We start from the raw sequence: 249,192 nt of genomic DNA, 5'->3' as shown, positions 1-249,192 counted from the left end.
TACAGTTTTCTTCACTCGGTTCTTTAGACGAGAAGTGGTTAGCTGAGTTTGGAGCTTCTTTGTCTTCTGGTATAACAGAGGATAGAACTCCTCTCGGTCCTGGGGATCCATTGATAATATGGCCTACAGTAGAAGACGTCAGGTGTTCTTTAGAGGTAAATCTTAAACGAATTTGCTTTATTGTATATATGTTATGGTTTGTTTCTTTCTAAACTGTGATTTTTTTTTTAAAGGGTTATGCTGCTGGCAATGCAATTCCAAGCCCATTGAAGAACGTTGAGAAACCATTCTTGAAAAAGTATTGGGCAAAATGGAAAGCGGATCATAGTGCTCGCGGGTAACTTCACCAAACCTTTGACAAGCCTTATCTTATGATTATTACTAAGTTTTGATCCTTTTTGTGAATGTTTTTCAGTCGTGCAATGCCGCATATAAAGACGTTCACACGTTACAGCGACCAGAAGCTTGCGTAAAGTTCATAAAGTCTTTGAATCTTTTTTTTAGTTAAATAGAAAAGTGTGTGTGCATGTAGTAGTGATCAGTGTTCTTGTTTTGCTTTCCGTAGATGGTTTTTGCTAACCTCATCGAATCTTAGCAAAGCGGCTTGGGGAGCACTTCAGAAAAACAATTCCCAGTTGATGATCCGTTCCTATGAGGTAAAGTCCTGATGTTTTTTTCACGTAATAAAGTCGGTGATCTTAAACAAAACCACTAACCAAAATGACATTGACTGCTGTATGACATTGTTAGTTGGGAGTCTTGTTCTTACCTTCTCCAGTAAAAACACAAGGTTGTAACTTTTCATGCACCGACAACAACTCTGTGAAGGTAAAAATGATGTAGAATTTTCTAAACCCTTGACCAGGATCCACACGATCACTTTCCTCAATCTGTGTTATATTGACAGGCAAAACAAGATACGAAAGATGAGGTGGAGAAGAGGAGTAAACTAGTGACAATGACATGGCAAGGAGACAGAGATTCGCCTGAGATAATCTCACTCCCAGTTCCTTATCAACTACCTCCTAAGCCATACTCATCTGAAGGTTTTCTCGCTTCCATTCTCCAACATAGGTCATTTGTTTCTTCATGTTTTTATTGGAACTGTGGTTTTTTTTTCAGATGTTCCATGGTCATGGGACCGAGGGTACTCGAAGAAGGATGTGTATGGGCAAGTCTGGCCAAGATAGTTGGCTTTAGCTATGTTATGACTTGAAACTGAGAGAGTGGGTTTGTAGGTTTTGCTCCCTTGATGTTTTAGAATTAAGCATGCATATTAATAAAAGATATTTAACTTTGTACCTTTTAAGAAAACAAAAGATTATTAATATATCTATCTACTTATCTAACATAATTAACATAAGTGAGAAATTGGAGATATAATTATTTCATTTTATTGGGACAGAAGTGTGCTAGTTGGCTAGAAGAAAGAGAAACCTACGATTTAAATTCTTGACATAAAATTGCAATGCGAAATAAAAATAGAAAGATGAATTTTTGGTGGTACATATTCGATGGACATTTAGAATACAAACAGACAGAGACAAGGATTCACAATCAATGTCTACATTTCCAAGAACACCCGTCCCTCTACTTTGATGATATTTGCCTTATATCTTACTGTTATCTATCAAAAACACATTTGACAAAAATATTGGTAATTTGGTATAAATAAAATACATAAGTCAACTACTATTTGACGTTGTAATAGTCCTCGAATCTTAATACATGGTTACCGTAAATTATTTATTGATTAAGAACATGATCTCTCTTCTATGTTCTAACCATTTTAAAACTTGCCATGTCAGTATTCAAAAGTTTGGATCGAATAATTTGTTCAGTGCCTTGACTTAGGATATAATTGTTGCAGAAGTTTGAATAACTTGATGCAGTGCCTTGAGCATTAGGATATTAGTAGTGTCGACTATGTGAACAGCACAAAGCGAAGTTTGTCTCCAATGAATCATACTACTCTACTAGTGAACAGTAATGCCCTGATTATGGGAATTGCTTTTTTCTTGTTTTTCAAATAATTTTGAAACAAAGGAATCAAACAAAGAATCAACTACGGAAGTTGTGGATAGTAAGGCGAGACTCGTGACTCGTTAGACCATCCACTCTCCTTTTGATCTATTGAGATGTTGAACTCTACAGTAAAAAAAATAACATTTTTCTAAAAATGTTATGTTTTTGGAAATATATAACCAACGACATCCGTATATATATTGAATTTGTAGCACTACAAACTTCAACAAAAGAGTCAAAAGTGTTTGTTGTAAAAAAAAAAGAGAGTCAAAAGTGCTAAAGACAGAGATTTTTGATGTTTTATCTCGCTACCAGAAGAAGAAAAGGTAAAAGATATAAACAAAAGGTGTCATGTGGTAGGAGGGGCGTGAAGGAGGGGGATGCTCCCTGATTAGAGGGGAGAAAGAGTGTCATGTCATCACATGGGAAGTTAAAACTTGTTTATATTTACAACAAAATTAACTTCAAAAATCAAAAGTATTTGAAACATAAATAGTCCCACCTTTGTGTGCTCATCAATAAACATTTTTCTTTAATGTCCAATGCATCACACCATCTCCTTGTTTTCTAGTTATATAGCATGCATCTACTCATCATCAATCATCATCATCATCTTTCATTCATATCGTTTGCATATCATCACCATGCGTTTAGAGCATGATTATTGCAAAGTTTTTTAGTAAAAGTCCTTAATACACATATATGTATATGTATATATTATATATGCGTATGTAATTATTTGCTAAGGACTTTACGGAAACCGAAACTGAAAGTTCCTTAATTAAGAAACTTTTGGTTTCGGTTTCCGTAAAGTCCTTAGCAAACAATTACATACGCATATATAATATATACATATACATATATATACATATATGTATATTAAGGACTTTTGTTAAGAAACTTTGCAATAATCATGCTCTTAGATATCTAGCAAAATCACATCTTAGAAAACTTTCGAAGTAGACGGGTTAACTGTGTGGCACACACGTGATAGAGTTTTGGACTAAGAATAGCCCCTCCCTACTCCCTAGTGGTTAGGCTATAGATGTTGTACGGTCATCTCAAATGACCTAAGTGAAATTGTTTTTATTTACCCATATCTGTAACTGATACACAAAATCTTTTTGGTTTTACGCATCATCGATCGAATATATAATTGATTCTCTCCCTATGTATATGACAAGCTTTACACTTGTTTTATTAGTTGAAAACGGAAATCAAGACTGAAGCCTGTTCTACAAAGCATAGTGTCTTAAAACCAATCAGCTTTCATACCTGATCGAGCCATCCAGGACAACGTGCTGACAACGCATGAGGTACTTCATTACTTGAAAGCGTCGGAGGCTACTGTTCACAGCTCAATGGCCATGAAAACAGATATTAGCAAAGCCTATGATAGACTTGAGTGGTCTTTCATCAGAACAGTCTTAGAGAGATTGGGATTTGATGTTACCTTTGTAGACTGGATGATGGAGTGTGTGACCACAGTGTCATACTCCTTTCTACTCAACAATGAGGTCGTCGGCAGTATACACCCTCAAAGAGGAATCCGCCAGGGAGATCCCCTATCACCCTACCTCTTCATCATATGTGCAGAAGTCTTATCCGGTCTCTGCAGGACAGCACAAGAAAATGGATCATTACCAGGAATCAGAGTTTCACGATATGGTCCAAAGGTCAATCACCTTCTGTTTGCTGATGATACTATGATATTTACGAAGACAGACCCCACATCGTGCACCTCCCTCGTTGAGATCCTTCAGAGCTACGAAAAGGCCTCAGGACAAATGATAAATGCCCAGAAGTCCTCCATTTCCTTCTCTAGTAAGACATCAACAGAGATCAGATCAAAAGTTAAGCAACAACTAGGCATTAACAAGGAGGGAGGAGTGGGAAAGTACCTGGGACTGCCCGAGCTGTTTGGCAGAAAGAAAAGAGACCTATTTGCCTCTATCGTCGATCGCATGAGACAAAAGGTGGCTAGCTGGTCCACTCAATTCCTCTCAACAGCTGGAAAGGCTACAATGATACAATCGGTTCTATCAGCTATACCAAACTTCGCTTCATCCAGTTTCCTTTTACCGGTAAATCTATGTAAGCAAATACAATCTGTACTTACCAGATTTTGGTGGGATCCGAAGGATGGAGACAAAAAGATCTGCTGGAAGTCATGAGACTCACTCACGCAACCAAAGAGCCTTGGGGGTTTAGGCTTCCGTGAAGTGCAAGACTTCAATAAGGCGCTGCTCGCAAAAGTCGCATGGAGGATCCTGACGAAGCCAAACAGTCTCCTGGCCAGAATCCTGTTGAGCAAAAACTGTCACAAAGCTTCATTTACCAAAGTACAGTTAGTGACAACTACCTCTCATGGTTGGAGAGGCATCATCGCTGGAAGGGACCTCCTTCACAATCATCTTGGCAAGGTTATAGGAGATGGAGAGAGCACAAAACTCTGGTCTGACTCATGGATTCAGCCAAGCTCAAACCTAAAGCCCATCGGACCTGTACCACTGCAAGCAAAGGATCTTATGGTTTCGGATTTACTCACAAGAGAGACAAAAGAATGGAATAAAGACCGTATCCTCAATCTAGTACCTGAGCTCTATGATAGGATTCTGGACATCAAACCAAGCACAACAGGAGCACAAGACGCCTTCATATGGCCTCTGGAAAGAACGGGGGACTACTCAGTTAAAACTGGCTACTTCTCCATCCACAGCGCCGAAACCTAATCGACTGTACTCTTGGGGGAACCAAGCACTTGGAACTGGAATAAACATCTATGCTCTCCACCGCTTCAGCCAAAACTGAAATTCTTCCTCTGGAAGGTGGCCACTAACTCCCTCCCAACCGGTGCAAATCTACAAACGAGGGGAGTCCGGGGAAACATCAACTGCAAGAGATGTGGAGCGGAAGAAACGATCTCTCACATCCTCTTCCAATGCGACATAGCTCAGGAAGTATGGAACAAAGATATCTGGTCTTTCACTATCAATATCACACACGACACCTCCATAAAAGACTTGCTACAAGCTTCACTCAAGTGGGTAAGCCTCTCTCCGTTAGGAATTACCACCAATCTCCTACCTTGGATTTGCTGGAACCTATGGATCATAAGAAACCTCCTCATCTTCGAAAACAGAACCATCACCTCCCAAGAGATCTTGTGCAAGGCCCTCCTCGCTGCTAAGGAATGGGAAAACGCTCAACAGCCTTCTCTTACAGTGCTCTCTTCATGAAACCTGGACCGATTGGATACGACGACACTAACAACGAATTTGCCCCCATCGACGGTCTTCTGTAACACCGACGCATCTTGGAGGTCAGATTCAAAGCTGGCGGGATTGGGCTGGATCTTCATCCAGCCCGATGGACAAGAAATCTCCAGGGGATCAAGTGTCCAAGATCATGTTCCATCTGCGCTCTTGGCGGAAGCGTTGGCAGTAAAAAAAGCCCTAATCCATGCAGCATCTCTCAACATCACACAAATCTATCTCAGAACAGACTCTCAAGTGCTCCACCGAGCAATCACCACGGGAAGAAAACCTTCGGAACTCTTCGGAACTCTTTCGGACGTCGACTCTCTGATTTCTCCCTCATCTTCTTCGTTTTTCTTTTGTCGTTTTCTTTTCATTCGTCGTTCTAGTAATGGGCTAGCAGACTCTATCGCTAAGGCCTGCCTATCTTTGTATTTGGGCCCAAGGCCATAAACTCTTTTCTATTCCTGATTTATAAAATCCGCGGTTGAACAAAAAAAAAGGAAATCAAGTCCCACTATAAATATTTATTTTTCTACGCTTATAACATGTTTCAAGTGACACTTTGATTTATAAAATATGAAATTAATACTGTTTCTGAATATTGTGGTCGTTTCACGTTTAGTCTTCGAAATTACTGATACATCATTCTCATCTGCATTATGTCATATAAAGTGGGTAACTGAACTAAATAATTCTCTTTTAAGCAAAAGTAAAATAAAAAATCTGAAGTATATGCGAGTCTTGACTAGAGATGGCAATTGGGTTCTCCCGTCCCGTCCCGTCCCGAACCGCTGCGGGTTCGACTTCTGGCAGTACACGGCGGGCCTATCCCGCGCGGGATGCGGTCCTCAAACTAGCTGCCCAATTCCATACCGCGAAATATGCAGGTCTTCGCGGGCCGTCCCGCGGGACATCGAATATTACATTGCTTATTTCTACATGCACAAACAAACATAAACATGAATTGATTTTCATCTTGCACATGATCGAGTATACTCTTACAAGATCAATACATTAAGCTTATACAAAACAAATGTACTTATTATCATTTATGATGGTTTGAAGAAGCTCTACTAGTGCAGATTAGAGGTTCTTGGGAGACCGGAAGCATCATCGACACTGAAACCACCATCAATGGAGTTCCATAGTGTCTAATCTCTTTCTCTCTCTCACTCTCTCTCTTTCTCTCTCTCTCATGTGAAAGCATAAATGAAGACTTAGGATTGCCGCAAAATCCCGCAGTTTAACCCATCCCGCTTTCGACCCGTCCCATTTTGAGTCCATCCCGCTTTGAACCCGTCCCGCTTTGAGCCCGTTCCGCGAGGTCCGCAATTTTGCGGGCTTATCAAATGGAAGCCCAATCCCGCCCCGCAGCAAGCTTTTACGGGCCAGGCCCGCGGTCCAGGTCCTTGATTGTCATCCCTAATCTTGACTATCGTTATTTTAGTTATTTTGTTTTAGTATACGACAAATCGTTTTATTAGTTATTTACAGTTTATATATACATAATCTGATAAACTGTAAATCACGTGTCTTTGTATCCAATTCTCCAATTCTAAACCACTGCTCACTCATGCACTTGTCTTCCCATATCGAACATCCCTATTTATGTTTCATGCATTACTCTCTTTCTCTCTCTCTCTCTCTCTAGCTGTGGTCCTAGCCCTCTATATAACACCATTATTTCTTCTTCTTTCTTCTCCTTTTCTGTCGACAAACACAAGCAAATTCTACTTATTCCTAACCCAAGCGAGAGTGTTTCTTACCTATATATGCAAAAAAAAAAATATTAAGTTAAAAAACAAGTAAAATGTCGTCTAGCAGAAGGTCGAGGCAATCAAGCTCGTCATCAAGGATTAACGATGATCAGATCACTGATCTTATTTCAAAGCTCCGACAGTCTATTCCAGAGATTCGCCAGAACCGTCGTTCAAACACGGTAAAATCTTATTATAAAGTTACTTTATATATATAAATTCGTAAGTTTGACACTACAAAAAAGAAGGTTAATTCTGACCTCAATTCTGACCGATTTGTTTTTGGTCAGAAAATTCTAACGGATTTCCGAGGATTAAAAACGTAGTCAGAAATTTTTGACGAAACCAAATCGGACAAAAAGTGGTCAAACGTAGTCATGAACTTTATACAGTATATTATAATATTTACTTAGGTATGTTCTTATATTTTAATAGAGAAAGTCGCGTATACAACCAGTTGGAACAATGCATTATAGTCTTATAGTAATTGCATATGGGAGATTTCATTCTGAAGTTTCTAAAAGACTTTTGACCATCAACCGAACTTTGAGGAGAGGGGAACATATTTCCCCTAACTTCAGCATTAAGCTAATTATAATTAATTATTTTACTTATAATATTGATTAACTGCACTGAATGTGAGAAGACTTTGTTGCTTCACGGACTATCAATTTCAATTCCATAAATTTATGTACAGTTGTACATCACCGACTTATTCTTTTCGTATTATATATTTAGATATCTTAGTTTCTAAAAACAAGAAAAGGACGAACTTTAGAAGAATTGAAAAAATAGACCCGTTTCTATAAATGGAAACATCCTTTCTCTACTTAGATTTACCCTCAATGTTAAAAATGTGTTTGTTTTGTTTAGTTTTTAAAAGTTATGAGTATTATCTTAGGCTTTATTGTTACAACAACCATTAGTTATTAAGACACTATTTCCCCATACTAAAACTTGTTTTGATATATAATTTGAGTTCTGACTGTAAAATCACTCTTTGAAATATGTAGGTGTCAGCATCGAAGGTGTTACAAGAGACTTGCAATTACATAAGAAACTTGAACAAAGAAGCCGATGATCTCAGTGATCGATTGTCTCAGCTTCTGGAGACTATTGATCCTAATAGCCCACAAGCAGCCGTTATTAGGAGTTTGATTAATGAATAGCTAAGATATATGTACTTTATATATCATTTTACAATCTCCTTGTGAGTTTGATCCATCAGGGTTTCTACTTTATTATCTGTTATATGTTTTATATATTATTTATAAGTGTAGCTAGCTAGGGTTCTTATATCGGACCCTCTTCTGTTTTAACATGCAACTTAAGCTATAATTATAATAAATTACATTTCAGCTTATATATGTAGCTTAATCCTTTAATATATATATGATATGAGTTCATTTGTAAACCATTTTTATACTCAGATATATATTGGAAAAATGGGAAATCGTTTCTAATCAAAATTCAAACTAATGTTGAAGATGTGAAAATCAATCAATGTTTTTATTTAAAGCATGCATAATGACCACCAAGGCACCATCCATTTCAAAAAATAACTTTATTCGACCTACATGAAGAATTTCTCAACCATTAGACCACAATATGTTAGTTAAAATATGTATTGATCACTTTCAAAAAAAGAAACAAAACACGAACTAAGTGCAATATAATAGCACAAATATACTGAAGTAGAGTTCGATATCTTATATTGTTTTTAAAGTAAACAAACACAAAGAGCTTCTTAACATCAGTGAAAACATATGCAATATAACACTAGAACACATTTTTTTCAATTGACAAAACATAACAGAAAACCAAACTGCCTTATGGCAGGCTTTTTCAGCCAGAATAGTTGCGCAAATGATGTATTGGTAAATTTCAATTTCCGTGTTCAGTTAATTTGTGTAATTATATATCCTCGGCCAAAAGTAAGATGTACAACTCTTTAGTTGAAATGTCAAGTGGCAGGATTACACGAATCTTTCTTGTTAATGCTGCAATAAGGACACAAAATAACACGAAAATTAGTAACATTAAAAAGTACTATTGTATTTTGCCAAAGAACAGTACTGTATTTGCATATTTACAATAACTTGAATCAAATCTTATAAGGAGTTTGTCGTCTTTTGTGAGAAGATGTGAAATATAAATGACGTTAATAATTAATTTTGTCGGATAATTGGGATCATAAGCCTCAAATTTTGCATAAATTGGCGTAGTAATTAAGTTACTTTCGCACATCTTATGGAATATATATAGCAAAACAAGTACTATGAATATATTTTCTTGTTCAAAATGAATACGATTCTATATATATGACATGGATGTAAGTAGAGGTGGATCTAGGATCAAATCTAACTGGTGTGGGTACACACAATTTTTCACTATACATATTTTTTGGATTAGGGGAACTTGTACAAATATCAAACTAATTGTTAAGGAAATTGAAAAAGTTGAACGGGGAGGGGGGCACATGCCCCCGTAGATTCTTCTCTACGTCCGCCCCTCATGTAAGTGTGACTAGCTATAAGCCTATAAGTCTTTTTTTTTGTCAACTAGCCTATAAGTCTATAACACTATATCTTCTTTCGTAATTTGTTGCGTACCGATGTTACATGCACTACAAGAAAAATGATTTTTATTAGCGAAAAACGCTATCTATCAATACAATAGCGGTTTAAGAAACGCTGTATCATCGTCCGTGATAATAGGTCAAGCACTTTAGATAGCGGTTTTTTGCGCTGCTATCTTATTGTTATATATCATAGCGTTTTCGTTTATGCAATTAAAAAATCTTTGATAACATTTATTTTTTGTTATTATTTATATTATTGAAAATTAAAAAAAAAAGAAAAAAAAAATATATATATATATATATATTTTTTTTTTTCGTTAAAAAATTAATATATCAAAATTTTAATATATAAATTATATTGAGTTTTAAATTACAACTGGTTTACATGGAAAAGAAATAAACCAAACAAACCAAAATTAAACCAAGCTTAAACCTAAACCTATTTGCTAACTAAACCTAATAAGTAATAACAAACATGCCATCTTCGAGCTTCTTAACTTCGCCGGCAAACACCTCCATCAAAGACAAAATCTACCATGGATTCAGCTAACCTAGCTGAGATTAGGACTGAGCTACTCGATTTCGCAGAAAAAGAGCTTGTTTGCGTAGAATCCGTTGTTGTTAGCGATGAAAGAAGCGGATACGAGGCCGGCAAAGCTCTTGTTAAACTTCTTCATACGAGACAGGCTCCGTCGCAAGATTTCGTTGCTTCCTTTCTCTGCAGAAGAATCAAAACACAAACAATTAGAAATCAATCATGAAGCCATTCACAATAGCTGTAATCTCGTTAGTTATGTAATCCTAGAAACAAAAAGAAATCAATCACACAATGAAATCAATCAAAAAATAAAGAAATCAATCACACAATCAATCACATAATGAAGATGCGCGAGGGGCAGGGGTTACAGCATGAGAGGAGAGGTGACTGAGAGACATGGAGAAATGGCTATGGTGGGAGGAGGTGTGATTGCCGGTTGTATTCGATGTATACCTTACGGTGGTGATAAGGGAACCATTGTTCCCAGATCTGGGATAATCTCTGCGCGAGGAGCCGATGTTACACAGGGAGGACTCCCATGATGCAGGACGCCGTGAACAGAGCCCAGATCCGTGGTTGGTGGTCGGACAACCAGCTTCTTCTCTCTCGTCGACATAGTTGCAGAAGAATAAAAAAACAGATGAAAAGTCGTATAGGAAAAGATTCCCAAAGATTAATGAAAAAGAAAGTTGTTTAATCCTGGCCTTCGGATTACATTTCATTAATGGCTAAAAAATTATGATCCATGAGAAAGAAAGATCAACCAATAAGAGAGAAGGTTGAGGATAGCCACAAGAACAATCTTAACCCTTAGATTAAAATAGATCAATGGCCATAAAAGAAAAGGATAATATAATTGCTTTTTCATATCTTTTTAATTGTTTTAAAATTTATCTAAATTGAAAGATTATATATTATAATTTAACATTTGAAATATAAATTTTGATTTCAAAAGTTCATAATAAAGGCCGGTATAAATAGTTTGTGTGAAGGGTTATGTTTATAATTTGGTTTGGAATTTTGAGAGTTTAAGGGTTAGAGTTTTATATAAAGATTTTGTGATTGAGATGTATATTTCAGATTATTTGACTATTAAAATTTAGATATTGTGGTTATATAATTAAAGAAAAAAATGTTTTCGTAGTTTTGTGTTTATGTTAAAACAAATAGAATTCAAATTTTAAGGTTTTAAGTTTATTGTGTTTGTTTAGGGTTTAAGGTTTTTTTTTTGATAAAAAAGTTTAAGAGTTTAAGTTCTAAAATATTAAAAAGATTATTAGTGTATTAGTATTAAATTTTGTTTTTAGAGTATATGGTTCAGAAATTTGTTTAGGGTTTAGGGATTCAAAAAGTACGCTATTGTAGCGCTTTTATTTTATCTGCTATTAAATGTACGCTATCATAGCGTTTCCAATTAAGCCAATCTATCATAGCGTTTTCAAAAATACAAACGCTATCTAAAACTAACGGATATTTCAACCATAGCAGAAAGTGAAAAAACGCTATCCTGGTCTGCTATTAAAACGCATTTTTCTTGTAGTGATGAATTTGCAGACTTCGATCTCTTCCATTTAGTTATGGTATTTTTATTTGTAACTATACTACAAATTTTGTAGCTTATTAGTATTATTTCTTTAAATCACCAAAATAAAAAGTTTGGGGACGCAACGGTGAAGTAGTTATATCTGTTGAAACTGGATATTGTTTTCTAGCTTAACAACTAACTAGAAACTTTACCACGAAAAAGTAATTAACTAACCTAAAAATCAAAGGTTCATGAAAAGTAATATACTAAAGACTAAAGTAAAGTTTTGTTTAATCATTTTGAATGACATAAATTCCAATTTTCATTTTAAAACAATTATAGATTTCGACATAGGCACAATTACTGATTCGTAAGCTCGAATTTAGTAGCTTTCCAACCGATAGTCAAACTATAAAACCTGAAATGATTTGTCTACTATTCACAACGACTAATATCGATGATTTTTTTATTATACAGAGGTATTTTGATCCCATAGAAGTGGACTGAAAACGTAGTATGATCTTTGTTTATATAGACAACTAGCTCGTATATAAATTGAAAATATTATTTGTTTTAGCATGGAAAATGGATATGAATAGTTTTACAATTGTGACAGATATATGAATCAAAATTATAAATTCCTACAGAAAAGTTGGTGGTGCGTCGGGATGGATCCCTGAGTCCCCTTACAACTGAAAATTAAATTAATATGCCCGGAACAAATTTAAAATTCGTATGTATGAATATTTCATTTATAATCTCTGATTAAAAGGTTGAGAAATGATCATATTTAACTTATAATGGCGACTACATCTACATAATTTGAATATCAAAACAATTTCCAACTTATTTCTATATTTAAAGAAAAAATAGAGGTTTTTTTTAGATAGAAATTCTGTTATATAAATAAGTTTTCTAAGAATGTATGTTTGCTATAATAAAATTAATCTATTTTTAAGAGAAAAAAAACTAATATTTTCATATTTAAGTATAAAAGCAAATATTGGTTTCTATATTTTTATAAAAATAAAAAACTCTATTAGAGAGGGGCATATATTGGAGTTAATCTAATTTTAGAGATTTTCTATTGGAAATATAGTATATATAGAGATGGATTTAAAATGTTCTAAGATGGTACATTAAGAGACTAAAACACCACAAAAATATAACTTTGAGAGACTAAAGTGTAGGATGTTTTAAGAAAATTTGATATTTTAATATATAAGATGTTGTTATATTTTTAGATAAATTTTAACTTTATAAAAAACTATGCAACCAATCATATTTTATAATTGGTTAAGTAATTTTTAATTAATAGATTTAGTGATATTTTATTGCAAACCGTAATTTTCTTTATATGTGTATTTAACCTAAAAACTTATATTTAAGTTACGGTTCATTGAAAAGCTTGCTAATTGCAATTTGCTAATAGTTTAAAAAAAAATCTCATAACTGATCGGTCATAAGATAGTGAATGTTGCAATGCGGTTAAATCTCGTGTGAGTTATAAATCAACTGTAACTAATTTGTTGGATAATAAAAAGTAGAAGTTGAGCAAAGAAAAAATAGTGAATGTTGCTCTACCCTACTTTTTTTATTGTGACTACCGACACAATTGTTCCCACCGTTGGTCAAAGGAAACATCTATATCTCTCATTTGTTTTCTTCCTGTGATTTAGAAAAATAAATAATAGCAAAAATTGAAAAGTGAAAAGAAAAAAGAAAGAGAAAAGTGAAAAGACTTTACATCACGGTTAAGGTCGTTATCACTGTTTAACGGTATTGTCAAAAAGCTACTCAATGTAATGTCGTTCCTCTTTGTCCTTTCCCGCGTTATTTGACTTTTCAAAACCTTATTTGTTTTCATAATTATATTATACATATTATTTTACGATTACTTGGATTAGCAAATTGCAATTAGCAAGCTTTCCAATGAACCGTGACATCATCTTCTATTTTTTTTTGTGCACATGTCACGGTTCATTGAAAAGCTTGCTAATTGCAATTTGCTAATCCAAGTAATCGTAAAATAATATGTATAAAAAAAACACTTAATATTGCACATTGCTTTACTGCTTACTGAGAAAAGGAAAGAAAGATACTTCGATGATACATAGCCTTCTATATTTGTTCTGGGCTGCTGAATCAAATTCGTATTTATTAATGATTTATGAAGTCTCTCAAGGGCCCAAATAATTAGGCTCACAAGTTTCGCGTAATTCAAATATGAATGAGGAAATAAAAATACGTGGGCCTTGTTCTTTTTGTTATCATTTAGGTAGCGTTCCTCGGCCTAAATATTAAGGGGAAGAAATACACAGTTTTGTGTAGGGGTGGGCGTTCGGGTACCCGTTCGGGTTCGGATCGGGTATTTCGGATTTTCGGGTATTTCGGTATAGGAGTATAATACCCGTTCGGGTATTTCTTTACTTCGGGTCGGGTTCGGGTATTTTTAGTTCGGGTTCGGATATTTCGGGTCGGGTTTTCGGATATTTATATTTTGGAAAAAAATATTAAAATTTTCATTTCTCAAGTTTTTTTGTATTTAAAAAATATAAATTTCACTTAACTGATTTTTTTTTATTTTCTGACAATCGAATGATTAATAAATTTGAAGATAACATTTTACAAATAAAAGATAATAAATTGATTATTATTTTTAAATTTTGGATGTAACTTTTGTTAATGCATGAAATAAAAATCTTGACATGCATTTTAAGTGAGTAAAAATTTCACCTTTTTCCAATTATATGTAAATTATCTAATTTTGAACTATGTGCATAATAAAAATAAACATTTTGAATAAAATTAAAGAAGTAAACTAGGAATATATACCTAAGTATACATATGTTCGGTTATCTTCGGATATCCATTCGGGTTCGGGTATTACCCGTTCGGGTTCGGATATCCAATCTCTCCTAATTCAATACCCGTTCGGGTATTTTGCTACTTCGGTTCGGTTTCGGTTCGGGTTTTTTCGGTCGGGTTCGGATACGGGTTCGGGTATCGGGTAAAATGCCCACCCCTAGTTTTGTGGGTCTCTCAGGCCCATAAGTACAAACGAGCGAGCCCACTAGTTAAATTGTCTTTAGGTTCGTTCATTGGTAAAAAAATCTCATCGCAATAGTCTATTTCGTCATCCATTTACAAACTCAAACTACGGATGTGAATTTAATACCAAGGAAATTATTGTGTGTGTGTTTTCAACCATTTTCATTAATATGTATGGGTAGAATAGATAGCTAGTCTTTATACATGAGTGTAATCGTTCTATATAATCAAGGGAAGTTCATCATTTTTCATATATTCATTCAAACGTGACCCGATCTAGTTCTCGATGATTTGCTTGCCGACGTTGCCGTATGATAATAGTTGTGAAAAACATATGCCTACATGACTAGATAAATAACATGAAAGAAAAAAAAGAATTTTGTACAACGAGGTAAATTTTGGCCGGCCTTCTGTTTGCCCACGAGTTGGTTTTTCAGTCTCTGTAAACTTTTGATGGTTTTCGTGCTTGTCTGGGTGTCTACTGTCTAGTGATTGCCAGTTTCTTTGGGCGGAGGCTTTGTAATTGGATCTCATGTATCCCTCCATTTATTTTATAAAACCAGAAGAAAAGAATATATACAACGAAATAAATAAACCCATCAAATATTTATAAAAAAGTTAAAGATTGGAGAGTTGAAGTGTCCCAAGAGGCAGAGAGATGGAAAAGAAGCAGAGCACATGGGAGCAGTGGAGCTAGTTGGAGAAGTTTCAGATCACATATTTATATTTTCTTTATATTTGTATCTATAAAACATTCAATAATTTTCTGCAACAAAAGCATATTGCCAAAGAGGATAGATAGATAGGTGTTAATACTCTCAAATCTTCCCAATACAAGCATGTGAAAGACCTTGTTGTAGGACAGGTCTGTGGCACTATATTGTAAGCCCCATTCTTAAAATTCTAACATTATACTAGTTAAATAAAAGAGTCCTTTAAAAGGCGGGCATATTTATTCTAAAAGTTTAATTTTTATATTTACTTTTTAATTATATTTGTGTTTTTATTTTTATAATATTTTTTAATGATTAATAAAAGGCTTTAATAATTATATTAAAATAATTAGATCACACCTATATCAATATGTCATGTTCCTGTTTTAAATATATATATATATTTATTTAAAACTTGTACCACCCACGTTTTAAGATAAGAGGTTAATGAAAAATCAGTTTTGAAAATATATTACAATATATGGAGTTTAATGAATAATTTAAAAATAATTAAAATAACTAACCTTAAAAATAGGAATGATATTTTTGTTAATTCCTTAAAACATCAAGAGAATGTCAAAATAAAGACTGCTGTTTTAATTGTATTGACTAGCTCTACATAGATACTGGGAAAGCCTTCTACCATTTGCTCAAAAAAAAAAAAATACTGCGAAAGCCACCACATATGACAATTATATCTTCTTTTTTTTTTTGAACAATTATATCTTCACATATACGGATATACCTTATACCTTAGATACTCATTAAAAACTCTTACCAACAAAATATAGTAGCGTGAAAGAAAGAGAATCTCAAATCATCATTTTGCCAATCAACATTTCTAATATTACATAGATATTATAGCTAAGAACAATCTCAAAAAAAACTGAAGCACACATGTTGTAAAAAGTTTTTTTTTTATTTGAATAAATTTAACATTCTTCAGAATTTTCTTTTACATAGATATACACTCTACTATATACCTTGACAGGGAAAGGACATATGTATACTATCTGATCTATTTCTATAGCGCAAACAAATTTCTTACTAACTCATATTTTTCGGGTAATCCAAATTAGTCTGATCCAAATTGAAAATATATGAAACCTTATTTGAAACTAAAACAAGTTTTATTTAAGTTTGAGTGGCTTGGAAAGAAAAAAAATCCATTTTATATCAAACTCAATTGTACTTTATAAAATATTTTCTTCATTTATATCTTAAACTATTTCCAACATATTTTGCTATTATAATAAGTAATTCTATAGTAGAGATATTATTTGTTCAAATGTATTTATTTAAATAACAATCTCTAAATATATAGAAAATAGAAAAATGTTATTTTTTCTTTATAAATAAAAATAAAACAAGCAATCTTTATTTTACAGGAAAAAAATGAATGAGGTGGAGTAATTTTATCTCTAAATACTACTATTATAAAGATATATATATATATATATATATATTAAATATAAATATAGTAGTGAGTTTGAAGATATTCCTAGTCGAAATTCATATTAAGCTTTTCTATATTATGAGTTACAGAAAGACACAAAAGAATGTTTACGTCAAGTGAAAAAAGATATCAATAGATAAAAAGATATTATTTACATGTTTGAAATGCTTTATGTTTTTTCTGTTATATAAATGAGTTATCCCTGAGAACTGATTACCATGAATCTGAATACTAGTAATAACTAATAACTAATGGGCTATACGTTTGATTGTTAGATAATACATAGGTCGGTGCATGGTGTGAACGCATTAACCTGGTGAGAAGAACCCACATGCCTTTAAGGTCTACTATGGAATGTTCTTCAAAAATCAATGAGTCAGCGATTGTAAAAAGTTTTCAAATATTTTAAGGAACTTAATATAACGCGACAGTACGTAAAAACCTAACAATAGATAAATTTAAGAATATGTGTTCCAAAAAAGAAGAAGAAAAAGAAAAATTCAAGAATATATAATCGGTGATCTACGCACTATCTAGTGACAAACCTTGCAAGTACAGAATACAGTCAGATATTCGGGGGTATAGTATGATTAATAAATGATTGATTACATATTTACAACTATAAATAAAGTCATATTAATTTATACGTTAGTTAATGGCCTTTATAAATGAATTTGTTCGAGCATACCACTCCAACACTATTAGTATTGATGTCAATTTTCCTAAGGCTACGCCTATATTCGAGGACTAAGCGTAATGGATGTCATCACTCTCTTGCTTTTTTGTTTTTGCTTATATTCTTGAAAATATTACATGTTTGTATATATTATTTATGAACCGACACGTGTAGATCTAGAAATTTAGAACAGAGTTCCAAAATTTACATTGAATAGTTATTCATGATCTGATGGTTTATTTAATTATACACATTTTATAACTGATCTTTAGAAGAAGATAATACATAGCCCAAACTCGACCGCCCTAACAGTGATCATAAGGATACTAATTGGGTGACAGAGTAAATCTAATTAAAAATGTCAAATCAACTCTGTTAAGTGGTCTCTTGCATTTTATTTTTATATAATCTAATAATATATGCTTTTACTAAAGAATTATATTTTGATAAATAAACATAGGGCAATTCTCTCTATACATATATATGTTATAGTTTATTTTTTCATATCTGATAATAATTACCATAAATAAAAATAATATTAGTTTGAAGTTTGAGGTATATGATATGAAATTTTTTTAACTAATATTAGAGAAATAATTGTAACTACATAGTTAAACAAAAAAAATTATATATGTTGTTGGGCAAAATATTTTTTATTAATCGGTGAATCCGGGCTGAAATCCCACCGGCCACACGGATATGGATTATTGATTTCGGTTCATCTGAATGCCTAAGAGAGAGTCTATCCGTGGAATGTACCTCCATCCGGAGGTTAGGTATGTGTTTTTAATAGATCCGGGTTTAATTTTTTTTTAATCAAAATTTTTTTTTTCATTTGTATTTGTTCTGCTTGATATGTATTGTGTTTAATTTAAATTTTTTTGACATGCGTCCCATTTGAAGCCATAGTTGTATACGTGTATGGTGCACACAGAAAAAGTTGTATGTATAAGCTTCTTTTTTTGGTGCACCAGTTGTGTGTATAAGCTAAGCTGTATCTTTTTTTTTTCCCGTCAAAGTTATATTAAAGGCCCATAGGCCCAGAAACTATTACAACTCTAAATCCCGAAAGCCCAAGAAATAAATGGGCCCAAAATTACCAGCAAACCAAGGTGGCAGTTAGGCCCAAACAAACCAGGCCCACACTCCGACCGACATAATCGAGGCGAGTCGTCCACGCGTTTCGATCTCCCACATCGCGGAGACACGCGTCACGCCCTCGCCATCCCGATCAACACCACTACGCCTCACCGTTAAACCGCCGCGCCGGAACCACTTGTTCGACGGCGCACGCCTGATCTTCTTCGCTGAAAACGCCGGAGGCCATAGCTACAATCAACTTGCTTCGTCTGAACTTTTGCGGAGAGCTTCATCGAGGGTTTCTCGAGATCTCAAACCACCCAAAGCCATCGAACAACCCAAACAGCACAGATCTATAAACCGAAAAGAAAATAAAAACCCTAAAACAAACCGCCGTTAACTAAGGAGGGCTAGACGACGCAAAACGCTAGAGCCGGCCGTTCTCCTTTAACGGAAAGGAGCCACACCGGAGACAGGAGCCGAACGCCCACCGCTTGAAGGATGCGGCGCCGGAAGCAAAAGCCGCACGCCCACCGCGAGATTGGAGCGACGCCGGAGACTTACGGAAGCTTACGGAGACTGGAGGATGGTGTAGATCAAAGGCCGGACCGACGGCGGCTGTGAAAGCCCTCGCCGTCGGCCGGATTTACAGATCTCAATCGCTTTCTCTCTCTATCGCTTTCTCTCTCTATTTTTTTTTTTCCTTGAAGGTGGGGCTAAGCTGTATCTTAAAAGCACAAAATTAAACAGTGCATAAATGAAGTGGAAAATGTATGTATATGTCAAAGATCCATGTGGCATTTATTTATTTTAATTTAAATTTTCTTTTCCTGTTAAGAGTTTTAATTTAAAATTTCCCAAGTGTCGTATACAAATTAGATCAAAAGAAAGATCAGCATATGCCCTAGAGCCTAAATGGTATAAAAGCGTGGGTCCTATACAAACTTCTCATGAACTGATCTCTTCATCATTCTTCTCCTCCTTCTCACTAAATTATCCCCACAGAAAACTTCAAGATCCTCCAAACAAGTTCTTGATCTAAATCACAAATAGTCCTAGGAAGATTTAATCATTGGTGGACTTTGTGCGTGTGTAGCATATACGTTCATATATGTATATGTATGAGGAGGAAAAGAACAATATTGTTAATAGTCAAGAAGGACTGAGATTGGAGATGGCCTTTCCACAGCATGGATTCATGTTTCAGCAACTTCATGAAGATAATGCTCATCACTTACCTTCCCCTACCTCTCTCCCTTCTTGCCCTCCTCATCTCTTCTACGGTAAGTATTCTCTCTATATATATACACAATTACACATGTATATAATAGTATGAAAATGGTTAATTAAAGACCCTACCAAATCATGATTTGAAGTGGTAAACCTTTTTTTAGACTCTAATCACTGCGTAATTCACATAATGAATACATGTCAGGAGATTATAGTCTAGATCTTGAACTTGAATTTCCCAAAACTAAATTTAGTTTTTGTTTTTGGGTGTAGGAGGAGGAAACTACATGATGAACAGATCAATGTCGTTCACGGGAGTGTCAGATCACCATCATATAACTCAAAAAAGCCCGACCCCGACGAACATGAATGATCAGGACCAGGTGGGAGATGAAGACAATCTATCAGATGATGGGTCCCATATGATGTTGGGAGAGAAGAAGAAGAGGCTGAATTTAGAGCAAGTTAGGGCATTAGAGAAGAGCTTCGAGCTAGGGAACAAGCTGGAGCCTGAAAGGAAGATGCAGCTTGCTAAGGCCTTAGGGTTGCAGCCTAGACAGATTGCGATTTGGTTTCAGAACAGGAGAGCTAGGTGGAAGACAAAGCAGCTTGAGAGAGACTATGATTCTCTCAAGAAACAATTCGACGTTTTGAAATCGGACAATGATTCTCTTCTAGCACACAACAAGAAACTCCATGCTGAGGTATATTTTATATTTCATCACGTTAATTCTACAAGCTAAAGAATTTCGATAAAAGTGAGATGGATGTAACATAAAAATAAAGCATTAATCAAGCATTTACTAAAATAAAATGCTCATGGACTATCACGTAGTTAGCGATCTTAGAACGGCTTTAAATTTTATTATTATGGACTAACACAGATATATACAGTAGTACTCCCTCCGTTTCATTTTATTTGTCGTTCTAGACTTCGGCACACGGATTAATAAAACATTTAAGTTTGTATATTTACTAGATAAAAACATCATTACCAATACACCTAACCAGATTTCAACCAATAGAAAAATAGTTTAGAATAAAAAGTCAATAAATTTTGCATTGAAATTATAAAACGACACTTATTTTGAAACAAATTTTTTGCTCTAAAACGACATATAATTTGAAACGGAGGGAGTATTAGATTGTTGACTGGCTCTTGATCCAACGCAAAGATGTTTGTCAAAATAACATTGAATATACATTATTTGTTTTATTTCTTAATAAAGATTCTTGTGTACATACATTTTAATGTAATAGAAGCTCCATGTGCTTGTGGAGTTGACATTTACGATAAGTTATTTTATTTAACACATAAATAAATTTATGCGAGAATAAATTTGTCCACTAACTTAAGTTTACGTGTGGTGATATTGGACCTGGTACACAAAAACAGGTAGTGGCATTGAAGAAACAAGACCGTAAAGAGTCAGGAAAGATCAAGAGAGAATCAGCAGAAGCTTCATGGAGCAACAATGAAAGCACGGAAAATAATAATAATAATAATAGTTCAGAGGGGTTGAAAGATCTTTTCCCTTCTTCAGTTCGATCTGTGACAACGAGCACCACCTCCGCTCATATTGATCATCAGATGGTTCAAGATCAAGGATTTTGCAATATGTTCAATGGTATTGATGAAACGACGTCGGCTGGTTATTGGGCATGGCCTGATCAGCAACAACCACATCACAATCATCATCATTTCAATTGATTATATCGTTCAAACAGAGCATCATAATCCTGATCAACATCATCGTGATATCATTACCATCATCAAAAGAAAATTTCGTTGATTTTTTTTTAATTTGAGTATTTTGAAATTATTTGTTATTGTTTCAAATGACATTACATTGTATTTTTCGCGTTTGCTGTTTCTTTTGGGATGTAGAAAGTGGGTGTATAGAGAGGATATTGCAGTGCCAAAAAAAAAAGAGAGGATATTCAACAATTTTTTTAGAATGATAATTTTTGTTTAATAAATGAAATTTATATCTTCCAATTTTTTTGAGATCAAGTATTATGTAGTATCGTATATCACAACCCACTACTCATTAAATTCTTTCTAAATGATCACTACTTATTAATTAAAATATATAACTAGAGATTTCACCAGTATTGATAAAATTAATTGCTAAGTTAATATCGTGACAAACTTGAGATGCATATTTGACAAAAAAAAATTGATGAAAAAAAATCAGATGCATGTGCTTTCGAGTGGGGTTCCAGCTCTGTCATTGACAGTTTGACACAAAATAAGCAATAAAATATTTATTATATCTGATATTTTCCATTTACCTTTGAACTTAAATAATTGTTTCAGTAAATTTTTTTTTTTTTGACAAATTGTTTCAGTAAATTTTTTCAAAATTATTTTAGTAAAATTCAAGAATATGTTCCGAGTATATTTTACTTTGTTTTACAATTAATGTATACTACCTTGACTCTTGAGCATAATGTAGAATTACAAGACCAAAAAAGGAACATGTAATATATATGGACGTTATTATTTGACAATTGTAATAATGATAGTGGTAACTGGTAGATGAGGAAGAGCACTGGAAGCACACATTCGAAAGACGAAGAAGAAAAGTCCAATAAGAGAACAGATTTGAAACAGTGTTCATTCATCTAGCTAACTTTTCTGATCTATTGATGCTTTGGGGTTTAACTTTAACTATATACTAAATGTAATATTAAAAAAGTAATATTCAAGAGAACAAACAGAGTACAGAATATTTCTCTTCTTTGTGGGCTCTCCATGTGACCTCACTGCCACCACCACTTCACTTCCCACAGAAAAACTCAAAACTTGCGATTGTGAAAGCTATAGCTTAACCGCATCACTTAAAACTACACAACATACATTTATTTGTTTTGAACCCACACAGTGTTTCGTATGGTGTCGCATCCATCCCCATTATTTAATATGATAAATCATCCGAGAGAACTTTTCACTAAAAATCGGTATATCGATTGTGTGAAACCAAAGTTAGCGAAAGATTATAAATTTATGACCAGATCCTAAAATCATTTGCCAACTGCGCTAATCTATTCAGATGTGATACACCTTTAGTTACATACGTAATATGTCCCACGTACTTGCATACGCAACTTTATGGAATATATATATAACTAGATAGCATGTGAGATCATGGGGTCGTCGTATGTTTTATATGGTTGTATAAGAATTTTGGTGAAGTGCACATGTTTATGTTGATGGTTTATGGATAGGTCAACTCCTAAATTCTCTGATTCTAATCTATCGTTTGATTTAGTAAACACCGTCATAACGAATAGATTAGGGCTGGGCAAAAAATCCGAACCCGAAAAACCGAACCGAACCCGATCCGAAAAAGTAGCATCGAACCCGAACCGAAATTGATTAAATATCCGAACGGGTTCAAAATTTTGGTATTTAAAGAACCGAAACCGAATCCGATTCGAACCGAAATATTTTGTGTACCCGAATGTATCCGAAATAAATTTATATACTTAAATATATACATTATTTTTATATATAATGTATACTAAAAATATTAAAAATATATAAGATACCTTTAAGTTTTCCAAAATACTCGGAAAATATATGTAAATAGTCAAAAGTAAATATTTAAAATAGCTAAAGTATACTGAAAACACCAAAATGGTTAAATATCTATTAATTCTTTATCCAAATATTCAAAGAAAACCAATTTATATGTTAAATTAAGGTATTTTGACATATATGTTATGAAAATTTATATGTAATATATTATATTTTTATAGATTTTGAAAATTTAAAGTATATAATGAATTTTGAAAATTTAAAAACATTTTAAATGGGTTATCCGAAACCGAACCGAACCCGCAAAAATCCGAACCTAACCCGAACCAAAATTTAGAATATCCGAATGGGGCTGAAATCTTTGACCCCGAAAACCCGAAACCCGAATGGACTGAACCGAAATCCGAATGGGTACCCGACACCCAGCCCTAGAATAGATAGACCCGCGTTAATTGCATTTAAATGTATTTTAATCTACGATCTTAAAAGTTATAAGTAATAAGATTTCATTCAAACATTGATATTTCATCCTGACCAGTTACCACCATTTTGTGACAAAATCTTATGAAAAATTCTGACATTCCCATTAAACACAGCGTGGTGGACATTAATGTATACCTTTTTAATTATATTGCTTGTGAAATGTACCTAATAATAATGTGTAAGTATACATGGAAAATACATTTTATCCGTTAAATTTGATTCAATTCGTTATTTGTTTTGATTCAAATTAAAAATCTGGATATCCGTAAGTTTTCAAAGCAAAACAAGTATTAAAAATCAGTATCCATTAAAAACGAAACAAATCACAAATATTAAAAAATTTAGAGACGTATATTCGATCCGCTCTGACTTTTATACAAATAGAAATATATCTACTACTAAATATAGAGTTTTAAATATATAATATTATATAATTATTATTTAAATATACGTTATTCACTTTTATTTTAAAAGTTACTTATGAAAGTATTAAATAAAAAAGAATATAAAATATTTATAGAAAACTACAATTTTTCTTAAAACATTTGTTTTATAAGAAAAATAATTAATTTTTAAAAATTATATAACATATAGTTTCATTAATTTTTTAATTTATATTTCTATTATGTCAAAAGATATTTCTAAAAAAAATTGGTATTATTTTTTTTCTAGATTTACTTGTATTGAATAAAGTAGACGAAGTATCTATAAATATCAATGAATATTCATAAATATAAAAAAAAATTTGGATATCCATGAAAATCGGATATCCGTAACAAAACAAATCGAAAAATCAAATATCCATGAAATATGAACCAAATCATAAATACTAAAAATATACTACTATTCGATTCGTGCCCAGGTCTACATATAACTTTGAACAGAATGTACAAATTGATTGTCAATAATGAAACATCCGCAAAGGATTCTATACATCATATTTCATTCAACATCTGTAAATTGGTAAATTATAAACTCACTCTTTTTCCCACTCTTCTTATATACTTTGATCATTTGGTTCAAAAGGTCTAATTATACAAAAAAACTCAGAATATTCTATTTTTAATCCCAGTTTGAAAAATAACAAAAGCTAAGGGGGAGACGAGAAAGTCCATTCCCACGAGCACATCTCAACATCTGCTCAAAAGGTAATTTGTATTTGATTGGTTAATAAGTGAATAAACTCTCCAAAAATATGCTTTGTATAAAAACGTCAAGATTCTTGAAACACTTTGTGCATGTGAGCATCTTCTTGAGATTGATAGTTGTTAATTAATGTGGCTCCTTTTTTGACGACATGCAATGTGTCCACATATACAATTAAACCCTTCGAGGTCTTGATGGATTTTTTTTCCTCTATGATCTTTATATGGTTATGGGAAAGAAACGATATGTACCAAAACAAAGAAAAAAAAACAAATTAGTGTTACATATGGATGCATAAACTTTTTGTACAGAAGAATTAATTACACGTTATAGTTTCATGAAATTTGAAAGATCGAGAGCTATTACAAACTTACAATCTATCTAGTTTCATCTTTGTAAATATTGATTATAGTTTTAAAGGTACTTTATGAAACAATAGAAAACTTGAAGAGCATGGTGTGTTTGTATGTTTTCCCTGGTTCAACAATCTGTGAAGGAAACTTCGGATTATTTACTGAGTTTGGATAACCTTGTGTCTCTAGACATAGTCCGGCGAAAGCTTGGTAAGTCGCCCCATTCTTTCCCTTGATGTCCTTTAACATTCCACCGGTATAGAATTGCAAACCGGGTTGGTTTCCGGATAACTCCAATTTTCTTCCAGATTTCTTATCTACGAGTTCCACGATTTTCCTCATCTTATCAGCTTTACCATCTAAACAATAGTTTATATCATATCTGCAAGAAAAAAATTCGAAGAAAACGCTATAAAACTTTCGTTTTGACCTTTAAATTCTAAAAGGCTATTAGACATTTTTTATAGCCTCCAAACCATGAATTTTTTTTTATATAATTAAAGATTCATCATAAAATGCTTATAGTCTCCAAAATTTATGCTATGCCATTAGATGACATGGATTATATAATCTACCTAAACTTATGTTTTTAGCAAAGTATCTATATGTACTCACCCTGTTTTAAGATCCTTCATATTATCTTTAATACGACGGAGTTGAAGAAAATCGTAGGATGTTCCTTTCACCGGAGATATTTCTCCGGTGGGAATGAGTTCACCGTCAACGGGAGTGTAACTTGACCCGAGGATCTGTATTTCTTCAGACAAAATATCTCCGGCGTTGTGACCACCAAGATTCCAATATGTATGATGAGCTAAGTTTATCGGAGTTGCTTTATCTTTAGGCTTTGCCTCCATTACCACACTCAGTTCATTTTCTTTCTCAAGTTTGTAGGTCACCGTGACATTGACTTCTCCGGGGAACCCTATTGATACAAAAAGAAATAAAATAGTAATCATTAAATGTACTTTCCAAAAAGGCCTTGGCGTGGAATGAAACAACTGAAAAGAAACAAGACCTTGATCTCCATCAGGACTTGTGTAAGTGAATACAATATGAGGTTTCTTGCCATCATACTTATGTTTTTTAACTCCCCACACAACATCGCCAAACCCTTTCTTCCCACCTAAATTAAACAAAAATGTTAATTAATCATATCATTATACTCTCAGAATCGTAATTAAAATTAACTAATTATGCTTTTAGCACTCATAATTAATTTACCATGAAGTGTGTTTTTGCCATCGTTGGCGGTAGTCTTGTACTCTTTACCATTCAATTTGAACTGGGCCTTTCCTATTCTATTCGCTACTCGTCCCACCGTTGCGCCAAAATAGACCTTGTCGGTCTGATTTGCCATTACAAGGTATATTAATATAGCATAATACAAAAGTAAAATAAGATCGTCGAAAGAAATAAAATTCATAATAAAATAACATCAATCATAAAATTTTAAATACATGGAAAATATTATTTTCACTTTTTATACGTACCTTATAGCTTTTGACGCTTTCATAACCAAGAACAATATCACCAGTTTTTCCTGAAAATTTAGAGATAAAATTTAAATAAAGTGTTTATAAAATATGAGTTTGTTATTTGATTTCCAACATTCAAAATGTTTGGTTGACTAACCATTTTTGTCCGGGAAATGAAGAGACATGATTGAAGCACCCCAGTTTGTGAGTTTGATGGTTATATTTCCCTTCTTGAGCTCATATAATCCAATATTATCATTTTCATTATCATCCGCATCAACTTCATCTTTATCATCATCGTCATCGTCATCGTCATCGTCATCATCGGTGTCATCATCAGTGTCATCATCGGTATCAGATTCATCATCATCATCATCATGTTCACCCTTCTTTTTATCCTTATGCTCCTTTTCATCATCATCATCATCATCATCATCATCATCATCACTATCACTACCATTTTTATGATGATCTGCGCTCTTCTTCTTATCACCATCCTTCTCATGATCACCCTTTTTATGCACCTTATGCTCTTTGTTTTCATGTTGATCATCTTTTTTATGCACCTTATGCTCTTTCTTTTCATGTTGATCATCCTTTTTATGCACACCATGCTCTTTCTTTTCATGGTGATCACCCTTTTTATGCACACCATGCTCTTTCTTTTCATGTTGATCATCCTTTTTATGCACATCATGCTCTTTCTTTTTGTCCTTTTTATCAACATCAGAACCGTCTTTGTGATCATCATTTACCTTTTCTCCTCCTTTCTCTTCATGTTTACTTTTATGAACAACTTCTGTCTCTTTCTGACTACTCTCCTCAGGTTTTGATGTCACTTCTGTGTCGTGCGCAGATGACAAACTTACCACAACTCCTAATGTAACCAATATAACTAAACATAATAAAATAGAAACTCTCGCCATGTTCAAGGAGAAAAAAAAATTACTAGTAATATGATTTTTTTTTTATTTTTTTTTGGAACACACTAAAAGTAATATGAATAAAGATGAATGCTACGTGAGTATTTATATGTTGAATGCTATTAGATAAAGAAGACAAAAATAGGAAATTGCGAAGAATTGGTGATTCGTAGAGAAGTTAGGAGATAAAACCGGATTGCATCAAGATTTTAAAAGATAAGCACATGATAAGCACAAACGCATCATCGTTTCTATGTTCCTCACAAAATCATTTGGGCCTTTTCGTTGAACATTTATCATCAAGGCCCAATTGTAGGCCCACTAAGGTTCTAAAAGAAAAACATTCATAATTTCATATTAATACATTGCTATAACTAAGTTCACATTAATCTAATCTATTAATTTAGGGATTATCTACTATTTGAAGTTCTCATTTAAATTTTGGACTCTTTCATAATTGTTGCTAGAATATATCATGTTTTTTATACAATGCAACCTACCAACTTAAATTAAACCAAATCTTAACCAACATAGATTAGTTAAACCTAACCAGTAATACTTTTATAATATTTTTAGTTAATCTCTTAATATAATTAGATCATATAAAACTGAACCACTCTTAAATCAACGAGTTTCATATCATTCCAGACATAAGAGAAAAAATATCCGACTCATTTACAACGTAAGCATACAAAGACCGTGTATGCTTATGCTCATTGATCTTCCAAAAACCAAATAATTGTGGCATAGACCAACATAGGCTCATATTCGTATCACTAACTTTACTTCCATATATTTACTCTTTGCCTACATCATATCACAACATACACAGTTATGCAAGAACATGACTTTTTTTTTGTTCAAACAACCAAATAATGGTGGCATATGGTCAGTAGATTTTTTAAATATGTTTTTTATATATTACATTTTACGAGACTATGTGTATAAGTTTTTTTTTTGAAAAAAGGCATAACTATGTGTATAAGTTAAAAGGTAAAAGATGTGACAAGGCAAATTATTATACTAAAAATAAAAAAAGATTAAATACAAACTAATAACAAGTACAACACAAATTATAACACTATTAAATTCTATATATATTTAATAAAATATTATATATATGTCTAATATGTATATATATATATAAATGTTAAACAATATATATAATATTATATACACATATTATATATACCATATATTATTAATTGAAATTTGACAAATCAATTTCCGCCCTTTAGGGCGGGTCCTAATCTAGTTGTACATTTAATTTGGTCTATATAAATAGGCACGAACAAGAATTAACATCCTTTTTTTTTTGCTAAAGAGAAAGAATTAACATCTTCTGAGTTCTGATGCAATACTACAACACCTAATGAAAAAATCACCCCAAAAATTAACAAAGGAGATTCTTTTGATACAATAACTAGCTTTTCTCTTCCTTGTTCACGAAACTAGTCGTGGAAGATGATGAAGAAGAGTTCTTGAACATAGATAACTGAAGTTGCGACGATGGTTGATCCGAAGACGCACCCGTTTGATTATTTGCCATTATGTTAGACATCAATAAGCTGCTAAAATATCCTCCACATCCTTTGATGTTATTCGTCGCGGCAGTTTGCTGAACATTGTTGCTAATAGGATGCACGATCTGTTTCTCCCCGTTGGATCCAACCATGGATGAGATCGCAGCAGCGATCACGGTCTGGAAACTTGGGTCGGAAGTAAGCGCTTTCGTTAGGGTTTCAGTCAAGGATTGGCTATTTTGGACTGTTTTACCTAGGTTGGACGTTCCAAATTGTACATTGTTGTAAGGATATGGAGTATAAGAAGAATACCCACTGCTCCAAATCGCGGGTATGTTGAGAGTGGTTGATGATGATGATGATGATGGATTAAAAGAGAAATTTAGGCTTGTGGATGGGAATTTTTGGAAAGAGTTGGAGAATTTGTTGAAATTTAAAGAAGGCAATGAAGAAGAGGAAGAGTGTTGTGGTGCAGTGAGGTCTAGAGTGACTGTAGGGTGTAATGGAGAATGAAGTGTGGGTGAATAGAAGGATTTGTTGTTGTTGTTGATAAATCTTGAATTGTCATAGAGGTTGTTTCCGATCATTTCGGCAGCTGATGAGGAGGAGGAGGAGCCGGAGAGGAGCATGGAGGCGGCGGCTGAAGTAGTGGAGGCCATGGTGGTGGCTGAGAGTGGAAGAGGATGGCTGTGTGTTCCTTCATAGGTTGTGATTAGTATGGACATGTCGTCTGCACATCTTTGGACCTAAAATATCCAATATAGTTTAAGAAAAATAATTAAGACACACAATAGAGGACATGTCTTTTACTTGATCTAGTTTGTATTTCACTATTGTTTTTTTTCTTGTTCTTCCATAGTTATAAAATAAAGAATAAAATCAGAGATATAATTGAATTATTTTGTAGATATGTACCTGTTTTCTAACGGGACATCCAGGTGCAACGGTGCAGCGATAGTATGCTCGTGGACATGGGTTTCCTTTCGCAATCTTTTGACCATATTTTCTCCATTGACAACCATCATTCATCTATACAACATACAATTTAATCAAACTTGTCCTAGTTAGTGGTCACAAATAAATAATAATCATAATATTAAAGTTCATCAAACGTGTATATATATATAGATTAAAGAACGTACCGTTGGTGTGTCACATCTCGCTCTAACACAAACTCTAGCTCTCTTTACATGATTTTGCTGACCGGCCTCTCCTTCAACATCGCCACCGGAGTCAGGTGCCGGAGAGCTTCTCTTCTTGGTCACTTTACCTGGCGGCAAAGTTTCTCCCGGAGCTTCTTCGGAGCTATTTTCCTGGCTAGATAAACTCCCGTTACTGAATCCTAACGTCAAGCCAGCCTTGGTCAACTCTTCGTTAGCGTTGACTTCTTTGCTGATCGCGTCTGATTTATCTTCCTTTTTAGAGGTGTTATCACTCCGAGAAGCACTTCTCCCGAGGGAAAGAGACACAAGCTCGTGTTCTTGATCACAAGAACTCAAGTCCGTTGTCGCCTTCTGAAGACGAACCATGTTTTGATCTTGAGGTTGGTTGTTGGAAGCTTCTTGTTGAACTATGTCAAAGAATCTGAGCTTGAGAGATTTGTAATCACTTTCAATTCGTTCGAGCATCCCTTTAAGTTTCTCGTTCTCTTCCTTTACCTCGCTCATCTCCGCCTTGGCATATTCAAGCTCTTGATGATCGTCATCACCCTAAGATCATTGAGTAAATATTTTAAGATCCCAACTAAGTGTAAATTGCTCCAAGAATTTATTTGTTACACAAATGATAAACACATGGCGGTCCTTACTAAATTTTAACGAATTATTCAAATCCTGTATCAAAAATAAACTTCAGGTGAATAATATATATTCTATTTTTTTGAAACAGTAAATATTGAGTTTTTATATTAACTACGGTACGCAAAGCAATTATACAGAGTAGAAGATCTATCTCAGAATTACGTAATCGCATACAACAAAATAACGAATTAAATGCCTTCCGTATGCATATAGAATTTTAAATATGTGAACATATGAGTTGTACCTTACTAGATTCAAGGATTTGAGCAGATCCAAGAACTTTATCCTTAAGAAGAGAATCTGAAGGGGATAATTTCAGAAGAACCTCCATTTTTAGAAATATAAGAAGATCGTTGTCTTCTTCTTTGAATTTTGTTCTTCTTTTGTTGTCTGTTTCTTCTCCACAGACTTAATAAAACTCTTTTACTTATAGCCAGTTGTGTAGTTTCTTCTAGGGGACCCAAAACGTCAACACTTCAACATGTTCAATTTTTTATTCTATTTTAATTGAATTCCGGGACATTTTCCTACAATCCTATATGTGTTATTTATTTAAAACTAACTAGAGATATATAAATAAATTATTTACTGACTTTGTTGTTGATAATACTACTTCTCTGTTGATAATATCAAAGTCAGTATATCTTTTGTAATCAAAGTCTCTTTTTAGAACAATCATCAAAATATCCTTGTTTCATATGTTTTAACATTATGAAAAAAAATTGAATAAAAAATGAATCCCATAATATTTATAATACAATTTTACTGATCCCATATCTAAGTAAAATTACAAGTGTAACATTACTGAATTTAATGAATAGTTTTCAGAAGGAAAACTGTGATGATTTCACATAAAGTTCTAAATCTTGTTTTTTCTTAACTGAACCATTTGTAGATAAAGTTATACATGGATCTTGGTTATTTAAATGTAGTATTATGAAAATATCCAAATGCAATAAATGAAATTACTATAAGAGCCTAATTATACGGCGCCAAATAGAGATTGTATAATGTGAAGGGAGATATCCTTGAAGCTTCATGGAAGAAGACTTCTTCTATCTCTTGGCCTGACATCACATGAGCATTCGTCAACTCCTTAAATCTTTTTTTTTTGTAAACTAACTCCTTAAATCTTATATTACTTGTTTAGTTAATGAGTTTCTTTGCAGTCCCTCATCGTAGACATGTAATTTATATACTATTCCAAACATGCATATACGGTTGCATATTCATATACACACAATCAATGCATTCAATTTATCTAAGTGTAGCACATGTCTGGTCAACAAATATTGTTGCATAATAACGGTGTATAGTTCGTCAGCTTTTGTGTTCTACCATTCTAGTGACACAAGTTATTTTCTAACTTAGTGTTTCGAATATCTTTTTCTGTGTATTAGTAATCTTAACTAAAAGAAACAAAATGACGTCATAAAACTATAACAAACAAGATATATTGGCTATCAATTCATTAAAAGCAAATTTATATTGAAATTATCAAACCTAGTTCATATATGATCAGAAAGCAGACGAAAATATCACGCATTTTATTATAGTGGTGTTTATGTAAACCTGGTTCATATGGTAGGCCAAAGGGTGCGTATACCGGTCAATACGCAGGTCACACACGGTAATTATGTGATTTTGTCAACTATGGACTTTGTTAATAAACAGAAAACTAATGGTTTTTTCCAATGTTATTATCATATTCGTGTCACATCTAATTTCATTTCATTATTGACATGAATGTCAAATGCTTCACACAGTTGTCATATTTCATCAGTGACGTACCGCTGCATGGCGTTGAAAAAATGAACATGCATTTTTGCTCAATTTTCTTAAAATAAAATATTAATAAATGTTAGTTGCAAAAAAATAAATAAATAAATGTTCTAGTTTTATTTCTTTTTAAAAAACAGCGAAACAATTTTTATTAAGCATAGAATTATCGGTAAATGTACGAAGAGGAAACATTGGCATATTATTTTGCTAGCCACTTTCTTATTAATCTACTATATTAGCAAATTGTCGTCTTTCCTGTCTCTGTATTTTTCAAACTAGACAATTAATTAGTTATTTCAAATCAATGCTAATATTTTTTGAGGTGCCAGTAACATAATTAATTATAAGGTCGTAGCCTGGTGGTAATGGAACCTCGGCTGAGGTGTCCGTCACCCAGCTTCGAAACCCGGCCACAGCGATTTAACATCCTTACTGCTGGGGCGCTGGACCCCTTCGGAGGATATTTGGGAAAGTGGCTGCCCAGACACAAAAAAAAAAAAAAAAAAATTAATTATAAGAGAACTAGTTTAGTTTTTTTTTTCTTTTTGAAAAACTGGTTTAGTTTTTTGATGACACAATATTAAATAGTTTTATTTCCTGAGGCCAAGTTGAATCTTGAATACTTAATTTGGTCTCGATCTAAGTTTCCAATTTCTTTTGTTTTTGGGGATCTGAGCTGCCGCTGGTTTTTATAATACAAAAAATCTTAGTAGACATTTTGATCAACTCAACTTACATTATTCATTTTGCTTTTTATATAAACAAAGACTTCTTGCTTATATGGTTAAGTAAACAATCGTGGTCGCAATGTGGTTATTGTTTAACCCTATAAGCAATGATATATAAAATTAACACGTCTCACATTAACTCCATAAACTATGAAGCGTCGTATTGTCTTGCAGCGGTTTTCATTCGGTGTCAGGCACCGATGCAACTCTATACCTCCAATACAGTCGTTGGAGATGGGTTTCGTCGGCAAAGAGAACGGAGATGGAGTTTCTCCGATTTGGTTGGGTTCGATTCGGGAGGTCGGCGGCCGGATGCTTTTCTCCGGCGTTTGGACCTCGATCTGGTGAAAAGGAGACGCGTGGTTCGAGCGGTGGTTGGAGTGGACACGTGGATGGTTACGGGAAGACTTCACACGCGTGGCAGCGTCACCGTTTTTCCTTTCTAGTTTGGGCTAGGCCCAAGTTCATTTACCCTTCATGTCGGGTTTTTACTGTAGTAATCGGGCCTGATGGCTCTTCTGCTTTTGTTTAGTTTAGGATGGGCTCAATGTTTGGGCCTTGACCTTAATAATATTTCATAGATGGAAAAAAAAGAAAAAAAAAAAACTCCATAAACTAAGTAAAACTAATTAGTTACTGACTACATGGAAATATCTAAGCTTTTTCTAATATTTTGTTATTTTAATGCCATTTCGACTACCGCGGGACTAATCCATAATTTCCATGTTTAATCTAAAACTGCTTCATTTTGATAACTATGAAAGTTTAATATTTTGATGTGGAAACTCTTGGTGGCTTAATCATCTACAATAAGACAAAGGAAGATTATCAACATTTGGTCCTATTTAGACAATTGAAGTCTTTGGTCAACTGTATTGATTATTTTTCTCTAATTTGCGATAAGTTTTTTTATTTCAGTTCCAGTGTAGTTATTTATGTTCATATGGACGCACTGTTAAATACTATTATAACTACAATAGTTCAATAAATTTGCAAGGAGAACATTTTTGGTTTAGTCAAAAAATGACTTTTTTTTCAGCAATGAGTGAATGAAAGGGTCAACTACCATGTCTCTGCGACTCAAAGACAGATCAGATCTTGACCCGACTTTTGTTAGTTTTCTAATTACGGTTTGCATTTGAATTAATCTCAAAATTATATATATATATATATATATAATATGTCAAGAATATTTAACAAAAGTAAATGGATATGAGTCAGTGACCTTTTTGATATTATTACTTCTTATGTAAATCTATTGGTATCGATAATATGATGATCTCAAATGATTATTGATATTTATGTCACACATTTCAAAAATAATTAGTGAATTGTTAAAAAATTGAATAATTAAATCTAAATCTGAGAACATATATAGTTTTTGGTCTAAAACATTATAATCATAATTCAATATATATATTATATATAATAATAATTCAACACCATCAATATTTCCAGTTCTACCAAGAGTTTTACAAATGATAGTCGATACATTCAGCTTGAGATATGTATAATTTTGTTAGTATAAAATGTATTATATGCAGAGTTATGAAGAGCTCGAATATTTGATGTCTTCCACACGAAACAAAACTATAATAGATTTAGAAGTAATATTTGGGTCATCAACTTGCGAATAGATTTTACAATTTCTACTACTGACCTAAGGTCAATGATTTAGATGTAGACATTGAAATTCAACAATTAACAAAAGATTTATACGTTTAAAGCCAACTTGGAGATTCTCCATTGAAATTTAGGTCAATGGTTTCAGATTTGTCATTGAATGAGTGATTAGTTTATTATTGTTCTTGGGTTTAGACTCCCATCTCTATGCATTATCCAAGAGATTTGAATTCAAATTTGATCATTTTATTCTTGCAGATCAAAATAGTGATTCTGTTGAAGGAGTACATGTCCATGTTACCATGTACAGCTAGTGGTACCACTACTTATTCTCCTCCGTTGAAATTGAGCATATCGGCCGGTTCTTATTCAATTGTATACCAACTATCCGGTTACCTGTTATTTTGTTGAATATATACACCTAATGTTTATAATTATTTTCCAAATTTTTCCAACAGTTTGGAAACTGATTTAGGCTGCAAATATATTGTTGGCTGGACAGAGAAATAAATTACATCTCAATATATAATTCTGTTAGTTTCAGCCAAAAAGTTACAACCTATACAAATATATTGTATTTGTTGAAGAATCAGTAGAATTCATGTATTAGATGGGAAAACAAATTATTTTTAGCTGAAAATTTATCCATCCATCCTCATAAGATGATAAACAGAGGGAACAACTTTTTCTCTTACTATTACTATTTTTATTCCACTAATAACTATTTATCCCATTCCATTTTGCAAAATAAACTTTTAGGTTTAAATGGGTTTGTACCATGTATATCGAGATCCAAACCAAATGAGCCAAAATGAAAAAAAATAATCAAATTTACACGAAAACAGCTTCCATTTATACGAAAAGGTCAAAATGGAAAAAAGTAAAAGAACACAGCGCTTCCAAACACTAAATCGGAATATCAAAGACAAATTTATACGAAGTCTATTTTATTTTGGTTACTATAAGAAAAACTTGAACAAAGAGTCAAAGACCCAAGTTTAGACTAAAAATAGAAAATATATATTGTTTTTCTCGTTTCCCTTTCCTTTTTATGTACAAAGAAGAATTTAAACTAAGAAGTCCAATAAAAAAAAGAGAAAAAAACTGATTCCAAATCTGAAAAAGTAAGTGCAATAGATAAAAAAAAAAGCTCTCAGTCCTCAACCTTTGGGCCTGTGTATAAAGCTCCAACTACGTTAAGATCATCTGGTTTATCATCTCTTTCTTGCAGCCATGCATGACCTTCTTTCTCCACTTCACCTCTCAAAACGTTATCTTCCTCTGCACACAACACATGTAATAAAAAACCTTTTATCTATTTCTTCTAACTACATGTCATTCGTGTAAAGGCTAGTATGATAAACTATGTATATAGAATGAAAAACCTGATGAGAAGTTGTCTAAAGGGAACTCTAAGAAGTAAGTACAATGTCTGCCTTCTGGATTGCAGTAAGGAGGGCCAAGCACGTCTAGAACCGCGCACGCTGTTCTGGCTGTGAACCTATGCATGTTCCCACCATCTTCCGGGTATAGAATGGAGGCGTTGCATGGTGCGGTTAACGTCGAGTCCATCTTCAGTTTTGCCAGCCGGGTTTTCGAATCTCTCACTGCGATTGAGATTGACACTAAAGGATGAATTGTAATGATTTAAAACGTGAAAATGGAAAAAAATAAAAAAATTGTTATCATTCAGCACCTATAGAAAAAGGGACATAGAATCTTTAGTTCCTATTGAGACCAATCCAAATTTTTGACACTAGTAGGGTGACCTACACAAGAGTAAGTGGTCGGTCCTAAAGTGAGATTCGAGTCATCACATCAGTGGGATGAGACCTATTAATACTATTTAAGGTTACATGGACCAATCTATTCATTGAGATTTGTTTTTGACTTTTTGAGTAGAAACAGCATACAAAACTTCAACACTACTACCATTCTAAGTATTATCACTAATCCAAACCCAAAATCTTTTTGCTAAAAGTGACTTCCGTGTCTTCAAATACCTAACGAACCCTAATAAGCTAACCAGAGATATCTATTGCTAGAATAACCTATAACAAATAGTTTTCTTGGGAAGAAAGTAAGCTTACTTGGAGCATCAACAACCCAATCATACGACTTGATGTGCATTGTACCAAAGAGAAGCTTGCTAAACACCGTCATCCCTGGGTGGTTATGAAGAGGAATGACACCAGAAGGCGGTAAACAGAAAATCCCAATCTGCAAATTAAAAACCCTAATCACGCTTACTTACTTACACCACAAGAAACAAAGACAAACACTGCGATTGTTTGTGTGTTTAGTGACGTTACCGAGAATTGTTCGCATTGGTGTAGATGCAGGTACGTTATCGGTGGCGAAGACTTACTCTCCGGTCCGTAATCTGGTCGGAAATACGGCATGGTCGGAGTTAATCCGACATCCTCTGGTTTCATGTTGTCTACAAATTACATAATCAAAAATATAAACTTTATGGAAACCCACAAAAATTCAACGAGATTTGAATCGAATCACGATACCGAGAATGTCACGAAGCTGCTGGATTTTATCTAGAGAAGGAATGACTCCAGGACCGCCATCGGAGAACACTTCCTTGCAGGTATCAAACAGCCGCCGCACCGCAGTGATCTCATCCGCCGGAGAATCACTCCTCTTCCGTGGCGGCGACGTCTTCTTCGTCTTCTTGCTCTTATTCTTCTTCTTCTTCTTCTTCTTCTTGATATGAGGTGAATTAACAGAGTTTGGATTAGGGCTTTTAACTTTACATTGGTCTTTACTCAAAACGTCTTTCTCTGTTTTCATTTCAAACCCCATGAATGAATCTCACACAAGAGATAGAGACTTTGTTCACGAAATCAAAAATCTGAATCTGGTGATGAAAATGGGATTAATTAAGAAGAAAGAATGAGATATAAAACAGGGGAAAAGATAGAGATACCATTATCGAGACAAAACCAGGGGCTGTTCTTTTTCTTACTATGGGCTTATGTTTTTATTTCAAACAGCGGATTCCTTTTTTTATCCGTTTCGGTCTTCTCAAAGGGGCAAATATGGAAATACGAACGCTTAACAAAAGGAAATATGTTTATAGTATAATACGTAGTTGCTTGGTTTGGTCGGTTTGAATCCGGTTATTTTAACCGGAGATCCAGATTTTATAACATTTCGGTCACAAAATTGATCATCTCAGTTATCACATGATGTTTTTTTTAGCAAAATGGAATTATAGATTATTATTTCCACAATATATGAATATAAAATAGATAGTAATTTAATATGTTATTTTTGTAAACCGTAGGATTGTTTTGTATGTTTGCTTTAACTGAAAGCATTCCTATGTATACAGTTTAGGGAAATGTCGGGTTTAGCCCTGAAATCTCTTCCCCCGGGTTATATGGGCATACAAGTAGTGATGAGTACTAGGAATCTTTGTGCTTGTTACTACCTTTTTTTTCCCATAGTATATTGGTTATTTTTGGCACCATATCATATCTTTGGCAATATTATTTATTTGTATTATTTTGGTAGGTACTATAGTTATCCATTTCTAATATATATTGCGAATTTGAGCTCTTTGGGTCTTTCACAACGAATACTGCTGTAAGCTCATAACAACCTGGTATTGCTTGCCAACCCTGCTGAGATTTATTATTTTTTAAAAAAGAGCAAGCAACTAGCAATTATATTAACGTTTAGAAACCTCGAATATCATTTCCATCCGTCCCTTTTTCAACACGTTTTAAGGATAATACTTAATGCGTAAGTTTTTTTAGGTTGCTTAAAATTTTATAAAAGCACTATACCTAATAGCGAATGGAGTCTCGTACAAATCTTTTTGTGTTCCACTTTCAGTTCACTATGGACCAAATGGTATTATCCTCAGGGGCGGATTAAAGGTATGTGGTCACGTGCCCCCATCTCATTTTAAAATGTCCTTCGGTGATTCTTATGGTGTCTATGAAATATCGTCAACTGAAAATATTTTTTTATGTATGTGCCCCCACCTAATTACATTCGTATATCCGCCACTGATTATCCTTACCTTCTTTGGCAACGCTTCTTTGTCCACTATTCAGCATTTTGTCAATGAAGCTGAGAGGCTACATCCATATTATGTGGTCTCATTGGCTGTTGCGCTGATGGCATGTTTCCATAACAAGTAAGTTTAACTTAATTTCTTTGGTACATTTTCCGATTGTATGTTTATTAGATCAGCAGATGGATTTGCTCTGCCACTAGGGACTAGCGATGTTGCTGAAGATAAGTGCTTCATGAATCACTTATGAGTTTCCTATATCTTCTCCTTTCAGTTGTTTTTTTTCTGTATCTTTTTTATAATTCCATCTTCTTATCTTTATGGGATCATCTGTCATCTTTTGCTTCTCTTCATTAGATGTTAATGATCCTTGTTCTGTATACTTAGCTATAGGAACATAAGATGAAAGAAGTCATTACAAAAAGTAAACGTAGTACAAGAATTCGCTATATTTGCTTACTCTTTTTACATCTTTTCTTTTGTACATTACACAAAAATACATATACAAGTTATAACGTTTTTCATTTTCACCCCTTAATTCATTATTTCCTGAACTAGATAGAAGCAAAAAATAAAAAAAAAACGTTCGTCTTTAATTAAGACAGTAGTTAAAAAAAATATTGTTCTAACAGCGTCTTCCGACTCTGCAATCAAGGGCTCCTGCGTATTTGGTCAGCTTTGAAACAGCGTATCCATTTTTCGGTTTAATCATGTTACGTCTTGTATGATCAGTTTCGTAATTAGGATCTCCAGATTGTCTGAAATAAGCTCCATTCATGAATATATCTTTTTCGGATCTCCAGTTCCAGTGTTTCCACTCTTCTTCGGGAGCATAGTCTCTCTTTGTCACCTACATTTTTGTTACATTTTTTTTTCATAAGTTTACAATAGAATACTCAAGCTTTTGTTTTATGCAATGTCGTTACACATTATTATTATTATGTTTTAGTTACCTCTCTGTAATGAGGCAAGTGTGGAGGAGCTATGAATCGGTTTCCTTGGCTGAGAATTGTCGGACTTTGACTGCCTCCGATAGCGTAAAGCTCCCAATGAGTGTAGTCATTGTTCACAACATGAACAAATCCCCACCTGATCCTTGGCATCCTCTGCACAAGTCCTTTACCGAAATGGTTATAAGCTACTGTCACTTGCATCTTCTTGTCCAAATCATAAGTGTTTTGAGCACCAAGCAACATCACCTACACAAGCAAAATTCCCCCAAAAAACAAATATAGTTTATAAATAAACTAATGGTAGGGTATGATACTATAGCCGGTTCTAGGCACAGCAAAATAAAACATTCGTATTTGTCTCAAATTTTTAAAAGTTATTATACGTAGGTGACGTAATCATTAAATTATCAAAAATGTTATTAAGATTAGTCTAAAAATGTTTACGGTCTTGTTTTCAGATCATGTCCAGTATAGTGAATGCTTACATCGTTGTGGTGAGTGAAGTGAGAGTTGGAGATTGTAATGGCAGTGGATCCAACAATGGCATCAATGAGTCCATCTTGACATTGCGACATGGAGACATGGTCAATCCAAATGTTAGACGAACCGTATATAGATAAACCGTCTCCATCGGCTCTAGTCCTCATTCCAAAATGGTCTGCCGAGTCACGGATCATACCGCCGCTACTCTCAGAAATGTGGTGAATATGCAAACCATGGATAATAACATGTCTCACGAACTGCATCGTGATCCCCGCGCCATGCGCGACATGGACGTTAGCTCCTCGCGCATCGATCGTCTTGAAGCTGTTAATCAGGAGCTCTTGGTTTAGACGAATGCTCATATCGTTCTTGAAAATGATCCAGAGTGGTTCCTTCTGGATCACGGCGTGACGCAACGTCCCGGGTTCAGGGTTCACCATGTCCTCGTCGAGGTTGCTCGTAACCACGTAGATGCGTCCGTGTTTCCCGCCGACCGTCATGTGTCCGAACCCGCGTACACATTTGACAAGCCTCTTGCGACGCTTAGACCAGTTCTTACGGCAACGCCAGCATTTATCTATCGGGTTACTTGCGGTGCACGGTCCCTTGAGCTTACTCCATTTTCCTTTGCCTTTACCTTTTAAGCTTCGCCTCGTGCTGTTCGTCGAGTTATGATCTCCGACCATATCAATGACCTCATTTTCCACCTCTTCAGGCTTTGCGCTGGTCTCTTCCTCGGTCGGGGCAACATCAGTAGAGTTGCTATATTACGCACAACAACCAAAACAAGAATCAAACGTTAGTAATGTTAATTTACTTATATTAATATAAACTTTGACTTACTCGTAATGACGTTCGTGAAAGTGATCGAGGATTTCGTAAGGATCAGAATGATAAGCTTGAAGAGTGAACTCTCGGGCTTCATCGCCTCGTTGGAGCCAATATTCGTCCAACTCATCAAACGTCTCGGCTCGTATGGTCGGAATCAGACCGGCAATACAAAAAAACATGAACATCAACTTCAACAGCCTAGCCATAACCATCTTTTTTAATATTTGTTGCATCTCTTTTTCGCTAAGAAAGAAATAGTTTTATTTTAAGATATAAGTTTGTTTCCCCTGTTTTCTTAAGGGATTAAGATTAAAATGGGGGAATTATTACGCTTTGAAACATTAGATCGTTTCTCTGTTTATTTAACTATTTCTTTGGAACACTACAGCCTTTAGATGATGGACCGTACTGCGAATTTTCAGAAACGTGACGAGTGGTGTTTAGATAAACTTGATTGAGAAGCACTCCCTGGTTTTAGAAAGTTACCGCTAATGATGGAGAGCTGGTCGTCAATGTTTTACCTTTTTAAAAAAATTATTATATTTAGCTCCCAGTTTATTTTTATTTCTACAGATTTTATTTGGGATATACAGAGCATTTGTTTTGAATGATCCATATTTATTAATTCCGATCTATTATTTCAATAAAAAGAAATTTAGAATTATATTTCTTTGTTCTTAAAGGTCACTCATTTTATATTTATTAATTTGCAGTGTTTCACTTCTAAAGATAATAATAACAAAAAACTAAGAATTAATTGAGTATTATATGGGTTATGAAACTTTGACCTATGTATATGAATGAAACCTTAAAATATTCTGAACCAAATTAGATACTCCCTCCGTTTCAAATTATATGTCGTTTTAGAGGAAATTTTTTATTTTAAAATAAATGTCGTTTTCGGTTTTCAATGCAAAATTTATTGACAATATTCTATTTTTTATTTTTCTATTGGTTGATACATAGTTAGGTGTATTGGTAATAGTGTTTTTATTTTGAAAATATGTAAAATTAAATGTTTTCTTAATTTGTGTGCATAAGGTTAAAACGACATATAATATGAAACGGAGGGAGTAGTAACTAGTTTCACATTAAAATCAGACTTCCATTGGATTCACCGTTTCTCCATCGTTTTTTACATTGATCCATTAAAGAGTCACCGTAACAACATCGGTTACAAAAATATCTCCTTGCCGCTTAAAAAAAAACGATAAAAGCTTCTGTTTTGTTGTGCCCTTTGTTGTCCACACAAAAGAGAGAGCTTATGTAGTTGCTCCTTTAGGTTTTGGAGAAGGAACCTGATGTCGATAAGGCGAAGAACCATGTTGACCATGAGGACTAGACAGCGTCCTAAACACCGGCTGCGGCTGCCCGTTTCTCGAACCAAACCCGTTTGTTCCTCCCAGCTGAGTAGACCGTCCCGACCCGTTTTTCAAACGCTCGGCTTGCATCGTCTGAAAGTAGTAAGAAGAGCTCGCCATGTCTTTGAGATGCGGGAGCGGTTTGAGCGCTTCGACGACGTCGCTCATCTTCGGCCTTACCTTGGGGTCGCGGCTTAGACACTGCGCGGCGAGCTGAGTCACCTTTTGTGCGCCTTTGATCGAGAAATGGCCCTCGAGTCTCGGATCAAGTAACCGGTAGAACCTTCTTTTGTCGAGGAGATGCGGTCTCGCCCATTCCACTAAGTTGTGCTCACCGTTTGGGCGGTTCTTGTCCATAGACCGTCGTCCGGTTAGCATTTCGAGGAGAACCACACCGAAACTGTATACATCGCTCTTTGATGTCAAGTGACCTTAAAACAAAAGAAACAGATTCAACAAAGATTGAATATTTCAGAAAATGATTAGCACCAAAGAAGACACTCTCACCGGTCATAACATACTCAGGAGCAGCGTAACCATATGTACCCATAACACGAGTAGAGACATGTGTTTTGCCTTCATCAGGAGCGTCTTTGGCTAGTCCAAAATCAGATAGTTTTGCATTGTAGTCCTGAAAAAATAGGAATAATTATAAAATCCAAAAGTGTTGATAAAATAGGAGTAAGAAGATTACACATACTGCATCGAGTAAAATGTTTGAGGTTTTGAAGTCTCGATAGATGACAGGCTTCAAAGCTTCTTCATGGAGGAAACTGAGACCTTTTGCAGCGCCTACTGCAATCTTCATCCGGATAGACCAAGGAAGAGGCAACGACCCTTGGTGAACAAAAAAAAGGATTAAAACATTGAGACAACTTTGAAATGATTTGATCTATACATTTACATACTTCTGAAAAGGTGATTCTCCAAACTTCCACGAGGCATGAACTCGTAAACAAGCAGCCTTTGATCATCTTCGATGCAATAACCAACCAGCTTAACCAGATTCGGATGAAGTAGGTTACCAAGGAAATTGATCTCAGCCTACAAACGCAAAGACCCGCATTAAAAGTGATAATAACAAAGGAAGGAAACAGAAGAGGTTGTTGTTGTGTCTTACAAGCCATTCTTTGTGACCTTGAAGTCCATCAGGATTCAACGTTTTGACAGCAACGGTAAGCCCAGTACCGGGTTTAACAGGAGCAGTTCCGTTCTCTTCGATCCACCCTTTAAAGACGCAACCGAAACCTCCTTCACCGAGAAGAGACTCCGGTCTGAAGTTTCTAGTGGATAGCTTAAGGTCGTTGAAAGTAAAGTTCCTCAGGTTGGAATACGCCTTGAGCTCTTCGCTGATCATCGGAGTCGACGAGGAGCTTCCTGCATTGCTAGTTGTCGTGGTTGAGGAAACAGGACCACCACCACCAGCTGGTTGGTCAGTTGATTTCTCATTTGCCGATTTACTTTCCATTGTAGTAACTAAAATAACCACAGAACACCCCCACAAGTCCAAGTGATTAAAAGCTAATAATACAATCAAAGTTCCTAACTTTGTCAAAACCCTAGATGGGAAAAATCTATATACAGTAGGAAAGACATATATGGAAATAAAAAGTTTCTGTTTTTCGACTCAAAGGGGAAAGCTTTCTTTAAGGCAAAACCACAAGGGAAGAAAAAGGTAAGAACTTTAAGTAAACCTGTGCTGGTAGTGGTGGTGGCATAGAGAGAAGAAGAGGAAGCATCAACATCTGATTTTGAAGGTAAGCAACCAATCATGAACCTGAACTTGACCCAGCACCCACCACTTGGTTCTTCTCTTTCTTCTTCTTCATCATCTTCTTCAAAGTGTTGTTGGCCTTTACTGTTGGAAACGACATCGTTTTTCTTCTTCCTTTTCTGATTCTCGCTCTCGTTAGGTTTCTTCTTCGATTGAGCTTTGACAGGAGCAGTATCGTCTAAAGCCATCTCACACCAACACACAGTTACACGGATGATTTGTTTTTGATCAGAGCTCCATAGTAGCTTAAGGGGGGAATTAGAGAGAGAAGAAAAGGGAATGGATCAAAGCCCCAAGTCGCGCAATTTTAGTCAAAAAAGGAGGAATTGATGTCTCCGGTGAGAGAGAGAAGATGTGAAGAAACGAAGAGAGAGAGAGAGAAGCTAAGAAAAAGTGAGATTATTTTTTTTCACATGTGCTTCTACAGTAAACATAATTGAAAATTATAAACAGCTTAATGACCCGTTTGTTGATTTTGATTGATTAATTAATTCGTAATTTATTAGCTAACCTACAATTATTATTGGGTTTCAAATCTCCTGGTCCTGGATATGTGTTTGGTGTGTTTTATTTTTGTCTGCTTGGAAACCACCAATTTATCAACACACTGCTTTCCCATTTATTCTTTGGGATTATATTAGGTACGAATCGTATTCCATTTCGTTTTAATATCTTTCTTCTTTTTTCGGTATACGTGAATGCATCCAATTAAATCAACATCATTTTTGTTTTGGGAATATACTGTAGTACAGTACCGTATGCTTGAAAATTTCAAATGTTGCTAACCAAGAAGAGAATTGTTCAAAAAAATTGAAGATTTTAGTTTACTCAATTAGAAAGAATGAAAAAATCATCCAAAATTTTTGGATCAAATGCTGGAATGGGACAAGAGAGGTCAAAAAAATCTGGAATGAACCTCCTCTATTTTCAATTAAAAATGAATTAAAAATAAATCAAAAATAGAGAGAAAAGACCATAAGACCAAAGGATTTAAATATATTTACTAACTTATGCCATTACTATCCAACCCAGATCTGACCCGGATCCAGAACCAAAATCCGAACTAACTTTTACCCTAATCTTTTTATTCTTCCTTTTTTTCTCTATTTACATTCTTTCACCTTAAAATAAAATCAAAAATTTTCTTCAACCATTCATCAAATTTCTATTTTATATCTCAAATCGATAAATCCATAGTCATATTTAATTAATTATATATCATCTATAATCAAATTTCATCTTTTATATACACGATTCAAGATAAAGAAGAACGCAGAGTATTACTTATACAACTAGAACAACTCAAACTAGTACAACTACGATTAGTACAACTAGTAAAAATAGTACAACTACAACAAGTATAACTAGTATAAATAGATTGAGTATAACCATTATAATTGATATATAACTAGTACAACTTTGCAATAATATGGTGATATTTATTTTTTTGTTTTCAGTGTATGAAGATGATAGAAAATAGGATGATGTAGAATTAATAAGATATGTTGGTCTAATCTTCCCCTCCATGCATGTATCAAATACATGAATGGTATATTTTCAATAATATTTAATTTGGTTAATGATTTGTTTATTAATTGTACTAGTTATGTTAGTTGTACTATTTTCGGAAAAGAATCATCTTTATATTTTTGCTCTCAGGGCAAAAAAGGTAGATGCTGAGCCAGAAAAGTATTCAACCATGGCTCCCAAAAACAAGAGTCACCTGAAGAAGTAGAGAAGGGAGCGTTGGTGATGAGTAAGAGTGGCTCACCAGCGATGAACAAAAAAAAACTTTACTGTGAGGAAGAAAGATGCCACAACGAAGAAGAAAAAAAGAAGAAAGACAGAGTGAATAAGAAGAGTTTTGCGGCAAAGATGACTGAAGTCGTGGCGAAGAAGAGGATGCTCGACGGTGGTGTCCACGGTGGTCCTCATCAAATCCATCCAAGCAGGATTTCATATGTAAAACATGATTTATTAGTCGATTCAGTTACATTAGTTGCATATTATACATGAATTATATAATTTATATATTAATTATATTAGTTATATTAGTTATTTTGTTAACATGTTTAGTTGTACGAGTTATACTAGTTATATCCATCCAAATAAGAGAAATTGTATGGTCATGATCAAACAAGAGAAAATGATTCTATGGTTGAGAAAAAAAGGAAATGGGTCCCATCCGAATGAGAGAATAAAGGATCATGTGGCTCGGAATTAAAGGAGATGTGAGAAAAGGAGGAAGTAGGTCACATCCGGCTATACATAGTTGTACTAGTTTTTTAGTTGTGCGAGTTTGTTCATAGTTGTACTTTGGTAGTAAAATCGAAAATATTAGTTATACCATATTATAAATAAGATTATCTGAGTGGTACCACTTATTTATGTGTTATATGACTTTGCCCCGTTACAATGAAATTATCAATTTCGTAAAAATGAATTTCATTAATGTTTTCCAAAAATTATGTGAACAAACAAGTTAACAAACCTTAAAAGTATAAGGTAGATCATGTAAACTTATGAAGTTGTGTAATAATTTATGATTTTTTTTTCAAAACTTCAAATACATCAAGATAAACTTTTTAAGTACATACCAATTGATATATTTGATTATTTTCTCATATGTAGTATCAAATTTGTTTTGTCAATTTCTGAAATGTCAAAGTTATACCAATTGTACCAGTAATACTCATCTAATATATACTAAAAGATTATACCAATTTTTATATGTCTAGTAACGGGGGGTTTTACCAATATTTTCACATCCTATCTTTGTAAAAACATGTTCAATGTTTGTTTATCATAATAATATGGCTAATATAGTTAATAAACTTTAAAAATGTAAAAAAATATAATGTAAAACTAAAGGTGTAATGTAATAATTTAACAAAACATTAAAAACCTCGACAAAATAGATGAAATTTTGTCATTATATACCAATTAAAATATTTGTTTGTTTATTTTATGTGTAAAACATTTATGTATCAGTTATATAATTTTTTTACATATTTAGTTGTACGAGTTATATTAGTTGTACTCAGTCGAATAAGATAATGAAATAAAGAAGATTGTGTGGATGTGAGTGGTTGAGATAAAAAAAAAAAAAGAAGAGATAAAAGAAAGAAAATGAGTGAAATCCGATGGCCAAGATCAGATCAAGATCATAAGATCCAACGGCTAAGGAAAAAGATTCATTAATGGCATTGTTGTAAATATTTCATCTTTCACATCCGACGGTTCATATTATAACGTGAAGGATTCTGATCTAATGGTTCATATTCAGCCATCATTAAGGGCAAAATCATAATTGACACTCATCTGTCCCATGACAGATTAATTTAGGTGGTTCTAGATTTTTTTTGACCCATTTGTCCCATAAGAGATTAAAGTCCAAAATTTTTGTCATGAAAGGAAATGTATTAGTCGGCACTTGTCCTATTTGTTGCCTTTTTTTATCTTAGCAATGTCTCCATTAGAGGTTTAGTTCTTGTTAAAGGGCCAGAGTTTTACAAGACGCTCGAGCACGGCGGCGCTTTTGGAAAAGTACCCGGAGAAGCCAGCCGGAATCGACGGCGGAGGGAAATCCTCGGCCGGCATTGCAAATGGACGTATCATCTTCTCCATTGTCTCCAGTGTCAAATAGGAACCAACCTCTTGAAGCCTCTCTGGTCCCATTATTGGAAGTGTGTGTTCCCTCAGTAACGATTTAGCTCCCTCGTCTTTCTTCTGTTTCACCATAAATATTACCATCAAAGCCAATTTTTCTTTTGTCAATAAAACAAAGTAGGTTGTTATCTCTACTTGAATGCTTAATAAGAAACAACCATGAAGAAGAGTTTAGTCTTTCCTTTTATATATTACCTCTAAGGGAGACAAATCTGCGCCACGGCTAAATGTAAGTTCGATTCTGAATCGTTCAGGGTCTTCCAGAGATTCCTGCAGGTTACAGCAATGTTATAGGTATTTTGTCATATAAGCAAAAATCACGAGTGCAAGAAGAGAGAAAAAGATAGGTGCATTGTAAACCTCAGTGTTCTCGAACAGTCTTAGGACAATGTAGCTCATGTAATCAAGTTCTTTCGTCTTACAAAGGCGTTCTAGTGCGCTTTGGCAGACCAGACTTTCTTCTCCTTGAAGAGATTCGTCAAGGTTACAATACCGTAGAACGTTCATCAGTGAATGAATATGTGATTCCTGTCAATCGTTACATAGCAGAAAGTCATGCATAAATGCATCCACTTGTGTTACACTGATTATCAAGCTACATAGAAGAAAAAATGGAAGGAACTCACAGATGTGAAATAAAGGCGTGTCCTCACGTGACGTTCAGGAGTCATGACATTTGCATACCTAAAGGGAACACAATGAAACTGAGAAAGATAGAGAAGACATGATTAAGTCACTTAAGCAGGAAAATAGACTTTTCAAGTTTACTTTGGATCTAGTCGGTATTTGGTTTCTTTGTCATCATCTTCATCTTTATTCTCTCCAATGGTAGGCCGTCTCAACTCATCGCTTTTAATGTAAAGTTTCGGCTGACTATATCTATCCTCCTTTCTCGACGAATATAATGATACCGAGACTTGGTCTTGGCTGTTCTTCAGTTCAGCAACACTCATGGCTTCTTCTCGAGTATTCCTCAAGTCTATCAAGATTTTACCCAGCAAGCGGCGAGCAATCTTTAAAGACAGAAAATAAAAAAAGAAATCAAGCCATTAGACCATCTGCAAAACCCATGGACCCTCCATGAGTGAAAGATTAGACATTATATGCCTTTGTGGGGGTTAGAATTCCACGTTGAGAAGCCCCACCTTTGAACCGATTTTGAGCTTTTGTTGTGGATTGATCCCGTACTCATTTGGTATTACACCGTCTGCAAGTAACTGCAACCACATAACACATAAACTGGCTTTAATCAACACAATCCATGATCCAATTGCAAAACAGAGATGTAACAATAGTAAGTCACAGTTTGAATCTGGAATCTACGATGCATGGCTTGGTATTAGTAGTAAAGTTGTACATTGATATGTACCATTTAAGTTTCAGAAAGTGAAAGAGAACTTCAGTTTTTTTTGTTATTCAGTTCATACCTGAGCAACTTTGAAGAGTTCGTCTAGTCCTTTCAGGTCGAGATGAGAATTATGTAACAGGTCATACCTGGTATTAATAACACATTGGAGGATACTCAGAATGGAGAAGTTATAAGCTAGGATCGATATTATAAAAGATTGAAATGCCAAAGCTTACTTGCATGAATCGTAAACATCAGGAATCTGTGTTATGTCAAACCGGCTGCATTTAATTCCAACCTTCAGTTCCATTTAAAAAAAAAAACTCACGCAGAAAGTAGAGACGAAAACTTGACAAGTCCAATATAACTTACTCTCTTCTTTCGTTGTAGAGATCCCTTTCGAGTTTTTTCCAACGAGCATACATCAAAAGGAATCCTTCACTACCACAAGGTAATCCAGCAGCAATCCGGCCAATGTCAATGTTTGACTTGCCAAGGGCCTTTGCTTGATCATAGGGAGGGGCTAAATCATGAGCACTAGGCTCATTCTCGTCTTCATCTTTTGCAAGTAGCCTCACTTGTTCAGTCACCTTTTTAGCTAGTTTTATCTATTTATTTAGAAAGTAAAGAGACAAGTAACGTTTGAGTATGTACTCTGTGATCTCCAGAAAAACCTTTTCTATCGCTATGCACTCGCTTTTAGAGATAATAATGCTAGCAAAAATGGAAGAAACATGCAAATGATAGTGACGATGCTACAAAGCCCTCCAGATTAAAAGATGCTAATAGACTGGAATTTGCAGAAAAAAAATGTGATTACCAATTCAGGTAGGCGCTCATCAGCGTGAGGAGGAAGTCCAGCCCCATCGATCATCCAAGGTAATTCAGAAGAGACGTAATCATGTACCAACTTTGTGCCAGCAGTGATGATCTCATTCAATTGAGTCTGAAAAGCAAGTAAGGAAAAAAATTCAAAGCTGTTAATAATTACACATGATGTTTAATGCATATTTGAGAATATAGTTCACCCTATTTTACGCAGATGAAATTCAACAATCTAAAACATGCAAGAAAAAAAAGTTTAAACATCAGTGAGCAAATTCCAAAAAAAAAAACATCAGTGAGCTATCTAGAACGCTATGCATGTCAATATTTGATTATTTGTTGATGCTTCAGACGTGTACCAAAACAGGGTTTCATTAGTCTCATATCTGCTGAATCCACAATTGAGTCAATAAAGAGAGGGAAAAACCTTGGCTTCTTCCATTTCAGTGCTCGCAGTATCAAGGCCATCCAACATGGAAGAGTCCTTGCTAACCAGAGAAACCTAGAGAAAGAAATTAAGGAATTTAGTGAATACGACAATGCCAAGTACGATACAACCTTGATAAAAGAAAACGGCGAACCAGGATTGGGGTCAGCTGTCCTTCTAGGTCCAGCAGGCCTTTAGCAAAAGCAGCTGCAGACATCTGCAAGCAGTGCAGCCGATGAAAAATATACAAAAGACTGTGTAATATATCAATGCTCTATGGTTCATCTTCACTTCTAAATCGGTATAAAGTTGTACCTGAACACGTCCCTCGTCAGAACTGTAAATTTTAAGGTCATGACGGTATGTACTGTGGAGACGGAGCAAACCGGTACCTTCACCTGCAAGGATATCCCGTATAGTTAAACCAGTCAGAAATAAAACACACACACTGACCAATACAATGTGAATTAATTTCAAAATTATATGAAATATGTGGAAAGTGGATCATATAAGATCAGATAAATGGAAGCAGATCAAGTGCCAATCACCTGGATACATATTGTTTCGAAAGTATCTACCTAGTTCTTCTGCCTGTGGAAAAAAAAAGTAAGCAAACATTAAAGTATATGTCAGCCCTCTGCAATGATGTTAAATGTCCTACATTAAAATCCCTCCAGTAGCAATATACTGAAGTTTGCATTTAACATCATCTTCCAAAACCAAATAACAGTTTTACCTGCTTTCGACCAGCATGAGTTAGAACTCCCCCATATTTCAGAACCATAAGAGCCTCCACTGGGCGTTCTTCTTCACCTTCACCATCACTTTTTGTTACTTTCTCCCATTTCAGCGGCTTTAGTTGAACCTTTCTGTATATGCCAGAGAAATGTCCACCCTGCATTTTTACACATCTATGACATGAGACGGAGGTTGCAAAAATTGTTTTCCAAACATCCTTCGAAAAAGGTAACACTGTAGCTGCTACTGAGTAGAAGGACTATTCAACAGAACGACAATGGGCTGCATAAAGATGCAGCTCAGAGAAAAGGAAAATAATTTAAACCTCTTCAAGAACAGCTTTCACTTGCCGGAGCTTGTCAGCATGTTCAAGGTCTTCTGCATCACTATCACTTTCACCTGGCCTAAACATCAAACATAAAAACAATAAGGTAATTAGGTAACTAGGTAGTAGGGACGCAGCTGGAGAATATTTAACAGAAACATCAGGACTGTTCCAAGAATGAGAGCTTTCATTTCTTTCAACCTAGACATGAAAGCCATGGATCCATTGTCTATGGTCAGTAGTAAGAACTCACGCAAGGAAAATGCTCAATACAGGAAGTCATAAGATCACTATCAGAGGTGTACCCTGTACGAGGAATTAACATTCTTGTAGCATCCAATAGATCTTGCAATTCGACGGCACTTTTAAGTTTTGTCTGCAAGTAAGAATAAAAATGCACAGAATAAGAAAATAACTGTAAACGAAAGAATATGAAGACAGAAAAGCCTGCGCCTCTTACCTCAGCTCTTGGCTTTCCTCCATTGTACTTCAGCATCAGGTTTAACAGTTTTTCCTCTGTAACTTTTAGTTTCACTTTTTGCTTAGGGGTTCTATCACCGCTGCCAAGAGAAGTTAAAAACAACTCAGAGCCTGGGTGAATATAGAGGAGTTTAAAGAGGAAAGGTGATCATATGCTTAGACATACTGCCGAACAACAGCAATGACACAACGTAGTTCCTCCGACTGCCCAAATGTTCCAATGATGCCACTTCCTTGTCGAGTTAGACCTTCGTTAGATAGGAGAGGTTCATTGATCTTCCATGGCAGAATGGGAGGAACTGTCGAAGAAAGATGAGGAGCCTTTGCATCCAAAAACATTTTCCGCAGCACACAAGCAGCATCGTCGTAGTACCTTACAGAGAAAGAGAACTGAAGACTTTAACCTATGATACAATTGAAACAACAATCAGAAGGGAAATAAAAGTCCATACTAGTATCTCACTTATAAGAGTTCTTCACAAAACTCCATCCATTAACGTCACAAACGTATGAACTTCCCTCAGATCTTAAGAGATCAAATCCACAGACCTGCAAACATGAAAATGACTCCGTTAATGCATGCTATCAGAAAATAACATCTTTCATTTTGCCTGGAAACACAAACAACATGTGTGTATGCTCGTCCTTCTACCAGACAATAATTTGTATCACGTTACCAAGCATTTAGTTGGAAGCAGTAGATAACCAATAGAGAAATTAGTTAGCGTATCTTTCAATCACAAGATGTAATCTTTCCTGCTAAATTATTACAAGTTGCAATGGAAGCAATCCGCTACCACGGATTCTATTGTTGAAGCGAGTATGAAAGAGAGCATTTCAACTCAGCGATCTTAACTCTAAGAATTGTGATAGAGAATAATGAGGAATCGAGACATACTGACAGCCAGATTACTGGAATCACAACATACCGCTTGCCTAAATGCAATGCAAACTTCTCTAGCCATTTGCTTCTCAGCAGGTGTAAGCAAAACTGGATACCTCACCTGTCCAATTAATACCATATCAATGTTTCAACATCAGCGTTTCTATACGTTCAAGAAACATAAGCTACGATTCCTCTATATAATCGACAGCCTTTGGTACCCTGTTAACCATAGCTCTAGTTTCATAGTGTGGAATGGTTTGGTAATGATCGGCAGACTTACTTCTTTTCCATCTGGGTTTCTCATAACGACACCATCGACAACAGGTGACTTCCTTGCTTCAGCGTGTGCATATTCGGGACCTACAGTGTAGACCTGCATTTCAGGGTATATGAAAAAATAGATCAACAAAAGCATAGGATATCAATCATAAAGTTTCAAAATGTAAGCGGCCTGGATAACGACAAGAGCCTAACACATATTGCAATGCATTATAAAGATTAAGTTGCCTGGAACTTGGACTAGAACAGAATTCTCTTATCTAGAAGAATCAGAATCACACACAACCTTGACATCAGTTCCTCCAGTAGGCATAAACTCCTCATATATATAAGAACCTTCTCTCCTTACTCTTCTGACCTCAGGATGAAATTCACTTGAACGATTCCCAACCTAAAACAAAAACTTGGGTCAGAAAGATAGTTTGATCCTAGAAGATCCACATGAATGTGCCACAAATTATTAAAATATATATTCAAGACAGTTCAATCCTAGAAAAATTGGCTTGTGCAGAACTACTGTGGATGATCCAACTATGGTAATGTACCACAAGTATTTACAGTAGAAAGACCAAACTCAATCCACGGGAAGCCAAGTTCGGCAGAAAGATGGAGTACCTTACGGAACAATTCTTTCATGCCTCCACCTGCTGAGCTAGGGTAGTATATCATTATGCTATGGTCATCTCCTTTACAAGTACAAAGAATGTCAATTATTAGTGGACAGTACAAATAACTGCAAATAAACAAAGATAAAACAATTAGATTAACTTAATACCACCAAAACAAGCACTGGGCCAATTTAAGATTCATTTATTAAATACATACGGTGCTATTGCAGAGAGAACACTGAAGTACTAAATAAACAATATCTGAAAAAAAAAATTAACCTAGTACCTCCAAAAACGAAAAACATTCAGAGACACATACTAAAACAGCAAACAATCAGAGAGATCAAAGATGTGAAAAGAGAAACTGACCATTGACTGGCTTTTCCACAAATGGCTTCCAAAATCGTTCACCTTTAACCTCAACAAAATCTTCATCCTCGACGAAATAATCAAGGTCTTGGTTGGGTACTTTTCTATTGACACAAGCATATCTAGGAACTGGGATACCATACATCTCAAGATGCTACATGGTGCACATAAATACAATATTTTATTATTTTACGAAGAAAGCATGTAGATATTCGTTTTCATGAACAATGGAAATCTGAAGAAAAGACATGAGTGGGAGGCATGAAAAGTAGAAACGTTATGGTGACTCGAAATGCACTCCTATGCAGTCTAAAACGCATACCTCATACACTTTCCGCCGGTCATGAAGAAGATATTGCGGATCCAAATCATTCACTAAAAAGGGCCTGAAATAATAACAAGATTGAAAAAGGCGACCTCAAAATCTAAACTCAACTAATTCTGACCGGTAAAAAGTGAGCAGTTTTACTGAACTTTCAACAAAAGTCAGAAAAGGTATAAACTCACTTTCTTAAAGAAGAATATGCTTGAACTTTCTCAAGAGGATATCCAGAGGAATGGAAAGCAATCAGACAATCACAAATCGGCCAACTGAAACAGAAAAATCCCTGGTGAGGTATTGGTCCCAGAATCTAACTGTACTTAAATAATCTTTAAATGAACTTTCTCCTAATAAACTAATTAATAAAATCAATGTGTTTAACAAATCCATGCATCGCCCCAATTAAATATGAAGATGATACAAGATAGGCACAAAAAAACCAAATGGTGAAAAAAACGCAAACGTTCACACACACATACCTTTCTACAGGATCTTCAAGTATGACCTTGTCCCCAAAATGTATGATCTAGCAATAAAGTTGTAACAGAGTTTCCATGAGATCACATCCCACAACCAAAAGGGGAAAAAAGAAAGAAAAAAAAAAAGTCTACACCTATAGAATCTGTGACGACGAATAAAACGACAACGAATTGGAATCAACACAAATTAAAAGGCATATTGATATTCATTTCAAGTGGAAGAACAAACTACAGGCTCTCTCTGAATCATCAAATCAAACCCTGAGAAAACACCAGTGATTCGGTTCATCAATCGAAGAAAGTAGAGTAACCTCAAATTCGCCAAATGCTTGTAGTCTGTCCATGATTTGTCCCATGGGAGCCGAGAAAACCTGCAAAATTCCACACAAACAATCTACGAATGAGGCGACGGAGTGAAAAAAAAAAATCAGAAGTTCAAGCTCAGTATCAGATTTTCTCGGGGAGGGAGTGAGGATTCAAACAAAATCATCATCGCAATCATCTCTTTCTTCTTCAGAGCTAAGAAACAAAAGCACGAAAGGAAAGAAAACCTCGGGGCTGCACTTCACCTTCTTTTCCATGACGCAGACTCCGATCGTTATCTTCTTATCAACACCACCTCCTTCTTCTTCCATCCCCATTCTTCTTACTCGAGACAGATCACCTATACGCAAAACCTCTTCTTCCGCGTTTCGTGCTAACGATTCTACGCAGCGACGACGCTCTCACTCTCTCTTCGCAAAACACGGAATGAGGAAATTCGTTCGATTATATCAAAGTAGAAAAAGTACAAACAGAGACGAAATCGCTTGGGTTTCGTGCAATCCCGGGAACATGGACGCGACTAAGATAGGATATGGATCAATCGGGAGAGAAACAGGTAAGGCATGAATGAGAGAGAGCAAAATGCGAGATCTCGCTCGCGGAGAAAAAGTCGAAGAGACGTTACTGGGGGAAAACGATAAACGCAAGCAGAGCAACAGCAATAGCAATAGTGCTGTAAAGGCACGAGGAGAGAGAGCGAGGAGATTCAGGCGTCAGGGCCGTTGCATTGAATTTGACTAAAATAATAATAATAAATATTTGATTAGAGCATATATTAGAGAGGTATATATAAAAAAAGATTTTGTTTGTAGTTAAAAAAAGAATAAGTAAGATTACGAATATTGTAATTAGTCACCGACCACAACTATGCAAAACTATTTGCAAAGTTATTGAATAGTGTAGTTCATAATATTCACGCTGTTCTTTTTTAGGAAGTTCTCTAGATGAGTAAAGTCAATATAACGCGTATTAAAATAGTTTAATTTATTCTGTTAGCAGCCATAAACTAATCGAAATGGTCCATGGTGTCTCTCGTCAAATATATTATAATCCAGTCAATATTAGAAAGAGCAAATGTTGAAGAAATACAGCAAATGGAGCTTATATTTTAAAAATTGTGTGTTTTATAAGTTATAGACATCTGTTTGTTAAAAAAAAAAAAAAAAAAAAAAAAAAAAGACATCTGTTTGTTGTTTGAAGCTATCATTCAAAGCGTTATTGTTGACGCATGGTTAGACTTGTTCGTCCACTAATTATTTTTTAATTAAAGGTTTCTTGTGATAGTATCAAATCTGGAGAAAAAAACAATGGAAAACGAGTTAGATAACACACATTTGAAATTAATTAAAAACACATATTTTAATCTAATCAGTTATTAAATTAGTAAGGTAACTTATACAACAAGTTAGATATTCATGATTTGTTTGAAACCATGTAAGATGTATGTAGTCGAAAACATAATTATGTTTTAGTTTTAGGAGATCTTATTTGTTAACATATTCTTTTTTTGCATATCATAAACATATATTTCTTTTTTCTCATTATTTGTACCTTTTATAGAAAAAATCTTTCCGAAAATTACATGTTACAAATTAAAAAGCAAGTATTGGTATAATATATACAGATTGTAAGAATATTCAATTGTTTGTTTCTCCCAAATATCATCACGGAAGCATCACGAACTTGAAATGTCAATGATAGTATAATGATTTTATATGGTTAATATTCATAGGATTCAATTACTTTAAAAGAAATAAGAATAAAATCCTTCAAAAATTTATATACTTCAGCTCTAATTTCTCCATCGTATAATGAGTAATAAAAATTATATTTATCTATAGATTCATTTTCCCTGATAAAATCCTCAAATTTGAATATAATTTAATTTAAAAAAATTATGTTCCAACTCCAATTTCTCCAAATTCATAATTTTTTTTTCATTTTTATTATTTTTTTCTCTTTACAAGTAGCAAGATTTATGTCTTATTCAGATGGCATCAAATTGTACAAGATATATTAGAATAGATTATTATATACTATTTAGTCAGGAACAAACAATGTGTTGAATAAGAATGACCTTCTTCCATTGCCTTTTTCATTTTTTCTATCATTTTTATTTATCCCAATGCATATTAAAATAAATAAATAAGATTTTCTATTTTTACTCACAAACAACCATCACTGTATCTACCGACCGAATTAGTGACCATCGAGTTTAATTGTTTCAAACATATAAGGAATGGATATCAGTTGATTTACTATATATGAAAGTAAAAATAATCGTATAGCATATTAACAAGAAAACATTTTTGTATAGCATATTCAAGTTTGTATCTTTTGATATCTATAACCACTTGGTCTCTGGGCTCATGCTCTGTAAAACATTTTCGGTCTCCTGCATTTATATAGTAAAATCTTTGTAAAAAAAAAAAAAAAACAAGAAAACATTTTTAACGGTTGAGAATAATTTATGCAGTAGAGGTTGGTAGCCCCCAGAAAAATCATCCAATGTCGAATTACCATAATTTTAAAACAAGTCATATATATATACTAATAAGTCAATCTCTAATTCCTTTGTTGTTTCATTTTTATAACAAGTCATATCCCCTTATTATTAATAGAGGAGCAAATAATAAGAACAATCTTAAAAGAGTAAAATTATTACCATGTTGCCATTTTGCATAGGTGTCATCCTCACATTTTTCCTCAGCCTTAATATTGATTAATCCTTAATTTACTAGACTAATTACATCATTTGCCATTGGTATGTCACATATTTACAGCATGATCTTTCATTACATTTTAATTATAGTTAATATCATATCATTGATATAAATAACGGCCAATTGCCTCACGGATTTCATGTCGGCCAGAAGATTTAACTACAACTTTGAAATGTACGTAACTGTAGATTTCTTTTTAAAAACAATACAGATTTCTGAAAAAACCAAACAATTCAGCCGGATAAACAATTATATTTCTATTGTATTATTTATGTTTCTTTTTAAATATCAAATGAAAAAAATCAAAACAAAAACACACACATTATGGATGTTTTAGGAAGGAGACCAACATATAATTGAAATAATATTAAGAAAGCTATGTTAATAATGCATATTTTATAATGCATATATTTTACAAACATCTTAAACGTCCATCACGAAGCAAAGTAAAAACATAACATTTTTTTCAAGTTTTTTTAACAAAAACTATATAAATGAAAACGTAGCTGAAACATTCTTGATGCATCGATTTTAAAACGTAACATATGTTCAAAATGTTTCCATAATTACGACCTTAAAATCTTCACAATGAAATTGGCAATATGGAAGTCACGGAGAAATCTATGCTTTCAGGAAGAGGTATTATATTTAATTCACTTAGTTTCTTAATTAAATATGTAAATATTTATGCTACTCAACTTTGTTTTTCCTCTTTATAGGATTGCAGACAATGGATTTTAATTTTACTAAACGGCGATTCTGATGTTTTTAATGTTTTTTAATTGTTTTTCGCTCTTTTGTTGTTTTATTATTATCGAGTTTTATTGTCTTATTTTTTTTAATATTATTCAACACTTATATTATGAAAATAATTATGTCTTATAAGATTTAAGTGAAAGATCCATTCCAAAATTTAGATAGATTCTTTATTTTGAAACAAATACAAACTCATACTATAATCTTATTTTATTCTAATATGTCGATCCTCAACTTTTCAACATAAGACATGATGTTTGTTATTTGTATCCTCTAATGCATATATTCGTGTTATCCTTTTCTCACTTTTATCATATTTTACACATGCATACTATATATGTTTTTTATAAAAGATCAAACGAAAAAAGTCAAAACAAAAACACACACATTATGAATGTTTTAGGAAGGAGACCAACATATAATTGAAATAATATTGAGAAAGCTATGTTAGTAATGCATATTTTATAATGCATATATTTTAACAAACATCTTAAACGCCCATCACAAAGCAAAGTAAAAACGTAACATTTTTTTGGAAACAAAAACAATTTTTCAAATTTTTTTAACAAAAACTATATAAATGAAAACGTAACTGAAACATTTTTGATGAGTCGATTTTAAAACGTAACCTATGTTCAAAATGTTTCCATAACTACGACTTTAAAGTCTTCACAATGAAAATGGCAATATAGAAGTCACGGGAAAATCTATGCTTTGAGGAAGAGGTATTATATTTAATTCACTTAGTTTCTTAATTAAATAAGTAAATATTTATGCTACTCAATTCAAAAAAAAATTATTTATGCTACTAAACTTTGTTTTTCCTCTTTATAGGATTGCAGAAAATGGATTTTAATTTTACTAAGCGGCGATTCTGATGTTTTTAATGTTTTTTAATTGTTTTGCGCTCTTTTGCTGTTTTATTATTATCGAGTTTTATTGTCTTATTTATATTTTTTAATATTATTAAACACTTATATTATGAAAATAATTATGTCTTATAAGTTTTAAGTGAAAGACACATTCCAAAATTTACATAGATTCTTTTATTTTGAAACAAATACAAACCCATACTATAATCTTATTTTATTCCAATATGTCGATCCTCAACTTTTCAACATAGGACATGATGTTTGTTATTTGTATCCTCTAATGCATATATTCGTGTTATCATTTTTTCACTTTTATCATATTTTACACATGCATACTATATATGTTTTTTTAAAAAAGATCAAACGAAAAAAGTCAAAACAAAAACACACACATTATGGATGTTTTAGGAAGGAGACCAACATATAATTAAATAATATTAAGAAAGATATGTTAATAATGCATATTTTATAATGCATATATTTTAACAAACATCTTAAATGCCATCACGAAGCAAAGTAAAAACGTAACATTTGTTTGGAAACAAAAACAATTTTCAAATTTTTTTAACAAAAACTATATAAATGAAAACGTAACTGAAACATTCTTGATGCATCGATTTTAAAACGTAACATATGTTCAAAATGTTTCCATAATTACGACCTTAAAATCTTCACAATGAAAATGGCAATATGGTAGTCACGGAGAAATCTATGCTTTCAGGAAGAGGTATTATATTTAATTCACTTAGTTTCTTAATTAAATATGTAAATATTTATGCTACTAAACTTTGTTTTTCCTCTTTATATGATTGCAGACAATGGATTTTAATTTTACTAAGCGGCGATTCTGATGTTTTTAATGTTTTTTAATTGTTTTTCGCTCTTTTGCTGTTTTATTATTATCGAGTTTTATTGTCTTATTTTTTTTTTAATATTATTCAGCACTTATATTATGAAAATAATTATGTATTATAAGATTTAAGTGAAAGACCCATTCCAAAATTTAGATAGATTCTTTATTTGAAACAAATACAAACCCATACTATAATCTTATTTTATTCTAATAAGTCGATCCTCAACTTTTCAACATAAGACATGATGTTTGTTATTTGTATCCTCTAATGCATATATTCGTGTTATCATTTTCTCACTTTTTATCATATTTTACACATGCATACTATATATGTTTTTTAAAAAAAAAGATCAAAAGGAAAAAGTTAAAACAAAAACACACACATTATGAATGTTTTAGGAAGGAGACCAACATATAATTGAATAATATGAGAAAGCTATGTTAGTAATGCATATTTATAATGCATATATTTTTAACAAACATCTTAAACGCCCATCACGAAGCAAAGTAAAAACGTAACATTTTTTTGGAAACAAAAATAATTTTTCAAATTTTTTTAACAAAAACTATATAAATGAATACGTAACTGAAACATTTTTTGATGAGTCGATTTTAAAACGTAATCTATGTTCAAAATGTTTCCATAACTACGACTTTAAAGTCTTCACAATGAAAATGGCAATATAGAAGTCACGGAGAAATCTATGCTTTGAGAAGAGGTATTATATTTAATTCACTTAGTTTCTTAATTAAATAAGGAAATATTTATTCCACTCAATTCAAAAAAAATTATTTATGCTACTAAACTTTGTTTTTCCTCTTTATAGGATTGCAGACAATGGATTTAAATTTTACTAAGCGGCGATTCGGATGTTTTTAATGTTTTTTAATTGTTTTGCGCTCTTTTGCTGTTTTATTATTATCGAGTTTTATTGTCTTATTTTTTTAATATTATTAAACACTTATATTATGAAAATAATTATGTCTTATAAGTTTTAAGTGAAAGACACATTCCAAATTTACATAGATTCTTTTATTTTGAAACAAATACAAACTCATACTATAATCTTATTTTATTCCAATATGTCGATCCTCAACTTTTCAACATAAGACATGATGTTTGTTATTTGTATCCTCTAATGCATATATTCGTGTTATCATTTTCTCACTTTTATCATATTTTACACATGCATACTATATATGTTTTTTTAAAAAGATCAAACGAAAAAGTCAAAACAAAAACACACACATTATGGATGTTTTAGGAAGGAGACCAACATATAATTGAAATAATATTAAGAAATATATGTTAATAATGCATATTTTATAATGCATATATTTTAACAAACATCTTAAATGCCCATCACGAAGCAAAGTAAAAACGTAACATTTTTTTGGAAACAAAAACATTTTTCAATTTTTTTAACAAAAACTATATAAATGAAAACGTAACTGAAACATTCTTAATGCATCAATTTTAAAATGTAACATATGTTCAAAATGTTTCCATAATTACGACCTTAAATCTTCACAATGAAAATGGCAATATGGAAGTCACAGAGAAATCTATGCTTTCAGGAAGAGGTATTATATTTAATTCACTTAGTTTCTTAATTAAATATGTAAATATTTATGCTACTAAACTTTGTTTTTCCTCTTTATATGATTGCAGACAATTGATTTTAATTTTACTAAACGGCGATTCTGATGTTTTAATGTTTTTTTAATTGTTTTTCGCTCTTTTCCTGTTTTATTATTATCGAGTTTTATTGTCTTATTTATGTTTTTTAATATTATTCTGCACTTATATTATGAAAATAATTATGTCTTATAAGTTTTAAGCGAAAGACCCATTCCAAAATTTAGATAGATTCTTTTATTTTGAAACAAATACAAATCCATACTATAATCTTATTTTTTTCCAATATGTCGATCCTCAACTTTTCAACATAAGACATGATGTTTGTTATTTGTATACTCTATTGCATATATTCGTGTTATCATTTTCTCACTTTTATCATATTTTACACATGCATACTATATATGTAGGTTAATAATTAACAAATTAATATTATCTACATAAAACTATTCATTATTTCTTTCACCCCGCGCAAAGCGCGGGTCATATCCTAGTATATGATTATAATCCTGCACAGCGCAAGTCAGAAAAACACAGTTCAAACACAATCATGCAACGTCACAGCCGCTACAGATCCAAGGACGAACTCAGCGCGTACTTCGCACGTCCCAACCGCATTCGCATCGTCGTCGAGGAAACCATGCAGATATGGGAAGACATCATGGCCGTTTAGACTGGATCGCCGATCAAGTTTCCGGAGTCTCGAAACCTCCTGTAGCCTGTAGGATCAGTTGCGAGAGTCACGTTACTGAAGGTGAAAGAGAACGTCACTGACAGGTGAAGGAGAATATGGAAGTGGTTTAAGAATAAGTCTCTTGCTCCAGTGATTGATGAGATCCGTGTAGGAGAAAACTTCTCTCCGGTGAGAGCAAAGGGTTCCTCGATTGCATGTATTTTAAAGATCTTGGAAACGTTGAGGTGCCAATATTTAGTGTCCAATATAGGGTTTGGTCGATTGATGCCAACTTTTTAAATATATAGTAACTAGGTGATTTTCCCGTGATCATGCACGGATACAAATATTTATAAATTAAATATGTTACAATAGTTGATTGTTATTTAATTTTAATTTTGAATTAATTTATAATTTGTACGCATAATTTATACTAATAATATTATATTATTTTAATCAGACATATGATTTTAAATAAGTTATCATTTGGGTATATTGGATTGCATCAATTAATTTCTCTAAATTCAACTAATATTTTTTATTTTAAATATATGAAAATTATGATTATTTGCTTTTACTTTGGTTGTTATCTTAGATATGTAAATATATTTGAGGAAGATTATGTATAACTTAAGATATATTGTGCTTAGAATGAAGTAAAAATAAACTAAATATTTGATTCCAAATTACAAAAATTAAACTATATGTTGATTTTTAAAATAAAATATTAGAAAGTAAAACGATAATCAATTGGAAGTTACTTACATAAGTAACTAATACTTTTTGGAAGCTCATGAACACATATCAATATTTACAATAACTAAAATATTTAAATAATTTTATGTCTTATATATATTAAATGGTAAACTGAAATTTATGCAAATAATCCTAAAAATGAGAATTCAGATTTGCGTTGGTATTTTGATTATGGTTATATTAACTGTGACAAACATAAAACACAAAATTTAATATTAAAAAACATTTTTAATAATGATAATATATAATATATCTACCTTGTTAAATTACATAGTGTTATGTTAATTTAAAATATTTTAATTATTTGATCAAAAGTTAATTTTACTTTATTTTTAATATCTCTTTAAAATAAACAGTTTAATTTTTTGTGATTGTATTTTAGAAATCATATTATATAAGTAAAATATAATTTATAGATTACGAAATCACATTATATACAAATATATATTTTCATCTAAGAAAATATAGATATAAATAAATATTTTATTACTTCAAAAGTATATTTTATGTTATTTAAAATAGTCTTAAATGGAATATTTCTATTTTGTGAAATTTCCTTTTTTTAATGAAATCATATTATATAAATATATATTTTCGTTTTTAATTTTAAAAAAAAACTTTATAAATGTTTCTTTTTTATTATATATGTTATTTGGAAAAATTTAAAAGGAAACTAAATAAAAATTTCAATAATAGTATCTAAATGTAATTTTTTTTAATTCATTAAGGGTATCAGTGTAATCAACCATCGTGAGAGTTAACGTGAGCGCGACACATAGGAAACTGACTTCTCAAATAATATTATAGAGATGTAATTGAAAAATATATTTGTCTTACAGCAAACATTTCACAAAGCCAGATGCCAGAACATCGGCATAGGAAGAAAAAAGGCATGCGGTTTTGAATCAATACGAGACAACTAGCCGGGCAACAATATCAAGACCTAGACAATAGGGAACAAAACTGAAATGTTGCTAGAGTCACAAAAGCAGTAGTGATCAAGCTACTCGGGAACTCCATTCGTCTGAAAAAATTAGATATCCTAGAGGAGAAGGGCACATGATCTAGATGTTGAAGTCCAAATGTCCTCATCATGTTCGGAACAGAATCCAAAGGTCCAAGTGGGACCAAATCTTCAACAAAAGGAGATATCACACAAATATCTGTATGAACGCAACAAACTACATCTGTCTCTGGGTAATATTTGAACAACCTCTTGCAGTTGTCATGAAAAAAAAGATTTCCTTGCTTAGAAACCGCTACTGGCCTAGCCCAAAACCATAAAGGGAAACTGCCGTCGTAACGGTGCTCTGAAGGGAATAAACGTATGGTATACATCACGCTCCATGCTTCTTCTTGTGGTGCATGCATACACCATATCTTCACATTCCAATGATGATTACTAAAATAGGTTGCGGCTAAGGCCAGCCGGTTTTCAAGGTTTGCTACTTGGCATGAAGTTCCTAGTGTTCCCAGCGGTAGTGTAAGGTCACGCCACTCTTCTGTGTGAAGATTCAAAGCTAAAAGTTTGTACCGAGGAATTACTTCTACCCAGTAGATGGACCCATTCACACATGTCGACTTCCTTCTAAACCCTAACACATAAGGAGGTGGACTCAGTCTCCTCCATCTCCCAATGTTAACATCAAGAATCTCGCAACGATGAATCTCCAAATCATCGTGAAAACATATCCTCACTATCTTATATCTCTCAGTGATATTGTCTTTACCGAATCCCATCCTCCAATATCTAGGGAAGATCTCAAATCGAGGATCTAAGAAATCAAAATCATGACGCGATATCATTGTTTCCGGACTGGAAGAGAAATATCTAAGAAACACTCCAGTGGAAGGGTTGAAAACTTTGACCCAACCAGGTACGGGGATGCAGACAAGACTGTCACATGACAGTGACGGGCGTGAGGCGGCGACATTGCTGTGTAAGTAGACAATCTCTACCTCTTCGTCCCTGTGTAATTCATGTTGGATTAGGTTTCGGTCTACTGCCACTAAGATTTTCAGTTTCGTTTGAATATTCATCATACGCCTACCCTCTGCGAACCTCTTCGACTCCAGTATTGATCTCCATTGTTTTGAGACGGTTTTGAATTTTAGGATGGATTTCAATGGCAGACGAAGGAAGATCTCTTCTAGTACCTCGGAACTAAGTACATGGGACTAGGGTTTATGTTGGAGTTTGTGATGAAAACAAAAGTGTTGAATTTGCGTGAGATAAGTTTGAATAAATCGTATATTGGTCTGATCGTTTTTGGATCTAAAGAGCTTACATATATGTCTAGTAAATCGTATATTAACACAGTTCTTCTAGGAAAGTTTCTTGTAGTAGCAAAAAACCAAAACTAGTAAAATTGACTCAAACTTAATTGCATAATAATAATATATATTTATTTATCTACAATACAAAAGACATATCAACTATGGTGGGAAAGGGAAACCGAGAGTTCAACAGTCACGATCGAACCAGACCGGTTTAGTCACCAACCGCTTCGGTTTAGCTCAGAGAGTCCGGTCCGTGTCTATGTCAGATCAAAGAGACGAAGACGAAGAAGATACATGGCGGGACTTCTAGCTTGGGCTGCCGACGTCGTCGGGAAAAACGGAAAAGACGGAGGCGATGAGAAGGATCCGATCCCACTCGTTTTCACGGAGGAGCAGCAGAGATACGTCGACGAGCTCGGCCGAAAAGCGACAACGCTCAGCCGTTCGATCCAAGATCTACGGCTCAGATTGCCTCCTCCGGATATCTCCCAGCGCCTACCTCACCTCCTCGCTCACTCCCTCGCCTCCAATGCGGCTCTCGCTCTTCAGCTCGATTCGCATTCCGCTACTCGTGAACAGGTAAGCGCTTCCCCCTCCGTGCATCTTGATCTCTGCTATATGAATTGGATTTTTCATTTGCGTGATCGATGTGATTAGTGATCCTCTTTTGATTTTGCGATTAGGCTCAAATGAGAGAGCAGACACTGTTAGAAGAGAACAGTGCGTATGAGAATGCTATATCGATCTGTGAGGGGAGAATAGAAGAGAAAACACACGAAGCAGATTCACTTGTTAGAAAATTGAAGGTTGAGTAATAGCTGAATTTAGATTATGAATCTTGCTCTTGGATTTAGGATGTGCTTTGATATCATATGGTTTTTTTCAGGAGCTAGAAGATGTTGAGGAGAGGTTGAAAGCTGAGCAAGAAGATGAGCAAGTTTCTCTTGATGAAAGGTATTGCAAAAGCGCTAGTGAATCTTGTGTACAGGCTGCAGATACAGAGGCCGTGAAGTCTGTTATGCTAGAGAAGTTGGAGAGCAAAAAGAACGACTTGGTGAGGTTTCTTTTTTTTTTTAAACATTTCATGGCTATGGAGTTCTCTGCTTTTGTATATCTGAATGTGGTGTAAGTTATTTTTTGTTCTTTTAGAGTTCAATGGAAGAGAAGGTTCAGGAGTTAGAGAAGAGTTGGGCTCTTATACAGGAAAGAGCACTGAAGCAGCCTTCCCCAGGTACTTCTTTCTCAATCTGGTTTGTTGTTAAGTTACTAGTTTAACAGTATTCAGAACCATCAAGTCTCCCAACATATATAAAGCCAAAAAAAACTATGTTAGATAGCTTAGTTTCAGACAGAGTCCAGTAGAGATAAGAGATCTGTTCTGGTTCTTTTTTGATAGCCTGAATTATCTGACTGGGAAGGTTTTGCATTCACAGCTCAGAGAGAGAAGACACTAGATAAACAACTTCATACTCTGATCGAGCAATTAGCTGCAAAGCAGGTCTATCTCAAGCCAGATCAAATTACATTTTCCCTTTAGACTGTATCTTAAACAGAAACCTTTTGATATGCCTATCAGGCCCAAGCAGAGGGGATTGTTGGTGAGATTCACTCGAATGAGATGGAGTTAGAGAGAGTGAACAGTTTGTGGAGAAGATATGAGAGCTTCAACGTTGAAGGGAACGCTGCAAGGAACAGATTCAAGAGAACAAATTCAGATAGAGGGTTTGGATCTGACCATGAAGTTGATTCTCACTCCTACCTTCCGTATTCATCTGCTGCAAGAAATGAGAGTCAAACAAGGCTTATGTATCTCAGGTCAGCTTTTGTCGTCTACATTTTGGCTTTGCAGGTCCTGGTTTTCATCAAGATTTCCTTTTGAGAAGTTATTATGTACACGAGTACGCTGCTGTTGTGCTTTTAGTTTTGCGCAGTGGGGTCAAAAACACTGAATATAAAGTTTACAGGAATACGATGATTGTTCTTAAATGTGACTCCTGGAACTCCTACAGTAATCGTTCTTTAAAATTTATTTTCTTGATTTTAGATATTGGTCTCATCTATGCATGCATATCTTGAGGGATGGTTTTTTACTTCTCATCATTCCAAGTATCAGTAGGTCCAGGCAGGCACCAATGAATACAGTAATTTCTGAAAGTCACCTTTGCATTTTCGAGTATAACTCTTAGAGATATTCTTAAACCCGTCTTGTATCCATAGTACAAAGGCAACTCAGTCGTGTTTAGTAAACACAGTGTTGGAGATCTAAGAGATAACACCAGTGGCGGAACTAAATTCCCAGGTAGTTGATTCTGAGTCTGACTTGTCCGCTTGAGTCTTGACTAGAAATCGTGACCACATTGCATAAAGAGTGAAGTTAAAGGATGCGTGTAGTTCGGTCTAAGATTGGGAGGGAGGTCATTACTGATTTTAAGTGTCTGAAAGTTCGAATCAAGTGTAACCATCGTCTCTGGTTTTGCCACCAGTTATTAAAAGTTTTAAAACCGAGAAGCAACAAGATCCCAACTTTTTATATCGCTTACCGTAAGGCAACAACAAATGTAAAGCGAAGCATCGAACTGGAGTGAACTAGTCGCTAGTAAAACATAACATTTGAGTTGATTTGAATCTTATTATATGAACCGGGGTGGGTTGAAGCATAACCAGGTATAATCAAATCATCGACCCGGTTCAATGTCAGAAATTAATCGAACCGGATTGTTCTGATAAAAAGCCCTAACCTATCTCTTCTTTTTTTCCCGGGTTTTCGCTTCTCATCGTTCCCACTCTCAGCTCTCGAAACAAACTGTAGCGTTGGGAATCGCGATTCACAGACAGAGACATAAAGAGAGTCTAGGTTTTTTTTTTCCGGACTCGAGACCAATCCTCGTTCGGCTATCGGTTTCCACTCGTTCAGGTCAGTTTGGTTGTTCGTCTTCCTCTTCATTTTTCATTCACAGTGTTATATGCTGGAGAGAAGAGAGAGACTGATGAGTTCTCGTGATTTCGAAATTAGAAATTACCTTTTTCCCTAAATTTTGATCAGATTTATCCAATTTGGGGGTTTAGGGTTAGGTTTTTTTGCATTCTCCCCAACTCTTAAAGCTTCTCGTTAATAATAATAATAATCAGACGGAAAGTTTTTTCAGGACCGATGTCTGAGCGCCGTGCTAAGCGTCTCAAAACCTCCTCCAGAGGGGAAGACGATTTTCTCCCCGGGAACATCATCGAAATCGAGCTTCACAACTTCATGACCTTCAACCACCTCGTCTGCAAACCGGGATCCCGGTTAAACCTCGTAATCGGACCGAACGGTTCAGGCAAAAGCTCCCTCGTCTGCGCAATCGCGCTCTGCCTCGGCGGGGAGCCTCAGCTTCTCGGCAGAGCGACCAGCGTCGGCGCTTACGTGAAGCGCGGGGAGGATTCCGGTTACGTCAAGATAACTCTAAGAGGGAAAACTAGTGAAGAAAAGTTCGTGGTTTGTCGAAAGATCGACACGCGTAACAAGTCGGAGTGGATGTTTAACGGGAGCTCTGTTAGTAAGAGAGAGGTTTTGGAGATCGTTCAGAAGTTTAATATTCAGGTTAACAACCTCACGCAGTTTCTGCCTCAAGATAGGGTTTGCGAGTTCGCTAAGCTGACGCCTGTGCAGCTTTTGGAGGAGACGGAGAAAGCGGTTGGTGATCCTCAGTTGCCTGTTCATCACCGTGACCTTGTTGAGAAGAGCCGTGAGCTGAAGCAGCTTGAGAGAGCTGTGGGGAAGAACGGGGAGACGCTGGCTCAGCTTAAGGCGCTTGTGGATGAGCAGGAGAAGGATGTGGAGAGGGTTAAGCAGAGGGAGTTGCTTTTGGCGAAGGTTGATTCGATGAAGAAGAAGCTGCCGTGGCTGAGGTATGATAAGAAGAAGTCGGAGTACCAGGAGGGTAAGAAGAAGCTGAAGGTAAGCGAGAAGAAGTTGGATGAGGCTGCGAGGAGTTTGAATGATGTGAAGGAGCCGGTTGAGAAGCAGAGGAAGGAGATGGCGGAGATTGATGCGAAATGCAAGAAGGTTAAGAAAGCTTTGGAGACTAATGGGTATAAGCGTTCGAACTTGCTGGAGAAAGAGAACGAGGCGGAAGCGCGTGTTGTGGCAACGTACAAAGAGCTTGGGGAGCTGAAGAAACAAGAAGAGCATCGCCAAGAGAGGATTCTGAAAGCTACCGAGGATCTGGCTGCTGCGGAACGGGAACTCAAAGACCTGCCTGTGTATGAACAGCCTGTGGCCAAACTTGAAGAGTTGAAGTCTCAGGTTACGGAGCTGCAGCACAACATCAACTGGAAGAAGAATCAGAAGGCGGACAACGAGAGCCTCTTGTCTCAGAAAAGACACACCCTGCGGCAATGTGTGGATAGGTTGAAAGAGATGGAGAACGCAAATAACAAACTCTTGAATGCGCTGCGTAACTCTGGAGCTGACAGGATATATGATGCGTATCAATGGGTGCAGCAGAATCGTCATGAGTTTAAAGGGGAAGTTTATGGTCCCGTTTTGCTAGAGGTTAACGTTCCAAATCGAGAGAACGCTTGCTATTTGGAGGGTCATATTCCTTATTATATCTGGAAGTCTTTTATCACTCAGGATCCAGATGACCGAGATTTGTTGGTTAGGAATCTAAAACGCTTTGATGTTCCTGTTCTAAACTATGTTAGAGAGAGCGGCGAGCGCTCGGCTCCCTTTCATATCTCTGATCATATGCGTTCTCTTGGGCTTCATTCTCGCCTTGATCAAATATTTGATGCCCCTAGTACTGTTAAGGAGGTTTTAACTTCCCAGTTTGGTCTAGATGACTCATACATTGGATCCAAGATCACAGATCAGAGGGCTGAAGAAGTATCTAAATTGGGTATCACTGATTTTTGGACACCGGACAATCACTACCGTTGGTCTTCCTCAAGGTATGGTGGACATTCCTCTGCAAGTGTAGATTCTGTAAATCAATCACGTCTTCTGTTATGTGGGCTGGACGTTGGAGAGCTCGAGAAACTTAGATCAAGAAAGGAGGAGTTAGAAGACGCTATTTCAACCATTGAAGAAACTCGCAAAAGTCTTCAAACAGAGCAAAGACTGTTGGAAGAAGAAGCAGCTAAACTTCATAAAGAGAGGGAGGAGATTATTAATGTGTCGCATCTGGAGAAGAAAAAACGCCGTGAGTTAGAATCCCGTTACCAACAAAGGAAGAGGAAGCTTGAATCCTTGGAGCAAGAAGAGGACATGGATGCTTCGGTCGCTAAGCTGATTGAGCAGGCTTCCAAAGCTAATGCTGACCGCTACGCATACGCGATCAATCTCAAAAACCTGCTCTTGGAATCTGCCACTAACAAATGGAGCTACGCGGAGAAGCATATGGCTTGTATTGAATTGGAAAGAAAGATCAGGGAGTCAGAAATCAACATCAAACAATACGAGAAAACGGCGCAGCAGGCATCCCTCAACGTTGAGTACTGTAAGAAAGAGGTTGAAGAAAAGCAACTGCAGCTAGCAGCTGCCAAGAGAGATGCAGAATCTATTGCAATCATCACACCGCAACTTAAAAAGGAGTTCATGGAGATGCCAACCACTATAGAAGAGTTGGAAGCTGCTATACAAGACAACATCTCTCAAGCTAATTCGATCCTCTTTGTAAACCAGAACATACTCCAAGAGTATGAACATCGCCTGAGCCAGATAGAGACTATTGCTACGAAGCTCGAGGCTGATAAAAGAGACCTGAGCAGATGCTTGAAAGAAATCGAATCTCTGAAGGAGAAATGGCTTCCAACGTTGAGAAGGCTCGTTGCTCAAATAAACGAAACGTTCAGCCATAACTTCCAAGAAATGGCCGTTGCAGGAGAAGTTTCACTGGATGAGCGGGACACTGACTTTGATCAATACGGGATACATATCAAAGTGAAGTTCAGGGAATCTGGGCAACTTCAGGTTCTAAGTTCTCACCACCAGTCTGGAGGAGAGCGCTCTGTCTCAACCATCCTCTACCTTGTCTCTCTTCAAGATCTCACAAACTGTCCTTTCAGGGTTGTTGATGAGATTAATCAAGGTAAAATTGTGAAGCAAAACTGTCTACAAAACATTATCAAAGTTTCTAAAATCTGCAATGGCTTCTTCTGCAGGTATGGATCCTATAAACGAGAGGAAGATGTTTCAACAACTGGTTAGAGCTGCGAGCCAACCAAACACACCACAGTAAGTTTTTTTCCTGGAAACTGCTCTGAGAATCTGCTGTCTTGTGCTTTTGCATTAATCGATGTCTCGTTTGTGTTGAAAAGTAAGAAACAATGTTTTGTGTGTGGTGGTCTTTAATCGTGTAGGTGTTTCTTACTGACGCCAAAGCTCTTACCTGAGCTTGAATACAGTGAAGCGTGTAGCATATTGAACATCATGAACGGTCCTTGGATCGAGCAGCCTTCGCAAGCTTGGAGCTTTGGTGATAGTTGGGGAAACCTCATGAGACGAGCCGAAGCAAGTTAAATGCTCTTGACTTCACCAAAACAGCATCATTTTCTATTTTGAGTTTTTTTTCTGGAAAACCATGTATTTAATGTTTTATGCTATTTAACCAACCGGTTCAGCTAGATTGAACCATAACCGGGTTAAACATGTTACTCGTTGCTTGGTTTATAGTCTTTTTTTAGTCAAGGTAAGTGGAACTGATATTATGTCCCCTACGTCTATTTTTTCTCTTTTGTAACAATGCCATGGTGAGATCACTGACATGGAGCTCACGTTCTCCTCACATTTGTCTGTTTCTTGTGAGTAACGAAACCTAACGTCTCGTCTCAAATACTAGACGTTTCATCTTGAATAGTCCACGTGTCGTCGTATGATTGGCTACTATATGTGTTTCACTTTCGCAGCGATTTAAAATGATCCTTTAAATTCTTCTTTGACTTAGATAATTACTTTAAATAAAGCTGTTACTTTTTCTCGTGGTCAGGAATCGTCGTAAAATTGTTTTATTAGAAGCTTTTAAATCTTTAAAACTAATTAATTTCTTGACAATAATAGCTGGTAAAAAAAATAAGGATTTGTTGCTCTTTATAGTTTGCGTGGTCAAGAATAGTCGCGAATCTCGCACCTGCAATCTTATTATACACCACATAAAGATAAAGTAAGGGGTCTTTTAGTAAAAGGCTAAAAGGGAGGGTGTGAGTACGTAATATATCGGAGCCCTAATAGCCGCACGATTGTGTCTAAGCTGGAGGCTATATAAAGAACTCACCCCCACCTTGTATTCTTACAACATATCATAAACTCGTTTCTTTTCATACTTAAGGGTTTCGAGTTTTCAGAACCTCCTGAATCAGGTTAGTTTCATAGCTTTAAGAGATCTGTTTCTTTTGTTTCATCTTGGATTAATAGCATTGTAGACCTTCTCATTTTCTCTGGAGATTATCTAGTAATTGACATATTGTTAATCGTTTGATTATATCCGGCCTTTGTTTTCATTTCAGGTTTCCTACGTTTGATATCTTTGGATAATTGTTTTCTGGTTGTACTAAGAGGTTAAAACTCCAGATCGTGATCAACATCTTCATACATGTAAGTCTTTAATAATGAACACATTTCGTGTTATTATGTGTTTATTAGATCGGCCATGCGTATTCTATAATACAATTGTTCATCAGTATTAGCAAATCATTTGTTGTGACCTCGATCTAATTAAATCATCTGATAATGTGTGAGTGAGATACTTGGATTTGTTGGAAAACGTAACAGATTTGCTGTTTAGCTGAATCTTAATAATTAATATAAACCTTTCATAGAAACCCGTTTGTTTAATTCGCAAGAAACAGCGAATCTATATGTATTTATTATGATGTTCTAGCCCCATGCATCACCTTGATTCTGACTATCTCCAACCTATACTATTGGTTTTGTTTCTCTAGCTAACAGAAGAGCGTGAATGAGATTATGATGGAATCGAAAGCTGGTAATAACAAGTCTAAAAGTTCCTTATTTTACGAAGCCCCCCTCGGTTACAGCATTGAAGACGTTCGTCCCTTTGGTGGAATCAAGAAATTCAAATCTTCTGTCTACTCTAACGTCAGTTTTTTTTTTCTTACACCAGCCAACATGTTCTTAATACATTCATCATTTCTTATATTCTCAATATAACGATCTTTTTTTTTTGTTGCAGTGCTCTAAGAGGCCATCCTAGTCAACTCGGACAGCCCTCGTAGTTTAACTTGCTTTCTAGTTTCAATCTCTTTCAAGAAGATCTTTTCCTCTCACAAAAAAAAAAGCGAGAAGACAATGTCAGTCTCTTCAATAGGGTTCGAAGGCTACGAGAAGCGCCTTGAAGTATCTTTCTTTGAGCCAAGTATCTTCCTCGACACGCAAGGGTTAGGTCTCCGTGCCCTAGCCAAGTCTCAAATCGACGAGATCCTCCAACCAGCTGAATGCACCATCGTTTCATCACTCTCCAACGATCAGCTAGACTCTTACGTCCTCTCCGAGTCAAGCCTCTTTATCTTCCCTTACAAGATCATCATCAAGACTTGTGGGACGACAAAGCTCCTCCTCTCTATCGAACCACTCTTGAGGTTAGCTGAAGAGCTCTCTCTTGACGTCGAGTCTGTTAGGTACACTCGTGGGAGCTTCCTATGCCCTGGAGGCCAGCCTTTCCCTCACCGCAACTTCTCTGAAGAAGTTTCTGTCCTCGATGCTCACTTCACCAAGCTAGGCTTGAGCAGTGTCGCGTACTTGATGGGTGATGATGATGAAACCAAGAAATGGCACGTTTACTCTGCTTCTTCTCCTGCCAAGAGCTCAAACAACAACAAGAATGTATACACGTTAGAGATGTGTATGACTGGTTTGGACAAAGACAAGGCATCTATGTTCTACAAGAACGAATCAAGTTCCATGACTGATACCTCTGGCATCAGAAAGATACTTCCTCAATCCCAAATCTGCGACTTTGAGTTCGAGCCATGCGGTTACTCTATGAACAGCGTGGAAGGTGAGGCCATCTCCACCATCCACGTAACCCCTGAAGACGGGTTCAGCTACGCAAGCTTTGAGGCAGTGGGGTACGATTTCGAAACCATGGACTTGAGCTATCTTGTCTCGAAGGTTCTAACGTGTTTTAAGCCAAAGCAATTCTCAGTAGCCATACACTCTAGCATCGCAAAGACGAGTTACTACAAAGGTCTATGTGTAGTAGACCTAGACGGTTATGGATGTAGAGAGTCAACTATGGAGTCTCTAGGTGAAGAGAGAGGGACAATGATGTATCAAAGGTTTGAGAAGCTGGGAATGTGTTGTGGTTCTCCGAGATCTACGTTGAAGTGTGAGTGGAGCAGCAACAGTAGTTGCACTAGCGAGGATGAGAAGGAAGAGGGAACCTAATTAAAGCTTTTATTTGTTTTGTTTACTTATTTTCGAATAATGCAAGTCTCTCATATGTTTGTGTTGTTATCCTCCTTAAAACAGCAAGTGTGTCTGGCCTATGCCTATGTAAATTCGGATGATCAAATATTTATGAAATTATCTATCATTATAACCATTTTAGTGTCTTATCTAGCTAGTCGCATAATCCTAGAAAACCTTTTTGTTTCTCATCAATAAGTGTGTTTTGTTGAAATTTGGTTCAGTCTCATGCTACCCGCAAATCTAGTTGTTAGTAAAAGATGGGACTAAACTGCAAACGTACATATTCGTAGTCTTCATACGAGTGAAACAATATCGTTTTGTAAAGTTGTATACGTTACTCTAACGAACAATCAACGTGCTTTCGAATGTGAATGCTGATTAACCTATATTATAATTTTATAACTTAGTTTAGTTCATGATATTGGTGTGGTCTGGTCTATCAACATATCTTTTGTAAGTTGTATGTGTCGGTGTAGTTTGTCTGTTTTTTTTCTCTTTCTTTCTCAGTGTTTAATACGTGTTTCTAGAACAGCTAATTAAACGTGAGTGCCCAATAGGTCACTCTATACGTTGGAGAATTACATGTCACAAAAAATAGACAAGAGAAGAAGAGCAGCTCCAATAGGACTCCAACTAAGAAGACTTATGCGATAATGGCTAGGTCCAAAGCGTTGCGGGGTCATGACGAATATCGACGAGATACTTGTCTTTGACATTACCAAGTGCATTTTCATATTATTATGGCAAAAAACTTGTAATACATGATTGATTTTATATAATTATTAACAAGATCTGTCTCTAACTCCATTTTCATTTTTCTCTATATCAATGATGAGATACTTTGACAATGCCAAGTGCTTATGGAGCTATAGTATCAAAGTATATGATTCTTGATGATGAGAGATTTGTTTATAGAAGTCTCATTATCTCTATCTAGTTAAGTTGGAGCTTGAGAAGTAAATGATGTGGTAAACCCAAATGAAGCTTCATTTTTGTTAATACACCTTCATGGGCCTCTGAGATATTTAGATACCAAAACTAATTCAGCAGAGCATATTTGAAATTAATATATATATAATTTTTTTTTTTGAATTTTTATTTGGTGGTATCCCATATCCACATATCCACACTCATTGAGAGACCCAAACTAATTTTCAAATGAGTGGTGTAACACACAAATGGATTTTTATTCCAGATATTCAAATGGACTGTAAGACAGACCCATATCCGAGTGGCCACAAAGTGAAATGTAGTGAGGTGTCTTTAAACCTTGATTGCTTAGCAAATCCAAAATTCGCCTACTACTAGACCTCGTGGTTGCATATTTGAGATAGTAGGGTTAGATTCCATATTCTTTCTTCTTTTCTGTTTGTTGATAAGAGAAACAGGACCACATCCACATTCATATTGCTGTGCTGGCCTTGTCCCGTTCTATATCGAATTCTTTTGTTCTCGTAGATCGATCATAATCTTGATCTGTATATGCAAACGTTTCAAAACTTGCACCGTCTTCATTCTCTTTGTCAATAGCATCATCTCAGTCTTTTTGATCTTCTTTTCTGCAGAGAGTGTGGAAACGTAAAAGGACTGAGCGAGGAGGAATAGATAGGCGAGAGAGCGACGTAGCAAGAAAAAAGAAGAATACAAGGTTTGATTGATGTTATTACAAGAAATGAGACAAAGAGTGGAAGAAATAAAGATAGAGAGAGATGTGTCATCATTTCTCTATGATTAGTTGCTATAGTAGAAAAGGGGACCGTTTCAACCCCTTGGATCCATCGGGTGAGTTTCTTGTTTTTGCAGCAAAGCTGAGATTCTTTTCTTTTCGTTAGAAGAAAAAGAAAAAATAAAATGTATCATATTTCAACGAGGAGACATGGTTTCTATCACTTTCCCCGGGGAAAAAAAAAAACAAAAAGGAAAGACAGAAATGAAAAAATGAAAAAAAAAGGAAAAAGATGAATGAATCAAATTCTGTTAGCACTAAGCACGCTTAGTTTTTGATTGTTTGGAACCGACAGTGCTTTTCTTTTTTTGTTAAAGGGTTTGGACCGATAGTGTTAACTCAAATACTTAGGCATGTATCATGCTTTTAAATTCTTTGCACATTTTATTTGAATGAGCTATATACTAGCGATGATAAACAAAATATAGTATCGTTTTCAATACTGAGACATGTAATACTAATTTAGTGGCGTTAATTTTTGCTTTATTAAGTCAGCATTTTACTAGAACATAAATCACGGTCGCAAATCTTTTTGTATGGCGATAAATGACAGTCCACATAAATACATGGATATTTATTACTCTCTATGATTTTAATCGAATATGAATTCAATAAATTTAGTTAATTTAGTCAAAATCTAGTATTTATTATTATTTAATAGTAATACATAGAAAATAAAAGTATCTTAAAATATTTTTTCATAATATGTATTTTAAAATAATATACTTTGTATGGATGAGAAACTTATTACTCAGTAAAATCGACATATCAATTAATTTATTGTTTTAATTCATTGATTAAAAATCTTCAACGTCTTGATATAGATATATCAATGTTGTGATGATTTATTAAATTCAATCCATATCACTAGGATTTGGCATTCACGTTTTACTGGATTATAATTTCTAAATTTTAGTTTATATTTGGTTTGAATCTTTACAGATTTGCTTCAGGTTCAAATATCAATTTAAGTTATTTAAGCAAATTAAAAATGTTAATATATCTAAAATATTTAAAATCCAAAAAAAATTATACATCATACAAAATTGAATAATGTATAATAAATATATCTGATACCAAATTTTTTGATCCTCTGGATATTATACTAGTTTCAGTCTAGAATTAGTACATTTTACCAAATTAAATTGTTTTTTTTTGTGTTTAAATATTTTTCCGAATCCTACGTAGCACCAGTACTATCGTCCTGGATGCCCCCAACTTTTTGAACAATTTTTTTGTTATTAAACCACTGAAGCTTAATTCATGATTTGGTGTAATAATCACATAGACAAGGGAAATGATGGCAAGTTGCTTTGACGATTCACTTTCATCGAGAGCACATTTGGAGTTTGGAAGAAGAAATAGAGAATTCTTTGTGACTTTCCGAGATATGATATGCAAGTTCTGGAAAGGGTGGTAACAGCGACAATGGGGTTACATAATTTTATTAGAATTTCAAATTTTTCTGATGAAGATTTTGCCGAGACCATTACAGATACAGAGATTGTCAGTGTTACTTTCATGACTGACCAAAATGATATGGAAGAAGCTAAAATGGGACAAGAAAATTTTATGGCAAACATTAGAGAAATGATTGCGAATACATTATGGGCAATCAAAAATGCTCCACGTTAATGTTTTTCATTTTCATTATTTGTTGTAATGATTTTTTTTAAATGTTTATTTTTTTTTGATATTTAAAATAATAATAATGTTTGTCTATATATATAAGAATTTTTATTTTGTTTTTATTTTTTGACATTCGAATAAATAAACTCTTTCGATAAACTAGTTTAGTCAGTTTGATATGCATTTGTTCTGCTTGATCTGCATGACCTGCATTTGTTCTGTTTGATCTGCATTTTTCTTTGATCTGCATTTTATGGACTGCATCACCTATTCGAAGCCAAAACATGGTTATAGTCTTTCTTTTTTGTCACTCACTTGTTTATAATCATTTTATCCCAATAAACCATGCGAGATTCAATTATTGATAAATTTAGCCAAATAGAACACAACTAATTTCAATATTTATGATTTCAGTGGTTCTAAGAAACAATATGATTATAACTTGTCTATTGTTGTCTACTTGTCAAGGTTCATAGCAGTATCATCATTTACACCATCCATCGATTACAAAGTGCTAATTTTCTAATATCATGTTAAGAATAACTAAGATTCTCAAAAGAAAATGTCATTCATTTGATGAGAAACTTTCCATGATTATATAAACTTACTTCGTCTATATTTTCTTTTTTCTTTTTGAAAAAGACTTCGTCTACATTTTTCAATAAGCATTTTTGAAATCTTATTTCACATATGTTAGTTTCATGTGATTAAAGCCAGTTCTTCAAGCTTAAATCAAGTCTAAATACTATATTAATAAAAACCACATTATTGTACTTGAAACTTGATGACAATTAAATGAGGTACAAAGACGAATACAAAACTCTAGGGAGTAAAGAACAAAGTACTCCTATTAGAAATTTGGTCATTGGGCATGTACTTATACATTACACTAGGCCCTACATTACACTGCCAAGCGTAAATATGCAATGTAATGGCTGTAAATGGCAGAAATGTTTGAATCACCATACTCGAATTAGATCGTTAAAACTCTTAAATAAAACAATTATCTCTATGTCTTCTCATATACCCCCATCTTGATCTAGACATACATATCCTTCTTTTAACTATTTCTTCTTGGCTCATTTATGAGACTTTACAGTAATCACAAAGAAAATGTATTGTAAAACTCAATCTCAACTTTGAAATTTAAACCAATGGAGGGTGAGCAAATAGTATATCTTTTGTTGTGATTAATAAATCAGAAAATAAAAGCAATCCGTAGTTTAAATAATACGACGGTCAATCATCTAGTATAAAGTCATCATATACTATTCACTTAACATTATTGAAGCTGTGACAGTTTAGCTCCACCACCGCAGGCATAGGACTCAAGTTGGGATTCATCTTTCACTATCTGCATTCTGCACAATCTTTCATGTCATGTTTTGTAATCTTATACTACTACAGTACTTATGTTTTTTACTTTTGTTTCCTCTGAAATTCTCAGAACCCATTTTCCATCAAACGTCAAATCGACCAGAAAAGCATTAAACATTAATGATTGTCTCATAAATCGAGTTTTAAGAAACCGTTCACGTGGGATAGTAATTCTTGAACAGAAAATGATATATTTTTCACCACAAATTTAGAATATTTGTTGTTTTGGTTCTTTCTCTTTGGTTTACATTACACGTCGCGGTACGTTTACGTATCGATGAAGATAGCCACGATGTAAGAATGTTATATTTAAATATACAGAACGTTTTTTTTTTTTGAGAAATGGCATAAATATACAGAACGTTGCGAAATCGTTTTAATGTGCTACATTATTTCTTTTTTTTTTTTAAAACAGAAACTTCACTAATCAAACAACATTGTTTGTCAAAACCTCTAGCAAAATAAAAAAACAATATTTTGTAAAAGAAAAAACAATATCAGAAAAAAAAACATTGATGATCAATCGATATCAGATAAAAAAAAACAAAATATGTTATAATGTAGTTAATTCATGACATGAGAAATAAATTTGTAGGTGTTGTGAATTTTAAGTTGATGAGTGATGACTTGATGTGCATCATAATTTCTTTTTCAAAGAGTATATATTAATATAGTATTGTTTATTTGAACCAAAAGACTAATTAAGACTGGATAGATTTTTCTTTTAATTTTAAAATAATCTTATACTAATGGAGCAGAATAGATTAGGATCAAAGTTGCTAGCACAGATAAATTTTGACAGCACACCGACCATGATATGTAATTAATTTAAAATTTCATTAATTTTTTTTCAAAGAAAAAAGAATTTCATTAAATTTCTGGTTTTTTATATACACACAATTTTCCAAAGATTTAACCGGAACTTACGGTGGATTCTCTTATTATTCCAGGTTCTAGGACTTAGAATTCACAAACCATTCGGGTTTTAGTGGATCCGCGGGATGCGAAAATTATTGAGAATATACCACTCAACAAAAATAACATGGAAGATAAGGATGGAAGATAAGCAGGACCGTCTCAAACCCTTCCCAGACCCTGTTCAAAAAAAAAAACAGGACCCTTTTTAATTACCTAAAATAATTTATATGCTTTTCATAAAATATTTGCTATAACATAAAGTAACTATACCAATCTGTTTTTTTTCATCTGAATAATGCCAATCTTCTAGCCTTTTTTGATGCAAAGTCATCCACCAGATCATCAAACTTGATCTTTTCCAAAATATTATTTTCAATTGCAATCATTGCTAGTCCATTTAATCTTTCTTCTATCATTATATGGACCATCTAAAATTTTGGACCCTGTTCGACTGCTCCACTTGCACGTGCAAAAAGACGGCCCTGAAGATAAGGATGGTTGGCATTTTACTAATAATGGAAGATATATGGTTAAATCAGGCTACGAGGTGAAAAAGGTATACCCAGATAAAGGAAAACCGCCAATTCTCTTTGGCCCGACAGTGGATGGCTTGAAAGCCCATTGTTGGCAGGTGAGGTGCCCACCAAAAATGAAGCACTTTTTATGGCAGATTGTATCAGGGTGTATTGCAGTCAAAAAGAATCTTAAAACCCGAGGGTTGCATGGGGATATTGGGTGTGATAGATGTGGGTATGCTGAGGAATCATTAAACCATGTCTTTTTGAGTGTCCTCCAGCTCGGCAGGTATGGACACTATTAAAGATACCAACAAATCCATATATCTTTCCTACGGAAGCACTGTTCACAAATATGGATCATTTGTTCTGGCGAGTTCTCCCAAAGATGAATGATCATCAATTTGCATGGATACTATGGTACATTTGGAAGGCACGGAACAATAAGGTGTTTAGTAATCTGGATGTAGATGCATTGGATACACTAAAATTAGCAGAAACGGAATCTACCATGTGGGCTGCGGCACAAGAATTAGATGTAAGAAGAAATCTTCTACACCAAGTACATCAACCTATCACAATTCCAGGGAGATGGTGTTTTATAGATGGTTCGTGGAAGGATAAGGATTCTTTCTCGGGACAGAGTTGGTATAGCACTTTAGAGGGATTCGAGGGATTAATGGGGGCACGAAATGTTCGAGCCAGTATATCACCCCTACACTCGGAGGTGGAAGCTTTGGTTTGGGCAATGGAATGTATGAAAAATTTGTGACAGTTTCAGGTTACGTTTGCAACGGATTGTTCTCAGTTGGTGAAGATAGTTTCGGAACCAGAGGAGTGGCCAGCGTTTGCAAGTTATCTGGAGGATATTAAGAGTCTACAAAGTAGCTTCCAAAGTTCACAGCTTATTCATGTACCACGAACGGAGAATACAAGGGCGGATCGTTTAGCACGCAGTGCCAGACAACAATCATTTTTCGTCGTTCACATGGATGCGGAGCTATCAGTTTGGTGTGCAGAGTCTATATGAGTCTGTGTTGTTGATGACAAAAAAAAAGAATGTATTTTTGTTGTAAAATTAGTATATATATACATATACTTTTGGTTTCTATTGAAACAATATTATAGTAAAAGTAGCATTTTCTAAAAAAAATTTGGTAATCTGTTTTCTATTTTTTATTTATTTATAATTTTTGGATGACCTTAATACATTTTCAACAGATACAAATGCTTGTAATATAACTTTGCCAACCCACACATAGACGAAACCTAGCGAAAACGACAAGTATTTTGGACAAAATGTAAGGTTAAAATTTTGATGTCTTGTACTTGGATACTGGGTTATCTTAGTCTATACCTATCATATCTAGATATATACATAAATAATATAATCGTTAGGTCTTAGTGGGATTTATCGAATATATTTTCATTTCAAAAAGGGCCAAAGTTCCGCACAAATAAAAGAAAGCCTAGCAAAGGTGTGGAAATTGAATTTACATAGAAAAAAATTCATTGCTACTATTATTTTTTATGAATGTGGTTCTTCTTTCTTTTCATTTTGTGAATGTGGTTTTATTTAGTAGTCACAATTAATTATAAACCTTAAATTAGCTCCTGACATTAAAAAGAATCTTAAGACATCTCCGATAGTATTTCATTTTTACACTAAAATGGAATGAAATGGAACAAAAAATGGTTTAACTCAATTCTAATATCTTATTTTATAACGGAGTTTACGGTTATCATTCTGCTATGGAGTTTAACTCAACTTTAATATTTTTGTTCATCACTTTATTATGGAATAAAAATTTGAAGTTAAGTTGAAACAATTTTATTTTTTATTTTATTTTTTATAGTATTTTAATATATAAATAGAGTTTTATATTAGAGATGTTCTTAAATGAGAGTGTTGTAAAAGGATGAATACTAACAAGTAACAATGCACTAAAAATAGAATAAAATTACAGCGTATTGAATTTTAGCCAACAATATATTTAAGATGATCGGTAACTTCGTATCTTTTTTTTTTTTTTTCTTTGCTTTAGACTTCGTATCTCCACACATCGAGAAGACAAAGATGCTGAGTGCGCAACAAAATCAACAAGCAGTATAAAATTTCTTGAGCCTAGTTTCATCTCTTTTTCAATATGCTCTTCTCATCGAAGTTCTCACATTCTCAAAGCATACTCTCTCTTTTTTTTTGAACTAGTATTAGTTAAAATTTAACTATTCGAAGTCTTAATATAAAATACTATATAACAAAATATTATTATAATAGATAAATGATCTTCTCTATTAAAAAGAGAAGTTTTACCAATGTTGAGTTGGTCTAGTGGTAAAGGTAGGGTCGGTCCTGAAATTTTGGGGGCCTATTATATTATCAATATGAAGAAAAAAAATTAGAGGCCTAAAAATTTTTTGGGGGCTTATGTCTATATAATTTTCTTCAAAAATTTCGGGGGCATGTTGCAAATGTTTCATTACGCATGGTTCAGGACCGGCTCTGGATAAAGGAGTTACGACTGTGATTTCCGCCACCCGGGTTCAACTCACGGTGGGAAAGACTATTTACACTGCTTGGGTTCCCGGCAAAGAAATGAAACCATCTTTTTTGAGTGAGCCACTAGCCTAGTGGTAAAATACCTTGCTATTTAGCTTAACATTTTACCGAAAAAAAAAAGAGAAGTACAGTTGAACTTTCAAAGCATATTAACCATTTAACCTTAAAGTGAACTTTCAAAGCATATTATTAACCTTAAAGTTCGAGTGCATGTAAAAATGTTACATAATGAGGTAAACATAATACGTATAATTTATGTCCATAGATTTCTTTTGTCCATAGATAGTATACATATTTATATAGTTTAACTATGCATGGCCAAGCGAAGTAAATGAAGTATTGGATTCTCTTTCTACCAAATACTAATCAATCGGTGTTTTTCTGTTAACAATCCCTTTGAAACCCAATAACTTTTAAATTTGTATAATTTATAAAAACAAATTTATATACTGAAAATATTTTTTTATCAACAATTTGTATACTGAAAATATATGTGAAATAAATGTAAACGAAGAAATGTGAGAAAAAAATTAAAAAGAAAAAGAAACCATAGACTGATAGACAAAAACATGACAGAGTAGCAGCTAGCAAAAGAACAATATTATAATATTTTCTTCTCTACTCTTTTTGATATTTGTATTCAGATTAGATTTGCTCTACTAACTATCCTTGTCCATTACAATAGTATGGGCAAATAATATTCTTTTACATCTTTCGCATAATTTTATTACCTTTTCAACGGTCTCCCCACACACAAAAGCTCTATCGAGTATCGACAAGCATGCTATGAACTTCACTTTAGACTACCAATGAATCTTGTATATCTTTTCCTTATTTTTTTCATTTCTGACACATAAAAAATAAATTCTTTTCAATAAAGATTATGCTTTTTGGTGAAGTGGGTTCTTCTGCCATAGTAAGTAATCTAAAAGACGAAAATATAAAGATTTGCTTTTTTGATTCTTCCAATCTATCTTTCTCTTTCTCTCTCTAGTCTCTATCCATCATAAACCAAATTATCTGGAAACTGAGTACATCTTGTTTTCTGCTCATTCTTTTCTCTCTGTTTCCACAATGAATAGTTGTACTATAGTTATGATGATGAGAAGATCTTTAGTTTATCTCTTGGGATGTTTATACCTTCTCACCTCTGTAAACGGTTTGCTTTCTTCTAATGGAGTAAACTTTGAAGGTAACTTAGTCTCACTTTTAGCAACAAAATTTCCAGTTTTGTCGTTCTTGATCCAAACTAATGTGGCAAATGATTTTTTTTTTCTCTAGTGCAAGCTTTGATGGACATAAAAGCATCATTACATGATCCTCATGGTGTTCTTGATAGCTGGGATGGAGATGCTGTTGATCCCTGTAGTTGGACAATGGTCACTTGTTCTTCAGATAGCTTTGTCATTGGCTTGTAAATTTCAAATTTTATCAACACATTTTCATTTTTTTTTTTATATCAATGAGTGAGGAAGTACATTGTACTTACTGTTTATTCGAATGTTATTAATCACAGGGGTACACCTAGTCAGAGCTTATCTGGTACATTATCTCCAAGCATTACCAACTTAACAAATCTTCGAATAGTGTGAGTGCTTATTTTTGCTTAAATCATAATAACTTTTTTTGTGTGTGTTTGTTTGTCTATGTTCTTGATGGTTTTTTTTTCTTGCAGGCTGTTGCAGAACAACAACATAACAGGAAAATTACCTTCTGAGATTGGTCGGCTCACAAGGCTTGAGACTCTTGATATCTCTGACAACTTCTTCCACGGTGAAATTCCTTTTTCACTAGGCTATCTACGAAGCTTGCAATACATGTAAGAATAGAAGAAGAAACGATGTTCATATATCTCTTAAACTGTATTGTTTGTAAGGAAGTTTATGATCTTTATATGTCTTACTGTGTATTCATCATCAGGAAGCTTAACAACAACTCTCTCTCTGGAGTAATCCCTCTGTCACTATCCAACATGACTCAGCTTGCCTTACTGTAAGCTAAACTAATCTTCAGTTCACATTAATCAGTAACCATGTTATAAGCATGTTACTTTCTTTTTTTTGTGACACAGACATATTACTTATAGTGTTGAGATATTATCTGTTTTATGTGTCAACAGTGATTTATCATACAACAATCTTAGTGCTCCAGTTCCAAGATTTGCTTCAAAGACCTTTAGGTGATTGATTCTTTCTCAATGTCTCACTTTCTCTCTCTCTCTCTATAGCTTTGTTCAATTTTAATTTTTTAACTTTTGATTTACAGCATCGTTGGGAACCCACTGATATGTCCAACGGGTAAGGAACCAGACTGCAATGGAACTACATTGATACCAATGTCTATGAACTTGAATGATACTGGAGGTAAGTAACTAAACTTTAGCTATGCTGATCTTTGATAATACCTAACCAGCAACTACTTTCTCTTTTTTTTAAGCTCCTTTATACACCGGTAGGTCAAAGAATCACAAAATGGCAATAGCCGTAGGATCTAGCGTTGGGATTTTATCAATGATCTTCATTGCTGTTGGGTTGTTTCTCTGGTGGAGACAAAGACATAACCAAAACACATTCTTTGATGTTAAAGGTTTTGATACTTCTTTGTTTCTTACTTGCATACAACATTCTTAGAAAGAATCATTTGTAACAAAGTTTCTTTATAATGTTTTCCATCAGATGGCCATTATCATGAGGAAGTTTCACTTGGAAACTTGAGGAGGTTTGGTTTCAGGGAGCTTCAGATCGCCACGAATAACTTCAGCAGTAAGAACTTATTGGGGAAAGGTGGCTATGGGAACGTTTACAAAGGTATACTTGGAGACAGCACAGTGGTTGCGGTGAAAAGGCTTAAAGATGGCAATGCATTAGGAGGAGAGATTCAGTTTCAGACGGAAGTAGAGATGATCAGTTTAGCTGTCCACAGAAACCTCTTGAGACTCTATGGCTTCTGCATCACGCAAGCTGAGAAGCTTCTGGTTTATCCTTACATGTCTAACGGAAGCGTGGCATCTAGAATGAAAGCTAAACCGGTTCTTGATTGGAGCGTTAGGAAGAGGATAGCTATAGGAGCTGCGAGAGGGCTTGTGTATCTCCATGAGCAGTGTGATCCCAAGATTATCCACCGTGATGTCAAAGCAGCTAATATACTTCTTGATGACTACTGTGAAGCTGTGGTTGGTGATTTCGGTTTGGCTAAACTCTTGGATCACGAGGATACTCATGTCACAACCGCGGTTAGAGGCACGGTGGGTCACATTGCTCCTGAGTATCTCTCAACTGGTCAGTCCTCTGAGAAAACCGATGTTTTCGGGTTTGGGATTCTTCTTCTTGAGCTTGTAACCGGACAGAGAGCTCTTGAGTTTGGTAAAGCGGCTAACCAGAAAGGCGCAATGCTTGAGTGGGTGAGGAAGATACATCAAGAGAAGAAACTTGAGGTGCTTGTGGATAAAGAGCTGGCGAAGAAGAAGAGCTATGATGAGATTGAGTTAGAAGAAATGGTGAGAGTAGCTTTGTTGTGCACACAGTATTTGCCTGGACATAGACCGAAAATGTCTGAAGTTGTTAGAATGCTGGAAGGTGATGGACTTGCAGAGAGATGGGAAGCTTCTCAAAGATCAGACAGTGGTTCAAAATGTAGCAACAGGGTGAATGAGTTGATGTCATCATCTTCAGATAGATACTCTGATCTTACTGATGACTCTACTTTACTTGCGCAAGCAATGGAGCTCTCTGGTCCTAGATGAAATCTACACGTTTCTGTTTCTTGAATCTTGAAGGATTCTTGTTCCTTTTTGTTGTTGTATAATATAGAGTGTTTTTGGGAATGTTGTGTCTCTGTAATTGTATAGGCGTGTTATGTAAGAAATTTTATTTACTGTACTCAAGAGTTAAGGTTGATCATACTACAATGTCGTTTCTTGGACTTCAAGTTTGAGAATGCAGATTATCATTATTACATAGTTTTTGTTCTGATTAAAGTAGCTCCATTTTAAATTGAAATTATATGTCGAAGGTTTTTCAATTAATAAAATATTAAAATTTTCTTTTGATAAACTATTAAAATTTTATTGTATTTATTGTTTTAGTAAACTTGTATAAAAGTAAAAACTATATCAACAGAAAAAAACTACATCATAAATGAAATAACTGTTGTTCTTAGTAAAAACATTTTATAAAACAATATTTATTTTGTTAAAAGAAATTATGAAACCTATTTTATAATGAATGGTAATTCTAATGTAGCCACGTGGATTTATTAATCTCATAACAGGAAAAATACACTTATTTGTTCGGTAAGATTCAGTAGCTTGCAGTTCAAATTATTCTTAACAAGTTGGTCAAAGATAAAAAGGAAATTATCTACTTGCATTAGAAATAGAGAAAAAAAAAGTTTTCTAATTAGAATAAGAAAATGAAGTTTTCTATTTACCATTACAAATAGGATAAAGGGAATTTCTATCTCACTTTAGTAATATGATTAGCAAATGAGGTATAACATTCCTATAAATATCAAAGTTGAGCTGTGAGTGAGAGATTAAGAATACAAGAGCTTTTGTGAATGTTTATTGTTTAGTTTTGAGAGAGTTTCTAAACATTAATAAAGAAAATTGTCTTTATACAATTGGTAAGTGTGTTCTTAGGAACTTTATTATTTACCCTTTTTGTGCGAACAAATTTACATATATATTAGAATTTAATCTGTATTTTGAAAGCACATGTTTGATTGTTGGATAAAAATATTAATTGGCATTAAGTACTATTTTTTGAATTTTGATATCTATCTTATTAAAGCTGAAGTACAATTTCGGTGTGTTTGGATACTTGGATAAGAATATTAAAAAAATTTGTTGTGTTTGGTTACTTGGATAGCATTTATAAGGAATAATTTTGTTTGGAAACTTGGATTGTAGTTAAAATAATTGTTTGGAAACTTGAATTGTATTTTTATTAAAAAATATATCAAATCCAAATAAAATCAGCAAATCCATTTAAACTTCCTACATTTTAGGAAACCACTAATTGATCATATATGTTTTTGTGATACACAATATTTTTTCCCTAGATTTTTAAATTAAATAAATATCATTCGAATATTATAAATATCGTAGGAGGTTCGAGTTGGATCATTTTCGGTCCGGGTTGGTTTGTAGCAACCTAAAAATATATCAATAAACTTTCATTTTAAATATGGCAGTAATAAATAATTTATATATTAAACTGAATTAATTGTTTATAGATTCTTTAGTTGACTAATTTTTAATATAGCTTATATTGAAAGAAATTTATTTAGAAAATTATATGAACTGAAGAATAAACAATATAAGTATTGTACATTTGAATTCAAAATCATTTCTTTTAACAACAAACTAGCCAAATATGTTGAATTTTATACAAATTGCAATGTAAATATTTAATTAATATAGAAATATATCACACTGTTTAAACAAAATATCAATGTAAAAGTATTGTAAAGTTATATTCTAAAATCAATTATTTTAACAATAAGCCAAATAAATATATTGATTGAAAAAGGATTAAAATAAAGTCAGAGAAACACATAGTTTACCAGAGGCATTCTAATATGTCGAATTTATTATAAAAAAAATTTAATAAAATAAATACATTCAATAATTACAAATAAGTAATATTTTTCATAAAGGTGAAAATAACATCCGCGCTTTGGAAGCGCGGATCAAAATCTAGTACATATTTATATAAAATAGATATTCCGTATTTTGACATGGATTCGCGGTTGAATCGGTAAAAAAAGTGATCTGTATACAATTCGATCAGATTTAATGAAAATTTCATTAACTAAAATCTGATAAGACCCAATAAAAAATATCATTAAACCGTGACTTAATCTTTGATGGACCCATTAAAAACAGAGAAAATTGATAATATTGTTAAACTAAATTTTATATACTTTTATATTGTATATAAAATTGAAAAAACTACTAGATTTGTAATTTTTTATACTCTGATAGAATTATTTTAGTATTTAAAAATGAATAAAATAATATTAGAGAAAGCTAAAATTTATTTATATGACAATAATAGTTTGTTTTTGTTATTTATATTGTTTGTGGAATAAGTTTAAAGATGTATAAGAAATATTTCAAAATATTTATTTGTTATTGTTGTGAATATATCAATTTAAATTATTGGGAAGGAATTAAGATATATTAACAATCTAGTTTTAAAAAAAAAAATTGGTTAAATAAGGTAAGATCCGGAAATTTAAATGTTTGTTTCTATAAAATAATATCACTTTATAAAAGAAATCACTAATAATTTTTCTATTTAAATTCTTACCATAAATGTTTTCTTGATATCAATTCTTACCATACATAAAGCGAGAGTTTAGGTAATTTTGTTATAAATATAAATGTATACGTTTAATGTTTGAGTATAAATTATATTATATAGTATTTTAATTTTTTTTACCTAGAAGTAAGTTTATGTATACGCTTATGTTTTTACCTAAATAATATATAAATGTACACGCTTATGTTTTTATAGTATCGATGCTATTAAGTATTGATGATATTAACCTAAGTCGCGTTTTCTTTTCTTGCGTCTCCCGTCTCAACTCGCGCGCATCCATAACCTAATCCGACGATGCCTACCGTGAGCGTTGGCAGAGACCGTTTGTTCGCTGCCCTTGGAGAAACCTACAGTAAACACTTACAAACTCTTCTTCTTCTTCTTCTTCTTCTTCTTCTTCTTCTTCAATACATTTGTTTGATTCAGTTATCTTCTTTTAACTGTGTAGCTAAGGAAGAGTTCGAGAATCTGTGTTTAATTTTTGGTATTGAACTTGATGCTGTGGTAAGTCCAGTGTCTCTTCTCTTTTTGTCAATGTTTTCTTAGTTCTTTTCCCTGATTAGCTATGTGTTATGCAATGAACTAGACAACTGAGAAAGCAATCATCAGGAAAGAAAAACATATATAAGAAGAAGCTGGTGATGACGAAGAAGTCGTCTACAAGATTGAGATTCCTGCCAACAGGTGATGTAACCATCTTCATTATTTATTTTTTATAAAAATAGATTAAATGTTTACATTCTTGATGAATCATTGCAGACCCGATTTGCTCTGCCTTGAAGGGCTTGCTCAAGCTCTTCGCGTTTTCAACAAGAAACAGGAGATGCCAACGTATAGACTTGCTGACATCGACAAAGACAAGATGCAAAGGATGACTGTTAAGTCAGATCAGGTGTGTGTGTGTACAACTTGGCCATCATCGCAACAACTTTGTTTTGTTTTTTATTTACATGTTGTTGATGTTTTCGCCTTCTGCAGACATCTCAGATTCGCCCTTATGTTGTATGTGTGTTTTAAGAGGCGTAACCTTCGACGAGGCTCGTTACAACAGCTTTATCGATCTTCAGGATAAGCTACATCAGAATATTTGCAGGTAAGTGTTACTACCAGTTTCGCATAAGATCCTTTTGTCTTTACATATTTTGCAGACCGTGTGATATTTGTTTTTTTTTTTGTCGTTTCATATTTCAGGGAAAGAACTCTGGTTGCTATCGGAACTCATGACTTGTATACATTACAGGGTCCTTTCACATATGAGGTGAGTGCTAATACTGTTTTGCACTTTTGTTTATTTGACTCTTCACTTCCTCTTTTGATCTTGTTTGGTGTCTCATTCCTTTAGCTGAAATGATAACAAAACGTGGTTCATTGATATTCTGATGTTTGCTTCTTATTTTCAGGCTTTGTCACCGATGGATATAAATTTTGTCCCTTTGAAGCAAGTAAGTTTTCTTTCTGTGCTGCTAATATATGTGTGTGATTTTATTTCTCTTTATAGCATTTGCATCAGCTCGCCGATACAGAGATATTATTTTATTCTCATTTCTTCCTTTTTATTATAACATTTTTTTAAAGATGGTTTCATGTTGGTTACCCATGCTAATACAAATCACTTGGTGCAGACTAGGAGCTTCAGGGCTGACGAACCAATAGAATTTTTTTTTTTTTTGACAAAGATTTTACTATTAAAATGCAAGAGAAATAAGAGTTATACAGAATTTTGTCTCGGTAGACTAACTGGTCTTACATATCTAGAAAGATACAAACTTGAATCAGATATCTTAGGGATGAGAAGTCTAGTTTGTGAACCATAACTGAAGAAGAGCCGAGGAGAATTTTGGTCTTTCTATCCTGAGGCTGGAGATTCTATTCTTCACAGTGAGCTTGATCTGAGCAATCAGTCCCTGTGAGGAAGTGAACCGGGAGTTATGCAATCGATTGTGGAATTCTACAAGGTAAATCATAAATGATTTTTCGTTTAACAAAAAAATATTATTTTCTTGCTCGTATGAGTCTAAATATTTACTGATGGCTGTTTTATTTTTTCTTATATTTTTTGCAATCAGATTTGAAGTTGAAAAAGTATCTAAACATAATTGAGAGCTCACCCGTCTTCCCTGTTTTATACGACAGTAAAAGGTAATTAGTGGTTTTTTTTAAAGGTATTTAGTGGTTCTTAGCAGTAAACCATGCATGTGTATCAACTGAAACTAATAATGACGGTCCTTTTTGAAGAACGGTGATGTCATTGCCACCGATTATCAATGGTGCACACTCAGCAATTACCCTGCAGTCTGCAGACAAAGAATGTCCTCATTGAATGCACAGCAACTGATTTGAACAAGGCCAAGATTGTCTTGAACACAATGGTAAGACAGTTAACAAATCAACAGTCAGTCAGTATGCTGAACTTATTAATCATTCACCATTCCGATTTGATTTTCCAGGTGACAACTTTTTCTGAATATTGTGAGAGAAAATTTGAGATTGAGCCGGTTGAGGTTACATACGACAACGGACAGTCATATATCTATCCTGAATTATCTGTCTACGATATGGAAGTTCCTCTCTCTTATATAAATTCCACAATTGGAGTCTCTTTGGAGGTGGAAGAGGTAATGAAACGGATCAAGTCGTTTTGTTTACTTGTTGATCAATGAACCATTCTCCTTTTAATATGATACTATTCATTTAATATGAACCTCCAGGTTATAAGTCGGCTGAACCGAATGCAGTTGCACGCTGAGCGTTCCATATCTAGTGATAGTGTAAAAGTGCATGTACCCCCAAGCAGAAGCGACGTGCTCCACCCATGTGATGTTGCGGATGTAATTTTTTCATAGCCAAGACCTTTATATGTTATTGATGCATGGCATTATTAATGTTTTTTCTACGTTAAATTAATTAATGTTTTTGGCTATCTTTCGCAAGGATGTAGCCACTGCCTATGGTTACGATAACATCCCGAGAAGAGTGCCGGCTTGCATAAAACCCTTGCCTTTGAATGAGCTCACCGATCTTCTCAGATCAGAGGTTACTAGCACTTCCATTTGCTTCGTTTATATATACTTTTTCATTGTGAAATATCTCACATAGGTTAATCATATATTCATCTTTGGCTTTTTTAGATTGCGATGAATGTGTTCACTGAGGTTATGACATATATACTATGCTCGCACAAGGAAAACTTTGCTTTGCTAAATAGAGATGATGACAGTTCAGCTTGTATAGTTTCGAACCCACGGTCTGCTGATTTTGAGGTGCCTTTCAATTCCCTTTTTGAGTTTTTTTTTTCATATACTCATTGGTCGTTCATGAAAATATTATTCATTAATTAAACAGGTAGTGAGAACGAGGCTAATGCATGGATTACTAAAGACAGTTGGTTCTAACAAAGACCACCCTAAACCTATCAAGGTTAAAAGGCTTTTGATTCGATTTGGTTTACCTTTCTTTCTCTAAAGGTCTATTGAATAAAAACTTGTTTTCTTTTTGTTGCTTTTCAAGATTTTTGAGATAGGTGATGTGACCTTACGGGATGAAACAAAAGACGTTGGTGCGACCAATCGCCGCCATTTTAGTGCACTATACTGTGGTGCTACTTCTGGATTTGAGGTATATATGTTGATTTTATTTCCTCTCTTTTCCCAATTCATCTTCTTGGTCATGAATGATACTAAAAAAGCTATAATTATTCAGCTTATACATGGTCTCGTCGATAGAATCATGCAAGTAATGGGAGTCCCATCAACCGGTGACAAGACCGGGTACCATATAAACCGCTCTGAAGTAAGCTTCTTTTTTTTTACGAGCTACATTTGTCTTTGATTCCCAAACGCAGACACCCTAAAACCTATTTTTGCTCTTAAGGAACCTGAGTATTTACCTGGTAGACAAGCTAGTATCATTTACAAAGGGAAACATATCGGTAACTTTGGAATCGTGCATCCTCAGGTACACTCGGTTCATCATTTTGTTTTGATTGAAAATTAGTTAAACCAAGCGTTTTGGTTTGTGATTTAAACCGGGTCTGGATTTTTTTTATTGCTCCAGGTTTTGAACAACTTTGACATCACTGATCCATGCTCTTTCGTGGAAATGGACATGGAAGCTTTCCTTTAGAAATATTCTACTATTTATGCATATGTGCTAAACAGGAACACATCGATTTTGTTTGCTTTCAGGATAAAGAGGATTATTCCTACAAATTCTTTAGCTTTTTTCGTTTGATGGATTAAATTATTTATTTTTGCACATTTATTATATTCATATTGGTTTCATACTTCGTTATAAAACGGCGTTTTTAACATTATTCTGAAGTGTGAACTACAAATTTTGATAACGTTTGTTATTATTTATTTTGCAATTCTGTATGCACACTGCCGACCGATCAATAAGGATTCGAAGTCAAAGACTTACCACGACCCATAATTTCATATGTTTCCACGATCGTGTGTCGTTACGTAATAAAATCAAAGAGTTGATGACCCAAGGAAAAGAACAGCTGAATCACACCATATCTGCATAATTGCATTTGTTACGTGTCGGTGTCTTTTGGGATATTTATCATTTAAAAAAAAAAATGTGGATATAAATAAAAGAGAGTTCAAGAGGACATAAAACATTCAAAACAGCAGAAACAGATTCTTCTTGTTCTTCTTACAAAAAAATGGAAATGGCGATGAGTTTTGTGTATCCACCACCTCCGTCAATGTTGCTCAACACTATGAGCGTCGTGGGCTTAGCCGCTCTAGCGCAGATAGGTTGGTCTGAAGTGAGAGGAAACCATCTCAAATACTCCAAATTCGCATCATCATCTACATCATCACCACAACCACAAAAGCACAGATTCGGCACCTTCTCCAGCCGAATCGGAATGCTTTTGCTATACACACCAGCCTTCCTAGCCGCCGCAGCTTCTTTCTTCGTCTTACCTTCCGATGATCTCAGGTTTCTCCTCATCAAATCCGCTCTCGCCCTCCATTTCCTCAAAAGAATCTTCGAGGTAAACCTCTTTCTCTGTCTCTCTCAGGCATTTCGTCGAACACTTTTATACTCATAATATTTCAAGTCTCCTCTCTCTCTGACGCATTTCGTCGAACAGGTTCTGTGCATCCACAAGTACAGCGGAGAGATGGCTGTAGACTCAGCCTTCATCATAACCAGCAGCTACTTCTCATCCACGGTGTTGATGCTATACAGCCAAAGCTTCACACTAGGACTAACCGAGCCGGCTTTCGATACGAAACTCATCGGGATTGTCATGTTCGTGGTGGGAATCGTTGGGAATCTGTATCACCATGTTCTGCTAGCTAAGCTAAGGAACGAGGAAGGCGGGAAGAAAGTGTACAAGATACCAAAAGGTGGTCTGTTCGACACGATCATATGCCCTCACTACCTGTTCGAGATCATTGTGTTTTGGAGCTTCTTTATGGTTTCTCAGACCATTTACTCGTTTTCTTTCGCCATGGGAACCACTTTCTATCTCGTTGGTCGGAGCTACGCTACTAGAAGATGGTATCTTTCCAAGTTTGATGACTTCCCGAAGCATGTCAAGGCTCTTATTCCTTTTGTATTCTAGACATATTTGTTGTATGTTTGTTTCTATTACAAAATTCTTGTTGGTCTTTTGATTATTTTGTTGTCAAATTTACATTTTATTCGTTCGTGATTTAAAATTTTAAATGAATAAAGGTTTACGATTTTAAGACAAGCCCAAGAGAGAGAAAAAATTACTGGATCATGCTTTTGAAGCCCAAATAATACTACTGGGCTACCCATTCGAGTTTCAAAATATCGCAAGCAAACACGCATGTTAATGCGAGTAACACCTCGACCATTCTATAAACCGAAAGGACGCCTTAAGGTGTTTGAATCATTCAGTGCAGAAAAAAAAACTGGCAGCTACGTATCAGACATAAACCTTCAGGGAAACGTTACAACTCCTCGATGAAACCCGTTAAGTGAAACGATGCGATTTAAGCTATCTTAAAGAACTACGTGACATCAGAACCAGCTCATTATTTTCCATTGTAGGTTACCGTAACAGTAAAAGTTATGGTATACCTTCTTTGTAACCAGTTCAATTGTTACAAAGAAGGTATATACTTTAGTGTTACAAATTCCATAGTTAAGTTTTTGTTAGATTTATTCGTTATGTTAGTTATATGTGGAATAATATTAAGTTAGTTAAAATAGTTATATATTTTGTTCAGACTTTTTTTTGGCTTTAGGCCTCTGAAATTATTGGGACGGCACTGAGCCCTACCTAGGGCAAAAAAAATAATAAATAGACATCCAATTTCGTTTTAAATAGTTCAAATTTGTACAAAAATGTATATACAAAATCAGGACCTTCAATTTTTATTTGGTCGGGACGGTCGCACTGCTTGTCTTTTCCTAAGCCGCCTCTACATGGCATTGTTTAGAATTGTATAGCCCGGTGAGTTATATTGAATATTTCGCTTGAAAATATCAACCATTCAAAATAATTAGGTTTGGGTGACCTTGGGAGAAGCTACAAGTTGAACTGAAAACTCACGAGGTATGTCGAATCTAATGTGGAGACTGTTGGTTACGACCTTGTGGTATCAGTTGGGAGATGAGCTAGCTAGTACCAAGTGGTTCAAGTTTAATATTTGACCTAGAAAGTGTAATTGTGACGCAAGACAATTATTTTGATTGTCGCACACGAAAAGTTTACTTACCGTAAAACTGGATTCCAGTCACTGATCCAAATAGCTTACTGCATCCAAAATAATTTGACGTTTTGACAAATTTATAAGAAAGAGGGACATGGAAGAGATTAAAAATAAACAGATACATGGTCGAGAATCATTATAGACATCTGTAAACCATATATTCGTATACTCTTTTATTTTCTTGACACACCTCTGGTCGGATCTCATTTACATAACTAGTAGTTTTATAATCAACTGTGATGGTTGTAGAGTGGTCACGAATCCAAATCTATCATATTGATATTTTACATCTCTAGATAATCTGATATCATAGTATTACATTATGTAATACAATATAGTTCTTTAATTTTGATGAAAACCAACATGTAAGCCATTGCAAAATGTAAATATTAGTTTTAAAACAACCAACGAAGGGAGGTCACTATATATACAATTCGGTAGAACTCACAAAATTAAACCAAGCAAACCGGTTTTCACCCTACCTCTAACACCACTCTTCCCTCATTTAGTAACCACATGCAAACATACTCAACGCGTGGTACGTGCATACATACATTTGAACCTGGCACGGTTAGAAAAACTTTTATTTTGGATCATCAATCATGCCAGCAAAGGAGCATGACCACACATCTTCTGATGATATAAATCCTCCCCTTTTGTTCTTTCATATACTTCCCCAATCTTCTACATATTGATCTCTTCTTCTGCTTTGATCTCTCTGAGCTCATCATGACTCTCTTTGTTTCCATAACCTGACACAGTTTGATATAAAAATGGGTAACAGTTGTTGTAGGTAATGAGACTTGTTTCTGCTTTTTAAGAAGTAAGCTAAAAGGCAATACTGTTTTTGTAATTTTAGACTGATACAGAAGAAAAGAGCTTTGGATAGAAGATAACTGATTTGAAGGAGAATCAACTTGTGGCGGTGGTATATATAGAGAGAACTTGGTGCATGCATGGTTACATTTTCTTTTTTCTAACCAAGCATGGTTACATTTTCAGTCAATATTATATACACATCAATCACCCAAAATACAATACAAATTTCTAATTACAAAATATATTTGCGTTCACTATATAAAACCAAAAATGATCCGATTAAATATGAGACAAAAATATATGTATGATTACATTTTTAAAGTAACTGTATTTAATGAAGATGTTCAAACAAAATAGTTTTAATCCTAGTAAATTATTTTTATTAACTAAAAGATTTGAGTATAGTGTATACATTCAAAGTGCATTAATTGGAAAAATTATATACTCAAAAATCCTAAAATAAACTTAAATAAAACGGATATATATACAATAATAACTTCATCAAACCCAACAAAATTGAAACTTGGGCTCATTAGTGAATAATATAAGTTTTATCAACTGAACCAAATTAACTAATACGGCTATCAAACTAAGTGCATGTAAAACACAATACCACGTGTCTTTTCTCGTGTTCCACCATGCAATCAAGCATAACTTGAACCTGGCCTTGCTACAAAGTCTCCAGTACTGAACCATACAACTTAACCTTTTAATGTATTAGACATGTTTCTTTGCTGACCAATTTAATTAATTACATTTTAATATACCAGAGCACAATATACGGGGAACTGTTTATTCATAGTCTTCATATGTACGTTTCAAGACCGAACTTTATGATTTACGGATGAAACTGTATTTAGTTTCAACAGACAAGTCAAAATTTTGTGGACATATACAGGATTGGACATATATATATCAACTAGATGTTATGAACATATAAATTTTGATGTAGTACTCGCAAGAAGTAAAAAAAGACATCAGTTCGAATTCTTAGAAGACAATTAATTCAGAAGACACATTTTAATTGTTAAGCTAGATAATTTTTCTAACTTAAAACCAATTAGTGAAAATTTGATTAGTTCATCTATTTTATATAATATTTAGGATTTTTTTCAACTAGCATTGCAGAGTTTCTAATATGTTTGATTCTTTGAACGTCAATTTTGGAATGTTCTAAAAAGAATCGATACATCAGTTTTAAACTAAATTATACTATAGATCGGATTATATTATGTGGATCGGGTTCTGATAATACGTTAATCTAGATATGTTTTCAACTTAAACAAATTAGTAATAATTAAAATGGACTATCTATTTTATATATTATTTAGGATATTTTTTTTTGATTAAACCAAACTTGCATTACTCTTAAATAAGTTTACACTCCAACAAAGAATGATACAAAGAGGCTATTGCCAGCCAAACAAACAAAAACAACAAGATAAAAGATAGAATGGCGATACAAATCACAAGAAGAAACCATATGAAATCGTATCACAACGTCATAAGCTTCGTCGAAGACCGCATCTAGTGTAATCCGTAGAACCACACACACTGCACCATACGCAGAGAGCATTCGAAGGGAGGAAGATCCTTGCAGTACCAACGAAGCTTGTTCATCCAATTCACTCCATATAGGAGGAAATATTAGGAAAGGAGACTGGTTCAAACGAGGGACAAGCGCGAGATCATAACCCGCCATGTCCATATTCATCGGGATAAAGGTGAGGATGAGTTTCTCTTCTACCTGCCACAAAGAATAGAGATACACAAACACAACACCAACATCCGGAATGGAGCCCGTAAGAGAACTGCATACTGCACGATCGCGCCAAGGCGATATAAATACTACTAGAAGTCGCAAAGATAGAACCAAATAAGACTAAGTCCATTGGTATATCACCAAATAAAATCATGAACCTCAATTCCAACATCACCCATACAGATAGCTGTCTAAGTCATTATACAGTAGCAGAATAAGTGGATAAAAAGCTAAGATGAGCATGAAGGACCTTACAAAGAGTAGTAGTAGTAGGGAGGTCGAAACAAGGATTGATTGAAGGCCAGTCGACACACCCAAACAGAGACCTGATTATTTAGGATATCTTCTCTAATATTAATACCTGTAAGTTACTAGGATTTATCAACAATGTAATGTTTTTGGCCGACCAAAAAGGCCATATTTTTGAAGCAAAAAATAACTGAACGGAGACACGTCATGAAATTATGTGTTTCTCCCTCGTTCATGATGTTCCCTCGTTTCCCAATCCACTTGAAATAACTTTTCGTTTCTGTGAAAACCACTTGTAAACCCGTTCAAAATACTTGTTATTAAACAACAAAAAATATAATCGGTAAATGTAAATTAAAAAAAAAATAAAAAAGGTGGCGAAAGGATATGAATATGATGTAGAGCCAACAACACGTGACATTCGCGTGACTGCATGCTTACTGTTTGGCATAATCCAGACAACTTGTTTATCTTGTCCCCTGACTAATACTGATGTGATTATTCTTATTGATAATTTTCTTGTTGATAGTTTGTTGCTCACAAATTATTGATTAGATATAACAGTGAACTTGAACATGATTTAAGTATCATTAGGCCGTATCTTTGCCTTGGATTAATAAAAGATTGTGTCCGCGATTAGAAACACAGTACGGTTCAACGCATCAATCAAGTACTAGTTTCGTCTTTGTTATAACAAGTTTGGTTAACTAATCATTGACTATAGACTTTATAGTTTATAGTAGAGTGATTAGTTTCTGTTTTATGAAGCATCCAATATCTTGGAAGTAGTGGACACCTCACATATATAGATATTGATACATAAATACAACTTTTACAAAATTGAAAATATTTCACTCTAGTTATTACACTAGTAGAAATCTTGGCCATAGCTACGAAGTTGCCACGAAAATTTCGTAGCAAATTTGAAAATGCTACGAAAATGCTATGAAATGCTACGAAATAAAGAATGTGGCTTTTCGTCCGTGAAACGTAGCAAAAGAAGCTACGAACTTGCCACGAAACAAAACATAGCAAACAATACCCACGATTTTGCTACGAAATTCTTGTGGCAGCATTGCTACGAAATAAATCGTAACTGTATTCGTAGCTAGTTTACAAAAAATATCTTTTTGCTACGATTATGCTATGAAATATTTTGTGGCTATTATAAATTTGCCACGATTCTGCCAGAAATAGCCACGAAATTTTGAATCCCTAAACTCTAAATATACATTTTAAAACCTTAATTCTAAATACAAACCCTAAAACTATTATTTTAATTTTAAATCTCAAAACTTAAACTCAAAATTTAATCTTTTTCAAACTTTACTTTCAAATCTCAAAAGTAACCTCAAACACTATATCCACACCATACACTCTAACCCTAACATTATACCCTAATCCAAACACCAAAACTAATATTTTCAAACTTTAAAATCAAATCTTTAAGATAAATTACAAATCTTGTGTTTTCAAAATATATTCTCAAATCATAAAATTTAAACCATAAATTATAAATTTTTAAACACAAACCTTTATTCTTTAACCTATACCCTAGATTTGAAACTCTAGCATAAAACATAAACTTGTAAATTTTAATTTTTAACAACAAAAAAATCAGCATTGATTAAGATTAAAAACTTGATACATAATCATGTAAATCATAAATTTTAATTCATACAATTTAAAATGCAAATCAAAATTACTCTAAACTTCATACTCCAAACATTATTTCATAAACATTAAACATTACTCTTAAATGCAAATTTTAAATAGAACTCTAAACTTTGAAACTAATATATATATATATATATATATATATATATATATATATATATATATATATATACACACCTTAAATACCCAATACAAATATTAAACTCTTTTTCTGAAATAAGTAATAAATGAGTGAACAAAGAAAAAAAAAATGAGGGGGAATCTTTGAAAGTCGATGAGGGAAAACAAATAAATAAGGGAAAAGTTAGAAAATAATGTGATTGGTCTATGTCAAAAAACATGGATAACTCCTTCTCATCTCCTATTGGTTAATATAATGGTGGAAGGATCACAATCTAAACCGTTGATTAGATTGAATCTAATGGTCCAGATTAATATTTTGTGTTTCTTCCTCCCTCATCTTTCTTCTCTGTCTCTTTCTCTCTCACACGATTCCAAGTCTCTTCTCTTCTCCTTACTTCCATATCTTCTCTGTCTATTCCTTCTCTTGACCTGTAATAGTTTGGCTCTGTTTTACTTAAACTCGTTACATTATATTTTGTTACAATGAAGCAGGCATAACAGTTTATTTCTTCTGGATATGTTTAGGTCTTCTTGCTCGACGCCACCTGCAGGGCTTCTCGGCGGAGTGGTAGAAGAGGTAGAAGAGATTGATGGAGGAGGACAGGTGGTGGTGGCTCGTAACTCATGAGCAGAACCGGCTTGAAGGTTGAAGAAGAAGCTACGGTGAGACAGCAGAAGCGTGACGGCGGAGGAGGCGTGACGCGTCCCTTCATCGGTAACATCTGTGGCTCCAGCAACGAATCGATTTGCCACTTCTGGCGTAGTATCCTGAGGCAATGGAGGTGTCCGTGGTGAAGCCGGTGGCGGAACCGGTGGTGGAGTGACTGGAGTCGGTGGTTGAGCCAGTGTATATATTTGTGTGTATATAAATGTAATATATATATCTATATTCATAATTTGTATTTTTATCAATTAAATTAATAAAATTATTATTTTATTTTTTATTTAGTAAATTTTTTTTAATTTTTTTTTAATTTTTTTTTATGAATGATACGTTTTGCTACGATTGGTATTGTAGCTAGATTAGCCACGGAAATTCCGTAGCAAAACATAGCAATTACTGTCACGAAAATTCCGTAGCAAATCGTGGCAACTTGCTACGTTTTCTGTAGGGCTGGGCAAAATAACCGAATCCGAAAATCCGAACCGAATCCGATCCGATAAAAACGAATCCGAACCGATCCGAACCCGACATAAATACCGAATGGATCTTGTTTTATGGTATTTTGGGTTATAGGTATTATCCGAACCGAACCCGAATTTAAATGGATATCCGATAGAACCCGAAACATTCAAAACCCCCAAAAAATCTTGTACCAGACATAATTTCAATTCCTGATATGTATCCAAAATACATTTAGATATATGAAATATCTAAATTATTATCTATTACATAAAGGTTGATGGTTTTATAACATTAAAGTTTATGGTTGAAGATTGCGGTTGAAATTCGAAGTTTTTATATTTTGGTTTTGTGTTCATTGAACAATGCTTTTCATTTCATGAGAAATTGGTTTTCGTTTTGTGTTTTCATGTATTTGGTTTTATTTCTATCGATAGATATATTTATTTTTTCGTTTGATTTTGAATGATCAAGATTGATGTTCCTTTTTTTATTTTTGAATCAATCTTACATATGTTTTGGTTACAAAATTTATACAAATAAAACATTTTAAAATAAAAAAACTGATTTTACTTATGTCTTGAAGATTGAAGTTTGAAAAGTTTGTAGTTGAAGGCTGAAAATGGTGCTTACAGTTGAAACTTGAAGTTTTATTTAAGTTTTTGGTTTTTGATTTCATTGAATAATATGTTTCCCATTTGGTTTTGGTTTTGGCTTTAGCTTTTTTTGAATTCTCTCATTTGTTTTGTTTTATTTATATCAATAAAGATGTATGGTTTTCTTTTAAATTTGCGTTGTTTTATAGTTGTTTTCTTTGGACAATGACAAAATTGATGCTTTTATTTATTTACTTGTATTGCAAGTTACAATTTATTTAGATTTGTATTGGTTATATTTAGTACAAACGATATACTCAAGAACCGAAAGTCCGTTTGAAACCTAAACCCGATAGTATTTCGGGTTATACCAATACCAAAATAATTTACCAACCCCGACCCGAACCGAAAAGCACCCGAACCGGTCCCGAACCGGAGTTTTAAATTATCCGAATGGAGCTGGTTTTCGGTAACTATGAAAACCCGAACCCGATTAAAATAGAACCGACACCCGAATGGTACCCCGGTTGCCCAACCCTAGTTTTCTGATACGGTCAATTTTTGCTACGACCCTATACGTACGACTTCATTTTCGTAGCATTTCGTGGCATTTCTTCTATATAGCCACGGAAATTGGATCATAGCTACGAAAAAAAACGTGGCTGTAGCACTTTTTTTACTAGTGTTAATTATAGGACTTTCTATGTGAAATCTCTTTATAGAGATCCAATCTTACATGGAATTTACAGAAAAACAAAAACTTTTGTTTGAATTGTTCATGCTTCAGTCAAAAAAAATTGTGCATGCATATAATCAGAACCGGGCCTTACAAGTAAGCTGAAGAAGCTACTGTTTCATTGGCCCATTTGGTTTCCAGGTTACTCATAGTCAAAAGTCTAATCTCACAAACTACTAGTTTATTGGCCCATTGGTTTCCCTAGTCATATGCTATCACAATTTAAAGATATAAATTCCACCAATTTTAAATACTTCTAATCAAAATACAAGTGAACTACTTTCACAAAAATTCTGATTGTAACTTTAACCCAGTCTATAAATATCTTACCATCCACAATTTGTCTTAAACTCTAGTAAATCTTCAAGGGGTCAAACAGATAAATTTTCACATGAATATGTACTATCTATCACCTGCGATAAATCTAGTTTTATCACATTGGAAAATTGGTTCGTACATATCGATGGAAAAAGGAGAAACTGTCATGATAAAGTACTGCAAACACACAAAAAAAGAAAGAATCTGATCTTTGAACAAAAAAAAAGAATCTGCTCAAATTTGAACAGCAAAATGGACAAAAGAAAATATAAAACTAATAACAACAATAAGAAATTGGGAAAAAATAATAATAATCTGCAACAAGAAAAAGAAGAGACAAAGATTACATATTAAAGAATCATTTTTCATATTTCACCTGTCATAAGTGATGCCTACATTTGCATGCCTTTTCTGCTCCCACCTCAATCATTAGTTTCTAGCTTTCTATTGTAGCCCGCTTCTTTTAAGTTGCTTAACCGGTCCAAACCGAATACCATTACTCAGTCCGTTTTTATATTTCTTAAAACCAATTTTTAAGAAAATTAGCGACCACGGATTTATCATATCAACTCTGAGTTTATATTAAGCTTTGGTTTGAATTTGTTTAATGAAATAGATCAACTAATCGTGCATAGTTAGATTGGTTTCGACCCAATTCGTTTACAGCGATCATCTTACAATCCTAAGTATTCCTCTCCAAAGTCATCCAGGGGCGGACCCACGTTGATGGGTATGGGGTCACGTGCCCCCTACTGATTATATTAAATCTGTATGTATACAGAGTACATGTTGCTCAACTTGGTCAGTGGTTTTCATTGTGCCCCTATTAATAATGAGGTGAGGGTTCGATTCTCCATTCATTGTTTCTTCTCTTTCATTTTTATTTACATATTAGTGTAACTTTTAGTCTTTCACTTTAGCCATTTTATCTTATGTACGTGGCTATAGTATTAGAAACAAGTACAACAAGTAACACCTTTTGTCTATGCATCTTTTTTTTTTGAAACTATTTCATAACTTTATCTAATTTTACCAAAAAAACTTAATTTAACTTTTATACTAGTGTGTATTAGAATTTTCTTTCTAACAGTTTAGGTATTTTCTTATGGACAAAAAAATGATTGAAAAATATAATACTTTAATTATTTTTTGGTTATTATTTGACTTATATAAATTATTACAAATTGAAATTTAATATTAATTATATATCTGAATTATAAACTACACTTATAATTTTGTGCCCCCGATTAAAATGTTTTCTAGATCCGCCACTGAAGTCATCAAAATGTGATTAAAAACTATATAAAATGCATGAAAGTTCAATTCGGATACATTGTCCATACATTCATGATTCAAGAGACTCACTTGTTCTACGAAGAGTAGATGAATAGTTGACAGTTAATCATTTTCATCACATTTACACCGATGATGATTGTGACATTCATTCACATGGACATGAATATATTGATATGTGTATGACCACAAAACCATTCTTTATAGATTCTCTTCGTTTTGAGGCCACTTGATCTCACATCAAATTAATTTACCTCACTATAACCAAAAAAAAGAAGACCATGTTATTGAAAACAACTCTACTCTATATACACATATAGACATACACACATAGCATGTTATTAACTCCATCACCCTATCCAATCTTCACATTCTGCCAACCCCCTCAACATGTGCCACCATCGCTCCTTTGGTCCATCCCTCTCAATTTCAAACGTTGGCCAACAACATTTTTCGTTGGTCCAGTCTTAAAAATTCCATTGTTTTCACACAGGCACATATATGAGCGTACTATATATGTATTACCTCTTCACTACTTTGTACACATAATACTGTCAAAAAGAAATGAAGAAGTTTCTTCTTATAGATTGTTTAATGAACCGTTTTATAAGAAATTCATCTAAAATGGGATATTAAATTACGTAATAAGATGATAGAATCTTAAGAACATATGGTGCGGTCTGATAGACTAGTTTCCACTACTTTTCATTTTAATGTATTTACCAACTAAAGTGAATATTAAGTCGTTTTCTATCAAATTATAAAAATGTTTTATTTACTATCATGCTTTCAACATTTCATTTGATGTGAACACTATTATATTAGGTGAAATGGCATGTGGTTATTAACCACTCATAATATATCATATATCCACCCACCATTCCAAAACCTGTGCCAATATTTTCAACTCATAAAAATAGCGTGTACCAGTGATACTACTGCCACTTAAAAATCAGAGTTATTACGACGAGCTAAAATTAATGAAAACAGCAAACACTATATTTAGAACTCCAACAATTCCAAGATAGCTAAAATACTTATATATATGGTGACCAACATATACATTTCATTTATTTACTTTTGCTTTTAGTGACAGTCATTAAGAAATTAATGTAATCAAATGTTTTAATTAGATGGAGTATCCAATACTCCCTCTGTACCATTTTATGTGATGTTTAAGGTTTTTACACAATTATTAAGAAAATACAAAATTTTATGCACTTTATCTTGGTTATATAAAAATCACATTAAATAAAACAAGTTTAACCAATAACAAAATAGTACATGATTTTGTAATTGGTCACAAAATTTGAATGACATTTAATTTTACCTAGAATAGTGAGAACATCACATATTATGAACCAAAATAAAAATCTTAAAACTTCACTTAAAGTGGAACAGAGGGAGTAGTATAAAATTGATCATGGAAAACACACACACACACACACACATATATATATATATATGAGATATTAAAAGCAAATTGAAAAATAATTTTAGAAGAAAATGAATTCAAATTACTGAAAAGGAAAGACCATATTTAAAGTAAATAAAAATACTACAAAAAAACAGAAACTGCCAAGTGAGTTTTTTTTTTTGATATCTCTGGTGTCTGGGCAGCCACTTTCCCAAATATCCCCCGAAGGGGTCCAGCGCCCCAGCAGTAAGAATGTTAAATCGCTGTGGCCGGGTTTCGAAGCTGGGTGGCGGGCACCTCAGCCGAGGTTCCATTACCACCAGGCTACGAAGCCCGGTTCTGCCAAGTGAGTTTGATTCCTATAAATGGATTACACCCAATAAAAAACAAAATGCTATATTGCAAGACTTTTTAAAATACAGGGAAACAGTCAATATGATTAACAACCTCATACGCATCTCTCTGTATTCCAGTTTTGTTTTTAAAATATATATATATATTTACAATCTGTCAAGAGACATGAAGAATATTTAAAAATTAATTTCCAATACGACTTTTATAAAAAGACAATGGCTCAAATAATTCATTTTCATAACAAAAAAAAATCATTTTATATGTGCTGCCTAATTGCTTCACTCTCCCTACTTACACCTCATTAGTTTTGCTCTTTCAGAAAAGAAAAAAAAATACATTTCGTTTCCAATGGCTTTGCGTGGACATGAGTCTGAGTTTATGAACCTAAGGGAATGGGATCGAAGAGCTCGATTAATCCGAGACAAACAGACTTCTAGAAGGTTTTCTGCTTCATACGTTGGAAGCTTCCGAGAAGATCATCACAAGTCTTCTTCTACTAGAACAAACTTCAATAACATCTCTAGTACTGCCTCATCTCCTGGCTACAATATTAAAGGTGGTTCAAACTCTACCACTCTTTTTCTCTATCTTTACGAATTATTTATTTTGAAAATGTACAAATCTTTATAAACAGAAGAGATTGATCCATCAACATATTCTTTCACCAATGCGCTGAAGGGTAAGTTTTTTCACGAGCAATCAAGTTTTTTATTTGAATGGAAAGAACATGCAAAAACAAGGGAAGAACGTTCAACTTTATGTCCTGTTTTTTTTTCCTGGTATGCAGCGTTACAAGCAAAGACAATGTTCAATAACAGAGAATGGTTAACACAAGAAGGGTTTGCTTTGAACTCGAAGTGGAATGAAGCAGAGAAATATATTTGCAACCCATTGTCTGGAGAAGTTCCAATAGAGTGTTTGTCTTATAAAACATTAAGTTCTAGATCTTTCAGAAGTCTGACCACCACCATGTCTGCTCCTCTTCACTACCCTAATCCCAATCTATTGACGAATACTATTGGTCAAAACAAACCCAATAATAATCATAACGTTAGAGTCATTCACGAGGATCTTTATGCTCCTAATCGTGTTCTTGTTCGAGGTGATTGATTTTAAAATATGTCTTTATCTGTTGTTAATTAATAGTTTAGTTTTCTTGATATTTTTTTTCTTTAATTAAATGAAAACTTGGGGGGTCTTTTTAGCAGAAAAAAAAGTTATAGTGCTGAAACGAGATGTGGGTATTCAGAGTACGTCGGTGGATCTTAGCTCCGGTAGCCCTAGTCCGGCAAAAACGCCTCCGATCATGGAACGGTCTCTGAAACGACACGTGGAAGGTCAACAAGAGGTATTTAAATCCATATATATGTCCTAAAAATCTCTAGTTCTCTACCATAAGGTACGGAAAATAATAATTGCATAAAAATGTGCAGCAATAATTAGATTCTTTTATCAATTTAAAAAAAAAATTAGATTCTTTCGGAAGATAAGAAAAACATAAAACAAATAATGGTGCCAACTTTCTCAAAAAAAAAAAAACAAATAATGGTACCAATGTTTCAATGATAGAAAGAGACAATGATAAAACTCTTCTACTTTAGTGTTTTATACATATGTTACTAGATTTTGACCCGCGCTTTTGAAGCGCGGAATATTTTAACATGAAAATTTTTACTAATAATTTACTAAATATTTTGGTAATTTTTAAAGAGTGTGTATTTAAAATATTTTTGCATTTAAATCAGTATTTTTAAATTCAACCCGATTGTGATTATACCGGTTAATCCGGAGATCTGACAATTCAATTTATGTTTTTAAAATATTCATATTAAAAAATCACTAAGACTAACCGATTGAACTGATGGATGACCGATATGTAATCTAATTGGATTTAAATTGTAATAGTTTCATAATTTGTAATCTTATAATCGAAATTTTAAAGTTCACTATTTTGCAATTTATGAAATTATGATGTTTCTACAAAATTTTAAAGAGAAAATGATAGATATAAAATAATTAAGATTAATTATTGTATTATTTGGAAACATTGATAGTAGTATAAAAATATATTGTTTGAAAACATTGATAGTAGTATAAAAAAATAAGTATATTGTTTGGAAACGTTGATAGTAGTATAAAGAAATAAGTATATTGTTTGGAAACATGAATAGTAGTATAAAGAAAGAAACATTAGTGATTTGATGTATGTTTAACTATAAAGTATAAAAGTGTATTTAATTTAAAAATTTACAAAATAAATGTTAGGTCCAACAGAATGTTTCTGTTTTAATAAGATAGATTGGATTCAGTAAGATTTTAAAATTCTTTCATAATATACGAACACATAGTACGCATGAGTATCAATCAGAGAAACACACAAAAAAAACATATGCTATCACTATTTCATGAAAAATCTTTCATTTGACCCCATTTCAAGATTTTTGTCCAACACACGTGACTATTACGACACCACCTACATTTTTTTTATATGCGTGCATGCATTCATGTAACTATAAATTCATATTCATAGTCTCATGGTGTGACATGGTATTATATGTTTTGTAACTCGATAAGGCACTAATCTAAGAGCTGCACATTTACTTTTACCTTTGATAAAAGAAAATTTTGTTTTATGTTTATACAACTATTTAGGTTTGGACCTGAAACTACAGTTATTTGAAACTTCTGAAAAGCAAGAAAATAACTCATTCTAGGTACAACGTATGCCAAGATTAGAAGTATAGTTGTCAAGATACTAATGAGTTTGGGTTTTTAAGGATTTGAAGTTGGAAGATAAAGAAGAGAAGCAAGAGAAGAGTAAAGAAGAAGGAGAGGAAGAGAAGCAAGAGATAAGTAAAGGAGAAGAAGATAATCAAGAGATGAGAGGAGAAGAAGGAAAAAAGAAGCAGAAAAGGAGAGGAAGTGGATGCTTCTCATGGGTGAGATCAAGACAAAGACAAGCAAGAAAATCAAAGTACATCTTCCCAGTTTGTGTTCCTCATCTTGTCAAAGGTTGTTAAAAACCTCAAAGCCAAAAAAAAACGCACAAGAGAATCAACCAACAAACAACAATAAAGAAATAAAAAAATGTTGGCAAGATTCTCCCGTTTCTCATCTTTCACCACCTATTTTATATGATCATAATAAGATTTACATGTAATAGTCCTTCCTCTTCATTTAGATTCATCATTCATGTGAATGTCAAAACTCAAAAGCTTAGCTACCCATTTTCCTAATATGAATAGTAATAGATTCTGTTTGTATTTTAATGTTTTTCTCAGTTCGTAAAAATCAACTAGATCTACAAAGTCAGATTAAAAGATGTTTCTCATAACAAAACATAGGTTTCACACAACTTTCAGGGTTAAAACAAAAAGACAAGAACTTGAGATGCTCAGAACGAAGAAAAGCAAGTTAAAAAGCAAAGGGCTTCAAGTAGGCTTCCTCATATTTCTTCCTGCACGAATCACTTCGTCCACCAAAAGCAGCTGTGAGGCAATCACTGGCCTGCAACACAAACAAATACATTATAATGGCTTTAATCAAACCGCACAACTTTATTAAAACTGGCTGGTTTGGTTCCAACATTACCCTGAGTTGATAAGTTGGCGTTTCACTGAGTAATTGTCGAAGATACCAGCGAGCTGCGGGTCAATTGGTTCACCGTCCTCAATGTTCAATCCCACTACGTTTCCTTTGTCATGCTCGCTCTGGCATAAGCGCATCATCACAGTGAGCAATTTGATTTCGGTTCGTAGAAGATAATAATAAGAGATGAATGCATACCGTTAGAGAAATGATCACGTCTTGGGTGTCAAGACCTGCGTTTTCTGCAAGTGTCTTGGGCACCACGAGAAGGGCATTAGCAAAAGCTTCTACGCCAAGTTGGGCACGCTGCAAACGTTGAATGATGGTATCAGTGATCTAGAAGAATATTCATGAAAACCAATAGAGTATATGTGTAAATGATATTAAATTACCCCCTTAACGGTTTTCTTGACTTCATTGAGTAAGTGATGTCTTGCTGCAACTTCAAAAGCTCCTGCTCCCTATATAACGAATTAACGATTTTAATCAGGAACTAACAATCTCTTTGACATTGCATAGAAACAGAGAGCAAGAAGTCACAAATACTAAAGAGAGAGTCAGGCACTTACTAGCACAACACACTCGTCTTCTATGGTGTTCTTGACCGATCTTAAACCATCACGAACCGCATCCTTAATTTGAGCAATGGTGTGGTCATTAGGCCCTAGAAAAAAACCAACAAAATCATGAATGATAAACCTTTCAAAATGTAATGAAAAGATAGAAGAAGCTGGCTAAAATACCTTTGATGAGGATGGTACACGAATTAGGGTTCTTCACTTGCTCCACGAAGGTGTACTTTTCCTCTCCAAGAACGTGCTCATAGACAAGTCCAGCCCATCCAAGCGACTCAGGGGTCAAGTCGTCAACAGAATTCACAGCATCTCCACCACATGCCAAAACTAAACGTTCCATGTTCCTCCTCTTTGCTCTTCGAAGGGCAATAATCTGGAAACATGAAGAATGGTAAATTAGATTCAACAGTCTCTAAACATGAGAAATTACAATCTATCGAAAGAGCATTCTTCTGTAGCATCGGACTAAAACAAATTCAACTGTTTGCAACCTAAGCGTGGATGCAAGAAATTACACAAGTAGTTATAGCTTACCCCTTCTCTAGCAAGAATATCCAACGATGGTGGGTCAATACCCTTTTGGTTGATGATAACAAAGTTGTTATCATTACCAGCACACACCTGCACGAGAAATAAGTATTAGTTTTACAGAATTTAATAAAATAAGGGTCGGATAAAATGGTCTCAGTCCCACCTTGTTCTTCAGATCGATAATTTTCTGAACTCTTTCATCAACAGATTTCCTCTCGGCAGTAACCATGGCTTCCCTCTGCTCCGCATTAGAGTAGAAAAACCCTGCATTGATTTCACTGATAGATAAAACAGAAATATCAGTCTACATCACCAGTAACATCTAGGCGAATGCCATAGAATCATAGTACACGCACCTCTTCTCATACTCCAGCGACACATTGCAAGTCAGGATGTGGCAATTCTCTGCGCGTCGTTTCATATCAGGGTGTCTCGAACCATGGTCTAGAACAAGCCCCTCGACCTAAATCAGGAAATGAGTCAATATGGTACTTGTAACATGTCCAAAACCAAGAAAGCTTTTAAGCATAACCAGTAAAAATGTATATGATTCCATACAAGCACTATGAAAGCATTTCGAGTGAACAAATGTTACGTTAAAGGCATACCAATCGTGTGTCAACGTCGAACTTGTGGCGCATGTGCATTATCTCCACCATAAACAGATCAATGCCTTCCTCAGGCTTCCGGATACAGAGAACCTGTTATGCATGGAAAAGAGATAATTACACAAACTAGCTTAAAATAAAACGAATAGCATTAATAAGATTTTATCAGAGATAGATAAACTCACTGAATTAACGACAATGTCAGTCAGTTGATCAGCCAAGCCTTCGTACAACTAACACAAGAACGAAACGAAGTTAGGAACGAAAGAGATAATCAGTCAATGAAAAAAGAGAAAATATAAAATGAAGAATACCTTTGTTCTAAGCGTTGTTCTCGCCACCATTTTTAGGATCTCTTTATCAGGTTCATCACCCATAACCACAGGAGTCTTGAAGTTCTCGAGGAATTGAAGAGTAGCTCTTTTAGCAATTTCAAAACCATCAACTAAGACACGTGGGTGCATTCCTGATAAGGACAGTTTATACAGACAGTCAGACACTAAATAAAACTTAGCAAATCAAAGCCGCTAAAGATCAATCATTAGTACACATCTATATGCTAAAGTTAACATACAGTTTGAGAAAACTAAAAGTGCCGGATCCAAAAAAGCAAGAACCTAAAACAAGCATAGAGAGGCATAAAACTAACAAGCTAATCTATTAAATTAAAGTAGATAAAGCACGTCGTTACAGCTAATATAGCAACACACCTTCATCAATGCAGCGTTCGGACTGTTTCATGAGCTCACCAATGAAGATGACAGTGGAAGTAGTACCATCGCCACTTATGTCATCCTGTGCAACAGCAGTCCTTGCAATCATAATAGCCGTCGGATTCTGAATTTGCTGCAACAGTAAGGAAGTGAAAATATGTAAGCAAACATCAAACCATTAAAATTTGTATAAAAAAAACAATACTTTCCTCTTATTCTCTATCATAATGCTGAAAGAAACAAAAAAAAAACAATTTTAGCTAATCAGAAACCTGCACTGATCATGCAAACAACACTAAAGTTCATTTCTTTCCAACCTAATCCATTCCGGAGAACTATGGGTACATGTAATCCTCTGAACCATAGCCTATATCCAATTTCAAACCAATTCTCTAAGGTTAAGCTCAAAAACAAGCAAATCTCCAGAATCTAAGTCCAAAAGAACACACAAGTCACAGACTTTTGAGTACCCTTCACTGCTTTAAAAAAAAGGCAATACAGAGCTAGATTATTTATAGATCTCAGACTAACCATTTCCTTCAATAGCGTGTTCCCATCCTTGGTTAGCTTAATATCTCCCGAACCACCAACAAGCCTACATCCAACGAAATAAGATAAAACAAGATCGGGAAAGTGAAGATTGTGAAACAGTATATAGACACATAGATTCAAAAGAGAGTGATAATACATCTTGATGGTTCCCTTAGGGCCGAGATTGGACTTGAGTACATCCTGCAAACCCTTGGCGGCGTTGATGGTCATATGAAGCGCCGCCGTTTTGTTGAGCACCTCCGCATTAGGGTTTAGAACACGCACTGACATTTTTCCGAAAAGTTTTAAGTTGTTCGTTCGTACGGGATCTGACCAGGAAGAGAAGAGCTGGAGTGTGAGAGAGAGAGAGAGAGAGAGAGATCCTTATTAGGGCTTACTGGGTTTTAAAAAAGAGAGACTCTGGTCGCGCTAGAGACTTTGGTTTTAAGTAAATTCACAAAATTTACTCGCGGTATAATATTTTTTTATACTTTTACCCAAATTCTGTTATTTTATATGTTTTTAGAATTTGATCCCAAATTAGCTTTTGTAATCAAACACTTTCATAAAATTATGATTAGATTTTATCTTCCAAAAGACAATCAGATGACTTTTGCTGTTATTTTGGTACTGGTAAGTTCTTTGTCAAAGGGACATCAATGCTTTCTTTCACCACCATTTGTGATTTGATTATCCGCGGAAGTTGAGAGAATGTATATTATTATGAAGAAGTTAAGATGTCTCTGTATAACACTTAACTTACACCGACTATAAAACTCTGATATACTCAGTCCATATAATCAGAGAACATCTCTGTTATTATATTTGATACAGATGATTCAGAAAAAAAAAGACATGTTCACTCAACAGCCGGTCACCACTCGAGGCAGATTGTCCGCGGATCGATGAAGTTCAAAGTTTGTCGGCAAATTAAACTATGCAAAAGAACCTCGGTCAGAGAGAAAGAAGCGAAGCACACAACGGTTTTTGCTTTTATCACAAATGTAAGGAAAAGATAAAATAGAGAACAAGTCAAATAACAAGAAGGCATTAATATACACACCAAAATACAAATACAAAGGTGTTTGTGAGAGAGCTTAAACTCCCTCGAACAAAGTTAAAGAGACACATTACTATATACAAATACAATGGTGGAAAAAATGATTCGATTATATTTTACAGATTCTCCTAAATCTTCCCCTTAATTAAACATTAAAAAGATCAGCCTGAGCCAGAAAAAAAAAACACCAAAACGAATACATAGATTTGGACTCTTTATATACAAAAGACTAACCTGAATAATAAGTCAACAAAACACAGGCAAACGGTAACTGATCTTCATCTTCCTCCTCCCTCTCACTCTCTCAGGAAAAGATGATTAAAAACACTAAGATATTTCACAATATTTCATTTGCTTCAAAATGGTGGTGGTCGTACTAGTAATCAAATCCTTCTCTTCTGTTAGGCCCTGCCCTGGTGGTGAACAAACGATGGAATCTCTATATACACACTTGTCCGTCTCGTCTTGTCTACTTTAAGCCATGGCAGGAATGCCCGAGTTTTGGTTCAAGCATTCGAACCCTTCAACTCTAACCGCAGGTGGTTTGAGCCCAAATTTCATCCTAACGCAGCCACGAGACGATGATGCTGACGAAGAAGACGAAGAAGAAGCTGATGGAGATGGAAACGCGGTTGCTGAATTGGGCTGAAGGAAAGGAGAGTTTGGTGAGACGGGACTGAGTTTCTCGACGTCGCGAAAGCGAGCATCTTGAGCTAATGGGTTCGCTGCTCTGCTCGGAGGTGAACCGGGGAAATACGGTGATGAAGATACAGGTGAGGATGATAGTAACTGCCCTATTGGTCCGTTATTATTATTATCCTCCTGAACAAACAAAAAAAAAGAAAGGACTTAGAATCCAAAAGAAAAAGCTTTTTGAGACAGAACATAAACTTAGAACCACCATATACCTTTCTACGAATGATGTCTAAAAGCTCAGCACCAGCCTTGGAATCACACAAATCAGCAGCAGCTTGACTACAGGATCGAGAAACAGAATTAGTTAAATGTTTGGTTATAAGAATAAAGGAGGAAGCTTTTTAAAAAAAAATTTATTATTAATATACCTCATGTGTAATCTGAGAGGGCGAATGAGGTTGTTGGTGAGTAAGCATCCAACAACACGTCGTGGCTTAGGACAAACGACGAGATCCTTGCGTTCGAATCCCATCATCTCCTCGCGAGGAGACATGAAGGCGTTCTGCTGCTGGAAGTTGTAATGATTCATCTTTTTTTTTCTTGTTGGCCTTTGATCCACACACAAGAACGCCTGAAATTAGGGTTTTCAAAATCAAATTCAGATCAGATCCATTACAATTTTTTTAGATCATGTTTGACCCGATAAAAATTCAAACTTTATAATTAAAAAAAAAAATCGTAAAAAAATACAAACTTTCGCTACTGAATCGAGAAAAACTTTAGATCTATTATCTATTACTGAGAATGAACACACACAAACAAAAGTAACAGCGATCTATCAAATCTGCCATGGAGAAGGGTTGAGAGGAGAAGAAGGAGATACCTGAGTAAGATACCCGAGAGAGGAGAGAGCACACGCTGAGAGAGGAGATATGAGAAACAGAGAGAGAAATCGTATGAGGAAAAAAGGGATTTTATAAAAGAAAGGATGAGAAACCAAAGTTAGGGTGAGGTTGAAGACAACTCGAAACGACGTCGTTTCGTGGTTTTTTTGTAAATGCTGCTTGTGGCCGTCGTAATAGTGATATATCTGTGGACAGCTAAATATTCCGGTTTCCATGCACCTTATAATTAGCCCTTGTAACTAATTGGTCAACATACTACCTTCCTTTTTTTTTGCATCGGATATGCTAATTTTTTTTGCATTTTTTAACAACCCAAAATATATTTTTTTCATAAAATATGTAACAATTTGAAATATGTAAAAATATTTCAGTTTTCTAGAAGGAAAATAGAAGAAAAAACAGAAATATTGAAACGCTGCCTTTTCAAAATGAAAATAAATGGAAGGTGAATGAATGAATTCGCATTAAATCTGAGTTCAGAGTATGTATGTATTATTGTATTTATTTTTGGGTCCTTTATATTGGTTTTAAATTTTTGACATTACCATAACAAAAAAAAAGAAGAAGAATATATGAATAGGGACAAAATATTTTGCAATACATCATTACCCATGAGACTATGACCAAACTATGGTATAAAACACTGTGAAGTGTCCTTCGATATATCAAACCAATGTTCTCTGACTTCCACTTGTTTGTTTGCTATCTCATTCACACGAGACTTTTCCTTTGCATATTAATGGACCAACTCATAACCGGTTTCTCCCCACCACCACATAAACGAAGAGAGAGACCACAATAAAAACTAGCCGTGGATACGGAGAGGGAGAGAGGGATATGTTTTGTTTGTTCTGAGACAAGAAAGGTCAGTGGAAAGCGAGACATGCGAGCCATTCACGCACTGAACACAGGAATGATAACGCCAAAAGGGCGCACCTATTTGAAGTTTATAATATTTGATTAGAGAACTCATTCCAGAAATAAAGATAAAGGTATATACCGTGTGGTAGGGTCATTAGATTAAACAAATCAAACTTATTCAGTAGTTGAATCTTAAATACGTTGTGAAAGATAACAATCAGGAGTTTCGTTACCTAGCGTATCAACAGTTTCATAACACACATAGCGACTCGGAGACTTTATCAGGTTGAGTAATCAAAAGAGAAAATGATGTAAGGTAAGGTAACTTAAATTCTGCCGATAAGTTCTCAAAACAACTTAGATTGCTCTTTCCTTTGCTCCTTTTTTTCTCTCATTTCCCTTGTAATAAGTTGTGATTCACAACAATGTAAAACTCAAAAAATGGTATAAATCTTAACATTTAGACCAAAAAAAATTTTACGAGAGTATTAAAAATGTGAATAAGGAGGTTTCCAACTATAAGTCCATACTTCTCTGAATAACTCCTCACCTAAAATACACGTGACGTGACTGATTATATTATACATGTGGCATTTCATTAATGGTTTGTCGTCTATCCAACGACACTGACCTGTTAGCACATCTCCACAGAATATTTTGAGGATCCAATCTAAAGCTCAACAGAAAAAATAAATAATACTCCCGACATTATTTGTTCACACGATGAAAGCATTATAATAGACAAAGAGAAGACAAGAACCGCATAAACTCATCTGATGTAATAATAATTGCGTGATTTTCATGATTTCTTAAACATCTGCTAACTCACTTTCGTGTCATCTTTATCCTTATAAAAGAAGAAACAAAAATCAAGTTGGAGCTTGGAATATAACTATAGTTCTGATTATTTTCTAAATACATAATTTTAAACGATTCCGGTCAGTCCTTACACGGTAGCATTTGTCATCACTAATATTATTCACAGCCATCCAATTCAATTCCGCCTTTTTTGTCAAACTTGAGATTTATTATACAAACAAAAAAAAAATTTACTGAGTTTACCAAAAAAAAAGGTTTTCTACTTGGTGGGCATTTGACAGTTAGATTAGTTATAAAAACAACACGAGTTTGTGAATACTAGGCCCATTAGCTTTAAAAGCCTTTTTGTGGCCCAGCCTTGATTCATTTTCAAAATAGGGCAACCTTGGAAACCCTAACATTAAAACCTAAGTTTACAACTAAACTGCTCGGTCTTGTAAGAAGAAGCCGCAAAACCTCTTAAGACAGACTCTTCTTCATCCTTGCAGATTTCGCTAACCGGTACGTTCAAAAGGTTTCTCCTTGGGAGTTTTCTCGAATGGGTTTTGCTCTAGTATACTCATTCATGTGTCCCTCTAAAATCTTGATAGCTTTACTTCAGTGTAGGTAGAAATGGAGTATGGTCTGTATGATAGACATACCATGGTTTAGTTTGTAATAGATTACATGATTGGATACAACAGCTTTAAAGTTGATCAAATATCTGATAGCTTGGTGATTCTGATTGTAAGTTTCGTATGTCTTGACGCATTTTGCCATTTTTTTTTCTTGTTTTCAAGATTCTGTGAAGATGTTCTCCGCTCAGAACAAGATCAAGAAGGACAAGAATGCCGAGCCGACAGAATGCGATGTGCAAGTTGCTCAGGTAAACCATATGATTCTACCACCTCTCATTTATATTTGTCTGTAAAATAGTCCGTCCTTGTGAAATTCATTTTTTACCTTGTATCTCTCTCTCAGGCTTTGTTTGATTTAGAAAACACTAACCAGGAGTTGAAAAGCGAGTTGAAAGATCTTTACATCAACCAAGCTGTGTACGTTACTACATTATTTTGTTAATTTCCCCTTTCGCATTCCATGTTGCATTGGTTTGGTCCTAAGTATATGATTTTGTTCTATTGCAGTAACATGGACATCTCTGGAAACCGCAAGGCTATTGTGATTTACGTCCCGTTCAGATTGAGGAAAGCTTTCCGCAAGATCCACCCCCGTCTCGTTAGAGAGCTTGAGAAGAAGTTCAGTGGAAAGGTTACTACTTTTTTTGTACAGAACATTTCATGTTTTGTAAAAAGGTCTAGAGAGTAAAGCAGTGTCTTACTCATGCCATTTTTTTTGTAATCGCAGGATGTTATCTTTGTTGCCACAAGAAGGATCATGCGTCCACCCAAGAAGGGTGCTGCTGTTCAGAGGCCACGCAACAGGACTCTAACCTCTGTTCATGAAGCTATGCTCGAGGATGTCGCTTACCCTGCTGAGATCGTTGGTAAACGTACTCGTTACCGTCTCGATGGATCCAAAGTCATGAAGGTATCGTGTCTATCAGTTTTGAGAATCTTTCTCTGAACACACTTTAGAGCTTAAGTTTTTTTCATTGTGATTATGACTATTGTGTCACAGGTGTATTTGGAGGCCAAGGAAAGAAACAACACAGAGTACAAGCTCGAGACTATGGTGGGAGTGTACCGCAAACTCACAGGAAAGGATGTCACTTTTGAGTACCCGGTTGAAGCTTGATGATGGACGATGCTCTGAAGAATCATCATCATCATGATAGAGAAGAGAGGTTTTGAAGAATCATCATCACAATCTTTAATGTTACATTTTAAAAAGACTTCTTGTGTCTGTCCTTTTCAATTTTGAAAACCTATTTTATAGTTCCAGTTTCTTGCTCAAGTTCCTACAACAACACATTGAGAACAGAATCTAAGACTAGACTACACATAATGTGCATCTTAGCTTTTGCTATGCCCAACTTAGATAATATACTAAAGATTTTATTGAGTGTTATACAATCCGACAAATATAAACCAATCTGAGTGTTGCAAATGGTGCAGAGATCCAGATTGGTTTAGCCATTTGTTCCTATAGCAACGCAGCTTGAGAGAGAGAGAAAACACTTGGATGTTCAAGAGGCATATACACATGTATGAGACGGGAAGACGAAGATCTTAAAATGCTCCAATTCTGGGTTAATATGGGCCTTCAAATTGTAGCCCAAAATAAATAGTATGAAGACGGGTAATAGTAACCCAAATATAGTGCCTCTGTGACGCCATCATGTGTGTCTCTATATGGCATGCGAGTGCTCTTCTAGTTCACGTGCGGCCCACCCATGTCATCCAAAATCTAATCCAGAAAATCCATCGTTGCCAAATCGCCTCTCGCGTTTTACACATTGTAGCAGTAAATTTGTATTTTTCGATTTTTTAAAATATCAAGAAAAAAATTCCTCAATAATTCGGCCATTTAATTTTACAGATATTTTTCTTTATGATTCAGAGTTTTCTTACCAATGAACTCTTCACATTTCATTAAATTAATATGAAGAAATAATTTAGTTTCCTTATGGTTTTGGATAAATATGAATTATTATTACACAAAAAGTCCAGAAATATATTTTGTTTTAAATAACGACAATAAGCTGTCTGTGAAGTAAGTTCTTTCTCTGCATCAAAAATCTCTGATTAATAAGCTCTCCTCCACAATCCTCTCTCTATATCTCTCTCCGCGGAGTCTCCGAAGCTTAACTGGTAATTTGCTTACTCAAAATCGGTTTGGTCTTTGCTATTAGTTTTTTCTTCTGAAATCGTGAAAACTCAGTTTCTGTTACTCAGTCGCGATCGAGATAACGTTTTCTCTCTGTTCGCCATCAATTTTTAGCTTATTCCGTTATCTCGCGTGTTCATCGTTTCTAGTTCCGTTAAAAGATTTAATGCGACATTTTCTCTCTTCTTCTTTTTTTGACTAATCTCTCTCTCCCTCTGTATAAAAGAAGGAACCAAAAAAAAAATGCAGTCGTCAACGTTTACGGTTAAAGGAAACGCCGCGTTTGCGTTTCAGCGACGGACCTTCTCTAACCTCCTCAACAGATCCGCCACTACCACTACCACTACCGTATCTTCCTCCTTCGCACCACTCCACCTCCACTGCTGTGCTTCGAAAGCGATGGGAGCGAAGCTCGCTCGCGGCGAGAACGGGATCCAAACCGTTATGAATCTCTCTTCCGTCAAGGCTCGATCCATCAGAGCCCAAGCCTCCTCTGGTTCGTCTTCCATCGTCTTCTATAGTCTTCTTCTAAGTTGCATGTTTCGCTGCTTCGAGTAATAGTTTGAGATTGAATGTAGGTGGTGTTGGTGATGAAGAAGAAGCTGTACCTCTGAGATCCGAAGGGAACAGCTCCGGCACCGTTTTGCCGTTCGTTGCCGTTGCTTGCCTCGGTGCTATATTGTTTGGTTATCATCTCGGGTATGAGTTACTTAGTGGTGATCATGGACGTTTGATAGATATAGATGATGATCGTGTTCCGTTGGATTGAATGATTCAGGGTTGTTAATGGTGCTCTTGAGTATCTTGCTAAGGATCTTGGTATCGCTGATAACACTGTTCTGCAAGGCAAGTGTGTGTGTGTGTTGATGACATGGTTTTGATTCAAGCCCTAAGCTCATTTCTCTTTGATTGGTTGTTCTAAGCAGGATGGATCGTTAGCGCGCTGCTTGCTGGTGCAACGGTTGGTTCATTCACCGGAGGTGCATTAGCTGACAAGTTTGGACGAACTAGAACGTTTCAGTTGGATGCTATCCCGCTTGCCATTGGAGCTTTCTTATGGTATTCTCTTTTTTTTTTTTTACAAGCACTAACGTCATATACTTTATTGCTGGGAAGCTCAGTCAATTTTTTTTTTTTTAATGTTTTGATTTTTGCAGTGCAACGGCTCAGAGTGTGCAGACTATGATTGTGGGACGTCTGCTCGCAGGAATTGGAATCGGGATCTCGTCAGCTATTGTACCACTTTACATATCCGAGGTTGAGTTTCATTATTTTTGGTTGCACACTTAAGTCTCTTATATGTTATGCTGCTGAAGTGTGTGGTGATTGGTGTCAGATATCCCCAACTGAAATCCGTGGAGCACTCGGATCTGTGAATCAGTTGTTCATATGTATAGGAATACTTGCAGCCTTGATAGCTGGATTACCTCTTGCAGCAAACCCTCTATGGTATGTGAATCCCTTTTGATTTATCGGAACAACATATATATATATATATATATATATATATATGTTTTTCTGTTATGTATTTCTGTATTGCATATTAAGTTTCCGAGTCATGATTTTCTAGGTGGAGGACGATGTTTGGTGTTGCTGTCATCCCTTCCGTTCTGTTAGCCATAGGAATGGGTTTTTCTCCAGAGAGTCCAAGGTGGCTTGTTCAGGTACTCTCCATGGACCCAACTCAGACTTAACTGAGATCATTTTTTTTTTTGACTAGTTAATGATATAAAATTGCAGCAAGGAAAAGTTTCTGAAGCTGAAAAGGCGATCAAAACTCTGTATGGTAAAGAAAAAGTGGTTGAACTAGTGCGTGACTTATCAACCTCTGGCAAAGGTTCTTCTGAGCCAGAGGCAGGATGGTTTGATCTATTCAGCAGCCGCTACTGGAAAGGTATTGCATGACTTGCTGGAGATACATTGATTTGATATCTTCAGTTCAGCCAAGATCTTCCTTTCAATCCTAATATCGTATTGATCTGTTGACGTAGTTTCTTGTATGTTCTTGTTGCAGTTGTAAGTGTGGGTGCAGCTCTCTTCTTGTTTCAACAGTTAGCTGGGATAAACGCAGTGGTGTACTACTCTACATCAGTGTTCCGTAGCGCTGGAATCCAATCTGATGTTGCAGCTAGTGCTCTCGTTGGAGCATCAAACGTCTTTGGTTAGTTTCCTCGTTCATGTTCCCATTGAGTTCCAACATAACCGAACAAATAACTTGATGAAAATCCTGTTGCAGGTACTGCTGTTGCTTCGTCCTTGATGGACAAAATGGGAAGGAAAAGTCTTCTGCTCACAAGCTTCGGTGGAATGGTACATTACTAACTATCATTTTTAGCCAATTCAGTACTTGTAAAATCTCAACTCGCCCAATTCATTACTGACTGTGATTTTTTTTTTTGGTTGGAAAAAGGCTTTGTCGATGCTTTTGCTCTCTTTATCCTTCACATGGAAGGCTCTTGCTGCATATTCTGGAACCCTTGCCGTTGTTGGAACTGTTTTGTAAGTCAAATCTCCTCTGAAAAAAATCGTTTTCATTCTCTCTCTGTTCCGGGCTTGACAGAATCTTGGCTTGTTTACTCAGGTATGTCCTGTCATTCTCACTTGGTGCTGGCCCTGTTCCGGCTCTTCTCCTTCCAGAGATATTCGCATCCCGGATCAGAGCAAAAGCTGTTGCTCTTTCTCTCGGCATGCACTGGGTAATATAAATATATCTATAAGTTCTGTTGTTTACACCAGAGTTTCTCCTCTCCATTTATAATATTTTTGTTTGCCTCTTGTGCCCACACAGATATCAAACTTTGTGATTGGACTCTACTTCCTAAGCGTTGTGACTAAATTCGGAATCAGCAGTGTCTACTTGGGTTTCGCAGGAGTATGTGTCCTTGCCGTCATCTACATTGCAGGAAACGTGGTGGAGACTAAAGGACGGTCACTTGAGGAAATAGAGCTTGCTCTTAACTCCGGAGCTTGAAATTCAGAAAAAAAAACAAAAACCCACTCTGTTTCACCAATCGATCTTGTGAGTCTCTCTTTCGTTCATGCTCTTTGAATAACTTGTACAATGGACTAAGTAAGTAAATCAATAATGAGAAATCGATTCATCACCACCACTACATGTTAGCTTTCCTTTCCCACCTTTCTTTGGTATCTAGCCTGATTTTAAAATAAAACCGCAAACATTGCTTAGCATCAATACCTCGAAAAACTTCTAAAAACAGCAGAAAGAGCTTACCCCCAATATAGCTTTTGTGGCCTCTTTGGTAATGTGGCTACTGACTTGTGATGATGATGAAGTTCTTCTAAGGTAGAAGAAGATTCTTTCAGTTTTTAGAGCTTTCGCCATCTTCCGCTGCTCTACTCTGAGAACCCTTGCTTGCTGCATTTCAGTTTGAAACGTTTAGTTAGTATATTGGACATGAACTGTATATTCAGACAAAAAGTAGCGTTTACCGTTAGGTTTGTTTTGGATCATTGAATTGGCTTTTATTTGCATACGTCTCGTGTAGCTCCTGTAGTTTCGAAATTTGCTTCTCGTTGACGTTAGATCGATTAAAGTTAGGTTGAAGAGACTGTGTTGATGCTAACAACGCTTCTTTTCGATTCTCCTCTGCTTCTCTCTCAACTTCCTCTCTCGTCCTTGCCGCCGCCGCTGCCTCCTCCATGGTTTCTCCGTCGGCGTCCATCGCTGCTGCTTTAATAAATATAAATTTAAGAAATGAATAGAGCGACGCCAGACCATCCTTCTTGCCAGTCTTTCTTTAATTAAACCTCAAAGATTAATTAATTATGTTTAACGATCCGAGTGTTCTGAAATATAATCATAATAAATCCAATACTTAAAATGGTTTAAGAAAACCAAATATCCAACAATAAACAAATCAAGTTTAATTTGGAGGTTTTTCACAAATCAAGTTTAATTTTGAGGTTTTTCACAAATCAAGTTTTCTTTTACATAAAAATCAAGTTACTACATTAAATTTTCAACTAAAACTATATTAATGAAATCCTAATGAATATATGTTGCCGACAAATGGTCCAAGTCTATCTTACAGCTTTACTTAGAAGTTAGTAGTAATATTCTCCGGTTTAGTTTTTGCGCATTGACTAAGCAAAGTAATTATATTTTCAGAATTCAGTAATCAATTATAGCGCTCATGGCCTCGATGCTAAACATTTTTTTTCCTTTTTGGTCAAACAATGCTTAACCTCTATATAATCAATTTTTGTTCGAAACAAAAATTCTCATTTGTCTATAGACACAAAAGGAGTGGAGAAAGATCCGGCAATGACATTTAAGTGCACCTAAAATTAGGCAGGAAATCTTGTTCCTCGGCTTCGTGGGTCAGCGCCGAACATCTTGCACATGCTTCTATTTTTTTCTAATATTATTTGATTTATTAGTTTTATCTTAGGAAAGTTATAACTTACAAACTAGCATATAGTAGCTAGAGTTTTATAGTTTTTAAAGGAATGAACATCGTGGTTTTTTATTTGATTTGCAAGTCACCGAGCTAGAGTTAACTATTTTGGGTTGCTACTGAAAAATGTAATTGGTTCGTTTAGTTTATTCTTTCAAAAACAAAACTAAAAGCAGAAAAAAATGAACGTAAACACAGATAATCAAAAGTCTATGTCACAGATAGAACCGGTCGTTACACCACCACTCACCAGTTTGTTCAACTTTGAATTCAGATTTGGTCTGAATCAAGTATCCATATTTGACTCACCTTTTCTTCTTTTTTCACCAATTTGACGTTTCAAGGTGGAATCACCAGTACACTTGTAATATCATGCAGAATCAAGATATTGAATTTATTTAAATTAATTAATCACCCTTAGCTTTTTATTTGGAAGGTGTACCCCTTTACTTAAACTGCAAACCTTTTGTACCGGCGCTTACTCCGTCAGATGGGCAAAATAAAACTTGCTCAAAGCGTATGAATTAATGTTTAAGATCTAAAACCTAAGTTTCGTATTTAACAAAGGATCTTTAATTGACTTAAGTGCAGATGGAAAAAGCCATTAGGTCAACTCTTCATTCCAAAGTCTACCCTGTTTATGTACATTAACTTGCAAATTCTCCTTTGACTTTGCCTAATACACTCCAAATACCTTGTTATTTATTCTTGCACACCTTGTAATAACTGCTACAAAAACCTTAACGATCACAACTTCTCTCCTCTCTCTCTTTCTCTCCCATTATGGGCGTTGTTGATCAAAAGAGCAAGAAAGAAGAAGAACACCCAATGATCTCAAAGCCCTCGAGATTGGTTCTCTTACAAAAGGGTTATCATCTCTTAAGCTCACTCGTTTTCATCACTGGTTTCTCAATTGGTCTCGTTCTTTGTCTGCAACTAAGAACCCTCAACATGTCGACTCCCAAGACACAACAACAACCCTTATGGTCCACATTACTATTCAACCACACATCAACGGTTGAGACTAAACAAGAGTTACAACTACAAGTACTTCAACACAACATGAGTGATCAAGAACTCTTCACAAGGGTCTCCTCATTATCATCATCACCATCATCATCATCATCATGGTTTGGGTGGAGACATAATAATGACGAGAAGATGGTTGTGAAAGTGGCTTTCATGTTCTTAACAGGCGGCAGACTCCCATTGGCTTCTTTGTGGGATAAGTTCTTTGAAGGACATGAAGGGTTTTATTCCATATATGTGCATACCCATCCATCTTTTCAAGATTATTACCCTGAAACATCCGTCTTCTACTCGAGAAGAATCCCAAGCCAGGTGATTCTTAACATCATTACTTAGTTAATGATCTTTTTCTCTTTTCTTAATTCGCATACTTCCTATATATGATTGATAAATCTTTAGTAATAAGGCCATGTTAAATCCTTGTGCTTGCAGCTTGATTTACATTGAACAACAATAGATTTGTGTTGAACGACTTTTACTAAAATAAAACATATGTTTAGATTATTTAACATTAATTAGTTGGCAAAATTAGATTTGATAAACCTTAAAAGCTTGTATTTGTATAAATAATCTAGACCTTAAAACAATTGTATAGACCTTAGACAAAAGTTTAGATTATTAAACATTAATTAGTTCGCAAGATTAGATTCGATAAACCTCAAAAGCTTGCACTGATATAAATAATGTTTAGATTATTTTTACATTAGTAATGGTTTGTGACAAAAATGAAACAGGCGGTCTATTGGGGAACATCATCAATGGTAGACGCAGAGAGAAGACTATTAGCCAACGCTCTCCTCGACGAATCAAACCAAAGATTCGTCCTCTTGTCCGATTCTTGCATCCCACTTTTCAATTTCACAACCATCTATGACTACTTAACCGGTACTAACCTCAGCTTCATCGGCTCATATGACGACCCAAGAAAATCCGGTCGAGGCCGGTACAACCCCAAAATGTTTCCTCAAATCAATATCACACATTGGCGAAAAGGATCACAATGGTTTGAAACCACACGCGAGCTAGCTCTTCATATAATATCAGACACGGTTTATTACAAGGTATTCGACCAGCATTGCAAACCGCCTTGTTACATGGACGAACATTACATCCCGACTCTCGTTCACATGTTGCATGGAGAGATGAGCTCAAACCGGACGTTAACTTGGGTTGATTGGTCGAAAGCCGGTCCACATCCTGGCCGGTTTATTTGGCCTGATATCACCGATGAGTTTCTTAACCGTATCCGATTTACAGAGGAGTACTGTGCGTATTATAGTCGTGATGGTGATAATATTACAACTTCGAAATGTTTTTTATTTGCGAGGAAATTTACTAAAGAGACTTTGGAACCTTTGTTAAGAATTTCCCCTGTAATTCTTGGCTTTGGTCCGTAATCACTTCAGTCTTTGTAAAAAAATATTCAATTAGTAAATATTATTATGCCAATAAAGCGATAATATTTAGAATTTCTTGCACATGTTTTTGTCATTCCACCAAAATATTTTTGTCATTTGTCTCCAAATGTTGGCTACCCCACCTGATTTAACCGATCAATAACCCAGGAACGGACAGGTCAAGCGAAAATTACCAAGGCATCCGTTCACTTACTGGATCACATTCTTGTACATTTACTGAGGCATTTCGTTGAATTCTCAAATGTTTGATTGAGTAATTGAGTGCCTAATTATCATGTATATACACATTTTCCAAATAAATATATAAAATGCAACTTCTGTAAGAAAAAGACAATTTGGCAATAATGTTGAAAGGGAGCAGCATCAGTCTTCTAGTTATTTGTTTTTAGGGACCGATCCAAAAATTACCATACTTTTTCAGAATTCTCTGAAAATGTACCACCCAACCTTTGGCTGTCAAAAACACATTTGTCTTATGCGGTATAATCTGTTTTCTTATATAAAAATGGGGCTTTCAACTCAAGTCTAGGAGCACCTTTACTAGTTGGTAAAATAATTTGAGATTGTGATAATACCATGAACCAAAACTTAAATAATAATTTCTCGGGCGGAGAGAAGTGTTCAGAACCCTAATAGATACAGACAAAGGCTGGTTCTGGGTCTAGAAGGATTAAGGCCGAAAGTTCGAACCCATCCTAGTCAACGGAAAAAAAACTTAAATAATTATAAAAGATTGGTGGGAGAGTTAAAGAATCGATACCCGATTTTTTTTTTTTGTGGCAACACCAGATTCTTTTTCTTTTCTACTCTTTTCCAAGCTTTAGAGTCAGTGGAAATGATTGATAAAAAAAAAGTCAGTGGAAATGTTATTGAACGTGAAAAGAAGACGAAACTAATGAATTTAAAATCATTCATGAGATTCAACAAATTGCACTTTACATATAATCCTAGCCACACTATTTAAACCGAAGAAGAACTAACATTTGCACTGGTGCGCAAAAGAAGAAAAGAACTAAAATTTGTACAACAATTAAATGAATATATTATTGAATTCTATATCACAAACTAAACTAATTCTCAAATCTGGAAAAATTAGTATTGTACTCTTAGCAACTTCCAATGTATTGCTTAGTTGGAGTCATAATACTTATTATATTTTCTTGATGAGAATAAGATGCCTAGATAGGACATTTTAAGTTCCGACGAAACCAACTCCACATATAATAAATGCAAGAGCCTGCATTAATAGATAAATGTATAACAATGTACTCCCGAAGGCAAAGTCGTAGCCTGCACAGCACAGTATGTACATTCCCACCATCATCTCTTTTAGGTTTAATCTGCAAGGAAACAAATTCTTTCACCAGTTAATATTCTTAAACTTTGTTTGATGGAATGTATGTTGTACCATCCCACTAGTTTTGAAGATGCAGCTTATGAAAGATTTTTTTTGAAGATGCAGCTTATGAAAGATTTACCCGAATTTGATTGCTACTTTTTTTTTGGTCACAAATTGCTACTCTCTTTTTGACAACCAAATTGCTACTTATTTATTTTAACTAAATCTTTACCTTTGCAGAATCCCATTGCAAGGTTTTTTCACTTGAGGAAGTAACTTAGTTTGAAGAGCATCTCCTAATTTTTCTGTGACGACCCATTCATTTACTCTTCCTCCTTCAAGTAAACCGATGAAAGTTCCTTTGGTCCGATGCATAGCCATTACATTCTCGAACAAGACCCAGAAAATCACGAGATAGAATGATCTACGTGCAAGCAAATAATTCATGATAAATATGTAGTGTACCTTAAGTATTATATAACAATGAAAAATGTTGCAGTTATATAAAAGTATGTAGCACTAACCTTGGCGTGGCAATAGCAGTGAAGAGAGTGATCATAAAAGGAACGTAGATAGTTGACCAAGTAGGAATGTTGACTTCATAAAAGAATACGCTCGTAGGAAGAACGATGCAATAGAAGAAAAATGTGAAGAAATGAACTAATATTTTCCGTAGAAAGAAGAAGCTGTAGATCACATACAACTTCTTCCAAATCATCACTCTCTGTTCACAATAGCAAATCAAATTCATTACCAAAAGGTTTTTTTTGGGTAGATATTGCTCAAAGATCAAACCATAGAGAAACTGAAAGTGGCATCATCATGCATGACTCACGTTAAATGTTGGCACGTGCGACCAACAGGTTTCACGTGCTACCTTAAAAATGAAATAGCTGAAGTTAGGAAAAGTACCTTATTATAAATAATTTCCATAGTCATTTTCCTGAAGAGATTAGCTGGACCGCATGACCATCGATGTTGCTGGAATCTAAAAGCCTTGAACTGGCTTGGAAGCTCACTTTTCACCTACAACAACAATTCTCTTTGTTACATATAAAAATCTTATTAATTGATATCCACACGTAAATACGTATTATAATTGTTGCAAATTGAATATGTTATCAGATTGTCGCTGTTTAACATTCTAAAAATCATGTTCAACTTTCCATAAAGTGTGTGCAAAGCAAACATCACATGTGACGAATATTAATTAGGTTTTGGACTGTCTATACCAGGTAAAAAAACTTCTTCTTTTATTTTACAAGTAGGTTTGGACACATTCATTAATTAATTATTGCCCCCTCTCCCCCCCAAAAAAAGAAATGAAACGTACCTCGATGTCATTGACAAAGACAAATTTCCAGCCGTGTAAACCAACACGAACGGCCAAGTCCATATCCTCCACGGTGGTCCGGTCTTTCCAACCTCCAGCTTCTTCCATCCCTGCCAATCTCCACACACCCGCTGTCCCTGCAAAACTCCAGTTATATTGTTTAAGTTGGAGCAACATCTTGTTTCTACTGAGAGATTTCTAAAATAACGAGCCCGATTTAGAATATGTATATTTATATTGCTATAATAAAAATCAACATTTGATTGCTAAAAATAATATATATACAACAAGTGTGGTTTGTTTTAGCGGACATTAGTCCACTAGAGAATATAAAAGAAAATTAGAGTATCTATATAAGAAATAAATATAAAAGTTAAAGTTTTCTACAGAGGATAAAAATTATTTAATTAAAAGTTGATAGAGATATACCATTGAAGCCAAAGAAGGCATGTCTGGTGGATCCGGATTCTTGCTCTGCCATAAAATGGTAATTTAGTGACATCTCCTGCATCCTAGTCATCAAGCACTTGTTTGCGTTCACTGCACCAACGAATCATTTCAATTCCAATAATACTAGCTAGGAGAATAGTGTATATTATCTCAGAACCGATAATGTCGAAAATAAGTTTTATGGTAAAGTATCAATACCAAATTTCCATCGAGCTTGAACAAGAGCAAGCTCGGGATTGTGAATGAGAAACGGGACAGTGCGGTGGAGGTAATCGGGCTCTGGCTGGAAATCAGCATCGAAGATCGCAATGTAGTTGCACTGTTTGACATAGCTATGCCTCATGCCTTGTTTAAGAGCTCCAGCTTTGTAGCCATTTCTATTGTCTCTCCTTTCACATTTTATGTTTATGCCTTTGCTTGCCCACTTTGCACATTCCATGCTCACCATTTCCTGCCATCGAGAAAATTAGAACACTTGAATATTAATAGTAATATTAAATCATTGTGGTTATAAAAAAACATAACATTACGTGTTTTACTATTATTTGTGAAATAATTTATTGGTTCTCAATTTTCACATTGAAAATTAAACTGATTAAAGTCGTTGATTACATTTATTTACTATATTAAATTATTAACTATAAATTACAAATAAAATATAACTATAATTATCTCTCAATGTTTTTTTAAAGTAATTTTTATATATAATTTTATTATCTGAAAAGAATATTTATAATATTAAAAATTAATAAACATAAAAATATAATTAAATATCAGTTAAGTCAAACTTTTAATTTTGTATAGTTGAAAATATTGAGTTATTTATTTATTAGTAATGAAATGTATAAAATAAATTTAAAATATTTTTATAATATGTGAGAGATTTAAAAAATAGCAGAATACCGAATATACAAATTTTGATGAAAAACTTTGTCATACATCAATAATTTGATATTTAATTTAAATATTTGAGACCGTAAACAGTAGCTTACATGTGTTATAAAATGATTATATCTGCATGAATGGACAAAACATAAAAAAAATAAATGTTTGTTTATATATTTTTATTAGTAATTAGCTAGCATGCGTTTGAAAAGTCTAATCATGTGTACTATGATGGTGGGATCAGTGGAATCATCTAAAACTTGAATGATAACTCTATCCAATGGCCATGTGAGTCTGCAAGCAGCACCAATGGATAGCTGAAAAACCTGTTGGTTCAAAACAAAATCGAATTTGGAAGACTGGATCATCATTATTGAATACTTAATCAGTCTGTAAGCTTATAAGTACCTCTCGTTCATTGTACATTGGGATTTGAACAAGAACCATCGGATAATTTTGGTCTCCGACCTCTATGTCTTCCTGCATTGCCTCCCATTTGTAGATCTTTTCGGGTTTGCGTTTAAACATCTTGACGTAAATAACTACAATGTTCATATACACACTTTCTACGAAAACTAACAAAGATATGACCAAACATATAGCCACCAAACATTCGAACATTGGAACTATAAGTAGACTCCTCACTTGTCTCAACCACATAGTTTCCATGCTGATATACACACACTCTTCACACCCTTACGTGCTTCAAGCTTTTCAAAAGTCGCAGCTGCTTCTTCATAACTCCTTCCATGGATGTCGCAAAAGAAACATAGCTATTTTGCTTCTCAGAATCAAGATATGGGAGTGAGATAGATTGGTGGAAGAAGAGGAGAGGGGTTTAGAAAGGTTTTTGTATTATTGTCTAGAAGTTACTGACTTGAGAGAGATTCTCTTCTTTTTTTTATAGATGAATTAAATAATTTATCTCCTATATAAGAATTTTGTTTTAGTCATTATTCATCGTCGTTTTACCGAATCATGTGGCCAGATCTTGAACATTATCACAGCTAGTGGGAGCAACAAAATGAGAAAAAGACCAAACAAAGGTTTCACTCAATCTCACTATTTTTATTCATGTTATGGTACACTATGCAGTCACGCACATGTATGCTAAGTTTTAACTTTCGTTTTTTTGCTACAATTTATAATAAACATATGCGTTTGTAATTACATGGTAAAAGAGTATATATATGCATTTTAACATGTGACAGATTAATCCTAACTCTTTGTTAGCTTGGTTTGACAAAAAGAAAAACTCTTTGTTAGCTTGGCAAAAAAAAAAAATAAACACTATTATGACTTCTGAACATTAAGTTTTGTTAAACATTTTTTTTTATAAATGTTTATTCTTTCAGTTACAAAAAATGTTTATTCTTTACAAACATGTAATAAACGTTTTTGAATATCTGTAGCGCGTATGAACTAAACATATTCTTTACAATAATGGAACTCTTGAATAATCAATGGTTGAATAATCAATGGTAACCACAATCTCAATCAAATCAGAAATTACTCTGAACTAAAACACAACTGTAAAATCAGCAATACTGTAACTTTGAGAACAAGAACAATTAATGATTTTTTTTCCAAAGGAAAAAAAAAAGAACAATCAATCTGTCGCTGAGATATTAATGGCAACCATAGTCTTTCATCATTCTTTCGTACCTAGGAGATTCATATTTATCAACGGAAACATGTTTTTCTTTTTCTTTGAAACTGAGAGTCAGTGACTTAACTGATCTGAGATTTTATCAAACTATGGTGTAAGCATAACGTATTGCATTGGATGATTGAAATAGTCTTCTTGTTAAGTTGTTATACTTACCCACCATCTTGTAAGGTATACATATATATGTCTTTATACTACGTGGAATAATATTGACCACAAAAGGAAATGGAAATGTAACAATAATATTAACAACTAAAAAGGGAGGCCAGAAATGAAAAGTACATCAGATCTGGAATATGTCTTCTTGGCACTAGAAAAAATAATGTCCCACTTGGCCACTTGACTTTTGTCCCATTGGATACGCAAGTGGGAATGTCAACTATTCAACCAGAGAAGAATAATCATGTGCGGTGTATTCCACACGCTGAAAGTAGGGCTTGAGGATGTAGACGGGCTTTCCCGACCTGTAGAGCGTATAACCGCCGAATCGGGTTATAGATAAATGGGCTATTTGGTCTTATAGGAAATGGAAAGCTGTTTAACATTTTTTCTTGGATTTTCAAAACCCATTGCGTATATTATATGATTACTAGATTTTGACCCGCGTTTTAAAAACGCGGGATTATTTATTTTTAAGTATCTAATTTTATGATTAATTTTTTATAATGCATTTTGTAACATTTTTAATAGTTGTTTATATGTTTTAGGATGATCAATATCTAAAAAATAATATTTTTTAAAAATAGTTATTAATTTTTTGCAAAATTGAAACCGAAATCGAAACCCATATACTAAAACGTTTAATATGAAAAAGAGAACTAAATGTATTGGACTCAAATCATATCCAAACTATGATAGATTTATTGAACCTAAATTATAGATTTATTTAGGAAACATACTTTTTTGGTCAACTCCTTTATAAATACAAAAATCCCAATTTTACTATCTAAAAACATATTATCTCTTCTCATTTCTCTTATATCTCTGTCTAACCTTTAACTAAAAATCTAATTACTTTTTTGGTTATTCGGCAAATAAGTTATTTTATTTATGTGTTTGAATATTTTCAGATCTATTTTTCGTAATGCAAAAAATTTTGTAATTATATTTGGAAATATGTGCACAATCGGTTATATTAATTATTAAATGATATAGATTGTTGCTTAAAACTATTCTGCGCAATTTTAAAAAAATAAAAGAAACTTATATAAGTGAGTAACATGCCACTATAAATAATTCAAATAATTAAGGACATAATCTTATCAAAGATTCTGCTTTAATAGTATAGATATATGAGTATTGCATAAATTAAGATAATGAATGATCCCATTAGTTATATCTTTGGCACTGACATAAATATTTTTTTTTTAAAGAATTAATAAATATTTTGGGATAAAAAACATATTATGATATGGACGTATGGGTAAACTATATAATCTCTATCATATCATTTATTTTGAATAAAAATACTCCACCAGTTTGAATAATAACTGATCGTAGTAGAAGAATTTTCGTGATTCACTATGGTAACAAAATCTTTCTTTGACAAATATATAGGAGTTATTTATGTATACTTTCTTTGACAAATATATAGGAGTTATTTATGTATACCTTGTATATTTAAAGCGCGGGTATTTTCTAGTTGATCATTTTTATATATCTATGAATCTATAACTTAATAATTTTATATTTTATTATAATTTGAGTTTCATATGGTGGTTTCATATCAGATGCAAACTTGAACAAATAGACCCTATATATAACCCATATATAGCATATATTAACATATATAATCTGTTAATATTATTAGTTTCCTAAAATTAATCTAACGCCCTATATAAATATACATATATGAGAATCATATTGTATAATATGTCTATTTATACCTTCTTTCATTACTTTTAAAATATTTTTAATTTCTTAAAAATTAATATAATTTTTAATGCTAAAAATATATTTGAAAATATTTTGCTGAGGGATATAATTTTGTTAATTTTTAGAAAAGAAATTTATATGTTAAATTAAAGGATTTTATATATTGTTTGTTAAGATATTTATTTACATATCAAGGTATTTCAGACATATTTATAATATTAATTTTACGTACTGAATTTTCATTTCAAACATTTTAAATTTAATAAATTTTCATTATTACTTTTATAAAATATATATTGTGTTTCCCTTTATTGTATCAAACAAATTTTTTATTCTCTTTGTATTAAATATTTTTGATATATATACATATATATATTTACAAACGATGTAGTAAAAAAAAATTGTTTATTGCTCAAGTCTGAAACATTACATAAACATAGATAAAAACTAACTATTTCTAGCATTTTAAAAGTACAATGTATATAATTGATACATTATAGTTTGATGTGTAAATATGTCGTGTTCCCCTTGCTATTTTGAATACAATGTTAAAATTAATATTCATTTAGAGTATAATTTGCAAAATCGATCAAACAAAAAAAAATCACAACAAACAAAAACTTAAGAATTAAGCTAAAGGTTTGATATAAATTTGTAAACGGAAACGTTGTTCTATCATTGATGTACGTTCTTTTTGTTATCAGTTTTGCTTTATATGGGCCTAGAGAATATATTATAGTCGATGGTTTTGATAAATTAGTTTGTTTTTTAGTTAGGGATATTTCCTCATTTATTTATTGTAATTAAAGCAAAGAAAAAGCTAATGACATGGAATTGTAATTATCTTAGAAAATCAAGGGCAAAATCCTAGTAGAGATTCTGCTTTAATAGTATAGATATGATATCATATGTTTAACGCCAAAATAAACATATATATTTTGCATGCCACAATATGTTGTTTTTTCTTTTTGAGAAACGCCACAATATGTTGTTACACGCTGGAGGTATCTATAAGTACATCTTACCCCATGTGGTAAGTTTGTCATGTTCTATTCAAAAGATTCACTAGATCGTATAAGTTATTTTAGTAGTTTTTTATAATGTAACTCAAAACATTTGGTCTGTCACTCTGTTGTGCTCTTGTTACTTTATTCCATTGTAATTTGGACCTTTTCTTCATTTGTTCGTGTTGACAATCTCGAAAATAATAAGATCTCAGAGTATATAGTCTGCAAATCTTGTCATCACAGCTAGAACAGAAGAAAGATAAGATCTCATTAACATTTTATATGTTTGTAAGGAAATAAAACGGGGAAAAGGTTTAACTTTTTATTTTATTATGCCTACTAACATGAAAAAGGAATAAAGTGTTTATTGTTCATGAATGGAAAACAAAAACAGTCACCAAGGTTTTCTCAAAATATTTAAGCCAAACTGTAGGAATGAACCCTCGAACCATTATTTATTTGCGTTGCCGTGACAATTAATTGAACCGACGGTTACTGGCATGCCCTCATTCATAAAGAAAAAATATCTTAAAATATCAGTCATTTAAATTTCTTAACTAAAGTGATTTGTAAGAGAAAAGGCGACGAAACTACTTTGTTAATATGAAAGCTTAAGCTTAAGAACAGGTTCGGAGAAGGCGAGAAGACGGTCAGTCGTCATGTTTTGTTACCCTTTTTTTTTGTAAAATTAACAAAATATCTTTCTAAAGCTTTTAAGTGAACTAATGATGGATTTTTTTTTTTGTAACTGAACTAATGATGGATTAATAAATGTATTTCTTTGTTCTGGCCCAAATTTTTCTTACTAAAATAAATATATATTATAACTTAGGTTAGTAATTATTTAACTACTAGATATGGATCCGTGCGTTGCACGGAATTTATTTGATGTTTTAATTTCACGAACACATAAAAAATTGGAAATATTTTTTTCACGTTAGTTCTTGGATTTCCAGTATATATTGGTGACATTTTAATAATAATAATAATATTTTTCTTACATAAATTTTGATTGATATTCTATTTCAATAATAATGGTGTTTTAATTAGTACATTGATATTTTTATTTTTTAATAAATACTTCATTTTTATTATTTTTCAAAATAATATTAGTTATAGTTAATTAAAACATATAGAACTGTAAACTCTTTATATTGTTTATATTGTGTAAGAATAATTAAAAACGACACAATTAAAAATATTAATATTACATAACACAAGTAAATATGTTTTATTTATAGTCAGCTAAATATCGAATATATTTCTAGATAAAACATTAAATTTATTTATTTTAACATTCATGGTGTGATTTTAACATCTCTTTCTATATACAATATTTTGTAAAACACTATTGTCGCTATGTTTTAAAAATTTGAAGTTCTCCAGTTGTAGTGACTCTTGATAGTGCGACGTATAATTGTAAGACTGGACTTGACAAATAGACCAACCTTTTAAGCTTTGACCTTAACTCTTGTTGATAGTTATTTCATAGAACATTTTTATAGGAAATTGAAGTCTTTTCATTTTGAAAGGTCATCTTGCATATGTTGGTATAAGACTTATCTAGGAATAAAAATCCGTTTTTCCACATAACTTCTGGTTAGGATTTCGGCTTCAATATTCATGTTGTATAGGCGAGTTATTAGTAACATTATTCTATTGGAAAATCTTTTTTTTAATTTAAATTCCTTAATAGCATGACCTACAACAATCCATTGAAAAATCGTTCTCTTTAATTTAAATTTCATAGTAGCATTATCTACAACAACATAACCAATTTTAATATGTTGATAAGAATAAACACACATAATAGTAATCACACATAAGCATGATAGTCACATTAACTTAGTCACAATAGCATAACATCTAGACAAAATATCCGTAAATTTTGATTTTATCAGTTTCGATTTGAACCGAAATTCCAAATATCTGTAACTCTACGAACAAAAAAAATACTTTTATTCAATATCTGTAAGAAACGAAGCAAATCACAAAAATACTAATATTATTAAGAATGGATATCTGATCTGATATGTTATATGAATACACATACATGTATGTAAAGACATATATATAATTTATATAAATATTATATTGTATATAAGTTTTATAGTTTTTTTAAAATAAATTTATTAAGTTATTTGAATTTTAAAAAGTAATAAATTTTTATTTTTGTAACAAAATGTTATTATTATTTTATCTTATTTTTGGAATTTATGATTTATTTACTAATTTTTATTTATGGATCTAATCGGATATCCGGTTAAAAATCTAAAATTATCCGAATATCCGGAACACCAAATATCGATGTGGCTACAGATCGAATTAGATCAAATAATTGATTATTCTGAAAAATGGATAGGATCAGAGTATGTCCAAAAACCTAGATATCCTATTTATGTCTACTCCTACATCTATATGTCAAAACGCGTAAGTATAATTGTAATAATAACTAATGTGTAACAGCATGACAATTATTATTATTTTTTTAAAATCAACATTAGTTTAATGTGAAGATCAAGATATCTAGACAACATGCAAAGATAACATGCGAGATGTGAAAGAACATACAGGAAAACTCAACATATATTTTTCTTGTGTGTCTTAACAATATATGAGAGAAAATTATAGAGTTAAATCACATATATAGATATGTATAGTTTTTCTTGGTTTGTGATTTTTAAATAGGAAATTAATTAAATACTTAAAATAATTATTCTACAAATCTTTCTTATTAGGATATTAAAAATTACTATTAAAAATTCTCTTACAATTTTCTTTTCTTATGTTTAAAATTTTAGAGAAGGACAATTACTATCAAATTGTTTTACAATATATTTTCTTTAGAAATTTAGAAAACGAAAATAGTATTAATAATTATTTGACAATTTTTTTGTTTAATTTTTTGTAAATAAAAAAGTGCAGAAAATACACATAAATAATTCTAAAATTACGTTTTTTATTATCTTGCTATATATTTTATTAATCATGAGATATTTTAACAAAAGTCAAAATTTTAAAAGGAAAATTAATATCAAATAATCTTTACAATTATCTTTTTTTGGATTTTGGAAAAGGAAAATTAGTATTAAATAAGTTATTTTACAAACTTCTCTTCTTTAAGATTTGTAAATAGGAAAATTTCTAAAAATTACTATTAAATAATTTTTAAAATTAAATTTTATTATTAAATAATTTTTAAAATTAAATTTTACTATTAAATATTTATAACTTTTTTCAAATTTTGTTTATAAATAAAAAAGTGCAGAAAAATACCAATAAATAATTCTAAATTACTTTTTAAAAACAAATTGTTTTTATTATCTTGCTATATATTTTATTAATCATGAGATATTTTACAAATGTCAAAATTTTAAAAGTAAAATTAATATCAAATAATATTTACAATTATCTTTTTTTGGATTTTGGAAAAGGAAAATTAGTATTAAATAAGTTATTTTACAAACTTCTCTTCTTTAAGATTTGTAAAAAGGAAAAAAGTTTCTAAAAATTACTATTAAATAATTTTTAAAATTAAATTTTACTATTAAATACTTACGAATTGTTTTTTTGCAAATTTTTCTTTTAATTTTATTTGTATATATATTTTTAATCATGAGATATTCTAACACAACCTCAAAATATTAAAAGGAAACTACTATCAAATAATATTTCAAAAAGAATATTATTAGTAATTCTTAAACTTTCTTCTTTACTATTAAATAAATTTTAAATTTCAAAATTTGTTTTTGGTTTTATTTTTAGTATATATTTTTAATCATGAGATATTATAAAACACTTCACATTATTAAAAAGGAAATTACTATTAAATAATATTTTAAAATTATATGTTGTTTAAGATTTTAAAAATGGAAATCTACTATATAATTAATTTCACCAAAAATCGTTTTTATTATCTTATATATTTATTTTAAATTATGAAATAGTTTAACACATATCACAATTTTAAATATATAACTATCATGTGTCACAATCATGTTAATTAACAATTTTGAAGAACCAAATTTCCTATTAAGTAATTTTAGAATATTATTAAGTATTTTTAAAATTTTCTTTTTTACTATTAAATCAATTTCAAAATTAATTTATTTCAAAATTTGTTTTTTGTTATCTTGGTATATATATTTTATATCATTATAAATTTTAACCTCTTTAAAAATATTAAAAGGAAAATTACTATCAAATAATTATTTACAACTATGTTTTGTTTAGGATTTTAAAAAGAAAAATTATTATCAAATAATTACTTACAATTACTTTACAACTATGTTTTGTTTAGGATTTTAAAAAGGAAAATTACTATCAAATAGTTACTTACAATTACTTTTTAACAAAATTTGTTTATGTTATTATCTTAATATATATTTTTAATTATAATATAGATTAACACATGTTGCAATCTTAAAATTTTTATTGACACGTGTCGCGATCATGTTAATTAGTAACTTTGAAGAACCAAGCTTTATATAATAAGATAATTAATTTCACCAAAAATTGTTTTTATTATCTTATATATTTATTTTAAATTATGAAATAGTTTAATACATATCACAATCTTAAATATATAACTATCATGTGTCACAATCATGTTAATTAACAATTTTGAAGAACCAAATTTCCTATTAAGTAATTTTAGAATATTATTAAGTATTTTTAAAATTTTCTTTTTTACTACTAAATCAATTTCAAAATTAATTTATTTCAAAATTTGTTTTTTGTTATCTTGGTATATATATTTTATATCATTATAAATTTTAACCTCTTTAAAAATATTAAAAGGAAAATTATTATCAAATAATTATTTACAACTATGTTTTGTTTAGGATTTTAAAAAGAAAAATTATTATCAAATAATTACTTACAATTACTTTACAACTATGTTTTGTTTAGGATTTTAAAAAGGAAAATTACTATCAAATAGTTACTTACAATTACTTTTTAACAAAATTTGTTTATGTTATTATCTTAATATATATTTTTAATTATAATATAGATTAACACATGTTGCAATCTTAAAATTTTTATTGACACGTGTCGCGATCATGTTAATTAGTAACTTTGAAGAACCAAGCTTTATATAATAAGATAATTATTAAGTATTTTTTTGTAAAAATAATGCCTTAAGCCAATGTTTCTTTTTGGTGAAAGGAGGCATGGTCCCGTCTGAGGTGCTCAGAGCTTCCAAAAATGTAAGAAAACTAATGTATATTAAGTACTAGTGATTTTCCGGTGCTACGCGCCGGATTCGTATGTTATACTTTTACATAAATTATTATATGGTCTTAACAAATAAAATATGTTAAATATGAAAATAAAAATATATTAAAAATGATATTTTCTAATTTTTTGATAGTGGTTAGTGACCGTAGTGCATTATTTTGTTTGAAGTTGTTTAGTTCAAAGTGCAATAGCATAAATGGTTGTTACTAATCGATTTAATAAAAATAGAATAAAAAGCCAATAGTCATAAAAAATTAATTTAGTTGGAATTTAAACATAAAACAAAGTTGAAGTTTTATATAGAGAACATACTTATATTATTAATTATTAAAATAATTATATATGAACTATAAAACTTTTACTAATATATTTAGTTCAAATAATAGAAAGAAGGAATACATTTCAAATTTTATAAATTTTATAAAAAAAATAAGGGTGAAGTGTCAATTTTTGGTAAAATAATTGTGAGTATCTAATATATATTTTTAAAATTACCATGTTGACTTTTAAAATATAGAGGTGTGAGTTGTATGTGTTACTTTGGTTTCAAGATCTCTCAAAAGATGTATCTTAAAATAAAAAACATAAAATTATTTTCTATATTAGTTTTGTTATAATGGAAGATTTTGTGTGTGTTCATAACAAAATTCTTGTTTGTCCATCCTTATTTAAAATATCAACGAATCTTAATATGAATCTAAATATGTTTTTTATCTAAAAACTATAAATGGTTCCTAAACTCCTCTATTTAATGGAAACTTCTATTTTAACCGGAATTGAACAATTTCACCAAATCTTCCTAGTAAAAAGTCAATTTGTTAATTAGTAAATGAGATGTTAGCATCTATAACGATCATGAGAAAGACAATTTCTAACTATCTGTGATATTCAGGCTGGCTGGCTTGTTGCATTTAGTAATGGTTTTGACAATAAATGGTTAGTGTAGTGCAAAAGATTAATGGTGAGGGTGGTGTGTGGTTTACATCAATTTTAAATAACTTTAGCAACCAGACAACTTTTTTAAATTTCTCTCAGATGAAAGTAATGATTCTTTTTTTAGTTAAGTTTTAAGATTATATTAATCATGTTCACGGTTTTTAAAATGTAAACCGGGATAGCATGGATCAGAGAAGTTATTGGTTTCATTGTATAGTGTAACATGGGAATATACCATAGAGTTTATGTGTCAATATCAATAGACCAAATGTTAGTCTTTTGGACTTAAATCGCCATCAATTACTAAACATCATTAGAGTGGGATAAGTGGAATTTCTAGATTGATTATATGATGGTTTTGCGTTAAAGAAGGAGAATCATAGAGGATCTATTCTCTATCGTCAACATCAAATACAAAGAAACCCTATAAACCAGTGTTTTAACATCCGACCCGGACATCAAACCGGACGATTTACCGGATCTCTGGATTATTGCATCAACCGTGGGTGAACCGCGGTTTAGTAAATGAATTAGTTTTATTATATAATAATATATTAGCTATGAAAATAAATATATAAAAACTAAAGTTAATATTTTAAATGTTTTCAAACATAAAGTAATAGTTTAGATATGTATCTATTTTATGTTTAATTTTTTTTGAAAATACTTAACTTTAGTTTGCATTTTTGTATTTTTATTTGACTTACAAAATATTAAGAAATAGTTTAAAGTATTTAAAAAGAATATGTAACATAAGAGTTATGAAATCTAAAAAAAATCAAGACATAAAATTCATAATAAATTAAACTTTCAATCCAAAATTAAAATATCATTCCAATAAATTGTCAATATCAAAAATAAACTAACACCTAATCACAATTAACACCAAAACACATTAAATGGAGTTGATAAAAAAAATCTATCTTATTAAAACAGAAACATTACAACTTCTTCTAGGTGGATTTTTAAGTTGGACCTTATGTAATTAATGTTATATTAATCTACTTATTATTAGACATGCCTTTCTATAAATAATTAATATCAATTATTACCATAGTTTTTCACTTTTTACCTTATTATTATATTCATTACGCATGTTTCCTTATATTACATATATTTTACTATAAGCTAGATACATCCACTAGCATATTATACTATAAAATAGATTATTAATAATACATCTACTAACATATAATACTATACGACAGATTACTAATAATACAATATATTATACGTATTCATTAACTTGCATCTATTAATATTAGCAATACTACGAAGACGACTAACTCTATACTTTGGAACTATAAACCATGATATACTAATTTATAACAAAAATGATATTACTGTTTCAAATTAGTTTTTATAAAAATTATTTATAGCAGCAATTTGTTATATATGATAAATTTAATCAAAGACCCAAATCTTTTTTTTCCTGTTCAGAAAAAAAGAGACCTACGAATATATATCATTAAGTTAGCCAAAAATCTTCCGAATAAATAGTAAATCTCACCAACCCAAAAAAATGAATTAAAATATTGTGTTTGAAATTTAGCTCACTGGGTTGGGTATAAATCTGTTCATTTCAGGTATGAGTTCTTCGAGTTCTCAACATTTGGATCTAAGTAGATATTTGATTTTTTTTGTCCGGGTCGATTTTTTTTGGTTCCGGATCATTTTAACTTTTTTATATTATAAATCTTAAATAATATACAACATGTATATAAAATATGTGAATCGAAAGATAAATCCGCGCAGGCGCGCGGGTCATGATCTCGTTAATTATTAAAAAGAAAATGCCACATGACATTTTTTCCCCCCAAAGAGATAAAAAACTCAACTTTATTAGTATAGATTAACCTATGAAGCCTCTAAATTGTTTTAAAAAAAATTTACTAAGTAAATGCCTCCAAAATATTTTAGGATCGGCTAAAAAAAACACTGCTCCTCACTTATCGACGACCGTCTATATATCTGGTAATAAACAAGTTTCTTATTAAATTTAGCTGGAGAGATACAGGATCAAAAGCTAAGTAGAAGAACAAAGATGACAAAACATCACACGTGATATAGTATTACAACAACAAAGTGCTTGAAACAAGGTGAAACAATAGATCACGCTGACTGAAAGAGACAAAAGGCAGAAGCAGCAACATAGTAATTGGTTTTTACTACTCTCAACCATTGTGTTGGGTGCGTAGCTTACCGAATGCCTCAGGCAGCATCATGTTTTGGAACTGAGACGGTATTATGGGAGCGGGTGGCTGAGTTTTATAAATCAGAGCACAAGCTGTATCGTCATCGAGATGATCAATGTTATAGATGAGATCATCTCTGCATGTAGTACTACTAAAAGCAGCTTGATCGTTTGATGTTTGAACCAATGAATCAACGGGTTTGGGTGGAGGGTAAATCTGTGGAGCTAGAGGGACCATTGGAGAATCGACTTGATGGGTGTTTAAAACGGTGCTGTGTTGCACAGGCGGTGCTTGAACTTGCCTCGAACTGTACTGATCAACTGGATTGTAATAGATTGGGTACGGCTGTGGCAGGGGCTGATAATGTACGTGGTTTGTGTGATGGTATGTTGTGGGAGGTAATGTCATAGGTGAGGTTCCAGTAATGTGAGGAGGCTGTCCAGTGTAAACGACATGAGTATGCTGTTGTTGAGCTTGGTTTAGAAACGGTGGATACCCTGACATTGGAACTGGAACCGGTTTGTTTAGCTCCAGAACATGAGGACGTGTTGGTAGCTCGTGAGAAGAGATTTGAGTAACAGCAATATTGTCTCTGTTAATACATTGAGAAAAGAAATGAAGAATGGTTAGAGAATTGGCTTCTTCTTCTCTGTCAATATGTACAATCCTTAGGAATACAAGTATACAACACAAATCAAATTTCCCTAAAATATATGCAGCTTAGGGGATACTCTAACACAAAAAGTCCTTACATAGTGAATTTATTCCACATATCATACATAAGATCTTATATTCAACAACAAGATTATGTATTCTTTTTCAACATAACGACAAGAGATAGCCTAATAGAACCCCACATTTAAACTAGCTCTCTCCAATACTATCACCTTCATCTCTTCCCATTCAAGACCGGTCCTAATATTTTATAATGCCATAAATATTTTAAGAATTTTTAAAATTTCTTTTTACAATTTGAGGTTATAAGACATATATATATATATTGGTTCTTTGAAATTTGGAAGACGTGACAAATGTTTCATTATGATTTGGCCCGGACCGGTCATGCACATTGCATTTCCTAGACAACAAAGAAGTCTTAGAACACTTAAGCTAAGTTAGAGAATATAATTACCTTGACGACACTGATTCTACTGGAACAAACTTGACCTGCGAAGCCAACGTGTTGTCCTCGCCGGAGCTTTTCACCGGAGGCAAATTGCTTGAAGAAACAGACGATGATGAGGAGCCAAATGCCGAGTTGGTCTCGAGCATCATCGACTCCTGTCCGCAGATCCCACCATTACCATCTCCGCTACTTGGCCCCTGAGCCTGCATCATCTCCGCGCTCTTTAACGCGTCTACGAACCACGTCTCAGTCTTTGGGTGCTGTAGCACCGCGGGCTTAGTCACCTCAGGCTTGGACTCTTCTCCTACTCCAAGCCAGTCAACATCCCCCGCCACTTTACACTGAGCCAGACCTCCCTGACTCGCGCTCGTTTTCAAAGGGAAGATAAATAATCTAATGCGCGTTTTCGAAACCGAGGAGGAGGACTCGCACGTGAGATATCCGTGCTCCTCCATCATGATCTGAGCATCCTCATCGGTCTCCAGGGAGATGAGCGAGTCAAGCTCCTGATCAGGGAGCTGGTACTTCACCTTGAAGTCGTAAGCGACTCCGAGCTTAGCCGCGAGGTGGCTGACAAGCGAAGCGAAGCTCGTCTCCGCGGAGGGAGGAACCGCGACGATCCGAGTGTCTCCCCCAACGTAGCGCTGCGATACTATGCTACCGCCGTACCTACACACCACCCGCAACTTCCCATTTGTTTTGTTATTGTTGCACTTCGGCGTGATCATAACACCTTTCGCGCCTTCCGTTACGGTGGATGCGGAAGCGGAGTAGACGGTGGTCGTCATGGTGGTGCAGTTTTGGTGAGCAAACGCAGTTTATAAACGGTCGAATTGTTTTGTATCAAATCGAAGTAGTTTTGCTTAACTGACGGTAATGTATCAATGTATACTTAGAGAAGAGGGCTATTTATACTGAGGTTATTCCCGAGCAAGCACGTGGCTTTTAAAAACGGGTGTTATTATAACCGGGTCGGGTGTAGTAGGATAAATCCGATAGCGGATTTCCCGCGACCCACGTTAGGTTTGTTCTCCAACAATTTAAAACGTTTTTAGCAAGTTCCTCTGCACAAACATTAAAATACAATAAACTAAATGTGAACCATGGAGATTTTGTAAAAAAAAACATCTAAGGATATAGTAATCGTCTAGTTTTAAGTGAAAAGAAGGTTAATCAAAATAATTTTCAGTAAAATTCAAAATGAACAACCTGTCTCAAATTGAATCTATATAATATTGATATTGTTGTGCAGGTATGACATAGTCCAAAACTTACCCATCTAAGTGACTAGAAGATTCGAGAGACGCATCCACGAGACCCATGTTAGTTCTGCTTAATGTGTCTTTTTTTGGTTTGTTTGTTCGGTTTCCAGAAATGTCAATTAATACAATCTGAGTTGGTCTTGTTACACCGATAAAAAATGGCTATCTGCCAGTTTGGGATTTATACAGATTTAGTTATAAAGATTCGATTTTGATTGTATGACGAGGAGGTCACGTGGCAAAAGCTATGCATTGTTTCCTTTGCTATCTGTCTAACTTAATAGTCTAATCCGTTCAGAATTGTTGATCTTGTGATCTCTAGTAGATTTTGTGTATAATACTGTGACAGACAGATCCTTTCTAGTGAAGGACGGTGCCCAGGTAACAACATTAAAAACAAGTTTTCCCTTTGGTTTTGCAGTATTTGACTTGATATGAAACCTCTAACTTCTGTTGAGTTTGTTTGCAATGTACCATTCTGAAGAAAGGATATATTTGTTATTGCTCTCGCATTAAGAAACTTTCAAAACCTATCTTAGCAAGATTGCATTACAACTTCTTTTGTGTACTTGTGAGATTATTTAGTCAATCAAATTGGAAGAAATGGAATAGGAATCTGACATCTAGTTTTCTCTAATTGCATGGAATAGGATAGGGCTACCTTTATGGATTGCCTGCCAGGATTCTCAAAGTTGAAGAGAGGGAAGAGAGGGCTCAAGGGAGAGGGCAAAGAACATACAGATTATGACTTAAAAATAGGATTGCTCTGCCTTGTCCGTTTCATTCTTTCTACTTTCAATTTTTTTTTTTTTCAAATTTGTTTACTTTGTGGTTTACAGAGATTGGAGATGATGTAAAAGACCTCAACTTTCTTCACCCAATTCAAAAGTGTGTGGTCTGGAGATTGTTAGTTGTTACAAGTTTCTTAGTACTAAAAAAATGCATAGAGCATTAATCCATAGGAAACATATTATATATATGTAGTAAATCATTGACAAGAATGACAAATACAAATAACAAATGAACAAATCACAATACTACCGATAGAACACAGATCAAAAACCAACATTTGATATTGATAATAGCTCTCAACAAATCTCACCACACAAAAACACAAAAAGACACCGACTTCAAACTTGGATCGACAATGGCCATCCCTTATGATTCTCCTCACACTGCACCTTACCGCTTCTCTTCATCGCAACGCCTCCACTCCCATCACCACCCTCGACATAACCGTAATACTTCAAGAAGAAAGCCAACACCAACACAACCCACTCAAGACAAAAGATCGCAACACAGAGCCCACCGCATAGTTTCAAGATCAAAGCAGCATCATCCTCGCGGACATACGACTTGAGACCCCCGAGGAAGTTAGCCGTGTTGGTGAAGATGAGAACGGAGACAGACCCTTGGAATATCGCCGTGAGCACGGTGGCCACCATGTGAGCGAAGTACCACCGGTTCCTCCCGCAGGAAGCGGCGGTGCAGCCGGAGATCGCGGCGGCGATGGTGGTTGCGTGGAGGAGGATGAGGAGGAAGCCGCAGACGGAAGGGATCAGGCGGAGGGAGAGGGTTAGGAAGATGCAGCTCGAGGCGGTGCCGAGGAGGATGTAGTTGGTGAAGAGGAAGAGCTTGTGGGTGTGGGAGTGAGACTCGTCGACTGATGGAGAAGAGATCAAACCCATGGTGATTTTGAGAATCGGTGATGCTCTGATCAGAAGAAGAGAGAGTGAGTTGAGGATGTGAGATGATGAGCTCAAGGAGGAGTCTGTTTATGTAGAAGAGTAAAGAGAGATTCATAACGGTCGAGTTTCTAAATATGACCGTTGGATTTCGAACAGCTTGTCATTTGCTTTTTTTTGCTTCTAATTTATTATTTTTTTCAGTAAGGTGGGGCCATTGGGCTGTAAATGGGCTAAAGTTTACAAGTATTTAATTGTTATCCGGCTTTATTACATAAGTCCAATAGTTCGGCCTGGATCTTATACATTCAGACAAGAATGTTATCAGAGACATCTTAAACAAACATATTGTTGGGCTAGTTGGCAAAAACCGATGTGTTGGTCTGAATGATCTAAAAGCTATCTAAGGGGCACACTCGTGTCCTAAACCAATATGATGAGTACGACTTATTTTCTTAAAGAAGTTGGGCCTATTGGGCTGAAAACGGGCTCAAATTATACAAGTATTCGATTGTTATCGGGCTTAATTACATAGTCCAATAGTTCGGGCCTGGATCTTATAAATTCAGACAAGAATGTTATCAGACATCTTTAATAAACATGTTGTTGGGCTAAAGTTGACATTGGTCTGAATGATCTTAAATCTAAAAGCTATGTAAGAAGGGACCCACTCGTGTCGTGACCAATATGAGTACGACTTATGCCACGAAGCTCGTGTTTCTTTTCCGCATTAGATCCCTCATTTTCATCAGAAATCAACTAAAAGGATCGAAAGTTCCAAACTTTCCATACTACTATTGCAAATCCCCTCTCTCTCTATCTCTCCCCACAAAAAAAAAGTTTCTATTTTTTCTTCTCAGGGGCGAGTTTCGCTGGTCTTGTGTCTGATCTCTCTTCACAGCTAAAGTGTATTTGTCTTAATTCTACTGAATTGAGTTGAAATTTCTGCAAATTAGGGTTTCCGTGAGGACCTTTGTTCGTTCAATCGAGCTTGGATTGGTGAATTCTTAAGGTAATTGATCTACCCTTTTACTCTTTATTCCACCTGCTGAAGCTCGTTGAAGTATTATTCTAGAACCTTCGAAGGTCTCTGGTCCTTAGCAATCTCGAGTCTTTGTTGTCGGGTTTAGCTAATTTGGGTTCTGTTGTCGTAAAGTTGGAAACTTTCTAATTTTTCGCTTACATAATCGTATCTATCTCGGGTTAAAGATGCCTTCTTCTGTTACTGTTATCGGAATTGGATTTAGTGTATGAAGCTCAATTTGAGATTCTAACAAAGTTGGTTGTTGAAATGCTAGGGCTTTTGATTTGGGGGGTGGAGAGGAGGAGGAGGAGTAAGGAGGAATGTTTTATTCGCAGTTTATATTAGCAAAGAAAGGACCACTTGGGACAATATGGATTGCTGCCCATTTGGAGAGGAAGCTTCGTAAGAATCAGGTCGCTGATACTGACATCGGTGTCTCCGTTGGTCAGTACTTCTTTTGCTACTTTAGGTCTTATGCTCGTATTAGGGTTAGCAGAAGCAAATTTCACTTTCCTAATCTGACTACTACTTTTTTTTTTTTTTTTTCTGATGAGCAGATTCTATTCTCTTTCCGGAAGCTCCAATCGCATTGCGATTGTCTAGTCATCTTCTCCTTGGTGTGGTTCGTATATATTCCAAAAAGGTGAACTACCTCTTTGATGATTGCAGCGAGGCCTTGCTTAAGGTAAAGCAAGCTTTCCGCTCCGCTGCGGTTGACCTGCCCCCGGAAGAATCCACAGCACCTTATCATTCAATTACGTTACCTGAGACGTTTGATCTTGATGATTTTGAGCTTCCTGACAGTGAGATCTTCCAGGGGTTAGTTAGTTAGTTTATATCCTATTTTTAATTATGTTTAAAAAATGAAACTCTGTTTTGATTTGTTAAATCATAGTATGATTTTTTTTCAGCAGCTTTATTTATCCATTGCTCCTTTGTTTTCTTTGTTTTAGCAGTAATTACGTTGATCATCATGTTAGTACAAGAGAGCAGATCACCCTTCAGGACACCATGGATGGTGTTGTATACTCAACATCGCAATTTGGATTAGATGGTCAGTGGTTTTTTTTCATGCTTACTTTTATTTAGTTTATGGATAGCTGTGCCTTAAGTAAGAATTCTTTTTTTTTGGGGTATGTTTCCAGAGAGATTTGGTGATGGCGACACTTCTCAAGCTGCTTTGGAGCTTGAAGAGGTATTTTCTTGTTTTTTTTGTGGAACATAGAAAAATATATTTTCTTTCAGGTCATTTAGAAAGATGAAAAAATTATTGTTCTGCAGGAAGTATTCCAGGATAAGGATCTAATGGGATCAGATGATGAGGGAGTTCAAGGGTCAGTTTTTGTTCATTATCTATGCTTTATACTTTGTAGTATAATTTAATTTGCATATTTGCTTCAGCCTTTTGGCGCTTAAAAGTGCACAATACCAATCAATTTGTTTTTTTACTTATGTTAGATATTTTATTTTTTGATAGAACTGATCACAATGCGTATCTGGATGCGGCAACACCGCAGATAAAGGATGATGTGGTAGGAGTTTCTGAAGCGACGCCCAGAGATTTCAACCAAGAGCAGGTACGTACTGTTGTGTGTTTAATTTTCTGGTACTACTGTTGTGTGTTTATTCAATATTATTTCTTATGAATCTTAAAGGTTGAAGATCTTGCTATGAGGAATGAGTTCATCGAAGACGCTCAAGCTCCTCAAACCCCTGGATTAGTCGAGGTGCCGAACTCGTCTAGTGTTAGAGACCAGCTGGCATGCGATGACCACATGGAGGTAGATGATTTGAATGCAGAAGAAGAAGGTAGGAAGGCCTCTGAAGATCTGGATGCTAATGAGACGAATAAACCTGGTCAAGACCTGCCTTCTGAATCAGAGGTTGTTCCCATGGAGGTGGATACGTCGCTGATAGATGAAAATGCCAACGCACAAAACGAGCCGGAGGAGGAGGAGAGATCAGAGCATGTACATGTTAGTACATCGCCATGTTGTTCTCACATCACCACCGAGGTGGAGGATCCTGGTCAAGTAGTCACTGAGGCAGGAACCGATGTTAGTAACGTTGTAGCAGATAAGTCAGATGATGTTCCCCCAGTTGAGTCCCCTGGAGAGCCTACGGTGAATAACGCTGAGCAATGTCTATCCCAAGAACCAAAAGATCATGAAGAAGAGAACCATCATGTTGCCATTGCCACTGAGGTCAATCAGGGAACAGATTCCAGTGTACAAGGAGATGAGCAAGCGTACAGTAAAGCAGATGAGCAACTAAATGAATCGCACGCAACTGAAGATTTGCCTGCACCTGAAAAGGTATTAGCTGCACCTGAGAGACATGGGGATGATGAAACTGGTTTCATGGTTGAATCCACACCAGATAGAGAAGACCCTGGCACACGCAACGAGGATGCAGGAAATAATAAAATTACCGGGAAAAAACGCACTTTTACTGAGAGCACAATAACAGCTGAAAGCCTGAACTCTGTTGAGTCAGTTGGACTGATTCAGTCTAAGAGAACTGCAGATTCTGTTCCTGATGACGATGACTTGTTGTCTTCTATCTTGGGTATCACTTTTTTCTTCTTCTTGTTACTTTATATGCTCTTTTATACTATCAGTTTCTTGTAATGCAAGTTCAGACCTAGTTGCTAGCTTCCTGAATCAATTGGTCATTTCACCTATTTTCAGTTGGAAAGTCATCTTTTCTGAAGATGAGGTCTACCCCTGTGCTTGAAATAGCAACTACAAAACGGTCACGAGCTGCTCCTCGTTCTACTGCCACAAAGAGGAAGGTTCTAATGGATGACCCCATGGTCTTACATGGAGAGTATGTTTTCCTAACTTTTTTTTCAAAAAAAAATAATCTATGATGTTCTTATATACCTTAGCTTTTATTTCATTGCTACTAGTGCACCTTAGGTGCAAGATACCTAAAGTCGATACTAAAATAATGTCTTGCTTCATTCACTGTTTCTACAAATAAAGTTTTGGTCTTCTTTTAGGTCTCACACTTGTAGTTTAACTTGGAGAAATTTGTATAGTTTTTTTTTACTTGTTTTCTCATCTATACGGATCTTGACTATTTATTTTTTAATGTTTAGTGTTATACGGGAACAGCTGACAAATACTGAAGGTATACGCCGTGTGCGAAAGAAGGCACCTTGCACCATTGCTGAAATCGTAATGCTTCAAAGGCAAGCTTTGGAGGATGGACTCTTGAAGGAGCCAATACTCACTGGTTAGTTTTCACTAGACCGTTCTGTACCAAAGTTCTCTCAGTTGTTCTTGTGAACTGCAGCCACACATGTGGTAATATTTTTTAAATGATTTTTCAGGTATGTCAGTGGAATTAGTATCTCTACACAATGAACCCTTTGATCTAAGAGGAATCACAATAATCGAGAATGATGACCGTCATGCTTCTGTTGGAGTGGTGGAAGATAGTGAATGTGCTGTTAGGAGTGTGGAAGAAAATGCAACTGAAGAAGTCTCTGCTCCTCAAGTTCGTCCAGATGGTTCTGAAGAGCAACCTGCTGAGGCTCTTACTCACCCACAAGACCAACAGGGGGAAGCGAAAGAGGATACCGAGCTTGGTGAAACAGCATGTGCGTTAGAAGCTTCAAAAGAAGGCGATGGAGCTACTGATGAAGTAAATCTTGTAGTGAATGACCAGATCAGTCAAATGCCACCTGAGGACAAGCTCGATCATGTAGAGGATTTACAGGTGGAAGGGTACCATGAACACCATGATGGAGATCTAGGCGGTGAAGATGTTTGTGCTGATGTTCAAGAAAAAAGTTGCGGTGGTGTTATCGAAATTACTGAAGGCGACGTTGATCACAACGAGATTCTCAACGAGACAGACTTGAAAGTTGAAGATGAGCTTCCACGTGAAGATAAGAAGGCGGATGCATCAGCTGAAGTCAGCGAGGTTGGGATAGACGACCAGAATCCACACGATAACACAGTTGGTTCTGTTGAAACTGAACGCTTAGAAGAAGCTGGTGAGTGTAGTAATTTGGGTTTGGAAAGTTTCAACGAACCTCTTGTGGAAGCAAATAATGATGGGGTGAATCATATCAACTACGAACCACATAATGAGATGTTTAATGAAGAGGCTTATATGCAAAGTGCACGAGATGCGGAAGCTCTTTCTGGCGATGGTCTTATGAGAGATAATGACGTAAGTTTGTTTCATTGTGGCTTCGTATCCTTATTCAAAGTAAGGCATGCCTCTAAACTCTTCTTTTGTTATTCTCTTTTGCTGTAGGAAACGGATACAATGGAAATGGCACATGACACAGGTTTTAAACCGTTTTCGAATTTGAATTTAGTTTGTTCAAATTGTCTCTAGGTTCTCATTTTGTGAGATGCTGTTATGCCCATGATGTCTTCATAGTTCATTTCACTCTGTGTCTTCAGGATTTTTGAACGTGGACGATGATGAAGTCGATGAAGATCATGAAGAAGACGATGGTATTCAAGAAGGTGATGAAACTCGTCTTCTAGAGAACAGTGGATGGTCTTCTCGTACCAGGTCTGTACAGAATGACTTTTTTTTTCTTTTCCACATTCCATAGAAGCTAAACACTAATCAATCATGTGAGAAACATGATGAGCATGAAAGACTGAAGATTCTTATTCTCTTTACCTTATAGGGCTGTGGCGAAGTATCTCCAGACGATACTTGATAAAGAAGCTGAGAATGGGAAGAGTGGTGTTGTAGCAGACAAACTTTTAGCTGGGAAAACCCGTAAAGAAGCATCGAGGATGTTCTTTGAAACCCTGGTATGGTCCATAATACTGACCCTAAACAAAAAATGCTTTGATGTTTCTCTAGAGAAAACAAACTAGTTCATGGTTTTAAGCTGCAACTCCAGACTTAGTTATGCATTTTCTGTTGAACTTTCTCATCTTTTTGGGTTTCCTACTGGGTTGTTAGGATCTTTAGGTTAAACGCATGTATGAGTTAGTGTGTGAATGAGACTCTCTGTTTTAATGTATCCAATCACAACTAGTCTTTACATAGACAGAAGAACAAGTTTTGTCTTTTGGTCATTTACTTCATTAAACTTGACCATCATCTTTGTTGAGAATCCGTCTTTTACTCTCTGCCAAATCTTTTTTCAGGTTTTGAAAACCAGAGATTATATCCAAGTTGAACAAGTTAAGCCCTACGAAAGCATCACCATCAAACCTCGACCAAAACTCACCAAATCCATCTTCTAGACAAAGAAGATCGAGTCTTATAGTTGCAGATAGGTAGTTTGGTCCAAACCAGAAAATATCATCCGAGATAAGTTATACATTTTCCCCTCTTTCTAAGGCAAAGTAGTAGCAATGGTGTTGTAGCTTTGACGATCCATGTAGCTTGGAGGAGGTTTGATGTTTGTCATTTATTTCACCCTTATCTATGAGTTGCTGTATGTATATATTGGTGCTACCATGATCGTCACCAGTTTAAATTTGAGAGATGCTAATTCTATTGTCTTTGTATAACCGAAAGTTCTCTGCTTTGTTATATTGAACTTGAGGAGAATGTCAAAGATTTATTTTTATATTATATAAAGTGAAACGTAAATTCTCCTATCGAATCTTTTAACATTTAGCTCATCTAAATAAAATAGAAGGCACAAAATAACTGAGTAAATAAAATGATAGTCTCTGTAATCTTTTATTCCACAAACAAAAGTAAAGCTGAGATCCACCATTTCAAAAAATTTGGCGTAATGTAAAATTAATCTTTCTCCTACCAAAAAAACAATTTCTTGACAACAATTTGCCACAACCAAAACTGAAAACTCAGACGTAAACCATCAAAATGGATACACAGAGGACAGTGACACATGACAACAGAATATTCTCATTCAACCTTTACAGAGAGACAGAGCTATAAAATCACTCAAGACTGAAGAACAGTAAGGTAATAAGGATAGCCTTGGCAAGTCCCTGATGATGCATCTTCATGCCCGGAAAGCTCCCAGGTAAGCTTATACGAAGAGAGATTGTAGATACCTGGAGAGAAAACCGATATCTGCAGCGGGACCTCTGTTGTTGACAATGGCGGGATTTCGAACTTGGTGGAACTTAAACCTGACCATATGAAAGGAGGTGAGCTTTCCATGGAAGATGGAGGTTTCCCTAGACGGCTCCCCATTACATCTGAAGTCAGTTTCATTTCCTCTGTTACATCTGGCACGTAGCGCCACCCAGATTGGTTTCCAGAGGAAGGAGCTGGTGCTGCTGCGTCTGGTAGGCAATCAATGGCGTTGAAGCTCACAGATGATAATCCACTAGATGTGTTTCTGATTACTAATTTTAGTTGAACTTCACACAAGGAGGTCGAAAAGTCGTGGTATATGGTTCGGGGACCGTATAGGGACCAGGATAGCGGGTTCGAACTCCTGATTCTGTAATTGTGATTACACGTAGGTAAGATAGGTTTGAAGATGAAACAAATATACTATTACGTATATACTCTTTACCTATTGTGACATGAATGGTGAGACAGAATCTTTGGTATATCTGCCACTCCTGATGAATTGCTGGATTTTGCTACGTGAGAGATTAGAATGAAGTCAACGGTATTGGTACTTAACTGTTTCATCAAACAAACACAAGCGCATTATGGTTTCTGATGATAGAAAGTTACCAGTGATGAAATTATGTTTAAGAGAGTGATATACGCTTAAACAAAAATCTCTAGCACATAAGATTTGTGTCCCAGAAGGAGGAGTTTCGCTTACCTGATCTGAAGTTTCCTGGCATGACCTTTCACTTTTATGAAAGTTTGTTAAAGGTGAGTTAACGATATCAAAAAGCTTTTCATCGTCATCCTGACTAAACATTTTTACGTCAGTTTGGCTAGGAGGATTGGATATGGTTTTCTCTTCTTCAGTCCCGGATTTTCTGTTATCCTGAAATTTAAACAATAATCTAATTTCAGACATGGAAAAGAGAAAAGACCCCACTAGCTACTAATTGAATTTCTAAGTTTTGGTGACCTTAATCATGAAGTGACATGATAAAGCTTGCCCAGGAAGCAGAGACTTGGAAGGTAAGATTTTATCAACACGCTCAAGCAACGAGATACCCCACCGACACCCAACTGTCGACAACTGATGAATGTGGAAAGAATCTGAATTCGCACGGTTCACAATATCCATACGCACAAGAAATTCTTGCAATCTTGATGGAGAGGGAGTAATTTCGAACGAGGTCTCTAGAGATGGTAAAACCTATATAACAATGAACGATATAGAGTGAAAATCTGCTATAAGATAGTAAAAGCTAAAAAATTTGAAGCCTAGAGATTCATCACCTTTAAATTGTAATTCATCCTTAGGGTTCGATATTTCATGATGCTTGATACATTTTCCATCTCATAGTATATTGTGAAATACAAAGATATTGTTCCTGGGATGGCAGCTCGAAACCAGAGAGGCCACCTCAAAGATTTATCTCCTTGCAGTGACACATCCTGAAAAAGATCAACATTCAGAAAAATGTTAGAATAACCTGACATGCACATTTACCTTTTGAGGCATGAAGAAAAGGTTTGCCACCGACCTTTGGAAATGAAAAGACACTACTTGTTTCACGCTGGAGATTATTTTGTTCATGGCCCTTCTTTAAGCAATCTGGAAAGTCCGTTGTCACCTCTTCTTCATGATTTCCAGGATTTACAAATCTTGGATGGCTAATCTTCATTTTAAGATTCTACAAGGACAGAAGACTTTATTAGCACAAAATAATCCAGAAAATAGCTTAGTACATCACAATATTCGGTCATTAAGCAAGAATTAATAGGATAAACCAGACAATTGCAAACTAAGTTAATAGACAGTAACAGAAGAAAAGAAACTTCACTGGATAAAACGGTAGAGAATATGAATGATAAGGGTTGATCAGGAAAGAAGACTACCTTTATTGGGGATTCCGATTTATTTTTTAACTCTAAAACAAGATAACGTAGATCTCCAGCATATAATTGCTCAGGAAGATGATCAATTGAACCCTCAAGCCTGGGCAGACTCTGCATCGTCAAAATTCACTTTAGACACCGCCACAAATCTACAAAATTAAACCACAAAGGAAGAGTTTGCACCTTGATGACCAAAAATTTCAAGGCATCAGTGGGAGTAAGTTTGTTTTTCCGTCTTCCCTTGTTAGTTTTTGCCTTTCCAGGGGTAGATTGGAAGTAATGCACACCTACAACGGAACCAGACAACCCCCACCTTACACCGACAATTTTGAGGATACCTTCTTCACTGGGGGTAACCGTGAGTCTCACCTAGAAGAAAAAAATTATGACAATAAGTCACATGTAAACAAACTCGTAGCAGCTGATAAAACCATCAGAGCTTCACCAAAGGATCCAGTAAGCAAACGGTAGATATAATAGTCAAAAGTTACAAAGAACCAAGGCAATTCAAAACGTGACTACAATCAAAGTTAGTAGCTATAAGGTAAAGTTAACAATCACAAGTGAAACATCAAAACTTTTTACACGTGTTTCTCTATATATACACAAGAAGATGAATAATGCCAGATAGAGGAAGGGTATAAATATTAGAACGCGTCAATCGATCCATGTTTCCAATTTAGCAGACTCACCATTTTTTTCTCGCCTCCGCCTAATGTCAAGTCCACCTCAGACAAAGTGAAAGAAGAGAAACCAGATGTTGTACCCCTGTAGTATTGTTGGCAAAGACGTCACAGCTTAATCATTCAAATGTAGGTCAACAAAGTTGAAAGAAACCTGATTCAAGAGATTAGCTGCTTACTGATTATGTTCTGCGGAACTCTCGGTCCCCACGCTTAAGCTACTTGGCTCTTTACTAACTTTAGAAAGGCCAAACGTGGAAATAAGTTTCTTATCTATTAACCGAAGGATGTAAAAAAAAATTCTAAAGTGAACATTAATAATACACAGAGGTTACCTGTTAGGTCATCAGAATTTGAGGTAAGCTCACATATGAGAGAAACACTTGTTATGGAAGTAGAGATAAGCAATGGATTCCTAAACTCCAGATCCACTTTCACCGACTCTGAGAACAAATAAGTACAAGTAAGAATCCACTATTACAAACATATTTCAAACATACTACAGCAGAATATCATGTCCTCGACAATATGGCCAGGCCTGAATGTATTTACAAACCAAGAAATCTCTCTTCCTTGGCAGAAACACAACTGATAACATTTACAGATGCTATGATATGACTAATGAGGAAATCTAATACTCAGTGCAAAATTATCACAGCTCGTCGTTTCAAAAATATACATTTTTCGACGTCAAAGCAAGTTTAGATCAAATTGAAATGTCCTCCTGCTGGTACGATAAGGTAAACCAGATTTTGCATATTAGTATGCATAAGTTAAATGCAGAATAATCAAGAAGCCGCATGATTCAGGTAACATCGAATGCAGCTAACAACAACCTGCGTACCTCCAGCCACACAAACATTTGATTCCTTGTATTTCTTTGGTAGTAGCTTTGACTGTAATTCCAGCCAGTTTGACTTTCCAGAGTTTAATGATGGAATGATATCATCCTCCAGTGACTGCCAGATGCTCTCTTGTACAAGAACCTGGCCATGACACGTAAATCATATTAGTAAACAAGACAAGCAAATTCACCATTAATGAAGAAGAAACAATTCAGGGATGCACGTATATTATTTATTTGCAAATAATCCAAAAAATATAACTAGAAATACTGATATCAGTTATGTTGTTCATAATGAAGTAAAAAGGCAATACATCCGAGGAAGGTTATATGTACATACTTCCGAAGAGTGAGTATGCAACTTACAGAAGCTTGAGATGCATAAGTGCGATGGTCTTCATATATAACTTGAAGAGACGACATATTAATAAATGGTAGTTGAAGTCCCACCACCTCGTGCTTCATTCCAGTTTTCTTCAAAATGACAAAAAGTAAGAAGTTATTTTGTATAGTCAAAGAACAAAGAATAGAGACCAGGGGTAACTATTGGAAGCACTCCATTATTCTCCGAGCAGATTCGGTAATGTGTATAAAACAACAGGTATAAGCTAGGCACCTTAACAATCTCGAAAAAGTCTCTGAGAAAAATCTCTTGGGTTGCCTTGGATTGTTTGCCACAGTCCAGTACTTTGAGCATATTTCTAACTGCAACATCATGCATCCCAACAAGTGCGTACCACCTGAACAGGTAATTTCATAGCAAGTCTTAAACCAGAATTTCCTAAACATTACGCCTTACGAGACGTACATTCACAACTTTTAACTTACCGTCCAATGTGAAAATGTACATGGTCTTTGATATGGCTCCATGTAGTTGATTCATAAACGGAGATTGCACTTCTATATGTACGAATTGCATGGCTAACCTGAAAAAAACATAAAAAGTGTATTCTTTAGAATGCAAACCATGTACGAAGCTTGATCCCTTCCAGTAAAGTGACATGTACCTGATCACAGTTTTTATAATGGTCTCCTGAGAGAACTAGATGAAATCCATACTTGTTTAGCATCGCTGGCTTAGTTAACACGAAGCAGTAAGAAGCTTGCTCTAACATGACTGCGGCGTGTAATGGTTCCTGAAAAGATAATAAAGTTAGCAATTGTATAAAGTGCATATGTTCTGAAGGCATAAAAAGAAGCACCTCTCCACATATGCGGAAGTAAGCAGAAGCAGCTTCTTTGTACTGGTCTCTAGCTTTTAGCATCTCTGCCCACCAGAGCCCACATCTCGTAGCATTCTGAAAGCCAGACCTCCCAAGTTTCTGCATGAGATTACAACGACATGTTACACCATGTACTACCGCTTCACTTGCTCAAGTTAAACCATTACTATTTCAGCTTCAAGTTTAGCTTATAATAAACACTAATTCAAGTAACCGAGGGACATTCACTGAAAGAACTGTTTTAGGTTAAAGACTGGGTTATAAAAACATACCAGATAAGTGCTGAATGCATTTTCCATGCAGTACTCAGCTTCCTTTTCTGACTGGTTTGAGATGAAATACGCAAGTCCCATCATTTCCTTCCCAAGCATACATGAGAAGATGAGTTATTGAAGCGAACACAAGTAACGAGCAGTGAAAAATAAAGGCCAAAACAATCGTTTGATGTGGCTAACCTATACTATATGTAAGATTTTAAATATAAAACGAATATTGATTAAAAGTAATGCTACCTGAATACCTATATAGAAACACAATCATAAAGCTGTGAAGCTACCTGAACACCAGCATAGTGCTTCCAAGCTTTATCGAGCTTGTAATCGGTTGATATTAAGCGATAGCTTGACAATGCAAGTTCATAATCATGCAACATGAAGGCGTAGTCACCCAAAATTCTAATTTGAGATTCAGTGGAGCTAAATGTATACCTTCACACATGGAAAAAATAGTAAGAGCTTATGATGACGTCAAGGAAATCATAAAAGGAGCAAAAATTTCAAGAAAGCATACATAGAACCTTTGGTTGAATCCGGAACATCGTCTTTTCCTTTCCTCCACCATAAGTTTTTTATTTGGTTTCTAAGTCCTTTCCTTGTTGCAGAAATCTAGTGACACATCAAAATGCAAACTAAATGGTATGGAACGAGAGCAAAAGAACTAATAAGTAAAGCATAAAGAAAACGTAAAGTATGTTCTCACAAGTAACTTTTTAAAAAATCTAAAGCTAACCTGTTGATTAAGTTCTCGAACTTTCTGCTCCATGTGAGGGATTATATGCCTCGAAGTAAACTCTTGCATCAGATCTTTGATCTGCCTCGAATATACCAGGAGAAAAAATAGCGTTGGTTAAAACATTCCAAAATATTCGAAAGGCGTGAATTTCATCCGCAAGGGAACGTTACCTCCACAATATCGTCGCCAGTGAGAGCACATCCAAGTTTGTTGGCCGAAACACTTGATTTCTTTCAGAAAAGTTAATAATCAAAATGTGAACTTATAAAAACATGGATTGATATATAAACGCTGAGCAATATGATATATGAAAGTTCTGATGAGTGTCTTACAAATGAAGCCCAGGGATTAGCCTGATGTTCCACGTTCCCCTCTTTAGATGAATTAGTGCAAAGTAAGTTGCACTCATTGTTTCCAAATGTACTTCTCATCTCAGACAGAACTTTAGACGTTCTACAGAAGAAATAACACCCCGTCAACTAAATCTTACATTTGACACCCATATAATTATGATGAGAATCATATAATATACGATGTAGTAGGGAACAATTACCTCTCTGTTGTTGCATCCTGATTGTCATGCACCAACAGGTAATGCTTCAAAATCTTTGGGTCCATTACACCATCATTAAGCAAAGAAGGTAATCTATTGGTGTTGAAAAGATCTACAAATTTATTGACAGGTTGTTCGTCTTTTGATGAGACGACCAAGAGACCTGAATAACACATTTAGGATTGATTGGTACACAACAGAAAAATCTATTAGCAAAAGCATGAAGCCAACAAGAAGGATTTTGGATTTTCTAAAAACACATTTAATGTCTTACAAGCCACAGGATGATCAAAAGCTTCATGTTCTGAAAACGAGAGTGTACGGATAAGTTCCTTATTGTAATACTGAAACCATGTGGGTGCAATTTCAGACTCTGGATCTGCAGAAAACGGAAAGACATATCACCATTAGAAAAGCAATCCGGTATGCTAAGAAAAAAAATTCTCTTAAAAGATACTTACCAGAGAGTATATGAGTAATTTGAGGAGGGTCAGATTTCAAATCGTCAAAAACTTTCTCCCCAGCTTCAGTGATAACATGCTCTAGCCGTTGCTTTGCAACCTAGCCATTAAGTAAACATAATCAAGTTTGAGCTAAACTAAAGATACAGAATGGTTAAGGTTTTACGCACCTCTACGTTTGGTTGTTTGATATCGGAGGCATTAAACAATCTCAGAGTAAACTTCTTCAGCCGATAAAGCTGATCGCCTGAGGTCCGAACAGGAACTGCACAACGATTTTTCACCATTGGTTAAAGACAAAGAAGAAAGTCAAAACGAGTGATCAAATTGGAACTTACCATCGATGTTATTGAAGTTGCAGAATGGCTTGAGCGTCTCCACAAAGGATAGTCCGTTCTTGAGGAAAGTCTCTTCAACGAGAGGCGTGCAGAGAACCATGACTACTGGGCTGACCTCCTCCAATAGCATTTTCCCAAGCGATGAGTTCACCGGCTCCACCATTCTCTCTTCACTGTAATTTCAAAATCCACTCCAATCCGATGTCAGTTCGGGTAGATTTTCGGAGACGGTGGGAAGCAATAATTAGAGATCTCCTCCTTACGAGCCAATGAGAGCTACTACGACCCCGTCGTCGGCAGCCGCCGGAGTTGATGGAGATAGGTTTTTAAGATCTCTGGAATGTGAAATACGGTGGGGGGGTGCAATGTTTACGGTGGAAATCACCGGAGACGGAGGGATCGTAATCGGCGTCAGAGGAAGAGATGTGTAAGCAAAGTCTATCTCTATAATATTATTTGAGAAGTATAATATTATTTGAGAAGTCAGTTTCGTGCTCAAATTAACTTTCACGATGGTTGATTACGCTGATACCCTTAATGAATTAAAAAATTTACATTTAAATACTATTATTGAAATTTTTATTTAGTTTCCTTTTAAAATTTTTCAAATAACATATATAATAAAAAGAAACATTTATAAAGTTTTTTTTTTAAAATATTAAAAACGAAAATATATGTCTATATAATATGATTTCATTAAAAAAGGAAATTTCACAAAATAGAAATATTTCATTTAAGACTATTTTAAATAACATAAAATATACTTTTGAAGTAATAAAATATTTATTTATATCTATATTTTCTTAGATGAAAATATATATTTATAATGTGATTTCTTAATATATAAATTACATTTACTTATATAATATGATTTCTAAAATACAATCACAAAAAATTAAACTGTTTATTTTAAATAGATATTAAAAATAAAGTCAAATTAACTTTTGATCAAATAATTAAAATATTTTATTAACATAACACTATATAATTTAACAAGGTAGATATATTATATATTATCATTATTAAAAATGTTTGTTTAATATTAAATTTTATGTTTTATGTTTGTCAAAGTTAATATAACCATAATCAAAATACCAACGCAAATCTGAATTCTCATTTTTAGGATTATTTACATAAATTTCAGTTTACCATTTAATATATATAAGACATAAAATTATTTAGAATTTATAAATATTTTAGTTATTGTAAATATTGATATGTGTTCATGGGCTTCCAAAAAGTATTAGTTACTTATGTAAGTAACTTCTAATTGATTATCGTTTTAGTTTCTAATATTTTATTTTAAAAATCGACATATAATTTAATTTTTGTAATTTGGAATCAAATATTTAGTTTATTTTTACTTCATTCTAAGCACAATATATTTTAAATTATACATAATCTTCCTCAAATATATTTACATATCTAAGATAACAACCAAAGTAAAAGCAAATAATCATAATTTTCATATATTTAAAATAAAAAATATTAGTTGAATTTAGAGAAATTGATTGATGCAATCCAATATACCCAAATGATAACTTATTTAAAATCATATGTCTGATTAAAATAATATAATATTATTAGTATAAATTATGCATACAAATTATAAATTAATTCAAAATTAAAATTAAATAACAATCAACTATTGTAACATATTTAATTTATAAATATTTGTATACCTAGTTGGAGAAGAAGAAGAACAACAACAACAATTTCAATTTCATCCATTAAGTTATTTGTTTTACGTAATCGCCCCAATATTAGATAAATATCACAATCGTGCCCAAATTAATTGGGTTTAGCTAATGACTTACCAAACCGGACCGGTTTGCTTCCGATTAGAATTCTTCGATTGCGAAACCCAAACGGGGGTAAATACGTAATTTCTCGTCGTGTTTTCTGTTCTTCCACAGCAATGGCAGAAACTCAGGGCACACAGAAACTCCAAAAATCAGATCTTCTGAATCTGAGCAAAAGCATTTCCAGATCCCATCAGATCCGCTTGGTTTCTCTTCCTCCTTCTTCACTCACCCAGTGTAATGCATTGCTAGAGACAACAAACACGAAAAACACGCGGGAATGAGAACATCATCGGCTTCCGCCGCCGTGAGTCTCGGAAGCAGCGGAGGAGGCGGTGGTCAAAGAGATGCTGAGTCTCTCCTCCGCTCAAAGCCAATGCCTGAGATCCGTAACGTGGAGTCGGCGACTAGGAAGAACATCGAGGACAAGAAAGAGGAGCTCCGGCAGCTCGTCGGGACTCGGTACCGAGACCTAATCGACTCGGCCGACTCGATCGTGCACATGAAGTCGCTCTGCGAGTCGATCTCCGCGAACATCTCCTCGATCCACGGCAACATTCGATCCCTCTCCTCCTCCTCCTCCCAATCGAAAACCCCCGCCGCGGCGCTCGCTAGCCCTAATCCAGTCAGAGTCAATGTGTACGGGATCGCGTGTCGGGTCAAGTATCTGGTGGATACTCCGGAGAACATATGGGGCTGCCTCGACGAGTCCATGTTTCTAGAAGCTGCTGGGAGGTACATGCGTGCTCAGCACGTGCAGCAGAGGCTCGTTAAGTTAGAGCACGAGCTGCTGGCTAATTTTCCGTTACTTGAGCATCAGTGGCAGATCGTTGAGGGTTTCAAGGCTCAGATCTCTCAGAGGAGCCGTGAACGGCTTCTTGATCATGGTTTAGGACTAGGGGCTTACGTGGACGCGTTGACTGCTGTGGCCGTGGTCGACGAGCTTGATCCGAAGGGAGTGCTCGAGCTGTTTCTCGACTCGAGGAAAGCTTGGGTTCTGCAAAAGCTGAATGCTTGTAGTGGTGGTGGTGGTGGTGATGTGGTTTCGGTGTTTTGTGATGTGTTGAGTGTGGTTCAGGTCACTGTGGGAGAAGTTGGGGAGATGTTTTTGCGGGTCTTGACTGATATGCCTCTGTTTTATAAGACGGTTTTGAGTACACCTCCGGCTTCTCAGCTGTTCGGTGGGATTCCGAATCCGGAAGAGGAGGTTGCGTTGTGGAAGTTGTTTAGGGATAATTTGGAATCTGTTATGGTTATTTTTGATAAAGTTGATATTTCTAAGGCGTGTCTGGCTTGGTTGAGGGAATGTGGTGGGCAGATTGTTGGTAAGGTTAGTGGGAGGCATTTGATTGAAGCTATTGTTACTGGTGAAGAGCTTGGATCAGCTGAAAAGTTGATAAGAGAGACGATTGATAGTAAAGATGTGTTGAGTGGTAGTTTAGATTGGCTTAAAAGTGTTTTCGGGTCTGAGATAGAGCTTCCTTGGAATAGAATCCGGGAGCTTGTTCTGGCAGATGATTTGAACCTATGGGATGAGATATTTGAGAAGGCCTTTGTGGAAAGAATGAAATCAATTATTGACTCTAGATTTGAGGATTTGGCTAAAGCTGTCAATGTGGCAGAGTCGGTTCATGCGTTTAGCGAGGTCACTGGTGAGAAGATCAACTTCCAAGCGTACTTAAACAGACCTTCTACAGGTGGTGGTGTCTGGTTCATTGAGCCTAACGTTAGGAAACCTGGTCTAATTGCCGGAAACAAAACATCACCAGAAGAAAGCGACTTCCAGAGTTGTCTAACTGCGTACTTTGGTCCTGAAGTTAGCCAAATCAGAGATGCAGTTGATCACCGCTGCCAGAGTGTTTTAGAAGACCTACTAAGCTTCTTTGAGTCAGAAAAGGCAGGTCCGAGGTTAAAGGATCTTGCTCCATACGTGCAGAATAAATGTTATGATAGTGTCTCAGCAATTCTCGCAGATGTAGATAAGGAACTCGAATTTCTCTATGCTGCCATGAAGAAAGGGAATAATGACAGCGAAGCAATTCCACCTGCTATAATAATTGAGAAATCTCTTTTTATGGGACGCCTTTTGTTTGCATTGTTGAACCACTCGAAACACGTTCCCTTGATTCTCGGTTCACCAAGATTGTGGTGTAGAGAAACTATGAATGCAGTTTCTGATAAATTGTCATCCTTGTTGAGGCAACCAAGATTTAGCTCGAATACTGCAGGCACTCCTGACAGCCCTGGAAAGCTGTTGCATACCGATCCTAGGAAGCAGAGTTCGTTAGCTGTTGCGGCACTACTCAAGGCAGATGAGAAGACAAGTCCGAAATTTGAAGAACTTAATAAAACTATGCGAGATCTGTGCATTAAGGCTCATACATTGTGGATACAGTGGCTCTCGGATGAGCTCTCCGCTATTCTCTTGCGTGATCTTAGGATTGACGATGGACTCTCTGCTACAACTCCTTTAAGGGTAACTAAAAACGATCCTTATCCTTTTCTTTCTAAGCTGTCTTCTCTCCGGCATTGATATTAGACTGACTAATATACATAGTTAGTTAGCAGCTCATTTTCTTTGTTTTTGGTAGTAATATTTCCAGGAACTACTTTATATCCTGACTCTTGAAGTGTTAATGAGAGTTTAGACTTGATCTTGCGTATTTTCGGTTATAACTTGCAAGCTTAACTTTACTAATCTTTGAAGTAATAATTTAGGGTTGGGAAGAGACAATAGTCAAGGAAGAGCAGGGCGAGAGTGAGTTGAAGATATCACTTCCGTCCTTGCCTTCGCTCTATATAATTTCATTTCTCTGTCGGGCATCAGAAGAAATTCATCGAATTGGAGGCCATGTACTGGATAAGTCAATTTTGCAAAAGTTTTCTTCAAGCCTGTTGGAGAAGGTGCCTTGTCTCTCTCTACTTCATTTTCCTATAATTATTTTCTACATGCTGCAGAAATGTTTCTGGCAAGGGATGATTTTCTCTTCAAAATGTTCGTGATAAATATTCATTCCCTTAAGCACTTCCATCAGTAAATATCTCGAAGCTAATGATTGCTTATAAGAATGACTTTTTTCTTTTTCAATGGTTCATTGTACATGCAGATCATCATTATTTATGAGGATTTCTTATCTGCCAGGGAGGCCGACGAACCCCAAATTTCAGAGAAAGGAGTTTTACAAATTTTGCTGGATTTGAGATTTGCATCGGACGTTCTTTCTGGGGGTGATACAAGCACCAATGTGGAGATCCAACCAAAGATCACAATGAACAGATCAGCGTTCAGGAGAAAGCAGGGCCAACAGCAAACAAAGTCAGTCAACCGAGGTCGCATTGATGGAGTGATCTCACAACTGACCCAAAAGTTGGATCCCATAGACTGGCTCACGTAAGGATTCTTATCCCTAAACTATGACCAAGACACATCTTTACTAAGAAGCTCATGGGAATCATATCGTTTACTGTCTCAATCATTCTCTGATTCTTGTTTGAAATGTCTAAACAAAGGTACGAGCCTTATCTTTGGGAGAACGAAAAGCAGTCATACCTACGCCACGCAGTACTATTTGGATTCTTTGTGCAACTAAACCGCATGTACACAGATACTTCACAGAAACTGCCAAGTAATTCAGAGTCAAATATCATGCCATGCTCCACAGTACCCCGCTTCAAATACCTTCCCATAAGGTAAGCTTTTCTTCTTCCACACCGTAAATTATTTGTAGCCTTATGGGGCAAAAATGGTTTCTCATATCAGAAGTCTTCGTTTCCGATAAATGCAGCGCTCCGGCTCTGTCCTCGAGAAGTACAAACAAGGTCTCCATTCCAGTTACATCAAATGAAAGTTCGTCAAGAAACTCATGGAATGCATTTACAAATGGCGAGCATTCTCAAACAAATGATTTGGACGACGACTCCAGTTTCGGCGTGGCTTCCCCGTTCTTAAAGTCTTTCATGCAGGTACGGTCTAGACTTTGGTTAATTAGTGGCTCAGTAATTTTGTAGTCTCTTCAAATATCTTAAGATCATGTAAAACATGTTTCAGGCTGGTAGTAGATTTGGCTCAATACTAAGTGACGGACAAGTGGGAATATTCAAGGATAGATCAGCAGCCGCTATGTCGACATTTGGAGATATAATACCGGCTCAAGCAGCCGGTTTACTCTCTTCTTTCACAACCACCAGGTACGAGTGATGATGATGATGATTGCAGCAGCTGAGATATCTGCCACTATATAGAAGTTTTTACATAAAACGAAGAGAACAAGTTTTGTAATTGTGTTTGATTTATTGTTTCATGTAATTAAGAGATTTGGTTCTACAAAAATCCTCAAGACTGAATACAATCAGACCTCATACATATAAGTTTTAATATCCTTGGCATAAGCTGAATCAGGTGTTAACGTCTAGCCTTGTCAATAAGAGGCTTCAGCTTCTTCTTATCCGCAAGAATCTTGAGGAAGTTGAAGAGGAACGGGACATAGTTATGTTTCCTCCTCAAGTTCTCTTTCTTCCAGTTCTTGGACCTCTCTTCCTCCATTACAATCTTCTGCGACACTGTCTCGATCCCGACATTGACTTCAGAAAGAGACTTATCCAGAGCCTCGTAGCTGCTCTTCTCAGCGTACTTATCAGCTTGCAGAGTTCCCACCTGCTGCAAAATCCTCTCCCGCTTCATCTGATACTCTTTCAGCTCAGCTCGATACATCTCTTTCCTGTTCTTAACCACAGCCAAGAGACTAAACCGGATCTCGTTCTGCATATACCGATCAATCCGCTCTTGCACCACAGGTTGGACCATTTTGAGCCATTCGATTCCGTCTGGCTCACCGAGACACTGTCCAAGGCTAATGGGTCCTTCTTTAAGACCATCAAGCTCGTATAAGATACCATCAACAGGTAAGTAGCTGATGTAGTGATACACATCGTCATCTTCCTCTTCCTTTTTCTTCCTCCGAGCAGCTATCTCATCCTCTTCCGTGGTGGTGGAAGATGAGTCAGGCCTAGCGAACGTGTTGTGAGCTGCACGTATGGCCTCGTTGTTGCTGATGGCTAAGCCTTTGAGTTCAGGTGGGAAGTCTTTAGCGAAATCTTTAAGTTCTGTTAGTTCAGAACCAAGCTCGATACTCGAAGAGTTCATGAGGACAGACAGTAACGCTTGTGTAGCACAAGCATTGTTGATTATCTACAAGAAAACACACACACACACAGTTACAACCTTACCTCATAAGTCATATGACTCAGAAATCTAAATGTGGGGACAGTGAGTGAACCTGGCTGGCGAAAAAAAAGTTAGGGTTTGGTTCAGTGATCACAACACGAGACTCTTTTTCCTCAGGACGCCACTTGTAAAGCAATACCAATCCGTATACAGGTCTAAACAAAGAGGAGCCCCAACAGTATTATTGACTAGGTTTTGTTGGAAACAAGTAACAATAAAAGAGTGAATAATAGCGCTTATTAATGAACAAACCTTATTTCATCAAGAGAAGTAATGTCCAAGGAGTACAATTCTTCAACCTGCACACCTTTCACTTGCATTTGTTGTATAATCTCCGTGAAAACACCTAAAACATGATCAAACAAAATTAACAAGATAGCAAACACTGTATCTTTTAAATGTATGGCTTACACACACACCACTTTGTATATGACTAATCATTTATATGAACAATAAGGAGCTACTAAACAATAAAACCCCAAATTTTGAAAGAAAGAAGATTACCAGGATCGGATTCTACAGGGAGCCAAGACATGATTGCACGATGACGACTCGCCGCGCGCACAGGAGAAATGAAGATGGGCGATTGAGAAACTGGAGATTAGGGATTTGTCTCTCTCTCGAGATTCGCTAATCACCCTTTACGAATTCATCGTCAGAGCTGTTGTTGAGTCAATCAAGAGTCTCTCTCTCTCTTTCTCTCTACACTGGTGTGGTCTCTCGGAGAGAAATCATCTGTAACGCCCCTGATTCAACTTTTTAAAACCACAATGTCCTCGTTATAACCTTATTTCATTAAACATTTATTTTAAAATCGAAAATTGATTGATTTACGAAGAAACCGAGCAATATTTCGGTATTTACATATAATACCTGGGTGAAACCCACCCATTCAATAAGCCATCCGATTTAAATGGATAAACCGAGATGAACCAGAGAAACCAACTAAAATCTCAAAATCAAACGCGATTTCTAATCGCTTGAAACTTCCAATTCTCTTCCAACTTCTTTTCTCTCTCTTTTCTTCTCTTCCTCTTCATAACTCTCTTCCTTATCTCTCTCGCGAAATTATGATAAGAGGCTAAGACGATTCCTCCTCCTTCGCCTCTCCCCCTCTCCTCCCTCAGCTCAGCTCGACCTTCATTCTTCTCTCCCGCCGCTTCTCTATCGCCGTCGCTGTAGTCTGCTTAGACCAATCACCTGACGTATCCGTAAGTTGTAGTCTTCGCTTTGAGCTTTCTTTTGGAAGTAGGTTCTAATGGATTTGCAATTGAAATGCATTGGTATATGCATTTCAATGGTTGGATTTGTATAGGAGTAGAACTGGAGAATGTATAGGCAAATTAACATTTGACTTATATCGACCTTGTTCATATAATTGTATTATAATTGTATAACTCGGGACAACTAATAGAACTGTAGATAACTTGAGATAATTGTTGTCAGTTTCTTTTGTTTGTTCTTGTTTGGGCAGGATACAATGAGCAGTCACGTAAGTGGTATACCTGGTAGTCCGGAAGAGAGCTACAAGATGATGTATAGCTATTTGTACATCTTAAAGCAAGTGAATCCAGGAACAAAAACTTGTGTGAAATTGGATGATGCAAGTAAATTCAAATACCTCTTCATAGCTTTGGGAGCTTGCATTAAAGGGTTTGCATTTATGAGGGATAGCTGTGGATGCGACATCGCTGAAGAACAGATATGGTGGTGTTCTAGTTTTCGCGGAAGCTCAAGATCCTAATGGTCAAAGTTATCCACTTGCATTTGCAGTACTAGATAGTGAGAATCTTACTAGTTGGACTTGGTTTTTCGAGATGCTTAAAAGTGTTATACCAGACTCTTCTGAACTGGTTTTCATGAGTGAAAGAAATCAGAGCCTGATCTTCGCTATAGGAAGCGTGTTTCCAGAGGCTCACCATGGGCATTGTTTATGGCATTTGAAGGAAAAGGTGAAATGGCATGCTGGTAACGTCAACAAGGTTATAGTCGGGCATAGATTTATGGAGTTGGGCAGATATTACACGGTGGATGACTTCAACTCTGCTTACGACTCATTTGAAAAAAGATATCCTGCTGTGTACAAGTATGTGCAGGAACATACTGAAAAGGACAAATGGGCAAGGGTTTTTTTTCCACGTGACAGGTACAACTTCGATACAATCAACAGTGTGGAATCAATGAAGAGCGTGTTTAAAGAGGCAACGACGTGGGTCTTAATACCAATGCTGGATTGTATCGTCAGGAAATTCTCTGATTGGTTCACTCAACGGAAGGAAGCTGTTTCTAGATCAATCGATACAAGCCTGGTGCCTCTAGTTGAGAACTACTTGCACGGTCTATGGGCTGTTGCACAAAAGCTATCTGTACGGGAGCTTAATAGTTATGAGCTTAAGTACGAGATCACTGACACTGCTGGAAAGATGTTTTGGGTGAGCTTGGTTGAAAAATCTTGTACTTGCAAGGTGTGGGATTATGAAAAGTTTCCTTGCCTGCACGGACTAGCAGCTTACATCTATTTCACTACGAATGTTGATGGCAACGACCTTAATATCCATGAGCTGTGCTCAAAATACTACTGGACGGAATTGTGGGCTTTGGCGTATGACAGGACACTTTGTGTTGTGCCCGACATGTCTTCTTGGAATGTACCGGATCAGATCAAGGAGGTGAAGATCATACCTCCGGATCGCATCAGGGGAAAGGGAAGGAAAAGAGTTGGATGAATTTGAAGTGATGAATTTGGATTAATGCGTTTAGCTACTTTATTGTGTTGTATGCTTCGGAAAACTTTATTGTGTTGTATGCTTCGGAAAACTTTATTGTGTTATACTTTAAGTTTAAGTGTTTTGTTCGAGAATTATGTATGATACGGAAAACTTTGGTATTACTACGGAAAACTTTGGTATTACTACGGAAAACTTTGGTTTTACTTATTACTACGGAAAACTTTGATATTACTACAGAAAACTTTGGTATTACTACGGAAAACCAGTAATCTTAACACAACATCACGTTAATTAGGAGATAGTCTTTAACACAACATCACATCATCACAACCAGTAATCTTAACATAAGGCTTATTGCAGAAACAAAAGACACAAATCCAAACAACATAAGGCTTCTCATTTACGGGTAAGAAGGTCCTTAAGCTGAGCAATTTCTTCAGCCATTTTGTGCATCTCTTCAGCCATTTTGTCCACATCCTGCCTTAAGGAGCGAACCTCTTCCTCAACTCCGAGAACCCATGGTTGACGGAAGTGAAACCCATCATTCTGCAAGTTTCACATGGTTGCACTCAGTTTGACATTTTGCATAAGTTAAGGAAGTAGAGAAAATGTAAATTACCTTGTACTCATTGCAAGTGAAGTACCTTCGGCCTGGTAGAAAATCCTTATCTGTTGGATTAGTAGAAACCTCGTCGACGATTCGTCCTCCACATGGGCACGAAGTTGGAATCCCGTGTTCAGCATCGCAAATAAACTGAAGCATGTCAAAATGTTTCTTCATCTTCTTCATCTCCTTCCTTTCCTGATTCTCAACCCATGGATCCATTTGCGAAAGGTGATAGGAGGAGATCTCGTGATAGGAGAAGGAAGGAATCGAGGAAAAGAGGAGAGAGAGGAGAGAGGAGGGAGAGAGAAGAGAGGAGAGAGAGAAGTGGGAAGTAAGTGGGAAGTGGGAATCCATTTTCCCTCGAAAATCCCGCATTGACTCATAAAAGTCCGCCAAATTTCGATTTTTTTTCAAAATCCCGCCTAATATATACAAGTAGTTCTCCTCAAGATAGTAGTTGTACAAAATTACCAAATAGTTGTACTTTCAGTGATTTTCAATAATTTTAGTATTACATGTAATTGTAAAGCACTTTTTTAGTTGTACAATAAAATATAAGATTCAAAAAGATGAATATTGGTGTTTTACGTAATAAAAGTGTGAAAACATATTTTATAATGGAATCTAATATTGAGTGATCACATATTTCACAAAATGACTATGAAAGTGTATGTAGTGTGATGGGTTGTTTTTTTGATTGCAGAGTATAATATATTTTTTATTTTTTTCCTGTTGAATATAACATTTTTCGACTACTAAAAATAATATTTCCTATTCTGATTTCCAATTTCGAAAATTTTGATTTCGAAATTCGATTAGAGAAAGTCATACTAGTAATACAAAAACAGAAAACAGTTATCCATAGTAGTATTTGTACTTATTTTTTTTTCTTTTTATTTGTTTGATTTTAGAAACCAAATCGAACCGAAGTAAATATGGATTTAGTATTTGTATTTATTTTTATGTATTTATTTTTTATTCTAGAAACTAGTATTTATTTGATGTATTTTTTTTATTCTAGAAACTAGTATTTATATGGTACTAAATGACAAATAAAGCAAAGGAGTTCAAATAAAACAAAATAAAAATTTTCAATGTATCTATTTTAAGTCTTTTGATCAAAAAAATTTATGTGGTATTAAAGGACAAATAAAGCAAAGCCAAATAAAACAAAGTAAAAATTTTCAATAAAACAGGAGGTTCCATCTTCAATCGCCACAATCCTCTACTCATGTTGTTTATCAACTTGATTGTGGCCACCATATCGAGTTATGGTTTTATCTCCGATTTCATCATCATTCGAATGGCACACCTCATAGTTCATACCTACATAATTTCGTTTTCCCGCTTTTGAACTTCGTTTTGAACTTGGTTTGCCCGCTCTTGATAGTTGCTCTGAGAGTTCTAACCTTTTGATAACCTCCACCAACAAAATGCACCTACGGTTGTTTTTATCAAGGGACAAAAGATAACCAAAAAGATCCTCCTCATCACAAATGACGAATTTCTCGTCACTCCCAACCAGCAGTGGAATGTAACTCAATCTCAACTTCACATTACATTCATCAAGCCCCACCTTTTTGCATATGCGTTCTTCTACCATTGAAAGATATATCTCTTCCGCAGCATGCTTCAACACTAAACAATACATGCGACCTTCGCATCTGAAGTGTATGATGACGTTGTGGTTCATTGTAGCCTGCCAATACCACCCATTATACATTCGAAGTTATACTTGTTTTACTAGTTCTACAATAATCATCGGTAATACTAGTTTTTCTAGTTCTATTTTCGTACACGTTTTGATTTGAGGTTGAATCTACATTCAGCGCACTAGAATCGAACAATACAACCATTCTCCTACTCAATTCAACTAATAATGGATTCGGATACCAGGATGCAACATCTAAATCCATTCCAATCTGGTTTCTAAGCTCATTCAAGAGAGGAGCTTTGGAACCCTAAAACCGAGCCTCTAAAACCTACCTCTTTGACCCTTAAACAGCGTCGGAAGACGACGGAGGACCGAATCGAAGTGAGGCCGGAGTTCGCCGGAGTAGCAATCAATCGAGATCGGATTCCCTTTTCCAAAACGCAATCTCCTCAAACGCAATCGATGTCGACCGTACGGTCGGTATAGACATCGATTGGTTTGTTTTTTTTTTATAATTTTCATTAATTTTCTTTTGTTTATTTTTTTACTCTGAGGCTAATTTCGTAATTGTATGTGGTTTAATGAATATGAAGGATATGAAGATTAGTAAGGGATATAAGTGATTTTAATTTTCCTTCGAAGGACAATGGAGATGATGTCTCTCTCTCGGACTCTCCTCGTCTTCTCTCGTATATAATAAACCGAGTCCAATCGAACCGAATCAATTAAACCGGTATTGATATAAAATTTCTCTGAATTTTTAAGAGAATAAAAAACAAACCGAATCAGACCACACTTTTAATTCTAAACCGAACCGATAGCTGAATGTCAACCAACAACCTTTCTTTCATCCGTCTTTCTCAGCTCCCCCCCTGAGTCAACCAACAACCGTTTTCTCTAGAGTCTCTAGACCAGAAGCTAGTCTTATGCCTCATGCCTGAACCTACTTGTCATCATGGCTTACAGTTCAACTTTTATGGTATTGGTTGTGTTTTTGGCCCACTATAATTAACTTTAAACAACCAGTAAGCAACTTTAATTTAATTTAGAAACCGTGTTGTTCTTTTCTTGATTAATCCAAAACAAAACCCTTTTCCTAACAGATATAACACACCACGTCTCTCTTACGTGTTATAACGAGTAAAGAATCAACCACATCTCTTGCTTTACGCGTTTACGTTTTTACACAACACAAACAATGAAGACCTCAGTTAAACTGTATTCACACACACACCATATGATAAGAGTTACACAATTATACAAGCAGATTCAATATTGCATCAAACAATAATCAAAATACACACACTGCATACAATCAGAACCAAAACCAAAACCAAAATCAGCTTTCCTTTGAAGATGTATCTGCCTGACTAAACCGAGCAACGAGGCTCTCGACAGGCACTTTAACAGCATCACTCCGCATACCAATATCCGAACACAGACGTATCGCATTACTAGCCCAAGGACTAACCGCACGTGCCACGCACGCAACCGCACTCACCGAATTAGCCTGACCGCTTCTCCCAAGCACATAGCTCCTCCCCACCACCAGCCCCGTCTTACAATACATCGCGAAATCCTCGCAGTTATTCTCGAACACATGGTACTCGCCAAACGCATTTCTCAGCAACAGAAACTCCGCGCGAGAGATCACTTCCTCGGGAGGATCCGAAGCCGCCGTCGTGCAGGTGCCTCCTCGAAGCTTGGCCATGAACAGAGCCGGAGAGACGCTGTACTCGAAGCGAAGGAGATCACCTCCGGAGAGAAAGCAATCGAGACAAGAAGAGATAACTCCATGCGTGTTGGATTGTTTTCCACAGTTATTATTAGGACAAGGGTTGTCTCCTCCGTGATTGGTAATAGAGCTGACAATGAGCGTGTCCAAAAAAGTCCCTGTTCCGATCTCAAGACCACCTCCGCGAGTGAAATGAATGACCTTTCCGTCTCCTATGTAGATCCCTGTGAGATTGCAGATATTAAGTTCGGATCTTGGATAAACCCAGAAAGAGAGATTGAGATTGGTACCGTGATGGGAATAGATATAAGCGTTACGCCATGAATAGATGTGATCTCCTGGTTTCAGATCATCTTTGGAGATCTTGTTGGAGAATAATCCTATCTTCTCTAGAAGAATGGATTCCATCTATCTCTGGCTGGATCAATGTGGGGATTTTCTAGAGTTTTTTTCTAAGATTGTTTGTTGGTTTTAAAAGACCGAACCTTTAAAGTCAACTGGTTTTGTGTTGGCTTAGCTGGATAAAGGCAAAGTCAAAAGGTCAAATTGAATTTAAAAGGAAATGAAAACACTCTTTCTATTTCATTTTATTTAAGTTAATTATTCACATATTTTTATTAAAAAAATACAGAAAAATTACAATTTATTTTAAGTTATACCAGATTTGACCCGCGCTTTAAAAGCAAGAGATTTGTTTCTTTAAAAATCAAACTAAAAAATTGCTAATTACATGTGTGTTTAATATTTGATGACTAATATTTTTTAATTGTGTTGATGCTTTATGTTTGAAAAAATTTCATTGGTGTGAAGACATATTATTGAGTACTACAATGCTTCCAGCATGATTGACCCTTGCTTCAATCTATCCGTCTATTTTGATGTATTTATAAGATTAGGTTTCATCGTGTATAAAGTTATTAAATGAAAAAGAATCTGATCAACTTGAAAATATATTATTTAGAATATATACGATTAGTTTTGGAAATTCCCAGATTATTGGGTCTGATTATTTTTTTAAAAGTTCCTGAAATGTTAAATGAAGTAAATATGTAGGGAATATGATCGATCAGGTTTAGGAATTTTATGGTTATACCCGTGATAAATTTTTATTTAAACTACTTAAATAGTTTATTTAGTATATTCCCAATATATAGGGGTCGAAATCTGTTTCACACCCTTATAACTTTTCTCTGTTATAACTTTCTAAAATTCGGTAATCAATGAATTAAATAGAATTTGTTTGTGTAGTTAATGACATATAGTGTTGCCAAAATGGAGACTGAAGAATTGCCGGTGGGTTCGATCGGGATGAGTGTCTAAGAATTCTTATCAACTTTGATCAAAAATAAGCTAGTAAAAGATATTCATATATAGAAAAACAGAGAAGAAGGCGAAAGGCATCCACTGATTAGAGCTTTCAGTAGGGAAGTTACTCCTTCAAACGGAAGAGAAGAGAAATGGAAGAGGTAAGAGATGGAAGTCGAAAGGTGAAGATCGAAGTTAGAATCGTTAGAATCGAAGTTAGGTTTACGGAGAAAACGTCGGCCATCAAACAGGCCAAAAAGAAGATAAGCCTACTGATCATTTTTTTCGACTAAAATATTACTTTATTAAGAATACATAATATCTGAATACAAAGTTGAAGTTAGCCACTTTGGTGGGTAAACTTTATAATTATTGAAAATTGAATTATCAGGAACAATAACATGGACTGCTGATCAAACAGCCTAAAAAAGAAAAGAAGCCCAAACAAAACCATCATTAAATGACATGGACAAATACTTTATTTCTATTGGTCGAATTTCCTGTCTGATGTGGATGCACTAAAAGGACTTCATTTGCTGCTTTTAGTATAGTTTTGATCTTTAGATTACGTTTTCTATAAAATTTGACAATAAGTATGTAAAGCAATTAAGATACAAATATATCAACATCAATTATTTTTAGAAATTGTGAATAATATATAATATAAAAACGTGCATAGATTAAGATTCCACCGTAAAGAAAATATCAGTATTAAAGTATATAATATTTGTTTATTATATCTGCAATAGGGTTTTGTTTTGTATTTGATAATTCACCAAATGTGACGAAAACACAAATTTTTTTATTACAACTAAATTTTTAATATGAATCGGATAAGATGATAAAGAAATGAATGTATACAATTGTTTTGATATATCAAACCGGATACTGATGCATCTCTGTTAATAACTTAAAGCTCTAATGGAAGAGGACGAAGTATCAGACTGTTTTACACATGGTTCCTCTGAAAATCATTTTGATCTCATTTAATAAAATGTGTGTATGGAATAAACGTTTGATGAGAAAATAATATATTAAAAAAGCTTTCAAAAAGAAGAATATATATATTAAACATGACATTGATGCATCTCTGTAAATAATTTTCTGCTCTAGTTGTGGAGGATGAGATATATATGATAGACATATCACACATGACCCTTTTGTATTGGAACATTTGATCTTGTTTGATAAAACGTGTGTATGGAATATTAATCTCATTGGTTTGATAAAAGTCATCGTTTATTTTCTAAAACTTTTGGTTGATATAAACCGATGGATTTTGAAAAAATATGGATGCGTGGACGTCGACATAATAAGGTAGCATGAGTTATAACTTCATTGTATATAAGAGGTTATGTTAAAAATGGATAGGTCCAATAGATTCAAACAATTTGAATAAGTCAAACTTTTAAAGACTGATTCTATTATAATAGTATTGATATTCAAAATAGAGAGAGAATAAAGTTGTGGCATACAAAATAACACTAATATCCAAATAAAGTTGTGGCATACAAAATAACACTAATATCCAACTAATAGGAACACTCCATTTCATCAGCAACGGTGAACACCCAACAGGTCGACAAAGTGGGTGATGGCACATTTTCCCAGTGGCATATGGATGAAACCACCTTGCCTAAACTGAAGGACACTATCCTGCAGTTGAACGTAGGGGAGGCCACCCTTAGTCCCTCTACCGGTACAAAACATCAGGTGATTAGTGGGCCAAACAGAGTTTATTTCCTCTAAGGTTGGGGAGTGAAAACCCTGTATAAACAAGAAGAAGGCAAAATCTCAGTGGACCACTAAAATAAAATAAAAACCTATATCAATATTTATATGTTCTCTGAACTAAAAAAAACTAAACAAAATAAAAACATGGCATTGGAGGCCGAGGCAATGGCTATACTGCTAGCAAAAGCTCAGTGGACCAATAAAATAAAATAAAAGCCTATATCAATATTTATATGTTCTCTGAACTTAAAAAAAAACTGAAAAAAATAAAAACATGGCATTGGAGGCCAAGGCAATGGCTATACTGCTAGCTGTTCAGCAACTAAACCTCCTATCTTAAAAGAACTTTTTGATTCTGGGAGATTGTGTGCAACTTTTAAAAAACATGGACATTTCCTCACAAAGCAGAAGGACTTGCCGGTCTATCAATGAAGCAACAACAGTGGTACAAGATATACTCTGTCCAAGTTTAATAATTTCTCTTTTAAGCATACTCCTAGAATTTATGTTCATTATGTGGATCAGTTAGCAAAGAGAGCTAGATCACTTCTCAGCAATATGTAATATCCTGGCTTAACTACTAGCCATTGTACTAAGTTTTTCAAACTAATGAAATTGTTTTTGACAAAAAAAAAGAAAAAAGGACTAACCGTGGTCTGCTCTGGTGGTTGAAACAGAGAAGGATAGGAAGGAACTCCTATAGCAATAGGATAGTCAGTCAGTTTATCCAGAAGTGCCTTCTCAAATTGCTCCTCAGTTTCATATTCATCAGAAACTTTTCTATGAACAATCATCTCTGCCACAGCAAACAGAGGTGGATCCTGTAAAATACATAAGAACATTCTTATCACAGCAAATAGAAAAAATATAAAAACATAAACACAAAGAACGAGAACAGTAACTTACCGGGGTGGAACCTTGAAGTGGCAGTCCACCTTGCAAGACATTTGCTGCCATTTCAAGCGAGGGTATAGCTCCTTGATTCGCAAGAACACCCTTGGCAAAGATTTTTGAGTAGAGGGTAAGAAAACAGACTGAGTCAACAGGAGAAAAAAAACGCTCCATTCTGCAGCGTGCATTCATGCCCTTCCCTAACCCGAACAACAACAAAATTAAACAATTAAACAACTGAAAACACTAAGAAAATGAAACATGGAAGGAAAAAAGAACTAATTGTATGTTCATGTAGCTGTCAAGATAGAAGAAATTCCAACTACAATGGGAGAATGAATCAAATGATCAATAAGTTTCTCTTCGAATCGGATATGAGATGAGTATCCACTAGAATGATTCATATGCACAGTCATGTCTTTCACAACAAATAGAGGTGGATGCTATAAAAATGATTGATATGCACAATCATTGTGCACAATCATGTTTGTCACAGCAATGTCTTGGCTACTGAAATATTTAACTCATGTCCAATTTGAACCATCACTTCTTTCAGATCACTAGGTATGGCTAATCAAGAGTGGGAAAAGATTCTTTCTTTCTGTTTGAATAAAGTAATTAGAGTTTTATGAAATGAATGGAAAATTGAGTTCAAAAAGTCCATCACTGCAAAACTGTAACGAACTTGTAATTTTTATTTAATTCTTATATATTAAAAATTATAATTCTTTTTTAACAACTTAAATTTATCAAATCAAACTATCGAAAGTTGATAAAAACATATGAAATACATATTATAATAAAGAATAACAAATAGCATAATAAAAAAAATAGATGAAAAAGATGATTTTTCTTCTAAGATTTTTTTTATCATTAGAGTATGAACTCTACGATTTTTTTTTGCAAGTTTTTAATCTTCATCGCATCATACACACCAGATTCTTATGTTGTATTACACTAGATTCTTATGTTGTATTACATTGACTTTTTCCAGATTAAAGCTATATATAAAATCCAATTTAGAATCTAATGTATTAATTCAATCAGAGAAATTAAAAATTTAGATAACTAATTTTCAATAATTGTAAAAATATCACAATTGAGAATATGATCGCAATTGGAATCTCCAATCAACCCTCTCTTTTGTTATCTACAGTTGTTTATTTTTAATTTAATTTTAATTCTTATATTTTGGTTTGTATTCTTAGATTTGTTTGTATTTTATTTTAATTCTTAAATTTTTATTTTTATTTTTAACAAACAAGATAGACAACTGTTGATTTAAAAAAAAAAACCTAGAGCCATTTAGAACATTGTTACAGCCTCTTGCACACATATAAACATTTTCTTATAACAAAGTGCATGCATTATTCATATATTAGATACGACTCAACCTCATCGAACCCATCTTCTTCGCAACATCCCTAAGCACAAATTTCATAACCTTACCAGTCAAAGTTTTAGGCAACTCATTCCGAAACGACACCCTCTTAGGCACCATATACCTTGGCATCTTCTACCTGCAATACTCTATCAACTCTCCATCCGTTGCTCACTGACTAAGGGCATCTCCAACCCCACTCCATAATTTACTCCATGGAGTAATGCTTTTATTTTTTTGGTCATTACTCCATTTTCCATTTCATTTTCAACTTTATTTCTTAATTTGGAGTAAATTATGTAGTGGGGTTGGAGATGCTCTAAGAAAGAATTAAGTATTGTTTTCTCATACCAACAGGTTTTCACTTTTTCTCAGCTCATTACTTTGGGGATTCTTCCAACACATGCATCAGATTGGGTTTCATCTCTACCCCCTCCTCAGGCTGGTAATTCATGCCTGCAGCAAGATCTTGTGTCCGTGTGTTTCGTCATATTCCCTGTAACAACAAGTATTTTGATTCATCATCGCTAAGCTAGATATCATGCTTCCTCTTGTTTTTTTTTATTCAGGAGATTGAATGGGAGGATTTGTTTCCCATTTTAAGAGCATGTGAGATAACTACGAAAGATACTTAAGTGATTTGTTCACACTAGGCTAATCGATCCCTAATATAGACCCACCATCACATCCACTTTTTTATTTGTCAATCCATTATATTTTTTCGTAATTTATTATAAGTATCAAATGTCAAATGAGACTCGATAATAGATTATGCGAACCGGTTCAAACATGATTCACCATAGGCCGCGTGAAGAAACTTCCACCGGAAAGAAACCGACACATTCGTTGATGGACAAGTAATGAGACTTCACAGGACAAACATCCTCTCGAAGAGAGATAGAAAGGAAAACATTATGATGAAACATCAACAAAAAAAACCATATGATAATGATCATGGATCAACGATTTGCAATTATAAACTAAAAGCTATAAAATTAAGAAGAGTACGGCCGACATAAAGTCGACACCTGTGACAGTTGGGTAAACGAGAGTGGTTGTTAACAAAGATAACGCTTAGTGAATCTGACGGTTTTATTACTTAAAAACATTTTCTTATAACAAAGTACATGCATAATTCATATTACATCCGACTCAACCTCGTCGAACCCATCTTCTTCGCGATATCCCTAAGCACAAACTTCATAACCTTACCAGTCGAAGTCTTCGGCAACTCATCCTTAAACGACACTGTCTTAGGCACCATATACCTTGGCATCTTCTTCTTACAATACTCTATCAACTCTCCCTCCGTCGGTTTTCGAGTCAACCCATCCTTCAAACTCACAAACGCACACGGCGTCTCTCCCCAAAACTCGTCCGGTCTCGCAACCACCGCCACTTCGTTCACCGCCGGGTTCGTGTAAAGCACCGCTTCGACCTCCACGCTACTCACGTTCTCTCCACCCGTTATGATTATATCTTTCGACCTATCTTTAATCTCTAAGTACCCGTCCGAATGAATCACCCCGACATCTCCCGTGAAGAACCACCCGTTCTTTAGAGCCTTCTCTGTTCCGACAGGATCTTTCAAGTAACCGAGCATGATCGAACTCCCTCTCATCACAATCTCCCCGACCGTTTCTCCGTTCCTCTCAACGCTCCGACCAGTTACAGGATCCACCACGTCGATCTCTGTAAACCCGACCGTCCTCACCCCCTGCCTCGCCTTCAGCCTCGCCCTCTCGCTCGCCGGTAACCGGTTCCACTGCGGCTTCCACGCGCAAGAGACGTTTAACCCTCCGGTCTCCGTTAACCCGTAACCGTGACTGACGTTGAAACCCATCGACTCGGCCCGGAGGAGAACGGCGGCAGGCGGCGGAGCTCCGGCGGTTAAGATGTTAACCGGATGTTCAAGAGGCCGAGAGTCTTGACTCGACGACAGCATGTTGAGAACCACCGGAGCTCCGCACATGTGCGTGACGCCGTGATCACGGATCAAACGGTAGATAAGCGGCGCGTCGAACTTGCGGAGACAGACGTTAGTTCCACCGACGGCAGCGATCCCCCACGGATAGCTCCAGCCGTTAGCGTGGAATATCGGTAGGGTCCACAAGTAAACCGGATTTTTCGGTACGGTCCAGTCGATTAAAGAATCGATAGACATAACGAATATTCCCCTGTGGCAGTGTACCACTCCTTTGGGAGCAGAGGTCGTACCGGATGTGTAATTGAGCACGACCGGGTCCCACTCGCTTTCGGGTCGGATCCATTTAAAACTCGGATCCCCTCTCTCTACGAGCTCATCGTAAGTGTAACGGAAACTCTTATCACGATCCGCCACGTCAGCAACTCCTTCCACCTCTTCATTATCGGCGACGAAGACGAGAACCGGCGGAGCATCCATCATCGCCGCCGCCTCGACGGCGATATCGCGAGAGAAGGCGTCGACGAAGAGGAGCTTGGATCCGCAGTGGCGGAGGAGAACGGAGACGGTGCGAGCGTCGAGGCGCGTGTTGAGGTTGTTGAGGATGGCTCCGGACATCGGGACGGCGAACTGGAGCTCGTACATCGCCGGAGTGTTGGGAGAGAGGACGGAGACGACGTCGGACCTGCCGATTCCGAGCGACGACAGAGACGAGGCGACGCGCAAGCAGCGGAGGTTCGTCTCCCGCCACGTGTACACGGTTTTGGCGCCGTAGACGATGGAGGTGCAGTCGCCGTAGACGGTGGCGGCTCTCTCCAAGAAGCCTAGCGGGGTCAACGGCGGCGAGTTTGCGGTGCATGGTTTCCTTTCATCCATCTCTCCTTGTAAAATGGTGTTTTGTGTTTCTTTCTTGTTCTTATTATAAATGAGAATTAATTATTTGACAGAATAGGATATAATAATAATAAAAGGAGTTTCGTGATTATCTAGGACACCGTAGTGACGACAGTGGAGATAAGGTTTACAGATTGTAAAGCCAATGAAAAGTAACAAATAGTTTGACTAGATAGCATTTTAGTCATTGATCAAATCTTTCTTTAGTGGTCAACAACTCTTTGATCAAATCTAGTTGACATAAAACTATTACGCGAATAGATGTAGAAGCCGGAAAACCGAATCAAATAAACGATATAATAAAAGCGAGATGTTAAGGAAAGAAACGATTGAATAGACGAAATGAAACCCGATAAGAAAACGTTCATGGAGTCGAGATATGATATCTCTTTCCTTAACTCTTTATATTCGCTCCGTAGTGAGACGGGACTGTACGAATATAGAGTCCCAGGATAAAACCATGGCGACGATTCACGCTTCACTCGTGAACGCCCTATCGAACTATAGACGCTACGAAACACTCTCGAAACTAAAGACTTACGCTAGGGGATTTTTGTTGTGATGAAAAATAAGTGAGTAATGAAGGAAGAGAGGAGGCGATATTTAAAGAGACGAAGACGACCCACTTCCCGCAACAGATGCTGCACGTGGGCGACGATCTCGCGGAAATCGAGGGAGTTGAGTTGAGAAACTTTCTCCGCAAGATCTTCTCTTTTGACTCCGTTTTTAAGAAATTAAATAGCAAAACGTTGAGCTTAACTTGGTCCAAAAAGAATAGTCTTAACGGGCCGGAGGCCCTCCACCAAGACCCAAGACCCAAGACCCAAGACCCAAGACCCAAGCCCAAGCCCAAGCCCAAGCCCAAGCCCAAGCCCAAGCCCAAGCCCAAGCCCACGCCCACGCCCACGCCGAGCCGAGCCGGACGGACGGCGGCGGCGGCGCGCGCGTGGGGAGCTCTTCCTTCCACTGAGCTGATTATCCTCTCATGTCTCAAAGACATATATATGCAACTCCATTTTGTCTCTCACAACCAATGTGGGACATTTGAGAAATACTCTCATTTAATCAAGTTTGGGCTTTATTATATCTCAGCCCAAGTTGATTTCTTTTCACAATTATTTGGTCCAACAATCCCCCACATGAATAGAAATCACTCTAAACATATGCAGAATAAATGCAGACTCGATAGACTCTAAAAAAATAAAACTTATTCTAATCCTGACTAGACTAGACATACTTATCGAGAGTGTTTGCGAAAAATTCACTGTGTTTGAGTAGGTGGCATTTTTAAGCCTTGAACCACTCATAGTTAATATCTGTCGGGTTTACTTTACCAGAAGGTGAACATGATGTCTTGAACCAACCGGTGTTTTATGTAGACCGAGACAACAGGCACAACGCAGCTTCATTTTCTCGTAGAACTTAGTTCTCTATTGTGTTCATTGTGGCCCTGAACTATTCCTGGTTTTCATGAGTGAACTTAGAGAATATAGCCTTGCATTCATTCTCCTAGAAACGGCCCCATTTCACACTCATTAGGTGATTGACCATGAAAAGTATTGAGTAATACTTCGCTTTAGAAGCTATGGAATCATTAAAAGCATATGCTTATCCTTCTCTCATTCGTTAGCACTTATCATCTTTAGGAGCTGGGATGAGACTACTTTGTCTCAAAGTGCTTTGGTTAGATTCTGCTTGATTTTGTTTTCCCTTTGAACCTACGTCTTGGGATCTCCAGTCATGATAGGTAGGGTTGCAGTCAAGCATCCTCATTAGTTATAGGCTTTAAACCCATTCCTTTTGATGATTTAGCAACAACATCTCGTGGCAAACCTTTAGTAAATGGATCCGCTAGGTTGTCAGCCGATTTGATGTAGTCTATTGTGATTACACCAGTTGAGATAAGTTGTCTAATGGTTTTATGTCGTCTTCTAATGTGACGAGATTTACCATTGTAGAGATTATTCTGAGCCCGAGCTATAGCTGATTGACTATCACAATGTATTCTTATAGCTGGTACAGGTTTCTCCCACATAGGAACATCTTCCAAAAAATTTCTAAGCCATTCAGCTTCTTCTGCTGCTTTGTCTAATGCTATGAACTCAGATTCCATAGTTGACCTAGCTAGCACTGTTTGTTTGGTAGATTTCCAAGATATTGCCGCTCCTCCTAGTGTAAAAACATATCCACTTGTGGATTTTGAGTTTTTAGAATCTGATATCCAGTTAGCGTCACTGTATCCTTCTAAAACTGCTGGTTCTTTACCATAGTGAAGCCCAAAATCTTTGGTGTAGCGCAAGTAATTGAGTACTCTCGTTATAGCTTTCCAGTGTGTATGACCTGGATTACTTGTATATCGACTAAGTACGTTTACTGCATGCGCTAGATCTGGTCTTGTACAATTGGTCAAGTACATGAGACTTCCGATCACACGTGCATACTCGTTTTGTGAAACCGCTTCACCTGAATTCTTTGTCAAGTGCATTTGGGGATCTAACGGAGTTTTTGCAGTACTATTAGAGTAGTTTTTAAATCTCTCTAATATTGTTTCAGCATAATGAGATTGAGTTAAAGTAATTCCATTTGGATTTCTTATGATTTTAACCCCGAGAATAACATCTGCTAATCCCAGATCTTTCATCTCAAATTTCCCTTTGAGCATGTTTTTTGTTTGATTGATAATGTCTCTATTGCTCCCAATAATGAGCATATCATCTACATATAAACATAACAAAACATACGCATTTTTGGTAATTTTGTAGTATATGCATTTATCACATTCATTAATTTTGAAACCATTTGACATCATTGTGTTGTCAAATTTTTCGTGCCATTGTTTAGGAGCTTGTTTAAGCCCATAAAGTGACTTTACAAGTCGGCATACTTTGTCTTCCTGTCCAGGAATGACATGACCCTCAGGTTGTTTCATGTAAATTTCTTCTTCTAAATCACCATTTAGAAAAGCTGTTTTTACATCCATTTGATGGATTTCTAAATCTCTTAAGGCTGCGATAGCTATCATCGACCTTATAGATGTTATTCTGGTTACTGGAGAATATGTATCAAAATAGTCAAAGCCTTCCCTTTGTCGAAACCCTTGAACTACAAGCCTAGCTTTATATTTTCCACCAGGTTTTCGTGTCATTATCCATCTATTACCTAATGCTTTGCAGCCAGGTGGTAAATCCGTTACGTACCATGTGTAATTTTGCATGATAGAATCGAATTCACTTTTGACAGCTTCATTCCAAAACGGAGCTTCGGGTGAAGCCATAGCTTCTGCCAAAGTTTTTGGAACATTTTCTACTAGAAATGCCATTAGGAAATCATCACCAAAAGATTTCTCCTTTCGAGCTCTTTTGCTTCTCCGAGGTTCATCTTTTTCTTCATTTTCTGAGATATCATTTATAGAAACTTCAACATTTGTCTCAATTTCTGAGTCCTTGTCGTTGTCTCTTTCTTCTCGAGTTCGTTTTGAACCATGTTTTTCCTTGTATGGAAAAATATTTTCGAAGAAAGATGCATTTCTAGACTCCATGACTGAATTTTTATGGATGTCTGATATTTCAGATTCATGTACCAGAAACCGATACAAGCTACGGCGCGTGGTTTCATCAGCACTGTTTCCCGCAGGAAGGGTAGTGGTTGTTGTTGCTGCAGCGGTTGAGGAAGCAGGGATGTTTCCAGCGGTTGTCACACCAGATACATCAGTTGCAGCAACGTTGATTGGAGTTTGCACGATGGTAGTGTCAATGGGGGTGTTGTTTGCATCCGTCATTTTTCTGTTGAGAAAACATGAAAACGGATTAGAACTCCATTCAACAATAACAAATTATTATTAATATAATAATAAAAATAATAATCTAAATCGATTTTCATTTTTGGTGTTTGAACCAAATCATATCGATTTAAGTCTGAGAAAACGTTTTGCAAACTCGCTTAAAGCGTTCGCAGAAACCGTTTGTGTAGACTTTTAGATCGTTTGACAAACTCGCTTTATGAAGCGTTCGTGGAAACGATTCGAATACATAACGTTTTGAATAACAAAGTATCTTAAACGTTTCGCGGAAGTGCTAGAGAGCAGATCGCAAACACGTTTTTGAAACCGTTTACAAAACCTTAAAACCCGTTTCATAAATCGTTTTTCAATCCGATTAAAGCTTTAGACATAAAGCGATAAAGAGTTAAGATTGTAGAAGCCGGAAAACCGAATCAAATAAACGATATAATAAAAGCGAGATGTTAAGGAAAGAAACGATTGAATAGACGAAATGAAACCCGATAAGAAAACGTTCATGGAGTCGAGATATGATATCTCTTTCCTTAACTCTTTATATTCGCTCCGTAGTGAGACGGGACTGTACGAATATAGAGTCCCAGGATAAAACCATGGCGACGATTCACGCTTCACTCGTGAACGCCCTATCGAACTATAGACGCTACGAAACACTCTCGAAACTAAAGACTTACGCTAGGGGATTTTTGTTGTGATGAAAAATAAGTGAGTAATGAAGGAAGAGAGGAGGCGATATTTAAAGAGACGAAGACGACCCACTTCCCGCAACAGATGCTGCACGTGGGCGACGATCTCGCGGAAATCGAGGGAGTTGAGTTGAGAAACTTTCTCCGCAAGATCTTCTCTTTTGACTCGTTCTCATCTTTGGGCGAACTGATAAACGTCGTGTCGTTTTCAGACGAACACCGCACCGTTTACACATGAACGTCATGCCGTTTTTAAGAAATTAAATAGCAAAACGTTGAGCTTAACTTGGTCCAAAAAGAATAGTCTTAACGGGCCGGAGGCCCTCCACCAAGACCCAAGACCCAAGCCCAAGCCCAAGCCCAAGCCCAAGCCCAAGCCCAAGCCCAAGCCCAAGCCCAAGCCCAAGCCCAAGCCCAAGCCCAAGCCCAAGCCCAAACCCACGCCGAGCCGGACGGCGGCGGCGGCGCGCGCGTGGGGAGCTCTTCCTTCCACTGAGCTGATTATCCTCTCATGTCTCAAAGACATATATATGCAACTCCATTTTGTCTCTCACAACCAATGTGGGACATTTGAGAAATACTCTCATTTAATCAAGTTTGGACTTTATTATATCTCAGCCCAAGTTGATTTCTTTTCACAATTATTTGGTCCAACAATAGATTCATTCATACGTCTTTGCAGTTCATGGTAAAATATCCAAGCTCAACATATTGGTAAGGAAATGAAACGTTACCATAACTTAACTCGTTCAGTTTTGAGTTCGTGTCTGGCAGTCTGGGACAAATTGAAAGAGTTGACTAAATGAAGTAACAAAAATATAGGTTTTGTTGTTGATTTATCAGCAAGATGTGGACGTGCCGGAGTGGTTATCGGGCATGACTAGAAATCATGTGGGCTTTGCCCGCGCAGGTTCGAATCCTGCCGTTCACGTTTTTTTCTTTTTGGATTTTGAAGGTTTATCTAACATTCTCAAACGTGTGGGGTGAAAAACGCATAGAATTTTTAAACATAAAAGTGAAATGTGTCGCTGTCTTCTTCATTTGCATGTTCAGGTTTTCTTAGTGGATTTTTAAGGTTTAACTAACATTTTGGTTGAGTTTGGTTCTTGTTCTTTTTGTGTATCTCCAACCTATAACATTATTTTAGTGTCAAAATTACATTATTTTAATGTAAATTTAATACTAATTCTTTTTTGAATTTTTAATCATAACACTAAATATTACATTAAAAATGAATATTTTTAATTACTGTATTACTAATCAAGATTTTTTTAGCTTTTAATAGTTTTGATAAATATCAATTATTTGTATTACTATTAAATTAATATTAAAACTGTAACTAAAAATATATTTATATTTCAAATGTTTAATTTAAACTTTAATGTATTTTAATTTTTTTACCAAAAATGTAATTTTTAAAGACTATATTTTATATAAATTAATATCTCATATCAGTGAAATTTTAAATATTAACAAAATAACTATGAAATTTAAAAAAAAAATTAATCTAACTGTAAAATATTCATAGAAATCAAATGTAATCAAACAATCAAATAATTTTTTTTGATTGTTATACAAATGCAATTTTCCATTAAATAATGCATAGAATAAACAGTTTTGATATGAAGTCTAAAACTGACATTTCAAATGTGTCGGGAGGAAAGACAAGACGTATAAAGTCTTGACATAAAAGCGCAATGCATCCCTGTCTTCTTCATTTGCATTTGCATGTTCGGGGTTTCTTAATGGATTTTGAAGGTTTAACTAACATTGTCAAGTGTGTCGGGAGGAAAGACAAGACGTATAAAGTCTTAAACATTAAAGTTAAAGGGGGCTTTATATTGTCTTCTTCATTTGTATGTTCGCGAATTATTACTTAGTTTAAGGCCCCACTAAAACCACGCTTGAAACGAAAAGACGAGTCCTCAAGAAAAAGCCAACTCTTAGAAGAGACGCGCAGGGACCAACAACGACTTGCACTAATAAACAAGTGTAATGAAACTAATGAGAAACATGGAAAGAAAGTTATGGTAATTAGTGATATATATACCATCTTTAATTTCATAGTGCGAAAATTCATTTTGATGTAAACCATTACTCACTGACTAATCTGCTCTGTCTCTGTACTACAATCAAAATCTCATTACACTAGTCGCCATTGACATCTCAGAGATGTCATCTCTCAAAGGAAAGTTTGCTGGTGAATTCAACTTTAAATCACACCACTAAACAAAACAAAACAATTCATGCATCATAAAGAGTGATAACAGAACACACCAATGTGTCTGAAAAAAATCCACACGCAGCATATATGTATATATATATGTCTTAAACCCCTAATCTATTACAAACCAAAAAAGTACTCATACCTCCTAAGTTTCTCTACGCAGTCATGAAGCTTTATACTAGTAGTGCTGCTGATACTAACTGATATAGTATACCACACACACAAAAAAAAGAACTTAAAACCCAAACTCTTTACAAGGCACACCATACCAGAGACATCATCATCACTCATCAGTATTCAGTGGAACTTGCAGCTCTTTCCAAAAAAGAAAAAAACTAAGATGATACTGTCCAGCGATTCCTCGGTGGTCCAAAGATCGACTGTATATCTCCAGAAGATTGCTTCTGCATTGTAAAGAAATTAAAGTGAACAAACACAACAACAACAGCAACAAGTCACAAAGCATCTCTAAAAAAACAAAACCCAATTTTACAAAGATTCTTATAATCAATTTAATGTTTGGGGGAAAATCCAAAACCCTAACTATCTGAACCGCATTATAATCAATTTTGACGAAACTAATCGATGCAATTTAAAACCCTAACTATCTGAATCGCGAGAACCTAACCTTCAGATCATCATCACCACGAGGTTCAGAGAGACGATCAACGACGGAGCGGCGCTCGAACTCCGCGGCGGTGCAATCGCGAGGCGACTCGAACAGCGACAGAGAGAGCTGCTTATCAGCGACGCCGACGTCGAAGTGGATGAGCCCCGAGCTGACGGGATCCACGTGTATCCCCTTGACGGCGAACCAAAGGAAGAGCTCCTTCTGCGTGACGCCGGACAGGTTCCCGATCCGGCCGTCGGAGAGGACGCCGGAGATGTTGTAGTCGAAGTGGAACTGGTTCTCGAACTTCGCGTCGCAGGGGACGGGGAGGGCGACGGTGAAACGGCCCGTTTTGACGTCGATCGAGAAGTTGGTGACTCCCTTGGGGACTATCCCCGCGGGGAGGCCGCTCTCGCGGAGGTAATCGTAGAAGGAAGGATCCGGGAGGGAGGAGGAGGTGTCGAGGAAGAGAGTGGCGATGATGACGATGATGATGAAGAACAGATCTCTACGAATAGTAGCCATTGAGAGAGAGGAACCAAAAGCAAATCCGTTTCTTCGATGAAGAGACTTTATTTAATTCTTCGAGAGACTTTCACAGTTCTTATTAGTTATTTCAGTTTCGTTATTAATTACAAACGTTGGGCTCTTTCCTTATATGGGCCGAGTCCAGCCCATAGAAATAATTAGCTATATATTTTTGATTAGGAAAATTGCAATAAAACAGAACCAAGAATTCGTGCGTAAATAAAACAGAGCTCTCTCATCTTTAACCAACTCACTCATCAAACTAACAAAAGAAAAAAAAAGCTAACAGATTTTCAACAGTAACAAACGAAGAGGACACATGAGTCTCAAGAAGTAGTTTTTACCAAAAGCATAGAGATTGAATTTAATAGCCTCTTTTATCCACTTCTCAATGGTGCCGATTCTACGGTTGAACCACAAACAGAGGCTGGAAAACAATAACATTGATATCAGTAGAGATATATCTCTTTCAGAAACTGCAGAGATTCTAAGTAACCTTGAGTTCAAGAAAGTGAGTGTTAGAAAAATAAGAAAACTTACAGTGTCGAGGCTAACAGGTTTGCCATCTTCTGCAACGATATCCACTACGGTTCCCGTTTGGTCAGACTGAAGAGAAGAAAATCAAGTTTCAGAGTTGGATAAAGAAATGAATATCCTCAGGTTTTTCAAACCCCAAAGCCGAAGAGTAGGTTAGATGTAGGATTTTAAAGACTGTTACACGCTAAGCATAAGTATTCGTTCATCTGAATGTTACTGACAAGTGAATCACAAAGTTTTGACACTGCAACGTAAAGTTATCTAAAGGGCAAGATATAGACCAAAAAAAGTAAGATGGACTAAGAATAAGATTAATAAGCTGTAAGTAGAAAACAATTTGGTAAGAGATGATTTAAAATAGTTAGGGTAAATACTCTGAATAAATAGCTGTGATACATCAGAAGATTTATGAGCTCACCTCTATTTCATTCATCAACTTCATGGCTTCAACGATGCAGAGAACTTGCCCCTTCTGCACTTTATCTCCAACCTAAAACAGCAAGAAAGTCCATATCATACGAATCAACACACTGAAATGCAAAAATAATGATTATCCTTCTGCTTTCCTATGTATTAAAGCACATTAATCTCAACCAAAAATCTTAGGTCTATTTTGCTGTTTTGCAAATAAGGGCCAGGTTATTTACCAACTAACAGGTTCTTTAAAACCGGGGTACAGAAATTAGCAAAGATCCTAACCTTGATAAAGGGTGGTTCGCCAGGTCCAGGACTACGGTAGAAAGTGCCAGCCATGGGGCTCTTAACAGTAGGAAGCGACGATTTCGCTGGAGATGGTGGAGGCAAAGAGGCAGGAGTAGAAGGCGCTGGTGGTGAGGCAGCAGCAGGTGTTGCAGAAGGAGGAGGAGGAGGAGGAGCCACAGACTGCACATAAGACGATTGGTTTGGTTGCTGCTGCATCATAACATATTGTGCAGGGGACTCGGGTTGCGGCAAGGCTTCCTTTTTGCGAATGACAAGTTCATAGTCGAGTTGTTTCAACTGCAACTCGACGATGTCTCTCGAATCAACAAGCCTGGCATGATGGAGGTAGAGTATCAATCATGGCTAACAAGCTTAAACAATAGAACAGGGGAAAACAGTACTTACTTGACAAGAGTTGTTACTTGGGTAAGAAACTCAGAGATAGACTCTTCTGTAGCTAAATCAGTTGATGAAGAAGCTGGAGGAGCATTTGATGAGGCACTGCTAACAACCTTTAAAAAGAAGAAGGAGAGAGAGAGTCCATAAATGAAAGAACCAAGAGACACGACACATTTGTCAAAGAGATAGAGGTTACCTGGTTAGATTGGGCTTTCACCACAGGGTAGCTACTGCGACTAGGCTGCAATTTTGTTTACATACAAAAGTCTTTTATTTCAGATATATTGTATATATGTATATAAATGAAGGTGCATGTACTTTTTAAGACATTTGAATTCAGACAAAATCTGAATAAATCTGAGAGAAGAGAAACTGTAAAAGACTCTATAATGCTTAACTAGAATGTATCATCAATGACAAAAAAAAAAAATCAAAACGACGACGATTAGAGACAAACTTGATTGAGGAAATAAAATCTCACTAGAAAAAAACTCTGAATAGGGAAGGAAATGGTAATGATACCTTGGAGAGGAAGCGGAGCTTAGGCTTGGGGGAGAGACGAAAGGAAACTCTGCGAGGGCGGGAGGTTGGTGGGAGAGGTAAGTGTGATGATGTTTGGGTGACGACGGAAGCAGCCGGAGACGTGACGGAGAGCGAAGAAGACGCCATTCTTCACTTCTTCTTGTTTGGGTGCAGATCGGGTTTAGGTCTCTCTCACTCCAGCGAGCGAGCGTGCGTGAGAGATGTGTGAGATTATAAGATCAACTCCAATGGTGTTACCCACCATTGGAATCCTTAGGAATAGATTAATATTATTTGTTTTATTTTTTATTTTTTGAATAGTTTAGGATTCTAATCACAATTTATATGTCCAATGGTGTTACTAATATAGAGTTCTTAGATTTTTTTTTTTTACCTTAAGAACAGATCCAAAACAGCAATGCAACATAACATTGTAATTTCAAAAGGAACAAGAAGTAACCTGGAGCTGATTGTTGGAGAGATCAAGAACAAACAACCCTTGTATCCTCTCCAAAACGCTTCAGGAAGCAACCTCAGCTTCATCTTCGTTTGAGATTGCAGGGACTGTAAAAGTCTCAACGTAAGGAAGGGGGTAACACGTTATATGGGCAGGGACGAGGAGATACGTTACCTGGTTTCAGATGTTTTCTCTTGCCACCAATCACTTCATCTTCGTTTTTTTACACAAGCAGCAGCAGCAAAAAAAAAAACAGAGAAAGAAAGTTATTATCACAACACATTCCTTGCAAAACAGAGTGAGTGTCCACATATCATTATACTATACCTTCCATTAAGAGAAGATTGGTTAGTCCGAAGAAGGTTCTTGATAATTGCATCGAAACATGCCTTCTTCCTGTAAACAATCATCATTAATAGAATCAATGTAGCAATCTGGGAACTCGGAAGTCTCACCACAACTAGGCAAAAGAGCATGAGAAGTAGAAGTTCTTCATGAAGAGTTAAAACCATTATCTGAACCACCCATTCACGATGACCACACACCATCACTAAGATGAAACCAAAACCTAAATCAAGAAGAAACAAACACCCGGTAGAACAGTCATCTCAACCACACCTTCATATGGACAGAACAAAGCCTCAACCTCTTTCTATTGCTTCAAAACTAAGAAGCCACCAAGGAACTCCAGAGACCAAAAAAGACCACAAGTAACATTTATTCGAAGGGCAGGAGAAGGACGTATTAGAACCTGAAACTCAGATTATCAGACGCCGCCGGAATCTTCACACCCACCTTCGTACACGCCGCCGGAATCTTCACACCCACCCAATTTCCTCCACGCCGCCGGAATCTTCACACCCACCTTCGTACACCCCGATCCAAGGTTCCTTAATTCATCATCTTCCTGTCCAAATTCATCATCCCCCATCATCACCTTCGATTTACCTTCACTGTTTCACAATCGCTTTTCTTCTTGGAGAGAATTTTTTTTTCCGTGATGGAGAGAGTGAAACACGCGAAACACAACCCTAGCTCAGCCGGACCACTCACGCATTGCCACGTCGTTAAGGACTTGATCCTTAAAATCCTTAATTAAGGATCAATCCTTGATCAATCCTTCGGTTACCAATTTTTTATTATTATTTTTATATTGTTTGTCTCGAAAAACACGCTAAGGACTCGGTTAAACTCTCTGTTGTGGCTGCTCTAATAACTCGCTTCCAGATTACTCCACGTGTCGCTCTGTGATCTGTACTTTCGTAACTCTTTTTATCTGTTTTTTTGTCGGCTATTTCTACTCCTTTTTTTTTTGCATTCCGAAAAATAAATAAATAAAATGTACATATATACATTTTGACCCAAAAAATGTATATGCTTGTAGCTAGCGAGATTTGATAAAATTAATACTTGGAATTGATAGGCAAATATACATTTTTTACAACCATTGCATTCGAATGATAAAATACTAAAATAGATCCAAATACATTTAGCGTAATACATTAAAACTAGAGATTACTAGGCGAGGTTGGATTTGGTGAACAACTAAAATGAGCAATGACGACTTGTTTAACAACGTAGTTGGAATATCCATTGAAAATAAAGCATATACATCATCCATGTAAGCCAAAACTAATGAAGATGATGCATCTACAAATATAAAAAGTCAGCAAAGCTGGTGCAGTTGAAATAAATACATCGTTGACCTTCACGATAATGCATAAACATTTAGCTAATCATTTCATGCCTTTCTAGTTTCCCAGCCACTTTCCAACATTTATACTGAATAATAGTATCGTTTAAAACATAATAGTACAGTTACATTAAAACCGATTCCGGTTCCGATTCCAATTTGATTTCAGCGCATCTTATGCACGAGACATTTACTTCGCAAGCTGCCCTTATCATACTTGCCTCTGCCTTATTCAGCATTGAACGCATTCTCCATATTTCCCACTCATCTGAGAGACTCAGTGTCTATATGAGTACGTGGCTAACCATCGTTATAACTGGTTTGGAAAAGTTGACGATTGCTTGGTTCTGAAATACAGAGAGCTGCCGGAGCGGTTTATAAACCGATATGAACTCATTGATCGATGTTGACAAGACCTTTTAACAGATATGCATATATAAATATGAAGGAAAAATATGATTTAGAGTAAACTTTCCAAGAACAGTGATCACAAAGAAAAGTGTCTTTTTGAAGCTAATCTTTGTTGTTGTTTTTTTACAAATTAAGTCAAATAAAATGCCGGTATCCAAACCTAAATGGTTGGCACTTCAAAGATGCCAAATTGATCAGTGTAACAACATTGCTATTTTTCTTTGTTTTACTCTCTAAGAGCATCATCAACGCGGGTGCTTAGCCCGGGATTTTAGTGTTTTTAGATTTAAAAAAAAATAAAAATTGCGTAATTAAAGAAGCCACGCTGCTTAATTAAGAGTCAGAAGACCCGTTGCTTATGAACACGTGTCAGACATTCACCATTCTTCCTCTCTTTCGACGAAATCGTCCGCCTCTCTCTTTTCTCGATCACACAGTGGGTGATGGAAAAGGAACACAGAGTCTTCTCCCTCCATTCTAGATGCCTCCGTTCACCGTCGTGGCTGTTGATGCGACAGTCAGTTTCTTCGTCGGATGATCTCAGCAAGAAGATTAGGAAGCCTTATACCATCACCAAGTCGAGGGAGAGCTGGACGGAGCCTGGGCACGACAAGTTCCTCGAAGCTCTTCAGCTGTGAGTTAATTTCTATTTTCTTTGAGCTTTCACCATTAATGGCTATTCAAATTCACCGTTTTGAGATTCGATTGAAGCTGTACTGAGGTTGGTGGTATAATAGACGCATCATATATTAAAGCTTGTTTGGTATTTGATCTGATAACTCTTGTGCTTGTGTTTTTCTTTTTATAATTTTTTTAAGTTTGACAGAGACTGGAAGAAGATTAAAGCTTTTATTGGGTCAAAAATTGTGATTCAGGTACAGTATATTGGAAGAAGATTGAAGCTTTTAAAACGACTTTACTCGTGTAGCTTTGTTTTTTTTCAACTTTATGTTGTGTAATGTGTAATGTTGACAAAAGCTTGTTTTTATATGAAACCGCAAGCTTTCTCTTTGATTCTTGTTCTCACTTCGCACTTGGTGAGCTTCTCTCAGTCTTACTCTGTTTTTACTTATCTTACTTCACCCTCTGTTTTTGTCTTCACTCACTCTGCTAGTTTCTTACTTGTGTTACAACTTACAACCAAACACAAGCACATACTCTCTTTTATCTCTCTTGTTTGTTTGTTCTTGTACAGAAGAGAGAACACTTATTTGTCTACATTGTTAACCTTACGTATCTCACCTCCTAGCAGAAGCAATACCAACAGCGAGTAAAATAGTCATGGTCTCATATCTCTACAGCGAGTAAGAATCTCAAAATAGGAGCCTCCCGTTGGAGCACACAAAAGTAGAAGGATCTTAATTAAGTCTATTAAGTTTAGTTTAATACTAAAAAATTATTAAGCCACCCTAAATGGGTTTCAGGGTTAATGATGCTCTAAGAGATCCCAACAAATCTCAATGTTCCCTACATAACTTTGAGAGCAAATCCTGCGGACCGATGAGCTGACTAAAAATATTTTTAGTCAAAGGAACATTATGTTCTACGTATAATTGATAAAAATTCATACTAGAATATGTTGGGTCCACCCAAAGGCAGAAACCCTCCAAAAATAGGCGTATGCCACTTGGCGTGGAGAGCACACGGTCTTCTTTAGTAAAAGGCGAAAGAATAGTTCGCTTTGTGCTCACCACATGGCTGCGTAGTTTAATCTAAACGAATGTGAAGTATATTTATATTGTCGTCTTCAGGATCAAATCGTCTCAGCTTTCCGATGTGGGATGCTGAAGAGTCTGTATTAAAAGGCCTCGTGGACTACATCTCATACTGGGCCTATGTAATACGACAACGGATCTTCTTTCCTTTTATGTTACACTGGTTGACTCGGTTTAGTCCCGAGCCAACTTTATATACAATAACCGGTTTAAAACGAATTGAATCTCCGGTTATTGACGTTTACCGGCTACTTTAAAACCAAACCTTCACCTTCGTCCTCTTGATATAACGACAACGATGTACCTTCCCCGCGTAAACCCCACGCGCTTCCGATCACTCCTCCATTCCCGCCTCTTCTCCTCCGCCGCCGCTTCTCCTCTCCAACAATACTTCACAGAAAACCCCCCGATCAAACCGTGGCCGAAGCGTCTGTTCCCGAAGCGTCTAGTCTCCATGATCACCCAGCAGCAGAACATCGACCTCGCTCTCCAGATATTCCTCTACGCCGGCAAATCACACCCCGGGTTCGCCCACAACTACGACACCTACCACTCCATCCTCTTCAAACTCTCCCGCGCCCGCGCTTTCGATCCAATAGAGTCGTTAATGTCAGAGCTTCGTAACTCCCACCCGCCGATCAGATGCGGCGAGAATCTCTTCATCGACTTGCTCCGAAACTACGGCCTCGCTGGCCGGTTCGAATCCTCTTTAAAGATCTTCCTCCGTATCCCTGATTACAACGTGAGACGTTCGGTTCGGTCGTTAAACACGCTCTTAAACGTTTTGATACAGAACAGGAGATTCGATCTGGTGCACGCCTTGTTTAAGAACAGTAAGGAGTCTTTTGACATTACGCCGAACATCTTCACTTGTAACCTCCTCGTGAAAGCTTTGTGTAAGAAGAACGATGTGGAGAGTGCCTACAAGGTGCTCGACGAAATTCCCGAGATGGGTCTGGTGCCGAATCTCGTGACGTACACGACGATCTTAGGTGGGTATGTCGCGAGAGGGGACATGGAAGCGGGGGAGAAGGTTTTGGGAGAGATGCTGGATCGTGGGTGGGATCCGGATGCGACTACTTATACGGTTCTGATGGATGGTTACTGTAAGTTGGGGAGATTCTCTGAGGCGGCTAAGGTGATGGATGAGATGGAAAGGAACGGGATTGAGGCTAATGAAGTGACTTACGGAGTTATGATCAGGGGTTTGTGTAAAGAGAAGAGAGCGGGAGAGGCGCGGAACATGTTCGATGAAATGCTCGAGAGAGGTTTCATGCCGGATTCTTCTCTTTGCTGTAAAGTTATCGACGCGTTGTGTGAGGACCGTAAGGTTGATGAGGCGTGTAGTCTGTGGAGGAAGATGTTGAAGAAGAACTGTATGCCTGATAACGCGCTTCTCAGCACTCTCATCCACTGGCTCTGCAAAGACGGGAGGGTTACGGAGGCGAGGAAGTTGTTCGACGAGTTTGAGAAAGGCTCGATCCCTAGTCTCTTGACGTACAACACGTTGATCTCTGGGATGTGCGAGAAGGGAGAGATGACGGAGGCGGGTCGGTTATGGGACGACATGGTTGAGAGGAAGTGTAAGCCGAATGCTTTCACGTATAACGTTTTGATCGAAGGCTTGTGCAAGGGTGGGAATGTTAAGGAAGGAGTGAGGGTTCTTGAAGAGATGCTGGAGAATGGTTGTTTCCCTAATAGGACGACGTTCTTGATATTGTTCGAGGGGTTGCAGGAGTCGGGGAGAGAAGAGGATGCGATTAAGGTTGTGTCCATGGCTGTTATGAGCGGGAAAGTTGATAAAGAATGTTGGGAGCTTTTCTTGAGGAAATTTGCTGGTGAGCTGGACAAAGGGGAGGTGGTTCTTGAGGAGCTGTTGCATGGAAGTTTCTGTCTGCTTGAAGAAGCAAGAGTCTTCTGATCAATACTCAATGATCTCCTGAAAGTATCGATCTAGCTCTTGACTTTGGTTTATTTATGATATACACACTTTGGATAGTGATGTCCTGGAAACATATAGATGAATTGCTTTACACATTTGAGAGATACAACAAAGAAGGGGTACAAAGACGGCCAAAGGCTCTTGTGGCAGATGAAGGTCAAAAGGGAAGAAACGCAGCGACTCAAGCCGCTCATGATTCTGGTTCAAGCTTAACTTACCGTAACCATCCATGAGAATAATCATTATAAGCTTATGTTTCATTAATCAAAACTGTTACATTAACCATTGATATATTTGTAACCATTCCAATAATCATTTTTACATTTATACATACACCTAAAACAAGTCCAGTTTGAGAAACTGAATAAAATATAAAATATTTGACTAAATAAAATATTTTTTTTTATTTGGAAAAATTTCTCTCTTTTTTCTTTTGTCACCACTGTATCAGTTAACAACAGTATTGTAACAGTAATTCAAAATTTTGCGCGAACTACGGCTCATCCATTAATAATTTTTAAAAAAGAAAAAGAAACAGAAACAGAGAGAAGAAGCATCAAAATGTCCGTCTCTCGATAATATATAGTCTCCCTTCTTGTCTGACTCAGATCCCTCTCCTTCCTTCCTTTTATGCTCCCGATTTACCCCTCTCCCTCTTTCTTGGATCCGATCTCCGGAGAGAACTCACCTGTCTCTGCTGTCACCATGGCTGACCTCAACGTTGATGGAATGGATGCTGTTCAGAGACGACTCATGTTTGAGGACGAGTTGAGATTTTTTTTCGATTCCTTTAATCTTCGATTTTTATTTAATCAAGGGACCTAGATTAATTGTTATTTTACTAGTGATCAACGATCGAGGGAAATCTTCAGAACTTCAAGCTCAGACAAAACCCTGTAGAAACCCTTAAAGCTGAGAACTCTGTTCAGTTTCTTTTGCAATCAAATTATAAAATATGTTCTGAGGGAGATGTTGAGCTCTAACAATTGCTCTGTTGCTTTAGGAGTGCTTGATATGACTCTGTCCAGTGTCTCTCTCCTTCATAGCTGATTGATGTTAATACTCATAGCGGCTTTGTATCATTTATTCTTTTTTTTTTGTATGCAGATGCATTCTCGTTGATGAAAATGATCGTGTGGTAGGCCATGACACTAAATACAACTGTCAGTATTTTTTGATTTTCTATTTATTTAATATCATTGAGAAGTAGAACGATGTCAGGCATTAACTTCATCAAAACTGATGGCAGGTCATCTGATGGAAAAGATTGAAGCTGATAATTTGCTTCACAGGGCTTTCAGTGTGTTTTTGTTCAACTCCAAATATGAGTTGCTTCTCCAGGTACTTTCTTGATATAAACTACTTAATATCTAAGTAGTTTTGTTCACCATTAGTTTCATTTCATATGATATGCTCAATATGACACTTTTAGTGCTCCAAGAAAACTCAATGGATTGAATATTCTATATACAAGATAGATTAATTTTGAAACCAGGCACTTGTAGAGATAAAAAAAATACGGATTGGGGTCATAATCTAGATTCTAGGGATTTAGTAGCACATAGCTTTTATCAAAGGTTGGTTGGGTTTTGATCTGCTAGCTAGCTTCATATTATTACGTGCCAATCTTACTTGAAACTATCTTCTTCTTCTCTTATGGGACAGCAAAGGTCAAAAACAAAGGTTACTTTCCCACTTGTGTGGACAAACACTTGTTGCAGCCATCCTCTTTACCGTGAATCTGAGCTTATTGAAGAGAACGTCCTAGGTATCTTACCTGGAAACGCTTAAATACTAGTTCATACTTTTACTATACATTTTGATCCTCACTTTTTCTTTCCAGGTGTAAGAAATGCTGCACAAAGAAAGCTTCTAGATGAGCTCGGTGTTGTAGCTGAAGATGTACCAGTCAATGAGTTCACTCCCTTGGGACGCATGCTTTACAAGGCGCCTTCTGATGGCAAATGGGGCGAGCACGAACGTAAAAAACAACCATTCACTTTTTGATCATTCTCTTTTTTTTTTCAGTCCTTTTGTTTTATATAAAGCCAATGTGGGATTTCCTTTTGCAGTTGACTATCTACTTTTCATCGTCCGGGATGTGAAGCTTAAACCAAACCCAGACGAAGTGGCTGATATCAAGTATGTGAGCAGGGAAGAGCTAAAGGAGCTGGTGAAGAAAGCAGATGCAGGTGATGATGATGGAGCCGTGAAGCTGTCTCCATGGTTTAGATTGGTGGTTGACAATTTCTTGATGAAGTGGTGGGATCATGTTGAGAAAGGAACTCTCACTGAAGCTGCTGACATGAAAACCATTCACAAACTATAAAAAACTTTTGGATCTTTTCTCTTTCTCTATTGATTCAAGTTAAAAAAAACTGGCAACAAGATCTCTTCCTGGGGGTGGTTTTTGTAATTCTAAATTGTTTGAATCCAAACAAGATTTTTTTTTCTTTTTTTTTTAACTTCTTGAGTTACAGTTTACAAGTTAAAAGTAAAAACACATGTTGAGACAGACAAACAAACATAAAAGGAAGAAGACACAGAAGAAAAGATATGAAAGGTGGAGACACTAAAATTAAAGACCACATGATTGTCAAAGTGATCTCCTGATGATTCCTTTGATCTGATCTAATACCAAAACACTTCTTTTCTAGTTTCCAACTTGGTTCTCCTTTATAAAAGTTACTTTTTCTTCTCTGAAATAGTAGACACTGTAAAGAGTTCTGTTTCTGCATCTGAGTTTGGTCTGATACAGGTAAACAAGACTTGATCTAACTCCTCCTATACATCAATAGATTCGAAAAAGTTTGTATTTTTCCTTGTGGGTTTTGTTTGATCATACTCTCTAGCTAGCGAAAATCTGATTACCTTTTTTTTAGATTCTTGCCTTGTGGACTAATTATAGTGAATCGCCAGTTACTTGTATCATACTCATATGATCAGCTCCAAAGCTGTTACTTCATATCACTAGTTCTCTTTGATTTAACTCTCAAAGTCTAAAACTTTTGATCTCATAGCTGAGGAGAAAAGAGGACGAAAACATGGCGTTTGTGACAACTGCGGAAGTCTGTGACGCGAATCAAGAGCTGATCCGGAGTGGTGAGCTCAGAGCTATGCAACCCATTTTCCAGATTTACGGCCGTCGACAGATATTCTCAGGTCCCGTTGTGACTGTCAAAGTGTTTGAAGACAATGGCTTGATCCGTCAGTTCCTCGAGGAGAAAGGTAATGTAATGAAAGATAATAATGACTTTTGACATGATTCATGAGGTAATGTAATGAAAGATAATAATGACTTTTGACATGATTCATGATTCATTACACAAGCACATAGTTGCTACTTTGCTTAGTGTGTAGTGGTCTATCACGTTGCAAACGGATGATAGTTTGTTATTTTAAATGTTTTTGGATGATGTTATAAAAGGTAATGGAAGAGTACTTGTGGTGGATGGTGGAGGGAGCCAAAGATGTGCAATACTCGGAGGCAATCCCGTGGTTCAAGCTCAGAACAACGGATGGGCGGGAATCATTGTGAACGGATGCATCAGAGACGTCGATGAGATCAACGGTTGTGATATTGGAGTGAGAGCTTTGGCCTCTCATCCAATAAAGGCGAGCAAGAAAGGACTTGGAGAGCAACGAGTTCCAGTTAATATCGCAGGGACTCGGATCTGTGATGGAGATTGGGTTTATGCTGATACTGATGGCATTCTTGTCTCTCAGACCGAGTTATCCGTTTAATACAAAAGGGTTTTGTCTTCTTGTTTCTTTGGTTGCATGCATTTGGATCAGTTTCTAAGAACACATGAACTTGATTAGTGCTTTTTTACATGATGCTACTGCTCTTTACTCCCTCTGTTTTAGTATAATTGGTGTTTATTTTAAATAAAATTTAGTGTTATTTAAAATTGGTGACCAACTAAAAAATACTGTATTTTTATTAGCTAATTAATTTTGTTTAGTGATAACTTTTATATAATCAAAATATATTAATTTTGTATTTTTAATGTGCAAATATCTTAAAAACCATTTTAAATACCATTTGTACTGGGGTCCTTTATGTTACAGTTATGTATTACAATTGCCGGTTTACTACAGAGCTGGGAGAACACAAGAAAACAAGAATCTGATTACTATGTATAAGTTTCATGTGTTGTAATGAAAGTTCTTCGACGAGGTTTGTTTCTTCTTTCTCTAAATCTTCTTTCGATTACTTCTTCTTCCACAGCTTCCATCTCTAGTCTTTCACTCTCCGCAACCGTTCTTGAAGCAACGTAAGGGAACAGAACCGGTCGAAAACACCATAGAAACGTCATTAGAATAGCCAAGTATAAATACATTGAAGTCCAAACGCAGAGAGTCCATCTCCAGTTATAAGCCATTCGTTTAGTCCACGGGGGTTTCGAGTTTATAACGACCTCAGCTTCGTATAACTGAGGCAATAGCCGAGTCTGCGCACGTGGAATCAGAGTCGCTCTCACGGCTTTCGTTCTTGGCCATTTCTCTTGGTGCGTTAACGCATCTATTCTCATTGTTTGTGCTTCGTTTGCGAATCCGGCAACAAGTGGAACGCTCATCACAAATGTTCTTGCTAGTCTTATCGGTTTGCTTCTGAACCGTAACATACAAGGCTGGCTTGATCTCGCTATTGTCTCTCCTTTAACCGAGAGTAGCTCTACCTTCAACTGTTCAAGAAACACACAAGAAAATGAACCAAGAAAACATGTTTCCATATAAACATTTGGTTAATAATTGGTATTTCCGCCTATCTAGTATGTTTCACAGTTTTATATATAATAATAAATCCGTTAAAATTCGTATTTACGTTTACGTAATATTTTTATATAATAATAAATCCGTTGATTTTTATGTAACATTTATATCATCATTTTTATATAATAATAAATCCATTAAAATTAGTATTTAATTACCTGAAATAACCCAAGTCTTCGGTTAAGATCAGATTCAGGCATCCACAAAACTAAAGAGACATGAACCTTATGTCCAACAGGAACACCAAACGGTCTCTTCTTCTTATCGAAGCTGAATACCGCACTTGGGTTCTCTTCAGTGTAATCGAAGAAGAGTCTTTCTCTAACAACCACAGGCTTCTCCACATACAGACTCACAACCCCAACACCGAGAACAGCCGCTACGATCAAAGCCAACACCATCACCATCGAGACGTGGCATGCACCCATTAGACCATACCATGTCCTTCTTACAACCCGCGCTGCACCGCTCCTTATCCGTGAGGGGGCACGTTTAACTGCTCTTTCCGCGGAAGAGATTGTAGCTGTTGCGCGGTTGTATGAACGGTAGAGAAGATAGAGAGGTGAGGTTAACACCACGAGTGCGTTGTAGATGAGATCAGCTTGGATGTCTACAAGAACCATGAACCAATCGGCTCGTAATGGGTCAGGGATTTTGAGGTCTATGTCAAGTTCTTCCATTGTTTTTTTCTTTTTCTTTTTGTTTGGTTTTCTTGAAAATGTTTTGTTTGAGGGAATTGAGAATCAAGATTCTTTACGGTTTATGTTTTGAGACATGAAATAGATAAAGGCCGCTGTCTTGTAAGTAAATTATTGTTTTTTTTATCCTTCTGCATGAAAAAGTTGAAACGTGGTGGTTCGTGTTCTTGAGTAGTGCCACGTTTGCAGATCAATGAGATCATACTGAAATGTACCAGAAGATATGAGCATGAATGAAGAAAATAAATTAGTGTTGGATCTGGATTTAGCTGCATTTTCAGCATTTTGATTTTTGATAATCAAATTTATTTTCATGTAAATGATAATAATTACAGAGTATATAGTTATGTTGCCTAAGCTACATTGGTATTCATTTTTTCTAGGCAAAGTAGAGATGATTTTTTTTCCCGCTAATTCAAGAATACTAATATAAGAATTATTTTATAATTAAAAAAACCAAAATTTTCTAATGAAAGTTTTGCGGACCAACATATAAATTATGTTACATTAGTAAAGAGATTATATATCATATTATTTTATATTGTTGTTTTGTGTAGTTCATACTAGATTTACTCAAACAATGCGTCAAAAGATGGATAGGTTATATACACTAAACTATAAATGCAGTAAATTTAAGTTCAATAAATAAAAAAAAACTTTTAATAGCAAATTACTTTTTCTGGATGTACATTTATATTTTTGCCACAAAACTTATTATTATTATTATTATAATAAATTATTATTTTATTTAACGACTAGGAACAAAGGGGAGCAAAAGCCTTCAAGTGCACCGTACTGCACTTAATAAAAAACCTTCGACAAAAGAGGATAAATATTCTCCTTATTATTTAAATTAAATAAAATATAATTTCCCTTCTTTTTAATATCGCATCGAACCTCTCGTCGCCACCAAATCCATCGTCTCCCCCCAATCAAATTAGGGTTAGGGTTCCCATATTCCTCCCCCCTTTTCATAGCCGCCGATCGAAACGATGACAGGCAAGGCGAAGCCGAAGAAGCACACGGCGAAGGAGCTCCAGGCGAAGGCCGACGCAGCGCTGACCAACAGAGGCGGAGGAAAGGCGGGGCTCGCCGACAGGACCGGGAAGGAGAAAGGAGGGCACGCGAAGTACGAGTGTCCTCACTGCAAGATCACGGCGCCGGATCTGAAGACGATGCAGATCCATCACGAGTCGAAGCATCCTAAGCTGCCTTACGAGGAGCCGAAGAACCTCCACGAGGCTCTTTCTGCTCCTGCTGAATCGTCCAAACCGAAACCTGGAATCAGAGGAAGTCTCAAGAAGTGAGTGTCTTGTCGGGTTTGTTTGTGACGAATTGCTTTTTTTAAGAAAAGTTGTCATCTTTTTTATTATGGTTTGATGTGAGGATATAAAACTACTGCAATGATGATGCTTATCATATAAAGTTTACTGATATGTCTTTATTAAATCTTATGTTTCTAACTTATGATGGCTTTGTTTTAATTAGCTGGATTTGGTTCTTTGATTTTGAAATGCATGTGTTTAAATGCGTGTTTTTAGAACTCAGCATCTCTGTTTCTGGTCATGATCATATAAGTGAAGGCAATTCGTATTAAACCAAACTAGAGACGTGTTGATTAGTGTTTTAGTTTGATGTCTGAAAATCATTTATGTTGCTGATCAGACATGTTTAATTAAAGCCAATTCTTTTGGTGAGTTCTGTGAGGATCTGATGAAGAAGAGTGAAACTTTCTGCAACCGAACAAGAGATTAGTACTTTGGTTTGATGTCTGAAAATCATGTCTGTTTCTGATCAGACATGATTAATTAAGCCAATTCTTTTGGTGAGTTGTGTGAGGATTTGAAGAAGAGTGAAACTTTTTCTGCAACCAAACAAGAGATTTGTACTTTGATTTAAGGTCTGAAAAGCTTAGAGAAAAAACATTTCGCTGGTGTGTTCATTGTAATTTGTGTTTTCTATAATAAGCTTCAACAAGCCTTCAAAGCATCTGGACGAATTAGATGCGGTCTTGTTTTCTTTTCATTGGAAAAAAAGAGAGATTCTAATTCTCATTGTGCTTATGTAGCATCAGGTTGCACATCTGATACTTTTTTTAAAGAATCCGAATCATGTTGAAAGTGGACTTAATTAGATACTATATGATCTTTCTCTAGACGGCTGAGGTAACCACAATCAATGCTTTATATCTCTGTGTTTGTTCATATTATTAACAAAACAAAAGCGACGTGTGTTGTTAGATTCTTTAAAATCCATCTATAAATTTCTAATACTCTAAAATTGTAAATCCTCTGTTTTCTCAAAGTTTTAACAGAGGATTATAATAGATCTATGAACCTTGAATCTCTTTTCTCTCCATTTCAAACCAGCACACTTCTGGACCTCTGGTATTCCTCAAGAACAGATAGATGATAAGTACCAGTTCTGAACTTTGCTCAAGCACCCCACGAGACAACCTGTCCCATGCTGCAACCAGCCATCAGAATAACTGACATATGAAGTGCTTATCACCTTGAAAGGTGTAACATTGATTTCTAAGCTAATAAATTTGTTGAAGCTTACAAAATTACTAAAGAATGGCAAGACTAAGGAAAACAAATGGTTAGATAAAATGTTATTGTAAACATTTTCTTCCTAACATACAGTATTCAAGATATATTTACATAAAAGTGTGACATATGTATATTAGATTTAATGTGTCAATCTGTGTTGTTTCAAAAATGAAAAGTTGAAACAATTTCTTTTCATGTTGAAAATGTGCTCAAAGATGACTTCTGAGAAAAAAAAACTTTTGAAAAGATTTTCACTCTTCATCAGAAGAACCGTGGTCTTCTTCCTTTGGTTCAAACCTATTCAAAGAAGACTCACCTGCATCATCATCATCATCATCATCATCATCTGAATAAATACTTTGGGCTTCAGATTTTGAGCTTTGAACGTGCTCAAGCCGAGTTTCATGATTCTCATCCTCATCTTCTTCCTCCTCCTCATCATCATCACTATGATCATCATGAGCAATACTTGTGTTCTTTGGCTCGCTGTCATACCGGAAAGAAGTGCATTCGTTGTCTGATTTACAGCTGCTTTTACTGCTTAGCCTCTCGTTATCTTCTTCTTCCTCTTCCTCAGAGCTGTAACTGTATTTTATCTCCGAACTCTGTGCATTTGCGTTACTTTCATCAATGGGACTTTCTCTCTCGCTTCCAGAGTCAGAGGAACTGCTCCTAGAAGCGCTTCCAGGTTTCTCTAACTGAGAATGCTCCTCTTCTTGACCCTTCTCATCATCTGAACCAGACTCATCATCTGAATCCTCCTCTTGCTTCTTCTTCTTACTACCTTTTGACTCTTCTTTCTTTTCATCATCATCATCATCATCATCTTCTGACTCTGATGAAACACTGGACGAGTCGTCGTCTCCCTCTTTCTGAAGAAGAGAAAAGGGAGTAACAGAACAAGAACCATGTCTGCTCAAAGCGATGGACATGCTCTTGTCCCTGAAGGATGATACCGGCAACGCGTTTGGAATACCGTCTTCGGTAGACATTGAAAGGAAGCTAAGCGCAACCATCACATCGCTTACCAAAGGACGAGCGGTTGGTTCCTCTTGTAGACACATGGATGTTATCGCCACCGCTTGGTTTATCCCTCTCTCCGAGAAGTTCTTCTTCAGTAGAGGATCCGCCATGTCCGGATACCTTTTAGGATCTCTAAATATCGGTTGTGCCTGAAAAAAAAAACAATCAAAAACATACTTTCTTGTGCCGCAAGGAAGAGGTGTGAAGTGTTACCCAAGCAACTAGATTCTGTTCATCGTTAGGTTTAGTGGTGTCAACAGCTCTTCTACCGGTGATGAGTTCGAGCAACACAACTCCAAAGCTGTACACATCCGACTTGACGGTGAGTTCCTCCCCTCGAGTGTACTCAGGCGCGGAGTAGCCATAAGTGTCCATAACACATGAAGAGTGAAACATGCTGTCACCTGCCCCGGGAGCTAGGTTATTCAAACCGTAGTCACAAAGCTTAGGGTAAAACTCATCGTCCAACAAGATGTTAGCAGCTTTCAAGTCACGGTATATCACCGGTGGGTTCACTTTATCATGCAAGTAGTCCAGTCCTTGCGCTGCACCGAAGGCGATCTTCATCCTCGTGAGCCAATCCATTGGTTTCCGACCTGGCTCTTGCTCTGCAAGATCTCAAGTTATCATCATCAGTCTCTCCAAACTAAAGCCTATAAAGTTGTGAGACAATGTGAAAATGTTTATTTATTATACCGAAAAGATGGTCAGGAAGGGAGCCACCAGAGACGTATTCAAAGACTAGAAGGCGTTGGTCTCCATCAGCGCAGTAACCTATAAGCTTGACGAGATTTGGGTGTTCGAGTTTGGATAATGATAAGACTTCAGCTTGAAACTCTTTGGTGCCATGTAGTCCGTGCTTGTCTAGCTGCTTTACAGCTACCAACTACACTCACAAAAGCAATAACATAACTATTGATTGTTTTGGTGTTAAAGTCTGGTTTATAGTGTAACAAACCTGGCCAGTCGATTGAAGGGTTCCTTTGTAAACCCTACCGGAACCACCTTCTCCGAGAAGACATTCTTGCCGGAAGTTCTTGGTGGCGGTCGCTAGTTCCCGGAAATTGAATGTTTTAACCGGTGGTTGCTCTGTTTCTCTTTCCTCTATATGTTTTACCGCCGCAACTGAAACCAAATCCAAAGAAAATGGGTTTTCAAATGGATGAAGAAAGAAAACATCTTTTTAAAAATATTATTACAAAATGTGATGATTACCAGGTGGTGGTCTGAATTCATTTTCAACGTGTTCGTTAGTCTCGTTCCCAGAAGGAGGATTACTACTCTTTTGTGAAGTGAAACAGGGGAAACAATTCATCATTATGTAAATCTAAAAGCCTAAAAATTCAAAAAAAGAGAAAAAGAGGGAAATTTTCAAAGGGGATTAACAATAATGGTTGGGTCCTTCAAGAAATTGAAGGACCCACGTTAAAGGGGAAGAAATGTCTGGAGATTGGTAATGAAACGAAACAGAGGAAAGAGAGAGCCAAAGGAGAGAGAGAAAGAGGAAAGAATTGAAGCCAATCAAGAAAGACGTGAACGCATTAAAGTTCTCCGATGAACCATGCGAGAAGAAGGGGAACAAAACAACATGCTACGTTATTTTTTTCGTTTTCTTTTTTACATTTTGCTATTTTTTTTTCTGTTTTTGAAACTTTTGTTTTTAAATCCCTTAAAGCATGGATATCCATTCTTATTACCATTTTCTTTCATTCTAATTTTGATTCTAGTTTTAGTTATAGCTATATAATTCTTTAAAAAAAAAAATCCAAATTCATTTGTTTTCATATACTTCTTCTGTTTTATATTAAGCATAGTAGCATAATTTTTATTACAAGATAAATTTTGTTTTATGATTTCAATGTAATTTTATCTATTAATTATCTCTTTTACCAGTAATTAAACTAAGATAAGCAATAAATATTATACAATTCTAATATTCAAATAAGAGCAAATTTGAATAATTAACTGGTTTCTTAATTTGTGTGTAAAATTTTAGAACTACAACTAATTTAAAACATAGAGTGTATTTTCTAAAGAAAAATAAGTTGGTTTATCTCTCGGATCATTTGGGGTATGGTGTGAAAACTGGACTGTCTTATGTGTGGAGGAAACGAGAGAGGAGATGATGTGGAGAGTTTGAGGAAGAAGTGGGAAGGAGTTGATCTGATGGAGAAGTGTTTTATGAGACTTTGAATAATGTTAAACCTTGACTGATGAAACCCATTTCTTGTTAATTTCAATGATGATAATTTTGCTACTACTACTAGCAATGTGGTATATTCACAGAGCTACAACAAGCAGTAATGTATGGGGAGGTTACAAAGAGAATACAGTGGGGAGGTTACAAAGAGAATACAAACAATAATTAAACAATAATTTGTTAGACTACCTCATGATTTTTAAGCACCGTGTTCTGTGGTTCAAGATGATGATGGTGCATTGGCACCCAAAGCATTGAGCAAAGACTGAGTGTCTAAAAGTTTCTCCCTTAGCAATACATTGTAGTCATAGAGAAGTTGAAATTTCTTCTTAATGTCAACTGCGTCCACTTCTGAACTACAAGACCCTTCACTGAACTCTGCAATAGTAAAAGTACCAGTCCAAGGTCTCGGATTTTTAGTCAAATGTGGATGAATAAGTTTTATAAACAATGGTAGAGAATGTAAACCATTACCCATTGAAGGAGGTGGTGGGATTATATCGCCATTGCTATGAGAAGACTGGCTTATACTCATCTTATTTGAGGTAATAGCTCCATGAGCCAAAGAAGAAGCTGAATCTAAAGGTCTCATCTCTAGGCTTGCAGGTTGTGGTGTTACATTCTGGGAAGACAATAGACAATTAAGAATTTTCAAGGAAACCAAAATATAATAATAGTTAGTTTACCTTCTCAATACTTAAGCCAGGTTTCTTGGCAGAATGCTGCATTTTTGTTCTTGATGATCCACATTCTGAAGGAGATGTTGAAGGTTTCTCTAAACAAAAGGTCGATGACAACTTTTTGGTTCTGATGGCATCATCACCCAATATGCTGCAGTCGTATGTGTATGCAACATATCTTCTCAGCTAAACAAGGAGTATTCTATGAGCAAACTCATAATAAAGAATTGCAAGAAGAAGAAAAAGGAAAAGAGAGAAACAGTTACTTTATCCCAATGGTCAAGAGCTTTTCGACGTTTCCGTATCCTCCTGAATACTGTATCCTCATGTCGCAGCTTCTTGATCCTGTACTCACACTATTTAAACAGCCTAGTTACTACCACCATATAGGATATGCTCAAAGAAGATGGAGAAGGGTTCAAACCTGCACTAGTATGTAGAAAAATATGCCAATACTGATGCAATACAAACCACCAAGATCGGCAAGGAAGCTAACTGTAAAACAGCAAACAGATAAAAGACAGAAAGATACTTTAGTTATAATAACTGAAGATGTTTTAGCAGTGCAACAGTAGTTTACATCTCTACGTTGATAAGAAGTAGCTACTAAGACTGGAGGGTAGGCCTGAACACATTTATCCAGAACCGAACCATACCAAAACAACTGAAACCGAACCGAATTTCATAAATATCTGGATAGATCCTATATTTTCAGAACCGAACCGAAAATCAAAAAGAGAATCCAAATTTTTAAAATACAAATTATATACCAAAAAAAATATCAATTATATTTAATTTTTTTTAATAACCAAACCAAAACCTAAACCAAACGCCCATGCCTACTTTCAAGAAGTAACTTTAACTTACCAGGACCGAGTATATTTTCACGGTCGATCTCAACAATATAAGAAGACAGATAGTTGATAAACAGTGTGGTGTTGAGCATCCCATCTGCTGACCTCCCCAAAGACGCCTGAAGCTGAGCAGTCTCTCGGTAAACCGAGCCAGGGATAAACTCATGGAACAGAGGCTGTATAAGCTTAAGATCCTTCAGATGATGGTAGATCCTCGGAAACAGATTAAACTTCAACACGTTCCCTTCGTTCCCACGGAAAGTAACCGGTCTCTCATCGAGTAAGCTCCCGTTTCTCAGCGTGCCGCTAACGAAACTCACATGCTTATTCTCGTCGTCAGCACCGTTCTTGGAAGTGAAGTTAAACTGAAACCCGACCGCGGATGCAGGGGAGCCAGGAAGGTCGACGAAGTGCCACGAGATGTAGATGTAGTCGTCGGTGAGACGGCACCTGACGCACTTGAAGTTCACGGTCGGTCCTGAAGTCGTGTTCCTGCAAGTGTAGTTGCCGAGACTTGAGAGAGAAGCTACTTTGAGGTCGCTGAAGCCTGGATTGCCGGTGAGTACGTTCCCTATACCGCGTAGGTTGGAGCAGGTCATGTCGGAGACGGCGGTGATGTTGAACTCCAGATCGTTTTCGAATGAGATTAGGTCTGGAGAACCCGTGGCTCTCACGTTGTGTACTTCGATGGTTCTTTTGGTTAGGATTTGGTAAAGCAACCTGTGAAGAAACTGAAAATCAAGTAAGTATCCTTACCAGTGCTCTAAAAATCGATCTAGGCGTCTGAAAAAGAAAAAAAAATAATTTCAAACCGTTTTTTTTGATGTTTAGGCGGGAGCTAAGACTGAGTTAGGCGTCTAAACGCCCGCCTAAACATTAATGAACCTAACTAACTTGGTTCAAAAAACTCGGTCTAAGGGCCCGCCTAAACATTAATAAACCTAACTCGCTATGAAGAAACTCAAAAGCAAGTAAGCATAAATCGATCTAGGCGTCGGCAAATCTGAGTTTAAGCAAAACAATTAAAAAAAAATCGGTCTAGGCGTTCATAAAATTAGTATAGGCGCCCGCATAAACATTAATCCTCTCTATAGCGATGTCTTGGACATTGATCTTTACATTAAAAAGCTTTGAACCTTAGGATAGAGAAAGACTCACGCAGCGAACAGTCCTATGAAGACAATCCAGCTAGCAACTGAGAACATTCCACCTAGCTCCGTCTTGCGTTTCTTGACAACTTGCTGATCATCCTGCAAAAAGAAGATTCAAAAAGTGATGCAAAAACCTCATGGATAAAGAAAGAAAGCAAAAAAAAAACTCAAAGGAAACTAAAGAAAGTGAGAAGAAGAAGAAGAAGGCACTAACGAGCCAATGCCTAGTGGAGAAGAAGACATCGAGCCTAGTAATCCACCAGCGGAGATTGAACCAGACGTTACGACCGTCGCCGAGGTTGGTGAATCTGAGGAAGAAGCAGAAGACTAGCCACGAGAGAAGCAACACGAACGTGGCTTCGAGGAAGATGGCCTGAGACTGCGTGACCTTCTTGATCCTGTCGAAGGCGAAGAGCGTCTCCGCGAAGGATATTCCCTTGTAGCTGATGTCTTTGTCGGTTGAGATCGTCGACGGCCAGCCGAAGATCTCGCAGCTTCCCGAGCTCCGGTTTAGAAGCTGGCCGATCCCGCACGCGCAGCGCGTGGCGTTGTATGCGATGGCGTCGATAGGACACGACATCGATTGAGCTTCTAGAGAGACTTTGGACCAAGACCGAGAGAGATAATGTTCCGGGGAGAGAGAGAGAGAGGAGAAGAGCCGGAGGGGTAATGACGTAATTTCAGTTTTGTGTTCTTCGTGTTCTGTCTTTTTTCTTTGCCTCTTTTTATTTTTTAATTATTTTTTGGTACAGCGTTAAAGAAACAGCAGACCACGAGGAAAACCAGCCTGTACGTCAAGGACCAACGAAGTTATTTAAAAAACGATTGGTTCGGGTTATTTCGTCCGGTTTGCTAATCAAATTTCCCGCTTAGACAAATTAAACCGCCAAAATCAATCTCAAACCGGTTTAGCGCTGATTACATTTTCTAGAAAAGGTGCATTATGCTAATGGTTCTTTACAAGATGCCATCAAAGAGTTTTGATTTAGCTCATACTTCTGAGAACCATTTTCCATGCTTTAAAACTTCTTTCTTCTGAAAAACGAATGTTCCCAGAATAAAATCACGATGTCAAGCTAGCGGAGAAGTACGTATAAGTAGGCGCTGTAGCATATATTAAGTGATGAAGCAGTTCTTTATTTGTGACTTGTGAGCCACAAAGATAAAAAATTTAAAAAGAAAAAGACAGAAGTGGAGTCGTATCAAATAGAGGATTTGTTCCATATGCACTTGGAGGTTGGAGCTTCTTTTGTTTTCAACTTATAGTCTAAAGAACAAATGCCTTTTAAAAGATTTGTAATGTGTTTTAATACGGAACTGTAAGAAAGATTGGTGTGTGGCTATTGATAATTATATTTTTGAATAAATTATAATTCTGGCATGTTATCTACTGAATGATATAATTTTGGGAATCCATACTCTAATTTTAGAAAGATGATCAATTACAAGCTTACAATGTTTTCTGGTCTGAAAAAATTAGTACATATGTGATTTAGAAAAAACTTTCAAATCAAGCTAGCAATTTCGAAATACGCATAAAGAAAAATATGAACGGTGAATGAGTGAAAAATAATAGCTTTTTCGATATTAACACGACTATATTGTCAGCATATCTAAAGAAATGAAAGCATATTTACAGATTTCAGTCATCAAGTAATGAACAGAACTTATTCTGATAGCATTCTTATTACATTTATATGTGCAGAGCTCCATCAATTTCACCAGTGAAGAAGCATCCTCCACGTTCTCCCCATATTTCCAATCCACCAGTTTTAATTCTTGTTCCATCAATCAATCACTTTTTTTTTCTGTTTTAGTCCAAAACCTAATACTCAGACGATGATATTTGTTCTTTCTTTCTTCCGTTGTTCGAAATTCTTGGAAAAGACTGGTTATTTCTCATTCTTAAACAATGAATGTAATTATCAAATAAAAATAAAAATGTGTGCTCTCCAGAACATTTTATACCTCTGCATGATTCTCTAGTATTAAATAAAATCTCTTATCATGAATATACGTCGTGGAAATTTTTGTCGTCATTTGATGAATGTGGTTGTAAACCAAAATACGATTTTTTTTCTTGATTGATGGAAGACAGATAAACATGGTTGAACCACATATTATTTTTTCTTGCCAGGACAATATAGAAGCGTTGGAAAAGATGTTTCAAGACAAAAGTAAGCTATTTATAGGACAAAGGATTTAAGTAGTTATTTTTTACTCACTAATCTATCTATTTATATATATGGATATTTTCTTCGAAACCCCCATGAAATGTTAAAGGTCCATGGCTAAAACTATCATTACTAATGTGCCTAGTCTTAAACAAATCCTTGGTTTATTTTATGGAATTATAGTTGCTAGAATACAATCCATCGCCAGGTTTGTAGGGCCATATTAAGCTATTCCATGCGGTTATGCTTAAATTTCATGCAATAGCATATGCTGCTCCAATTTATGAAAGAATATTCAAATATTATTTTGAAAATATATGATTTGGGTTACTATAGCTTATATGTACATTCTAAAAATAGCTGCTAATGCTCACATGTGGTTGTATAGCTATGCAAGTCTACATGCAAATGATTGTAATGAGTTCATAACAGTTCTAACTTCTAACCAATCGCCATTTAAAGGCTCAATCTACCGTTCAAATATTTTCGATTTTCATGAACTAAAACAAATTGTGGAAACTGAATATCCTCCAAATCCTCCAAAACACGCAGTTTTGATCAGACCTGCCATTTATTAGAGAGTAAGGCCTTCCACACTAACTCCATTGATATATCATGACGTAGAAAACAAACACATATGCGCTATTTTCCAATAAAGCTGTGTAAACATAGGGTCTAATCCTACGTAACTAGTCGCGTTATCAGTCTCCTAAGAGGTAAGAACCATCAAACCAACATGTGAATATTGGGAGAGGCGCGATCTCACATTCCCAAGTGCAACTTTGTGGCTCAAGCTGCAACCTCATTGTTTAATTTGTTCTGAGACATTATCATCAAGCATATTTATCAATATCGTCAAATATTGAAAGACATGTTTTTTTTTGTTTTTGTTTTGAAAGACATGTTAACGACTTAACGTCATACACAAATACCAATCTCAATATAGAGGAAACAGTTGGAATAGAATCATATTCCATGCCCCGGTCTGTTCAACTATATTGATAATGATACCTTTCGTTTCTCTCTATTAAACTCAAATTTACTATCTTATTAAACTAATAGCTATAATCTATAAACTTAAATCTTACAATTATTTTATAGGAGTTATTCCAGATATGAAGTATACATACTTGTTACCATATAAACCAAAAAACTTATTATTGTTATACCAAAAACCTTGCCTTTTGTTTGAATAATACTATTACTCATGGATATCTTTTTTTTTTCAACACAATTACTCATGGATATCTAATATGTATTTTTCTTCATTTGAAAAAAAAACAATTGTATCTATAAATATGAACAAGCTGGTTATGTCTTACCACGTTCACTATCTACAAAAGAACTTAGCAAGCTTCAGTTTCTTTCCCGTTAAATACTTGCAAACTTCTAAGTTCAGAAGCCAAACTTTGTATTATAACAACAACATTTTTTTCTAGAAAGACCATGATAAGTGGGGGAGATGTTTACAATGTCATCGAAGCAATGGTTCCACTCTATGGTGCCCTAATCTTAGGCTATGGTTCGGTGAAATGGTGGAACATCTTCACTCGTGATCAATGCGATGCCATAAACCAGCTCGTTTACTATTTCACCCTACCACTTTTCACCATCGAGTTCACGGCTCATGTCAACCCATTCAACATGAATTACCGGTTCATCGCAGCAGATGTTCTCTCTAAGGTCATCATACTTGTGGTCTTAGCGTTTTGGGCCAAATATAGCAGCAAAGGAAGCTATTGTTGGTCCATCACTAGTTTCTCTCTATGCACTCTCACTAACTCTCTTGTCGTGGGTGTGCCATTGGCCAAGGCGATGTACGGACAAGAGGCTGTTGATCTCGTGGTTCAATCCTCGGTGTTTCAGGCAATCGTGTGGCTCACACTCTTGTTGTTTGTCTTAGAACTTAGAAGAGCCGGTTTTAGTAATAACAATAAGGTAGATGACATCAATATCGAAGGTGGTAGAGAAGGAACCGTGGCTGTGAGAGAGGAGAAGTCGTTCCTTAAGGTCATGTCTGACGTGTGGTTGAAGCTTGCAACAAATCCGAATTGCTATTCTTGTATCCTTGGAATCGCATGGGCTTTTATTTCTAGCAGGTAAAAATGAATATATATTAGCTTTTTGAAATGTTTTGGCAAAACTTTTAAGAATGTGACATCAGGAAACAATAAGCTCAACGTACGTCTATCATTTAACTAACCGTTTAAACGGCCTAAAAACATCGCAAATTTGAAGTTAGAGCATCAAAAATACTTATCCGTCTAGCGCCTTGCACTCTATGATAAAATGGTGATGGAACACGATTTTTTAGTGTATCTACGTTAATTAGACATTATAACAAGGTAACATAAACACAATTGTACATGCAAAGAAAAAATCATGGCCATAATCTAGAGTCTTGACTAAAGAAGTGTTGTAAACAATGCAGGGTATAGGGTCTTAGTTATTATTATGCAGCATATATTAAGAATAATAAGTATCAAAGAATTGATGAATCTTTAAATTTTGGATGAAAATAGATGGCATTTTGAGATGCCGGGAATAATAGAGGGATCGATTCTTATAATGTCAAAAGCAGGAACAGGAACTGCCATGTTCAATATGGGTACGTTTATTTATGTTTAATTACCTATCTCTGTAAATATTGCGTACATATATTGAGATAATAATGAGCATATACATATATTACTTATACGCAGGAATATTCATGGCACTTCAAGACAAGTTGATAGTATGTGGAACAAGCTTGACTGCGATGGGGATGGTCTTGAAATTTATCGCTGGACCAGCCGCCATGGCCATTGGTTCTATCGCCGTTGGTCTCCACGGAGATGTCCTCCGCGTTGCCATCATTCAGGTCACTGTTCATTTCTTATATTTTTGTTCCTGTTTTGTCTGATCAAGTTTTATTTTTCTTGTTCCTGTTTATAAACTACAGATTAAGCCAAGGAAAACAAAATGTTCAGTTTGATACAGTTTTTATTTTAGTTTAAGCTAGTTATATTTTTTGTTTTACATTTTTTTTTAGAAATTTAATTTTTATATATGTATTTTTTTTGTAATCATATTTATGTAAAATGAATTTTTCTAAATAATTAATAAAAGGTTTTAATAATTGTATTAGAATAGTTAGAACTATATCAATAAGTCATGTTTCTAATTCAATAGAATATATAGATAATGTACGTTTGATACGTGTATATAGCTTGATCGATTAAGTAACATCTCATATGTTGATTAGCATATAACGAATTAATTTGGAAAACTGCAATACACCAAATCATTCCTTTCATCCACTATCCTTTCATCCACTATCTAGGATACAAACTTAACGTTTTTCTTTTCACAATTTCAGAAGATACAAAACTTAATTTGCTTCGAGTTTAATGATAAATAACTTATGTAATTACAGGCTGCTTTGCCACAATCAATCACTTCGTTCATTTTCGCTAAGGAATACGGGCTACATGCAGATGTTCTAAGCACAGCGTAAGTCTAAATTAGAAAGAAAAAGATCTCTATTTTTTTATTTCTATATTTTCCTGGTAATGTGTATTAATTTCAGTTTAAATTGTTTGATAAATGCAGGGTGATATTTGGGATGTTGGTCTCTTTACCAGTGCTCGTCGTCTACTATGCAGCTTTGGAATTTATTCATTAATTAAAATAAAATGTCAGTTATATATCAATGATATAGCTCCTAATTATATGTTGTTGTTTTTTTATTTCAAGGGGATTTTGAAGTGTATTCGAGATATGGAAACCACAAATCAAACTGACTAGTTATTGTTGAAAATACATCTATTGTTTAATATATAAGGTTTATTTTCCCGGAAATATGTACTACTAATTTAATATTTCAGATTCAAAATAAAAGCTTTGAACAAAAATATATAAAGACCACACTAAACTTGAACTCAAATAATAAATGGGCTTGGCATAAGGCCCAGCGGGCTACATATTCGACGTAATCTGATTCGCCTTTTGTTTCTATTGGGGAAATTGATATCGTGAGAAGCAAGTAACAAACGACTGAGTTGGCGGCAAAAAAAGGCCGTACAGCGAATGGACCTTAACAGAAAGAGAACAAACCACTCGCGTGTTTAAGCGCGTTGAAGAGACGCTGTTGATATATATTCATTCCGGTTATCATGGGTTTAAGGCCACGTTGGTGCTTTGCATGCTACACATGCCCCGATTTCTTCTAACGAGAAACTAAACAGCTCTTCTTGTCCGCCATTATCTTTTATCTTTTCTTTCTTGATCCAAATCCTAAATCAAGATCCAAACAACCGCGTTAGTCTCTAAATCCCACAGAACCGTCTGAGAAAATGTCGCAAGATCATGGCGAAAGAGAGAAGAAATCAAACGGAGGGACGATGAATGGTCACCGCAAAACGGAAGTTGAAGAGGATGAGGATGATTCGGAGAGCCTCTACTCACTGCTTTGGATCACGATCGGTTCGGTACTGTTTCCGGATCCGAAAACAGGGGAGGCCTCCTCGTCTTCTTCTCTGCTTCAACGAATAAAAAACTCTTTCTCCGAGAATGGCCCTAGACTTCGAGAAGCTTCTCGTAAAACTTCACGCGAGATTCTACAATGGACTCGTCAAGGCAGCCCGCTCCGTGCACTTCTTGTCATCACTGTAAGTGGGTTTTGCCCCTAAATTGATGATCACTGCCTGCCTCTTCTCCTGTTAGAGTTTGGTACTTTAATCTTTGTTTTGATGCAGATGGGAACAATAGTGATTCTTACGACAATAGCTTTGGTTGTCTTCACGCTCTTCTTAGTAGCCGCGACAGCCAACGCAGTCATAATCTCTCTTTTGGTTTCACTTGCTGTTGCTGGTGGCTTCTTGTCTCTCTTCTTTCTCTCCTTGACCGCTACTTACATCGGAGCCTTATCCGTTGCTGCGTTCGTCATCTCTGCTGCTACAGTTTCGGCTGTTGTCTCCGTCTTATCTGCTTCAGGTTTATATAAGTGTACTGTGCTCTGGTTCTGTTTTTGGAATCTTGAAAATCAAATTTTCCAAGTTGCTTCCTTTTGTTTATTATGTATTAATATAATGCAAAATGGCATTTTGTATCCATCAGGTTGGGCTGGCTTTTTCTATCTTGTGTGGTTGGGAGCAAGAGGAAGCCTACGCTTCGCGACGCGTGTGATGGGATTAGCCTTTTCAGGTAACAGTTTCAGTCTTCATCAAGACAAAGATCGAGAGGGTAGTAAACATCGAATCATCCAGTGAGAATCTTTCTCTTTAGCTTTTAAAAAAAATTATTATTACAAGTATCTACAGAGTTTGTAGATAAACCCCTAGTGTTGGTCAAGCGTGTTGTTGATGAAAGTTTGTGGAAGTGTTCATTCACTGAGCATGTTGTGAAGAAGCAGAGAAGAAGAATCATTGTAATCATTTGCATTCGGATTTTGAATCACCGAGCTTGTTCATATGTTTGTGTTTCATGTACGTAAGGAATGATGCGTATACATAAGAAAATATCAAACTCAGATCTCTCTCTACAGTTCACTTGCAACACACTCAAAGGAAACTTAGAAACCCTCTGAACCGCAAAGAGGCTTTCGTTCCAAGGAAAAATAATCCAAACTTTGTGTGTTAAAACTTATGATGACGCCAATCATATAACTTAGGATCACACCAGATTAACCTCGGAAAATCAATAAACCCGAAAACCAAAAAAAAAAAAAAATGCATACATTGATCATCCACTTTACAATCAAATCATCAATGGAACTTGAGAAGAAAAGCCTCCAAAACCAAAAGTATGTCTTTCTCCAAAAATTTATCGTCACAACGGTATAACTGCAGTCTGCATACATGTTCTGAGTATATATATATAGGTCAAGAAAGTCATTTCTCGTGCCAATCGGGTCTTCCTAATGTGAACTCCAAACTTGGATTGTTACAACTAAGATCTCAAAGTTAATCAATTTTAATTTATAAATAAGTTTTAAAAGTTTTTGTTTATAAATTAAATTGATTAACTTTGAATTAATATTAACTTTTACAATATTTTTTATAGGTTAATATTGTAAAAGTTTATTGATTTTTTTATTGATTTTCTGAGTTGCTAAGTCTTAATAATTTCTTCTTTTTGTAGGGTCTATATTGGGGGTTTAATACAGCCATGCAGATTATGCACCTTCAACTATATTTGCAAAAAACAGTAAAAAAAAAACTTATGTGTTTATTAGATAATAAAATGATTGGTTTACCAAAGAAGGGACACAGCTCATAAATAAATAAAAAGAGTACTAAGCCTGGTCAAAAAAACCGAAACTGAAAAATCAAACCGGAAGCGAACCGAAATATCTGAACCGGAACCGAACTGAAATATCCGAACCGAAATCGAACCGATGACCCTCAAATATCCGAATGGTTCTTATATTTCTATATCCGAAATAATCAAACTGAAGTGGAAACCGAACGAGTACTCGAATATATAAAAATATTAATTATACATACATATAACATAATTAAATATATATTTATAACTAAATATTTTCTTAAAAGAATCCAAAAATATCTGAAGATAACTACATTACTATAAATTACCCAAAAATATATGAAGATAACTACCCAAACTATATGAAAATATCGGGATAATTTTATCTGAAATATCCAAAATAATCCAAAATCTTTTTATCTAAATTGTCATAATTATTTGATGTTTTATCCTAAATAACCAATATTATATCTGAACTATCCGAACTACGGGAACTATCCAAACCCGAACCCGAACCAAATGAAAACCAAAATTGTTTTGGGTATTTTCCGGGTTATCATTTTACTATTCGAATGCGAAACTATCCGAACCAAACTGAAAATAGGTCAAGTAATCAGTGGATCTTCTAACCTCATATCTGAACTACCCGAAACCTGAAATACCCGAACCGAATCGATATCCGGAATGCCGAGACCTAAAGAGTAAAGTGGACAAACAATAAAAATAAATAAATAACACGTGGAATAAAAAACAATAGCAACTGGTGGGAAGAAAAAAGGAATGCTCTCGTTGAGAGTCGGACCGAAGACCTCTCGTTGGACATAACTAACATTTGTCCAATTTCATTGTCCAATTAAAAATCGAGGGACGTGAGTTAACAGTCGGAACTTTTATATTTTTCCTTATAAAGGCCATCCACAACGGTAAAAACACACTAGAGTTTCTGAACAGAAAAACTTAAGATGTTTATATTATCAACCACTAAAAATCTAACAATAAAAATAAATAAATTACTGTTTCATTTTTTATATTTTTATCGTGTGAGAACGCAAGGGAGCTTTAATGTTGCGGATGGCCTTTACCGCGTATACATGTTGCGCGTTTTTTCTTCTTTTTTTCTTCATCTTTAACTTATTTAACTAAATGTATCCATTTTCGTTCCGATTATAACATTCTACTTACCGGCCTATGAGTATAGTTATCTAAGTCTTGTAATGATCACCTTTTAACCTCTCTCTCTAAAACTCAGTCGAGGGCTTAGGGATTAGGAGGTTTAGTTAGATCTTAATCAACACTCTAATCTACCCTAAGTAGAGTAAACCAACTCACAATTGTTTTCCGATGAAACGAGCACTCTATATAAAAGAGATAAATCAGATTGAGTTCATCGGATTTTACAAATAAAAACTCTTTTATTACAACATGCCGATTGATTTACCGTCAAATAACGGAGAACGCACGCGGGCCGAGCGATGCCTATACTTCGCGCTCGGCTTCGCCGTGTGTTTGACAATCGTCCTCACCATCCAGTACCTGAAGAGCTGCTGCAAGATCGGCGGCAGGTTGGGAGGCTGGGAGTGGAGCTTCTCAGCCCACGCTCCGGCTCCGGCGGCTCCGGCGACGGCGACGGCAGCGACGGCGGCTCTGGCGACGGCGGCAACAGAGGGTCCTCAAGACGAAGCATGACTATCCTCCTGTTGTTTGCTAGTGTGAGTTTCGCTAAGGGATTGTTTCTTGCTCGATGGGTATTACGATAAAAGTATAGATTGATGCTTATATACATGGCTGAGGCAATATATATGATGCCTCCTTGTCTTGTGCTTCGAACATAGATTTCAACTTGGTATTAATCAAAACTTCTTTGAGTGTTTTTCTTTTATAACTTCTTATAATGCCAACACATAAATTTTCTCCTCAAAAAATGCTTAGCTATCAGGACCATAACGCATTTGACGTTCTGTTACAGAGGTTTTGTCAGCATAACATTCTTCCAAATTCGAACGTTAGCATCTCTTCCTAACTCAATGTTAGAACACAATAAACTTCCATACATGAATCGTTAGCTCGTTCCAAAGCACAAGCTAGATAATCCTCAATACCATTTCTCAGACTCAAAAAGTTAAAACATTGGCAGCTTCCTTCCCATTTAGAAAATGATGCAATCTTAATAAAGCAAGGGCTACAATACATAATCTTAATGAAGCTTCAAACATTCATGCAATCTTGCTCTCACAGCTTCAGATTGCAGCATATATACCACCAATTAGAATATATGATAAATCTGCATTGACTTGGCAAATATTTTATTGATTCCTTCTGGTGAACATAACCCCCCCAGAGGTTAAGCATTTGTCTTGACGTTGTAGAAGCAATCTTGTGTACTGGATTAAACGTTCTTGTTGTAAAACATCTCCTCTTTCTTCGCCCCATGACTTGGTTTTGTTCCTTGTGAAACCAAATCCTCAAGAAATGCTTCTGTTTATACTTGAATTTCCGGTTGTTCAGATACTTTGCTTGCTTCCTCTTATTAATTATCATTACCAAAGTTTACATATCGTTCCAAGGATTTTTTTTTTAACATTGGAATAACCTTTATTCATGGGTTTCTGGAGATACAAAGATCTCACATTGGTTCCAAGTAAAACCGAAAACTATGAAAAGACATTAAAAAAAATTAACAAGAACTACACCAAAAAATAAATTAACGAGAAGCGCAGATACCAGTCAGTACCGCATAGAATCAGAAGTCGAGACCTTGTAAGGAGGAAACATGCATGACTTGTCCCAGAGCTATGACCATAGCTATCAACGGAGGGAAATGAAAAGAGATGCACCCATCTATTAAGCAGAGGCAGCTTCAATATTAATGTAGTTCTCAAGCAAAGCAGGCCCATGCTGCGCAATGTAAGAATGGTAACGATTTCCTTGTACGACACTCATCATCGCAAATTTAGTCGCTATTGTATTCTGCTCTTGCAAGATGAAACAGAGTGAGTGACCAAGACTCAAAGGAGTGCATACGGAGCATGAATGCTTGAAACTAATGATTGGAGCTCAGGGAAAAGATGTGGATAAGAGATCATTCACCGTTGGGCGTTGATGTTAAACCAGATGTCAGCATCTTCCATGGCTTGTGAGGCAATAGAGTGTGGAGAAATTCGTGTCTTCTCAAAGATTAAAGAGTTCCTCAATTTCGTGTGGTCAAGATCTAGTTTTTTTCCTTTTTAAGAGTAATCGATTGCCATATAACAGAAACATAATTTAATTAGGAAGGATCTTTATTGGTGATTTGTAACGCATAAGTAGACAATTAGATATTGCTTGATTGTTGCTAGGCGTGATTCAGTTTAGAATATTTATATTTTTAATATTAACCGATTGTCATATAAACAAAAATATAATCTAATTAGGAAGTTTAGAATTTTTGGTGATTCACGCTTAATTAGGCATATGATATAGTTAGATATTGCTTGATTATAGTGAAGATATAATTGGGAATATTAATTGTGACAGTATTCAAAAGTTGTAAATAAAGAAACGGATAGTACATGTATTACCAAAAAAGAACAAAACAAATCAAACGTAATTATAGAAACGTGCTATTCATTCCTTGACTGTGTATATATATATATATATATATATATATATATATGTAACAGAGCATTCTCCGTTTTTAAGACACAACAAAGCAAAAGAAAATGTCGAAAGAAACTAGGATGGCTTTAGTTACGTATCTCTTATCTCTTTTATCCTTGGGAGTCTTAGCTCATTCCGATCAAAGTACCAAGCCGCTCAGATCCTTCAAAGTCAGCTTTAAAACATAAACGTTTAGACACGCATGTTTTCCTTATTTGATAAGCTAAAATCGTTTTTCTTATACCATGTATTGAGTTCAGCATCTTTTTCATTTGCAGATAGGTGAAAATGTAACGTATGATTGCATAGATATTAATATGCAATCAGGACTTGATCATCCTTTGCTCAAAAACCATACAATCCAGGTGCATGGTTTTAAAAATTGGTCACCTACATACATTTTTTTAAGTAATGTGATTTCAACATTACTATATCTTCACCTTTTTGAATGTCTTTTTTTTTTCTTTTGAAAGATGAAACCATCAGTTTCAAGGACTGAATCAAAAAGTCAAATTGGCATAAACCGAGTACAAAAACAGATTATACCATGTCCAGATGGAACCATTCCTGTATGGAGAAATACAAAAGAATACATCACCAAGGCTCAAGATTTGGCCGATAAGCATGTCCATCCACTATCAGATGATAGTCCTGGAACACATGTAACACATTCAATTTCCTCCTAATACCTTACACCTCTTATTTTCTTATATGCATATTTCTTTAAATATATATACATATACACATGTCATACAATGGTCACTATAAACATTCCCTTTTGGTAGATTGCTGGAGTAAGGTCACACAATGGTCTAAACCGTGGTGTAGAAGCTTGGTTTAATGTATTTCAACTAGACATCGCAAAAGATCATGCCTCGTATAGTTCAATATATATAGGCAGTGGATCGAATAATGAGATCAATTTTATCTCAGCGGGTTGGATGGTAAGTTTACATTTCATCTTACTTTTTCCTTTAATCCGTTTGATGCTCTGGATAGTCCTATAATATTGCAAGTTTTCTACAGATAAATCCAAGCTTGTTTGGTGACGGACGTACTTGGACATATGGATTTTGGAAGGTGTGCATTTGATATATATTTTTGCTTTCTTTCCATTTTATAGAAAATATACTATACTTGTTGACTATTTAGATCAAATAACATTTATAATATAAATATGAGTTTGATAGGGTAAAGATGGAAAAGGATGTTACAATACGGCGTGTTCAGGGTTTGTTCACGTATCCCAGACGATTCCCATTGTTCAACCCATTGATTTTCCGGCTGGCAACACTGTCTGGTTGCATTACTCCATCCATCAGGTGTTTTTCTTAATTTTATATATTTATTTCACATTTTTCATTCCCACTTATTAGTAAAGGATTTATGAAGCATGAAATTTATACAATTAAATTAGTAATTGATGTATATAATAACTATATCTGTTAACTAGTCCATAAATTTCTCCCGTTCAAATAGTTTGTTTAACACATTTTTCAGTCTTATAAACTAACAAATACCTTTTCTATTAAATTATATTTAAAAAGGACAAAAATACAGGAAACTGGTGGCTTACAGAAGTAGGATCTGGCGATATTGGATATTGGCCAAAAGAGTTATTTAACCTTTTAAACAATGGTGCAAATATGGTCGGAGCTGGTGGTACAGTTCAGGCTTCGGATTCTGGTTCAAGCCCTCCCATGGGTAATGGTCAATTTCCGAATGCTAATCGCCCTGAAAGATCAGCAATTTTCGCAAACATCGAAGTTTTGGATTCCAACTATAAGCAGCATAAAATGAATTATGTTCCTACAGAAGTGATTCTGGATAGTCCCAAATGTTATGGGCTAACAATTGGTAAGAAATTTTTTTTACGACCTAATAAATTAGGTTTCTATTTTAATTATGGAGGTCTAGGAGGAAACTCTTGTGGGGTTTGATATATTTCAGTGCGATATTGAAACTTAAAATTCAATAAATAATAATTATATTTTTTTAAATGCAAAGAGTTATAATTCTTCCTTCTTTGTTTTTTTTTTCTCTTGTGGCCAGTGTCATTTTATTTTGTAAATGGTTGATGTCTTATTTAACCGTTAGGAACCTTTGTAAAATTTAAGAGGAACTTTTGTAAAATTATTCCAACCGACATATAACCAAGAGTAAACCATCTAAACCAACTTATATATACGATATAATCAGAGGCGAATCCAAAGATTTTTTTTCCAGTGGGTACACAATGATAGAATATATGTAAATTTTGATATAATTATAGGTGTAGATATCAAATTATTAAAAAATATACCAAAAATTCAAATTATTATGGGGACCAGTGCTACCACAATCCTCTACCTAGGTTCGCCAATGGATATAATTTTTTTTTTGCTTAAATTTGGACGATATAATATAGTTCACTAGAAAAATACAAGTTACACGTTCGCATGTTGTACCTTGATACATGTTTTCCTTTTTGTTTCTGCTCCTAGCATATTACAATTCTCGCGTCATGCATGGAAAGGTCTTAAACAGTACAAAGAACTGAAGAAGAAGAGGAGAGAATAATATGTACTTTTTACCCGCTTCACACATTGCATTTTGACTCAAATAAAACAGTATGACTTTTTACAGGTAACCGTAGATTCATTTCAGGATACGAAGCAAGTATACTGGTTCTATTAAGTATTGACTACTAGACAAAAAACTCTCAAATCATATTATATAAAAAAAAAAAAATCATATTATATACTTCAAGTATTATCTGCGTCATGAGCATTAAGGTAGTGTTATACATCAATGCATTTTATTAGTACTAATCGTGTTTTTTGACTGAGATCTTGAAAAAAAAATTATTTTACCACGAAAAAAGAAGAAGATAGAATTAAACATTTATTTTATCATATAAACGTTTCCAGGTGCAGGACTGAATTATTTTGTCATATTTCTATCATGCAACTTTTTACAGTTGCCATAATTCAGGTCACTGTCCATTTCTTATATTTTTGTTCCTGTTTTGTCTGATCAAGTTTTATTTTTCTTGTTCCTGTTTATAAACTACAGATTAAGCGAAGGAAAACAAAATGTTCAGTTTGATACAATTTTTATTTTACTTCAATCCAGTTACTAGATTATGGGCGAAAATATTTTTGTTTTACATTTATCAAAAATTTAATTTTTATATTTGTGTTTTTAGTCATATTTGTATTTTTGTAATCATATTTATATAAAATATATTTTTAATTGATTACTAAGAAGTTTTTAATAATTGTATTAGAATAGTTGGAACTATATCAATAAGTCATGTTTCTAATTCAATAGAATATATAGATAATCGTATGTACGTTTGATACGTGTATATAGCTTGATCGATTAAGTAACATCTCATATGTTGATTAGCATACAACGAATTAATTTGGAAAACTGCAATACACCAAATAATTCCTTTCACCACTATCTAGGATACAAACTTAATGTTTTTCTTTTCACAATTTCAGAAGATACAAAACTTAATCTGCTTCGAGTTTAATGATAAATAACTTATGTAATTACAGGCTGCTTTGCCACAATCAATCACTTCGTTCATTTTCGCTAAGGAATACGGGTTACATGCAGATGTTCTAAGCACAGCGTAAGTCTAAATTAGAAAGAAAAAGATCTCTAAATTTTATTTTTATGTTTTCCTGGTTATGTAGTATTAATTTCAGTTTAAATTGTTTGATAAATGCAGGGTGATATTTGGGATGTTGGTCTCTTTACCAGTGCTCGTCGTCTACTATGCAGCTTTGGAATTTATTCATTAATTAAAATAAAATGTCAGTTATATATCAATGATATATATAGCTCCTAATTATATGTTGTTGTTTTTTTATTTCAAGGGGATTTTGAAGTGTATTCGAGATATGGAAACCACAAATCAAACTGACTAGTTATTGTTGAAAATACATCTATTGTTTAATATATAAGGTTTATTTTCCCGGAAATATGTACTACTAATTTAATATTTCAGATTCAAAATAAAAGCTTTGAACAAAAATATATAAAGACCACACTAAACTTGAACTCAAATAATAAATGGGCTTGGCATAAGGCCCAGCGGGCTACATATTCGACGTAATCTGATTCGCCTTTTGTTTCTATTGGGGAAATTGATATCGTGAGAAGCAAGTAACAAACGACTGAGTTGGCGGCAAAAAAAGGCCGTACAGCGAATGGACCTTAACAGAAAGAGAACAAACCACTCGCGTGTTTAAGCGCGTTGAAGAGACGCTGTTGATATATATTCATTCCGGTTATCATGGGTTTAAGGCCACGTTGGTGCTTTGCATGCTACACATGCCCCGATTTCTTCTAACGAGAAACTAAACAGCTCTTCTTGTCCGCCATTATCTTTTATCTTTTCTTTCTTGATCCAAATCCTAAATCAAGATCCAAACAACCGCGTTAGTCTCTAAATCCCACAGAACCGTCTGAGAAAATGTCGCAAGATCATGGCGAAAGAGAGAAGAAATCAAACGGAGGGACGATGAATGGTCACCGCAAAACGGAAGTTGAAGAGGATGAGGATGATTCGGAGAGCCTCTACTCACTGCTTTGGATCACGATCGGTTCGGTACTGTTTCCGGATCCGAAAACAGGGGAGGCCTCCTCGTCTTCTTCTCTGCTTCAACGAATAAAAAACTCTTTCTCCGAGAATGGCCCTAGACTTCGAGAAGCTTCTCGTAAAACTTCACGCGAGATTCTACAATGGACTCGTCAAGGCAGCCCGCTCCGTGCACTTCTTGTCATCACTGTAAGTGGGTTTTGCCCCTAAATTGATGATCACTGCCTGCCTCTTCTCCTGTTAGAGTTTGGTACTTTAATCTTTGTTTTGATGCAGATGGGAACAATAGTGATTCTTACGACAATAGCTTTGGTTGTCTTCACGCTCTTCTTAGTAGCCGCGACAGCCAACGCAGTCATAATCTCTCTTTTGGTTTCACTTGCTGTTGCTGGTGGCTTCTTGTCTCTCTTCTTTCTCTCCTTGACCGCTACTTACATCGGAGCCTTATCCGTTGCTGCGTTCGTCATCTCTGCTGCTACAGTTTCGGCTGTTGTCTCCGTCTTATCTGCTTCAGGTTTATATAAGTGTACTGTGCTCTGGTTCTGTTTTTGGAATCTTGAAAATCAAATTTTCCAAGTTGCTTCCTTTTGTTTATTATGTATTAATATAATGCAAAATGGCATTTTGTATCCATCAGGTTGGGCTGGCTTTTTCTATCTTGTGTGGTTGGGAGCAAGAGGAAGCCTACGCTTCGCGACGCGTGTGATGGGATTAGCCTTTTCAGGTTACAGTTTCAGTCTTCATCAAGACAAAGATCGAGAGAGGTAGTAAACATCGAATCATCCAGTGAGAATCTTTCTCTTTAGCCTTTTTTTTGTATTATTGTTACAAGTATCTACAGAGTTTGTAGATAAACCCCTAGTTTTGGTCAAGCATGTTGTTGATGAAAGTTTATGTAAGTATTCATTCACTGAGCATGTTGTGAAGAAGCAGAGAAGAAGAGTCATTGTAATCATTTGCATTCGGATTTTGAATCTTGTGTATGCATATTATTTGTGTTTCATGTACGTAAGGAATGATGCGTATACATAAGAAAATATCATCTCTCTCTACATTTCACTTGCAACACACTCAAAGAAAACTTAGAAACCCTCTAAACCACCAAGAGGCTTTCATTCCAAGGAAAATAATACAAACTTTGTGTGTTAAACTTATGATCAAGCCAATCATATAACTTATGATCACGTCAATCATATAACCTAGGATCACACCACATCATCCTCAGGAAATCAATAAACCCGGAAAACCAAAAAAAAAAGAAAAAAATGCATACATTGATCATCAACTTTATAATCAAATCATCAATGGAACTTGAGAAGAAAAGCCTCCAAAAGTATGTCTTTCTCCCAAAATCAACACTCTCGCGCGTCTTGCCTGTCTCTATGTGTTCTTCAGCTTTTCCGCTGACAAATTCATCGTCACAACGGTATAACTCCAGTCTGCATACATGTTCCAAGTAAATATTTATAGATCAAGAAAGTCATTTCTCGTGCCAATCGGGTCTTCCTAATGTGAACTCCAAACTTGGATTGTTACAACTAAGATCTCCACACCTCTTTCCTTGATCGTTTGACCCTTGGTCCTGCGAGTATACTTTAATTAGAATTAAAAATAACTAAGAGAAAACAATAACTATATATGTATATATGCATATGGTTATATGAGAATTGTTATTAGAACCTGATTTTGAAGGGATGATCTTTGATGGTGAGAGATCATTGATGTTGATGAAGTTCTGATCACCGTATCTATATCGCTTGCGCAGTTGTTACTTAATGGCCATGTCTCTCTGTTGTATGTTTAAAGAACAGAAAAGTATAATGGATTTTAAGAATCTTTCTGTTCTTTGTTATTATTATATAACAGGACCTATGCCAAAAATCTATTTTTGTTAGATGAAAATAGATATTTTGGGATATATAACTAAATAATTTTTATATTAACTTCGTCGGGAGTAGTAGCCCTTAGGCAAGGGAACCCTAAACCCTATATAAATCCGCAATCTCACTTAAATTCTAACATATCGTGCGTTTGATTGTAAATAAACGTACCCTGAAGAGTTACTCCAACGAGGTTGTGTGGGAGGGAAGTCAATTTCTTGATGAGGAGAAGTATCGTCAGATTGTGCCCTTTCATTACCATCTATGCCCATTTCTTCTTCTCCTGACCCATCTGAAAATTAATTATAAACTTTTATCAAGTTTCATCTCAATTATTTTACCCTTTAAGGGTTCTTGTTTAAAAGAAAACAATTACTGTAAAAAATATAAAAAAAATTTTACTGTAAGCTTTTGGTAAAAAGACAGTGCAGTGAAGATAATGCTTTCCATTAAATGTTTTCCAGCTTTTGGCTTGACCAAAATCTATGTTTCAATCCTTGGAAATTGTGCCAAATAAATGATTAAAAATGAAAGATTTTTTGTGTACAACGAAAATACAATCCATTGAATATGCAAATAGGTTGATCCTTATTTTAGTGTACGAATAATTTAGTAATATTTGATTTACTAGGTCTTTTTTGGGCAAAGATTTAGTAGTTTACTGCATTTAATAGAGTTTTTTCGTTTAAATAGAGAAGATCGGTATAGAAGATGAATGTTTGTTTGGTTTTTCTTTAACCTTGTTGATCACTTAAACTTAGGGTTTCAATCAAAAGAAACAAAGATAAAGCCTTGAGCTTGGCTAATTATATTAGCATTTTTCAATTGGAAAAAGGAAATAGTAAAATATTGTAATAGCATAATTAATCGATAATAATCGATCCAGACGTTAAGAAAAAAACTAGTAATTAAATAATAATACCGCTTCTCAGTTTAAATACATTATATACGAATCACATATTCAAATTATAGCTTGAGATTAATTGATTATAATTATTTTGATCAATAAATTTGTATAGTAATTATATATACTGAGCCTAAAATCTTATTATTATTATTGGCGAAATAAGCTTTCTTGTATAGTATTTTCTATCTCTTGAGCAAATATAAAGATGAAAAGTATTATAGAGAAATGTGAATATGGATAAGTACATATGTGTAAAGTCAGGTTCGGAATAATACGGTACCTGATGAAGCAGCAGGCTTGTTAGTGGTCTTAACAGTTCGATACATCTGCAACAAAAAATAAGAGTAAAAGGCATTAAAACTAAGGAATAAATCAATAAATCTAATTAAGGATACAAAAAAAAACAAATAAACGGACAACGATCCTTTTTTTTTTCAAATGGATAACGATCCTGATACCAAGCAAGTGTATTATTTTGAATATATGATACAGCTGACGAATCTGGAGACATATATGCAGACACATATGAACTTTATATAAATGTGTGGTTTTCTGGGTTTGTCTTGGAACTAGTACATTTTTTTATGATTTTAAGACCACGAGGTTGATGTCTGAAAGATTGTATTATTATCATTGAGTAATGATGACTACTTTTGTCCCCTCTTCCTACTTTATTTAAAAATAAGAATTATAATTGGAAGAAATTCTCTATCATATCAGTTTGCTTAACAATTCTCTTAAAGCTATACCTACACTCTCTCTCTCTCTTTTCTCCCATTAAATTCATTACTGATTTAATTCTTGGCAATTGTGCCATCTCTTCAAGAAATGACTAAACTGGAAGCAAAGACAAAACAAGAAAACAAAATTAAGACATTAGAGTTTCAGCCCAAGCCATAGAGACTTCAACACTATTCATTGCTCTGATGGTATATATGTACACAAATATTTAGTTTCTTGATTAAGCTGTTTTTGTGCAACGGAAAAGACAAGAGAGAGAGAGACATGATGGTGATGAAAACAATGAAATATCCCTAATTAGAGAATCTAAATAATTGGTAAAGAGCTAACTAGACTAGACTCGTACTAGGGGGAAGGAACCAATAAGAAGATGAGAGAAAAAACCTAAATTAATAAACAATGGTTCTCTCATTTGTAGATTTACCTGCAAATGGCTCTTCACATGAGCTAAAGTTAAGTCCTTTACATCCATGAGCTCAAGAACTGACTTTGGAGTTGCTCCTATATTCAAAACAACAAGAAAAAGATTTTTTCACATTTTTAGAATATATTAAATAAAAAGGGAAAGAGCTTCAGAATGTGATTAATTATGATGTAAATGCGTGTGTACTTTCATGACCGCCTAGAAGCTCAACGGCGTGAACAAACCGTGCGTGGAGGCTACTTGTCCAACGCATCCTCGGAGCTCTCATGCTCCGCTTTGTCGGCATCTTAGGCAAGAATCTTGATCTGACCATCCCATGATGGTGATGATTATGATGATGAGGATAAGAAGAATCTGAAGATCCAACAACTCCATAGTTATTATGATGATGCACAGGAACACCTTTTAGCCTAGGGGAAGATTGTAACGATCGGTAAGCGTTGTTATAGCCGGAAGATGAGTTTAAGATTGAGAAGTCTCCTCCAAGAGAAGGCAAAGAAGAAGAAGGAGAGGCTTGTTGGTGAAAAGGGAATGAACGGTTGTGATAGACCGGGATGCCTCTAATCGGACGGTGTATATTATTTATCTCGGATTCATCGACCCTTTGATGAAGACTTCCACCATGAAGGATGTGGTTGCTATAGAGGTTCCTTCTATCAGGAAAATGGAGAATCCTTGTGCTTGGATTCGAACTAGGGTTGTTATGATGAGATAAGGAGAGTTCAAAGTTTGATAATCTGTTGTTGTCGGTTTGGGATGATCTTCTTGAAAGTTCTTGGGAAGACTCATTGTGATGAGTATCTGGGAGACTTATGTTGAGAGATAGATCAGGAAGAGTTGTAGTCGTGTTTGATTTTGGTTTCTCTAGAAAAACTCCATCCATGGACATGATTAAGGAACCTTTAAGAAACCTCTCTTGCTATTCCTTCTGCTACTGATGATGATGATGGTGGCTGATTACTTGTACTTCTTTTTCTTGAGGGTTTTGTTTCTGAATTAAAAACTATTTTTCTAAGGGGAAAATAAAAAAGATTCTTTGAGCAAAGAAGTCAAAAGGGTGTCTGAAAGATTTGGATATTTTTCTCTATATCTCAAAAGGAAAGGAGAAAGTGAGGGGAGATGAAGTTAAAGAGGAGCTTTGAAGAAGAATAAGAAGGAAGAGAAGAGAGAAAAGTAGAATAATAATAATAATCTCCTTGAAGAAACAAACATGCTCAAAGTAAGACGCAGAGAGAGAGAGAAGAGAAGGAGAAGAGAGATAAGTAGGTACGTGTGTTGTGAATCAAAGGCAGAAGAGAAAAAAGGAATAAAACTAAATTCAGGAAAATAAGGAAAATAAGTAAGAGAGAGAGAGATATAGTGTGTGCGTATGTACATGTGTGTATGCATGATATGTTGTTCCTCGAGAGTATATCTTGGAAAACGATAGTTGAGAAAGGGTAATATTGTAATTCACTGTATTTCCATATAGTGCAAGTTTTTTTATTTATTGTGGTATGATATCTTAAATTTGTCATTTTAACCTTTCTTTCGCCAAGCAGAGTATCAAACCCATGTATCAATATAAATTTATTGACATTATAAAATAATAAATCCAATAACTCTAGATTTTTGTAGACTAACTAATTATTATAAATTCATAAACATATAACATCCTACCTTAACAGATTTTCGAAAAGTTTTGATTGAATAACGCTAGAGTTATTATAAAATCCAAATCTATAAAAAGTTTTACAAATTACAATCTAAAAACACCCCCTAAATATTTTACAACTACATTACTTGATTCCCCGAAAGTAACTAGCAAGTCATTAATCGTTTACTATTAAATATTGACACTTTAGTATTTACAGCTAAAATACCTGGAGTGCTATTAACAAATAATTTTATTAATATAAAAGATGGAAATTTGATGTAAATTAGTTCGTTATAATTGATCATTTTCATATATAAAAGATAATGCTATGTGTTTGGGGCTTGTTTCTTTATGATATATACAGATTCTATTAACATATCGAACCAAAAAAAAATTAACCTTATTTAAACCTTATCAGTTTGAGTACTACAGCAGAAACCCCAATGGTATATAAAATAATACATGTTCACAGATTATGATGAAGAATAATACTAATTAACATGTTGGAGAAGAGTACAAGAGGAGAAAGAATAAAGGGTCGCTCTCTTCTGTCCTATCTAAATCTTTAGTCAAAGCAAAAGCCAAAGTTAAATAAGTAAATAAATAAGAAGAAAAAAACAAAAAAACAACAAAAATAACATATAAAATACATTTTAAAATAAATAAAAATCGGATGCTCTGATTTTGGTACCCCGGAGACGACGGGATCATATGTTGAAAGAGAAAGAAACCCTCGGACTCTTTTTTTTTCTCCCCCACTCTCTTCGCTTCTCACTTCAGTCTCTACTTTTAGATTTTAATGTATTTATTTAATTTCTTTTATACGATTTTGGAATCCAAAAATTCAAGTTGCTGACCGTAGATTGTTCAACCATACCTAAAGAGATAACTCTACATTAAATATCAGTACATTCTTGAGTTTATGAATAGCTCGTACAGACATAGACATTTAGTTCGTAGAGATGCAGACTACAAAATCAACCGGTCACTTGTTTGACAATTTTGTGAAGTCTACAAAAACTGATATGTCATATTGAACACTTAATTTAAATATACATATAGCAGATTTATATTACAAATCTTAAGGTTGTTTGAGTATTTTTTTTTGTTTCATATCGACTTGTTTATGTCTAAGACATATAACATCCATTTTTTATTTGGATTATATATTGTATACTTTGTGTTGTGGCTTCCAAATGTAGAGAAAAAAAAGTTATGTCTTACAAAAGTACCTTTCTCTTCAAATGAACTCATTTACGCATGATAGACATTATACATTTGTCTGTGCCGTGTGTAAATGTACATAAAACATGTGTCATATAATTAGAGTTATTTAGGCGACAAAAATATATAAAAAATAATTAGAGTTATTTGTATTGTTGTAACTCATAATTTTTTTTTTATGACCATAGTATACGGATGTCTTCAAAGAGATTTTATTAATGTCTAATGACCGTTTACCGGAATTAAGTCGGGAAACCGACGAAAGCATCCTGAGGATATTTTAGATATATCATACAGAAGAATATTAGCCAGAAATATATATATATATATATATAATTTTTTTTTGAAAAAGGCATAGAAATATATTTTGTTTGTTTCCTTGATTAAGAAGAAACAAGTAAACTCTAAAGAACCCAAATATTTGTTGCTTCTAATTCCCTTTTCATTCTCCCAAATATTTTCTCAATTAAATAAAACTCTATATTTTTCATTGAGTTGTTCCCTCAGAAAATAAGTCACATGGCGATCAATATAAGGCAATTGTTTCTTTATCGATCTATCTCGATCTCGGTATTGAAAAAGACTGAAATAATAAAAAAACAGTTACAAATTATATTGTCAAAAATAAAAAAATGTGAAAATAATATTATATATATTTTAAAATATTGTATGTTTTAATTTTTTACACATATTAATAAAATATATTAATTTTTAATGATTATCTATTTTAAATAATTCTAAAGCAATAAAATTCAGTAAATGATTTTTTGAAGTTTACAAACAATATTATTAATTTACAAAATACATTGAAAAATAAAGAATATTTTTTCTAAAATTTATTTTTTTTTCAAAAATGCATCTTTATGAAACAGAGGGAATATGCTAATTACATCTTTTCTATATATTGAAGTATATAATGTTTAAGTTTTTTTCATACACATCTAAAATCATTTATTTGTTTAATTTTATATTGCAATATTATTTATTTTAGAAAATAATAATCAATAGCTAAGCAATTCATCACTGACTAAGAAGTTAAGCAACTGTAAAATATAAACAATCACAAAAATAGAAATGCAATAAGTTTTGCACTGAATGTTGAAAGAATCAGAAACAAAAAACATCGGAAAATTATTTGAAAACAATATGTAGAGATTATGTTAGTCTTATATTTTTTTTTTGACGGCGTAGTTCTTATATATATATATTTATATATATATATTATATCTGTTAATAAATAAAGTATGTGCGATATATTTTTGCAGATTTTAGTCGTATTTTGAGTCCTTTTTAAGTAGTGCATGCTGTGAGTTAGATAAATATAGCCCTAGCTATTTTTTATTTCTTCCGGAAGATGTCAAATTTATAAGAAATTTTGAATTGGGTTTCTTAAACCCTACGGCTACACTAAATTTGTTCTAGACTGTATTTACTTCATACTCCCTCCGTCCCATTTTAACTGATGTTTTAAGATTTTTATTTTGTCTCATTTTAAGTGATGTTCTCGCTAATCTAGATAGAATTTAATATGATTTGAATTTTATGACCAATTACAAAATACTGTACTTTTTTATTATTGGTTAAACTAGTTTTATTTAATGTATTTTTATGTTACCAAGATAAACTACATAAAAACATGTATTTTCTTAATCTATGTCAAATAACTTAAAACATCACATAAAATGGAAAAGAGGGAGTATAAATCTGAACGAGCTAGTTTTCTGTTTTTGAAACCCTAGGCTCACCCAAGAGATTATCAGTAAATCAGTCATTAACGCAATAAACATAACTGATCCATTAATTCCTATATTGGGAACTAAACCTTTTTATGTTTAGTTTATTAGAGAAACATTGAAACTAGAGAGCAACGAAGCTTGATTTTTCGCTTAGTTATTAACCTTTGATTGGATTCTGTGCCCCGTTATTTTTTTTTATTTTTTTTTTGATAAATTATTTTCTTTTTTCCTTTATCAAATTCTCAATGGCAAGAAAAAAAATTCAAAAATGAGTCTAACGGGTGACAATAATAAGAGTTATATTCATGGACCTGAACTTACGTCGGTGAGGGAGATCCAATGTGACAAGAAATAAAACTTCTAATGCTGTTTTTATTTACATCTTCCTCATTTACTTACGACAAAGAAGAATTTACAAGTAGTATTCTATTGATAGATCTAAAATAAATTATCACTGCACGCATTAAATGGATCCAACAGAACGGGAGGTTCCATATTGTCTAAATTAATAATTTACACCTCTTTGGAATATATCGGAGAATGAAAGTCTCCGTTGATTCTACCAATTCGTTGACGTTCATACCGCTTTGTCATATTTTCTAATTTATACTATCCTTTATTTAATTATTATATATTTTGTTTTTACTTCGTATATATAAGCTAGTACATCTGCACCTTGCGCGGAATAAATATTGCATATACAAATTATTTTACTATTTTACATTTTTTTAAATAATAAAACGATAAATATATATTCCATATATATTATTTTAAGTGGTTTTTAAGTTTTTCACGTGAATTAAAAAAATACAATCTTTTATACAATTTATCTTGGTTACATAGAAATATTATTAAATGAAACTAATTCAACCAATATAAAAAATTCAATATTTTGTATCTGCTTACAAAATCAAATGATATTAAATTATACTCAGGATAATGAAAACATCAATTAGTTGAAAACAAATTTGTTCCTCTAAACACCACTTAAAGTGATACGGATGAAGTATTAAATAATTGAAAAACCTTTAACTATTGATTAAACTGGTGCATTCACATAAATAAAAACAATCATTTTTATTTTATCTATGGTAATTAAATCTTAGCAATCACTTTTATCTATTTTTATATGGTATATAAATAAATTTTAATGATTTTTAATATAGATATATAATATATTTTATGTATTACGATCAATTAAGTGATATTTCTAATTATATAGTTTTATGATATATGTATATTTTTATAACAAATTTTTTTAAATCATTGATACCAACATTTTCAGTGTGAGACTTTTAATAGATTTTAAAATTTATAAACATACTTAAAAATTAACTGCAAATTATGAATCAAAATATTAAGTTCTGAATTCTTATTCACGAAATTTTGAAATTAAAATATTTATGTATTTTTATATGGTATATAGTATAATATATATATATATATATATCTTATTATAAATACCGATAAATGAAAATTTTACTCATATGATTTCACGATCATTTATATCTTTTTATATTAATAATTTTAAACCACTAATCATAAAATTAATGTGAGACTTCTGACGGTTTTAATAATTTATAATCATTTTTAAAATTCAAACTATAACATATACGAAAAATTTAAATTTTATGGTATGGTTATATGATCATGATCATTGTTGAAAATTGATCCATATGTATTTTATATAATAAATATAAATGACGTGGAATACAACAACATAAATGTAGTCAAAATATATAACAAAAAAGAATTTTTAAACAAAAAATGATGAGAATACATAAACTATTATCAGATATTTATTATTAAGATCATTTAATGTCATATATACATTTTAGTCATATTAAGTAATTTCATAACTTTTATTTTAAGAAAGAATGAAATATTAATTGTACACTATTAATTAATTTTATGATTAATTTAGTGAGAACTATAATATATATTTAGATGGACAAACACATTTTTTAGAAATTTTGAAAATTATTATATTGATGACATGGGTTATAGATTAAATATTTTTATGCTTCTCAATGTAGGATATACATCTTGTCTTGAAACATACTCTCCCATTTTCTATTTTAGTTTGCAACTTTCCTTGATTAATGTTAACTACAAATCAATAATAACTAAATCTTCTCAACACTAAGGAATTCCGAGAAGAATTTAAAAATAATAATCAAACTAGTAACACTAGATAATTATAAACATAAGAAAACATATTGACACATGCAATATGGTTATGCTTTAGTCAAAAAAAAATATATGGTTATGCTACCTGTACAAATCAGACAATGATATTTTGGACTACTATGATATTTATTTGGTAGGTATAGATCTGAGAGTTAATACACATTTCGATTCCATATTGAATTATGGTTGTTCATATCGAATTAAAATTAAATGAGTGTTTTTAGTGAAGATTATTCAAGTAGGGCAAAAGGCAAGACTCATAGCTGCCTAACAACCAGCTGTCGTCCTTTGTCTATGTAAGTTGAATATTAATTTAAACTTTAATGGACCCTCATGTTTTTTTTGCATTCTGTCACCATTATGGAAAATCTGTCCTACACATTAGAGAAGATTAAAATTTGGACTAAAAATTAATTTATTTGCTCACTTTTCTCATTGAAAGAGCAAAAGAGATGTTGGTTAAGGAATATAAGAGAAGTAATCGATCTCAGTGGAGCGCCTTGCAGAAGTGTTTTCTTGTGTAGCAACTCAAATTTCTAGTAAACAAAATATCATATCATGATCAGATAACGTCTATATAATATATAGTATTGGTTAGTTTTAGTAAATAAAAATTTGATAGTTAGAAAATAAGATCAGAAAAAGGTAATATGCATACATTATTTTAAAATCCATTTATGACCAGTTTAAACTTTTAAATTATGAATAAATTGAATGGAAAATTGATATGATTGAGTCTATTATCTGATTGTAGTATAGTTCCTACTAACGGCGTTTGTATAAAAACAAGAATAAAAGGGAAAATGCGAAGAATGTTGGTTTCACATCCTAAACAATGTAGTACTCCCTCCGTTTCATATTAAGTGTCGTTTTAGAGAATTTTTTTCGTTGCAAAATAAGTGTCGTTTTAGAGTTTCAATGCAAAATTTATTAACTTTATTCTCCATTCAATTTTTTTATTGGTTGAATTGTATCGGTAATGATGTTTTTATATTGAAAATATGCAAAATTAAATGATTTCTTAATCCGTGTGCACAAGTCTAAAACGACACTTATAATGAAACAGAGGGAGTATATAATTTTTCTTTTCCTTTCTGGGTAAATTTTTTCAGAGTATAGCAATTACATTAGACTAGTTTGATGAAAAACATGGTGATAACTTTTTGGTCTTTGTGCGTCAAGCTTTTCCAACAACAAAAAAATCATTTCAAAACTGGGCATTAATTTTTTTTTTTTAAGGTATTTATATGCGAATAGTCCAACATGATTTGTTCATCATTGATTCACTAACAACGATATATAATATGCTTTTCTCACCCCTTTTTTTTTTGCTTTCCTTTCAGTGCAAAAATATTCCTCTCAATTCTCAGGTTAGAGAAATAAACTCTTCCATATCTATCTTATTAAAACAGAAATATTACAAATTTTTCTAGGTGGATTTTAAAGTTGGACTTTATGTAATTAATGCTATATTAATCTACTTATTACTAGACATGCTTTTTTATAAATAATTAATATCAACCATTACCATAGTTTTCAATTCTTACCTTATTATTATATCCACTACGCATGTTTCCTTATATTGCATATATTTTACTATAAACTAGATACATCCACTAGCATATTATTCTATAAAATAGATTATTAATAATACATCTACTAACATATAATAATATACGACAAATTACTAATAATACAATATATTATATGTAGTCATTAATTTGCATCTATCAATAATAGCAATACTATGAAGACGACTAACTCTATACTTTGAACCTATAAACCATGATATACTAATTTATAACAAAAATGATATTACTGTTACAAATTAGTTTATATAAAAATTATTTATAGCAGCAATTTGTTATATAAAATAAATTTAATCAAGACCTAAATCTTTTTTTCTGTTCAGAAAAAAAGAAACCTATGAATATATACCATTAAGTTAGCCAAAAATCTTCCGAATAAATAGTAAATTTCACCAACCTAAAAAAATAAATTAAAAATATAACAAAAGATATTATGTTTGAAATTTAGCTTACTGGATCGGGTATAAATCTGTTCATTTCAGGTATGAGTTATTCGAGTTCTCAACATTTGGATCTAAGTATGTATTTGATTTGTTTTGTCCAGATCGATTTTTTTGGTTCCGGATCATTCTAACTTTTTTTATATTATAAATCTTAAATAATATACAACATGTATATAAAATATGTAAATCAAAAGATAAATCCGCGCAGGCGCGCGGGTCATGATCTAGTTATGTTTAAATAAACACCCAAAAACTACTTTAAGCTTTACGTATTTTGAAATATAATCATAGGGTTACATTGGACCCACTGTTTTATGTTATGCAAATAGCAAAATTTCTAGAGTTGTGAATTAAATTATTTCATTCCCTTCCAATCTCAAAAGGATGAAACAAGAGAAAGGTTGACATTATTATCCCCTTTTAGATTTTGTGAAGTTATAGCAAAGAAGCTAATATTTATTTCCAATCACATTATATGAATTTGCACGGCTAAAATCATGAAAAAGATGTACACTCAAAATTTAAAAGAAAAAGCGATGTGGTACTATTTCGTAAATACATAAGAATATTTGTAATTACAGAATAATTCTACTAAAAACTACTATCATAATTCATCGGAGAGTAGAAGTAGGATCACTAGCTAGTAATTAATCCACCACTAATGCGCCACATCATTTTGTAAGGTACCTGTCAAAGTTAACTAAAATTAAGTGTGCATATATATAACAAAATGGAAGAAAATGGAAAACATAAGATAAAAGAAAATCATTGGAACTACACTCCAAAAAATAACTTACACCTGCATTAATATAACATACTGATCACTCAATGGTGTATTTGTAACTTCTGGATCACTAGGGCTGGTTTGGTTATGAGAGAAATTGAAACAAAACTTTAATTGATCAACTTCTTGGGGAGGGGGGGGGGTAATTCTTTATATATATATATATATTTTGTGTATCGCTTCTACAAGAGTATATTTGTAGGGTAAAAAAGATGGGGCCTAAAGGAATTGGCAAATTGTACCGAAGATTGGCGAAGAATGAGATGTGGCATGAAGGTGTTGTAGTTGTCTCATTAACCAACAACAGTCAGAGAGAGAGAGAGAGAGAGATGTGATGTCAACTGTTCATGAAGGGGGTCCATATCTTTATATTGGTTGAATATATATCATGTAACGTCAAATTCTCTATGTCTATATATTGTTATTTTGATTAATCAATAAAGTTAGAATATTATGAGGGTGAAAGAGCACACAACACTAAAGAATGTACTGTGACACCCACCAACGTCTCGTAACTATAATACATATTCTGTACTTACCACACCGACTAGGTTACATACCATACCGGGTTCAACATTTATTCTTCTCTTTGATATTTCTTTTTAACCTCTTGTCTTTGATTTATTAATATAGAGGTTTGAATATATGTTATTGTTAAACATCGACTGATAGCCATCAAGAAACCTAATGAATGACTAGTATGACGGTAATGGTAGACAAAACAGAAAATCTGAAAGAAAGTTAATTAAATAGGTTTTTGTTTTGAAAAACGAAAGTTAAGTATACAGCTTTAAAACCTGCAAAGATCATCAAACCTTTGTGAATGGTTAGAAGATTTACCTCTCAATATTCATCATAGTTTCTCTGCAACAACAATGAAGATGTCAATTTACTAATAGTTATGAGCTTTTGATATGCTATCCCCAAAATTCCTCGCGACCAAAACTTAGCTAGACAACTGTTTCATGGTCTTTCTACTTGCAATTTCAATCCAAAAAAAGGAAAAAACTCTATCTAGTATCTATAAACCCCATCGCATCGACGTTGATATGGATTTTCTAAGTAGGTTTGAAATCTAAGTGAGCTTTTTTCGCAAGATGTTAGGGAGAGGACACTAAAGTGTAGGAACATCTCTGATTCCAATATGAAAAGTCAGCATAAACGGTTCAAAAAGCTTAATTAATTGATGTAAGTTTAAGGTTGAGAGAGAGAGAATGAGAAAGGAAGAAAGAAGAAAGAGAGAGGAGGGAAGAAAAGGAGCAATAAATGCGAAGAGACAGAAGGGTACAGAACTATTCTGCCCATTGCAGAAAAGATAGTCTGATGTGAGAGGTGATGAAATCATTTTGTAATCGATTGCTTTATGATTGCTCCTTTCTTTTTAATTTTATTTAATTTTCCTTTTTTAAATAGGGAGCGAGCATTTAATAACAAGTGAAAAAAGAATTACTGGATTGGAATTTGATTTTGCCCTGAAGCTGATAAAAACTAGAAGAGAAAAAGATATATTCACTAGGTAAAGTGCTTTCCCCATAAGTTTGTTTACCCCCTATGTGTTCTCACTTATATAAATTAATATTTTCTGACAAATTAAAATAAATATAAAAGGTAAAGTCAAGGGAAGAAAAAAGCAAAAGTAAACAAAAAAGCTGCAAGATGATGAAGTTATGATGAATCGATGATAATCGAATGCATGCATGCATTACATCGTCCTACATATAGAGTTATTCTTGGGTTCACCCCCTAGGGTGAACCTTTAGGTTCACCCACCAATAAAAACTTGTCATTTTAGATTTAGTATCTTTTAACTAAGGAAATAAATAATTTGTCAAATTATATTATTTTTTCAAAATAAAATGTAAAAATAAATAAAAACAGTATATAAAAACGAATTAAAAAAAAAATTAATGTTGTCAACAAAACACTAAACCTTAAACTCTAATACTAAACCCTAAACTCTAATACTAAACCCTAAACTCTAATCATACACCCTAAACCCTTGGGTAAACCATAAACCCTTGGAAAAAACACTAAACATGTTGTCAACAAAACACTAAACCCTAAACTCTAATCCTAAACCCTAAACCCTTGGGTAAACCCTAACCCTTAGAAAAACACTAAGCATTTGGATAAATTCTAAACTATAAATCTTAAACACTAAACTCCAAATCTTATAAATAAATATTTTTTAAAATAATTTTTATTGAGAACTATTTTTATTTTTATTTATTTAATCTTTTTATTTATTTTAAAAGCATAATATAATTTGGCAAGTTATTTTTATTTCCTTAATTAAAAGATACTAGATTTAAAATAACAACTTTCTATTGGTTGGTGAACCTAAAGGTTCACCATAGGGGGTGAACCCAAGAAAAAGTCCTACATATACACAACACATATCATGGTAACCTTTTTTTGATAAAGATATCACAGTAACCTTTTACCAACTTTTACTGGCTCCCTTATTTAAACCCTTAAAGCATTAACTTTTTTTTAAAGGCCCGACGAGTTCGCTTTACAAAACTTATACCAAACTAGGTGTGTGTATATTATATACACGTGCATGTGTTTCTTAACATGTAATTGTAAATTTGTAATGTACCCTTTTGTTTTAACTGTTTGGGTATTACTCCCTCTGTTTTTTAAAGATCCATGTTCTAGAAAAAAAATTGTTTTAAAAAGATATATTTTTTACTTTTTCAATGTATTATTTAATGAAAATCTGTTAACTTCAAGAAAATTAATTGTGTTTATTAGATTTTTATTGGTTAAAGGTTATGGAAAATTGTTATTCACAAAAATCAATGTATTTTTAATGTGATCCCCTATATATTATTTTAGGAGCACTCATAAAGATTAACCTTGTCTTCATGTGTTAATTACAATGTGCCATTTCTTATGTGTCACTCCCAAATTCACTCTCAACCTTAACTTGAGAAAACCCTTTGATTGCTAGGAATATTACATTTCATTGCCATTGCTTTATATGTTAGACTTTTATTATAAGACATGATACAAAATTAACCATTTTCGGAGGTATGTCAATATGAATACGTTATGATGTCGTATGACAATTGTTTCCTTAAATGTTTTTTTCTAGACACGTTATTTACTATGTTTATGTTTATGGAAATATGTTTCCATTATGTCTACCAATTGTTTCCTTAAACCAACTAATCATTGTCGAAAATATTAGAAACAAAACCATCCATGCTAAAAATGCTACCAATTAAAAATTATTGTATTCTTCATGCGTGTTAAATTTACGAATTTTATACAAATCTTCATGCTGGCTGTAGGGTATTATATGGTTACATATATTTGAAGATTTTATACTTTTATAGTTTTCTTTTGTTAATGCACGAACCACTGCGTATATGAGTTTCATATGGTTTTGTAAAATAATAACAAAGTTAATTGAATCACATTTGATGCTCATAATATCCTAAAGATG

General features: G+C 34.9%; 48 protein-coding genes, 4 long non-coding RNA genes, 2 other non-coding genes and 2 pseudogenes across 69 annotated transcripts in view; 28 read left to right on the top strand and 28 right to left on the bottom strand.

Moving 5' to 3' along the window:
- Nucleotides 1-1,354, top strand: part of LOC108844406 (tyrosyl-DNA phosphodiesterase 1) — a 3,391-nt gene extending 2,037 nt beyond the window's left edge. Inside the window, exons 9-15 of the mRNA XM_018617663.2 lie at nucleotides 6-155; nucleotides 234-337; nucleotides 416-469; nucleotides 566-656; nucleotides 751-828; nucleotides 908-1,046; nucleotides 1,123-1,354. Coding sequence (XP_018473165.2) covers nucleotides 6-155; nucleotides 234-337; nucleotides 416-469; nucleotides 566-656; nucleotides 751-828; nucleotides 908-1,046; nucleotides 1,123-1,190 — 684 coding nt within the window. The 3' untranslated portion in view covers nucleotides 1,191-1,354. The remainder of the gene's footprint in view (nucleotides 1-5; nucleotides 156-233; nucleotides 338-415; nucleotides 470-565; nucleotides 657-750; nucleotides 829-907; nucleotides 1,047-1,122) is intronic.
- A 5,638-nt stretch (nucleotides 1,355-6,992) lies between these two features.
- LOC108846592 (transcription factor PRE2-like) lies at nucleotides 6,993-8,402 on the top strand. Its single transcript, XM_018619810.2, has 2 exons — nucleotides 6,993-7,224; nucleotides 8,056-8,402. The coding sequence occupies exons 1-2, from the start codon at nucleotides 7,096-7,098 to the stop codon at nucleotides 8,209-8,211; spliced, it is 285 nt and encodes a 94-aa protein (XP_018475312.1). The 5' UTR covers nucleotides 6,993-7,095; the 3' UTR covers nucleotides 8,212-8,402.
- Nucleotides 8,403-9,948: 1,546 nt separating this feature from the next.
- On the bottom strand, nucleotides 9,949-10,858 carry LOC108846355 (uncharacterized). The gene is made up of 2 exons (XR_001948635.2): nucleotides 10,530-10,858; nucleotides 9,949-10,341 (listed from the first exon to the last, which is right to left on the bottom strand). It is a non-coding gene; the product is annotated as an uncharacterized LOC108846355 (long non-coding RNA).
- Nucleotides 10,859-19,578: 8,720 nt separating this feature from the next.
- LOC108846315 (homeobox-leucine zipper protein HAT7) lies at nucleotides 19,579-21,817 on the top strand. The gene is made up of 3 exons (XM_018619539.2): nucleotides 19,579-19,945; nucleotides 20,166-20,596; nucleotides 21,289-21,817. The coding sequence occupies exons 1-3, from the start codon at nucleotides 19,774-19,776 to the stop codon at nucleotides 21,601-21,603; spliced, it is 918 nt and encodes a 305-aa protein (XP_018475041.2). The 5' UTR covers nucleotides 19,579-19,773; the 3' UTR covers nucleotides 21,604-21,817.
- A 3,508-nt stretch (nucleotides 21,818-25,325) lies between these two features.
- Nucleotides 25,326-27,894, bottom strand: LOC108839165 (uncharacterized). Its single transcript, XM_057004979.1, has 6 exons — nucleotides 27,054-27,894; nucleotides 26,912-26,961; nucleotides 26,643-26,766; nucleotides 26,437-26,544; nucleotides 26,034-26,343; nucleotides 25,326-25,800 (listed from the first exon to the last, which is right to left on the bottom strand). The coding sequence occupies exons 1-6, from the start codon at nucleotides 27,820-27,822 to the stop codon at nucleotides 25,491-25,493; spliced, it is 1,671 nt and encodes a 556-aa protein (XP_056860959.1). The 5' UTR covers nucleotides 27,823-27,894; the 3' UTR covers nucleotides 25,326-25,490.
- Nucleotides 27,895-29,166: 1,272 nt separating this feature from the next.
- On the bottom strand, nucleotides 29,167-31,555 carry LOC108844767 (probable WRKY transcription factor 72). The gene is made up of 4 exons (XM_018618065.2): nucleotides 31,386-31,555; nucleotides 30,485-31,051; nucleotides 30,258-30,371; nucleotides 29,167-30,088 (listed from the first exon to the last, which is right to left on the bottom strand). Exons 1-4 carry the CDS (start codon nucleotides 31,470-31,472, stop codon nucleotides 29,243-29,245), a joined length of 1,614 nt encoding a protein of 537 aa, XP_018473567.2. The 5' UTR covers nucleotides 31,473-31,555; the 3' UTR covers nucleotides 29,167-29,242.
- Nucleotides 31,556-36,271: 4,716 nt separating this feature from the next.
- Nucleotides 36,272-38,161, bottom strand: LOC108846133 (plant cysteine oxidase 1-like). Of its 2 annotated transcripts, none has more exons than XM_018619352.2 (5): nucleotides 37,794-38,161; nucleotides 37,587-37,714; nucleotides 37,365-37,494; nucleotides 36,660-36,899; nucleotides 36,272-36,555 (listed from the first exon to the last, which is right to left on the bottom strand). In XM_018619352.2, the coding sequence occupies exons 1-5, from the start codon at nucleotides 38,086-38,088 to the stop codon at nucleotides 36,428-36,430; spliced, it is 921 nt and encodes a 306-aa protein (XP_018474854.1). In that variant the 5' UTR covers nucleotides 38,089-38,161; the 3' UTR covers nucleotides 36,272-36,427. The 2 variants fall into 2 exon arrangements, with proteins under 2 accessions (XP_018474854.1, XP_018474855.1); XM_018619353.2 differs by having other exon boundaries at nucleotides 36,660-36,881; nucleotides 37,794-38,159.
- A 1,574-nt stretch (nucleotides 38,162-39,735) lies between these two features.
- LOC108846304 (probable pectate lyase 19) lies at nucleotides 39,736-41,980 on the bottom strand. Its single transcript, XM_018619527.2, has 4 exons — nucleotides 41,590-41,980; nucleotides 40,749-41,508; nucleotides 40,264-40,509; nucleotides 39,736-40,160 (listed from the first exon to the last, which is right to left on the bottom strand). The coding sequence occupies exons 1-4, from the start codon at nucleotides 41,808-41,810 to the stop codon at nucleotides 39,936-39,938; spliced, it is 1,452 nt and encodes a 483-aa protein (XP_018475029.2). The 5' UTR covers nucleotides 41,811-41,980; the 3' UTR covers nucleotides 39,736-39,935.
- Nucleotides 41,981-42,649: 669 nt separating this feature from the next.
- LOC108844626 (serine/threonine-protein kinase PBL34) lies at nucleotides 42,650-45,101 on the bottom strand. Its single transcript, XM_018617910.2, has 6 exons — nucleotides 44,633-45,101; nucleotides 44,059-44,414; nucleotides 43,847-43,982; nucleotides 43,639-43,775; nucleotides 43,446-43,569; nucleotides 42,650-43,369 (listed from the first exon to the last, which is right to left on the bottom strand). The coding sequence occupies exons 1-6, from the start codon at nucleotides 44,898-44,900 to the stop codon at nucleotides 42,840-42,842; spliced, it is 1,551 nt and encodes a 516-aa protein (XP_018473412.1). The 5' UTR covers nucleotides 44,901-45,101; the 3' UTR covers nucleotides 42,650-42,839.
- Nucleotides 45,102-48,115: 3,014 nt separating this feature from the next.
- Nucleotides 48,116-56,521, bottom strand: LOC108848021 (inositol hexakisphosphate and diphosphoinositol-pentakisphosphate kinase VIP2). 2 transcript variants are annotated; one of them, XM_018621423.2, is made up of 30 exons: nucleotides 56,019-56,521; nucleotides 55,779-55,838; nucleotides 55,468-55,514; nucleotides 55,174-55,257; nucleotides 54,989-55,052; nucleotides 54,667-54,820; nucleotides 54,305-54,375; nucleotides 53,976-54,080; nucleotides 53,691-53,783; nucleotides 53,454-53,528; nucleotides 52,988-53,073; nucleotides 52,691-52,897; nucleotides 52,505-52,604; nucleotides 52,350-52,420; nucleotides 52,045-52,123; nucleotides 51,718-51,876; nucleotides 51,530-51,572; nucleotides 51,297-51,379; nucleotides 51,136-51,198; nucleotides 50,982-51,056; nucleotides 50,550-50,675; nucleotides 50,102-50,337; nucleotides 49,966-50,010; nucleotides 49,809-49,875; nucleotides 49,527-49,598; nucleotides 49,150-49,394; nucleotides 49,008-49,065; nucleotides 48,742-48,909; nucleotides 48,577-48,651; nucleotides 48,116-48,441 (listed from the first exon to the last, which is right to left on the bottom strand). In XM_018621423.2, exons 1-30 carry the CDS (start codon nucleotides 56,106-56,108, stop codon nucleotides 48,196-48,198), a joined length of 3,147 nt encoding a protein of 1,048 aa, XP_018476925.2. In that variant the 5' UTR covers nucleotides 56,109-56,521; the 3' UTR covers nucleotides 48,116-48,195. The 2 variants fall into 2 exon arrangements, with proteins under 2 accessions (XP_018476925.2, XP_018476926.2); XM_018621424.2 differs by having other exon boundaries at nucleotides 48,117-48,441; nucleotides 56,037-56,521.
- An 8,387-nt stretch (nucleotides 56,522-64,908) lies between these two features.
- On the bottom strand, nucleotides 64,909-66,494 carry LOC108845607 (F-box/LRR-repeat protein At2g43260-like). The gene is made up of 2 exons (XM_057006485.1): nucleotides 66,486-66,494; nucleotides 64,909-66,241 (listed from the first exon to the last, which is right to left on the bottom strand). The coding sequence occupies exons 1-2, from the start codon at nucleotides 66,492-66,494 to the stop codon at nucleotides 65,000-65,002; spliced, it is 1,251 nt and encodes a 416-aa protein (XP_056862465.1). The 3' UTR covers nucleotides 64,909-64,999.
- Nucleotides 66,495-66,500: 6 nt separating this feature from the next.
- LOC108844552 (uncharacterized) lies at nucleotides 66,501-68,386 on the top strand. Its single transcript, XM_018617823.2, has 6 exons — nucleotides 66,501-66,922; nucleotides 67,027-67,149; nucleotides 67,230-67,397; nucleotides 67,493-67,574; nucleotides 67,777-67,841; nucleotides 67,920-68,386. Exons 1-6 carry the CDS (start codon nucleotides 66,638-66,640, stop codon nucleotides 68,220-68,222), a joined length of 1,026 nt encoding a protein of 341 aa, XP_018473325.2. The 5' UTR covers nucleotides 66,501-66,637; the 3' UTR covers nucleotides 68,223-68,386.
- A 710-nt stretch (nucleotides 68,387-69,096) lies between these two features.
- LOC108847680 (structural maintenance of chromosomes protein 5) lies at nucleotides 69,097-73,037 on the top strand. The gene is made up of 4 exons (XM_018620998.2): nucleotides 69,097-69,257; nucleotides 69,490-72,414; nucleotides 72,488-72,560; nucleotides 72,686-73,037. Exons 2-4 carry the CDS (start codon nucleotides 69,495-69,497, stop codon nucleotides 72,843-72,845), a joined length of 3,153 nt encoding a protein of 1,050 aa, XP_018476500.2. The 5' UTR covers nucleotides 69,097-69,257; nucleotides 69,490-69,494; the 3' UTR covers nucleotides 72,846-73,037.
- A 1,241-nt stretch (nucleotides 73,038-74,278) lies between these two features.
- Nucleotides 74,279-75,885, top strand: LOC108845606 (S-adenosylmethionine decarboxylase proenzyme 2-like). Its single transcript, XM_018618790.2, has 2 exons — nucleotides 74,279-74,420; nucleotides 74,515-75,885. Exon 2 carries the CDS (start codon nucleotides 74,631-74,633, stop codon nucleotides 75,726-75,728), a length of 1,098 nt encoding a protein of 365 aa, XP_018474292.2. The 5' UTR covers nucleotides 74,279-74,420; nucleotides 74,515-74,630; the 3' UTR covers nucleotides 75,729-75,885.
- Nucleotides 75,886-76,868: 983 nt separating this feature from the next.
- Nucleotides 76,869-77,641, top strand: LOC130509496 (uncharacterized). Its single transcript, XR_008943512.1, has 2 exons — nucleotides 76,869-77,090; nucleotides 77,318-77,641. It is a non-coding gene; the product is annotated as an uncharacterized LOC130509496 (long non-coding RNA).
- A 7,589-nt stretch (nucleotides 77,642-85,230) lies between these two features.
- On the top strand, nucleotides 85,231-88,433 carry LOC108848015 (protein NSP-INTERACTING KINASE 1). 2 transcript variants are annotated; one of them, XM_018621418.2, is made up of 10 exons: nucleotides 85,231-85,393; nucleotides 85,560-85,669; nucleotides 85,759-85,891; nucleotides 85,994-86,065; nucleotides 86,153-86,296; nucleotides 86,398-86,469; nucleotides 86,597-86,656; nucleotides 86,743-86,840; nucleotides 86,914-87,063; nucleotides 87,153-88,433. In XM_018621418.2, exons 2-10 carry the CDS (start codon nucleotides 85,573-85,575, stop codon nucleotides 88,217-88,219), a joined length of 1,893 nt encoding a protein of 630 aa, XP_018476920.2. In that variant the 5' UTR covers nucleotides 85,231-85,393; nucleotides 85,560-85,572; the 3' UTR covers nucleotides 88,220-88,433. The 2 variants fall into 2 exon arrangements, with proteins under 2 accessions (XP_018476920.2, XP_018476919.2); XM_018621417.2 differs by lacking the exon at nucleotides 85,231-85,393 and having other exon boundaries at nucleotides 85,410-85,669.
- A 2,664-nt stretch (nucleotides 88,434-91,097) lies between these two features.
- On the top strand, nucleotides 91,098-95,096 carry LOC108834226 (phenylalanine--tRNA ligase beta subunit, cytoplasmic-like; annotated as a pseudogene).
- A 316-nt stretch (nucleotides 95,097-95,412) lies between these two features.
- Nucleotides 95,413-96,516, top strand: LOC108844697 (uncharacterized). Its single transcript, XM_018617986.2, has 2 exons — nucleotides 95,413-95,808; nucleotides 95,908-96,516. Exons 1-2 carry the CDS (start codon nucleotides 95,473-95,475, stop codon nucleotides 96,382-96,384), a joined length of 813 nt encoding a protein of 270 aa, XP_018473488.2. The 5' UTR covers nucleotides 95,413-95,472; the 3' UTR covers nucleotides 96,385-96,516.
- Nucleotides 96,517-97,926: 1,410 nt separating this feature from the next.
- LOC108846911 (small polypeptide DEVIL 1-like) lies at nucleotides 97,927-98,390 on the bottom strand. The gene has a single exon (XM_018620092.2). The coding sequence runs from the start codon at nucleotides 98,251-98,253 to the stop codon at nucleotides 98,101-98,103; it is 153 nt and encodes a 50-aa protein (XP_018475594.1). The 5' UTR covers nucleotides 98,254-98,390; the 3' UTR covers nucleotides 97,927-98,100.
- Nucleotides 98,391-99,701: 1,311 nt separating this feature from the next.
- Nucleotides 99,702-100,264, bottom strand: LOC130510137 (uncharacterized). Its single transcript, XM_057006484.1, has 2 exons — nucleotides 100,244-100,264; nucleotides 99,702-100,070 (listed from the first exon to the last, which is right to left on the bottom strand). The coding sequence occupies exons 1-2, from the start codon at nucleotides 100,262-100,264 to the stop codon at nucleotides 99,702-99,704; spliced, it is 390 nt and encodes a 129-aa protein (XP_056862464.1).
- A 1,930-nt stretch (nucleotides 100,265-102,194) lies between these two features.
- On the top strand, nucleotides 102,195-103,078 carry LOC130509146 (uncharacterized). The gene is made up of 2 exons (XR_008943290.1): nucleotides 102,195-102,565; nucleotides 102,660-103,078. It is a non-coding gene; the product is annotated as an uncharacterized LOC130509146 (long non-coding RNA).
- A 5,149-nt stretch (nucleotides 103,079-108,227) lies between these two features.
- On the top strand, nucleotides 108,228-111,240 carry LOC108847591 (uncharacterized). Of its 6 annotated transcripts, none has more exons than XM_057005356.1 (5): nucleotides 108,228-108,527; nucleotides 108,606-108,650; nucleotides 108,759-109,073; nucleotides 109,177-109,319; nucleotides 110,758-111,240. In XM_057005356.1, the coding sequence occupies exons 1-5, from the start codon at nucleotides 108,320-108,322 to the stop codon at nucleotides 110,989-110,991; spliced, it is 945 nt and encodes a 314-aa protein (XP_056861336.1). In that variant the 5' UTR covers nucleotides 108,228-108,319; the 3' UTR covers nucleotides 110,992-111,240. The 6 variants fall into 6 exon arrangements, with proteins under 6 accessions (XP_056861336.1, XP_056861335.1, XP_056861337.1 ...); XM_057005355.1 differs by having other exon boundaries at nucleotides 108,232-108,527; nucleotides 108,609-108,650; nucleotides 110,749-111,240; XM_057005353.1 differs by having other exon boundaries at nucleotides 108,233-108,527; nucleotides 110,749-111,240.
- Nucleotides 111,241-111,280: 40 nt separating this feature from the next.
- On the bottom strand, nucleotides 111,281-114,898 carry LOC108847590 (T-complex protein 1 subunit zeta 1). The gene is made up of 15 exons (XM_018620868.2): nucleotides 114,675-114,898; nucleotides 114,518-114,581; nucleotides 113,984-114,119; nucleotides 113,588-113,739; nucleotides 113,459-113,506; nucleotides 113,274-113,366; nucleotides 113,022-113,128; nucleotides 112,829-112,943; nucleotides 112,669-112,755; nucleotides 112,303-112,507; nucleotides 112,129-112,223; nucleotides 111,952-112,020; nucleotides 111,758-111,865; nucleotides 111,563-111,681; nucleotides 111,281-111,478 (listed from the first exon to the last, which is right to left on the bottom strand). Exons 1-15 carry the CDS (start codon nucleotides 114,806-114,808, stop codon nucleotides 111,403-111,405), a joined length of 1,608 nt encoding a protein of 535 aa, XP_018476370.2. The 5' UTR covers nucleotides 114,809-114,898; the 3' UTR covers nucleotides 111,281-111,402.
- A 656-nt stretch (nucleotides 114,899-115,554) lies between these two features.
- On the bottom strand, nucleotides 115,555-117,577 carry LOC108844116 (uncharacterized). The gene is made up of 4 exons (XM_018617330.2): nucleotides 117,097-117,577; nucleotides 116,642-116,844; nucleotides 116,486-116,552; nucleotides 115,555-116,399 (listed from the first exon to the last, which is right to left on the bottom strand). The coding sequence occupies exons 1-4, from the start codon at nucleotides 117,331-117,333 to the stop codon at nucleotides 116,052-116,054; spliced, it is 855 nt and encodes a 284-aa protein (XP_018472832.2). The 5' UTR covers nucleotides 117,334-117,577; the 3' UTR covers nucleotides 115,555-116,051.
- Nucleotides 117,578-119,154: 1,577 nt separating this feature from the next.
- On the top strand, nucleotides 119,155-120,678 carry LOC108844359 (40S ribosomal protein S7-3). The gene is made up of 6 exons (XM_018617601.2): nucleotides 119,155-119,299; nucleotides 119,578-119,663; nucleotides 119,759-119,832; nucleotides 119,923-120,046; nucleotides 120,143-120,325; nucleotides 120,416-120,678. The coding sequence occupies exons 2-6, from the start codon at nucleotides 119,589-119,591 to the stop codon at nucleotides 120,530-120,532; spliced, it is 573 nt and encodes a 190-aa protein (XP_018473103.1). The 5' UTR covers nucleotides 119,155-119,299; nucleotides 119,578-119,588; the 3' UTR covers nucleotides 120,533-120,678.
- A 716-nt stretch (nucleotides 120,679-121,394) lies between these two features.
- On the top strand, nucleotides 121,395-124,671 carry LOC108848095 (plastidic glucose transporter 4). 2 transcript variants are annotated; one of them, XM_018621510.2, is made up of 14 exons: nucleotides 121,395-121,548; nucleotides 121,791-122,060; nucleotides 122,143-122,263; nucleotides 122,343-122,410; nucleotides 122,491-122,623; nucleotides 122,722-122,821; nucleotides 122,901-123,013; nucleotides 123,135-123,228; nucleotides 123,305-123,458; nucleotides 123,579-123,725; nucleotides 123,801-123,874; nucleotides 123,975-124,063; nucleotides 124,146-124,260; nucleotides 124,353-124,671. In XM_018621510.2, exons 2-14 carry the CDS (start codon nucleotides 121,808-121,810, stop codon nucleotides 124,533-124,535), a joined length of 1,644 nt encoding a protein of 547 aa, XP_018477012.2. In that variant the 5' UTR covers nucleotides 121,395-121,548; nucleotides 121,791-121,807; the 3' UTR covers nucleotides 124,536-124,671. The 2 variants fall into 2 exon arrangements, with proteins under 2 accessions (XP_018477012.2, XP_018477013.2); XM_018621511.2 differs by having other exon boundaries at nucleotides 121,403-121,548; nucleotides 121,794-122,060.
- Nucleotides 124,672-124,792: 121 nt separating this feature from the next.
- On the bottom strand, nucleotides 124,793-125,247 carry LOC130510136 (uncharacterized; annotated as a pseudogene).
- A 1,295-nt stretch (nucleotides 125,248-126,542) lies between these two features.
- On the top strand, nucleotides 126,543-128,482 carry LOC108846278 (glycosyltransferase BC10-like). The gene is made up of 2 exons (XM_018619501.2): nucleotides 126,543-127,323; nucleotides 127,746-128,482. Exons 1-2 carry the CDS (start codon nucleotides 126,766-126,768, stop codon nucleotides 128,406-128,408), a joined length of 1,221 nt encoding a protein of 406 aa, XP_018475003.2. The 5' UTR covers nucleotides 126,543-126,765; the 3' UTR covers nucleotides 128,409-128,482.
- An 830-nt stretch (nucleotides 128,483-129,312) lies between these two features.
- On the bottom strand, nucleotides 129,313-133,353 carry LOC108844059 (probable glucomannan 4-beta-mannosyltransferase 11). 2 transcript variants are annotated; one of them, XM_018617257.2, is made up of 9 exons: nucleotides 132,845-133,353; nucleotides 132,664-132,762; nucleotides 131,750-132,002; nucleotides 131,531-131,641; nucleotides 131,102-131,238; nucleotides 130,681-130,794; nucleotides 130,293-130,492; nucleotides 130,001-130,192; nucleotides 129,313-129,769 (listed from the first exon to the last, which is right to left on the bottom strand). In XM_018617257.2, exons 1-9 carry the CDS (start codon nucleotides 133,103-133,105, stop codon nucleotides 129,622-129,624), a joined length of 1,515 nt encoding a protein of 504 aa, XP_018472759.2. In that variant the 5' UTR covers nucleotides 133,106-133,353; the 3' UTR covers nucleotides 129,313-129,621. The 2 variants fall into 2 exon arrangements, with proteins under 2 accessions (XP_018472759.2, XP_056861332.1); XM_057005352.1 differs by lacking the exons at nucleotides 132,664-132,762; nucleotides 132,845-133,353 and adding an exon at nucleotides 132,544-132,565.
- An 11,786-nt stretch (nucleotides 133,354-145,139) lies between these two features.
- LOC108858412 (uncharacterized) lies at nucleotides 145,140-147,347 on the bottom strand. Its single transcript, XM_018632339.2, has 2 exons — nucleotides 146,492-147,347; nucleotides 145,140-145,951 (listed from the first exon to the last, which is right to left on the bottom strand). Exons 1-2 carry the CDS (start codon nucleotides 147,271-147,273, stop codon nucleotides 145,339-145,341), a joined length of 1,395 nt encoding a protein of 464 aa, XP_018487841.2. The 5' UTR covers nucleotides 147,274-147,347; the 3' UTR covers nucleotides 145,140-145,338.
- A 1,351-nt stretch (nucleotides 147,348-148,698) lies between these two features.
- Nucleotides 148,699-149,511, bottom strand: LOC108832373 (uncharacterized). Its single transcript, XM_018605861.2, has one exon. The coding sequence runs from the start codon at nucleotides 149,433-149,435 to the stop codon at nucleotides 148,878-148,880; it is 558 nt and encodes a 185-aa protein (XP_018461363.1). The 5' UTR covers nucleotides 149,436-149,511; the 3' UTR covers nucleotides 148,699-148,877.
- A 680-nt stretch (nucleotides 149,512-150,191) lies between these two features.
- Nucleotides 150,192-156,012, top strand: LOC108847652 (sister chromatid cohesion 1 protein 4). 2 transcript variants are annotated; one of them, XM_018620954.2, is made up of 15 exons: nucleotides 150,192-150,444; nucleotides 150,731-150,900; nucleotides 151,014-151,275; nucleotides 151,410-151,510; nucleotides 151,602-151,651; nucleotides 151,738-151,790; nucleotides 151,934-152,033; nucleotides 152,112-153,024; nucleotides 153,147-153,285; nucleotides 153,560-153,696; nucleotides 153,794-154,641; nucleotides 154,729-154,762; nucleotides 154,881-154,995; nucleotides 155,117-155,246; nucleotides 155,589-156,012. In XM_018620954.2, exons 2-15 carry the CDS (start codon nucleotides 150,777-150,779, stop codon nucleotides 155,685-155,687), a joined length of 3,105 nt encoding a protein of 1,034 aa, XP_018476456.2. In that variant the 5' UTR covers nucleotides 150,192-150,444; nucleotides 150,731-150,776; the 3' UTR covers nucleotides 155,688-156,012. The 2 variants fall into 2 exon arrangements, with proteins under 2 accessions (XP_018476456.2, XP_018476457.2); XM_018620955.2 differs by having other exon boundaries at nucleotides 150,193-150,444; nucleotides 151,413-151,510.
- Nucleotides 156,013-156,185: 173 nt separating this feature from the next.
- Nucleotides 156,186-163,928, bottom strand: LOC108847882 (uncharacterized). The gene is made up of 28 exons (XM_057005350.1): nucleotides 163,496-163,928; nucleotides 163,328-163,422; nucleotides 163,158-163,257; nucleotides 162,971-163,075; nucleotides 162,697-162,859; nucleotides 162,476-162,596; nucleotides 162,314-162,373; nucleotides 162,141-162,221; nucleotides 161,922-162,016; nucleotides 161,689-161,839; nucleotides 161,405-161,491; nucleotides 161,112-161,231; nucleotides 160,917-161,045; nucleotides 160,738-160,835; nucleotides 160,526-160,649; nucleotides 160,276-160,383; nucleotides 159,910-160,051; nucleotides 159,401-159,508; nucleotides 159,245-159,302; nucleotides 159,075-159,150; nucleotides 158,566-158,751; nucleotides 158,383-158,493; nucleotides 158,028-158,177; nucleotides 157,780-157,938; nucleotides 157,463-157,696; nucleotides 157,205-157,375; nucleotides 156,944-157,056; nucleotides 156,186-156,868 (listed from the first exon to the last, which is right to left on the bottom strand). The coding sequence occupies exons 1-28, from the start codon at nucleotides 163,656-163,658 to the stop codon at nucleotides 156,361-156,363; spliced, it is 3,816 nt and encodes a 1,271-aa protein (XP_056861330.1). The 5' UTR covers nucleotides 163,659-163,928; the 3' UTR covers nucleotides 156,186-156,360.
- Nucleotides 163,929-165,426: 1,498 nt separating this feature from the next.
- Nucleotides 165,427-169,676, top strand: LOC108847114 (conserved oligomeric Golgi complex subunit 1). Its single transcript, XM_018620304.2, has 6 exons — nucleotides 165,427-167,773; nucleotides 168,016-168,201; nucleotides 168,405-168,688; nucleotides 168,808-168,987; nucleotides 169,083-169,260; nucleotides 169,346-169,676. Exons 1-6 carry the CDS (start codon nucleotides 165,578-165,580, stop codon nucleotides 169,493-169,495), a joined length of 3,174 nt encoding a protein of 1,057 aa, XP_018475806.2. The 5' UTR covers nucleotides 165,427-165,577; the 3' UTR covers nucleotides 169,496-169,676.
- On the bottom strand, nucleotides 169,553-171,236 carry LOC108847115 (ubiquitin carboxyl-terminal hydrolase). Its single transcript, XM_018620305.2, has 4 exons — nucleotides 171,026-171,236; nucleotides 170,774-170,867; nucleotides 170,574-170,676; nucleotides 169,553-170,485 (listed from the first exon to the last, which is right to left on the bottom strand). Exons 1-4 carry the CDS (start codon nucleotides 171,054-171,056, stop codon nucleotides 169,700-169,702), a joined length of 1,014 nt encoding a protein of 337 aa, XP_018475807.2. The 5' UTR covers nucleotides 171,057-171,236; the 3' UTR covers nucleotides 169,553-169,699.
- Nucleotides 171,237-171,269: 33 nt separating this feature from the next.
- Nucleotides 171,270-173,432, top strand: LOC108807666 (uncharacterized). Of its 2 annotated transcripts, none has more exons than XM_057005347.1 (2): nucleotides 171,270-171,732; nucleotides 171,996-173,432. In XM_057005347.1, the coding sequence occupies exon 2, from the start codon at nucleotides 172,339-172,341 to the stop codon at nucleotides 173,245-173,247; it is 909 nt and encodes a 302-aa protein (XP_056861327.1). In that variant the 5' UTR covers nucleotides 171,270-171,732; nucleotides 171,996-172,338; the 3' UTR covers nucleotides 173,248-173,432. The 2 variants fall into 2 exon arrangements, with proteins under 2 accessions (XP_056861327.1, XP_056861328.1); XM_057005348.1 differs by having other exon boundaries at nucleotides 171,270-173,111; nucleotides 173,240-173,432.
- Nucleotides 173,433-173,521: 89 nt separating this feature from the next.
- LOC130509422 (uncharacterized) lies at nucleotides 173,522-174,670 on the bottom strand. The gene is made up of 2 exons (XM_057005349.1): nucleotides 173,870-174,670; nucleotides 173,522-173,796 (listed from the first exon to the last, which is right to left on the bottom strand). The coding sequence occupies exons 1-2, from the start codon at nucleotides 174,230-174,232 to the stop codon at nucleotides 173,647-173,649; spliced, it is 513 nt and encodes a 170-aa protein (XP_056861329.1). The 5' UTR covers nucleotides 174,233-174,670; the 3' UTR covers nucleotides 173,522-173,646.
- Nucleotides 174,671-176,705: 2,035 nt separating this feature from the next.
- On the bottom strand, nucleotides 176,706-177,724 carry LOC108832374 (protein LEAD-SENSITIVE 1-like). The gene is made up of 2 exons (XM_018605862.2): nucleotides 177,537-177,724; nucleotides 176,706-177,470 (listed from the first exon to the last, which is right to left on the bottom strand). Exons 1-2 carry the CDS (start codon nucleotides 177,652-177,654, stop codon nucleotides 176,851-176,853), a joined length of 738 nt encoding a protein of 245 aa, XP_018461364.1. The 5' UTR covers nucleotides 177,655-177,724; the 3' UTR covers nucleotides 176,706-176,850.
- A 5,907-nt stretch (nucleotides 177,725-183,631) lies between these two features.
- On the bottom strand, nucleotides 183,632-185,395 carry LOC108847111 (probable acyl-activating enzyme 5, peroxisomal). Its single transcript, XM_018620300.2, has one exon. The coding sequence runs from the start codon at nucleotides 185,355-185,357 to the stop codon at nucleotides 183,699-183,701; it is 1,659 nt and encodes a 552-aa protein (XP_018475802.2). The 5' UTR covers nucleotides 185,358-185,395; the 3' UTR covers nucleotides 183,632-183,698.
- Nucleotides 185,396-190,706: 5,311 nt separating this feature from the next.
- On the top strand, nucleotides 190,707-190,788 carry TRNAS-AGA (transfer RNA serine (anticodon AGA)). Its single transcript has one exon. It is a non-coding gene; the product is annotated as a tRNA-Ser (tRNA).
- A 1,295-nt stretch (nucleotides 190,789-192,083) lies between these two features.
- On the bottom strand, nucleotides 192,084-193,291 carry LOC108838280 (uncharacterized). Its single transcript, XM_018611238.2, has 2 exons — nucleotides 192,713-193,291; nucleotides 192,084-192,488 (listed from the first exon to the last, which is right to left on the bottom strand). Exons 1-2 carry the CDS (start codon nucleotides 193,217-193,219, stop codon nucleotides 192,420-192,422), a joined length of 576 nt encoding a protein of 191 aa, XP_018466740.1. The 5' UTR covers nucleotides 193,220-193,291; the 3' UTR covers nucleotides 192,084-192,419.
- An 86-nt stretch (nucleotides 193,292-193,377) lies between these two features.
- LOC108847112 (biotin carboxyl carrier protein of acetyl-CoA carboxylase 1, chloroplastic) lies at nucleotides 193,378-196,821 on the bottom strand. Of its 3 annotated transcripts, XM_057005345.1 has the most exons (11): nucleotides 196,591-196,818; nucleotides 196,295-196,407; nucleotides 196,167-196,235; nucleotides 196,014-196,052; nucleotides 195,383-195,946; nucleotides 195,057-195,101; nucleotides 194,867-194,973; nucleotides 194,459-194,792; nucleotides 194,178-194,249; nucleotides 193,763-193,828; nucleotides 193,378-193,649 (listed from the first exon to the last, which is right to left on the bottom strand). In XM_057005345.1, the coding sequence occupies exons 5-11, from the start codon at nucleotides 195,527-195,529 to the stop codon at nucleotides 193,626-193,628; spliced, it is 795 nt and encodes a 264-aa protein (XP_056861325.1). In that variant the 5' UTR covers nucleotides 195,530-195,946; nucleotides 196,014-196,052; nucleotides 196,167-196,235; nucleotides 196,295-196,407; nucleotides 196,591-196,818; the 3' UTR covers nucleotides 193,378-193,625. The 3 variants fall into 3 exon arrangements, with proteins under 3 accessions (XP_056861325.1, XP_056861324.1, XP_056861326.1); XM_057005344.1 differs by lacking the exon at nucleotides 196,295-196,407; XM_057005346.1 differs by lacking the exons at nucleotides 195,057-195,101; nucleotides 196,295-196,407 and having other exon boundaries at nucleotides 196,591-196,821.
- Nucleotides 196,822-198,134: 1,313 nt separating this feature from the next.
- On the top strand, nucleotides 198,135-199,020 carry LOC108847108 (uncharacterized). 2 transcript variants are annotated; one of them, XR_008943187.1, is made up of 2 exons: nucleotides 198,135-198,577; nucleotides 198,819-199,020. It is a non-coding gene; the product is annotated as an uncharacterized LOC108847108 (long non-coding RNA). The 2 variants fall into 2 exon arrangements; XR_008943186.1 differs by having other exon boundaries at nucleotides 198,762-199,020.
- Nucleotides 199,021-199,526: 506 nt separating this feature from the next.
- On the bottom strand, nucleotides 199,527-199,643 carry LOC130510340 (U5 spliceosomal RNA). Its single transcript, XR_008944013.1, has one exon. It is a non-coding gene; the product is annotated as a U5 spliceosomal RNA (small nuclear RNA).
- Nucleotides 199,644-199,941: 298 nt separating this feature from the next.
- Nucleotides 199,942-201,943, top strand: LOC108836032 (pentatricopeptide repeat-containing protein At5g16420, mitochondrial). The gene has a single exon (XM_018617277.2). The coding sequence runs from the start codon at nucleotides 199,957-199,959 to the stop codon at nucleotides 201,577-201,579; it is 1,623 nt and encodes a 540-aa protein (XP_018472779.2). The 5' UTR covers nucleotides 199,942-199,956; the 3' UTR covers nucleotides 201,580-201,943.
- Nucleotides 201,944-202,155: 212 nt separating this feature from the next.
- Nucleotides 202,156-204,052, top strand: LOC108844076 (isopentenyl-diphosphate Delta-isomerase I, chloroplastic). Its single transcript, XM_018617278.2, has 6 exons — nucleotides 202,156-202,367; nucleotides 202,708-202,763; nucleotides 202,850-202,941; nucleotides 203,266-203,368; nucleotides 203,444-203,581; nucleotides 203,673-204,052. Exons 1-6 carry the CDS (start codon nucleotides 202,231-202,233, stop codon nucleotides 203,927-203,929), a joined length of 783 nt encoding a protein of 260 aa, XP_018472780.1. The 5' UTR covers nucleotides 202,156-202,230; the 3' UTR covers nucleotides 203,930-204,052.
- Nucleotides 204,053-204,176: 124 nt separating this feature from the next.
- On the top strand, nucleotides 204,177-205,511 carry LOC108846437 (putative 4-hydroxy-4-methyl-2-oxoglutarate aldolase 2). Its single transcript, XM_018619665.2, has 3 exons — nucleotides 204,177-204,358; nucleotides 204,621-204,828; nucleotides 205,028-205,511. The coding sequence occupies exons 2-3, from the start codon at nucleotides 204,645-204,647 to the stop codon at nucleotides 205,342-205,344; spliced, it is 501 nt and encodes a 166-aa protein (XP_018475167.1). The 5' UTR covers nucleotides 204,177-204,358; nucleotides 204,621-204,644; the 3' UTR covers nucleotides 205,345-205,511.
- Nucleotides 205,512-205,605: 94 nt separating this feature from the next.
- LOC108845603 (seipin-1) lies at nucleotides 205,606-207,152 on the bottom strand. Its single transcript, XM_018618788.2, has 2 exons — nucleotides 206,535-207,152; nucleotides 205,606-206,288 (listed from the first exon to the last, which is right to left on the bottom strand). Exons 1-2 carry the CDS (start codon nucleotides 207,054-207,056, stop codon nucleotides 205,737-205,739), a joined length of 1,074 nt encoding a protein of 357 aa, XP_018474290.2. The 5' UTR covers nucleotides 207,057-207,152; the 3' UTR covers nucleotides 205,606-205,736.
- A 793-nt stretch (nucleotides 207,153-207,945) lies between these two features.
- LOC108847705 (protein METHYLENE BLUE SENSITIVITY 2) lies at nucleotides 207,946-208,539 on the top strand. Its single transcript, XM_018621026.2, has one exon. The coding sequence runs from the start codon at nucleotides 208,067-208,069 to the stop codon at nucleotides 208,379-208,381; it is 315 nt and encodes a 104-aa protein (XP_018476528.1). The 5' UTR covers nucleotides 207,946-208,066; the 3' UTR covers nucleotides 208,382-208,539.
- Nucleotides 208,540-209,657: 1,118 nt separating this feature from the next.
- On the bottom strand, nucleotides 209,658-212,182 carry LOC108847704 (receptor-like kinase LIP1). The gene is made up of 5 exons (XM_018621025.2): nucleotides 211,865-212,182; nucleotides 211,608-211,774; nucleotides 211,346-211,535; nucleotides 210,863-211,257; nucleotides 209,658-210,798 (listed from the first exon to the last, which is right to left on the bottom strand). Exons 1-5 carry the CDS (start codon nucleotides 211,965-211,967, stop codon nucleotides 209,878-209,880), a joined length of 1,776 nt encoding a protein of 591 aa, XP_018476527.1. The 5' UTR covers nucleotides 211,968-212,182; the 3' UTR covers nucleotides 209,658-209,877.
- A 678-nt stretch (nucleotides 212,183-212,860) lies between these two features.
- On the bottom strand, nucleotides 212,861-216,227 carry LOC108847703 (uncharacterized). Its single transcript, XM_018621024.2, has 8 exons — nucleotides 215,749-216,227; nucleotides 215,542-215,633; nucleotides 214,397-215,103; nucleotides 213,954-214,024; nucleotides 213,796-213,885; nucleotides 213,536-213,715; nucleotides 213,324-213,471; nucleotides 212,861-213,227 (listed from the first exon to the last, which is right to left on the bottom strand). The coding sequence occupies exons 1-8, from the start codon at nucleotides 216,112-216,114 to the stop codon at nucleotides 213,070-213,072; spliced, it is 1,812 nt and encodes a 603-aa protein (XP_018476526.2). The 5' UTR covers nucleotides 216,115-216,227; the 3' UTR covers nucleotides 212,861-213,069.
- Nucleotides 216,228-219,056: 2,829 nt separating this feature from the next.
- LOC108846676 (auxin efflux carrier component 5-like) lies at nucleotides 219,057-221,438 on the top strand. Its single transcript, XM_018619881.2, has 5 exons — nucleotides 219,057-219,807; nucleotides 220,231-220,316; nucleotides 220,411-220,568; nucleotides 221,124-221,200; nucleotides 221,300-221,438. The coding sequence occupies exons 1-5, from the start codon at nucleotides 219,155-219,157 to the stop codon at nucleotides 221,370-221,372; spliced, it is 1,047 nt and encodes a 348-aa protein (XP_018475383.2). The 5' UTR covers nucleotides 219,057-219,154; the 3' UTR covers nucleotides 221,373-221,438.
- Nucleotides 221,439-221,914: 476 nt separating this feature from the next.
- Nucleotides 221,915-223,179, top strand: LOC108845602 (uncharacterized). Its single transcript, XM_057005816.1, has 3 exons — nucleotides 221,915-222,357; nucleotides 222,445-222,682; nucleotides 222,806-223,179. Exons 1-3 carry the CDS (start codon nucleotides 222,043-222,045, stop codon nucleotides 222,955-222,957), a joined length of 705 nt encoding a protein of 234 aa, XP_056861796.1. The 5' UTR covers nucleotides 221,915-222,042; the 3' UTR covers nucleotides 222,958-223,179.
- A 4,713-nt stretch (nucleotides 223,180-227,892) lies between these two features.
- Nucleotides 227,893-229,530, top strand: LOC108834289 (uncharacterized). The gene is made up of 6 exons (XM_018607632.2): nucleotides 227,893-227,955; nucleotides 228,064-228,252; nucleotides 228,376-228,534; nucleotides 228,617-228,670; nucleotides 228,781-228,912; nucleotides 229,138-229,530. Exons 1-6 carry the CDS (start codon nucleotides 227,908-227,910, stop codon nucleotides 229,528-229,530), a joined length of 975 nt encoding a protein of 324 aa, XP_018463134.1. The 5' UTR covers nucleotides 227,893-227,907.
- Nucleotides 229,531-231,930: 2,400 nt separating this feature from the next.
- LOC130509421 (uncharacterized) lies at nucleotides 231,931-233,185 on the top strand. The gene is made up of 3 exons (XM_057005343.1): nucleotides 231,931-232,373; nucleotides 232,461-232,698; nucleotides 232,822-233,185. Exons 1-3 carry the CDS (start codon nucleotides 232,059-232,061, stop codon nucleotides 232,950-232,952), a joined length of 684 nt encoding a protein of 227 aa, XP_056861323.1. The 5' UTR covers nucleotides 231,931-232,058; the 3' UTR covers nucleotides 232,953-233,185.
- Nucleotides 233,186-233,261: 76 nt separating this feature from the next.
- Nucleotides 233,262-237,474, bottom strand: LOC108844498 (transcription repressor KAN1). Its single transcript, XM_018617764.2, has 6 exons — nucleotides 236,323-237,474; nucleotides 236,137-236,213; nucleotides 235,252-235,297; nucleotides 234,236-234,356; nucleotides 233,865-233,973; nucleotides 233,262-233,766 (listed from the first exon to the last, which is right to left on the bottom strand). Exons 1-6 carry the CDS (start codon nucleotides 237,023-237,025, stop codon nucleotides 233,665-233,667), a joined length of 1,158 nt encoding a protein of 385 aa, XP_018473266.1. The 5' UTR covers nucleotides 237,026-237,474; the 3' UTR covers nucleotides 233,262-233,664.
- Between the last annotated feature and the right edge of the window lie 11,718 nt (nucleotides 237,475-249,192).

This window comes from Raphanus sativus, chromosome 3, assembly GCF_000801105.2.
Source record: "Raphanus sativus cultivar WK10039 chromosome 3, ASM80110v3, whole genome shotgun sequence".
Taxonomy (NCBI): domain Eukaryota; kingdom Viridiplantae; phylum Streptophyta; class Magnoliopsida; order Brassicales; family Brassicaceae; genus Raphanus; species Raphanus sativus.
The sequence above is the reverse complement of the archived record's forward strand: the minus strand, read 5'-3'. Positions and strand labels throughout refer to the sequence as shown.

What these genes read in the sequence shown, in the direction of transcription:
- LOC108846592 (XM_018619810.2), top strand. Translation starts at nt 7,096, where the DNA reads ATGTCGTCTAGCAGAAGGTCGAGGCAATCAAGCTCGTCATCAAGGATT. An exon ending in AGAACCGTCGTTCAAACACG is followed by an intron (nt 7,225 to 8,055) that starts GTAAAATCTTAT and finishes TGAAATATGTAG; the next exon opens with GTGTCAGCATCGAAGGTGTT.
- LOC108846315 (XM_018619539.2), top strand. Translation starts at nt 19,774, where the DNA reads ATGTATATGTATGAGGAGGAAAAGAACAATATTGTTAATAGTCAAGAA. An exon ending in CCCTCCTCATCTCTTCTACG is followed by an intron (nt 19,946 to 20,165) that starts GTAAGTATTCTC and finishes TTTTGGGTGTAG; the next exon opens with GAGGAGGAAACTACATGATG. An exon ending in ACAAGAAACTCCATGCTGAG is followed by an intron (nt 20,597 to 21,288) that starts GTATATTTTATA and finishes ACACAAAAACAG; the next exon opens with GTAGTGGCATTGAAGAAACA.
- LOC108839165 (XM_057004979.1), bottom strand. Translation starts at nt 27,822, where the DNA reads ATGGCGAGAGTTTCTATTTTATTATGTTTAGTTATATTGGTTACATTA. An exon ending in AAAGCGTCAAAAGCTATAAG is followed by an intron (nt 26,767 to 26,911) that starts GTACGTATAAAA and finishes ATGGCAAATCAG; the next exon opens with ACCGACAAGGTCTATTTTGG. An exon ending in ATGAAGGATCTTAAAACAGG is followed by an intron (nt 25,801 to 26,033) that starts GTGAGTACATAT and finishes TTTTTCTTGCAG; the next exon opens with ATATGATATAAACTATTGTT.
- LOC108844767 (XM_018618065.2), bottom strand. Translation starts at nt 31,472, where the DNA reads ATGGAGGTTCTTCTGAAATTATCCCCTTCAGATTCTCTTCTTAAGGAT. An exon ending in AAATCCTTGAATCTAGTAAG is followed by an intron (nt 31,052 to 31,385) that starts GTACAACTCATA and finishes CAATGATCTTAG; the next exon opens with GGTGATGACGATCATCAAGA. An exon ending in GATGTCCCGTTAGAAAACAG is followed by an intron (nt 30,089 to 30,257) that starts GTACATATCTAC and finishes TGGATATTTTAG; the next exon opens with GTCCAAAGATGTGCAGACGA.
- LOC108846133 (XM_018619352.2), bottom strand. Translation starts at nt 38,088, where the DNA reads ATGGGGTTTGAAATGAAAACAGAGAAAGACGTTTTGAGTAAAGACCAA. An exon ending in TTGGGTTGTTGATGCTCCAA is followed by an intron (nt 36,900 to 37,364) that starts GTAAGCTTACTT and finishes TTCATCCTTTAG; the next exon opens with TGTCAATCTCAATCGCAGTG. An exon ending in TTTAGACAACTTCTCATCAG is followed by an intron (nt 36,556 to 36,659) that starts GTTTTTCATTCT and finishes TGTTGTGTGCAG; the next exon opens with AGGAAGATAACGTTTTGAGA.
- LOC108846304 (XM_018619527.2), bottom strand. Translation starts at nt 41,810, where the DNA reads ATGCAACAAATATTAAAAAAGATGGTTATGGCTAGGCTGTTGAAGTTG. An exon ending in TTTCACGAACGTCATTACGA is followed by an intron (nt 41,509 to 41,589) that starts GTAAGTCAAAGT and finishes TGCGTAATATAG; the next exon opens with CAACTCTACTGATGTTGCCC. An exon ending in ACTTGCCTCATTACAGAGAG is followed by an intron (nt 40,161 to 40,263) that starts GTAACTAAAACA and finishes ACAAAAATGTAG; the next exon opens with GTGACAAAGAGAGACTATGC.
- LOC108844626 (XM_018617910.2), bottom strand. Translation starts at nt 44,900, where the DNA reads ATGGCTTTAGACGATACTGCTCCTGTCAAAGCTCAATCGAAGAAGAAA. An exon ending in GGAGAATCACCTTTTCAGAA is followed by an intron (nt 43,776 to 43,846) that starts GTATGTAAATGT and finishes TTGTTCACCAAG; the next exon opens with GGTCGTTGCCTCTTCCTTGG. An exon ending in TCCTGAGTATGTTATGACCG is followed by an intron (nt 43,370 to 43,445) that starts GTGAGAGTGTCT and finishes TTTTGTTTTAAG; the next exon opens with GTCACTTGACATCAAAGAGC.
- LOC108848021 (XM_018621423.2), bottom strand. Translation starts at nt 56,108, where the DNA reads ATGGGGATGGAAGAAGAAGGAGGTGGTGTTGATAAGAAGATAACGATC. An exon ending in CTGAAATGGAAGAAGCCAAG is followed by an intron (nt 50,676 to 50,981) that starts GTTTTTCCCTCT and finishes CTTGCTTTTCAG; the next exon opens with ACTCAATTGAATGAGATCAT. An exon ending in AACTCTTCAAAGTTGCTCAG is followed by an intron (nt 49,599 to 49,808) that starts GTATGAACTGAA and finishes ATGTGGTTGCAG; the next exon opens with TTACTTGCAGACGGTGTAAT.
- LOC108844552 (XM_018617823.2), top strand. Translation starts at nt 66,638, where the DNA reads ATGGCGGGACTTCTAGCTTGGGCTGCCGACGTCGTCGGGAAAAACGGA. An exon ending in AGAGCAAAAAGAACGACTTG is followed by an intron (nt 67,398 to 67,492) that starts GTGAGGTTTCTT and finishes TTGTTCTTTTAG; the next exon opens with AGTTCAATGGAAGAGAAGGT. An exon ending in ACTGAAGCAGCCTTCCCCAG is followed by an intron (nt 67,575 to 67,776) that starts GTACTTCTTTCT and finishes TTGCATTCACAG; the next exon opens with CTCAGAGAGAGAAGACACTA.
- LOC108847680 (XM_018620998.2), top strand. Translation starts at nt 69,495, where the DNA reads ATGTCTGAGCGCCGTGCTAAGCGTCTCAAAACCTCCTCCAGAGGGGAA. An exon ending in TGTTGATGAGATTAATCAAG is followed by an intron (nt 72,415 to 72,487) that starts GTAAAATTGTGA and finishes CTTCTTCTGCAG; the next exon opens with GTATGGATCCTATAAACGAG. An exon ending in AGCCAACCAAACACACCACA is followed by an intron (nt 72,561 to 72,685) that starts GTAAGTTTTTTT and finishes TTAATCGTGTAG; the next exon opens with GTGTTTCTTACTGACGCCAA.
- LOC108845606 (XM_018618790.2), top strand. Translation starts at nt 74,631, where the DNA reads ATGTCAGTCTCTTCAATAGGGTTCGAAGGCTACGAGAAGCGCCTTGAA.
- LOC108848015 (XM_018621417.2), top strand. Translation starts at nt 85,552, where the DNA reads ATGAATAGTTGTACTATAGTTATGATGATGAGAAGATCTTTAGTTTAT. An exon ending in ATGACTCAGCTTGCCTTACT is followed by an intron (nt 86,470 to 86,596) that starts GTAAGCTAAACT and finishes ATGTGTCAACAG; the next exon opens with TGATTTATCATACAACAATC. An exon ending in GAACTTGAATGATACTGGAG is followed by an intron (nt 86,841 to 86,913) that starts GTAAGTAACTAA and finishes CTTTTTTTTAAG; the next exon opens with CTCCTTTATACACCGGTAGG.
- LOC108844697 (XM_018617986.2), top strand. Translation starts at nt 95,473, where the DNA reads ATGGAAATGGCGATGAGTTTTGTGTATCCACCACCTCCGTCAATGTTG. An exon ending in TCCTCAAAAGAATCTTCGAG is followed by an intron (nt 95,809 to 95,907) that starts GTAAACCTCTTT and finishes TTCGTCGAACAG; the next exon opens with GTTCTGTGCATCCACAAGTA.
- LOC108846911 (XM_018620092.2), bottom strand. Translation starts at nt 98,253, where the DNA reads ATGGAAACAAAGAGAGTCATGATGAGCTCAGAGAGATCAAAGCAGAAG.
- LOC130510137 (XM_057006484.1), bottom strand. Translation starts at nt 100,264, where the DNA reads ATGGGTGATGTTGGAATTGAG. An exon ending in TGGGTGATGTTGGAATTGAG is followed by an intron (nt 100,071 to 100,243) that starts GTTCATGATTTT and finishes TCTTTGTGGCAG; the next exon opens with GTAGAAGAGAAACTCATCCT.
- LOC108847591 (XM_057005353.1), top strand. Translation starts at nt 108,320, where the DNA reads ATGGCTTTGCGTGGACATGAGTCTGAGTTTATGAACCTAAGGGAATGG. An exon ending in TCCTGGCTACAATATTAAAG is followed by an intron (nt 108,528 to 108,605) that starts GTGGTTCAAACT and finishes CTTTATAAACAG; the next exon opens with AAGAGATTGATCCATCAACA. An exon ending in TTTCACCAATGCGCTGAAGG is followed by an intron (nt 108,651 to 108,758) that starts GTAAGTTTTTTC and finishes CCTGGTATGCAG; the next exon opens with CGTTACAAGCAAAGACAATG.
- LOC108847590 (XM_018620868.2), bottom strand. Translation starts at nt 114,808, where the DNA reads ATGTCAGTGCGTGTTCTAAACCCTAATGCGGAGGTGCTCAACAAAACG. An exon ending in CGAACGCTGCATTGATGAAG is followed by an intron (nt 113,740 to 113,983) that starts GTGTGTTGCTAT and finishes TGTCCTTATCAG; the next exon opens with GAATGCACCCACGTGTCTTA. An exon ending in ACGTGATCATTTCTCTAACG is followed by an intron (nt 111,682 to 111,757) that starts GTATGCATTCAT and finishes CGCTTATGCCAG; the next exon opens with AGCGAGCATGACAAAGGAAA.
- LOC108844116 (XM_018617330.2), bottom strand. Translation starts at nt 117,333, where the DNA reads ATGGAAACCGGAATATTTAGCTGTCCACAGATATATCACTATTACGAC. An exon ending in CTCTCGGGTATCTTACTCAG is followed by an intron (nt 116,845 to 117,096) that starts GTATCTCCTTCT and finishes CCCTAATTTCAG; the next exon opens with GCGTTCTTGTGTGTGGATCA. An exon ending in TAGACATCATTCGTAGAAAG is followed by an intron (nt 116,400 to 116,485) that starts GTATATGGTGGT and finishes TTGTTTGTTCAG; the next exon opens with GAGGATAATAATAATAACGG.
- LOC108844359 (XM_018617601.2), top strand. Translation starts at nt 119,589, where the DNA reads ATGTTCTCCGCTCAGAACAAGATCAAGAAGGACAAGAATGCCGAGCCG. An exon ending in GCGATGTGCAAGTTGCTCAG is followed by an intron (nt 119,664 to 119,758) that starts GTAAACCATATG and finishes TCTCTCTCTCAG; the next exon opens with GCTTTGTTTGATTTAGAAAA. An exon ending in CTTTACATCAACCAAGCTGT is followed by an intron (nt 119,833 to 119,922) that starts GTACGTTACTAC and finishes GTTCTATTGCAG; the next exon opens with TAACATGGACATCTCTGGAA.
- LOC108848095 (XM_018621510.2), top strand. Translation starts at nt 121,808, where the DNA reads ATGCAGTCGTCAACGTTTACGGTTAAAGGAAACGCCGCGTTTGCGTTT. An exon ending in CAGAGCCCAAGCCTCCTCTG is followed by an intron (nt 122,061 to 122,142) that starts GTTCGTCTTCCA and finishes GATTGAATGTAG; the next exon opens with GTGGTGTTGGTGATGAAGAA. An exon ending in CAGCAGCCGCTACTGGAAAG is followed by an intron (nt 123,459 to 123,578) that starts GTATTGCATGAC and finishes TTCTTGTTGCAG; the next exon opens with TTGTAAGTGTGGGTGCAGCT.
- LOC108846278 (XM_018619501.2), top strand. Translation starts at nt 126,766, where the DNA reads ATGGGCGTTGTTGATCAAAAGAGCAAGAAAGAAGAAGAACACCCAATG. An exon ending in CGAGAAGAATCCCAAGCCAG is followed by an intron (nt 127,324 to 127,745) that starts GTGATTCTTAAC and finishes AAAATGAAACAG; the next exon opens with GCGGTCTATTGGGGAACATC.
- LOC108844059 (XM_018617257.2), bottom strand. Translation starts at nt 133,105, where the DNA reads ATGGAAACTATGTGGTTGAGACAAGTGAGGAGTCTACTTATAGTTCCA. An exon ending in TCTTTGTCAATGACATCGAG is followed by an intron (nt 130,795 to 131,101) that starts GTACGTTTCATT and finishes TTGTTGTTGTAG; the next exon opens with GTGAAAAGTGAGCTTCCAAG. An exon ending in TGCAATGGGATTCTGCAAAG is followed by an intron (nt 129,770 to 130,000) that starts GTAAAGATTTAG and finishes GTTTCCTTGCAG; the next exon opens with ATTAAACCTAAAAGAGATGA.
- LOC108858412 (XM_018632339.2), bottom strand. Translation starts at nt 147,273, where the DNA reads ATGACGACCACCGTCTACTCCGCTTCCGCATCCACCGTAACGGAAGGC. An exon ending in GTAGAATCAGTGTCGTCAAG is followed by an intron (nt 145,952 to 146,491) that starts GTAATTATATTC and finishes ATGTATTAACAG; the next exon opens with AGACAATATTGCTGTTACTC.
- LOC108832373 (XM_018605861.2), bottom strand. Translation starts at nt 149,435, where the DNA reads ATGGGTTTGATCTCTTCTCCATCAGTCGACGAGTCTCACTCCCACACC.
- LOC108847652 (XM_018620954.2), top strand. Translation starts at nt 150,777, where the DNA reads ATGTTTTATTCGCAGTTTATATTAGCAAAGAAAGGACCACTTGGGACA. An exon ending in TGACATCGGTGTCTCCGTTG is followed by an intron (nt 150,901 to 151,013) that starts GTCAGTACTTCT and finishes TCTGATGAGCAG; the next exon opens with ATTCTATTCTCTTTCCGGAA. An exon ending in GGAAATGGCACATGACACAG is followed by an intron (nt 154,763 to 154,880) that starts GTTTTAAACCGT and finishes CTGTGTCTTCAG; the next exon opens with GATTTTTGAACGTGGACGAT.
- LOC108847882 (XM_057005350.1), bottom strand. Translation starts at nt 163,658, where the DNA reads ATGGTGGAGCCGGTGAACTCATCGCTTGGGAAAATGCTATTGGAGGAG. An exon ending in CAACTTCAATAACATCGATG is followed by an intron (nt 163,423 to 163,495) that starts GTAAGTTCCAAT and finishes ATCGTTGTGCAG; the next exon opens with TTCCTGTTCGGACCTCAGGC. An exon ending in GGATGAATTACAATTTAAAG is followed by an intron (nt 157,697 to 157,779) that starts GTGATGAATCTC and finishes ATTGTTATATAG; the next exon opens with GTTTTACCATCTCTAGAGAC.
- LOC108847114 (XM_018620304.2), top strand. Translation starts at nt 165,578, where the DNA reads ATGAGAACATCATCGGCTTCCGCCGCCGTGAGTCTCGGAAGCAGCGGA. An exon ending in CTTCAAGCCTGTTGGAGAAG is followed by an intron (nt 168,202 to 168,404) that starts GTGCCTTGTCTC and finishes TTGTACATGCAG; the next exon opens with ATCATCATTATTTATGAGGA. An exon ending in TTCAAATACCTTCCCATAAG is followed by an intron (nt 168,988 to 169,082) that starts GTAAGCTTTTCT and finishes CGATAAATGCAG; the next exon opens with CGCTCCGGCTCTGTCCTCGA.
- LOC108847115 (XM_018620305.2), bottom strand. Translation starts at nt 171,056, where the DNA reads ATGTCTTGGCTCCCTGTAGAATCCGATCCTG. An exon ending in CCCTGTAGAATCCGATCCTG is followed by an intron (nt 170,868 to 171,025) that starts GTAATCTTCTTT and finishes ATCATGTTTTAG; the next exon opens with GTGTTTTCACGGAGATTATA. An exon ending in ACTTTTTTTTCGCCAGCCAG is followed by an intron (nt 170,486 to 170,573) that starts GTTCACTCACTG and finishes GTTTTCTTGTAG; the next exon opens with ATAATCAACAATGCTTGTGC.
- LOC108807666 (XM_057005347.1), top strand. Translation starts at nt 172,339, where the DNA reads ATGCTTAAAAGTGTTATACCAGACTCTTCTGAACTGGTTTTCATGAGT.
- LOC130509422 (XM_057005349.1), bottom strand. Translation starts at nt 174,232, where the DNA reads ATGCGGGATTTTCGAGGGAAAATGGATTCCCACTTCCCACTTACTTCC. An exon ending in TCACTTGCAATGAGTACAAG is followed by an intron (nt 173,797 to 173,869) that starts GTAATTTACATT and finishes TGAAACTTGCAG; the next exon opens with AATGATGGGTTTCACTTCCG.
- LOC108832374 (XM_018605862.2), bottom strand. Translation starts at nt 177,654, where the DNA reads ATGGAATCCATTCTTCTAGAGAAGATAGGATTATTCTCCAACAAGATC. An exon ending in TTATATCTATTCCCATCACG is followed by an intron (nt 177,471 to 177,536) that starts GTACCAATCTCA and finishes GCAATCTCACAG; the next exon opens with GGATCTACATAGGAGACGGA.
- LOC108847111 (XM_018620300.2), bottom strand. Translation starts at nt 185,357, where the DNA reads ATGGATGAAAGGAAACCATGCACCGCAAACTCGCCGCCGTTGACCCCG.
- LOC108838280 (XM_018611238.2), bottom strand. Translation starts at nt 193,219, where the DNA reads ATGGCTACTATTCGTAGAGATCTGTTCTTCATCATCATCGTCATCATC. An exon ending in GTGGTGATGATGATCTGAAG is followed by an intron (nt 192,489 to 192,712) that starts GTTAGGTTCTCG and finishes TTTACAATGCAG; the next exon opens with AAGCAATCTTCTGGAGATAT.
- LOC108847112 (XM_057005345.1), bottom strand. Translation starts at nt 195,529, where the DNA reads ATGGCGTCTTCTTCGCTCTCCGTCACGTCTCCGGCTGCTTCCGTCGTC. An exon ending in CAAGTAACAACTCTTGTCAA is followed by an intron (nt 194,793 to 194,866) that starts GTAAGTACTGTT and finishes CCATCATGCCAG; the next exon opens with GCTTGTTGATTCGAGAGACA. An exon ending in GCGAACCACCCTTTATCAAG is followed by an intron (nt 194,250 to 194,458) that starts GTTAGGATCTTT and finishes TTGCTGTTTTAG; the next exon opens with GTTGGAGATAAAGTGCAGAA.
- LOC108836032 (XM_018617277.2), top strand. Translation starts at nt 199,957, where the DNA reads ATGTACCTTCCCCGCGTAAACCCCACGCGCTTCCGATCACTCCTCCAT.
- LOC108844076 (XM_018617278.2), top strand. Translation starts at nt 202,231, where the DNA reads ATGCTCCCGATTTACCCCTCTCCCTCTTTCTTGGATCCGATCTCCGGA. An exon ending in CCATGACACTAAATACAACT is followed by an intron (nt 202,764 to 202,849) that starts GTCAGTATTTTT and finishes AACTGATGGCAG; the next exon opens with GTCATCTGATGGAAAAGATT. An exon ending in TATTGAAGAGAACGTCCTAG is followed by an intron (nt 203,369 to 203,443) that starts GTATCTTACCTG and finishes TTTTCTTTCCAG; the next exon opens with GTGTAAGAAATGCTGCACAA.
- LOC108846437 (XM_018619665.2), top strand. Translation starts at nt 204,645, where the DNA reads ATGGCGTTTGTGACAACTGCGGAAGTCTGTGACGCGAATCAAGAGCTG. An exon ending in TCAGTTCCTCGAGGAGAAAG is followed by an intron (nt 204,829 to 205,027) that starts GTAATGTAATGA and finishes ATGTTATAAAAG; the next exon opens with GTAATGGAAGAGTACTTGTG.
- LOC108845603 (XM_018618788.2), bottom strand. Translation starts at nt 207,056, where the DNA reads ATGGAAGAACTTGACATAGACCTCAAAATCCCTGACCCATTACGAGCC. An exon ending in GAAGACTTGGGTTATTTCAG is followed by an intron (nt 206,289 to 206,534) that starts GTAATTAAATAC and finishes TTTCTTGAACAG; the next exon opens with TTGAAGGTAGAGCTACTCTC.
- LOC108847705 (XM_018621026.2), top strand. Translation starts at nt 208,067, where the DNA reads ATGACAGGCAAGGCGAAGCCGAAGAAGCACACGGCGAAGGAGCTCCAG.
- LOC108847704 (XM_018621025.2), bottom strand. Translation starts at nt 211,967, where the DNA reads ATGATGAATTGTTTCCCCTGTTTCACTTCACAAAAGAGTAGTAATCCT. An exon ending in TGAATTCAGACCACCACCTG is followed by an intron (nt 211,775 to 211,864) that starts GTAATCATCACA and finishes ATTTGGTTTCAG; the next exon opens with TTGCGGCGGTAAAACATATA. An exon ending in CCCTTCAATCGACTGGCCAG is followed by an intron (nt 211,536 to 211,607) that starts GTTTGTTACACT and finishes TTGTGAGTGTAG; the next exon opens with TTGGTAGCTGTAAAGCAGCT.
- LOC108847703 (XM_018621024.2), bottom strand. Translation starts at nt 216,114, where the DNA reads ATGTCGTGTCCTATCGACGCCATCGCATACAACGCCACGCGCTGCGCG. An exon ending in TGAAAATATACTCGGTCCTG is followed by an intron (nt 214,025 to 214,396) that starts GTAAGTTAAAGT and finishes GCTGTTTTACAG; the next exon opens with TTAGCTTCCTTGCCGATCTT. An exon ending in CCCACCACCTCCTTCAATGG is followed by an intron (nt 213,228 to 213,323) that starts GTAATGGTTTAC and finishes TTACTATTGCAG; the next exon opens with AGTTCAGTGAAGGGTCTTGT.
- LOC108846676 (XM_018619881.2), top strand. Translation starts at nt 219,155, where the DNA reads ATGATAAGTGGGGGAGATGTTTACAATGTCATCGAAGCAATGGTTCCA. An exon ending in TGGGCTTTTATTTCTAGCAG is followed by an intron (nt 219,808 to 220,230) that starts GTAAAAATGAAT and finishes GGATGAAAATAG; the next exon opens with ATGGCATTTTGAGATGCCGG. An exon ending in AACTGCCATGTTCAATATGG is followed by an intron (nt 220,317 to 220,410) that starts GTACGTTTATTT and finishes ACTTATACGCAG; the next exon opens with GAATATTCATGGCACTTCAA.
- LOC108845602 (XM_057005816.1), top strand. Translation starts at nt 222,043, where the DNA reads ATGTCGCAAGATCATGGCGAAAGAGAGAAGAAATCAAACGGAGGGACG. An exon ending in GTGCACTTCTTGTCATCACT is followed by an intron (nt 222,358 to 222,444) that starts GTAAGTGGGTTT and finishes GTTTTGATGCAG; the next exon opens with ATGGGAACAATAGTGATTCT. An exon ending in CTCCGTCTTATCTGCTTCAG is followed by an intron (nt 222,683 to 222,805) that starts GTTTATATAAGT and finishes TGTATCCATCAG; the next exon opens with GTTGGGCTGGCTTTTTCTAT.
- LOC108834289 (XM_018607632.2), top strand. Translation starts at nt 227,908, where the DNA reads ATGCAATCAGGACTTGATCATCCTTTGCTCAAAAACCATACAATCCAG. An exon ending in TTATCTCAGCGGGTTGGATG is followed by an intron (nt 228,535 to 228,616) that starts GTAAGTTTACAT and finishes AGTTTTCTACAG; the next exon opens with ATAAATCCAAGCTTGTTTGG. An exon ending in TGCATTACTCCATCCATCAG is followed by an intron (nt 228,913 to 229,137) that starts GTGTTTTTCTTA and finishes ATATTTAAAAAG; the next exon opens with GACAAAAATACAGGAAACTG.
- LOC130509421 (XM_057005343.1), top strand. Translation starts at nt 232,059, where the DNA reads ATGTCGCAAGATCATGGCGAAAGAGAGAAGAAATCAAACGGAGGGACG. An exon ending in GTGCACTTCTTGTCATCACT is followed by an intron (nt 232,374 to 232,460) that starts GTAAGTGGGTTT and finishes GTTTTGATGCAG; the next exon opens with ATGGGAACAATAGTGATTCT. An exon ending in CTCCGTCTTATCTGCTTCAG is followed by an intron (nt 232,699 to 232,821) that starts GTTTATATAAGT and finishes TGTATCCATCAG; the next exon opens with GTTGGGCTGGCTTTTTCTAT.
- LOC108844498 (XM_018617764.2), bottom strand. Translation starts at nt 237,025, where the DNA reads ATGTCCATGGATGGAGTTTTTCTAGAGAAACCAAAATCAAACACGACT. An exon ending in CAAGCCTGCTGCTTCATCAG is followed by an intron (nt 234,357 to 235,251) that starts GTACCGTATTAT and finishes ATTAATTTTCAG; the next exon opens with ATGGGTCAGGAGAAGAAGAA. An exon ending in CGTTGGAGTAACTCTTCAGG is followed by an intron (nt 233,974 to 234,235) that starts GTACGTTTATTT and finishes AACATACAACAG; the next exon opens with AGAGACATGGCCATTAAGTA.